Source organism: Suillus plorans (assembly GCF_016647745.1).
Source record: "Suillus plorans strain S12 chromosome Unknown HD556scaffold_77, whole genome shotgun sequence".
NCBI lineage: Eukaryota > Fungi > Basidiomycota > Agaricomycetes > Boletales > Suillaceae > Suillus > Suillus plorans.
The window spans coordinates 1-243,934 of record NW_024537461.1 but is presented as its reverse complement, the minus strand read 5'-3'; the positions used below and the strand labels follow the sequence as shown (position 1 = coordinate 243,934).

The 243,934-nt window shown below is 46.2% G+C and overlaps 75 protein-coding genes and 3 non-coding genes across 78 annotated transcripts; 42 read left to right on the top strand and 36 right to left on the bottom strand.

The window, feature by feature from the left end:
- Positions 1-2,349: 2,349 nt before the first annotated feature.
- HD556DRAFT_1312660 (uncharacterized protein) lies at positions 2,350-3,778 on the top strand (the record flags this gene model as incomplete). The annotated part of the gene is made up of 6 exons (XM_041300687.1): positions 2,350-2,486; positions 2,545-2,675; positions 2,732-2,890; positions 3,010-3,164; positions 3,225-3,626; positions 3,710-3,778. 6 exons carry the CDS (start codon positions 2,350-2,352, stop codon positions 3,776-3,778), a joined length of 1,053 nt encoding a protein of 350 aa, XP_041154960.1.
- Positions 3,779-4,658: 880 nt separating this feature from the next.
- On the top strand, positions 4,659-8,444 carry HD556DRAFT_1312659 (uncharacterized protein; the record flags this gene model as incomplete). The annotated part of the gene is made up of 14 exons (XM_041300686.1): positions 4,659-4,815; positions 4,858-5,003; positions 5,064-5,179; positions 5,604-5,766; positions 5,819-5,964; positions 6,018-6,412; positions 6,464-6,646; positions 6,716-6,827; positions 6,878-7,614; positions 7,654-7,899; positions 7,982-8,077; positions 8,137-8,163; positions 8,186-8,203; positions 8,380-8,444. 14 exons carry the CDS (start codon positions 4,659-4,661, stop codon positions 8,442-8,444), a joined length of 2,607 nt encoding a protein of 868 aa, XP_041154959.1.
- A 1,434-nt stretch (positions 8,445-9,878) lies between these two features.
- On the top strand, positions 9,879-10,460 carry HD556DRAFT_1448643 (uncharacterized protein; the record flags this gene model as incomplete). Its single annotated transcript, XM_041307462.1, has 2 exons — positions 9,879-10,097; positions 10,158-10,460. The coding sequence occupies 2 exons, from the start codon at positions 9,879-9,881 to the stop codon at positions 10,458-10,460; spliced, it is 522 nt and encodes a 173-aa protein (XP_041154958.1).
- Positions 10,461-13,465: 3,005 nt separating this feature from the next.
- On the bottom strand, positions 13,466-14,371 carry HD556DRAFT_948370 (uncharacterized protein). Its single transcript, XM_041312096.1, has 4 exons — positions 14,353-14,371; positions 13,881-14,300; positions 13,783-13,828; positions 13,466-13,721 (listed from the first exon to the last, which is right to left on the bottom strand). Exons 2-4 carry the CDS (start codon positions 14,075-14,077, stop codon positions 13,629-13,631), a joined length of 336 nt encoding a protein of 111 aa, XP_041154957.1. The 5' UTR covers positions 14,078-14,300; positions 14,353-14,371; the 3' UTR covers positions 13,466-13,628.
- Positions 14,372-17,863: 3,492 nt separating this feature from the next.
- HD556DRAFT_1312656 (uncharacterized protein) lies at positions 17,864-18,773 on the bottom strand (the record flags this gene model as incomplete). The annotated part of the gene is made up of 4 exons (XM_041300685.1): positions 17,864-17,963; positions 18,413-18,450; positions 18,515-18,560; positions 18,613-18,773. The coding sequence occupies 4 exons, from the start codon at positions 18,771-18,773 to the stop codon at positions 17,864-17,866; spliced, it is 345 nt and encodes a 114-aa protein (XP_041154956.1).
- A 1,337-nt stretch (positions 18,774-20,110) lies between these two features.
- HD556DRAFT_1448639 (uncharacterized protein) lies at positions 20,111-20,498 on the bottom strand (the record flags this gene model as incomplete). The annotated part of the gene is made up of 2 exons (XM_041307461.1): positions 20,111-20,288; positions 20,338-20,498. The coding sequence occupies 2 exons, from the start codon at positions 20,496-20,498 to the stop codon at positions 20,111-20,113; spliced, it is 339 nt and encodes a 112-aa protein (XP_041154955.1).
- An 858-nt stretch (positions 20,499-21,356) lies between these two features.
- On the bottom strand, positions 21,357-25,695 carry HD556DRAFT_1408473 (Nrap protein). Its single transcript, XM_041304095.1, has 12 exons — positions 25,559-25,695; positions 25,434-25,510; positions 25,063-25,383; positions 24,844-25,012; positions 24,322-24,795; positions 24,216-24,271; positions 24,064-24,165; positions 23,884-24,008; positions 22,311-23,835; positions 22,073-22,261; positions 21,884-22,021; positions 21,357-21,835 (listed from the first exon to the last, which is right to left on the bottom strand). The coding sequence occupies exons 1-12, from the start codon at positions 25,602-25,604 to the stop codon at positions 21,719-21,721; spliced, it is 3,339 nt and encodes a 1,112-aa protein (XP_041154954.1). The 5' UTR covers positions 25,605-25,695; the 3' UTR covers positions 21,357-21,718.
- A 54-nt stretch (positions 25,696-25,749) lies between these two features.
- HD556DRAFT_1408470 (uncharacterized protein) lies at positions 25,750-27,713 on the top strand. Its single transcript, XM_041304094.1, has 5 exons — positions 25,750-25,892; positions 25,946-26,083; positions 26,136-26,587; positions 26,646-26,740; positions 26,788-27,713. The coding sequence occupies exons 1-5, from the start codon at positions 25,776-25,778 to the stop codon at positions 27,648-27,650; spliced, it is 1,665 nt and encodes a 554-aa protein (XP_041154953.1). The 5' UTR covers positions 25,750-25,775; the 3' UTR covers positions 27,651-27,713.
- Positions 27,714-28,442, bottom strand: HD556DRAFT_1408464 (EF-hand protein; the record flags this gene model as incomplete). The annotated part of the gene is made up of 6 exons (XM_041304093.1): positions 27,714-27,800; positions 27,856-28,003; positions 28,056-28,121; positions 28,177-28,320; positions 28,374-28,386; positions 28,440-28,442. 6 exons carry the CDS (start codon positions 28,440-28,442, stop codon positions 27,749-27,751), a joined length of 426 nt encoding a protein of 141 aa, XP_041154952.1. The 3' UTR covers positions 27,714-27,748.
- A 72-nt stretch (positions 28,443-28,514) lies between these two features.
- HD556DRAFT_1408462 (uncharacterized protein) lies at positions 28,515-29,762 on the bottom strand. Its single transcript, XM_041304092.1, has 5 exons — positions 29,667-29,762; positions 29,377-29,619; positions 29,202-29,329; positions 29,044-29,149; positions 28,515-28,994 (listed from the first exon to the last, which is right to left on the bottom strand). The coding sequence occupies exons 1-5, from the start codon at positions 29,667-29,669 to the stop codon at positions 28,626-28,628; spliced, it is 849 nt and encodes a 282-aa protein (XP_041154951.1). The 5' UTR covers positions 29,670-29,762; the 3' UTR covers positions 28,515-28,625.
- Positions 29,763-29,965: 203 nt separating this feature from the next.
- Positions 29,966-32,038, top strand: HD556DRAFT_1501557 (uncharacterized protein; the record flags this gene model as incomplete). The annotated part of the gene is made up of 13 exons (XM_041308962.1): positions 29,966-30,032; positions 30,083-30,102; positions 30,158-30,172; positions 30,226-30,262; positions 30,320-30,348; positions 30,404-30,417; positions 30,470-30,561; positions 30,611-30,616; positions 30,667-30,726; positions 30,778-30,912; positions 30,968-31,199; positions 31,258-31,315; positions 31,370-32,038. 13 exons carry the CDS (start codon positions 29,966-29,968, stop codon positions 31,571-31,573), a joined length of 969 nt encoding a protein of 322 aa, XP_041154950.1. The 3' UTR covers positions 31,574-32,038.
- Positions 32,039-32,181: 143 nt separating this feature from the next.
- Positions 32,182-33,261, top strand: HD556DRAFT_1434389 (P-loop containing nucleoside triphosphate hydrolase protein; the record flags this gene model as incomplete). The annotated part of the gene is made up of 5 exons (XM_041305320.1): positions 32,182-32,287; positions 32,338-32,469; positions 32,519-32,788; positions 32,840-32,925; positions 32,986-33,261. The coding sequence occupies 5 exons, from the start codon at positions 32,182-32,184 to the stop codon at positions 33,259-33,261; spliced, it is 870 nt and encodes a 289-aa protein (XP_041154949.1).
- Positions 33,262-33,541: 280 nt separating this feature from the next.
- Positions 33,542-34,959, bottom strand: HD556DRAFT_1246630 (uncharacterized protein; the record flags this gene model as incomplete). Its single annotated transcript, XM_041298626.1, has 4 exons — positions 33,542-33,789; positions 33,859-34,092; positions 34,168-34,765; positions 34,825-34,959. 4 exons carry the CDS (start codon positions 34,957-34,959, stop codon positions 33,542-33,544), a joined length of 1,215 nt encoding a protein of 404 aa, XP_041154948.1.
- A 996-nt stretch (positions 34,960-35,955) lies between these two features.
- Positions 35,956-36,439, top strand: HD556DRAFT_1501514 (uncharacterized protein; the record flags this gene model as incomplete). Its single annotated transcript, XM_041308961.1, has 2 exons — positions 35,956-36,091; positions 36,150-36,439. The coding sequence occupies 2 exons, from the start codon at positions 35,956-35,958 to the stop codon at positions 36,437-36,439; spliced, it is 426 nt and encodes a 141-aa protein (XP_041154947.1).
- Positions 36,440-38,499: 2,060 nt separating this feature from the next.
- Positions 38,500-41,614, bottom strand: HD556DRAFT_1448631 (uncharacterized protein; the record flags this gene model as incomplete). Its single annotated transcript, XM_041307460.1, has 11 exons — positions 38,500-38,553; positions 38,606-38,690; positions 38,757-39,168; positions 39,216-39,568; positions 39,617-40,032; positions 40,097-40,209; positions 40,273-40,509; positions 40,565-40,671; positions 40,720-40,848; positions 40,908-41,317; positions 41,378-41,614. 11 exons carry the CDS (start codon positions 41,612-41,614, stop codon positions 38,500-38,502), a joined length of 2,553 nt encoding a protein of 850 aa, XP_041154946.1.
- Positions 41,615-41,903: 289 nt separating this feature from the next.
- On the bottom strand, positions 41,904-42,483 carry HD556DRAFT_1312649 (uncharacterized protein; the record flags this gene model as incomplete). Its single annotated transcript, XM_041300684.1, has 3 exons — positions 41,904-42,104; positions 42,157-42,405; positions 42,454-42,483. The coding sequence occupies 3 exons, from the start codon at positions 42,481-42,483 to the stop codon at positions 41,904-41,906; spliced, it is 480 nt and encodes a 159-aa protein (XP_041154945.1).
- Positions 42,484-45,154: 2,671 nt separating this feature from the next.
- Positions 45,155-45,851, bottom strand: HD556DRAFT_1246636 (uncharacterized protein; the record flags this gene model as incomplete). The annotated part of the gene is made up of 3 exons (XM_041298627.1): positions 45,155-45,335; positions 45,385-45,485; positions 45,594-45,851. Coding segments are annotated over 3 exons (540 nt in total), but the record flags the coding sequence as incomplete, so codon positions are not given.
- Positions 45,852-46,784: 933 nt separating this feature from the next.
- Positions 46,785-50,016, top strand: HD556DRAFT_1434387 (uncharacterized protein; the record flags this gene model as incomplete). The annotated part of the gene is made up of 12 exons (XM_041305319.1): positions 46,785-46,982; positions 47,032-47,403; positions 47,458-47,651; positions 47,701-47,866; positions 47,918-48,066; positions 48,114-48,508; positions 48,557-48,650; positions 48,677-48,708; positions 48,795-48,933; positions 48,986-49,449; positions 49,477-49,653; positions 49,703-50,016. The coding sequence occupies 12 exons, from the start codon at positions 46,785-46,787 to the stop codon at positions 50,014-50,016; spliced, it is 2,694 nt and encodes an 897-aa protein (XP_041154943.1).
- A 17,320-nt stretch (positions 50,017-67,336) lies between these two features.
- On the bottom strand, positions 67,337-67,561 carry HD556DRAFT_1210110 (uncharacterized protein; the record flags this gene model as incomplete). The annotated part of the gene is made up of 1 exon (XM_041296545.1): positions 67,337-67,561. A coding segment is annotated over one exon (225 nt), but the record flags the coding sequence as incomplete, so codon positions are not given.
- Positions 67,562-69,903: 2,342 nt separating this feature from the next.
- HD556DRAFT_1312645 (uncharacterized protein) lies at positions 69,904-71,090 on the bottom strand (the record flags this gene model as incomplete). The annotated part of the gene is made up of 5 exons (XM_041300683.1): positions 69,904-69,997; positions 70,065-70,429; positions 70,616-70,733; positions 70,787-70,905; positions 70,959-71,090. The coding sequence occupies 5 exons, from the start codon at positions 71,088-71,090 to the stop codon at positions 69,904-69,906; spliced, it is 828 nt and encodes a 275-aa protein (XP_041154941.1).
- A 3,908-nt stretch (positions 71,091-74,998) lies between these two features.
- On the bottom strand, positions 74,999-80,087 carry HD556DRAFT_1312644 (uncharacterized protein; the record flags this gene model as incomplete). Its single annotated transcript, XM_041300682.1, has 25 exons — positions 74,999-75,106; positions 75,152-75,304; positions 75,401-75,435; positions 75,482-75,603; positions 75,666-75,798; positions 75,835-75,907; positions 76,129-76,238; positions 76,452-76,594; positions 76,637-76,871; positions 76,936-77,031; positions 77,063-77,180; positions 77,246-77,277; positions 77,355-77,450; positions 77,810-77,909; positions 77,935-77,960; positions 78,035-78,036; positions 78,082-78,212; positions 78,269-78,364; positions 78,614-78,656; positions 78,785-78,951; positions 78,999-79,225; positions 79,260-79,404; positions 79,479-79,716; positions 79,771-79,841; positions 79,902-80,087. 25 exons carry the CDS (start codon positions 80,085-80,087, stop codon positions 74,999-75,001), a joined length of 2,886 nt encoding a protein of 961 aa, XP_041154940.1.
- Positions 80,088-81,806: 1,719 nt separating this feature from the next.
- Positions 81,807-82,619, top strand: HD556DRAFT_1434386 (uncharacterized protein; the record flags this gene model as incomplete). The annotated part of the gene is made up of 1 exon (XM_041305318.1): positions 81,807-82,619. One exon carries the CDS (start codon positions 81,807-81,809, stop codon positions 82,617-82,619), a length of 813 nt encoding a protein of 270 aa, XP_041154939.1.
- A 1,860-nt stretch (positions 82,620-84,479) lies between these two features.
- Positions 84,480-84,828, top strand: HD556DRAFT_1448617 (uncharacterized protein; the record flags this gene model as incomplete). The annotated part of the gene is made up of 2 exons (XM_041307459.1): positions 84,480-84,692; positions 84,763-84,828. The coding sequence occupies 2 exons, from the start codon at positions 84,480-84,482 to the stop codon at positions 84,826-84,828; spliced, it is 279 nt and encodes a 92-aa protein (XP_041154938.1).
- A 1,059-nt stretch (positions 84,829-85,887) lies between these two features.
- HD556DRAFT_1246599 (uncharacterized protein) lies at positions 85,888-87,928 on the bottom strand (the record flags this gene model as incomplete). The annotated part of the gene is made up of 4 exons (XM_041298623.1): positions 85,888-86,130; positions 86,365-86,628; positions 86,678-86,881; positions 87,134-87,928. The coding sequence occupies 4 exons, from the start codon at positions 87,926-87,928 to the stop codon at positions 85,888-85,890; spliced, it is 1,506 nt and encodes a 501-aa protein (XP_041154937.1).
- Positions 87,929-88,529: 601 nt separating this feature from the next.
- Positions 88,530-89,591, top strand: HD556DRAFT_1448615 (uncharacterized protein; the record flags this gene model as incomplete). Its single annotated transcript, XM_041307458.1, has 5 exons — positions 88,530-88,666; positions 88,707-88,803; positions 88,858-89,037; positions 89,095-89,292; positions 89,355-89,591. The coding sequence occupies 5 exons, from the start codon at positions 88,530-88,532 to the stop codon at positions 89,589-89,591; spliced, it is 849 nt and encodes a 282-aa protein (XP_041154936.1).
- A 1,859-nt stretch (positions 89,592-91,450) lies between these two features.
- Positions 91,451-91,964, top strand: HD556DRAFT_1312640 (uncharacterized protein; the record flags this gene model as incomplete). The annotated part of the gene is made up of 2 exons (XM_041300681.1): positions 91,451-91,786; positions 91,851-91,964. 2 exons carry the CDS (start codon positions 91,451-91,453, stop codon positions 91,962-91,964), a joined length of 450 nt encoding a protein of 149 aa, XP_041154935.1.
- A 273-nt stretch (positions 91,965-92,237) lies between these two features.
- Positions 92,238-93,042, top strand: HD556DRAFT_1312639 (uncharacterized protein; the record flags this gene model as incomplete). Its single annotated transcript, XM_041300680.1, has 2 exons — positions 92,238-92,274; positions 92,417-93,042. The coding sequence occupies 2 exons, from the start codon at positions 92,238-92,240 to the stop codon at positions 93,040-93,042; spliced, it is 663 nt and encodes a 220-aa protein (XP_041154934.1).
- Positions 93,043-96,184: 3,142 nt separating this feature from the next.
- HD556DRAFT_1448612 (uncharacterized protein) lies at positions 96,185-97,487 on the bottom strand (the record flags this gene model as incomplete). Its single annotated transcript, XM_041307457.1, has 5 exons — positions 96,185-96,633; positions 96,686-96,756; positions 96,919-97,019; positions 97,080-97,151; positions 97,206-97,487. The coding sequence occupies 5 exons, from the start codon at positions 97,485-97,487 to the stop codon at positions 96,185-96,187; spliced, it is 975 nt and encodes a 324-aa protein (XP_041154933.1).
- A 5,719-nt stretch (positions 97,488-103,206) lies between these two features.
- On the top strand, positions 103,207-104,117 carry HD556DRAFT_1448610 (uncharacterized protein; the record flags this gene model as incomplete). Its single annotated transcript, XM_041307456.1, has 4 exons — positions 103,207-103,254; positions 103,311-103,630; positions 103,691-103,860; positions 103,906-104,117. The coding sequence occupies 4 exons, from the start codon at positions 103,207-103,209 to the stop codon at positions 104,115-104,117; spliced, it is 750 nt and encodes a 249-aa protein (XP_041154932.1).
- A 2,231-nt stretch (positions 104,118-106,348) lies between these two features.
- On the top strand, positions 106,349-108,116 carry HD556DRAFT_1448609 (uncharacterized protein; the record flags this gene model as incomplete). Its single annotated transcript, XM_041307455.1, has 6 exons — positions 106,349-106,368; positions 106,417-106,567; positions 106,609-106,789; positions 106,837-107,056; positions 107,107-107,444; positions 107,497-108,116. The coding sequence occupies 6 exons, from the start codon at positions 106,349-106,351 to the stop codon at positions 108,114-108,116; spliced, it is 1,530 nt and encodes a 509-aa protein (XP_041154931.1).
- Positions 108,117-110,411: 2,295 nt separating this feature from the next.
- HD556DRAFT_1246560 (uncharacterized protein) lies at positions 110,412-111,764 on the top strand (the record flags this gene model as incomplete). The annotated part of the gene is made up of 5 exons (XM_041298620.1): positions 110,412-110,526; positions 110,584-110,845; positions 110,948-111,168; positions 111,216-111,296; positions 111,349-111,764. Coding segments are annotated over 5 exons (1,095 nt in total), but the record flags the coding sequence as incomplete, so codon positions are not given.
- Positions 111,765-127,394: 15,630 nt separating this feature from the next.
- Positions 127,395-127,658, top strand: HD556DRAFT_1213609 (uncharacterized protein; the record flags this gene model as incomplete). The annotated part of the gene is made up of 1 exon (XM_041296622.1): positions 127,395-127,658. A coding segment is annotated over one exon (264 nt), but the record flags the coding sequence as incomplete, so codon positions are not given.
- Positions 127,659-127,757: 99 nt separating this feature from the next.
- Positions 127,758-128,153, top strand: HD556DRAFT_1217537 (uncharacterized protein; the record flags this gene model as incomplete). The annotated part of the gene is made up of 1 exon (XM_041296721.1): positions 127,758-128,153. A coding segment is annotated over one exon (396 nt), but the record flags the coding sequence as incomplete, so codon positions are not given.
- A 657-nt stretch (positions 128,154-128,810) lies between these two features.
- On the top strand, positions 128,811-129,614 carry HD556DRAFT_1312634 (uncharacterized protein; the record flags this gene model as incomplete). The annotated part of the gene is made up of 2 exons (XM_041300679.1): positions 128,811-128,909; positions 129,189-129,614. 2 exons carry the CDS (start codon positions 128,811-128,813, stop codon positions 129,612-129,614), a joined length of 525 nt encoding a protein of 174 aa, XP_041154927.1.
- A 2,270-nt stretch (positions 129,615-131,884) lies between these two features.
- HD556DRAFT_1218932 (uncharacterized protein) lies at positions 131,885-132,199 on the top strand (the record flags this gene model as incomplete). Its single annotated transcript, XM_041296752.1, has 1 exon — positions 131,885-132,199. A coding segment is annotated over one exon (315 nt), but the record flags the coding sequence as incomplete, so codon positions are not given.
- Positions 132,200-140,291: 8,092 nt separating this feature from the next.
- On the top strand, positions 140,292-141,270 carry HD556DRAFT_1448600 (uncharacterized protein; the record flags this gene model as incomplete). The annotated part of the gene is made up of 2 exons (XM_041307454.1): positions 140,292-140,412; positions 140,459-141,270. The coding sequence occupies 2 exons, from the start codon at positions 140,292-140,294 to the stop codon at positions 141,268-141,270; spliced, it is 933 nt and encodes a 310-aa protein (XP_041154925.1).
- A 220-nt stretch (positions 141,271-141,490) lies between these two features.
- Positions 141,491-141,797, top strand: HD556DRAFT_1246585 (uncharacterized protein; the record flags this gene model as incomplete). Its single annotated transcript, XM_041298621.1, has 2 exons — positions 141,491-141,592; positions 141,642-141,797. Coding segments are annotated over 2 exons (258 nt in total), but the record flags the coding sequence as incomplete, so codon positions are not given.
- A 777-nt stretch (positions 141,798-142,574) lies between these two features.
- HD556DRAFT_1312631 (uncharacterized protein) lies at positions 142,575-143,362 on the top strand (the record flags this gene model as incomplete). Its single annotated transcript, XM_041300678.1, has 3 exons — positions 142,575-142,609; positions 142,667-142,708; positions 142,918-143,362. The coding sequence occupies 3 exons, from the start codon at positions 142,575-142,577 to the stop codon at positions 143,360-143,362; spliced, it is 522 nt and encodes a 173-aa protein (XP_041154923.1).
- Positions 143,363-143,949: 587 nt separating this feature from the next.
- On the bottom strand, positions 143,950-146,919 carry HD556DRAFT_1408424 (eukaryotic translation initiation factor 3 subunit 8 N-terminus-domain-containing protein). The gene is made up of 6 exons (XM_041304091.1): positions 146,496-146,919; positions 146,211-146,446; positions 145,941-146,165; positions 145,378-145,890; positions 144,540-145,327; positions 143,950-144,489 (listed from the first exon to the last, which is right to left on the bottom strand). The coding sequence occupies exons 1-6, from the start codon at positions 146,884-146,886 to the stop codon at positions 144,021-144,023; spliced, it is 2,622 nt and encodes an 873-aa protein (XP_041154922.1). The 5' UTR covers positions 146,887-146,919; the 3' UTR covers positions 143,950-144,020.
- A 101-nt stretch (positions 146,920-147,020) lies between these two features.
- HD556DRAFT_1408422 (rRNA-processing arch domain-containing protein) lies at positions 147,021-150,922 on the top strand. Its single transcript, XM_041304090.1, has 10 exons — positions 147,021-147,366; positions 147,417-147,671; positions 147,725-147,838; positions 147,887-148,331; positions 148,377-149,078; positions 149,124-149,365; positions 149,415-149,786; positions 149,845-150,210; positions 150,262-150,462; positions 150,517-150,922. The coding sequence occupies exons 1-10, from the start codon at positions 147,061-147,063 to the stop codon at positions 150,697-150,699; spliced, it is 3,186 nt and encodes a 1,061-aa protein (XP_041154921.1). The 5' UTR covers positions 147,021-147,060; the 3' UTR covers positions 150,700-150,922.
- Positions 150,923-151,649: 727 nt separating this feature from the next.
- On the bottom strand, positions 151,650-152,069 carry HD556DRAFT_1448595 (uncharacterized protein; the record flags this gene model as incomplete). The annotated part of the gene is made up of 1 exon (XM_041307453.1): positions 151,650-152,069. The coding sequence occupies one exon, from the start codon at positions 152,067-152,069 to the stop codon at positions 151,650-151,652; it is 420 nt and encodes a 139-aa protein (XP_041154920.1).
- A 739-nt stretch (positions 152,070-152,808) lies between these two features.
- Positions 152,809-158,097, top strand: HD556DRAFT_1501500 (uncharacterized protein; the record flags this gene model as incomplete). Its single annotated transcript, XM_041308960.1, has 14 exons — positions 152,809-153,088; positions 153,468-153,593; positions 153,645-154,166; positions 154,215-154,303; positions 154,352-154,585; positions 154,647-154,928; positions 154,979-155,355; positions 155,408-155,624; positions 155,675-155,978; positions 156,025-156,302; positions 156,364-156,384; positions 156,433-156,832; positions 156,880-157,250; positions 157,306-158,097. The coding sequence occupies exons 1-14, from the start codon at positions 152,821-152,823 to the stop codon at positions 158,095-158,097; spliced, it is 4,281 nt and encodes a 1,426-aa protein (XP_041154919.1). The 5' UTR covers positions 152,809-152,820.
- Positions 158,098-158,712: 615 nt separating this feature from the next.
- Positions 158,713-160,668, top strand: HD556DRAFT_1448593 (uncharacterized protein; the record flags this gene model as incomplete). The annotated part of the gene is made up of 8 exons (XM_041307452.1): positions 158,713-158,902; positions 158,953-159,221; positions 159,275-159,394; positions 159,445-159,528; positions 159,584-159,715; positions 159,770-159,883; positions 159,936-160,495; positions 160,545-160,668. 8 exons carry the CDS (start codon positions 158,713-158,715, stop codon positions 160,666-160,668), a joined length of 1,593 nt encoding a protein of 530 aa, XP_041154918.1.
- Positions 160,669-161,563: 895 nt separating this feature from the next.
- On the bottom strand, positions 161,564-163,721 carry HD556DRAFT_1408416 (catalase-like domain-containing protein). The gene is made up of 9 exons (XM_041304089.1): positions 163,553-163,721; positions 163,446-163,504; positions 163,067-163,396; positions 162,834-163,013; positions 162,671-162,784; positions 162,468-162,617; positions 162,052-162,400; positions 161,871-161,996; positions 161,564-161,818 (listed from the first exon to the last, which is right to left on the bottom strand). Exons 1-9 carry the CDS (start codon positions 163,674-163,676, stop codon positions 161,679-161,681), a joined length of 1,572 nt encoding a protein of 523 aa, XP_041154917.1. The 5' UTR covers positions 163,677-163,721; the 3' UTR covers positions 161,564-161,678.
- A 927-nt stretch (positions 163,722-164,648) lies between these two features.
- Positions 164,649-166,095, bottom strand: HD556DRAFT_1408412 (uncharacterized protein). The gene is made up of 4 exons (XM_041304088.1): positions 165,793-166,095; positions 165,618-165,744; positions 165,304-165,494; positions 164,649-165,252 (listed from the first exon to the last, which is right to left on the bottom strand). Exons 1-4 carry the CDS (start codon positions 165,984-165,986, stop codon positions 164,892-164,894), a joined length of 873 nt encoding a protein of 290 aa, XP_041154916.1. The 5' UTR covers positions 165,987-166,095; the 3' UTR covers positions 164,649-164,891.
- HD556DRAFT_1408405 (uncharacterized protein) lies at positions 166,096-168,313 on the bottom strand. The gene is made up of 5 exons (XM_041304087.1): positions 168,083-168,313; positions 167,845-168,016; positions 167,675-167,770; positions 167,481-167,613; positions 166,096-167,430 (listed from the first exon to the last, which is right to left on the bottom strand). The coding sequence occupies exons 2-5, from the start codon at positions 167,901-167,903 to the stop codon at positions 166,501-166,503; spliced, it is 1,218 nt and encodes a 405-aa protein (XP_041154915.1). The 5' UTR covers positions 167,904-168,016; positions 168,083-168,313; the 3' UTR covers positions 166,096-166,500.
- A 1,220-nt stretch (positions 168,314-169,533) lies between these two features.
- On the top strand, positions 169,534-174,996 carry HD556DRAFT_947302 (P-loop containing nucleoside triphosphate hydrolase protein). Its single transcript, XM_041312093.1, has 10 exons — positions 169,534-169,979; positions 170,034-170,177; positions 170,259-170,443; positions 170,496-170,974; positions 171,030-171,133; positions 171,184-172,731; positions 172,783-173,402; positions 173,451-174,138; positions 174,198-174,771; positions 174,816-174,996. Exons 1-10 carry the CDS (start codon positions 169,803-169,805, stop codon positions 174,836-174,838), a joined length of 4,542 nt encoding a protein of 1,513 aa, XP_041154914.1. The 5' UTR covers positions 169,534-169,802; the 3' UTR covers positions 174,839-174,996.
- HD556DRAFT_947303 (uncharacterized protein) lies at positions 174,997-176,585 on the top strand. Its single transcript, XM_041312094.1, has 6 exons — positions 174,997-175,151; positions 175,204-175,748; positions 175,796-176,107; positions 176,169-176,248; positions 176,310-176,443; positions 176,525-176,585. The coding sequence occupies exons 2-5, from the start codon at positions 175,206-175,208 to the stop codon at positions 176,422-176,424; spliced, it is 1,050 nt and encodes a 349-aa protein (XP_041154913.1). The 5' UTR covers positions 174,997-175,151; positions 175,204-175,205; the 3' UTR covers positions 176,425-176,443; positions 176,525-176,585.
- A 1-nt stretch (position 176,586) lies between these two features.
- On the top strand, positions 176,587-177,435 carry HD556DRAFT_947101 (ribosomal protein L38e). The gene is made up of 5 exons (XM_041312092.1): positions 176,587-176,711; positions 176,772-176,832; positions 176,924-177,067; positions 177,121-177,259; positions 177,325-177,435. The coding sequence occupies exons 1-4, from the start codon at positions 176,709-176,711 to the stop codon at positions 177,162-177,164; spliced, it is 252 nt and encodes an 83-aa protein (XP_041154912.1). The 5' UTR covers positions 176,587-176,708; the 3' UTR covers positions 177,165-177,259; positions 177,325-177,435.
- HD556DRAFT_1246600 (uncharacterized protein) lies at positions 177,333-179,206 on the bottom strand (the record flags this gene model as incomplete). Its single annotated transcript, XM_041298624.1, has 7 exons — positions 177,333-177,612; positions 177,659-177,734; positions 177,787-178,057; positions 178,099-178,275; positions 178,328-178,586; positions 178,646-178,749; positions 178,832-179,206. The coding sequence occupies 7 exons, from the start codon at positions 179,204-179,206 to the stop codon at positions 177,333-177,335; spliced, it is 1,542 nt and encodes a 513-aa protein (XP_041154911.1).
- A 17-nt stretch (positions 179,207-179,223) lies between these two features.
- Positions 179,224-180,333, top strand: HD556DRAFT_1408376 (snare protein YKT6). The gene is made up of 4 exons (XM_041304086.1): positions 179,224-179,549; positions 179,602-179,825; positions 179,889-179,999; positions 180,051-180,333. Exons 1-4 carry the CDS (start codon positions 179,312-179,314, stop codon positions 180,075-180,077), a joined length of 600 nt encoding a protein of 199 aa, XP_041154910.1. The 5' UTR covers positions 179,224-179,311; the 3' UTR covers positions 180,078-180,333.
- Positions 180,334-180,346: 13 nt separating this feature from the next.
- Positions 180,347-180,417, bottom strand: HD556DRAFT_t110. The gene has a single exon. It is a non-coding gene; the product is annotated as a tRNA-Gly (tRNA).
- Positions 180,418-180,446: 29 nt separating this feature from the next.
- HD556DRAFT_946386 (Thiolase, N-terminal domain-containing protein) lies at positions 180,447-182,263 on the top strand. Its single transcript, XM_041312091.1, has 6 exons — positions 180,447-180,659; positions 180,710-181,077; positions 181,137-181,591; positions 181,646-181,838; positions 181,894-182,005; positions 182,062-182,263. Exons 1-6 carry the CDS (start codon positions 180,657-180,659, stop codon positions 182,098-182,100), a joined length of 1,170 nt encoding a protein of 389 aa, XP_041154909.1. The 5' UTR covers positions 180,447-180,656; the 3' UTR covers positions 182,101-182,263.
- Positions 182,264-183,984: 1,721 nt separating this feature from the next.
- Positions 183,985-186,705, bottom strand: HD556DRAFT_1434373 (glycoside hydrolase family 16 protein; the record flags this gene model as incomplete). Its single annotated transcript, XM_041305317.1, has 11 exons — positions 183,985-184,018; positions 184,073-184,154; positions 184,210-184,302; positions 184,356-184,521; positions 184,712-184,854; positions 185,046-185,157; positions 185,208-185,342; positions 185,393-185,574; positions 185,814-185,980; positions 186,026-186,397; positions 186,548-186,705. The coding sequence occupies 11 exons, from the start codon at positions 186,703-186,705 to the stop codon at positions 183,985-183,987; spliced, it is 1,644 nt and encodes a 547-aa protein (XP_041154908.1).
- A 176-nt stretch (positions 186,706-186,881) lies between these two features.
- HD556DRAFT_1448585 (glycosyl transferase family group 2-domain-containing protein) lies at positions 186,882-191,029 on the top strand (the record flags this gene model as incomplete). Its single annotated transcript, XM_041307451.1, has 13 exons — positions 186,882-187,566; positions 187,613-187,722; positions 187,769-187,947; positions 187,992-188,176; positions 188,228-188,725; positions 188,776-188,952; positions 189,005-189,302; positions 189,352-189,450; positions 189,506-189,618; positions 189,670-189,684; positions 189,735-189,957; positions 190,010-190,153; positions 190,765-191,029. 13 exons carry the CDS (start codon positions 186,882-186,884, stop codon positions 191,027-191,029), a joined length of 2,991 nt encoding a protein of 996 aa, XP_041154907.1.
- Positions 191,030-193,987: 2,958 nt separating this feature from the next.
- On the top strand, positions 193,988-195,602 carry HD556DRAFT_946162 (uncharacterized protein). Its single transcript, XM_041312090.1, has 7 exons — positions 193,988-194,321; positions 194,375-194,424; positions 194,475-194,510; positions 194,571-194,584; positions 194,636-194,760; positions 194,811-195,053; positions 195,107-195,602. Exons 1-7 carry the CDS (start codon positions 194,126-194,128, stop codon positions 195,217-195,219), a joined length of 777 nt encoding a protein of 258 aa, XP_041154906.1. The 5' UTR covers positions 193,988-194,125; the 3' UTR covers positions 195,220-195,602.
- HD556DRAFT_1312616 (uncharacterized protein) lies at positions 195,413-195,851 on the bottom strand (the record flags this gene model as incomplete). The annotated part of the gene is made up of 3 exons (XM_041300677.1): positions 195,413-195,575; positions 195,624-195,703; positions 195,768-195,851. 3 exons carry the CDS (start codon positions 195,849-195,851, stop codon positions 195,413-195,415), a joined length of 327 nt encoding a protein of 108 aa, XP_041154905.1.
- Positions 195,852-196,485: 634 nt separating this feature from the next.
- On the bottom strand, positions 196,486-197,650 carry HD556DRAFT_1246653 (YIF1-domain-containing protein; the record flags this gene model as incomplete). The annotated part of the gene is made up of 5 exons (XM_041298628.1): positions 196,486-196,632; positions 196,687-196,783; positions 196,832-197,045; positions 197,093-197,291; positions 197,339-197,650. The coding sequence occupies 5 exons, from the start codon at positions 197,648-197,650 to the stop codon at positions 196,486-196,488; spliced, it is 969 nt and encodes a 322-aa protein (XP_041154904.1).
- Positions 197,651-198,158: 508 nt separating this feature from the next.
- Positions 198,159-199,692, top strand: HD556DRAFT_1408346 (uncharacterized protein). The gene is made up of 7 exons (XM_041304085.1): positions 198,159-198,294; positions 198,352-198,801; positions 198,854-198,903; positions 198,954-198,989; positions 199,060-199,073; positions 199,126-199,253; positions 199,304-199,692. Exons 2-7 carry the CDS (start codon positions 198,606-198,608, stop codon positions 199,579-199,581), a joined length of 702 nt encoding a protein of 233 aa, XP_041154903.1. The 5' UTR covers positions 198,159-198,294; positions 198,352-198,605; the 3' UTR covers positions 199,582-199,692.
- A 214-nt stretch (positions 199,693-199,906) lies between these two features.
- HD556DRAFT_945868 (heme peroxidase) lies at positions 199,907-204,492 on the bottom strand. The gene is made up of 23 exons (XM_041312089.1): positions 204,130-204,492; positions 204,012-204,071; positions 203,867-203,951; positions 203,276-203,811; positions 203,007-203,225; positions 202,794-202,958; positions 202,660-202,739; positions 202,444-202,612; positions 202,354-202,387; positions 202,260-202,303; positions 202,163-202,210; positions 201,973-202,111; positions 201,578-201,912; positions 201,359-201,523; positions 201,214-201,302; positions 201,045-201,165; positions 200,699-200,993; positions 200,630-200,643; positions 200,563-200,580; positions 200,452-200,507; positions 200,372-200,399; positions 200,236-200,323; positions 199,907-200,184 (listed from the first exon to the last, which is right to left on the bottom strand). Exons 1-23 carry the CDS (start codon positions 204,286-204,288, stop codon positions 200,072-200,074), a joined length of 3,060 nt encoding a protein of 1,019 aa, XP_041154902.1. The 5' UTR covers positions 204,289-204,492; the 3' UTR covers positions 199,907-200,071.
- A 571-nt stretch (positions 204,493-205,063) lies between these two features.
- HD556DRAFT_1434370 (Endonuclease/exonuclease/phosphatase) lies at positions 205,064-206,047 on the top strand (the record flags this gene model as incomplete). Its single annotated transcript, XM_041305316.1, has 4 exons — positions 205,064-205,144; positions 205,170-205,643; positions 205,664-205,854; positions 205,900-206,047. The coding sequence occupies 4 exons, from the start codon at positions 205,064-205,066 to the stop codon at positions 206,045-206,047; spliced, it is 894 nt and encodes a 297-aa protein (XP_041154901.1).
- Positions 206,048-206,306: 259 nt separating this feature from the next.
- Positions 206,307-208,225, bottom strand: HD556DRAFT_1408330 (Dihydropteroate synthase-like protein). Its single transcript, XM_041304084.1, has 3 exons — positions 207,926-208,225; positions 207,613-207,860; positions 206,307-207,562 (listed from the first exon to the last, which is right to left on the bottom strand). The coding sequence occupies exons 1-3, from the start codon at positions 208,181-208,183 to the stop codon at positions 206,431-206,433; spliced, it is 1,638 nt and encodes a 545-aa protein (XP_041154900.1). The 5' UTR covers positions 208,184-208,225; the 3' UTR covers positions 206,307-206,430.
- Positions 208,226-208,355: 130 nt separating this feature from the next.
- On the top strand, positions 208,356-211,323 carry HD556DRAFT_1408326 (P-loop containing nucleoside triphosphate hydrolase protein; the record flags this gene model as incomplete). The annotated part of the gene is made up of 11 exons (XM_041304083.1): positions 208,356-208,517; positions 208,576-208,689; positions 208,741-208,799; positions 208,880-209,001; positions 209,058-210,016; positions 210,067-210,216; positions 210,271-210,346; positions 210,393-210,515; positions 210,566-210,807; positions 210,865-210,983; positions 211,033-211,323. The coding sequence occupies 11 exons, from the start codon at positions 208,356-208,358 to the stop codon at positions 211,211-211,213; spliced, it is 2,307 nt and encodes a 768-aa protein (XP_041154899.1). The 3' UTR covers positions 211,214-211,323.
- HD556DRAFT_1408324 (ATPase V1 A1 complex subunit E) lies at positions 211,324-212,585 on the bottom strand. The gene is made up of 6 exons (XM_041304082.1): positions 212,452-212,585; positions 212,274-212,354; positions 212,132-212,214; positions 211,758-212,072; positions 211,618-211,705; positions 211,324-211,566 (listed from the first exon to the last, which is right to left on the bottom strand). Exons 1-6 carry the CDS (start codon positions 212,503-212,505, stop codon positions 211,504-211,506), a joined length of 684 nt encoding a protein of 227 aa, XP_041154898.1. The 5' UTR covers positions 212,506-212,585; the 3' UTR covers positions 211,324-211,503.
- A 58-nt stretch (positions 212,586-212,643) lies between these two features.
- Positions 212,644-215,120, top strand: HD556DRAFT_1408320 (RNA polymerase I-associated factor PAF67-domain-containing protein). The gene is made up of 7 exons (XM_041304081.1): positions 212,644-212,908; positions 212,958-213,234; positions 213,288-213,558; positions 213,610-213,922; positions 213,977-214,110; positions 214,169-214,664; positions 214,715-215,120. The coding sequence occupies exons 1-7, from the start codon at positions 212,696-212,698 to the stop codon at positions 214,940-214,942; spliced, it is 1,932 nt and encodes a 643-aa protein (XP_041154897.1). The 5' UTR covers positions 212,644-212,695; the 3' UTR covers positions 214,943-215,120.
- On the bottom strand, positions 215,065-215,135 carry HD556DRAFT_t109. Its single transcript has one exon. It is a non-coding gene; the product is annotated as a tRNA-Gly (tRNA).
- Positions 215,136-215,201: 66 nt separating this feature from the next.
- HD556DRAFT_1408308 (glycoside hydrolase family 95 protein) lies at positions 215,202-219,117 on the top strand. The gene is made up of 19 exons (XM_041304080.1): positions 215,202-215,700; positions 215,757-215,839; positions 215,903-216,008; positions 216,064-216,099; positions 216,180-216,315; positions 216,365-217,056; positions 217,108-217,113; positions 217,162-217,247; positions 217,307-217,390; positions 217,444-217,504; positions 217,561-217,577; positions 217,628-217,705; positions 217,757-217,865; positions 217,913-218,008; positions 218,059-218,124; positions 218,175-218,236; positions 218,288-218,521; positions 218,569-218,670; positions 218,734-219,117. The coding sequence occupies exons 1-19, from the start codon at positions 215,451-215,453 to the stop codon at positions 219,022-219,024; spliced, it is 2,595 nt and encodes an 864-aa protein (XP_041154896.1). The 5' UTR covers positions 215,202-215,450; the 3' UTR covers positions 219,025-219,117.
- Positions 219,116-219,185, top strand: HD556DRAFT_t111. Its single transcript has one exon. It is a non-coding gene; the product is annotated as a tRNA-Gly (tRNA).
- Positions 219,186-219,240: 55 nt separating this feature from the next.
- Positions 219,241-221,871, top strand: HD556DRAFT_1408298 (uncharacterized protein). The gene is made up of 10 exons (XM_041304079.1): positions 219,241-219,711; positions 219,769-219,796; positions 219,852-220,063; positions 220,123-220,177; positions 220,228-220,243; positions 220,297-220,370; positions 220,432-220,670; positions 220,722-220,906; positions 220,960-221,188; positions 221,242-221,871. Exons 1-10 carry the CDS (start codon positions 219,307-219,309, stop codon positions 221,638-221,640), a joined length of 1,842 nt encoding a protein of 613 aa, XP_041154895.1. The 5' UTR covers positions 219,241-219,306; the 3' UTR covers positions 221,641-221,871.
- A 265-nt stretch (positions 221,872-222,136) lies between these two features.
- Positions 222,137-224,399, top strand: HD556DRAFT_1434364 (kinase-like domain-containing protein; the record flags this gene model as incomplete). The annotated part of the gene is made up of 11 exons (XM_041305315.1): positions 222,137-222,164; positions 222,254-222,403; positions 222,463-222,685; positions 222,739-222,871; positions 222,928-223,273; positions 223,322-223,448; positions 223,498-223,559; positions 223,610-223,651; positions 223,733-224,069; positions 224,122-224,164; positions 224,220-224,399. The coding sequence occupies 11 exons, from the start codon at positions 222,137-222,139 to the stop codon at positions 224,397-224,399; spliced, it is 1,671 nt and encodes a 556-aa protein (XP_041154894.1).
- Positions 224,400-228,028: 3,629 nt separating this feature from the next.
- HD556DRAFT_1448571 (uncharacterized protein) lies at positions 228,029-228,991 on the bottom strand (the record flags this gene model as incomplete). Its single annotated transcript, XM_041307450.1, has 1 exon — positions 228,029-228,991. The coding sequence occupies one exon, from the start codon at positions 228,989-228,991 to the stop codon at positions 228,029-228,031; it is 963 nt and encodes a 320-aa protein (XP_041154893.1).
- Positions 228,992-230,816: 1,825 nt separating this feature from the next.
- HD556DRAFT_1448569 (uncharacterized protein) lies at positions 230,817-231,373 on the bottom strand (the record flags this gene model as incomplete). Its single annotated transcript, XM_041307449.1, has 2 exons — positions 230,817-231,065; positions 231,119-231,373. 2 exons carry the CDS (start codon positions 231,371-231,373, stop codon positions 230,817-230,819), a joined length of 504 nt encoding a protein of 167 aa, XP_041154892.1.
- A 511-nt stretch (positions 231,374-231,884) lies between these two features.
- HD556DRAFT_1246669 (uncharacterized protein) lies at positions 231,885-232,154 on the bottom strand (the record flags this gene model as incomplete). The annotated part of the gene is made up of 1 exon (XM_041298629.1): positions 231,885-232,154. A coding segment is annotated over one exon (270 nt), but the record flags the coding sequence as incomplete, so codon positions are not given.
- Positions 232,155-232,169: 15 nt separating this feature from the next.
- Positions 232,170-233,096, bottom strand: HD556DRAFT_1246589 (uncharacterized protein; the record flags this gene model as incomplete). The annotated part of the gene is made up of 1 exon (XM_041298622.1): positions 232,170-233,096. The coding sequence occupies one exon, from the start codon at positions 233,094-233,096 to the stop codon at positions 232,170-232,172; it is 927 nt and encodes a 308-aa protein (XP_041154890.1).
- Positions 233,097-234,210: 1,114 nt separating this feature from the next.
- On the bottom strand, positions 234,211-235,765 carry HD556DRAFT_1246604 (uncharacterized protein; the record flags this gene model as incomplete). Its single annotated transcript, XM_041298625.1, has 3 exons — positions 234,211-234,613; positions 234,672-235,162; positions 235,211-235,765. Coding segments are annotated over 3 exons (1,449 nt in total), but the record flags the coding sequence as incomplete, so codon positions are not given.
- Positions 235,766-236,840: 1,075 nt separating this feature from the next.
- Positions 236,841-238,119, top strand: HD556DRAFT_1312603 (uncharacterized protein; the record flags this gene model as incomplete). The annotated part of the gene is made up of 4 exons (XM_041300676.1): positions 236,841-237,318; positions 237,390-237,464; positions 237,520-237,690; positions 237,743-238,119. The coding sequence occupies 4 exons, from the start codon at positions 236,841-236,843 to the stop codon at positions 238,117-238,119; spliced, it is 1,101 nt and encodes a 366-aa protein (XP_041154888.1).
- An 881-nt stretch (positions 238,120-239,000) lies between these two features.
- Positions 239,001-240,588, bottom strand: HD556DRAFT_1448566 (uncharacterized protein; the record flags this gene model as incomplete). Its single annotated transcript, XM_041307448.1, has 7 exons — positions 239,001-239,215; positions 239,272-239,430; positions 239,480-239,581; positions 239,631-240,029; positions 240,079-240,174; positions 240,222-240,302; positions 240,360-240,588. The coding sequence occupies 7 exons, from the start codon at positions 240,586-240,588 to the stop codon at positions 239,001-239,003; spliced, it is 1,281 nt and encodes a 426-aa protein (XP_041154887.1).
- A 407-nt stretch (positions 240,589-240,995) lies between these two features.
- On the bottom strand, positions 240,996-241,519 carry HD556DRAFT_1312601 (uncharacterized protein; the record flags this gene model as incomplete). The annotated part of the gene is made up of 3 exons (XM_041300675.1): positions 240,996-241,124; positions 241,175-241,311; positions 241,387-241,519. The coding sequence occupies 3 exons, from the start codon at positions 241,517-241,519 to the stop codon at positions 240,996-240,998; spliced, it is 399 nt and encodes a 132-aa protein (XP_041154886.1).
- Between the last annotated feature and the right edge of the window lie 2,415 nt (positions 241,520-243,934).

Here is a 243,934-nt window from a genome sequence, read left to right as displayed (position 1 = left end):
AGTGCATGCCACTTGTTAGTGGCTCCTGCTTATTGGGACTGGGCTCAGCGCAGTGCATGCCACTTGTCAGTGGCTCCTGCTTCTTGGAATTGGGTAGCGCAGTGCATGCCACTTGTTAGTGGCTCCTGCTTATTGGGACTGGGGCTCAGCGCAGTGCATGCCACTTGTCAGTGGCTCCTGCTTCTTGGAATGGGGTATCGCAGTGCATGCCACTTGTCAGTGGCTCCTGCTCCGACTTTTAATAGCCTGCTCCAACTTTTTAATGGTGGTAAGCGCTCAATTCCTGATGACCTTAACTGATCTGTTTTGTTCTCTAGACTGCTGAACCTGCCGGTACTTTTGTGTGGCAAGTGCTCTCTAGTTAAGTGTTAATCTTGTCTTAAATTTCGGTCTAACGTTTCTACAGGACAAATTTGTATTGTATTATATATATATTTGCTACATACATTTTCACCTGGAGTGTTGAGGCTTTGGTGAGGAGGGCCCCCTCATTGAAGTCTCGCCTCCCCTTTTGTATTTGTTACTTTATTTGTTTGCTTACTTGTAGTAAAATTTATTGTCACTCGTACTTTGTATTTGAAAATGTATGTTGATGGATGCACTTTATTTGCTGCCGGCTGAAAAGGTCACGTGACCGTGTGTATATTAGCAAAGAGCCTTATTAAGAAAGCAAGCGCAAAAGCACAGTAGTGTATAATAATCAAACGCTGCACAGACCAAAGCAACTATTATCTACTACATGTCTTAGATAGATAATGTGTTATGTAGATCTCAATTCTGCCTTGATGCGGCTCACCATTGACATGCTGAAGGACGCTATCATTGATTATTGTCTGCCAGTCAAAATATACTATTGGCATAGGCAGATGGTGGCAGAACACTAGGACAAGTAGCCATGACGCCATATGATACAAACTTCCCTTCCCGGTCAGAAGGTTGATTCTTCTTTGAAATTGCCTTCTGACCACAGAGGGGAGTCATCATATGGCGTCATTGTCACCATCTGCCTGGGCTGCTAGCATATTTTGGACTGACGGACATTCTCAATACCCTACAGGCCGCTTAGAGGCTAGCCCGCCCTCAAAACTGTTCGTGTTAAGAGTTCTGCCTCAGAGGTAATACTTAGTTAGCTACACCTATACTGTAGGGTATTGAGAATGTTTTCTTCGGTTAACAAAGAAAACATTTTCAATACCCTACAGTATAGGTGTAGCTAACTAAGTATTACCTCTAAGGCAAAACTCTTAACACGAACAGTTTTGAGGGCGGGCTAGCCAGTATATGCCTCAGAGGTATCTCCAAACTGTTCGTGTTAAGAGTTCTGCCTCAGAGGTAATACTTCGTTAGCTACACCTATACTGTAGGGTATTGAAAATGTTTTCTTTGTTAACCGAAGAAAACATTCTCAATACCCTGCAGTATAGGTGTAGCCAACTTACCTCTGAGGCAGAACTCTTAACACGAACAGTTTTGAGGGCGGGCTAGCCTCTAAGTGGCCTGCAGGGTTTCTCAATACCCTGCAGTATAGGTGTAGCTAACTTACCTCTGAGGCATATACTGTAGGGTATTGAAGATGTTTTCTTTGTTAACCGAAGAAAACATTCTCAATACCCTACAGGCCACTTAGAGGCTAGCCCGCCCTCAAAACTGTTCGTGTTAAGAGTTCTGCCTCAGAGGTAAGTTGGCTACACCTATACTGCAGGGTATTGAGAATGTTTTCTTCGGTTAACAAAGAAAACATTTTCAATACCCTACAGTATAGGTGTAGCTAACGAAGTATTACCTCTGAGGCAGAACTCTTAACACGAACAGTTTTGAGGGCGGGCTAGCCAGTATATGCCTCAGAGGTAACCTCAGAGGTATCTCCCCTCCATGGTCAGAAGGGAAGAGTCAGCCTTCTGATGGTGCAGGGCAGTTTGTATCATATGGCGTCATTGCTACTTGTCCTGGTGTCCTCCGGATGCCAATTTACTATTATACACTACTGTTTTTGTGATTGCATTCTTAATAAGTGAGTCCTTGCTGTCTCTCAAGGCGTTGAACTCCAGCTGGAAGTGTCTCCTGTTATTTGAGACAGGGATCCCACAGTGTAGTCCCAGATTCAGAATATCATTCATTCTTCTGTGGTAGTCTGCCAATATTAGTCTTCACTCTTCCAGCATCTGAGCGAGTTATTACAGTACTAATTATGTCACAATCTGGGCAAGACTTCATTTAATCAGTCTTCCATCAGTAGATTCCATTCATATATCCAAATTTGATCGCGGGACAATTTTTTCGGAATCATTTCATATAAGTTAAATTGAGTCTTGATCCGAACGAGCTGGTTGAAAATTTTCCTTGCTCACCATGGACCAACAAATGAGTCAATCAATCAAGCTGAGAGCAGCTCTGACCACAAGGATCAAGGAAATTATGGGAAAATCATCAGCAACAGGGATCTTCAGAGGGGGGATATTGCAAACTCACCTTCTACACAAAGCAAGGTGAGAGGTTATATTTAGGGCCTTATTTGATCCGCTCTATTAAATGGTCTCACTTAAGATTAAGAATTGGACATGAGCTAGACAGTTGCTTAGCAACACGTGATGTCAACTTCCATGCTTCTGCGTCAATCTCAGAATATGAGATCAATCGAGCTGCACTGACAGTTGCCCATGCAATGGTAAATCCTTGTGAGTTGTTTCACTCTGCAAGATATCACCTGGTTTTAAATTCACATCATTTGCAGATTATGTGGATTGGGATGTTGACAGATTTGCCGAAATGGCCAAAGTCTCTACACCTAAATCTGATGGTCCCCTCGCTAATACCAATCAGCTACCAAAGTACTTTTCTGCAGCTATGATCGGTAAAATTTCAGCACCAGCTACTATTGTGGACAGGCAAGGTAAAATTTTAACAATTTACTTGCCAAATATTCTGTCTTCTTCTCGGGTTGTATGTTCATTCTTCCTTGGGAATTCCCCTCATCAATTGATAAATTAAATTAGGAATATGTGAACTCAGCCACTAAGGGTTTACGGACTTTACTTCTTGAAACAATTACGTCCTCCACCCAACAGTCTTGGCGATCTCAAGGCTTTGTTGTCCCAGAGGGGGGTGGAGAATTTGGAGCAGGCAGAGTCACAGTATCACCAGCATATTTTATGCAAAGACACGAGGTATAGGCCAAATTTAGTGGCTGTTTAGCTACTTTTGACTTTGTTTGATTTCATTTGCAGAGACTGGAAGACCCAATGGTTACCTCGGCTTCCTATAAGTCTGTGGAAGTCCAAGAGTGGCTAGCTGCTTTATCAGCTACTGAATCTTTCTGGAATGCCATTACCGCTGTATCGGCTCCAGATCTATTCGAAGCAGGCACCTTGGCAATCACTCGTATTATTGAGGAACTTCAAGGTTCTGATAGAACATCACCACCCATCTGTGATTGGCCCTCGATCTTCTCAGGATTGGAAATAATTGCAAATCGTACAACTTTATCACACAGAGATTCTGGTGGCGCACCTTCTCTTTTTGATCTTCTGATTAGTTTAGGCAGTGGCCATGAGGCTAAGTTGACATTAGCAGATGTTGGGGCCGAACTGGATTATTACCCTGGGACAATGGTCTTCATTTCCGGGAAGGTTTTACAACATTCTATTGGTCCATGGGGTCCGGGAGAAAGACTCGTTATTGCCCATTTTATGAGGGATAAAATCCACTCTAGATGTGGGGTATCCAGACCCCCCTTTCCAACACAGGCCTATTTTTTGCAGATGGTGGGGCAGCAGGATAGTTATTTGTTGTGACAAGTAGATGATAAGAAAGGAGTGGTTCTTGGAGGAGGAGGGGTGGAATGGGACAAATCAAGTGTTTGACAGTATACCTACTAGATTAGTTGATGTGATCTAGTGATTCCTATGAATGGTTTCAACTATCAAAAATAGAATGTTGATAATATCAATTTTTCCCCCCACACGTAACCCTATGTCTCCCAAGAAAAAAACTCGACTCAAGGCAGCTACATTTTCCTTCCAAGGAAGAGGTCGTTTGTCTAAAGGCAAGGACCTTGATGTTGCCTATGTGTCTCATAAACAAGTCATTGGAAAGAGAAGGAAGCCAACCTGGGTGGAATCATGCGCTGATAGCCTTTATGACACTGCCCCAACACCATCTCCATCCTCCAGCCCTCGTAAACGTATTAGAGAAGACACTCAAGGGTTGCAAAACAGTCATGAAGATTTTGATAGACAAACCCTTGGTGACTTTGTTTCCTATGTAGAGAACTCACAAAGAAAAACCAAGGCAAGCATAGTGATTCAGTGTCTTTTAATGATGTACTAAATAGAGATTATTACGACCAGACACAAAATGACTTCATCCAAGAATATCTGCCTTTCCGAGACTTGTACTTGGATATTCTCCTTGACTTGGAGAAACCCTCCGATGTATCCCAGTGCCAGTCTTGTCAGATTGGTGAAGGGAAATTCCACTGTTTGACTTGCAGTGGAGATCAGACATTCTGTCGTTCTTGCATTGTCAATGCTCACCAGTTTTTGCCCTTCCACAAGGTTCAAGAGTGGACTGGGAAATGCTTCAACGACACATCACTTGAAGAATTGGGTTTTATCTGGTATATGGGCCATGGGGGACAACCATGTCCATTTTCTGACGACATGCATGCATGGGAGAATATTCCCATGGACGCAGAGGCCAATTTTTCACCAATGGAGACAGTTCATGGTTCAACTATACCAACCAAGTTGACCATTGTACATTCCACTGGAGTGTTTTTGCACAACGTTGTCTGGTGCAGCTGTCCTGGGGTCGATTGTCAGCAGCATTTGCAATTGCTGAAAGCTAAATTATTTCCAGCCAGTACCACTCGACCACAGACTGCCTTTACTTTTGATGTCCTCAATCATTTTCTAATTGATGCACTGGAGTGCAAGACTTCAGCATCCAGCTTCTTTGAAAAAATCCGTCGAATGACCAATAACTGTTTCCCAGATACTGTTCCTGTAAGTCTTATAAGTCTTCTTGGTGAAAGTTAAACTAACAGTACCAATTTGTTTTTCTAGAATCGATATCGAGAACTTATGAGAGTGTCTCGACTGTGGAGAGACTTGATGAGTCGAAAATGGTTTGGCTTTGCCCATAATGATGAGCAGAAACCGGACAAGGGTGATCTGGCTTGGTTTTGCCCTGCTTGTCCACAGCCTGGGATTAACCTACCTCCTGACTGGCAAGCCAGATATGAAAGGCAAGTCATTTATCCATCTCATTCTAAGGAGAGGCGACTCAATTTCTCTACCACACTTGAGAATATCATACTCACTGGCTAGCCCTACACTGCATAGTGTACGAGAGCTCCGGCCGGACTGACTTATGTTCTAATCAAGCTGGCCAGCATGGCATAGACTGGATGTAAAACCAGGCCGGCCGGCACATTAAATTGGCTTGCTAGCTTGACACAGATAGCATGCATAACCATGCTGGCCGGTTAAACTGAGGTGCATAGATGTCACTCAAAGACATGCCAGCCAGAGAGTTGGTCCGGAGAGAGACTTCTACTTTTCTTTTTTGCACATTTTTAACCTTATGCTTACCTGTTTGTACAGTTGGCTTGTTTCACAAAGATATGTGGTAGACGGGAACTTCACTGCTCAACATATGGTAATGAGAAAACCACAGTTGGACATTAGTTTGTCAGACGGGCTTGGGTATATGGTGAAAGATCAAGAATACCAGACTCATCTGTCATCGGCTGTAGAAAGTAAAGAGGTGAGTTGGCTCATGACAACCACTTTTCGTTCATGCTTCACTATCTTTGTAGCGGTCTTCTTGCAGCAATCATCGTGCAGTAAATGCAGCCAATATCAGCAGGAGCAATCTTCGAGCTACAGGTGTAGGAGCAACTGCTTGTGCTCGACATGGATGCTTTGTTCCTCATAGTATAGTTGATTTTCAGAAGGGCGAAAGGTCTGTGTATGTCCTCCAAATCAACATGTTATGCAAGCTCAGGTAATTTTTAGACACATGAATATCGACTACTCAATATGCAATGCATTGAATTATCATTCAGCTGGTATAGACTCTTCCCTCATCATTTATGATGTGGGGTGTCAGTGGAGCATTAATTTTCTACAGAGAGTAGCCCAGAGCAAGGGCTTGTCTGTACCTGAAAATATGCACATCGTTCCAGCAGTTGGAAAATTCCATCTTAGCGCTCACAAATTAGCTTGCTTTGCAAGGTACAGCCTCAACTTTATTCAAGGGGCTGGACATGTTGATGGGGAGATTTTGGAGACTCTGTGGGCACCATTCAATAAGATCTCCCCAACTGCTCGGTCAATGAGTCAGGCTCACCGTCAAGAAGTTCTTGATGATCATATGCGAGACTCAAACTGGAAAAAAATAGTGGGAATAAGTAAGCCCTCCAAATTTTGCATTTGAACAAGCTTGACAATTGAGCTTCCAGTGAAGACTCTCTTGAAAAAGTACAAACGGGCTCTCAAAGGTGTTGATGACACAAAGTCTCCCTTTGACGAGCTCACTCTGTCTCTGGACCCTGAGAAGATTTCGATATGGAAGATCGATGAGAAAAAGGCCATGGAACAACGTGGAGAGTATCTTGACATCTATCAGTTGCAGATGAACAAAGGTAAGTGAACTCTGTCTAGTTGTGAGGCTGCTATTCTTGTATAGACATCTGATCAGTATTTGTATCTAGCTCCAACTATGGCAGAGATTAGACTCAAATTAACTGAGTCTGAGAATACCGACACTAGCAAACCTGGGACAGTCTCTTGGCTCATTACTGGCATCAATCTGGAGGATTTACAGTATGTAACCAATAAAAATAGAGAAACCGTTTGACATAGTACTATTTTAGGGATGGACTAAGGGCAGATATTCGACAACTTCCTACTGATGCAACCCCAGGACAGAAAGTTTCTATAGAAGAGAAGCGACAGAGATTGACAGCTAGGATAGCTAAATTTCATGAAACAGCTGATGCCATGACTGCTGGTATGGATCTTGGAACTGCAACAGTGCATTCCGACGATCCTAGATTCTGCTATGCAGGTCATGATGAAAATGGTTGGGGAGAGGTCTCAGATGAAGAGATCTCAGAGTATATTGACGAAGAAATCTTGGCTGAAGAGATGGGTATCTGGATGCCATCATCAGTGCCCTACCAGGATGCATTGGCTCTCGGACTGGGTCCCCTCCAAGCTGAAGAATTAGAACTTCGAAAGGGCCAAGCCAATGACTGCCTCGAAAAGCTTCGAATGGCCCTTGGTCATAAGGCCATCATCTATCGTCAGTATTTTCGAAGTGCTAATTCTACATGGGCTGGGACTAGGTCAAAGCAAGAAGCTCAACGCTGTCAGCTCAAAATTGACAAGTGTGTAAGAAGCTATCAGAGGGCAAGGTCAGCAATGGAAGGTCTAGGCATGGACAAAGCCACCTTGGGGAGTCTTTATCAGCCAATATCGCCTACAGAGCTCAGTATAGACAAAGAGGTGACAGAAGAAAATAGATTTGGACAAGGGTCAGACAGGCTGGCTTGGTTTTGGAGGGGAAATAATGCAAGCCAAGGTCAAGACGATGCCTGGATAGATGAATGTAAGAAAAAATCTTTATCTCTATGATATGTCACTAAAGCTCCAACCGATCTAGTCTACAGGGTGAACTGGTTGAAGGCTAAGGCTAGATGGAATAGATGGCAAGAGGAATTAAGGCTGGTAAGACATGAAATGGGTTGGACCATAAACTGGTTCAAGTACCACCAGAATGAATGGGAGAGAAGGGGTGGCCAAGCCACCAGACCTGGTCATCAAGCCTATGCTTATCAGCAGGTCTTGATGTGGGGAAGATTTGTTGAGGAGGCAGAGAAAAATTTCAATGGATGTCAATTTATACTTTGATCTGGTATACTGTCTTTGCTAGGAAAAATATGACAGGATAATTCTCAATGCTAATGAATGACAAGGTAGCTTAGCTAGCACTAGCTCCACTCTATGTAGTCCACAGCTGGCCGAGATAATTGTATTTAAGATATGGACTGGCCAGATGGTTCCTACAGCATGTATGTACATGGCTGGCCCTTATAAGAGTATATAACTAGCTTATATCTACCCTATGCAGTCCATGTAATTCTGATACCAATAACTGGTTAGCCTTGATTCTACAATAGACAGAATCAAGTCGGCCGGTATGAAATGTTGAAACCAATAACCAGCCAGTCTTGATCATACATGTCGTAGGAACTATCTGACCAGTATACAAATCTGAAACCAATGACTGATCAGCCTTGATTCTACTATTGTACAATTAAACCGAGCAATATTAAAACTAATAACTGGCCAGTCTTGATTCTACATGTTGTAGAATTAAACCGGCCGGGATGCAATGTTGGAATTGAAAACCAGCCAGTCTTGATTCTACTGTTGTAAAATCAAACCGGCCGGAATGCAATGTTGTGATTGAAAACCGGCCAGTCTTGATTCTACTATTGTACAATTAAACCGGCCGGGATGCAATGTTGTGATTGAAAACCGGCCAGTCTTGATTCTACATGTTGTAGAATTAAACCGGCCGGGATGCAATGTTGTGATTGAAAACCGGCCAGTCTTGATTCTACTATTGTACAATTAAACCGGCCAGGATGCAATATTAAAACTGATGACTGGCCAGTCTTGATTCTACATGTTGTACAAGCTATCTGGCCAGTATGAAATTCTGTAACTAATGACTAGTATAGAAATTACAAAACAATAATTAGCTAGTCTTGATTCTACTATTGTACAATTAAACCGAGCAATATTAAAACTAATAACTGGCCAGTCTTGATTCTACATGTTGTAGAATTAAACCGGCCAGGATGCAATGTTGGAACTGATAACTGGCCAGCCTTGATTCTACTGGTGTAAAATTAAACCGGCCAGGATGCAATGTTGGAACTGATAACTGGCCAGCCTTGATTCTACTGGTGTAAAATTAAACCGGCCAGGATGCAATGTTGGAACTGATAACTGGCCAGCCTTGTTTCTACTGGTGTAAAATCAAACCGGCCAGGATGCAATGTTGGAACTGATAACTGGCCAGCCTTGTTTCTACTGGTGTAAAATCAAACTGGCCAGGATGCAATATTAAAACTGATAACTGGCCAGTATGACATTCTGTAACTAATGACTAGTACTCGTATAGAAATCCCAAACCAATAATTAGCCAGGCTTGATTCTTCTATAGGATTAAACCGGCCAGCTTTAATTCTACGGTTGTAGAATTAAACTGGCCAGGATGCAATGTTGGAACTGATAACTGGCCAGTCTTGATTCTACATGTTGTACAGGCTATCTGGCCAGTATGCAACTTAATAACAAGTGACTGGCTGACTTGATTTTACAACATGTAGAACCAAGACTGGCCAGTTATCAGTTTCAACATTGTGTCCTGGCCAGTTTGATTCTTGATTCTACAACAGTGGAGTCAAGGCTGGTCAGTCATTGGTTACAGAATTGCATACTGGCAAGCTTGATTCTACCTGCAGTGAAATCAGGCCAGCCAACTAGCTAGCTGAATTCTATATCTTGCAGGCATAAAGCTAGCCACTACCACTGATGGTAATCATTTATATATATATTAACACTAAACACTAATTCTACATACTCCGGCCAGCTGTATTATACATTTTGTAGGCATAAGGCTAGTTATTGTGTTTACAGTAATTCTAATATGTATATATCTACACCAGTCAACACTGATTCCACATACTCCGGCCAGCTGGAGTTTGCATACTCCGGCCAGTGACTGGCTGGCCATGATTCTACAGACTTTTGGCACATCCGGAGCCAGGGTTCTACATGGAAAGTGACTGAAGGGTCTGAATGGACTCCGTCAACGCATGGGTAGTTGAAAGCCAAAAGACCGAGCTGAAGAAGCTCAAAACCATTCCGAACACCATCCAAAGTATCTTCAAAGATGTAGGTCGATCCGCAGTTGATCTTGCGCTCCCTATCAGTGAGCGGGGCAAAGAGTTGGTGCACCAGAAGATTTACATTGATAGCCTCTGCATTGGCTTCGCTTACCTCGACGATCCAGACACTGTAAGTCCCATTCAAAGTTTCAGATATAACTGTTTCCAAAGTCTGACTTGGACTTCGTAGAATGCAGCGTTTGGAAACCCTGCCCTCTTCCGCATAATCAGCCGCGTATTGCACGAGAAGAGGTTGTCCCGCTGGATTGACCCAAACAAGCGGGATCTCAACAATATCATTGCATTCTCTGGCACAATCTTAGTTTGGGCACTGCAGGAGCATGCTAACGGCTTGAACGGCAAATCAGAATTTGTCGTCGAGGACAATAGGGCAACATTCGATTCAATCGTCCAACGTTTGGACAGCCTGTCGCCGTCGCAGAGGGCAGCTGTAGATAAGCTCGTTGATGATATTTTTGCCGAGATGCAGTAAAGTATTATTCTGAATTTCTGATCCATGAATCGTAGTGTTGTTCGTCGGGTGTTCGAGTAGACTAGGCTTTAATGTTTGTTTGCTAATCGTTTATACATTGTTGCGATATCTGATTGATACTATCGCGTGAACAATCTTATCGATGGCGTAAGTATGTGACTGCATCTAGTGACGTTCCGGCCCGGCTTGGGCTCAAAGCCCCGGCTTAGGCTTGGCCTGGGGGGGCTTAGGCTTGCCATATTTCAAGCCTAGGCCGTGAGCCCAAGCCAGCCCAAAGCCGTGGCTTGAGCCGTACTAGGCCGCGGCTTGGTGGTATGCAAAGTTGTAGATTCGTAGTATAGTAGCACAAGAAAATACATGAAGTAACTACTCAGAAACCTCGTCATCATCTGAAATCAAAGCATCCCAAGCATCCTCCTCGTCTGCAATAACATCTCCGGTCCTCTCCTCACTGTCAGCTTCCAATTCAGAGTCGTCAAATTCCTCCGACTCCACAAGAGAGGATGGTCCAGGCTCTTTGGTTTGGGATGGAAGGGCGGCCTTCTCCGAGTGTTGGAGGAGAGCAGCAGTGGGTTTGATCCTGCGTATGGGACGAGAATGCACGATAGGTTCATCTTCACTATCTGTGTGGACTGTGCTGGTCATTGCAGGCTGCTAGGTAGATACAACACATATACACGTACCACATATAAAAAATCGAACGTGGTTCAAAAACAGATTAAGTTTGCGAAGGCAGCGAAGTTGAAGCGCCAGGCAAGACTGTAAAGGCGCATGGATTGCTGAATGTTTGCTTTTCAAGACCGGGGTAAATATCAGCGAGCTTTAATAACATGACAACGGCGACTCACTGTGATCTCATTCTGACATACCTCATGGTATGATTGACTGAGAAGCTGATACCGATCGCAAGATGGCAACATAAACATAAACAGAAACTTACATACCGAAATAGATAGTGCACTGCTAAGCCACGGCTTGGGCCGGCGGCTTAGGCTTCGCAAAATTGAAGCCTGGGCCAAAGCCCTGGTCAGGCCGTGTCCTGGGCCTGGGCTGGGCCTGGCTCAATCAGGCCCGGCTTGGCCTGGCCCGGGGCTTGAAGCCGAGCCGGAACATCACTAACTGCATCTGCAGCGGACTTGCCATTTTAGAGTATTCCCTGAGCCTCTCGTCAGTGTACGATAGAGGTTACTGGCCTAGTCCAAACGGGGAGTGCAGTTTGGATCAAACTGGCGCGCTTAGCTTTGTAGATGTGTGTCACTTTTAGTTTTTTCTTTGTTATTGTTCTCCCAAAAAGTGTTCCCAAGAATGAATACACGGACTCAGTCACTCGCCCAAGTTTGAATTTGAGAGACTGACAGGTCGAGATGAACACCCATTGTCTCGCGATGCTCAAGACAATCGATTGTCACAAACTGGTCAATGCAACACAAGCATGAAGAGAATTTTGTAGCAGACGAAATCTACTGATATACCCAACTTTCTGCAGACCAATATTCCTCCTCTCGTCGGGCTCATTCCACATCACATCCTGCTTTTAGCATTCAGGGTCATTCTTCTTTGACAATTTCGGACACTTTGAATCCCCATCCGCTACTAGCCAACCGTCATCCTGATGACCATCCAACGTGTCAAACGAGAACGATGAGTCGCTCAGTATCCAGAAATCACGTACCTTATACTCACAGGTCACCGAGTCACCTTTCTTATCCATATAACTGCCAGACCATCAATCACTTTTCTCGATGAAGATGTGAGTGTGGCTTACCCGCACTCTGTGTACCCGTTTTCGGACTTCTCATAGTTGCTGACTAGCTCGTAGGTCGTTGCACCATCTACTCCGTGCAACGTTTCTTCACACATTGCGCATCCTGCGTTGACGCCAGCGAGGAAGGTGAGTAGGGCAAAAATAGTGAGGCGGGAAGTGAACATCGTGGAGCTTGTTGCAGTGAGCAATGCAAAGCCATAGCGTGCAGGTGTTTTATAGGCAGATACTCGCGATTTTGCGAGATTTCGCTTCTCCTCGGGCTATTAGCTGTTGCTTCGCTTCTAGCCTTCTACTAAGACATCCGATTCTAAAGAAGAGTCAAAACCTGTTTTGAACAAGCCACCTTTCAAAGATGCACTGCTACTGTGTAGCTCACTGAGATGGTTTGGTAAACGCTCGCCGGGATGGTTTAGTAAACGCTCGTCTTAATTTACATCTCACCTACGGCAGTTGTACTATACTGTTAGGAGGAGACACATCGGCAAAACTTTCGCTTGTCCGAAAGAGGTTTGATGCTCATGCGAGCTTACGGCGTTGGTGATCTCAGAGCAACGCGATTGGTGGAACAGACTTATTCGTCGAAGTAGAAACTATGACATATATTACTTGAGCGGAAGCAAAATTATCTCGAGAAGAGACGTCATAAATTCAAGATGAGAGGCGAGCGACACGAGAAACGAAGCTAGTAGAAAACAACATATATCTTAGTCTCAGGTAAGAACACACCTAGTAGAAAACAATTTATCTACTGCTTGTTAACAAATAAGAATGACAAAATGATAACGAGGGTTCACATCTCGGTACTCAGTCTCGGGGAAGAACTGAGATGTTCGTGCGGTTCTATTCGTAGCATGCTTGATCGTGATGATATTAATGTTGATGGGAGTATGTGTCAGATATTTTCTTTGTGGAGGGTTGTAAGTAGTAATTCATCGCGAGCTGAGGTTGAACGTTGAGAGCCCGTCTCGACGATACGTCTCGGCCAGACGCACAAATCAAGACAAGAATGCCAATGGCATGACCCCCTGTATATCACAGAATGGCTAAACAACAGTGAGAAAAAGAATGGTGGTCGACATGAGGTTCTCAGGTCGGGCTTAGCGTTCAAGTTACAAAGAAAATAAGGCCATTCTCGGTCCCGCTGCTGCGGCCTTTGGTTATGGTTGCCTTGAGTCAAACGCAGAATATGTTCTGGACGAATTATGGCCAACGCAGTGGTTCTGTTGCTTGCATTCTGATGCACGTTGAATCAGGGGAGCTCCCTTGGAGATTCTGGATCTGTTTAGCATCAATAACCCTTCCCGATGACAGTCACTCTAAACTATTCAAATACTACAATATCATACTACAACCGAAAAAAGGGTATCATATATCAGGCAGACTCCAACATATAGCTGCCAGTATTACTCTCTCGTTAGTCCCCGCGCACTAAGCACTTCACATAACGATGACGCATGCTGACACAAGTTGCCCCCATCCATATAATAGCCGCCGTTCTGATGAAGGCCAGTGAGCCAAAGAAAATGATGAGCTGTGCAACCTCCAGAAATCACGTACCACATAGTATTCGCAGGTGGCCACATCACCCGCGTCATCCTCGTAGCTGCCAGCCCAGATCAGTCACTTTGCTCGATGAAGATGAGAATGTGACGTACGTGCAAATGTACCCCTTGGCGGACTGCAGGGTGCTGTTGACTAACCGGTAGTTTGTCGTACCGACTTCCAAGGTGCGATTGCATGTTGCACATCCTGCGTTGGCACCAGCGAGGAAGGTGAGCAGCGTAAGGATAGCGAAGCGGGAAGTGAACATTAAGGAACTTGTTGCAGTGAATTGGATGTAAAGCCATAACATACAAGTATTTTATAGGCTGAAATTACTGGGGCCGTCGCAATTTCGCCTTAACGCACACGTAACCTTGAGGCAGCAAGCCTAGGGTTCGGTACTTGAGCGAAGAGAATCAATACTCTTCACAGACCACGGGCAGAACTGTGAACGTCATTCTCACTAAATTATTGAGGTTGCAAGAGTGGCACTGAGGGCTAGATGCACCTACTATTATCTAACAAAACTTCTGCTGTGAAAGGATTGACTAAGGGATTGTCACACAGTGTACAGGCTAGTCTCACCATTGAATAACACGAAGACACTCGTTCCTTCCATGAAGCTTTGCAGCTAACGATATCGATTACATAAACTCATCTCATCGATGGACAGAAGCAGTGGAAAAGTTAACGTTGGCCGCGAGATGCATTTCCGAAGCTCAGAAGGCCTTCGGAATCGAGAACCATCGAATTAAATGTGAGTCAGCTACAGCTAAGCTCGGCATTCAGGTAGACGGGAGTCACGGGACGAAGCGTGCACGCGCGTCGCGTGAGCATCTGTCGGGAATGATGCCAACAACCGTCGGCACGTGCAGTGGACTCCACCGTGACACGGTGACAGCCATCCGTGATGATCAACGCGGCACATTGAGTCAATTCAGGACTCGAATCGTTGACACAGATAACAGCACCGGAGCATTAACAAACAAAAGTCAAGGATTTCGCAGCAAGTGGAAGACAAGATTGAAGTCCATTGAACAACAACCAAAACCCAATTGAAGAAGTCATCTAAATTCCCACAACTCAATTTGTCTCTTAGTTGACCGCGTGACTCTCCGTCTGCGAAATATCGCTTCGTGTCATTCAAACGCGTCTATGTCATTATTTTGCAGACCTTCCTCGAAGTTAGCTCAACGAGTGATTCTCTCAGTCTGCGAAATATCTAGCTTGACGCGTCTTTTGCAGACTTAGCCATAACAAACGAAGACAGCCGTGACGGTAACGTATCACTATCAAGTTGACATGGCAAGCAAGAACCGGGCTCCCTTTTCCTCTTATGAGCATTTGACGTACCCGCCAGGACCTGTACCACCGTCGACGACAGCACAGCACGTCGAACAGCTGCATTGGCCCATGACCATGACAGTGTTGGTTGTCGAGCATAAAAACAAATACGGCAAGCCCCCATTATAACCCGCGAGTGTTCCGCACTCATACATTCCTGCAAGCACATATAAGCATGCGGTCTCCGTCTGACATCAAAATATGCTGAAGGTATTCACCAGGCTGGGTGCATGGCCCTCCGTTGGGGTCTTGTGCTGTAACGATCCCCGCCAGTACTGCGGCAAACATAATCGTAGTGGTGTGTGAGATGAACTTCATTGTTGTACTTCAGGATAGGCTTGAACGATGCCTTTTTATTGAACTGAAATTTATCGCTTCCCATTTATACACAGGCGGTAAAGGGCGGTCAGCCCCAAAACATGCATCTGCTGTGCGTCCGACGGAGCAACACAATGTGCCGTGGCAATGCGATATTTCTAGACGTGGCTCCACGAGCAATGACTAATGTAAAGCTCGTGTCAAAATTTCATAGACGATAATCCGCTTTCCCCATCTTCATAGTTCAGTTTCCTCAGAGCCTTTTTGTGTCATCACTATTGTGCTGGCAGTGGTAAATGTCGAAGGTAGATATGCGGAGAAGCCAAAGCAATGGATGAAGATCATCATGGCGGTGACGTCTAGTGAGATTTTCATGTTGGTCATAGTTGCAGGACTGATGCATATATCGCAGCTGGACGTGGAGTCATACACTTATTTGAATACGTTCTTGAGCCTCGACGACATCTTTCAAACTCCCAACCGGCTATTCCCCCAGCGCCAGCCAGCACCATTAATTACGGAGACAGCTGTGCTGTATCATTATGATATTATAGATATGGCAAGCAAGAAACGAGCTCACCCTTTCCTTTATGTGCAGATGCAGAACCCGCCGGGACCTACACCTCCGTGAATGACGGTACAACAATCATCACAGTTGCAAGTCCAAACGACCAGGACGGTGCCGTCTGCTTGACAGGTATACAAATACGGAAGGTTACCATTATAATTTGCGAGTATTGCGCACCCATAAGTATGCGGTCTGAGATCAGAACACGGGTATTCTGAAGATATTCACCAGGCGGGCTGCATGGTAGACCGGTAGGGTCGGATGCTGCAATAATCCTCGCCAGCACTGCGGCAGACATAATAATAGTGGCGAGTGAGATGGACTTTATAGCGGCACTTGAGGATAGGTCTCTTCGTTATTGAACTGAAAGTTATTACTTTGATTTTTTACACAGTAGTAGGGGGCATTAAGCCCCAAAACATGCATCTGTTGTGTGCGTCGGACTAAATAACCTAACGCGCGCCGTGGCAATGCGATATCTCTTGACGTGGCTCCTTGATATCTTTCTAGTGTCAAGCTCGCGTGGAAATTTCATAGAGACGATCTGCTTTTCCGACGATCTCCAAATAAGTAAGTTCTGCTGCAGTTTCTCCTTGCCGTTCAAGTCACTGGCTAGCCGGCCATATTTGGCCCAGAGTATGCATACATGCTGCAAATCTTCACAGGAATACGGAAGTACTTTTTATGCAGGACGGTTTTACCGGTGGGGTTCTACCGAAATTTCTGCTGTCTGACAGCAACAACAATTCTGCCAAATAGATCAGAATCGTGCCTATAAGTATATGCAAGATATAAAAGCTGGTCGACATCCTACAGCGTTCCCCATCCTCGAAGATATATATCATTCGAGATCCCCCTCAGAAGATTCCATATTACCTCGTACAGAAAATGCGTTCCTCCCTCCTCGCCGTTGTTGTTGCTTTGACAGCATCTAAGTTTATCAGCGCATGTTCTATCCAGGGTCAACCTTGCAAAACGTATAACGATTGCTGCGGTGGCACGAATTGTGCCAATACTTCCGTGAGTATGAGCAGATCGCTGTGCAATCAGGATTCAACCACAGGACTCACCTGCGCGCCTTAGGGTACAGGTCTCACTTGCCAATAATGGTCGGTCGAAAATTGAGCTGGCAGTTTCTGCTTTCGCTTTGGTATCATGGTTGATGGTGCAATACCTAGTTCGGAGTCAATCAGTACAATTGTTTTTGGACAAACTTTTGTGCTACTCGAGCAGTGATGTGGATATTTGAATTTATTTGAAGATAAGTGACGGTGCCTAGTTTTGCTCGTGGTCCACCAAGCTCGAGTTCGAGTAGCATGGGGAGCTCGGGAGTGATTATCTTCATCGAGCGAGTGTTGGATGAGGTACAAGGGCGGGCGACGCATCAATGAACCTGTGAACAGATGAGATTGGTATTTAAAGTAATATATTGTTGAGCATCGCAATAATCATCAATGAACGTAAGATTGCCCACCACCTTCACATGCACATGCCGTGAATGTTATGCATTGTCGAGGAAACACCGATTCAAGTTGCAAGCACGCGGACCAGCACTGAAGAATTTTCTAGCGTAACAGATGCACGGAATGCATCAGAAAACTTCAACAAACGAATACTCTCCTTCTCATCATCATCCGCTTGAAATTGACGGTAGTATAGTAGCACGTTTATCGCAGTCGAATCGAGGTCCTTTCGTCATTGCAATACTTGCGACAGACACCAAAAGTCTGACAGCGAGGGTTAAAAGCATGTATTATGACTTAGTATGACGTGTGTAGCAATAGTGCGACAAGGACCACATGCGCTAGTGGCGAGTATACAGCGTTGGCCACGATGTGTGCGAGTGAGCCGCCAGCAACGGCCATACTAGTATGGACCAGGCACTGCTTGCAATTTTCGTTTGCTAAACGTGAAGTTAATACGTGAAACGAGCAAGCTGTCTTCGAAAAATACCTTACATTTACCTCTGCAAAAAAAAAAAATAGAATACAAGAAAGACGACTTTTTTTGCAGCCTGAATTTACGAAACGCTTCGATTACCATAGATGAGACGAGGTACAAAGTACTTAACTATAGCTTTGTGCATACTTATTGCTAAGAAATTTTTTCTTTGTTGTTGTTAACGTTCATTCTTCACAAATAATCTCGGGTCCAAGAAAGAATGGACTCGAGAAACTCGCCCGAATTTTCAAGGTTCGGATTCGAGGCACTAACAGAGAAAGTCTGAATGAAATAAGGGCTTAAAGAGATCGACTATTAGAAGCGGCTGATTTATGTAAGATAATTCCTGTAACGGATGGAGTCTAAGCTCTAATGATGTGCCCAGCTGTCTGCAGAAAAAAATGCGAATCCTGTCGGGCCGTTTCCACTTTACATCCTGCTTAGCATCCATGCGTATGCACCCTTGCTACATACGGACACAATTCATCCCCATCTTGGTATATGCCGGCGTCCTGATGTTCGCAAGCGTGTGTTAAACAAAAATGATGAGCTGCACAGCATCTAGCAAGCACATACCGAATACTCGCAGGTCACCTTAGTGCCCAACTTAGAATTAGTGTAACTGCCAGCTCATCAGTCACTTTGGTTGACGAAGATGTGAGGGTGCGACGTACGTGCAAAGTGTGTACCCGTTGGTCTCAGCGGTGCTGTTGGCTAGCGTGTAAACCGCCACACCATCGACTTCCAAAGTATTATCGCATGCTGAACATGACGCGTTGGCACCAGCGAGGAAGGCGAACAGCGCAATGATGGCGTTGAAACGGGAAGTGAACATTATGGAACTTGTTGCAGTGAGGGAGGTCAAGCCATAGTATGCAGGTATTTTATAGGCTGAAATTACAGGGGCCGTCACAATTTACGAGACTTCCGCTTCGCCTTAGCTTCAGACGCGCACGTAACCTCAAGGCAGAAGGCCTAAGGTTAAAGTTCGGTACTTGAGCGAAAAGAATCAGAACCCCCAAAAATAAAGAAGTGTGGAATCACTCTCACAAAATCGAGGTCGCAAGAGTAAGACCGAGGGCTACTAGATGCAGCTCCATGTCATAGGCCATGTAGCACAAAAAAAGGTTGAACAGTGCGGGAAGGGGATTGTCTACACCTCGTAGTCGGTTTTCCCGCCGTGTACTATGCAGAGTACTCTTGAATAAAAGAAAGAGTCGTTCCTTCCATGAACGTTGCATGAACTTGAGCGCTTGAGCCTTGTAGGGTATGTCAGTCAATTAAACTCGTTTCATCGATGACAGTATTAATGTAAGTTATCGAAACGTTAACGTTGCATATCAGTCAGGCGCAACATTAATACTTACGTAAAATGTGGGCGAAGGGTGAAAACATACCATAATACAAATAATATCAACATAATATCGAGTTTTCTGACATTCTCCCGACGTCCGGAAATTGATAACACTTACATGCTTTACTTGAGCTCATTATCACAACATTTGCCTCAAGAATATCAACACGTACTCACGACAAAAACCTCTCGCGAGAGAATGGACCCTTGGATTCTGGAAACAATCATCTGTTCGACAGCTATCCAACAACCGCCGTGTATTCGAACATGCATCCATGATTGTCCGTGCAACAATGATTAGCACATCTACATAACTTGAAACAACTAGTAAAGTTTGCAAGCTTTGGTGATAGTTTGCTAAGTTCTTACTAAGTGCTCACTGATACAAATAGAGTTGCAGCGTGAGCTTGTCATTTGAATGTGACTATCTTTTTTCTGCTGAAGTTCCTCGTAGGCTAGCTTTGCTATTGCCCTTTGCTTCGCATTCGGTGACCTGTCCCCATTCTTACTGTTAAGCATAATCATAATCTATGAGCATCTAGATTTGACCACTGCTGACCATTCCTATAGATCATCTCTTATATGAGAGTTTGGGCCTAAGGCCTAATCGATGACATCCTTAAACGCTTAACGTCCGAGCACATCACGCTCAGCTTCTGGCCAACTCCGGCGAGGGAACTGCCGTAACTATAATTGCACTTCAGGCAAAACACGTATGAAGAAAATTCTTGACGCAGACGAAATCTACTGATATCTAGCCAACTTTCTGCAGACCAATATCGCTCCTCTCGTCTGGCCAACTCCACATCACATCCTGCTTAGCATCCATAGTCATCCTTCCTTGAAATTTTCGGGCACTTCTCATCCCCACTCTTTAACTCGCCGCCATCCTGATGACCATCCAACGTGTCAAACGAGAACGATGAGCTGCTCAGCATCCAGAAATCACGTACCGTATACTCGCAAGTCACCACGTTGCCCATCTTATCCACGTAGCTACCGGTCATCAGTCACTTGTCTTGATAAAGATATGAGTGTAACTTACCTGCACTCTGTGAACCCGTTTTCGGTCTTCACATAGCTAGTGACTAGTTCGTAGATCGCTATACCGTCGACATCCAACGATTGTGGACACGTTGCGCATCCAGCGTTGGCACCAGCGAGGAAGGTGAGCAGCATAAGGATAGTGATGCGGGAAGTGAACATCATGGAGTTTGCAGTGAGTAATGCAAAGCCATAGCGTGCAGGTATTTTTATAGACAGATACTCGCAATTTTCACTTCTCCTCGGGTTATTTCGCTTCTACTGATAAATTCAACTCAAAAGAAGTCGAGTTGAATGACATAGTAAGTCATTGATTCAAAGCCTGTTCTGAACAAGCTACATTTCAAAGATGCACTGCCACCGCGTAGCTCAGGATGGTGTTGGAAAATGCTCGTCTTAGTTTACATTTTACTAGTACGTGTAGTAGTACTGTTCGGAGGAGTCACTCATCAGAAAAAGACTCGTGGTTTTCGCTTGTCAGAAAGAATTTGATGCTGACGGTGAGCTTACGGTGTTGGTGATCTCGGAGCAACGCGATTGGCGGAACGGGCTTATCCCGTATGTACTAATAGTAGTAGGAACTTACTTGAACAAAAACAAAAACATACTGTGGGAAGAGACGTTACTGACTGTTATGAGTTATATTTTGACTCATATCGTACCATCGGTTACGGTCTGCGATTGAGCTCCATTTCGTGAGGCTCAACTCAGACAGTGTAGCGGGGTGTCTTCGGTGAATCCTTCTAGGGCAACGAAGCTTGAATTCCCAATCAAATAATTGTTCATCATGTCAGCATCGGAAGTCCGACATCGTAAGGCCATTCACGATGTCCAAACAGATAAATTCCAGAAGAGACTTACGACTCGGGGCGCTTTTCGTTAGTATCGTAATGTGATCAACAACTCCGGAGTCCGGTTATTTGGTCAACCAGTCACATCTTCAGCACTCGCCGATATCCAACGGCTTCGTTGATACTTGGTATGTATTTTCGATCGTGCAGACAGTTTTTAATGAACAGCGGCAGGTGAAAATCAGCAACAATGACTGGCGAGGAAGTTTAAAGGCAATGAGATGCTAGCCTAGTTAACGGCTAGACGAGTACTTCTAAAGGGTTACACTACCCGATGCCTGGGCCGTACTATGCACCAATTACTAGCGTGCTGGATATAAACTCGCATAGAGGATAACCTGAAAAGCAAATGCATTGAGTGAGTATAAGCCATTTAAATGTAGCATCACACCGCGAGCGGAATATGCAAATGAGGCAGACACTCGATTCAACGCAAAGGACCACGCTCCCTCTGGTTTTCAAGTTTTGAGCCTGTGATATTGTAGCATTGTCGTTTCCGCTAAATTGGTTGTAGATGATGCGTGCATACGACTACATGGGTTCATGTACGATGATTTTTTGGACCAAACCTGTTCCTAATCGACCTATCTCGTCCAGAACAGCCTGCCGATTTAACATGACAAGATCCTTGTCCTTCGCTTTATCCTCCTATCAAATGTTGGTTTAGATGCAGATAGTTCGATGGGATCGACATACCTTGGCTAATGGCTTGCTCGAAAAACCTGCTAGTGCACGGAAGGGACGGGGTGCTCCCAAACTCGGAAGCCAAATTGCTCCAATGCGATCACCTCCAAAGGAATCAGCAAAGAATTTTAGTGTATCTGCGTACGTGCTCTGGATAGGAAGAGCTGTTAAGAGAACCTTCCATTCATATGTGAGACACACCTGCAGATCGGCGAGAAACAGGGGAAGAGGATCAAATCCTGGGCGAGGCGTCGACTCCGTTATGCCCAAATGAGCGTCTCTAGTCCAAACACTCGATTCCGCATTGATGTTTTGGTGGTACCTTGGTAAAACTGTAGGGTTTAATTGGATAACAATATCGTAGTCATCGGTGGAATGTAAGAAGAGGCTCTAAAGGACGACGTCAGCTATGTCATCAAATGTAAGTCTGTCAATCAACCTTGATATCCAATTCCGTCTCTGCGTTACGAAGTGCTTTGCTGGCCTCCCTAGCAAATGCGCGAAGACGGTGGACAGCAATTGCATCCGGGCCATTTGACGTCCACATTTCAGGTGCCGTTGCCGAGGGATCATCCTCATACAATGTAAGACAAAGTGGCTCCTTCCAATCCCAATCTGTTAAGAATTCTAAGACGAGGGAGAAACCACGTTCTTTACTATGAGGTACAGCAGCAGCGCTCTCTGTCGATGTCTGCTTTCCACCAACAAATGGTAGTGCACAAATGATTTCAATAGCCTCCTCTGAGACGTGGGTTTGCAAAAGCCAATGTGCAGCAAGCCAGCGCTTGACAAGGCGGACGGTGCCGGAGTATGCGCTGTACTTGTGGCAAAGATTGACGATGGCACGATGGTGTCGTGGGGCATGGATAAATCGCCGCGTGTAAAGTTCCTGGGCGACCTTGGCTTCGCGTTGTTCCTGCGCGTTATATTTTTGGTCGCTGGGACTGACAAACATCTTGCCGGGGTCAATGATTCGATCAAGCAAAGTTGCCTCTCGATCGTGCCAAATGAACGCAGAGAATGACCAGCCTTCAGCAGTGAATATTTCTAGCGCAGCGTATCCTTGGAATGGATTTGAGCTACCGCCGGTAGCAATTGACGCCTTGAGTCCGGGGTTTGAAGACATAAGTGATTGGGCGATAGTTTCAAAGAAAGCGAGCTTGATTTTCTGAATCGCTTTTAAGTCATCCGGCCACTTGGATGATTTCTCGAATTCGAGGATGATGGGGATGGTGGGGAGAAAACGTAGGGACTCCGGTAATTCTGCTGAAATCGAGGCAGGGATTGGTAGTGGAGCAAATGTTGAGGTATACCGCAGGTATTCAGATATGGGGCTGACGTTCAGCAGTGCCAGTGGTAGCTGCTCGTCCAGTGCTTTCAGGCTCCTGACGACACCATCGAATGCTATTAATGCAGCCTTACACCCACCTGTAGCCCGATGTAGACGACGAACATCATCCGGCAATTGGAGTATGTTGTCGAATGGTGTCTGCAACGTTCTCGCATATTTAGCAGAAAGGCCAAAATGGAGTTGCAGCAAATGTCGGACGATAGAAACCGGTATATGTGCACGCTCATCGGACGTCGTAACCTCCCAAACCACACTCTCCGTAATACGACCGTCCTTGAATCGACGAAGCTCAGCACGACTGCCCCATAGATACCGGAACTCCTTTGCAACATTTGAGTCTTGGTCTTCCGCAGAAGGTCCATGGTCAACAAGACGGAAAGCATGGGCAGGATCATAGATAAGCCCGATGTGAATTATGGACGTGCTGGGGCTTTCTGCGGAGGACATGGGGCGGTAAGGGGTAACAGGTTGAAGGATGGCTATCGCTTGGGTGCGATTGCCAAGACCTCGGCGCAGGAGGGATGAAATAGAGGCCAGAAGGGCTGCATCAGAAGACCCATGTTCTATGACAGTTGAAGTAGACTGGTTTCGAGAAGCTTGCGACAAATTCACTCTGAAAACGGTTAAGCGTGGAATCCACAAAAAGAAAGAAAACACTTGCCTGATCACCGCATCAAAGCGAGAGGAGATTTTAAACCGACTTTTCAGGAAACAGTCAGCAAACGTGTCAGACGATGCGCCAGGGTTGCTCAATTGCTCTAGTGTCTCCTTAGCATCGTGACTTAGCTTGATGATTGACAGTCAGCGGTAAGTGTTTACAGATGCTGGCAGCGAAGCTTACCAAGTCAAGTGAGGTAAGAGGAACATCAGACAAAAAGTTGATAGTAGATGTTGCATCTACGAATATGGCTGGGTGGTGGGTAATGTACTCCTCTGGAGGGCACTAGAAAAAAACATCATGCGCAAGTTCCACGTCCGTATACAGAGACGTACCCTGTGTCCATTAGTCGTCTTTGTGAACACCGGAGTCTCCCCGAACTTGTGCTTTGCTAAACTCCCTATCAGCTTATATAATAAAAAGGGAGAATGAAGGGCTTACCAAGAAAATCAAGCGCAGCTTTGAACAATTGATAAGAGCTTAATCCCTTTCCAAGCGGCTTCCTCAATTTTGCGATCCCGCTCTTCGTGCCAACAAGTTCATCGCCCAAACTCAAATAGCGCAGTAGCCCGGCCCAAAACGAGCCTTTTCTCTCAAAGCCTCTCACACATAATTCACCATCGCCATAACCTCGCTGGTTAGCCCACACTCTTAAAAGGGTATAAGCATCATGAAAGGCTGGCAGTGCATTTTTGAGTTCATGAGTGGACATGAGCGCTTCTTTTGCACATGTGGAAAGAAGGATGGTGTTGTTGTAGATTGGAGTAGGAAAATTTGGTGGAGACGAGGACGAAGGTACGCGGACATTCGAATGTGAGGGGAAGAGCCTTGACGGTGATAACGGACTCGATGACGAAAGGACAGGGATAACATGAACTTCAGTATGACTTTTGGAAAAATCATAAGATGCACTCCCTTGAAAGGATGTCAGTTATATTTCTGTCATTGAATGAAGTATTATACCATTCCGTGACCTAAGAACCAACGTGGTGAGGCGAGGGTCTCCAAGCGCAGATGAGTAAAAGGTGTCCACGTCAAAAGCGGTTGAAATAGATTGGGCTAAAATAGCGAGGTAATAGGACTTCTTGTGGAAGAAGCGCCCATCGAGATAATCTTTCTCTTGAAAAAGAGCCTGCCATATATCGTTCAGTGGTAAGGAAGACGACTGAGCAAACAGCGCACCTCGGGCATCTCCATAGACAGGTCAACGCTAAACCGACTGCCAATCTGCTTTTTCACCGCGATTCCGTTTCCCCAACTTCCAACAACACAGATTTCCCTTGGAGGCTCGAATGCAACCTTCCACTTGACATCTGGAGCCGGGAGAGGGAACACAGATGGAACTGCGACACCTTGCTTAGCAAGGACTTTCATAGCTGCCAAAGGACTCAGAGGTGCAATAGAAGGAATAGAGATGCAGTGGGCGCGCAGAGCAAAAAGAAAGTGATCGAGCTGCTGTCGACCAGACTCTTTAGGTCGGACATTAGGAAGGAGTGCATCAATCTGAAAAAAGGTAAGCTCGATGAGTCGTCACTAAAATAATCTAGCCAAACCTGAAGCTTGAATGAACCAGACTGATAGAGATCAGCTGCATCCTTGATATCTCTTAATTCATGACCAGTCAGAGGTTCTATGGACATCACATATCAGACTGTGTTTGCTATGAAGTGAAACATACCTTCTCTGCCATGGCGATTGGTATTTTCGGAGTCGACTTGGTTCATCGCACCGGCATGTATTAGCGTGATCGTCACAGTAGAGACCTTGCAAGGCCAGCTTGCAGCTGCTTGTCAGTACGATCGCAATGAAAAAAGCTAGTATCACGTGACTATTTGAGGGGTTGGCAATGCAAAACAAGCAAGCTTGCCGCGTGCTCTCGTTCTTTCACTTTCTCTATGGACGGACTACAAGGCCCTCAAATTGAAGCATTACAACAGCTACAAAGTATCCTTGGTCCACATGACACGGAATTTGTAGTCAGTGTACTTGAAAGCGTCTCATGGGATGTTCAAGTAAGTATTGACTTATAATCTGCCATGTTTTGCGGTTGAACGCGGGTCCGCAGAAAGCCACAGACCTACTATTCGACAATGAAACTCCCAAAGTTGTAGCACCAACACGGGCCACTCCAATGGAACAGTTGGAGCTAGATGACAATGAAGACTCGTCACCCACAATCCGACATTCTCACCGTGGTCAGGGTGTAAGAACATTCAATTTTCTAGCTGTTTATGGACAACTGACACCCCTTGCAGAGCTCGCGGTCAAATTGGAGTTTCTTATGGTCTCTACTCGCTGTTCCATTGCACCTTGTGTCCGGAGTTTTGCGCTTCGTGTTTAATGTTCTCCGCATACCAATACCGTCCCTACCGTTCATGACTACAAATTCCTATCATTCTCACCGCCCTACCTCTCCTGATTCACGCAGCATTACTCAGAGGTGGGTGCAACAACTCGAGGAAGAAACAGGTGCATGTTCTGCAAAACGTTCCATGGCGAACGCGGTCACGACAGGATTCGAGGCAGGCCCATCAACTGCAAGACGTCATACATATCCACCTGCGGCTTCGGATGATAATCAGAAAAATTTACCCGACTTTTTTGATGGCACCTATGAAGAGGTTCTTGACATTTGTCAGAGAGAAGGGCGCATAGCATGCGTTGTCCTCGTGAGCGCTGAACACGATGATGATGCAGATTTTAAGAGGTACGTAATGTTCACCTGTACACGATGTACGATGTGTCATATTGTTCTCTGGGCACAGGTCTACCCTTACCGACGCAGCTTTCGTCAAGATCTTGCTGGATAATGATTTCATTGTCTGGGGTGGGGACATCCGGGACAAAGCTGCATGGGATGGTATGTTCCATTTAATTTATCTTCTACAATGATAAAGCCTTGTCCAGCCTCGCAGAAATTGCAAGCAACTACGTATCCCTTTGTGGCTTTCCTCGCGCTTCAGCCCAGGCGCCATGGCGCTCCTTCTGGTGCTTCCCCGGTTGTCACCACCCTATCACGTCACCAGGGTCGCGCAGCCACAACTGCTTCGGTATTGATCGACCATCTCAATACGCAGCTACTTCCACGTGTAACACCGTTCCTTGTACGATTCAAGACAATGTTACAGGACCGTGACCGTGACCGGCGTATACGTGAGGAGCAGGATCGCGCATTCAGGGAAACGGCTCGTAGAGATCGTGAGGCCATCGAGATGAGAGTGCGACAAGAGAAGGAGGAGGAGGAACGTGTACGACAGCATGCAGAGGACGTAAAAAGAAAGCAGGAAGATTCGGCGAGGCAGAAGCACCAAGCCGGAATACGTATGGAGTGGAGGAAGTTCATGCGTAAACGTCTCCTGTTACCCGAGGCGCGCGGCTTGAGACTGGCCGTCAAATTGCCCGGCAATGGACGAGTTATCCGCAGTTTTCCTCCGTCGGCGACCCTTACCGCTCTCTATGCCTTTGTTGACTCGCAACTTATTCCATCCACTTCTCGTCCAGAAGATGACCCTTCGCAAGCACCGGATGGAGTTGTCAATGATATCCCACAGCTTGATTCTTATATTCAGAGCAGGACGGCAGGACACGCGTGGTGGGGCTTTACACTTGCTTCAGCCTACCCCCGGAGGGAATTTAGGTGGAAGGCGAATGTGTCTTTGACAGAGACAGGATTGAGAGATGGAGAGCAAATTGTCATGGAGTTAATCACCGGACGTGAGTCCTCTAATGGTCAGATCTCTGACGACGAGTACGAGTCAGAAAGCGACTAGTTCCCTTGTCATAATGCATTTGTTGTTGTTATTTATGGATGGACATATGGAATAGATACAATGAGGTCCAGGCATTGATAGAGAACAAGGTGCTGTGATCATTGACTGAGTATCGTGCGCACAAATGATTCGTAATTCACGTTTCCGTCGCTGAATTGAGTAGTCAGCTATGTATGCCGGCAAATACTAGAGTTGGGTTGCTTACGGGCCGATCTGAACGCCCTTGAGCAATTCATCAACCTCCTCGTCTGACATCTTCTCGCCAAGTTGCGTCAGCACATATCTCAGTTCTCCAGCCCCAATAAAACCATTCCCTTCTTTATCAAATACCTGGAATCCCCGGATGAACTCCTCTGCATAACGATCAACGGATTGTGATGCTACAACGAACGATGTAAAACATACCAGGTGTTCCTGCAGGCTTGAAACCATCTGGTCTATTGAGGATCGTCAAAAATGTCTTGTAGTCAACTGCCCCAAAGTAAATTATCATAGCACCAATATCAATCAAAAGTAGCCAACTGACCTTCTCGTGGTGCATTCGCGATAATCTCGGTCACTTCAGCCTGGGTTGGGTTCTGTCCAAGGGCACGGAGGAGATCGCCCAATGTCTCCCGTGGCACAGCGCCTGTACCCTTCTTGTCGAAGAGCGCGAAGGCTTCCTTATACTCTGTTAAGCGATCAGTCCGCGATATACTAGCTAGATAGCACGGAACATCGGACCTGCATTATCACTCTGTAAGAATCTGTTAAAGTTGGCGCGTATAGATGTTTAAACGCGAAACTCACCATGGCTGCTCTGTCGATGCCATCAAACGTATTGGGTTCATCAGTACATGATACTTACATAATCATCCAAGTTATCTTGTCTTCTGGTGTCTGTGAACAACGCGATTTCATCGACACGGAAGACATGAAGACACTTTTATTTTCATTTGAGTTATGCCGAAAGCCTACTTCTTGAACTTCTAACAATCATATGTACATGCTGCCCTCACCAACCTCCGCAAGGTTCTGCCTCTTTTTTGACAAACCAAATCCACTCCCTGCAGGTGTACTTCTGAGTGCCCAAGTACCGGATCGTTTCGCGCCAACTACCCCAAACAACTTTTCGTCCACTTCCACCATCATTTCAACCGACCATGCTTGATCTTCTGACGGTCGTGAAAGTCTACTAGTTAATAGTTTGGATGGCGTGGTGCGAGGTACCCCTGGTGAGGGAAGGAGTAAAATCACTGCATTACTTTGATAGGACGAAGATAGGGTGCGTATGTTCATCGCAGACATAAATGCTGCCGATATCGACTGGAGAATATTTGGAGGCGCAAAATTTTGGAAGGGATCCTGGAAATAGTTCGGTCAGAAGATCACTTGATATGAATAGCATGCATACCAAGGATATGTTCCGTAGAGACAAATAGCGAACGGGCGCTTCATGCACAGGCAAGGGCTCTGATGAAATGTAGCTTTGTATGCGATACGTATCGAGGATGGAAATGCTGAACCGTTGAAACGGTCAGGTTTGTTCACAACCACAGATAGAGCACTCACGCGGATGGTTGGAGGCGATCCAGGATATCATTCACATACTTGTTCATGGACCATAACGGCAACGTCGTAGTAGCCTCGGACACCAGTACAACCGTACGGGTTGATGAGGGTTTAAAAAGAAATCCCACCTGTAACACGTGATCCTTGTCCGCTCATTGAAGAGCCTAGCACTAACCGGAATATTGTTGACGAATATTGCGCCCTGCTGTTCCCCTAGGTCTGCGCCATCAGCCCAAAAATTTCCTGCACGGCCTGATGCGATGACAAGGGGACAGCCAGTGGTGAATTGGCCTTCGATTTTTATTTTCACAATCGGAACCTGATCAGCTCGTTGGGTGGTTAGTGGGTTGTATTCATCCTCGTCATCGGACTCGATGGCGTAACGTGGCGGAAGGGCATCGGCCAAAGGATCAATTTCCTACAATCCAAATCAATTATGGATGCATCTTTGCTGAAGAAACTCACCATGTTTCAAGGTTACGGACAAGATATCGAATGCGTAGGATGACGCGTTCTGCTAAGAAGCGTGGTAGACTGGTAGTAGTCGAACAAGGTTTACGGGGTCCGACTAGCTATTATTATTAATAAGACGCGCGTCGGCTGAGTCCTTTATGCCATCTCAGTGCTCAAGCGCTCACACCTCATTGTTTACCAAATATGATTGTTATCTCAAATGATCCTACTTGGTGGCCGTCCATCAATTCGTATCGTCTTATAAGCTATTTTATAGGTTCGTGGAAAACTGCCGGATGTTGACGCTGCCGATGTCTCGATCTAACCTTGACTACGGTTTTCCAGTTGCTTCCTTTGTTCTAGTGATGTATGATTGGGGTGAGCATGATAACACCGAAGAATGTGTGGTTGCTTACAAATATTTCCAGCACTTACATTTGGACAGGAGGTATGTTGACGCTCGTATAACTGGAACAGCCATTTCGCTAAGAATGGTTTTATAGGTTGAACTGGTCTGGGTGAGTACAGTCTCACGTCAGAGGAATACACATAAAAATATACTTAATTCCAGAGGCAACGCTGGTCCCTAATGACAGTTCTGTATATCAGTGTGTGTAGCTTGCCTGTCACGGTTGTTATGTTGTGCTGACTTGAAAGTACCCTAGATGCGCTATCTTGGAATAATATCTACTGTGTATGTTTGGAAGGCTCATCACTGTTCGTGTACTAATGTATGATCTCACAATCAGCTTGTACATGATATGTATGTCTTCTTACGTTTGATACCTTTACTTCTCCTGACCGGCGGCATACAGGCGGTGTTCCGACGATCTCGGTGACAGATACAGTCAGTCTTCTGCACCAATTTCTACTATTTCTCTCAAATTAACCGCAGCACCATGTAGAAGTGAGTGTGATTCTCTACTAACTTGGTTCACTAATGACTGTCACTATAGATGTGAGTCTGCTTAGCGTGTGCGCTACAAGGCTGGTCGCTAACTAAATTTGTCAGGCTTTATTATGTACATCGTATGGGATTGGATGGGTTTTGTGGTATTTGCAATGCTGTGGGGTGAGCTTGGCATTTGCAAGGCCTCAGTGATATTGACTAGACTAAAACAAGTCATCATCATCACTCGGTTACATGCCATGTATCAAGGATCCAGGAAAATCCATATTTTTCTTACTGTCACTTTCCTAGCTGTCAATATTTTCAACGGAGTGGTCGGTGTACTGTTGATGATGCATTCTTCAGGGGGTACGCTTAATTTTGGACGACCAAAAATGTGCATTTTTATAATGATGAATACCAGATCAACTTATTCTCTCTGGCACCTATCAGTGCTCGACTAGCATTCCAGAAAATGCTATATTTCTGGATTCCATTTCTTGGGTACTCGCCACTGTGTGGGAAGTCCTCGCACTGTGTCTCGCAGCCTGGATTGCTGTAAAACACTTCCGTGAAGTGCGACGACATTCTGTAGGGGGGATTTTCGGGGACTGTTTCATGATGTTGATGAAAACTCACGTGGTTTACTTTGCGAGGTGAGTTCATGATTGTGAATATAGTTCCCTTGATCCGCTGAGGGATCGAAACTACTAGTTTTGCTGCTGCTGCTTGCCTCAACCTCATTATGCTTTTGTCTCCCACAATCTCAGTGGTATGCCAACTTCCCCTGACCTGTGCATGTGACCACGATTTATCATTACTATAGGACCAGTTTTCCCGGGAAACTGAGTTTTATTATGGCTTCCTTCAGATTTTGATGGTCATCCAGTCGTTTGTGCTGGGACCACGCCTTATCCTTAGCATTCGAGAATATCATGCTAAGCTCGTAGCCGACTGCGACGCAGCAACCTGCATGACCTCAATTGCTTTCCAGGAGCGCGTGCATATATCGACTAGCAATGGTGTGTAGCACGGGAGAATCGGGGAGATGCTCGATAGATCTAATGGTTATCTAGTACTCTGCCAGGAGCAGCAGGAAAGCTCGTTTTTATTGACTCCCATTTGTATTGATTTAAGTTATGTGGTGTTGCGAAGTGATTCTTGTAAAGGAGACATAGGTCTGGGCAATGTTTTCGTTGTAGTATTTATCTAAGTGAGTAGCTATAGGTCTTAATATATAATGAAGCTTGAAGCTTGGAACATCATGTATATATTGGCATTAGAATGACATGGCACAAGCACTCATTAAACGCAAAATGAAATAAAAAGACTTGGTTTGCCATCTAAATTCAGTGAACATATAACATGCCAGGAATAAGCGAGTCCGAGTCGGGGGCTGGCGCCGCGTGGCGTCAACTCGTGTCAGTGACATGAAGCGGAATCCGGATTGTCAGCCAATTCATAGATCATGTTCACCTTGAAATTGGTACGGCTCCGTGGTACAGCTCTGCGTACCTTCACGTCGACTGCAAGCCGAAGCCATGAAAATCCTTTGGTAAGTTGAAGAGCTTTCATGTCTGCGTGTCTGATGATGCGTCCTAGTAGGGCCTCCCATTTCGACCGCCCTCTACACCTCAAATGCCCCGACGCGGCGGGCTGATCCAAAAACGACATATTGAGCATGCAAAGAAGGTAATCGTTGTAGCAAGCGGAAAGGGGGGCGTGGGCAAGAGCACAATAGCAGGTACGTCCCAGCAGTAATCGAACGGAACCTTTGAATGACCACGAATGAAGTAAATCTTGCTTTTTCCCTTGCAATGCTGCCTCATCGACCGCGAGTCGGCATACTTGACTTGGACATTTTTGGGCCTTCTATACCTACATTGATGGGACTTCAGCATTCGGACGACCCACGTTTAACTTCTGGTTCGTTTTCTGGCACACACCGTAAGCTTTCGGGTGACTCTGTTACTAGCTGGTGCTCTCGTCCCCATAATCAATCATGGAATTCCTACCATGTCTATGGGTTACCTGGTCCCTCGGCCACCACCCGACTCTACGGAATTTGAAGGGGCAATTGTCTGGCGCGGCCTTATGGTTCAAAAAGCCGTCCAGCAACTCCTCTTCGATGTTGACTGGCGAGACGCTTGTGGATCTGGTCCTGGGCTGGACGTACTAATAATAGATATGCCCCCAGGGACGGGAGATGTTCCTCTTACACTGGGACAGTTAGTTGTCGTTGACGGTTCGCTTCCACGAGCTCTTCAGATGTTGTTCGTCATCTAAAATGAAATAGGCGCAGTCATCGTTTCAACTCCACAGGACGTCGCACTAACAGATGTGAGAAGAGGAATTTCTATGTTCAAAAAGATCTCAGTTCCGGTAAGCATTGTATATACTGTCTTTCGGCTTCACCCTAATTGTGTTCGTTGCCATCTGCAGATAACAGGCCTCATCCTTAACCAAGCATCATTCCTGTGTCCTTCTTGCAATACCGCACATGAGTTATTTGGAACTTCAACTAATGCATCGCGCCTTGGGATTCCTCTCCTAGCGCAACTCCCTCTTGTTGGGGGCGTGAGCCGTGGTGGAGACCGCGGCATTCCATACGTCCTTGAAGGAAAAAATGGGAGTGACAAGGATGGCAAGGCGGGAGAGATATGGCGAGATGCGATGAACGAAGCGGCAAGCAAAATGTGGGGGTTAGTTCATAGTTGAGTGGGTGCTACCATGCAAGGACCTTTACTTTGCCTCGGAAGCACGAAAACCGCACGAGTGGAGGCAACATATCGACCTGTTTCTACTACCTAGCTTCAGGGTGTGGAAGATAGACTCCGCTTGCCACACCTTCACTATCTGTCGCATTACATGGAAAGGCCATGCTCTATTGCATCTGCCGTGAATAATGATATAACTGCAATACAAAAAATGAGTCCGAGTGTGCAATTGCACAATATAAAACTGTAAATATGGACAGCACTGCACTAGTAGATTCATATCAACACGCTGAAAATCCTCCAAAGTCTAAAAATGCCTCTTCCAGTGACATTTTTCGAACAACAAGCGCCTCGACGATGAGCCGAGGTTCTGACAGTGCCGTCTCGATCTCAGAAGTAGGAGATTTGGACGGAGTCAGCGTGATCTCAGGTGGGGAGGCCAACTCGTTTGCAACGGGTTGGGGCTGACAATATGTTTCCGCAAAAATAGAAGAGGGTGACCCAGAGCATACTTCGATAATTTGAGCGTCTATTTTTGAGACAATATTAACCGCTGGAGTGTAGACAGTGGAATTGAGGCTACCTTCGAGGTGTGCACTGTCATGCACTGAGGACTCGATTTCGGGAGGCACGAATGCCACGCACAGGCCTTCAGGCTCAAGTGTGACATGAAAGGATTCTAGGCCTGAAACCAGCTCGCCCATTTCCTCAGTGTTAATGGTTGGATGAGGATCACGCTTGGCCTCACGTCGCTTGTCTCTGGCTGCACGGCGCTTGGATTGCTTGCTACCAGTCATTGAGTGGGCTTGCATTTCAGTTGAGTGTACAGGGTCTGTATCTGAGTTGTGAACATTGGAGTGGTGCAAATGATGTGTATGATGCTCGGAATGTGAACTAGGCTGGGCACGGGTGTGCACAAGCAAATGCTTAGGTTTCTTGCCCTTGCCTTTGCGCCTATCCGAGTGGCCTGGCATGGTGCTCGCAACACGGCGGCGGAATGGGCGAGGTTTATACACGGTCGCAATCTCGAGGTCCAGGGTAAGTGCCGCACAGTCTGATAACGAGTCAACTTCCTCATTTTCCATGCAAAACACTTCCACGTGGCTGCTTGTTGTTGAAAAATCATCGTCCGCATCGGTAGTCTCCAGTTCGGTCTCCGTAGTCGCTGTCGTCTCTGAGTCCTCATTTATCATTTGCCTCCGTCTCCTTCGCCTGCTTTCATCCCCGCCCCAGCTTTCGACAACTCCGCTCACCTCCGCTGGCACCTCAATCTCCTTCACCACTATAACGCTAGCACCAATCTCGCCAGCCATCTCTTCTAGGGTACCCAATGTTTCCTCCATCTCCCGCCTCTCCAGCCCTATGAGTACGCCAGAGTCGGCAACACCAAGCTCATAGTACGCCTGTCCACCGCCTTCTAGAAGGCGCCATTTGAGTTGTGTGACGAGGCGGGTAAAGCGAGAGGGGGAAGGAGAAAGGAGATGAAGTTTGTACTCTACATTACCCTGTGAGTGGTAAATACAAATGGGTATTAGCGCATGTAATAAACGGTAATAAAACGCACCTCTTCGTTTTCTGGAACTAGCTGCGGTATTCCTCGTCGAAGGATTTCATTATGTGTGGGTGTTGGAGGTACGGAAGTGAGTGTGTCCCATGGGGAGGGCACCCGTGGACTCTCCGAGTCAGATTCACCGAACATCTGGGACTCGGTGCGCCAGGAAAATAAACCTAGCTAATGTGTTTGCAGAAACAAAGATGCAATAAGTTGTTCAGTGTATTCGAGTGATCATCACTTTCTACTCGTCCTAGTCTGACGACTCATCCTACCAACTTGACTCGGAGGCAGAAATTAAATAAATTGAATGAAATTATGTAATTAGAGTCGCAAATTCAACTTGAAACCACCGCTAAAATAATAACCCTCCTCAATAACAGTTTATTTCGCCAGTTTATTTTTTTGAGTGAAATAAACTGGAATAAACCACCTGTGACTCCCACATAAGCCCACTAATAAGAGGTGATAGACCCAGGCCTCCACACCACCTATGCTGAGGGGGTTATAGTCTTTCCAGGCTAGGGTACGGTTGACAAATCACTGCAACTTTTCAACAGCTGTTTATAAACAGACCAAGGTCCTCAGACCATTTATACACAGGTGTTTTAAACAATTTTCAACCAATAGTTATTAACTAGTTGTTATCAACAGCATGAATGATGATTAGTGATGTGCAAGGCCCGGCTTGAAGCCCTGGGCTGGTCCAAGCCGGGCCCAAATAGGCCAGGCCTGGGCTTGGATTTAGAAAAGCCTAAGCCGGCGGCCCAAGCTGCGGCTTTGGTACATAGAGTATATGACACCTTGTCATGTCAGTGGTCACACCCCATAAGTATGTGTTTGGCATGTTCTCATTACTGACTCTTACTATGACATGATTCCTCTCAACTTCAACTACATACGCATGAAATGGCGACCAAAAGAGATCTGTTAATCTCGGATGGAACACAAGATCATTGTCTGCCTGGCCCTCAAGACATTACAAGGTCGACATGTTATGGAATTTTGGTTGGTCTGTGGTATGTGACCTTCCTTTCAGTGAGTTTTTTCATCCAACAGTCTTTCTGTGTTTTCTGATTAGTTGCGACTCCTCACTGTTTCTTGTGCAAAACTTGAACAGATAGATGTCCTATCACTAGAAATATGGCCGTAAACACGTCCTCAGCCTCTATAGAACCTACCTTACAACCAGATGGATCCACAAGTGGCAATTTCACCCTAGAAAACATCCTCGGAATGAACCACGAAGCAGTTGAACACCCACAACTCAAGGAAAAAGGTACAAATTTCTTGGCTTGACCGTGGTGGATCCGATACTTACTTCTGTACTCAGCAAGAAAACAATGTTGAGATGAATGACTCTGATGAAGAACTCAGCCATATATCAATCGAAGCATCCAAGGCGCCCATCTCTACCCAGTTACTAGGCGCCCAACCTACAATTGGATCCAAAGTCGGCGAGTGGTTCATCGACCATTCGAAATACATCCCTCTTCAACTCACATACGCTGGCAAGCGTGCAGAGCACTTGAGTGCTACTGATTGTCCATCTCCTCTCTCTCATTCTCATTCTCCTCCTTGTCTTCTTCCCTTCACCTGCTCTTGTCCATTGTCTGTATTTGTCTGAGCCACATCAGCAGTTGCTGACGTGTGCTGGGCATTTATGCATGGTGTTCGTGGTATTGGGAACAGCATGGTGGAGCTCGGACATTGGTTTGGGCCGTGGCTTGCATGGGCCTAAGCCCTGGCTTTGGGCCAGCTTGGGCTCATGGCTCAGGCTTGAAATCTGGTGAGCCTAAGCCCCCCCAGGCTAAGCTTAAGCCGGGGCTTTGAGCCCAAGCCAGGCCGGAACATCACTAATTAATAATGATTTTGCAGTGAAAAAATGTGAAAAATTAGAACAACCAGTCAACCACCCTCTTTTTTGATGCCAGCACATTGTTCTGGGCCACCTGAATGTTCTGTGAGCCAATCATAGAGATCAAATCATGCAGTAAAGGAGAGCCGAGTTGAATATCTTCATCCACCTGCAGAACATCATCATCTGATACCCCATCATCTCTGTGAGCATCTATGTGTAGTGATGTCCAGCCCAGCTTAGGCCCAGCTTCGAGGGGCTTAGGCTCACAAATATTCTGAGCCTAGGCTGTGAGCCCAAGCCAGCCCAAAGCCGGGGCTTGGGCCCAACCAGGCTGCAGCTTGGGGAAGCCAATGGATAGATCAAGACTATTGTGGCATTAGTGGTAGGCTAGTAGCAACACACAACAGCATAATTACAATGTGTCTAAATGTCAGGCGACCCTGTCATATTGATGCAACAAAGCATTGAGGTTGTAGGGTTAGTAGTGATGCATTCATCCTAAAATGCTAGGGCTGCTAATGTATAGTGCATTATGATGCATTACAGATGCATCACGTAGCATCACTGTGATGCATTACAGATGCATCTTCATGCATCAATGCATCGTTAATGCATCATTGGTGTTATGCATTCCTGATGCATTATGACATCACCTTAGCCTTACTAATCAAGGCGCTGCAGGTAAACCACTCCTTGATGCATCCCCGATACCTCATTGTACTATATATACTACCCTATTAGCACCCCGCTCTGTGATGCATTCCTGCCACCATTGATGTGCTACCAAATGTGCCATTGTACTATATATATCACATCCCGCCACTTCCAATGGGTACTGCTGCACGCATCCTGCCGCTTCCAATGGGTACTGCCGCATGCATCCCACCGCTTCTAATGGCCCGCTCCTTGATGCACCCCCGGCACCATTGATGCGATGTGATATTATATATCACCACCAGTATCATTAGCATCCTGCTGCTACCAATGAATGTATCACCCATTTACTATAGGCCATGTGCTAGTACTTAGTACAATGTCCTACCTGTATTAGTGATCATTGAACATATGGCATCATAATACAGAAACTCATTTGTTTTTTAAAACTTGCGCCGTCTGTGACATACTATCTAAATTCACTAAGTCCCTACGTGTCATAGTTCAAACAAACGTTCAACAGAGATCACGTGATCTCTCCACTCAAAATTTGCGAAGTCATTTGGGCTATGTCAAGATGATCTCATAAATCACAGCATTCAATACAAATTATCAAAAGATGCTATCAAGATGCTATTGTACGACGAGTCATTACGCAGTGCCCAGCCAATCATGCCTTGGTCCGCTTTTTCCTGAAATACATCAGCGTGAGGCAAAGTATGCAAAAACTAAATCAAACATACTTGGGAGCACTGGAAGCCTCACTTTGCGCAGGCCGCTGTAGAACAACTATACTGAGTGGGGCTATACAAAGATGGCTCCACACTGATATATTTGTGTTGTGGTCTTTGCACTGCCTAGTCTGCTATACTTGCCTGACAAGTGCGTTCGACCCAGGGGTCTGCGGTCTGGGAATAGTCTTGGGGGTAAGTGAGTGATGTGGAGTCAATAGTCCGAGCGCGGGAAACAATGTCCAAAGGTATAATTACGATGTCCGATGCAAAAGCGTCGGGTCCGATGTTTTCGGGGCTTCGGGTTATCGGGGTTCGGGTTTCGGGGTGTCGGAAACTAATAGTAACACTATAGCGAGCATCGGAAGAGCGAGCGGTGTGCGCAATAATAACAATGACTGATACGGATAATGAAAGAGCGATGATATTTCGCAATATCAACTAAGAACTACGGATATCGGGTTTGACCACTAAGCGTCGGGGAACTGCTCCCCTCTACTTGGATAATCAATAATGCTCGAGGTCAGTCCAATATATATGTAAGTACGTAGAAATGCGGAACCCGTAGGCGAAAGTAGCGGCGGAGTATTTCGGATCCGAAGTACATGTAAATAAACATGAGGCGCTGCGGACTATGGGAAAACATGTAATAGCGCTGGCTACGACGTGAGTAATGTGCGAAATAATGAACTACACACCTAGTGGGGCTAGCAAGACGGGACGGGACACGGATAGGACAAGTGCGCGGGAAAACATTGGGTCCGATGCGGCCTAAACGTCGGGTTGGCGGGTTAGCGTCGGATAACATCGGGAAGTGATTAGCATGTGACGGGTATTTGACGTGTACTGTAAAATAGCTTGATACGAGCCCAGCGCCAGCTCGTGTCCTACACCGCTTCAACAAGCAAGGTGCTTCAGCCTCCAATAAATTCTCCTTCCCAGCGAAGAACGAGACACTGTTAGTCCCAATAGCATCTGCAAGGTCATTGCATCTAGATTTGATTGGCACGCGCTTTCTGCGTACTTCAGTGTCCAAAGCGATATTCATGGTAGCGGCAGCCTCATCAGCCAATGCCTTAGCAGCAGGTGGCTGCTTTTTTTGGTCATGTGCTGGGCAGAGGGCTGAGTGGCCGTTTCAGTGGAGGGTATAGCCTGACCAGGCGATGGCTTAGTGACAGACAGCTTCTTGGAAGAGGATTTAGCCTGGCCAGGCGGCTGCTTGTTCTTGGTGGCACAAACAATGGGAGACGGCTGTGTTGCTGTTTCAGCAGAGGGTTTGGCTGCAGCCCGCCCAATCATCGACTTAGTATTAGGACACTTCTGGCTGTCTCCCTTTTGGGTACCCTTCTGGGCAACCCTTCTGCCAGTCGTCATGCGAGCCTTGCCGATGGAAGGGAGAGAAGTATTGTCCGTACTCAGGATCGGGTTGGGAGAAGGTAGAACAGGTTGCGAGTCCTCATTGGGTTCAGGAGAAGGCAGAGCAGGGAGTGAGTTGAGTAAGTCCTGCAGGCTGCTTCATTCAGCAGAGATGGGCGACAAGATGTCTGGCATGCAATACCCTCCTCGGGGAGTGCCTCCTTCTGCTCCATCACCAAAATTCCAGGCTGGATTGTTGTTGTTCATGTTCCAGGCCTGGTTGTTCCAATTTGCAGCCTGGAATCCCTGATCGAACGAAAACTCGGGGGTGACGGCGCCTGGCATGAACAAATTAGAAGGAGGGATGCCGAAATTGATGTAGTTACTCGTCTGTATTGGGAATGCGATTCCTTGAGAGTGAAGCGACACATCAGACTCAGTGAGGCAGGAATTTCCGGCGAGTAAAGCATGGCCGGTGCCCTGCGCGTCATATGTTGGTCCTTGTGTGCCGTACATTCGATCCTGTCCACCATACATGGCATGGGTGCCATACATGGGCTGAGGCTGCGTGTCATACATTGCCATGCCATAGTATGAGGCATCATTTGGTGTGCCATACTGAAATATTGAGAGTCAGATGCAAGCATTGATGCCAAGATGAAGAAGCACTTATGGAAGGTACACTGGCAGTCGTCTCCATCGATGCGTGCATCACAGATGATCCCCCAAGACTTGATGCATCAGGTGCACCTGATGCATCGCCTAATGATGCACCAGGGATGGGAAGAGTGACTGCTGATGCATCAGACCGATGCATCAGCCGCTCGTCTAAAGGTATATAAAGACTGGGCAACTCACCAGACTCCATGGATTGATTCGCCTCACCCTCATCCACATTTAGCTGAGATTCTTCCTTGACGTCTGTGGACTGCACATTGGGCTCGTCTTCTTCGCCTTCCTCGTCTTTGTCCCCATCCTCTTCACACTCCTCCCCATCCTCTTCACGCTCCTCAGACTCCTCCTCAGTAAAGCCTCCAATCTCACTGCTTTCGACCTTGTTCCTTGAATACGTGTCGGGCTTCCGCTTGTTGCCAGCTGCACGCACTTTTAGTGAGTGTTGCCACTATTAATGCAAGATAAGAAAACTTACGAAATATTTGTTCTGCGTACTGCTGGAAGGCTGCCAAGAAGTCGCTATCAGCCGTCTGGTATAGCTCGGCAAAGGAATCACCTTGAGGTGTTTCTGAAGGATGACACCTTCTCTGCATGAGTGGCAGTACAAGCTGACAAATCCTCGCAACTTACGACAATGTTGTCATGTCCCAGTCATTTCTGGGATCAGGACCAGCAAACATAAATGAGACCATGAAGCGAGTCTTCTGCTTGACAAGCTTTGCAAAGTGTTGACAAATGACAGGTAAGTCATCTATACCTCTGTGAAATTTGAATGGTGTTAGTATTGAATACACTGATAGAACTGAATTCACACGTACTGCATGATTGCCTCCACATCTAACTCTTCATCATTGTCATCATTGTCGCCGTCACCATCATCGTCAAGAATGTTCTTCCCACGCTTGGCATGCTTCTTGTGAGTGAGTTGTTCCTCATACTTTTCACGAATCTCTGCCTTGATCTCTTTGGTCTCATCTTCAAGTAACTCCTTCGAGAATTTTCGACCAAGGGCCATGCGCTTGCTGGATGTTGCCACGTTTCCGGCTTCTTGCTCAGCCATCACCAAAGGCTTGATACGTTCGTCATAATACATCTCTGAATAAATTTCGGCCTCTGACTTCGCACGTCTTTTTGGCTGCAGAGTATCGTCAAAGGCCGTCAGTTTCTTCTTTAGGCTGCGGTTCTTCTTAGATTTATTTACACGCCAGTGAAACCAAGTGTGTAGTTGCTGTTGTGGATAGGTACTGATTGTGAGAACGCAGCATAGGCAACACGTCAAAAAGCTTACTGTCTCACGTGCCTGCTCTGTGAGCTTGACAACCTGTTCCTGCTCGCAGGTAAGCTCAACATCCATGGGGATGTCAGGATAGATGACCGCGCGTTCTGGGAACTGCGCGAACCAGGCTATACGGCATGGAGCCCAGAAATGTGAGTAATCCCTTTCCTTTGCGTGGACCATATATGTCGCCAACCGATCTTGAAGCCAAACATACTGTTCATTGGTGGTCCACTTTGCTGCCGGCATCTGTAAAGTAGTACCATGTCAGTCTGCAGAGTAGTATGATGAAATGTCAGCATGTTGTACTGTTAATAATTCAATTAGGTCTCGTATCATGTAGCATGCTGAATGTATGAAGAAAAAAAATAGAAGCCTTATGTACCTCAGAACAACACACTCGCAATTTCACGTGCTGGTCAAACTTTTTCATCTGTTGCCTTGAGCACATTCCTCGAGAATCAAACGCAGAGACTTCATTTATAGAGCTAGGTATCCAACAAAGTTTAATTTGGCGGCTCTGGTACTTCTAAATATGCTACGCTTCTTTGTTGATATCTGCCTCGCTGTCCATATCGGCGAGCTCAACATGTGTGACATTCTTCCAACAACGGTTGAATGCTTCCTCAAACGGCTCCTCAAAATGCAAGACCATTTGGTGGTCATCTGCAGACACAGACATTATGGTAAGTGGTACAGCAGAGTTTGTCCGCTTGTGTTCGATCCAAGCTTTAATGCGCTACAGTCGAGTAGTCAGAGCTTGTATCATAATAATTTATAAAAATACTTACGAGTTTGCGCTGTTCTTCCGCCTGAAATAAGGAATGTTGCTGCTCAGTGGTGAGGACCTGGGACTCCAGAATGATCGGCCACAAGACCTGACACTCTGGCCACAAAGCAAAAAAAATGTTGAACAACGATGGCCAGAATTCCAAGAGGTCATCATATTGGTGGGCTAACGAGTACATGGCTCTCTGGTCCTCTAACCACTTCAGTTGCTCGCTTGACCATTCTGGTGCCGGCGGCTTGAGTGTTGCTGACTGCGAAATTTATACTAAGCCTGGACCGCTGGTAATAGAATCGCATACCTCAGTGTGAAACATTTGGCAGCCGTTCATTGAAACTCTCTCCTGCAGGTGTGTTTCGCTGACTGTAAACATTAGCCCTAGTCATTATATAGAAGAAATCGCACACCTCAGCAGATTTAAGTGCGTGTTTGCATGTACTGATAGTCTGAGATGAGACTGATATATGCTATTTTTGGACTCCACAGCGGAGTGCCAGATTGCCCTCAAAACATATATTGGCAAAAGTATGTCAAACAGGACAGAATGCACTCACTGGTGTGATACATATGTAGGATAGAGATATATACATGATGTACTAGCTGGTCTTTATAATGGCAAGGAAATATGCACTTCGGATGTTGAGGGATAACTTTGTGAATTTGTTTAATATGAGTCTTGCTACTAGTGTAGTAGCAATGATTAATTGGTGTCAATGTTGTGTAGTAGATCAAGGTGTCGCAACAAAAATATGTTCACTAGACATTCCCTCAGGTCAATATAACAGTCACACATTTACCAAATGATGCCTACGGTACTCATACATACGCTGCGCTATATTTTATCTCACAATCAGTCGTCTGTAGGTTACGGAGACATGTTATGTTATAAATCTTGTGGAAATTTCTCCAAAATATGTTCGCTAGACATTTTCTTACTTTAATATAGCACTCATACACTTAACAAATGATGCCTACAGTACTCATACATATGCTGCACTATATTTTATTTCACAATCGGTCATCTGTAGGTTACAGAGACATGTTATATTATAATTCTCGTGTAAATTACCCTACCACACGAACTCCCAGCTCACTGTGATCTTCGATTTGTTACATAACCTCCCACACTTACTTTGTAACCACACTATGACTCGCCCTCGATTGCACTGGACTCTTGAAGAGAAAATGGAGGCAGCAAGATGATCCTAAAAAAAATATTACGATCGGTGAGTTGTATACACAGCAATGCAGATTCTAATACTAATTATAAAGTTTAGGAATCGCGCTATTATCAGTTTGAAGGACAAAGCAAGGTATCGACTCTGAGCACAACAGGACTCTCAGAAAACTCCTACTAAAGGACGTGTTAAATTATGCGCGGGCAGGCGGTGAGTCTATCCGACCCAGAGCATTTTGTTACCTCAAACTAACTGTTACGACTAGGATAGGTCGAGCTCTCCTTAGGCAGAATGCCTAATCAGATAGCGGGCTCGCTATGGGAAAGACGGGAGTCTTCTCTCGAATGAGAGGTTCAGGGGTTCCACTAAAGGTAGCGTCGGCTTTCCTTTAGGTGTGGCTTAGACTGAGTGATTGGGATGATCACACAGAGGAAGTTCTGATGAAAACCTAGTAGAATCAAGTAGGGAATATACATGATTCTGTCTGCTCTATATACTGTCGTCTGTGTGCACAGACCAATACTTCGTATGGTAAGTAAGTATGAGTGTGTCTATACAAGGGCATCTTATCTGATGCCATGCGGGCGATTATCTATACATGAGGCTTACCATGCCTCTTCTATCCGTCCTCAAGGCGAAGCATGCTCTTGAGTCTAACTGCGCATGCTGCGGCATGCGGCTTCTCTTCTGACCATGAAGCAGAGCTTCTCCATGATCCGGGTCGAGGACCATCTAGGACCATCTAGATGTAGCCTAGGCTGGTCTAGGTCATCTAACGGCATCCAGGCCGTTCTAGGTGTCTCTACGAGTCTCCGTTGAGTCGGTAAGTCCTTCCAAGATGGTGTATAGGCAGGATAGGGGCTAGGGTCATGATGACCTCCGTAGGAGGGGTTCTCGGTTACATGTTATTGTAACACTAACTACTTATTTTACAAGTGGGACTCTAGCAAATGTAGATGCTACACTCAACCGCCTCACGAATGGCTCCTTGACTGAGCTTTTCGACAAGTTAGTCCACGATCTCAAAGGGAGCACAGACATTGAGTCTTGCATCCAGGCTATCATGACTTTGCTGGTAAATGTGGAGGAACTCCGACAACAGGTTCAGGAATGCCATTGCGCAACTTTGCAACACCTTGGTGTTGGGAAGGAGCTGCGTCGGGTCGAGCTTACTGCTGGAAGGGTAGCCAATGTCACCAAAGCGCTGGAGGATGTTCTCATGCACGCCATGGATGATATACATTCCCTCTTTTACCATCATGCGCGAGGTGAGCTGCTTTATCAGAAGACTGCTGATTTTGCTGTGTTGTAGAGTCTATTATCTGTCTCATTGTAGATTACACATTCCTCCTTCAGACATGCTAGCGCTTCACTTTCCCCCTTGACTTAGACATATTCCTTCAAGCTCGCGTGCCAGATAACCTTACCTATGACAAAGTTGGCTTGGATCTTCGCAAATTCTTCATATCAAGTAAATTTGTATTGTGTGGCCGCATCTTCGTACCCTTCCATGCTAAGGAAGGGAATGTGTAAGACGAACCTTAGCGAGGGCAACAGTCACAGACTGACACTCTACCAGTTTGTGAATTGGCATAATCCTCTGAGGTTGAATTCGATGCAGGTGACTACATTTTTGTCCGCATTATGCAGCTCTGACGTGCTGCTTTATCAGAAGACCACTGATTTGACGTATTCCGCGCCTCACACATTATCTACATTTAGCACATTGACTTAGACATATTCCGCGCCTCACGCGTTATCTACATTTAGCATGGAGTAATTGCCGTGAGAAGTCAACAGATCCTCATTGTATTGTACGGATCCTCACAACAAATATTGTATTCGAAATATGTGAATCAAGAGTCGCCCATCTTCCCTCCAAGGAAGCCATACTGCTTCTCCTAGGTCTATGGCATCCATGATATGCAAAATCCCATCATCCAAGGACCACGCGCGACTGTACGAAGATGTTTTCACACCAATCACATGGGGAGAAGTGCGCGGCCTGTGAGTCAACATCAGATACTGGAATTAGAGTGAGGAAAAAATGGCACCATGTATCAAAAACGCCAACACGGCGACCTCGGGTTATGAGGTAGAATGGTCCATTTGCGTCAGCATGCGGGACATCAAAGGGAAAGCCATTGTATTGCTGCTGACACCTTTCCTCCCCGTTGACAGTTATTGTGGTTGTTGGGAGGATGGGTAAAGATGGTACCGGGAGGGACACAGGAGAATGTATGGCAGGTGGAAGAGTCTGCACAACAAGGGGAGACTTAGTCCGCGCAGTGGGAACTGGAGTCTGCGAAGTGGGAGCTGGAGTCTGCGAGTTGAGAACCAGAGTCTGTACAATGGGAGAGGCCGTGAGATGAATCTGGGTAGTGGGGTGAGGAGCAGGGCACTGAGGAGTCACCATAGTGGAAGGTGACTGTAGCTTGGTACTGTCAACCACAACTCGAATGAGATTGTGAGCATCGTCCGGGGAGAGCATCAACGAGGATAAAAGCTGTATTACAGCATCTGCCAATAATGAGTGAGAATCAATGATCAATGACAAAACAATGTACCAAGGATAATTTGACCTTCACGGTCCAGACGGTTGTGGTTCACCATGAAAATCAGTAAGGACAAAGAAGAGATGAATGAACTCACGAGTCTCCAACTTAGATGACATTTTATGCACGAGCCGTTGGATGCATTGATGATATGGGTTGAAACATTGACCATTAGCAAGAAGGAATATAATTATTAGGTAAAGTGCTGTTTGATGGTGTGGGGTTATTATTACATAAGCTACTTTCACAACTGTATGCATACATGGTAGACGAATTTCCTGCAGCATCGTTTACCAAATCTAACAGCCGTTCACGAATGGCAAAGGTACTGCCACTGTCATCCAAGAATCTAGGTAAGTGGAAGATCAATCTCAGCATCATTTACTAATGATTTTACAGCTGATGAGTTTGTTGCTGGGTGGTACCTTGTGCGTTTCGCGAGCATGCCAAGCATCTCTGCTAGTGCTGCTTTGCCCTCTGCGGGGGCAACATCATCCCAGGTGATTCATTGCACCGAAGAACTCTCACAAACTTTACATGCCTTGCGGCCGAGCAAGAAGCGGAAGAAGAATCCCAAGCTGAATTCCTACTTGTGCACTTCCAAGCCGTCAGGGATTCAGAAACGTCAGCATACTCAGTATCAAGTTCGCGGGGATGGATCTATTAGCTACACGCGATCATATCTCGAGCCTCCTAAGAACACCCAGCCAACAACCCAGCCTAAGTCGACAACATCATCCCTTATGCCCGATCAATTCAACAATGCTGATGGGTCATGGGATGTCAATACCATGCCGTTAGACGATGAACCTGTAAGAAGATGTCGCACAGCAGGAGTAAGTTTTATATCCAGATCATGTGTTCTCATCGCTCAAAGTGTGTAGGACCATCCATTACTTATGTGGTTAAAGGATCACCCTCTGTTTCTTGAAAAGATATTGCGTCTCGAAGGCAAGGGCAACCTCAGGAATGCACCGTGTTCTAGGTGTGGGGATCTTTCCCCCAAGTATCGATGCGAAGACTGTTTTGGCGTCAATCTCCACTGTTCATCTTGTATCAAGGCTGCACACCAACTCCATCCACTCCATAGATTGCAGGTCAGTTGTCCTTTTGGATAATATGAGATGATCTGACCGAGCTCTGCAGAAATGGAATGGAAAGTACTTCGAACGTGTCACCCTGAAAGCCCTTGGGCTCCGAATACAATTGGGCCATGCACCTGGTCAGGCGTGCCCCAATCCCCGTCGCGCCTTCAACAATGATTTTTTTGTCATGGATTCCCATGGTATCCATGAGGTATCACTCGACTTCTGCGATTGTACAGATGCAGTCGCACACGTACAGCAACTTCTTCGCATTTCTTGGTTTCCTTCCACGACGGCCGACCCTAAAACAGCAGCAACATTTCATCTCCTGGAGGAATTTCATATATTGTCTTTTGAGTCGAAGGTCTCAGCTTACGAATTCTACAATGCTCTTGCACGGAGAACCGACAACACCGGTCTGGCCCCTGCTAAGGTTAGTAAGCATGTTGATCAGTGCAGTCCCAACGAAGCTAATGTGATCACTCAGACTCGATATGAGTCTTTCATGCGAATGATACGTGAATGGCGACATTTAACTATGCTTAAGCGTTCTGGCAGAGGGCACGACCCTAAAGGCGTGGATGCTACAGGAGAAGGAGAATGTGCCGTGTTGTGTCCTGCTTGTCTGCATCCTGGTAAAAATTTACCGGACAATTGGGAGAATGCTCCTCGGGCGAAACAGTAAGTCAGAGGCTCTATCATATCGGTGGATACCTAACATTTTGTTTAGTTGGATGTATGCATTGTTTGTTGCCATTGACGCCAACTTCTATCTCAAGCGGAAAGTTGTCTCCAACAATATCACAGACCCCAGTTTAAGTCGCGGCTGGACTTATTTTGTAGAGGAGGCAGGGTACAAGGAATTCCTCGCAGAGAAATTTGACATCGTTCAAGAGGTAAGTCGCTGGTCTGCTGTACTGTACTGGTCACCTGCTAATTGTGTTTAGAAATCTACTTGTTCAAGTCATAATGCAGTCAACATGGCAGACACGAAGACCAACCGGGGCCTGGCTGCTACTGGTCTGGGCACCATCAACTGCGCATGTCACAATATGAAATGGCCAAACGCAGTCGGAGACCTGCAAAAGGGTGAAAAGTAAGTATTAACGAATTTCGGGATATGCATTGACTGATGGCCAATAGATATATAAATATGGACTACTTATTCTTTTCGACCCTTTGCCATTCGTCCCTGCAAACTCTCAACATCTCGTATGATATTGCCTGCCAATGGCATAAAAAGCTATGGCAGCATATGAGCGCGTTCCCTACTTCAATGCAGTTCGATCACACTTCCAAGGTCATCTCTTTCTTTGTGCCAAAGTTTCACCTACCTGTGCATGTTGAGAAATGCCAGACTACGTTTTCATTCAACTTCAAACGAGGTGTTGGTCGCACAGATGGCGAAGCACCAGAACATGGGTGGGCCAACATCAACCCCGTTGCATCCAGCACGAAGGAGATGAGACCCGGTGCAAGGTGGGATACCTTAGATGATTTCTTTGGTGACTGGAATTGGAAAAAAGTTGTCAGTCTTGGTTCGTACGTCCCTCGTGTTGGGGGGTTGGTCTCATTTGTTCGCTTAGGTACTACTATGCAGCGCAAGCTTAAAGAGGCTGTGCCTCAATGCGCGTATCATCAAGCAGCCCTTAACGACCTTGAAGAAGGCCTCCAAGAGGAGTACAGGAGGTTCTAGAGCAATGGAGATTGCAGGTGGAGGCATGGGAGAATGATCAAAGTCAGCTTAATCCCTTCGAGTGAAATGCAGATGGTATGTGACCGTATCACCATTATGAAGTACTGACACATTGCTTTTCATTTCAGTAATTACACTAGCATCTGTTCGGCTAGCGCTGGCCAAAGAAGAAGAACAAAGCATACAGAGCGGGGCCCGTATCTCACTTCACGAGGATTGCTCCCCTAGTATATTGATTAGTTCGGGGCTGGAACTTGAGGAGCAACAGTACATCTTTTCGTATATTTTTGCTTGCATGGTGACTCACACTCTCTCCCAGATGGCGCTTGAGAGCCGACAAGGATGGTCGTGGTTTACATGTCACAGACAATCAAGAAGGTAAATTAGTTGAGCGTAGTAATGCATTACAGCGTCGGCTCAATTCCTGGGTAAAGATGCAAGAGCTCTATATGCCCAACATGGCGGCCATGCAGATCTCGGACAATGCAACCGCCACAAAAGCTTCCTCCATCTCTTCAACTGCTGAAGGCTTCAAGTTGTGGCTGCCCTTGCAGATTGGGAGGTCTTTACCTTGCGATGAATCCCTGCAGAGGGTAGAATGGAGACTTCGATACGCTCAAGGCCATGATGCACTCCACTCTTTGCGCTCCTGCCTTCGTGCACAGACAGCCATTCTCAAATATAAAGACCGAAACCTTCGAGGACAAGGGGCAAATACTAGAGCTCGCAACACGCTCCAGGCGATTGACACGAGGATCGAAGCCGCTACTAGGAAATATGAAAGTGCGCATAAGGCACTGGTGGTTCTAGGCAGTCTGTTGAATGAGTCCGGCTGGCAATCTTCGCTGCATCCCTTAAACCACCAAGACATACACTTGATGTCTGACATTCTCTGGGGAGAATCAGAAGGCAGACGAAAGCTCTCGTGGATCTGGAACATGTGGGGTGCTGGTGGAAGCGAAAAAGACGACAATGGAGCTTTAGAAGGTGAGTATTGTCCATAAATGAGTTCTCTTCCTAACAATGCTACATACAGACATGAGGATTGAATGGTGCAAGGCAAGAGCTCGCGCAATGCGATGGGAGGAGGAAGTAGCACTCCTTCAAGAGGAAATGTGTCGCATAGGAGCATTTCTGAGGTGGGAAGCGGGGCGCTGGGACGAAAGGCACAATGAGGTTGTACCGACTGACGCAGAGCATGAGGACGGGTGCATAGCTTATGCACATCGTCAGGCACACTTGCGCACGCAACTGGCAACCTCATTTGAGGCACATTGGGCACAGACACTGTCTCATCTGAACGCGCAGGATGGGTCCGAAGAATGTATTGTGGATATAGCCAGTAGCTAGTAGTAGCTCTACCTATATATATCATTGACATATGGTACTAAGGGCGGGATGCATCAAACAAACAGTGGGAACGTCGGGGGACACATCAAACAAACAGCAGGAGCATGCATCAGCTACGAGGAGTCATGCATCAGAGAACACCGAGGGATGCATCAGAACAATGGTGGGAGCTTGCAGGATGCATCAAACAAACAGCGGGAGCATGCATCAGCTACGAGGAGTCATGCATCAGAAAATATCACGGGATGCATCAAAACAACAGCAGGAGTGTGCATCAGCGCTCAGCTGCGAGGAGTCATGCATCAGAGAATGGCAAGGGATGCATCAGAACAATGGCAGGAGCTTGCATCAGTGTTATGCATCAAATAATGCAACTAAGTACTAGAGGGATGAGTGATGCATAAGTGGGACAGGTGGTGCATCAGCTCACTAGGGAGACGAGTGATGCATTAGGGAGGAGTAATGCATCAGCTATGCAAGTATTGCTACTATGTGGGGGCACTACAGCTGTAGGATGAATGCATCACAGATGCCCTACAATTAGAGCAAGTAATGCATAAATATGATACGAACCTGTGTAAATGTCCGTCTCAACATCTGACACGTCCTCAGTATCATCACCCAAAAGTAAAATGTCCCAACTAGTGCTGCTGCAGTCCAGTTCCAAACTGTGGTTTGAACCTGACCAATGGTTACACCTGAGACACAATAGGAAAAGTTCGGTCAGCAGATGTGGTGCATATCGGGAGAGAAACTTAGCATATATTGAACCATTTAGCTATTGTGCGGATAATGAACAGTGTCAAAATGAAAGCATAAATATGAATAAGGATCAAATTGTATCAGTCAAATTTATAGTGGGTAGGCCAAAGATAGGGAGAATGTGGTCCTGTTATAGGTGGACTTAATATCCAAAATTTGATTACAAATAAGAAAACATGTCCAATCCTGCAATTATTTACAAATATTTCCGATGATATTTCTGAGGAAAGATATGGGATCAAATCACACTCCAGACCTAGGGTTTGCATCGGTAATATGCCTGAAGACAAATTTATAGAATTACCATCATTCACTAATGTAGCAGATTCATTGACAAATTGTAAATATTTTCAAAGATATGTATGAATGGCCCCCTGAGCAGCCCTCTCTGATCAATTTCCAGCCACTTTCATATTGATAGACCAGATTTGATTTTGTGTATACCACTATACTATGCAACTAGTGACTGTATACAAGTTTGCGTGGCAATTAGTACTACCTCTGCATTGCAGGCTTGATTCACTTACTGAAACATCTACTGCCGCGAGCAGACAAGGACATCCACTTTCCAAGGGTCTCTGAGTAACAGAGCCTGAGAGAGCCAAAGATAACAGCTCGGTGGCTTGTGCTACACCACTAGATGTCATAGGAGCAGGCATGGCAGCAAGTTTCAAGAGCACTACAATTGTGTCAGGCAGAGCATTGGATAGGTGGCCATTTTTGGGTACTTTGCATGCCCAAATAATCTTAGCAAGCGGGACCCTTTTGTTTGTCCAGCATCAGGAAAACATGGGTGCACTTTTATCCCTTAATTTCCTTAACAAATTTACTAAGGTGGCTAATGATAATAAGGACTATTAAGGAGTGATTTTGAACTTAATTATATTTATTCTAAGGCATGTGGTGGCTGCAAGTCAGCCTAAGGTGAATCAAGGTGAATTAAGGAAACATCAGTCAATTAAGTAGACCATGTGAACTTTTTCAAAAAAAAATCAAAGTTGTAACCCTTGTCAAGGGTAGTCTATCCATAGTCTCATGACATTTTTTGGTTAAGATCTTAGTGAGTTGTAAGCAAAATACTAGAAAGTGGTGTGTTCAAGAAAGTTCAGGCACACACTCATATTTTATTCTAAGTCCAATGGATATGGTATATATATCAATTGCTGCCTATATATGTACAAGGTAATGTAGTCTACTGGTAAAGCTGCTTGTCAGTTTGAGAATTGATCATGTGATCTCAGCTGGCCCAGCTGGATGGTTGAGAGTTCAAACCTTGTCTGTGGTAGAAAATAAAGTGCACTTTTTGACATCCCTTTGACTGCCTTATCAGCTGTCTTAAATGTGCCACTGGCCTTATTTTAAGGAAAATAACCTACTGAATCTCCTTATTTTCAGTAATGAAAATTTCAAGTTTAAGTTGCGCATAAGACAAATAAGTCGCTTTAAGGATGATTTAAGTCAATTTAAGTGGACCTAGGTTTTCCTGATGAGCTCCACAACTAAACAAAAGTGGTGAAGGAGAACAAAATCAAATCTGATCATCAATATGAAAGTAGCTGTCACCCATGGTGAACTCTCAAACCCAAAGCAACCCATCACAGGAAACAACCAATTTGCACTGATTTGAGCCCATATGAGTTACATGACCATCATTGGATTCAAGAAGGTGGAAGAAGTTGAGGAAGTGGCCTTCGGTTTTTGGCCAGAGGTAACTAACACCCCTGATGCATGGCCGTTCACCCCACCTATTCTATCTGAAAAGCTACAAGGTCACCAAAGAGGCTAAAAGTTAACATAGAAGTAAGCATGGATGAATTTTCCATTACACGGTCTAGGGTCCAGGAATAGCATTAGGGAGTTAGGGATTATTGCAAAAATCTGATATGAGTAGGGTAGAATGTATAGTGATACAATCAGCAATAGGATGAATGCAAACAGACTATAACACGAAGCTATAACATAAAGCTATCATTACAAGTATCCACTGGCATCTTTCTCAGTTGATGTCTATCTGATCAGAGTGAGCGTTGACTTGCATCGCCTCTCCGTTCTCCATATTTTACGACTGAGTTTGCTTTCACATAGTATGTTTAGAGGCTATTAGCAATCAGTAGTGATTGTGGTATAAATAACAAGTAACACATTACCTAATTATTATCTACATCAGAATCAGTAGCCCCTTGGTTCTTGGACATATAAGTGCAAGCATAGTGGGCCAATAATAGGGCTTTGATTCAAAATAATGAAAAGCAACCAAGAACTGAACTAGATAAAGACTATAGAGTCTTAGGTGAATATAGAAGATGATTATGCATACAGGAAAAATGCAAATATAATCTAAGAAAATGTCAAACTATACTGACATAATACAGCCATCCTGTAAGGCTTAGAAAAGATGTTTAATATCTTCATGTTCAAAGATATCATGCAGGTGAAATCTAAGGAGGGAGGGTTAAACCTCAGCTTAAACTTCAACCAGGACTGTGATATAACACGTTAATTAACACTGTGGATGAAAGAAATATTTGCCAGAATGGACAACAATATTGAATACCACTAAGCAAAAAATGAAAGTTTTGTACATAATGGCTGGTGATGCTATAGGGCTCTTCTTCAATACAGCCAGCTCTCTGCTGTCTGTGATTTTGATAACCACCTTACTGGTCATCCTATTATAATTCCACCTAAATACCTATCTTCATCAGATGTTTATTAGTGAAAATATGCCATACCACATATCACTGATTTCTCCAAACATTTTCAGCATAATTTCATTCCAATTTCAATAAGCCCACACAGTCTGTAGTTGTTTCAATCTGATGTTAATATCTAGAACTATGTTTGTTCCTTGTTAGATATAATATAAGATGTATGCATATCAATTAAGTCTACCAAAAATTCATTCTCCAGACAAGACCCACCTTCATATGAATTCCACTTGCTGGGTAACTAGCTCTGAATCTTAGAGGAGCAGCAGACATGAACATATTAGATCACTTTAATGAATTAGCTTTGAGCTCCCACATTTAATGATATTAGAGCTAGTCTGGAAAATTGTTATTGGCTAATATTTAGCAAACTTGTGTTGGCTAAATGGGGGCAGAGCTTGAAATTGCCACCTGCTTGTTAGTGACTAGGAGGTATTGATAGTATATTTCCTCCTTATGGATTAAATTCCACCACTATATCATCAATACCTAGCTGCACTCATCATAAATCCTCGACCAAAGGTTCAAGACCAACTACTAAATGCTATTAGAGTACTCAATGACAATGACAGCCATATCTATGTTATACCTAGGGCTGTCTAGTGTCCTTATAGGCTGGGAAGGTTCAGTAACAGATGTGTGTATCTATAAGGATACCTACTCCCTCAACTTTCGTTCTTCCTGTAGGAAATATTTCTGTATAATTACCTTGCCAAATATGATTATGCAAACACCAGGTAAGTTCTTGTTAGTTATATGATTATTCACATCTACAGTACACATTTCTATGTCTTTTGTGTGTCTAATTGTGTTATCATACTTATAGTATCATTTCTTGTACTTTGCTTACTATTTACATGACTTCCTAAACTCCCTAGGATGAGTTATTACTTACCTTTTGATTGTGGCTTGTCTGTTTATATTTGTTTACTATACATCACCCATATTCTAGAGTCCAGTACTCCCTACCTCTTTGGTAACTTACTCTGGACTCTAGGTACTGTACAACTTCACAACATCATTCAATGGATTGGCAACTTACTTTGGACTCTAGTCTGATCTTTTCTGATCTCTCAGTAGTTTCTAGAAGCAGCCCACTTTACTCATATCTTAACTCAATCTTCTGACTGTTCTAGAGCTTCCTGAACCAGTACAAATTGAACTCTTTAAGCATCAAGCTGCCGCTGCAATTGGATGCTGTCTCTTATCTCCAACTTATACTAACACTCAGTTACAATAAGATTACTAATAGATTGAATCATACCTTTTGCATTCTTATATTCTCAGTGATACACTATTTATTAAATGTCCAAGTCACCTAATAGGCCACTATTACTGGATTAACATAAATTTTCTTCCTAAGCTCAAGAAGGCCACAGAATCCTCTTTTCCCAACTTCTTTATTGCTTGATACCAAGCCATCAAACCCTAGTATGATCTCCTCCAAGATGAATGTATACCAGTAGCAATTATATTTGAGTGAATCATACTAGGACAAGAAGTTGTGAATAATATCTAATAGGATGGAAAGCTGTGCCAGGTTTATGGAGTGGTTGAGTGTGATTTTGCAGAGGATGATGTGGGTTTTCTCGTAAATTCTTTGAAGGTTAGATGACCAATAGTTGCTGGAGTTACAATCCTGTCAACTGCAGGGATATCACTAATGGAGACTAGCTTAAAAATGGTACAAGAAGTACATTAGGAGAGCTCAAAGTTGAACATTCATGTTTATGCTTATTGCTGCTTATGCTTACATCCTCCAATTACACACCAAAGCTAATTATGTAATATTGAGCAAATTTTGATCACTGTGCAGCCACAGTGTGAGGCTGCTAGTACCATGACATGAGTTCATTTACATGATCAGTATCTTCATGCATATCTGTTGTCTATGGTCCTCCGCACCCTCATCAATTCAGAATTGACACCAGAAGATGCTACTCTCCTTAATTGTGATATTGCTTGTGTCCTTATGATTTAACAAACACACTATCTATGGGACGATTTCCTGTCACCAAAGCCCTCAGTGTTCACCTTGCTTGGGAGTTTGCCAAGAATCCATCTGACCACTCTCGATTTATCAACATACTTCGGGTATCACCAAAAGTCTTCTATGAGTTGCTTAATATGATTGAGGACCATGTGGTCTTCCAAAATAATTCTAACAATGCACAAGCTCCAGTTCAATTACAGCTCGCTGTCACACTCTATTGAATGGGTCACTACAGAAATAGTACATCATTGAAGAATATTACTCACTATGCAGGGATCTCTGAGGGCAGTGTTGAGAAATTCACAGAGCAATGCTTTATGGCTATTGAATTTCTGCATGATGCATTTGTGCACTTGCCCACTTGGGAGGAAAAGAAAGTGGAGAAATGTTAGATTAACAATCACCTTGGATTTCAGGGGACTTGGAGGGAGGGCTAGGTGATGTATGATGGGATAATTGTTGTTCTATATGCAAAACCTGGATTAAATGGAGATGCCTACTTCACTCAAAAGGCAAATTATGAGCTTAATCTACAGGTAATTTTCCTCTCTTATAGAGAAAAAATATTCACCCCATCAATCTCAGATAATAAACCTGCCATCAAATCTCCGCATTGTAGACTATTTATATGGCCTCACTAGATCTGCTCATGATGCTTATGCATTTGAGCATACAGCTGCCATCAGACATGCTGACTGGATTTTTGCTGGTGATGAGTTTGCATGGGTAGGCTCAGCTTATTCTGTCAGTGCTCATACAATTCCAGTGCACAAGCGACCTGCATCACTTCTCCCAGAGAACATCCTATTTGATAGTGCTGTTGCTCATCTTAGGGTGCGATTAGAGCACTGCATGAGTGCTTTGAAGGGGCACTGGCAATGCTTGAGGGGACATCATATCAACATCGAGCAGCATGTCAATGAATAACTATTGCAATTATTCTTCATAATCTGGTGATAAATGTTGAAGGAGCAACCAAGAGAGAAGATTTTTTCTGCTGTGCACACTCAAGCAGAGGAAGAAGAAGACAGAGGACCCACTGATCTTCCTATGGATAATGATAAGTAAGGTAGTAAAGCAAAGCGGCAGCATTTGTTACGAACTCAGATAGAGTCTTCCATAACAGTAGCTCCAATAAAGAAGATCAAGAGTTACAGTATCAGGTAACGACGACCAGAGGTAGAACTCTGGTGAAGTAATTGAGTAAAGGCTAATCTCTTCCCAAAGAGCTAGATCAGAGGCACCCTCAGGTCCTAGTCAGGTATCAGGGAGAACTGAGTAGATTCAAGTTAAGGAAAAGTACAGCATCAGGAAAAAGGGATTTTGCCATTTTTGGCTTTATATTCAAAAGAGCCACAATGGGCTATATTTGAATATATGTATGCTATAGTTGCAACTTGAATGATATTATAGTCAGACTCTTTAGGAAAAAGGGTATTTGCTCATTTAATGTATCTAAATCTTGACAACAATTGACCTTATTAAAAGTAATGATAATATAATTTGAACTTTGGAAAAGTTCCCACAGTCAAGGTGCTTTCTTGAACTGTCCACTTTTGAGTATTTTGCTTATAACTCACTAGGATCTTAACCTATTGATGTCATAAGACTATGGATAGACTTTCCTTGACAAGGGCTATAACTTTGATTTTCATCGGAAAATGTTCCCACGGTCAAGTAAGCAAAATGCGAAAATTCACCAAGTCAAAATTCATTAAGTCTTGTGATGTGGCTTTGTTTGGCACAGCTTATATAAGCAAAAGTGTGGTCAACCACAAGTCTTTTCCTATCTTTTCCTTCCTTTCCCTTCTCATTCTCCTTTTAGTCAATAATTTTCGCATTTTTGAGTATTTGGTAAGTCTTTTCTTCTTCTTTTCCTTCCCTCTCTGACCCTCTCCTTCTAGCTCCTTCTTCCTTCCCTCCTCCTCCTCCTCCTCCTACTCAATCATTTTTGACCATTTGGTAAGTCTTTCTCTCTTCTTCCTCTTCCCTCTCTGACACCCCTTCTTCTAGCTCCTCATTTTCGCACTTTTGAGTATTTGGTGAGTCTCCTCCTCCTCTTCTTCTTCTTCCCTCTCTGACACCCCTTCTAGCTCCTCCTCCTCCTTCCCTCCCTCCTCCTCCTCCTCCCACCACTCAAGGATTTTCGCACTTTTGAGTATTTGGTAAGTCTCCTACTATAGGCTCATCCTCTCCAATTTTCGCATTTTTGGCTATTTAGTAAGTCCCTTTTTATTTTCCTATCTTTCCTCTCTGACTCCCTCTTATACTAGTAGCTTTCTGCCCTTCTCCTCCTCTCTTAATTTTCGCATTTTGCCTCTTTTGTAGTTAGTAGTTTACATCTGTTGTAGTAGTTACTTGAAATATTACTTGAATTTTCACTTTTTGGTGTTTTGACTAGAATATAAATGCAAATATAGTGCACTAGAGGGAAAAAATTAAGGTGCCTCCAAATTTTGGCAGTTGAATATATGTGCTACTGGCTACACAAGTTGACTATATGTGACTATATGTCCTCTCTATAGAGGGGGGGATTGCTTTAGATCCTATGAGGTCTATAGATGCTATATATTCATATATAGTGCTATATGAGCTAATATAGCAATAACCCTTTTTCCTGATGAGGTAGTAGCTAGGGTTTATATACGTAAAGAGAAGTGCACAGACCAGTCCATGAGGCATTGTAATAGTACAGAAAGAGGAAGTCAGAGATAAGGAAAATCCTCATGGTCGACATGAGGTGTGCTAGAAGTGAAACGGGGATCAAGAAGTATAGTACATGTGTGGTCCTGCAGGTGATGATGGGAAAATGATGGGGTTACTGTAATATCGCTTAGGAGCGGGCTTCTTTGAGGGGAGGTGCATGATGAGGTGTGCAGCAGATAGCCAAACCTTGTCTTTAGGTTTCCAGGGTACAAACTTCTTTCCAAATGTCCGATTGGCCATGCGCTGCATTGCGAGATTGTGACAAGATAGGGCTTCTTCTCAGATCTTCTGGAGGTGCTTGATTCGGTCTTCTGCTGCAGGAATGGAAAATTCAGGGAAGGCGTAGGGGATTCCTCAAGGTTCATATCCCATCATGAGGAAAAAAGGAGAGGTGTTGCGAGAATCGTGTTTTTGGTGATTATGGATGAATTCAGCCATGGGGTGATGCTTGACCCATTCAGAAGGTGTGGATTGACAGTAGATTTGGAGGTAGGTTTTGAGTTCTTGGTTTAGGCATTTGGTTTGCCTGTCAGTCTGGGGGTGGTAAGTGGTGGAGAGTACAACTTCATAGTCAAGGAGTCTGCTGAGTTCTTTCATGAGTTTTGAGGCAAACTGTGGTTCTCTATCAGAGATGATTTTGTCGTAGAGCCCGAATCTAAGGAAAACTTTCTTGAAAAAGAGTTGGGCGACTCCTTCGGCAGTGATGGTTTTCTTGCAGGGACAGAGAATTACCCCCTTCATAAGGCTATGGTCTGCCACAACCATAACAAAATCATATCCTCTGGATTCAGGGAGGTCAGTGATTAAGTCTACGGAAACCTGTGAGAAGGGGCAAAGTGCAGTAGAGGGAATAGGGTTCAGGGGGAGAGGAGGGGTGCATGTTGGATGTCATTTGCTGACAAAGGGTGCCACCCTCAACATATTTTCGGATAAAGGTACCTATGCCTGGCCACCAGTAATCTCGCTTGATGAGTTCTTCAGTTTTAAAGCGTCCAGGATGACCGGCAGTAGGGTGATCATGGTGAAGGGGGGACATAGGTGCAGTTTTTGTAGAACAATCTTTCATCATCAATCTTCCAGTCAGAAAGTGCAGATTTCATGGGGGGTGCATTCAGCCCATCAAGGGCTTGCTGGGTGGCGAGGATAATGGGGTCGGAAAGAGTTAAGGATGTGTCCTTCAAGGATTGGGCAAGATCGGTGTCAAGGATTCGAATGAATAGGGAGTTGGGGAGTAGTGTGACATCGGTGTTGTCAGAGGCTTCAGCGGAATGGTCAGGGCAGCAGGAGAGTGCATCGGGGGCAGCAAGCTTGCTTTCTGTGATATGGTGGAGTTCTAGGTCGAATTCATTCAGGGTGAGTTGCCAACATGCTTGGCGGCAGGTGAGGTTCTGAGCGGAGTGGAAGTAGAGGAGGTTCTTGTGATTGGTAAATACTATCACAGGGTGAGGGTTCCCCTCAAGGTAGTGCCTCCATGCTTTCAGGGCGCAGATAATGGCTAAGAGTTCCTGGTTGTACACCTGGTAGTTTCGTTCTGCAGGGTTAAAGGATTGGGAGAGGTATCTGCATGGATAGTATGCACCATTCTTGTTGGTTTGAAGGAGAACTGCTTCTGTGGCTACAAGAGAGGCATCAGTTGCAAGGGCAAATTGTCGAGGTCCAGTCAAACTTGGTGTCTTTCTTAGTTAGGTCAATTAGGGGTCAAGCGAGGTCAGAATAGTGGGGATGAAGTGTTGGTAAAAATTGCAGAATCCGAGGAACGATTGGACTTCTTTAACAGAAGTGGGGGTTTGCCAGTCTTTAATTCCAGAGAGCTTGGCGGGGTCCATGGCTACTTGGCCAGGGTGGATGATCATCCCAAGGTAGTCAACTTCTTGGACATCAAAGAGGCACTTTTCGGGTTTCAGAAAAAGGGTTTCTCTGCGGATAATTTTGAGCACTCTGTGGGTTCTTTCCCAGTGCTCTTCTAGGGATTTCAAAAAATAAGGATATCGTCCATATAAACAATCATCCATTCTTCATTGATTTCTTTCTGGAAGGTCTGGTTCATATATGCTTGAAACATGGCTGGCGAATTGCACAGCCCAAAGAACATGACTTTTGGTTCAAAGAGTCCGAACAAGGTGGTAAACACCGCTTTCCAGCGGTCATCAGGGTGGATTAGGATATTGTTATATCCAGAGTGGACATCCATCTTGGTGAAGTATCTTGCATTGCAGAGCTTTGCAATCAAGGGTGGAATCAAGAGGAGGGGGTAGGTGTTCTTTATTGTCCATTCATTAATGTAACAATAATCTTGGCAGGGTCTGAGAGAACCGTCTTTCTTTCCTACGAAAAAGAAGCCACTTGCTTGGGGCGACTTAGAGGGTTGAATAAAGTCCTTAGTGATATGTTCATCGAGGAAGGCTTTCACAGTGTCGGTTTCTTTTCAGAGATAGGGGGTAGGTTTTTGCGGATTTTGGAATAAAACCGGGTTTGGTCTCAATTCTATGGTCAACACCTGGTCAGGACAGGGGAAGTTTATTTAAGCCGTCATTGACAAAAATATCAGCAAAATCATGGAGGTAGGAGGGGACAAGCTCTTCAAAGGTTTTCTTCTTCTTTTCTTGAGCATCCTTCAGAGTGAATTCTTGGGCTTTGTTGCTAGTCTTCAGATGTTCATCTTCTTCGGCTTTTCTCAGGATCCATTGATTCCTAAGTGGTTACCTCTGAACTGTCTTGGGCATATTGGATTAGTACTTCATTGTCATTGAGAAGGTACATCGTGGGTTCATCGACCTTTTTGGCATAGAAGAGGTCTTTTTCGAATGGTTCTGTGGGGATATCATCTCATACGTCCCAGTTGGTGTCATACTGAGGGGGATAGTTCTGAGTTCTTCGAGAGCATCATGAAAAACTTCTTCTTCTCTTAGTTTGATTTGTTCTATGGTTCTTTTGCCATTTACAGGCAGGGGGTTGCGAGATGGGTAGTCTCCTTCTTTCTCGAGTTCTTCGGACACAGAGGGCTTCATGGAAGTCATGTGTACTCCTTGCTTCTTGTGGAAGATATTTTTGAGACAGATGGATCAAGGGGTGGCGGGTAATCGAAGGGTGTCATTGGTCCAGTCGATGCCAAGGTTTATGGCATTCAGCCAGGGTTTCCCGAGGAGGATCATGTCTTTGTCACTCATGTTGAGGACATTGAATTTCCCCATCATAACTCGATCATCGATCTTGATTGTGAGATGGCAGAAGTGCATGACAGTGTGCTTGGAGAGTTCTTCATCTGCGGTGCAGATCTTGATTGGTTTTGAGAGTTCATGGGGTTCGGATCTTGTGTTTTCTTACAAACATCCAATGGATGAATGTGGCTACTGCACCAGTGTCAATGACAGCAGTTGTTTCCAGTGATTTGTTTCGATGTTCAGAGGATAAGACAGTGACCGGCACCCTAAATTCTCTGATCTTTCCTACATTCTTGACGGTACGTACATTGAGATAGGGCAGTTATAATGCTGTGGCAGGCTCCCATTCTAAAAATCCATTCTCTAGGTTTCTAGGTCTTTGTCATCCAATTCTTTAACCTTGCTAGAGGTCCGTTCATCTTCAGGGTTTGTACACCTTACCGGTTGCTTTCCTTTATCATTCTTTTGGGCATCTCTGGTGGTGCGTGGGTGGAAGGCAGTGTCATTGGCACCATGGCCACTCTTGTGACACTTGAAGCACAATCCTTTCTTCATGTGCTCGGTTCTGGCTTCATCGGTCATGTGGTCTACGTCCATAGTGTTAGGATCATGGGAATGGTTAGGGGTGTAGTGCAGGGTCTGTTTCCGGCTATTCTGGGAGTTCTGGTGATGAGATTGGTGGGACATGAGGAGTTGGTAGGCAGATTCCATGTTAACCACCTTTCTGATGAGTCCATCAAAGGTGTCAGGGATGTCTCCTGAATCACAGAGCTTGCAGACCACTCCTGGTTTCAGGCCGCAGAGGAAGTAGTCTTTCTTGGCAGCATAGTTTGTGATTCCAGCTCTGCCGCAGAGCTGTTTGAACGTGTTGATGTACTCGTTGACATCTGTGCCTTGCTTAAGGCTATGCAGTTTGTACAATGCAGTACCTGCAGAGTCGATGAGGTCAAAGGAGGCAGAGAAGTCATCTAGGAATTTTTCCCAGGTTCCATAGCCGAATGGCTGCTTCGTTTCAAGGTCTATTTCCATGGCATGGTTGATGAAATCTTCCATCCAGGTTGTGGCAGCGCCTTCCTTGAAGAAGGAGAGGGCGAAGCAGATCTTTCAGTGTTGCGTATGTAGATCTGTTCATTAGTGGTATTCAGAGTTAAAAAAGATAAAGAAAAGACAACACTTGGAAAGTTGGACAACATTATTGAAACTCCGAATTATAACTCCGTTTTGCTTACACATCACTGTCATACTACGCTGATAAGATCACCGTGACTATGCCTTGCATATCGCTGTTAAGAACGTGCTCAAGGGTCGGATCCGAAGGGCTTGGCTTCAGCTCGTGCGCTGCGCCCCTTACCCGAGTACGTGCCCCTAACTTCCGAGGGTTGTCGAACGATGTCCGAAGGTTACCGGACGATGTCCGGAGGGCGTCGGGCGATGTCCGGAGTCCGATGTCCGATGCGCGGGAATTCCGGCGGACGTTCGGAAACAAGAGATAAGACTAATCCGGACGAAGTCCGAACTAGAAAGGAAACAGCGGAGGACTACCAGAGGTAGAGGCGGAGGTGACAAGTCTATAGGAGTCGATCCTAAGACGAGCGGAGGTCGACGAGAGAGAAACTCAAGTCGGACGGAGGAGGGAATGAGCAGAGTTTAAGATGATATTCGAACTAAGGATGTACATAGATTCTACAGGGTTTATATACTACTGAGGACTTATCGGAGAACAGAGATGCGCAGTCCGAAGCTATACAAAGCTGTGGACGGAGCGTATAGAAAAGTCAAACACTAGTCTATCGGAAAATAGTAAATGAACCCGGAGATTAGAACAGATGAAAATAAAGGCGGAAATGAAATGAGGTACGGAAAATGATATAGTCTAACTGGAGTAGGAATGTACAAAGGGATAAGGCACGGAAGTTAGACGCGGGTCGGATCCGGACATAGATAGATGTCGGCCGGATCCGGACTTCCGGAAATGATGTGTGTGATAGGTCCGGGTCCGGAACGCGGGATATGACAATCGCTTCTAAAACAACAACTACGAGCCCTCAAAATACACACGATGACCTTATATTAGCTCGCTACATCGAGCTTGTGCAACATGCACTTGATGAGCTCCTTGAAGAACCAGATTCCGAAGATGACAGTTACAGCATCTCCTCAAATGACAGCGGTGGATCCCTCAGCATGTCAGTTTGTTCAATGTCGTCGGATACATCTTTGAACTCCCTGATGTCGGATATCACAATCACAAGTGCCTACTCAATCACATCCTCCCAGCTCTCATCAGATGGGCCACAGATGGCCGGTCGAGCCTTTACGGAGTTTATAGATGCTGTTCATGCTTTGGCTGATGAAGTAGAGACCAGCTGTGTTCTTAATGCGAGACCCAAACTTAGCCGCGCCCCACAACTGCACCTGCTGCCAGAATGGGGTATGCATGCCCCTGATAAATTTTGCTGAAAGCTTCGTGTGTCCCCTGCTGTTTTCGACAAACTCATTGAACATATCCAGCCACACGCGATTTTCTACAACAATTCGAACAACCCACAGCTTCCTATTCCTATTCAACTCGCGATTTTTCTCAATGGCATAGGCCACTATGGAAATGCTGCCACGACGCAGGATTTGGCTGAATGAGCAGGAGTGTCCGTCGGAACCGTGTACAACTGTTTCAAATGAGTGATGATTGCAATTTTGAAGCACCATGACGATGTGATCCATTTTGATCCGCTTGACCGAGAAGATCAGAAGGAACAGAAGAGGGCACAACAGTGGGTTGAGGGGAGGACATGCCGGGAATGGTGCGGTGGCTTCCTCTGTGTTGATGGCACTCCTTTCAACTTATTTCAGAAGCCTGGGTGGCATGGGGAAGGGTTTTTCGATAAAAATTTGAATTACTCTCTTACTGCTCAGGTACGTTAATTTTTCTTCATTTCATCAGACGAGCTTACACCTTCTAAAGGTCGTTATTCTCCTGCACAATCTCTGTATTGTTGACTATGTGATTGGCGTACCTGGTAGCCTTCACGACTCAAACATTTTTGGACGAACGAGGGTCGCACGAAACCCAGATGATTTTTCGGTGCAAACCAGTGGCTGTGGGCTGACTCTGCGTACACTTCGCAAGTATGGTGTGTCACACCATTCAAATGACCCCCTGGGGGGCATTGACGAGGGACCAGAAAATGTTCAACTATCACCTTTCTAAAGTAAGTAGCCCCTCTTGTGGATGAATGGCTTTGGAATATCGTTCTCCTCAATCACTTACATATTTGTAGGTCCACATTCAGTCTGAACACTTTTTCAGTTCTATCAAGGGCCGATTTCAGAGCCTACGGGAGCTTCGGTTTCCAATCCAAGGCAAGAAAGAACTGGATTACTCCAACATGTGGATCCGCTGTTGTCTGATTTTGCACAACTTGATTATTGAGATCGAGGAGACTCTCGGCATTGCAAGTACCAGTAATGATTTTTATGAGGAGCTGACTGGGCAGAGGATGGATCTGAATGTGGACGAGGACGAGGACGAGGCGGGGCAGGGCGATGAGACTTATATTGGAACAGCGGTGTCATGCATGATATGGATATCATACATGGACATATTCATATATATATATAAAAGCCTACAGCAATCGAGCCTATTAGCTTTGTCCATGGGAGGCTTGCTTAGAGGCGATATATAGGAAGTTGAAGAAAAGAAGCAGAAAGACTTGAGTAATTTGTATTAGGATCTGGTTTAATTTTGTTTGCTGAATGTCTGAAGACTGTGTTTCTTACATAATCTTTTTCATTGGTCTATGATTGCAATTGTTTATTCATGTTTCATATTTATGAGTTATTTACATTCATCATGCTAGTTTTCTCTTCTAGGGAAAAACTTACATAATGAGTTTTCATGTGATTATTCAGAAAATTGGCAAGATCAAGCTTAGTCAAATCTGATAACTCATGAACTCTCTTTCTCTGCTCAATTTGTCGTCTAGCACCACTATTTGCATATTGGTGATCAGATCGATCGGACTGAGTCAGTTCTATTTTTATTTTAATAGTATACATGTAATATTTAATTACAAATAAGTGGAGCAGGATATTCCAGATATTCATTTGGCACCTAGGTATCTTTCCCACGCCAAATGTATAAAAGGAGGGCCTCTTCTCCACTGAATAAGAGGAGATTTTCCACTTTATCTGTCTCTCACAGAGGAGAATTCCCACTTCACCTGTCTGTCACAGGAAGTGCAAGGGACCAGTATTTCCCTCAGTTAGTCTACACTAAGATTAGGTAATCTTAGTCTTGTATTTACTCACTATTGTTAGACTCCAGCTAGTCTATCACTTGTATTTAGTTATCTAGTCCTTAGGTGGTCTAGATCTGTTGTATTCTTGTTGTGATTACATCAGCAAGGATTTGTCTGGGAAAAGCTTAGTCAGCATTCCCATCTTTTGTTTGCAAGACCTTTCAGCCACAGCCTGAGGTCCAGCTTAGTCATAGGTTCTCACATCCTTCCAGCTTGAAGTATCTTTGTGTTCAGCCTACTCATTTAGGATAGTTTCTTATATCACTGTCCATTACCTTCTTCAATATATTTCAGTGACTCTCATAGGATTTTACCTATACTAGTCATTGTCTATCTTATTTCAGCAGTCCATCGCTTCAACCAAACGACTGACTGTATAGTCTTGCCTCCAACGAACAGCACGTTATCAACTGAGAAGTAGAAAATCCGTTGACCGTGTACTTGAGGAGTTGGCAGCTTTTGTCTTATCAAAGTGTAGTTGTGGTGTCACTGCATTTTACACGAAAACATATAAGACCCTCAAGTAACAAGACAGCGGGACAAGAATTTTGGAATGCTTTAATGGCACATTTACTTCTCATGCTCCAGTAGATGTAGTGGCAAAATTTGTGTATTAAAACACTGGCAGTACTCAAACAACATCTAATTATCAACAAAAACGCAACAAAGATAATGTGTGAAGTAACAAACTGAGAGGACATGCAACAAGCAATGCACAAAGATGACAACACGATACTCAACCTTGGTCTGGCAAGCCCCGCTCCATTGTAATACACCGAATCCTTGCCTCCTCCTCTTCTCAACATGCACAGGTGAGCTCAAGCTCAAGCCTTGCATGCTCCAGTTGGTGACCCATGAGCTCATGTCTGTGTAAGTGGTCTTGCTCAGCAAGACACATAGCATGTTCTCGTTCATTGTGAGCATTGCGCACTTTGAGTTCCCTAGCCCACATGTCACTCTCAATGAGATTGGAGTGATGGGTGGGCGAAGACGCAGCAAGGAAGTGTATGAGCCTGTAGAGGCAGATCTATGAAAAAGACTGGGGGTCGATGATGAAGAGCTGGAGAAAACTGGTGCTTGTTGCATGTGGAGGAACCGATCTGACTGTTCCATCACAATATTGTCATCTACTTGTCCTGCAGCATTTGCATCGGTGGTGTCAATGGGATTGATATCTTCTTGACAGGTGTCGACATTTGTATCAACATCACCCGTATCAATAATCTCCCCATCTTCGATATCAGCATCCTCTGGTGGTTCATTTTCATCGGCAGGGAGTTGTGCATCCTCACGGTCAGGCACACGGAAGTGTTGTAGCGCAGCAGATTCATGGTTTTGCCCAGGGTCAGCAGTTGAGAATACAGTGTTGTAGGCAGGATTTGTCCTCCACCAACCATGAAGGTCTGGCCACCATGGGAACTTGTTCAGTTGCGAATCTGCAAGAGATAAATAAACAAAAGTACAATTGAGAGACATGCACGAGAAAAACCCACCGATGAGTGTCTTGGTCTGCGGGTTATTCTGTAGCTCATCATATGTCAATACGGTGCCTGTCTGCTTGAGGAACTTGTTGAATTCATTGTATTTTCATTTGAGCCTGAAGCATCTGATCAGTAATGAAACAGTATAAATTTGTAATTCACAACAGACACAAGAGGATTTCGGAGGTACTCACATTCCGAATCGAGTCTGGACAAGCTTAATCAAAGTGCCAGGCTTTGTCCGGAAGAGGCGCCGTACTTCAGGATCCTCGTCATTTGAAAATATAGCATTTGCAAGCTGCAAGTAGTATGTTTCCTTTGGAGTACCGCTCTGCTTCTTCTTCCTCCCCTGGTCTTTGGTGTCCTTCACAGAATCGGAGAAGAGTTTTATGCATTCATCATCATTAGATTTGCACCAGGCGATTAGCCGAGAGGTGCGAGCACTGTAAGCCCCCTCCCAATAGATAGCCAGCTTCTTTATGGTGTTGGGAGCAGGACTGATCTCAGGTTGTGGCCCATCATCTTCATTTGCTGGTACAACCGTACTTGCAGGAGCTTTCCCCTTTGCTCGTCTGGATTGTGTTTGACTGTGATTTCCTTCAGCTCGACCTCTAGCAGCATGTGCCATCTTCTAAATGGTTCCCTGAGAACAAAGAAAGTGACAAATAAAGGGTGATTGGGGATCAGATAATACCAGGAAGGTCGACAGCGACAACAGCATTGATGGCTGGTTGATGGGCAGGACGGCGGTCAGAGGCAGGGCGGAGTTTGAAATGTATACCATGCTGCTGGTGTTTGGCTCTCATTTCTCAGCACAGGTGCAAACTTTGAATACTGCTATTGATGTCTAGATAAAGATGGACAAGTCATATAAATCTAGAGGAGGTGTCCCTTTCTTCATTGAAGTCAGGGGGAGTGCTGATTTTCTTTTCTACTGGTTTAGGCATATCATTGTCGGAGTCTTCTTCATCAAATGGTTCTTCTTTAGGGTCTGGTGGGGGAGCTTTGTATCTCGCTCTATATCTGAGTTTGGTTTCTGGTGCGTTAGGAATTTCTCCATCTTCGTCTGCTACAGCTGGTGTAGGGTCGGGGTCAGGTAGAACTGTGAAGGGTCCAATAGATGATACAGTGGTTCTGGCTTGGACTGATGATGGCCCAGGTAGCTTCAAGAATATGGGAAGGGGTTCGGTGGTGTCTGAGGTCTGTTTAATCTGGCTGTCAAAGTCAGAGATCTGGGGTAGGGGTTCAATCCAGTGGCTTCACTGAATGTGTGCTGTTGCTTCTGTGAGGCAGGCATCTTGGTCAAGTATAAGCTCCGCTAGATAGCGGGGGTTCAAAGTATAACTTGAATCTTTTGTTACAAACTCAGATAGAGTCTTCCGTAACAGCTCCAATAAAAGAGATCAAGAGTTACGGTATCAGGTAACAACGACCAGAGGTAGAACTCTGGCGAAGTGATCGAGTAAAGGCTAGTCTCTTCCCAAAGAGCTAGATCAGAGGCACCCTCAGGTCCTAGTCAGGTATCAGGGAGAACTGAGTAGATTCAAGTTAAGGAAAAGTACAGGTAGTAGCTAGGGTGTATATACGTAAAGAGAAGTGCACAGACCAGTCCATGAGGCATTGTAATAGTACAGAAAGAGGAAGTCAGAGATAAGGAAAATCCTCATGGTCGACATGAGGTATGCTAGAAGTGAAACGGGGATCAAGAAGTATAGTACATGTGTGGTCCTGCAGGTGATGATGGGAAAATGATGGGGTTACTGTAACAGCATTTAGTTGAAGAACTACAGTATACTTGCTCATAACACATAACACCAGGACTCCTCCAAGGCTATGTGTTATCAGCACTTATGCATAATGGGATTGTGTGACATAATGTGACACATTGTGACATGTTGTGACCTCTGTCAAGTTGCAACTCATTTGATGACTTCTAGCATCACAAACTTAATGTTATGGACCGAAGTATGAATTTAATGTTGTCTGTGTTGCCCCATGAATCTCCTCTCTGCGTACACAAGCCCTAAATGCCCGCAACTGCTTTGATAGATAAAATGACTGGCCAAAAGACCAAAGCCTCTGTGATTTTTGAAGTGCATGACAATCTCAGCTTGCAACTGATTGGGATGGATATCAATGTATGCAAAGACAGTGAGCCAGTCATTTAAGATGAGATTTTTTCAAATGTTGGTTTTGTCGGGTTTAGCTGAGGTGGCAGGTGCATCTTTAGTCTTTGTGACCTGTTTTGAGCATTGTTTGTATGGTGCTGGCTTCTCCCACGACTTGTGGGTCTGGCTGTGTGGCATGTTTAAGGAGACAGAAGACAGGTTTGTGACACCTGCATACCCTTTAGGTAGTCTAAACTACTGATTAGTAGGTACCAACATTGACCAATGCTGACCCAAATGCAACCCAGCCCTCCAAGAAGGCTTCTAATAATGCATAAAGCTCTTTGAAGACTTATGCATTATGTGTTATGCATCATGCATGCATATTACCTGTGTTCCACAGTGGGACCCACCCAAAGTCCATGCATTACAAGAATAATGCATTATGAGACTATGCATTATGAGCAAGTGTACTATACTGGCATTTTGACAGATGTAACTAAATATCCATCAATCTGTATTAATCTGCATTAAAAGTATTTATAAAAGTTAGCAGGAAAACATGAAGTAGTGATAAGATGAAGGAGTGATCATGACCAGGGAGTGTAAGAATTAACGAGTGTAGGAAAATTAAAAGGGTATAGGGCCAGAACACAGACTGCTCAACTGTTCAGATACCAACAGTAAACTCTTGGAGAAGGAGATCACGGCTCTTAAGCATCATCTCTGTATCGGCACGAGCATTGATAGCATCCATGCTTTTCCTACCAGAAGTATCAGTTGAGAACAGGTTCAAACATTAGATAAACTTATGTTTGCAACTCAAGTAACACTTCCTCCATGCCTTGCTTCTTCGGAACCTTGGTAATGCGCTGCTTTGCCCTCTCAAGAATATCCTGAGACATCAATGAGGGTTTTGGAGGATGTCTCACTGGTATAACTTGAGACAGCAGTGAAGCATTCTCCTTCTCGCCATCATCATATCCTAGATCATCATGAAACATATCAAGAGCAAAGGGGTCTTGTGAGGACTCAAAGGATGGAGACAGCTCATGATAGGGAACTGCTGCTGTCAGAATATCATGCAGTAACTGCATCTGCATGTGCTGAGATGGCGTGAACGGGGGAACATCATCACCCTCATTATTGCTTGGAGGCTGAAAGTGAAGAGTTTTTTTTGCCATATGGCCCAACACCTGTAGTCACTGCAATTGGAGTGATGTTTGGATGAGATGAAAGAATTCAGTGTAGAACAGGAAAGAATGGGAATTTGGCAACAATTTCATCTATTCAAACAATCAAATCAAGCATACAAAAATATACAGGAAATCATACCCCAGATGCTCTATATCTTGATGGTGGTTGTTGAAAGGTCCACCCACAGTGACATAAGAGTTGAAGAACTCATTTTCAGAGGGGTTATCTTCCACATCAGTACCACGAATCCTCTCACCAGTGGTTCTGAGATGTTTGCCATGTTGCCGATATTTCCGTGTTAAGCTATGTGCAGTGTGAGTCCCTCATATGATGCAATCTAAAATGAAGTAACATACTGGTTATACTTCCATTTGACAGTTTTGCCTGTTGCTGTCAGATTGAGCTTGTAGCTCTCAGGTAAGACAACAGCTCTGATCCATTGAAATACTGTTATCTTGCTGTCCCCAGACATATTCTGCTTCAATGTTAAGAACATAGTATATGCAAGTATTTAAAACTAAATATCACCTCCTTCTTTTCCTGCTTGCCAAGCAACACCAGCCTGTTATTGTCCTTTTTAACCTCTGACAGTAGGCTCCATGTCATGTCTTTAGACCAATGAACATCCGGAATAGCAGGGGCAGCATCCTTCTTTGGCATGGTGCTGACACTGGAAGATATATCTTAGTGGCTGGCAAAGTACTACAGTGCGACTGTCAAATGCGACTGACTGTCAAACAGACATGTTTTGACTTGTTTGCTCGACAGTAAAAATCAGTAAGAATGGGGGTGTAAGCGTAAGCAACGATAAGCATAAATGTGAGCATTAGCCATGGGTCTCGCTGCATTTTTCTTTGTAATGTTTTTTTGACAGAAACAGCAGACAGAGCAACTTGTCTTAGGGAAAAACTGTGAAAATCAACCTAAAAATTGTTATCATCACTAGTTTCTATCTTATTATTGAGTTTGGTCAAATTCAACTAAGAATATGGCTAAATCATCCAAAACTGTTTGACTCACAAATAGGAATAAACTGACTCTTTATGTGACTTCAACCAAGACTCAGTTGACTCAAACTACTGTTAGGCAGTTTATATCTCATATCTACTAACTACAATCACATTTATTTAGGTCAGTTTTGATTTTGTGGCATAGTCAAAATGGCTCTGTCTTTCCATGAAGTTAGCATCATATTTTCAATGTGTCTCATCACTGTCATTATGGACACTAACTGAAGATGCAACACCTTTGACTCCTGCTTAATCTATATATTTGGTATTTCTGCCACCTTCAAAATAATGAAACAGTTGAATAGTTATTGCTAAGTTAGATATGTCACCTTAGGTAAGTATGCCATTTGACAAAACAAAGGTGTTCTCTATAAAAAGTTCAAGTACAAGGTTATATCCAACACTGAAGTAGACTTAGTCATTAAGCTTTTTGGAAAAGTCAACAAGAAGCAAAACTTATGAAAAACTAGGATTACTTCTAACATTTATAAAATTTAGTAGCCCTAAAATTCAACTAAGACTTTAAGATCCTTTTATCCTCAGCTAAATGTTACCTTCCATTTGATGATTTCACTTTCCTCATAGATATGTTACTATATCCTACATCTGTCATTGTTGCTGGCTATATGTAGCACAAGAAAACCCACCAATTGACATAAACATACTTGTAAGCAATTTTTTTAAAATGCTTAATATTAATAGTATAAACGTTATTTCCAAACATCGACATGAATAATATAAATAACATTATGAAAAAAGACCTAGTCAGGATACATGACTACCTTTTTACTCTTCTCCAAGTGTTAGATTCTTAGTGGAATATTAGCTTCATTAGGTAGCATGATCTTGTATCTTATATTAAACTTGACTAGGATTAGTGTCATAACAACTTCCTGGTTGTAGCTGAGGAAACTATGCATATATAGTACATAGAGTAGTACCATACTAAGTTAAAAAATTGTGTAAACTCTGGTGGTAATTTGGTCTTTAGCTATATGGATGATTATGCAAGAAATGTTGTTCTTGATATAGCATTCACATTACATGCCAAAAAGACATATAGATGATGTCTCTTTGAAAGATATGACATTCTTAGTGTCTGACTCTAAAGATTAGTAATGTTAGTATGTAATGCTATTTAGATTCTGCCATTAATATATCTCAGTGATAGAAAGTGGAATGTCTATAAATATCAATAACTGAGGTTAAGCTTTTACTGCAATATAACATTCACTAGCTTTGATTTTACAGTCTATGTTATGCATTGATTCCCATCACAATCTCATGCAGAACACAGATACCTCTTATATTCCCTTACATAGCTTACACATTCTTGCTGGACCATTATAGTACTTTGTTTCTTTATTGCTCAAGGTCTGTGTATCTCTACACATTCAAACACTCAAATTGCACCTCAATGAGAACCTCTGGTATTTACTTCTATTTACTTATTTATGAAATTTGCTATTCTGTTACTCACAGATCAGTCAATTCAATTGATGACTACGCATCTCGAGTTTGTTGTAAAGTTTATATTTCAAGATGAGCACTTATCTTTTGATTGTTACTCACTACCCATTATGTCATGGTGAGGCAATCAGCTATTGTAGGTTAACATCAACTAGCAATATATCACATATAATCCTTCCAGTTCTCACTCAGATTCTGGTTTCGCTTATGGTGATCAACTTAATGATTATGGTACTTATCAGATTCAATCAATATGGCTCCTATCTTAGCCACAGCTACTTCATACCCACCATCATGTAGCCCCACTACCTCTAGCAAGTTTAATGAGTTTGACTCAGGCCGTAAACCACTACTCATCATGGGCCCTGCACCAGCACTAGCAAAATGGTCATGGGCTAGCTACTATAATGTACCATCAATCATGGTCTCCATCACCGCAGGGTCTTGATTATGGGCTAGCCACAGCTAACCAGAGTCAATTGTACTGGCAGCCATTGCCCTTTGGGCAATACCTACCTCAGCCTGTTACTGCCTACCCCATATCCTAGCATTTATACTATCAGTTGGGTTTACAGCACTTTTTTGCTATCTTGCAGCCTCTCTTCAGCCCTACTCACATAAACTCACCCCTCCTTGGGCCAACTCATCAGACTAACCAGAATCATAAGTCTCAGCCTGAGGCTCCAGTTTCATCTGTCAAACCATTCATATTTAACAATATATCATATCATCTAAATTTCTCTAGTCCTTCCTTTGCATCCTATCAGATTTTTGATGATATATCCCAACATGTAACTCTCACTGCACCCCAACACCACCATTTGAATAAGCTGAAAAACAATACTTCAGCTCTGTCAGAAATAACATACATCAATGAACTTCTTCTTGGTCATCCAGACCACATTTGATATAAACTTGGAGAATATGTTAAGATAGGAGTGAAGTGGGCCACTTCTAGAGGCTACTGAGAGACCAGAAGAGATCAGACTAGAGTCCAGAGTAAGTTGCCAATCTATTGAATGGTGTAGTAGAGTTGTACAGTACCTAGAGTCCAGAGTAAGTTGCCAAAGAGGCAGGGAGCACTGGACTCTGGGATATGGGCAACATATGACAAACAAATGTAAACAGACAAGCCACAATCAAAAGGTAAGTAATAACTCGACCTAGGGATGTTCTAGGGAGGTTAGGAAGTCATGTAAATATTAAGTAAAGTGTCAGGAATAATACTATGAGTATGAAGGCACAATAAGACATATAGAAGACATAGAAATGCATACTGTAGAGGTAAATGATCATATAACTAACAGAATATTGGTACCAGTAAACAAGGATGGTTGGTATGTAAAATCAAATATGATTATAGAGTTTGAGTTGCCATAATGATAATTGATACCTTTACTATGCCTGTCCAAACAGACTCAGATGCCTCCATAACATTAGCACTATGCTCTAGATTAAAATTGATTTCAAAATAATTTGAGCCATAGCCCATCACTTAAAGTTCAGCTGGTTTGTTTCTTTGGTTTAAGCATGACTTCCTTGACTCTCTTGCTATGAGGTCTACAGCAGAGAGATGTAGTAATAATCCTGCTGGTGCTTAGACTTCTAGTGTCTTTGGAGGATCTGAAAATATTAGGGGATATATTGATGGCAACTATGTCAACCTTCGGCAGATGTTATCTAACTACACAATAGTCTTATGTTGAGTTTTTTTTTATCCTCAGTCAGCTATAGAATACATTTCATTTGAGCTTAGTTATTACTGGTTACAAGAAGAAGGTAATACTGCAGGTATGGATATCAACTTCACTGCTCACAATGATAAGATGTTTACTTCTTTGAATTCTTTCATGCCTAACAGGGCTTCCCTCCATAAAATTTATGATGCAGATTGTTCTTATGATTTCAGTTGTACTATGCTCAATTATTGCAAATGACAAACCAACCAGTACTTAAAGCAAACCTATTCACGAAAAGTCCTTATAAATATAGCAACTGTGCTGTGTCCCACACACAGAAAATCATTGGAACATGAATTACACCTTTTCAATGTTTTGACAGACAAAATAAGGGGAAAATTCTATCTTCTCAATCAATGTTTTTTGGATGTTTGGTGAAGAAAAATGGGAAAATGCCTGCAGTGTAAGGGCATTGATGTTGTGCAACTTCAGAATCTAAGACACATGCATGGGTGCACTGTCAGTGCGAGTGTGTCATTCATGAGTATGACAAAACACTCACAGAGATCAACAAAGGTCCCATCATGAGGAATTCTGCGAACACCAGAATCTTCTGTGTACCCATGGTCATGAGTTGAGGGAGGTCGTTGTTGATGGCATGGAGGCTAATGAAATCCGGGTCCAGGTCCTCATCATACTCATTATCCAGCTTTTCCTATTCCTCCTCCATGAGCTCTTTGTCGGGGTCCTTATAAATACTATTGTCATCAGAAACCAAATGCCACCGCAGGACGGTTATCAGATAGTCCACCTTTGTTAATTGAACTTCATCGTATTCATCATGATCTGCCACAGGCGGGTAATTTGGAGAATTGTGATATGGCAAGGTGACCTGTATCTGGCCCTCCATATAAAATATCTGTGAAATGATCATCAGTGTCGGCTCCTCCAAGGGACCACAGTAATGAACCCATCTGGCTAAATGCACCAACATCATCGAGATTGAGCTTGCCCCTGTGGAGAAAGTGACAGCTTGTCAGCAATGATCTGGTCCCTATAGGGAGCCTCAAACTCACCTTCCAGCCAGGCTGTCCATGCCACTTTGGGCAATCTGATGTTCTGGGTCTGGCAGGTGGACCAGAAAGATGACCATGATGATGTATGGGGGCAGACTGTCATTAATCCTCCTGCTGTCAAACCAAAGAGAGTCTACCATGTGTCGAATGACCCTATTGCTAAACTCACATTTAATTTTTCTGATCCAGATGGTCGTCAGCTTCCAGACCCAAGTCTTGGAGGAAGGCTCCTCATATACGCTCTTGGAGCCAGCAAGTCATTGAATCGTGTGATGGACCACAAGCTTCTTATCTTTTTTGGTGATTATGTGTCACGCCATGCCCAATTGCTTCCAGTGAGTGCTCTCAAAGTTGTCTCCCTGTTGACTGCTGAAGTGAGGGATCTGGAGGACACGACCGATGTTGACCAGCAATAATGTGAATACCAGCCTCATGGCCAGGCCGATGACTCTTGGTCATGTACCTTTGGGCTGGTGAACAGTGGAGTTACAGTCGTGATTAACCAAACATGTGACCCCCTCATCAGCAGCAGCATAGCATACCACCCAGCATTGGGATTCCAGAATTCATGAGCTTCATCAAGGGTGCAGGACACATAGGCTCGGAAGCTCCAGATGCAATTTCTTTCCAAATGGGGCAGTTTTACATGTCTTGTTCCATCCACCACCTTATTAAGATTGTGACTGACTCTGCCCATGCGAGTGTTGAACACTTAATACCTAGCATGCATGGCACCCATTAACACACAGGCCTGATGTCCAAATATAAGAGGAACAATCGACTGACCAAGTGTCTGCCAGATCTTCTTGACAATTAAGGCGATAGCAATGTGTTGATGCCACAGAAGGCTCAGTGGCTGCATGTCCGGGTTGCCTTCTACAAACTCCTTCTCAGCACTGTCGTTCCAAGCAGATTTCTGGCTTACAGATCTGAAATGGGCAAAGAGAGCCAGCCACCCATCAGGAAAGTACAATAATCTATTCAAGGCTACATCATATAGCAAGAGAAAATTGTTGACACCCAAGTTGTTGGAGCCCTCCCACAAGGTATCTTTAGTCTTGTCCTCCAAATCTATGGCCAGAGCGTCCAGCTCAGTGGGGATGGTACAATATAGTTGCACATACACCGGCCAAATCAGGTCAACATCCCCAGCCACACTCAATGACACATTCTTCACCTTGCTCACACAGACCCAACCTTGTGATTCTGATGAATGTAGATTCAATAACCTTTACAACAACAAACAATGTATGAAAGCAGATCTACTCACTAGCACTCCCTGATGGCTCCTTAGCATTGCTGATCTCTGACACTAATTTCTCCTTTGTGATGCCTTTGGCCTTGCCACAGCAGTCACCACAATATTCTTCAAGAATTCCTCCAGTTCAGCCACACACCCTGCACCTTCTCGACTTCCAATGGAAACCACTTGATGCTCTGGCTGGACATCTTTACAGTATTTGTGGCCCTCCGTAGCATCTGGGGAGTGACTTTCTCTTGGTCCTCGATCACTGCCTGGGTGCATCATATGATCCAGTAAGCAATACATTCTACGGTACGGTGAAGTCACCTACACTTACAGGCGCCTCAGGCCCAATGTCTTTTCTGTGCGCTTAAACACCTTCCAGTGCTGTTCCCAGTTATGATGAATGATGAGATTGAAAGCCTCACAAAATTCTTCTCACAAACCTTTCTTAACCAAGTTATCACTAAAGAGAGCGATCACAATGTCTTCTCTCACCACATCCGTGTCGGCAACGTTCGGATACCCCTCCTTTGGATTTGCTTGGATTAGTTAGAGGGGCGTAATGTCCAATTTGTGCCAGATGGCTTTAATCTTCATGCTAATGGTGCTTGAGATCCCTTCCCTTTTGAACCAGATGGTGAGGGCCTTCTGGTTGGCCCCGAACTAACAAGCACCATATGAGCTACGTACAGTGGTGGGATATACAATGAGCTGATTATTGGGCTGTTGCATCCCAAGATACTCTTTTATACAGAACAGAACCGAGTAGGCTGGCTCCAGAAATGAGATTGATACACTTATCGCCTGAACAATCCTTCTCGTGAGGGATCATCAACCAATCATTTTCAGGACATGAGGAGGATCATAACCCTAATCACACATAACTAGACCTACTAACTCAACATGCCTGTAAGACATGAGGAAGCACGAGGCACAGGGTTGCCCCACCAGTCCTCATTGAGAGCCCTTTGGGATGACACCACACAGCAGCCCTTGCCCTGCAAGATAACATCACAAACAAACCCATGCCTGCCGGTCCCTATTGGAATCTGTAAAAAATAATGTCATACATGTAACCCACCCTATGCCCCGCCAGTCTCAAGTAGGACCCTAGTCAGCACACCTCTGCATTCCCGTGTGATCACTGTTAAACACTGTTGTACATCACACCTTATACCCTGCCGGTCCCCATTAGGAGCTGCACACCACTGAGATACACCCTTCATAGTCATATATGCAGCATTCTGGTCCTCATTCAGAGCATTCTCTATGTAATCCTGACCATCCCAAATGAACATCTTCTATGGCACAATTGAATTCAATGTGAGTTGTGAGTTTCCACCTGGAGCCAGCTCACAGGTAGCCGTCCAACAATGTCACTGCTAGACCTATCATATGTGTGGTCCTGTGAGAGTCGTCTCATAAGGAATGCTCTATTGAATGGGTGCAGTCCCTATAGGGAGCCATCAGCAGTGAGAGATACTCATGTTTATACATGTATCTTGACATGCACCACTGGTGAGGGTCTAAGCAATGCAGCATACAAACCCTCACCTCACATCCAGTCCCCAATGGGAGCCATTGGACAAATATCATAGAAATTCTTCCCATTACACACAGAAGTCGCACACTCAAGGTAATAAGTCATCCAGAGGACCCGACTGTACAACATCAACCATGGATATAACATCCTTCAACAGACCTGCCTCACACTGAAATCCCTACCAACCTGTGATGGCATTATGCTATTCCATGTGTATCAACTAAACTAAGAAAACTAAGTAAACTACAACTACAATCATATTGTTTTGTATTATATAGTAAAAGTAAGCATCCTATTTAGCGGCGATGGTGGCGGCGCTTTGACACTCACCCGTCAATCTCCTCCACCTCCTTCCTCATGGTGGTGCAAGCCATCTCTATCATCTGGAGGATGTTAGTGAGGCCAGACACCCTACTGGCCAGGTATGTGTCCTCATCATTATCCTCACTCTCACTCACTTCTTCCTCGATGGCCGTGACCTTCCACTTGCTGCTCGTCTGAATCTCAATGTAGGTGTTGTTCTGCACACTCAATGGGCCTGGACCAACCATGGTGGTGCTGGTGTTGCAGTGGGCAGGTCGCTGGTCTTATTCTTCTTGGTGCCAGTAGTCGGGCCTGGCACTTGGGTGGCCTTTGAAGAAGCCCTGACAGCACAGGTAGTTGTGGCAACCGGCTTTGGCTTTTGTTTAGGCTTGGAAACCGGTGGTGGTGGTGGTGGTGGTGGAGGTGGTGTTGTCTTCTGCTTCCCTTTGTCTGTCTCTAGATTCAGTGCTGATCTTGCGAGAAATATGAGGTTAACACTTACTAAGGGAGCACTTGGTCTTTGCCTTGTAGCACCCGTAGCACAATATGCCCTTAGTGGAGCAGCGGCACGGGCGTGGCAGATCCCTGCATCTCACACAAGGCACTGGGTTGAGATCCATCTTGGTGCTCATGTGTGGAGTAGGTTTCTACAAGCAGAAGGTTGGAATGTTGGCTACTCAAAAGAGACTTGCAAAATACACTTACCTTCTGACCCACAGACAGGCTCAGACTCTTGAGCAGCTGGACCCAAACTCTCAATGGGTGGTTGCTCTCTTGCCTTATCATCCTGACTCTCATCAATCTCCCAAGTTTCCTCCTCCACCGACCGCTCTGTCTCCTGCTCCTGATTGCTGGCTTCTGTCTCACCTGAGATGGGCTCATGTTCGATTGCGGTTGTGGTTGTGACTGTCTGCTTCAAGGTCAGTTCAACCTGCTTTGCCACGGCATTCTTGAATGCGCTGATTTGGCATTGAAACACCGCACAAAGGAGGTTACCTTTCTGCCCATCTTACCTTGTTGTGACAAGGAAATTGATAACCACTGTCATGTCTCGTGTGAGCGTCAAGCGTGTGATCAGCTTATCCTAAGTACATATGTGTTTGTAGTTAGTATAATACAACAGACAGAAGCAAAAAATACTCACTTTAAGGTCGTTCCAACTTGTGCACCACTCCTCCTTCTCAGATATGTGCTCCTCATCGTTGGGTGCCGGCTGGATCATGTCAGTGAGATGGGCGCGCAGTTCATGCACCTCAGTCCTCAGAACAATTTTTTCCTCACTGTCGGCCGGCAGGACGAAGATATCCAAATTATTAATTTGGTCAGACATAGTAAGATGGAGTTGAGTTAACAAAAGTTACAGAGAAAAGATGAGAGGGAAGCCATGCTATACATAAGTGAGGTGCATAACAAAACATTGAGGCCCAGCGAGGTGCAGTCCCCAATAGGAGCCATCACACCAGTGGGCTGAAGCATTATCATTAAAAATCCTGTCTCAAAGGTTTGGTCCTCAATCAGAGCTGTCAACAACATGTGCTAGTTCCAATCATACTCAGATTTTTGAGAGGTCCGGTCCACCATGTGAGACATCTCATAACTATAGGTGAAATCATACTAAGACTTATCAGAGGTCCAGTCCCCAATGGGAGCCGTCTGTGAAGGAGCAGGTTTTATCACATTGGCACAACTCAACGGTCTGGCACCCAATGGGAGCCATCTGATAAGTACAAGGATGATTTTACAGCATATCACATCAGCAAATCATTGAGTTCCTTATTTGCTCCTTATTTGTCCTTATATGCCTTAATTCACATAATAAGGAATATTAAGGCTGTTTTTTCACACTTAAATTAAGGAGAATAAGGAGGTCCCTCGCCTTAAACCAAGGAAATTAAGGCAGTCAAAGTGATGTCAAAAAGTGCACTTTATTTTCTACCATAAAGCTAGTTTGAACTCTCAACCATCCAGCTGACCCAGCTGAGATCACATGATCAATTCTCAAACTGTCAAGCAGCTTTACCAGTAGACTATATTACCTTGTACATATGTAGGCAGCAATTAATATATATACCATATCCATTGGACTTAGAATAAAATACAAGTCTACCATTAGGATTTTAATAAGTGACAATGGTAGACCATGTGAACTTTTTCGAAGAAAATCAAAGTTGTAACCCTTGTCAAGGGTAGTCTATCCATAGTCTCGTGACATTTTTTGGTTCAGATCCTAGTGAGTTATAAGCAAAATACTAGAAAGTGGTGTGTTTAGGAAAGTTCAGGCACACAAATAATCTCCTTAATTCTCCTTAATTCCCCCTAGGCTGACTTGCAGCCACCATGTGCCTTAGAATAAATATAATTAAGTACAAAATCACTCCTTGATAGTCCTTATTCTCCTTAGCCACCTTAGTAAATTTGTCAAGGAAATTAAGGGACAAAAAGGAACTTGATGTTTTGCTGATGCATTAATCACCTACCCCAGAGGTCCAGTCCTCAGTCAGAGCTGTTGGACAAGTACTAGCTCAATAATACTGACACTGTTGTTAGCAGGTCCAGTTCACAATATGAGATGTCTTATAACTTCAGATGTAATCATACTAAGACTCATGAGATGTCCGGTCGCCAATGGAAGCTGTACCAATGGCTCAAGCATATATCCAGTTTAGGTCCAGTTTACAATCTGACATCTGGTAAGGGACAGGTGTAAGCATACTAAAAGGCATAAGAGAGCCGGTCCCCAATGGGAGCCATCTCATAAGTAAGATTACAACCAATAACCAACCAACAAACCAATACCTGACAGGATAAACAGTTTGGTTCTCAATGAGTGCCATGGACAAGGACATACTTATCCACACTACAGGTGAGATCCCCTGTAGGACGGTCCCCAATGGGAGCGGTGGACTGCTGCAAGTGCATCCCATTACATCTATCCCTAAGTCTTACATCGCCCTTGCTCCATGTCTGCTGAGACCACATCCACCAAGTCACCTGCTGTGCTGACAGAGGCCAACTACTCTACCTGGAAAGGTGAGATGAAGGCCTACCTATGTACGAAGGGACTCTGGCTGCTTGTCTCTGGCAAGGAGACTCCCCTCCAGCCTCTCAGGCTGAGGAACAAGCCAAGTGGGACCAGAAGCAGGACAAGGCTGTAGGTGAACTGTTTCTTCACTGCTCTGCAGACCAAAGGCTGCATTTTGAGGATGTTCAGGACGACCCTATTAAGATCTGGACCACCCTAGAGTCTACCCATGTCCAGCAGCTCCCTGCTACTTGTTTCAACGCTTGGAATGACTTCTTCACTATCAGGAAGCGCCCTGATGAGTCCTTGAGCACTCTCATTGCCAGGATTGAGGAGGGCATGGCCAAGATCCAGAGACTGCGCCCTCAGGACTCTAGTAAGCCCTACAGTCGTCTGTCTGACCTTGATGCTGAGCTGGTGTCTATGGCCATGATCCGTGCTCTGGGCGAAAACTATGCCCAATTTGCATCTAGCCTGATCCTTCTCAAGTCCTTGGACCAGAAGGAGCTCAAGGCCGCCTTCCTTGCTGAGGAAACCCAGCACCATCAACGTGCTGATGCTCTTGGAGTGTCCTCTAGCGATTCTGCCCTATTCTCTGCCCCTGGGGCGCCGCCTAGTAGCTGTAAGTGCGGTGCTAATGCTATCTGCGACTTCTGTGAGAAGGCAGGTCATTGCGTGCACAAGTGCTTTGCCATGCAGCGCGCCAGAGAGGTGCACAAGACTAGGCAGGCGCCCAACCAGTCAGGCAAGTCAGGCAAGAGGCCTAGGAACGCTAACAAGGCCTCTGAAGCTACCCAGTGTGGCATAGTGCGCCAGCACACTGTCAGGGCTCGTCCTTAACAGAATGGGGTTGCTGAGCGAGCCAACAGGCTTCTAGCTGAGCGCATCACCACTATGTTGGACGAGTCTGGCCTTACAAAGGCCTTCTGGGGTAAGTGTCTTGCAGCTTTGGTTCATGTATGGAACAGGTGCCCCACTGCTACAGTAGATGATGCCACGCCCTACGAACTGTGGCATGGGCGAAAACCTGATGTCTCCCACCTGAGAGTGTGGGGGTGCACTGCCTATGTGCATGTGCAGAAGGACAAGCGCTCTGCGCTCAAGTCCCATATGGAAAAGTGTGTATTCATTGGTTATCCAGATGGCTATAAGGGCTGGAAGTTCTATAACCCCACCTCCAAGCGCACTGTTATTTCAGAATGTGCCGACTTTGAAGAGAGGCATCTGCTGCTCTCTAAAAGGCCTGCTAGTGTGCTTCTGTCCTCCCCTTCTTTGCCCACTGTCGAGCCTAGGGTGATTCCAGACTCTGGTGATGATGATGATGCTGACTCTGATGAGACACTGATTCAAGGGGGGGCGAGGCATCCACCAGGTCCACCAGTTCCGCCTGCCATCGCTCCAGCGCCCCTGCATTGCCTCTTAAGCATGCAGTCGACCCAGCTGTCCCAGATGTCCAACCTGGCGATAGACCTGGTGTCTTAGGGCCTGATCCAGCGCCTCCTCAGCCTCTTGCACACGCACCAGTTGCGCCAGCCCCAGCGCCAGCTCCTCCTGCGCCTGCCTCTCCAGACGCCGCCCTCCTCGCAAGTGGTGGAAGCTCTCTAATGCGCAGTTAGATGATGAGGTAGATGATGATGTGGAACCATTTGCATTGTCCTTGCTATGGCTCCACCTTCGCTCTGTCGACATCTCTCATGCTTATCTCAATGGAGAGATGGACTGCGAAGTCTACATGGAGCAACCCGAAGGCTTTGCTGAGGGCGATCCTAAGAGGCTCGTGTGTCTTCTGGACAAGTCTATCTATGGCACCAAGCAAGGAGGCAATTGCTGGAACAAGAAGATGAGAGCTGTGCTCGAGTCTCTTGGATTCAGCCAGACGTATTCAGATGCAGCAATCTATGTCTATTCTCGAGGTGAAGACTGCATCATCCTGCCTGTCTTTGTGGACGACATGACCTTTGCATCCAAATCCCTGTCTGCCATTGACCAAATCATTTCTCAGCTCTCCCAACACTTCAAACTTTGCGACCTTGGTCCCACCACTCAGCTTCTTGGTATCAAGATAGACAGAGACCGTCCCAGTCGCACCATATCACTCTCCCAGCGTCAGTACTCACTGGACATCCTCGAACGCTTTGGCATGGCTGATTGCAAGCCTGTCACCACTCCCATGGAGCCCAATCTCCGTCTCTTTCGATCTCAATCGCCTCAAACTGCTGAGGAGGCGTCTGTCATGCGTGGTGTGCCCTATCTTGCTGCTGTTGGCGCTCTGATGTATCTAGCCACCATTATCCAGATAATACTGATATAGGACTGACATCTGAACCTGGTATGTCTCAACAATTCTTCTGTGTGTCCAAGTTTGCAACTTTCATTTGTATTTTAGATCATCTGCCGCTATCCAGAACAGCATCACCTATCTCATTTCAAAGTCGATGATATACAAGTCCGGTATCACCCCAATTTCGCACTCGCATTGACTTTGAAATGGCCAAACTTGCCCATGAAGCTGCACTAACTCATGAGCAGACAGACCGGTTCATCAGACTTATTCATCACAGTAGATGCGAGTTGTTGATGCTTCGGAATTGTAAGCACATGCGAGGCATGTGGGACGCAGCCTTGTTCAAATTGACTCCCATTTGTATCCAATCACTTTGAGTGTAGAATATATCCTTACTTTGAATACCATAGTTTATGATGGAAGAGGTCATTGTGCCCTTCCAAAGCATTGATCAGACCTTTCCATTTTTTCATCGCTCCCTATGGGACTGGGCTGTGGACTTACTTCAGGATCCTGAAGTTGGTCTGCATTTCGTTTTTGATGCCCAACAACTTTCGAAGTTCGATGGCGAGAAATTTGTTCGGTATATTCATGAGCCTTGGACTGCTAATGCCTTCTGGGAATATCAGGTATGTGGTGCTATCATTTGTGTCACAAGTTCAATGTGCATTACAGTATACTAATTGAGTATTATAACAGTCAAAGATACCATCAGATGCTAAACCACTTGTGTTTATCCTCTATGCAGACAAGGCCAAATTATGATCCTTCGGTCATGCAAAGGGTTATCCAGTAGTTGCATGGTGCACTAATCTTCCTGCTGCTGTTCGTAATGGTGAGGGCTTGGGTGGCAGGTGAGTTGTAGGTTGGTTACCCATTGTTAGCTTTTGCTTCACTCGATGATCATGTTATTACTAACTAATACTGGCACTTCGATAGGTAAAAGAAGACAAGAAACCTTCCGGAAAGCCAGCCTTTGTTAATTTCAAAAATGTGGTGTGGCATGCATCATTTTTGAAGCTACTCACTTGTCTCGCACCACTGTCAAAGCTCAGCTCTTCTGTTAAATGTTGGGATGATATTGTCTGCACTTTCTATTCAATCATACTCATACTCTCTGCAGACTATGAAGAACAGTGAGTGATCTAAATGTTACTAGGTAATATCGGAACCTGAAAGTTTGTTCACTATTACAGGGTCGTAATGGCATTGATCCATGGTCTAATGGGAAAGTTTCCTTGCCCTGTCTGCCTCGTTCCTTGTGAGGAGATCAAACACATATCAGTTTCGCACATCTGGAGATGCAAAGGCATTATGTGCTTGGGCCCAAGAGTCTACAACATTGGAAGTAAGAGAGCAGGTATTGAGCTCCGAGAGCCTCCATGATGTCGACGTAAGTCTCCCACCTCAATTTTGTTTCATTTTGTCTATCACTGTCACTGTCAGAGTGCATTTGACATCATGGAGCACACCAATGTCTACTGAGCTCTATCATTTGACAAACTTCATTTTAATGACGAGGGAATGTTTGATCACCTGCGGACGGAATTGCAAAAATGGATCACCAATTCCGGTCGACAAGCTGCAGTGGTAATTGACGCTTTGCAAGTATTTTTTTGTCTGTAATATGGTGCTGTTCACTTATGCGCCGCTACATTTGTGCAAACTTTCTGCCGCTGCGAGAACAAGTCCCAGAAACTTTCTGTCTTGTAAAAAGACTTAGATTAATGATAGGAACATATTGTCAAGAGTGATTTTGCATAGCATTAAATTTGAGCGACATAAATTTTCGGACATGACCCAAATTGGCGGTGACCGGTAAAATCAGTCGAAAAGACATGCTACAGTCTCCGGAACACGTCTATGAGACTTGTACTTCCTTGAGCTGAACTCCTTGACCTGCAACTGTGCTTTTTTCGTCTCCAGACCTGACCGATAAGCATCCATCCACCTGTGCATCCGATGCTCCCATAACCGGATTGTGCTGAGATGTACAGAAGCCATAGCTTTTGGCAAGTTGGTTTTGAGTGTTTCGAAGGTGTAGTCGCAGTTCTCGCGCAGATATCTCTTTACTGCCCCCCAAAAAAACTCGATAAAGTTGAGCTCACAGTGGTACTTTGGCAAGAAGATGCATAAGTGACCAGCGGCCTCGATAACTTCTTGCACGAGTGGTTTCTGCTCCTGAAAATCTGGTTGGAGTTCAAGAATTCGCTTGAAGCAGCATTCTGTTGCCCCATCAGCACACCTGGATTGGCACTTGCCTCGACATCTCCCCTGCAGAAGTCCACGTTCTTTGAGAACGGCCTTGATGCCCTTCGGTTCGTTTGGGTGATCATGGTGATCGGAGGGAAACATCATGGACTGAATAACTTTTTGCCCACCAGCATCAATGAACCAACTGTCTTTCATGTGTGCCTGTTTGCCACCTGGATTTACGTTCATGCGCGAGATCAACAATGCATCCTCTGCATATGCTGAGTGTCCCTGAGAATTGTCAATGAGGAACAATGCCTGGTAACCAGGTCCATGAGCACGTTCGAATGCTGGAATGATTTTGTCACGGAGCTTCCCCCATTTTCAGTTTCATGCATAATATCTGAATGATGACACCCACCTGCTCGACAAACATTTCCCCATTCCAGTATCCGTCATAATTCTTGCCATACTCGATGGTGTGTGCTGCTTCCTCAAGATGTCCAACGGTTGAGCAAATGATACTGCTCTGATGCAATCCTCGACCCACTCCTTTCTTTCTCAGCTTGTGCTCGCCGTTCGGTACCCAGTTCATTGATTGTCCATCATTTGCTTGAGTTGTCATCTCATCGTGTGCACAAAGGACCAGCCGTTTCTCAACGAAATTGGAAGGAGGGATATCAGACTCCTTCTCAACATCTCTGACAATGTATTGAACAAGACGATGTTCATGTTCCTTCATTGCAGGAAGGAAGACATTTTGGCGATAGTCAACGACATCTGGTCGATCGTGGCCATCAAAATATAGTCCTTTCTTGTATGACATGAACCGAAATCCTTCGAGATGGAGCCAGCGGCGGGCTGTGCTCAATGAAACTCCACGCCCAACCTTCATGTGAATGCGAGGAAAGAGCTCAAGCTCAATGTATCTCTTCAGACCCTGGGGCATTTCATTCTGCACAAGCCATTCGAGATATTTCGTTGCTTCAGTAGGGAGAAGTTCATTTTTGATAAATTTCGCCAGCTTCTGAGGGTCCATTGACCATTTGTTTGAGCGCATGAATGTGCAGAGCTCGGATGCAATTGCGGGGTCATCGAGAAGTGACGAAATCTTGGCATGCCGTCCCCATTGTGAGACTGGGAGTGTTCTCATTCGCATCCACTCTCGAGTCCAACCACGGACCTGGTGTCCTCCCCACTTTGCAGCAAACCCATTGGTCTCTGCAGCCATCTCTGAGGCTACCTTGAAACCATGCTCATTCTTCACCACAAGCATCAAGTGAACCTCGATAGTGCATGCACAACGTGCCTGTAAACCATGTGGACCCCCAACAAACACCGTCTTCTTCGACTTCAAATGCTTTGTGATATCTTTGTATGCTTGCTCCAGCTCAGCATGCTTTGCAGCTTGCTTTTGTTTTCGTTGCTCGCGGTAAGGAACATCAAGTTTCTGGCGCTTTCGAGGTAGCGCTGAGGAAATGTGACCAGTGGTGCCATCGCAATTGTCACTATGATCCATGTTGGTGTCGCTACTGTCATTGTCTTCATCACTCGAGAGATCGGAAAGGAAGTACAGTGAGTTTGGAACATATTGTGTGTTTTCGGGGGGCACTGGTGCTATTTTCTTTTGAATTGGCTTTTTTGCGGCACCTTGTTGAGTAAATGCACGCATCATGCTGATTTGTGGATCAGTACTGAATAGCCACGCTGGTAAGCATTCAGATCTGACAGAATTATTCATTCTGCTCACCTTGTCTTTGCATATTCACGAAAATCCTCTTGAGCACGAGCCTCGTGTAATCTGCGCTCCTTTGTGCGCTTCGAGTGTCCATCATATCCTAATCCTCGGCTTCTCTCAGCTTTCTTCCAGGTCTTGCTCGTCTTGGGTCCCACCACCTTCTGATAAGGTGTGGGTTCTGCAAGCAAGGTGAGCTCGTCTCTCAACTGTGCCAAACTGCTCTCGAGCTCTTTGCCCTCCAGCTCAACGACACTCTCTCCACTTTCTGAGTCAGAGTCCCAATCCATCTCAAATTCCGAGTCACTGTCAGGGTCAGGCAACGAGCAGTGAACACCACCAGTAAGCCCGCAATCAAAGTGATTGTCATCATCACCATCTGGCTCCTGCGCAGCCTCGCTGGATATAACTGGAGCAGTAGCAGTATACAGTTGAGTTTGTCGGGCGAGTCTTGCACGAGCCGCTGCCTCTTTATGGTACTTTCGGGCCATTGAATGAAGATTGAAATATAAAACTTTCGTCTGTACATAGTATACTAATGTCTCGCAACTCACAAAACGACGTTGATGCCCGGTATACTAACATCGAAGCTGCGCCTGCCATTTTGGGCAACGGGTTAGGGTTGGAACTTTTTGGCCATCGATTTGGCGGTTGCCCCAAAGTAGCGGCACATAAGTGAACAGCACCATAGGTGGATGATAATTTACATTGCCAGCTTCAAATCATTTCCACGTTGGCGAAACTTGAATCACTTTGACCAGGTGGTATCAATATCCTTTGCTGATGGAATGAAATATGAAGATATATCAAAGGTATGTGTATTCAATTTATCAAGCTTTAGATTGATTATTCATGTCATTTAATAGCTGATTGTTTTTGCTGCTCATAATGTATTTAAGTGTGATCCGGATCCTCAAGTTTATCTCCTGCTTCATTGTATTCGGAGTTACATGGAATTCAACACATATGCATCACTAGAGGTCCACACCAAGGGTACAATCAGGGACGGCCGAAATATGTTGTTAGAGCTTACTGAACTGATGGATGTAAGTTTTGTTGTGTATATCATCAATTGATGCTACTAATTCAGATTTACGAGTCAGATATATATCAAAGATACGGCAGACCTCTCGGAGAAGTCATGGAATTTTCCCAAGATGCATCTTTCCGCTCATCTCTTCAACGACATGGAGGCAAAGGGCGTCACCCGGAACTACAATACGAAGCCGAATGAGAAAATGCACAGTCCGCTGAAGGACGCTTATCAAGATCATACAAACTTCAAGAATTTTGCAGAACAGGTAATGCACTAGTGGCTTCTTAGATACAATGTGAACCGAGGGCTGAGGGACGTATTTTAAAGATTCTCCAATACAACCATGATAGCTTAGTTGCGGAATACATTTGTAGCAAGATGGAGTGCCTCGATGTGCAGAATCTTGGTTCATCAGTCATGCCTGATCCATTGGAGGCTGATTCAGATGGGCTCGAATCAACCGAACCAACTGATATACAGCATTTTAGTATTGGTTCGCAGCAGGCAACCAAATCATTTGCGGATATTAAAGCAGCTAACACAGGTGACACAGCCTTTGATTGATTCCAGATCAAACTAAATGAATTTTTGAATCAAGCATTCACCGCTAACAACATACCATTTCCAAATGGAAGACATATCCAACTTGCTGTGAATGACATGGTGCGTTGAGCATCTGCAGCCCTCAAATGACATTACTAATCCGCAGTTGTGTATTGGCAGAGGATAGTACCAGAGCAAACGAGTTCTTGGTTGTTGATACGACTGACACAGATATATTCTTTTGAATGAAGAAACTTTGTACAGAGGCAGGTTATTAATAGGTTAAATAATAGACTTTGTCTGATTAAAAACAGATACTCGTACTATAAGGATTCGGCCACTGACAGAGGTTCGTCATCACAGTTGGTGCTTCTCATTGGCCTATGACCAGCCTGAACGCGACTTGCAAGATCACCTACCAGTTGAGAGTGTGCATTGGGATCACAATAGGATGCCATACATCTTTGTCTTCATCGCATAGCAGCACTGATTTCGCATTTTTCAGTCCTTACACTGTGTTCCAAGGGAACGGTAACAACACGTTTTGGCACCACTCTAGCAACAGCGGTGGGAGCAGCCAATACAACCCACAATTTGTGCACCTCCAATATTGCCCAGATCATGCACTACAGGACCACACGCCCATCATTCACACTGTAAGGCTTCCAGGGGAATGGTAACAATGTGTTCTGACACCACTCTAGCAACAGCAGCAGCAGCAGCAAATTTAAATGCAGCCCGCAATTCATGCACCCTCCAATGTTGCATGGATCACACACAATACCACATGCCCATTATTAGCACTGTGTCTGAATCAATGTTCCAAGGGAATGGCAACAACATGTTCTAGCACCACTCTAGCAGCTGTAACAGTGGTGGCAGCAGTGAATGCAGCCTACAATCTATGCACCCTCCTGTCAAATCATGCACTGTACCACATGCCCATCTACAATATGTACCGACTTCCTCTTTCCTCCTCACATTCTCCAAGACCTGGCAACTTGCCTCTAGCAGGCCTTCCTCTCGCCGCAGAACATATTTGTAGATGAATTCAATGAAATCATGTTAGACGCGCTGCCAGGAGATTATGGTGAGCATAAGATAGGACTACAAATGAACATATTTATGAACATGCATGACAGAGTCTCACTTCAGTTGAGACAGTCTGAAAGAAGCAGACAAAGCACCTGCAGTCTGCAGATGCACCTGAGCAAATGCCCAACTACCTCGCCATGTTGACTCATCCAAACACGCCACCCCATGGTCTGGATTTCAAAGTCAATACTCTTGATCATCATGTTCGTCACACTAACCTCTGCATCTAGACTTAATATTGACCTTTTTACTCATTTTTCATGATTTAGGGTCTTCACATTGCTGGATATTAATATGGTCCAGACGCCACACTGGTAAACTTCCTCGTGTCTGATTCATATTACTTTCTGATATATTATTACATGTTACCAAGTCCATTATGCACGTAATTTGCCACATGGATTATCTTTCCTTTGTGCCAATTCTGAATCAGACGCTGCTCGGTTGTCAGCACACAGCAAATTTCAACTATAAATTCTCCATCACCAATCGCACTTCATTGTGGCCACCAGTCTTCCAATTTACTGCACGAATCCCTCCTATCATGCCCCAGCAGGCTCCCTGTCAAGTTAACATGTCTGATAGCTCTGACTCATCCGAATGTGAATGGGACTCTGGTCCAGGGTCTGCAGGGGTCTCGTCAATTAGCAATCAGCCATCAGTCTTGAATGGTTGAATGTTGCAACACAAGGACATGGAGGTATCTTTAATTCCTGCAACTATTATGCTATCTCTCCTAATTGTTTTCCTTGAAGATCATTCAGCGCTTACAACTCAAAAACCAAATGCTCAAGAACAATAATCATACTTTAGGCAAGAAGAATAAGACATTATCGGCCAATCAATGGCAATTATCTTCGAGTACCCAAATTCCAGATGAGCTGAAGGCTTTTGACGCTGAACTTGCAACTTTTTCACACAAGTATGGTATCATTGCAGAGATGTTCCCACCCACACACCGCATCCTCAAACTTCCTGTGCCAAATCCTCCATCTGCCATCCTATCTGGGAGTCACTATGCAACCAAGAGCGCAGAAGAACTCTGCCTCATAACAGAGCTGTACTCACTTCTCCCAGATCATCTCCATCACTTTGTACCGACTACTCATTTCCAATCATTGGTACGTGGTCTTAAGTTCAATGTTGTGTGATCTAATTGATTATTGGTATAATATAACACCACAGCTGGGACACCATCTTCAAGGCGGTCGCTCAAGTGAGATTGGCAAGTTGCGAGTGATGGCAGGGCATATTTTTGATCTTGATTCTTCCTACTTCGATACCGGTTTTACAAAGTGAGATACAATTCCCGAAATCCAGAAGCTGCTTGGTCAATCATCTTCGAAGTTTCCTCCTGTCCTTTTTATGAAGCAAGTTATGGACCCAACAATGTCAACAGTGTTTGGTAACTGGGAACCGCTTGCAAAGGTATTTGTTATGGTTGCCCGAATAAACTGTACTTGTACTAATGTGTATAACAGGCAATTAGAATTGTAATGTTTGGCAAAAATTCGCTGGACATTGTTGGGTGGCCATGTGCCAAGTGTAATGCTCGAAAGTGGGGCATGAATCATGCACCCCTGGCCTCCTTGCCTGGGGTTGGGTTGCGGTAAGTTGTCCCCTCTTTGCTATCATCAGTTTTCGGTGTCTAATGATTGTTTAGTTGATATTTATTCTGTCTCTGGACACTTCATTCACTAAAGATGGAGTTGGTGCAAGGTCTTGACTACCATATGCAGCCATGTTCACAGCCTACAAGCAACTATGGGTTACACTTTGGGAAGAGCCCTGTATTATTTCGATCTGTCAGAAAATCAATACACATGTCTGGCAGTCATCAACCTCAAATGTTGCAGCTTCTGAAGCCGAAGCCGAAGATTTCACTTCTGATCTAATGCACTTGGCCATCGCTAATGCTGGCCACAAAGATTCAGATTCTCTGACTATCAATGAAGATCCCACACCTCCCATAACCCCTACTTCACCAACAATTGACACTCTGGCTGTCATTGCGCCACCTGTCCTTCCCACTGTACCAGCTATCACCCCTGCCATGTTGCCTCAGGCCACTGAAACTATCATCAACCCAGTTCCCAGATCCGCTGTTCAACTTCCAGTCTCACTCACAGGCAATACTGTCAATGTGCCCATGGTCACTGTTACCACAGCCACTGATGAATTCCCGCCCATTGTGCCTGCCACTGTAACTGACATACCTGGCAATGGGGAGACCCTGTCACAAGCTGTAGCCTCTGGGTCATTGTCTCCTCAACGGGGTGGAGGCAAAAAGGCTGGGGTACTTGCACTGGTTTCATTGTTGGATAATACAGCAGAGCAGCAACATGGTCGGCCAATAAGAATACGCAAAAAGAAGTAGTAGTAATAGATTTGTTTAGATCAGAATATCATTTGTCAATATTTGGATGGTTACATCATTACAATGAAATTTATTCAGTCTCAAGGATGTCTGAATTGGCTTGAAACTTATGCATGTTTATTCTAACATTATTGAAACAGGCCTTGAGATCTGGATCTCAAAGTACAATGAAATCAGTTTCGACGGTTGCTATTATTGCCCAACTTGGCTGAAATTTTGGTTGAAAGGCTCAATTGTGACCCAGTTGTAACATAATTGTAACATAATTGGAATGTGAGACTCTTTTATTGCAATGTGTTGAGACCTAGGGTTGTCATTGGGTCATTGAAACACATTGCAAGGTCATGAAACCTAAATAGGAAATTTCCGACATAAATCCTCCCAAGAACTCACCACATTACCTCCCATGAAGTAGAAAAATTGGAGACCGTGACTTAAGGACTGGCAAGAAGTCTTTACTGTGTATAATTGTGTTGTCATTATACACAACTTTTATATAAGACCCTTAAGTAACAAGACACCAGGAAGCGAAGTGAGTACATATAAGATAGACGCAAAACACTTTCTGTAAATGTCACATGACATAGTGTGATGAATCGTGACAATAGTACTCTAAGGTCATAGGGAGACTGTGTGGACAATTTAGAGTAAAACTAAGATGGAGGCATTGCAGAGCATCATTGAATTGACAATGCCTCTGTTTTATAATTCTTGTAAATGTTGTATAGAAGTTGACTATGAATGATCTGTGTGTGCCAAGTGTTCAAAGTCCGAAAAGTGTGCCGTGCAGCGTGAACCAAGCCCAGTCTACGGCTTGTATATGCCCGAAGAGATCTTTTCCTTGATAATGCGGACAACCCCGCCGACAATTGCTGGCGGGATCAGGATGTTGCGCTGATTCCAGGGTGTATGTGACACATAACACAAATGCCGCACCTAGCGCTGATCATGATGCCGCTGAACCGCTTACCCGTTCTCCATGTCTTTTTAGATGTCATTGCTCCATCAACCATTGAACAGATTATCCCGTGTTCAGAAGCCACCGTCGTGCTAGATGCGAAGCTTCTGACCCTCAAGTGTTTCCTGATAATGCACAAGTGTCTGTCAGGACTCTCAGACAAAGATTACACCACATTGGTTAATCAGGCAGTGCGATTCTTTGTGCTAGACAACAATCTATGGTGCCATGAACACCACGGTAAACACCAGCTCGTCTTGATGCTACCGAAGCACTATAATATTCTCAAACAAGTGCATGACGACTTAGGTCACAAGGGAGTATATGTGATCTGTGTTTGGCTAATCTTACAATTTTGGTGGCCATTTATGATGGACGACATCAAATGGTATGCGTGCACATGTCACAAATGCCAGATAAGGCAGACGTGCAAGCTTCATATCCCGTCGATGGTACCAACACCCAGCAGCTTGTTCTGCAGAGTGCATATTGACACAATGAAGATGCCCCAGGCAGGAAGTTTTGAGTATCTCATTCAAGTGTGTTGTGGCTAACATCTTATCCAGAATGGTGCCAATGCTGTGCAAAGAGAATACCAGGTCACTAGCGGCTTTCATATATGAGGAGATCCTCTGTTGATGGGGCTCAGTGACCGAGCTAATTACTGACACGCACCTGCCTACAGACTTGCCACTGACATGTTAGCCGAAAAATATGACGTCCATCTGATACATATCTTGCCATATAATTCACAAGCGAATGGCATAGTTGAGCAGCGGCATCGCGACGTCCGTGAAGCTATCATGAAGACATGCGATGGTGACGACCTGTGATGGCATCAGGTCGTTCATTCCATGTTCTGGGCTGAGCGTGTCACCATTCATAAGTCAACGGGTTTATCGCCCTACTTTATGGTGCACAGCATAGAGCCGATATTTCCCTTTGATCTTGCCAAAGCTACATTTCTAGTGCCGATGCCTCCGCATGGTGTATTTACCACCGCTGACCTTATAGCATGGCATGCACACCAATTACAGAAACACATGAAAGATCTTGAAGAGATCTGTGATAAAGTAGTAAAAGCACGCTTCGCATCAGTGTGCAAGATCGAAAAGTGTTTCCGCAATATGGTCCGTGACTATGACCATGCACCCAGCACCTTAGTGTTGGTGCGCAACTCCAAGGTTGAGTATGGGTTCAGCAAGAAGACAAAGCCGTGGTACTTGGGACCTATGATCATAGTGCACCGGCTCATATATCATGGCCAAGTTGTATGGTGCTATATCGCTCTTACACTACGCAGTGTTCCATGTAATCCCATATCATCCATGCAATGGTGAGCGCATTATGGTAACAAGCATCACCAGAAAAGACGACGAAGCACTAGATCGCTAGCCAATGAGGATATTGAAGAACCAGACGAAAACAAACCAGAACATGCGCAAGATGATTAGCACATGCATCTCTTCCCGCATACCACCCGACACTCTACCCGTACATCACTGCTCCCACACCAATAAAATCAAAAACAACAAAAACATCAAATAACAAGAATACCGCAAAAATATACTGCTATAGTGCATACTTTCCGTTCTACCCCTGGTTTCGGCCAGCGATCTTTTCTCTCCTTTTCTCATATAACTGCACATAAGCGCATTGACTGTCCATATTCAACAGACTCTATCATTACCACATCGCAGCCGCAAATAATAAAACAAAGTATATATATATATAACACATATCATCACAGTAGACGCGCATGCATAACTGACCCTCTAGACTTTTCCCCTTCTAATGTGCGCTGCCACGCTGCGCACATTTTTCTATATACTTATGGATTTTATCACTAATCAGCTGCATCATCAGCAACAAAAGCAGGAATAGACATGATAGCCACATGAAGAAGACAAGTCGGGTGCACAACCCACAAATATTTTGTACTCATTTTCTTATTGTTTCTTGCTGCCACACTCAATTACTTACTATCATTTTTAATTATGTCTCTGGCCCAATGAACTTAGCAGAATTGGACATGGGATATGGAATGGAATTGGATCGGGACGGAACACGACAAGACTATCATATGAAGTGCACCAGGCACTGGAGACACCGGAGACACTATAGTACAGGGCGCTTTTTGCGCCGACAAGCGATTCTAATCTAAGAGTATTCTAAAAATCCCATCTACTCATCCAGGATCTCTCCAAGCTCTTTCTTCCAAGTTCCCCAGTCGCACACAAAAGTGTAGAGTTGGTTGCTCATATGGAGCAACTCGGACTCCTGCGTGCAGGAGTGTTGGCAAATGTCAGCTAACGCAACACGGTACCTATTGTTGTGAGCATGGAGCTCAGCATTCTCAGCGCAAAGCCACACAGTCTCTGTGTGCGCCTCCTCTAACTCAGGGTTAGCATCCAGGTGAGAAAGCTTTGCTGCAGGAGCAGCATCAGAGGTGAGCAGATGCTTCGGCCACTGCATGAAGATCTCCTTGGCAGGAGCAGCCATGGGTTCATTGACCGGAATCTCACCCACAACCTCTACCTCCGACTCACCGGTGTCGGGTGCAGTCGTTTGCGTGGAGGAAGGCACCTTGTGCTTGGGCGCAGAAGGTGTGCGTCCCTTTTTCTTCTCTGCAACTATTGAACAAGTATTAGAACAAGGCGGAAATGAAAGGAACATATCACAGACTTACTGAATGAGCATGCCTTTCATGCCTTGATGCAGCCTTCGCATCACCCACCTGATTGGACAATGATGCACTTGGCGTCCGATGTAGCACAGCACTCATACTTTTCAGCAGGACAAGTAACTGAGGTGGTGGTCATACGTCCACCCAAATGCTAAAGAAACGAGTCAGCACAACCAGAAAGGTTAAGAAAAGGAAAAGTAAACTCACCGGTCACCCCATATCCGCCACTGACTTCTCTATCGCCTTCTCCATTGCCTCCTTAGTTGGGGCGGTCTCCTTCACTTTCCCATTCTCAGTGCACGCAGTCACCGCAGATGCTTCCACTTTCTCCTTCTAGGACTTCACCACCCTCATCAGCGTCCTCGTGGCAATTTTGCCCTCAGCCAACATGACAGTGTCCACATTGTTAAGGGACACATGCAGCGAAGCTGCATGTGCCAGCTCAAAAACAGCAGTCATATTGGCCTGAAAACAAAGTGTTAACGAAAGTAAGCAAGAAAAACTAGATGTGCCACTCACCATTGTGATGTTCCAGTTGCGGAGCCAGGATTCTTGCTCCTCCAAGAGTTCTGGCTTGGAGGGAGGCACCGTCTCAACACAGACGTGCATAGTATTGAGCATGGTTGCCCATGTGCATTCGATCCGGTCAGACTTGGATTCCTCAGGCTCCTTCGGAGCCACATCATGGAAAGTGGTGTTATCGACGGATGTGTTGCCACCCTTTAGCGGGCACTCCTCAGGTTTGGGAGAGGGAGAGGGCGACACAGTGAGCATGAATGGGTTAAAGATAACTGATGACATGGTAGCAGGTGATGAAGAGATAATCACGATAAAGTGCGATGAGAAGTTAGGAAGAAGAAGAGAAGTGTGACACACGACATGTTTTAATACATCAAAATTCACCACAGTTCCCACAGTTGACGCTCCACATACCTGCGGTCCACTATTGTGCTCCACATACAGCTTGAAACACGCACAGTCACATGACTTATCTCATGGAAATTTTGCTAAGTCCCTCCGCTCTATAGAGGCTGACTGGGGACAGTCAGAATTTAAAGTTTGTATGTAATGTAGGACTTGGAGTCCTTGTAGTCTTGTAGAGGCTATTTTTGCAGTGCGTGCTATCACTAAACAGGGTGCACATCTTTTCCATCGTCGGCCGATGGCCACAGCTCGTGCATGCGCATCTACTTTTCTTCAGCTCCATTGTGCATCATTCCTCTGTCCTATCCATATCCTCTACTTGTCCATTGGTGCATACCTTATCTCATTTATGTTAGACTGACATATCTCCGAAGCTATATTGCTTATGTTCACGGTACTTGCGTTATGGACCCTTGTTACATATTACCGCTACCTACTTGGCTCCGAAGAGCGCTTAATGCACTATCATATATACTTAGTACTTATGACTTTTCATGTATCTTCTGTTCTCCCATCGAAATTATCATCTGTTTGCATGCAACACTCTGACTGAAAATCTAAACCTTCAGCCTACTACTGCGCACGCTTCGCTAACAGCAGTGCTGACCTTCGCACTTTGTCTATCGCACCTATCATTAAAACTCTCCTCCCATTTCACTGTCACATTGCATCGCCTCCACGTTCTGCTAAAGCCTTCTCATAAATTCTTCGGCTCTTCCTCGTGCTCCCTCTATTCTCAGTTACCCTTACTAGTTTCAAAGTTTCCCCTCACATTTTACTTAGAGGAATTGTTCTCAGTAGCAATCCCCTTCAGCCGAATCTATACTTACGTCCAGAGGTCTATTTGAGTTTTACCCCACTTCACCCTTTCTTCCCCTTTTACCCCTTCTCATGAATGTCATAGTTACATATCATATGAACCAGATCCCAGCACATCTCCCAGTCTCAATCTTCCATCAACTTGAATAGAGACTTTATTCATAGTACAAAATCCAATTAACATGAGAATCTTGAGTCCTGGAGCCTGAGAGAAGTTTTCATACATATTAGAGCTGGCTTCAAATAGCTTAAGCCATTTTAAGTCAATGTTCATACATTCTCAGTTCATAGCTAGTTTGCACAGCTGACTAATACTTTGAATCAATTTAAAGAGCTCACTAGTGACTTGGCTCATCTGTTTGGCTGAACTGCCAGCTATCCAGCAAATACCAAGTCTAAGTCAGCCATAGCTGGGCCACAGCACAACTAATACCACTGTTCAATCTGAATAATGTCAATAAGTATTTGAGCACACCTCAAAACTCAGCTGGGATGAGAGATTGTGGTGCAGGAAATGATATAGCTAGCATGTCAAAATAAGGTTGGTGGTGGGAGGGGCCGGTTGTACTTTTTTGAGCCTCAGAAGTTCATTTAACACATTCTCACACACCCTAGATTTATTCACAATTTTCAATAGGCCTTAGGACATGATAACTTTTCAACAGTGTTATTAACAGTTATTAACAGCTATTATAAACAGCTATTGAAAAAGATTGACTTTTCAACCATGCCCTAGTGGGAACAGAAGGAAAGTGCTGCCAAGGGTGAGCAAAGACCTACACTGCCAATCGTCAATTTCACACATTGAATATTTGACAAAAAATAATTTGGATATATACTATTGATATAAAACCTATATATATACAGGTCTGGTACATACTGATAAATTTTTAATTTCTGTATAGCTTCTGAGACAATGGTGAGGTAAGAGAATATAATTATATTACAATCACTGGTCCTGTATAGAGTGGATGCTGCCCAGACATAGAATCTATATATTAAGCTATCTCACAGCTTCCATGGTCTTCATACCACTGCCTACACCTTCACCAGCAGTAATATTCACTAAGACAGACATACTTAATATATGAATTATGTGGCAAGTTTTAGAATAATAACATTAGTACTGCATAGTAGCTGTTGTGCTGTGAGCAGAGGGCCCTACAGCTGCAATCTACTAAATTTCTCTAAGTTCGTGGTAGCTTGCTAAAAATTATTTCTTATTGTGTATTTCAATGGTCTAATGGCTCAATATTTTGTGCACTATCATAAAAGTGTTAAATAAGTTAGTTGTGAGGCTGAGAGTTTGAATCCTGTTAATTTTTATGCTTTTCATATATATACCTGTTTGCCAAGGTCTGTGCCACAGTTTCAGATATAGCTCATATACTGAGAAAATGTATAGCATGCATATACAATGAAAATTATGGTATTGGCATTGTATATGTATAGTCAGTGTTGTTACTAACCCAGTTATAACTGGTTAAGAGGTTAGTTAAATGAATCTACAATTTTGGGAGGGTTAGTAGGGATAATGTACTAGGAGTGATTTGGGTTAATTGGGGGTCACCAAACTTTTAAATCATTATTATTGATCTCTCTAATTGTCTTAGTGCCAGTCTTTTGTGACTGCATTGCCTCTCTGAGTTTCTCTGATGGGTAGAGAGAAGTCCTGGCTATATGTGGCACAAGTAAAGCATTCACACAATAGAGTCAATGTTTGAATAGACTTATTTCAGACGAGAGAGCTGTCCGAACTTAATATTATTCGGGGGAGAAAGATCAACTACTCTAATAGTAGATAAAATGAGTCTTATATACTGTAGAGTAAGGAATAATTAGGAATATGAGAGAAACTATGGAAAGATGTTGCCTTGTAACGATGAAGGCTTTTTAGGAACACTGCATACGCCCTCCAGGTCCTTGTCATATCCCGTATTCCGGACCTACATCCGACAATATTCCCACGCCTCATCTGGACCTTCGGACACCCTATCCATGTCTCCAGTCCTCTATCCATCTGGATCCCTGCACCCCTGCACATCCACATCCACATCCACATCCACATCCCTTTACCTCCATACCTCAGCTAGCCTGCATCAGTCATCCTTTGTCCCATCACCCTAATGTCATATCCCATATATCCACGTGTCTCATCCGGACGTCCGGTCCGGTCTGATCTGATCCGATATACGATAAGCTTCCTAATTCATTCCTGTGCATATAACGTTAACACAGCCTATTCCTCTATTCGTTATTCCTTGTCCTCGGTATCTCGATTATACTTACTACCGGTATGCTTACTGATCCATTAACCTATGCTTCATTTCCGACTCCCACTTGATAACTTTGCTTATGCTTCATACATAGCCTCGGACGCTTGCTTACTGATCTTTCCGTTATTTCCTTAGTATATAAACTCTTGTATATGTCCTGTAGTTCCCCAGTCTGAATATCATATTAGTCCTCGCACTAGATCTCACTCTAAGTCCTCACATCAGTTCTAGTCTATCGACTTAGTCAATATCCATCTCGGGCCTAGGGAGAAATTCCCTAGGCCAGAGCTCTGCTTATCTGATCCCCGCTCATCCGCTCATCCGATCCTCCGAAGTTTCCGGACATTCGTCCGAAACTTTCCCGCAGTCCTCCGGACCTATTCTGCTTTGGACTTTGACCTTGCAGCCTTTCCTCTGTTTGCTTCTACTTAGGACTTGTCCTAAGTAGCCATTACACGTATCCGTATCAGGACGAAACCTCATCGTAATTTCCGGAAGTTCCTCCGGAACTTTCCCGCACTCATCCGGAAGTTACTTGCACTCGTCCGGAAAGTCCTTCCGAACTTTCCCGTGCATCGGACGTCCTTGGACTTTCTTCGGACATCATTCTGAAATTAAGGGCACATACTCGGGTAAGGGGTGCAGCGCACGAGCTGAAGCCAAGCCCCTTGGAATCAGTCCTACCCTTTGTGCACGGTCTTAACAGTCCTCTAAGGAGGACCTTCTGGTAAAATTCAGTAAGGAACTATTAAGCCTGAGGAGTGTGCACGGATTCGATGTTCATGGTACCCATAGCTGCTAGGAGAACGAGGAGGGTCACATCAACAGCAGTCAATAATCCAAGGAGGATGACACTACCAAAGAGCTCTTTGGCCGTGAAGCCGTGATGGTGAGCTTCAGCCTCTAAGTCCATCTGCTCAGACTCAGCAATGAGTGAGTCAATGTCAGCACCTAGGTCACCTGCAGGTTCTGCAGGGGGAGACATAGAGGCAGGAGATGGTAGAGATGGAGGAGGCGTGATAGACATGGAAGGGGACTGAGGAACCTTGAGAGGTTGCACCCTTGGTTGGTTAGGGCGACGGGCAGGACGGTTGTCTAGCGTCCGGTGTAGAGAAGATGGCACATGACGGTCAGTGAAGTGAGCAGCTTCTTGTTAGCGGTGTTGCTTGAGTTCGCAATCATGCCCATAAGAACGGGGGCAATAATCCTGGTCGCGGTAGCACTCAGAGCGGATGCGCTGCTCAAATGCATGGGCCTCTTTCCAGGTCGCAAGCTCTTTGGCTTGGGCCTCGGCCACGAAGAAGCAAGTGAATGCATTGAGGGTGTCAGAGTTGGGGTGGTCTGGTGGAGAGAACTGACCCCAATCTCTATGCCCCTCGCATTGACAAACAAAGCATCCTCTGGGATCATCAGATGCCATAGGAGGAGCAAGGAGTGGAGTTGCACCTGGAGGAACTGCAGTGAATATGGGAGGGAAATCTTCAACTATCTGAACTGCAGGGAATCTGAGTGCTGTAGGCTGGGCTGCCTAAACTGTGGGGAGTCTGGACGAGGTAGGCTGTTCAACTGCCTGAACTGCAGGGAATCTGGATGGAGGAGGCAGTACTTGCTGGGGGTTTAAGTACTCCTCACAAAGGCTAGATCCGAGTTGGGTACCTCTTTGCGTTTCTGATTTGACAAGGACGTGCTCTTGACGCGGGCGGCAATGATGGCATCGTGTGTGGCCATGGCCATGTCTTTCATCCGTTGAGTGAATACATAAACTCCAGGGTACTCACACTTCGTGTTCCAGATCATCGAAGGAGGCATCATTCCATAGACAAGCTTGAATGGTGGGGAATGTCGTGTCGCAGAACTTGCCGAGTTAATGGCGAACTCTATCGAAGGTAGCTTGATTGCCCAGTCACACTGATTAGTGGACATGCATTGCCTAAGCATCTGCGTGATAGTGCGATTGGTGTGTTCAGTAATACTGTCGGTCTGGGGATGAAAGGACGTAGACATGTGGAGTTTGGTCCTAGTGAGTTTGTGGAGGTGTTTCCAGAATATACTGGTAAACAGGGAGTCCTGATCACTTACGATCTGTGTCGGCATTCCGTGCAGTTTGTATACCAGGTTAAACATGACTTCCGTGATGTCACGGGCATGGTACATTTGCCTTGTTGGTGTGAGGTGTACCATAGCTGTTATGTGGTCAATAGCAACCAAAATTGTATTGAACACACCATTTAACATGCACAATTCGGAGAGTGGGCCAACAAAATCAATTCCAATCCACCTGAGTGACACCTGTTCCCACACTTGTTAGTAACATATATAGTATAACATGTTTGTTACGAATGAGGGGGGTAAACCTACACTGCAGTACTTCAGCGATAGCTGCAGTACTCAGCAGTGACTTCAGGAATATCAAGAGGCAGGTAAATTAGGATATAATATAAACAGGCTATTGATTTGTCATCTCCCCGGTGGCAGGTACAACACTGCTGCTACGCCTTCTGATGGTTCCCACGCCTCTCTCTTTCACCCTCCACATCATCCTCGATGACGTGCTCGCTATCCCGCTCATTCCTGGTCCAATTCTGGCCGTTCTTTTTGTTTTCAGGCCCCTGGTGGACGTCTGATAGCTCTTTCGACATCCTTCACATTCTGTGGCTCTCTTTTCCTTCTCATTGCCCTGGATAATCTCTTGCCAGGAGCTACAAGGTATGTTGCCATCCCTACACCTTCTGATGCCTCTAACGCCTCTCTCCTTCACCCTCCACATCGTTCTCAACGACGTGCTCGCTATCCTGCTTGTTTACAGTCCAAATCTCTGCCTTCCTTCAATGCTCATATTCTCAATGGACGTCTGATGTCATCGTTGAGATCATCTGTGGTTCTCACGTGGGTCCTTTTGGTCTACGCCATCATTACTCCAACCTCGTGTTGATCGGTCTTTGCTGCTGCTTGCTTTTACTCTTCATGCGACATGTCCTTGCCCAGGTTCCACACTACCACCATCATGGTCCCCCCGAGAAAACGGATGTCAACATCTTCGAGGGTCACCATGACTCTTCTCAGTAGTTCTATGGATCTTTGTACTACCAGATCGTCACTCTCTCAGATACGAGATTTGCGGCTTCGTAGGGAGCAAGAACAGCACCAGATTCGAGGTATGACACTTATTCTCACGTTGGTCTCTTGCTCACTATCATCAGACAATTCTCGACGTATGCAGGAGCTGCCCGCTGAAGCCCAGTTGGAGGCTGGGCATGATTCCTTGGAGACCATGGACTTTGGAGACGAGATTGACAATGGCAGAGATGAGTTCACTGAGGACAAGCCTGTGGGTGGCCCCCTTCTATCTGAATTTTTCAAGACATGCTCTCAAGAACAATACATATTTTTTCCCCCTCTACATGGTATCTAATGTTTATCTCTAGGGAGCCTCGTGTATGCAGGCGCATTGATGTGCGGACACGAACACAACATCGCCAGCATGCCAATGCTGCTTGGAAGGAGCAGATGCCCATCCTTGTCAATGGCTACTTGGTGTGGAGACATAGAGCACCAACCGTTGATGACAATACCATTGTGTCTAATATATTCCATGTTGACGCTGTTGGAATTTCCGGTGAGGTTTCATTCCCCCAATACATGTCCCCTACTTATGCTCAATCACACATTAAAAGGTTTTGCATGTGCTATCACCATTCAATAGCATCCTAATGAACCAGCGAACGCAGCTCTCCTCTGCATGGGACTTTTGGGGTGCTCCCCACTACAACCGACTATCGCTATTCACATCGAGTGCCTTGAACTATATCACCAAATACAACGTCGTCAGTCCTCATTTAGTATCCAAGCAATTACAAAGGTTTTGTGCACACTTCATAATGTAAGAGTTGTAGGGTGTTATGTTATGATGTCGTACTCACTTACTATACAGATTACATATTTTTGACAGCTTCGCGATCAATTTTCTGATGCGTTTGATATCTATCTGCAAATCTTGCAGGAAATTCAGGGTCGCGTTGACCAGATCTTGGGCAAAGATCCCAATACCTGGCAGATCAATGGTGCTTGTCCTTCCTGCACATTTGTCATATCCCGCATTCCGGACCAACATCCGACGACGTTCCCACGCCTCATCCGGACCTCCGGACCTCCTGTCCATGTCTCCAGACCCAATCCTCTATCTGTCCGGATCCCTGTACTCCTGCATCTGATATCCGGATGCCAGATCTGATATCCACATCTCCGGATCTCCGGATTTGACCTATCTGTCATGTCCGAACCCAAACCTTAAATCAGCGCCCATCCCCTTATGGTAATCACCTGTCTCTGGACTTCCGAACATCCAGATCCGACCCACATCTATCTTCCTTGCCTTTTCCCTTTGTATGTTCCTTCTCAAGTTAGTGTCATATCCCGTGTTCCGGACCCGGACCTATCACGCATTCATCTCCGGACATCCGGATCCGACCCGCATCTATCTTCAGTGCCTTATCCCTTTGTATGTTCCTTCTTGAGTTAGACTTCCTCATTTTCCGTACCTCGTTTCATTTCCGGCTTTATTTTCCTATGTCTTCATCTCTGTCTTCATTTACTATTTTCCGATAGACTAGTGTTTGACTTTTCTACATCCTCCGTCCACAGCCTCGCATAGCTTCGGACTGCGCTGACTGACTCTCCATTAAGTCCTCTGTAGTATATAAACTCTGTAGAATCTTTGTACTTCCTCAGTCTGAATATTACACATATTAGTCCTCGCACTAGTCTTCACACTAAGTCCTCGTAACAGTTCTATTCCTCCGACTTAGTAATCATCCATCTCAGGCCTAGGGAGGAATTCCCTAGGCCGGAGCTCCGCTCCTCCGCTCCTCCGCTCCTCCGCTCCTCCGATCCTCCAAGTTTCCGGAACTTTCCCGTGGTCCTCCGGACCTATTCTACTTCAGACTTTGTCCTTGCAGCCTTTCCTCTGTTTGCTTCTACTCAGGACAAGTCCTGAGTAGCCATTACACATATCCCCGTCAGGACGAAACTCCATCGTAATGTCCGGAAGTTCCTCCAGAACTTTCCCGCACTCATCCGGAAGTTACTTGCACTCGTCCGGAAAGTCCTTCCGAAGTTTCCCACGCTTCTCCGGAAGTCCTTCAGACTTCACTGGACTTTCTCCGGACTTCATTCTGAAGTTAAGGGCACATACTCGGGTAAGGGGCGCAGCGCACGAGCTGAAGCCAAGCCCCTTGGAATCAGTCCTACCCTTTGTGCATGGTTTTAACAACATTCAAGGTAACACTCCATTCTCAAATATGTAGATATGATTACATGGGAATTTTACAGCAACCAAATGAGTCAATCCTGTCACCAGCTCGGCTTCACGCAATGGACGGCAATTTCTCCGCAAAACGATTGGACGGCTCAGGATCAGCTGATCCACGACTATTTCAGAGCCAATATTTTATTTCTGAGGCTGAGGTAGACCAATTCAAGGATGACGTTCAACGTTGAACTACCTCCACGGTAGACTCAACAATATCGAGTGCTTGCACAGAGAACTGACTGCAGCCAAAGCTGTGGACGACGATAAAATTACTGTGTTTGACCAGACTGGGATTTTTCTTTAAGCGTCACGGGCTCATCGAGTGTGTAGCTGAGATGAAGCGTAGTGGTGAACTGTACGTGTTTTAACTCTCATTTGTACTATGCTAATTGTTCACAAACAGTGTGAAATATGGTCTTGCCACAGTCAATAGACTGCTTGATGTCTGCGGCGCAGATCAGGCTATCGGACACGACATCGCATGCTCATCTCGCAAAACAATTGCGACAAGCTCTATCAGAGCCAAGGCAGCTGAACTAAATCTACAGGTTGTTGTAAATGCCTTCCACAGCTTTTCTCATGACCCTGCTGTCAGCTTCAAAATCACCCTTTATATCTCAATGGCCTAGGACTTGAAGACCTCGAGACTTGTGAACACATCTTCGCTAGTTCAAACAGTGCTGCAGTCTTGATCAGACATGCGTCATACTTCCATTGGATGCAGTTCCTTGACCTCCACTTCGATCAGTGGGACATGGACAGGTACTTTGACCTCAGTATGTCTTTTTGAGCGCCTAACAGCAATGGTTTCTGACAATTCCAGGCACATTTCTGTGCAATAACTATGTTCAAGCTCTTCAGATCATCAAGACCAACACACCCGTCCTCGAGGAATTCAAGCAGCTCCATAATCTTACGGATGCGGACTTCATAAGCTGGCGCAATGAGGAGCGTGATTACCTCAGCGAGGTTGCTACAGAACCTACTTCAGATACAATCACAGTGGCTTACGTTGAACAGCTTGAGAAGCTTCAATATGCAGAGTTTGTCTTTGCACCCTGTTTATTTACTTAGTTCTCATCGCATATTTTAGAGCAATTTATGGCCATCTCACTTCTGTACCTTTTCTGACGTACACTCCTGCAAATTTCACTCGCACCTCTGGGCTCAATGCCACTGCTCGCAACAATTCCAGAGCATTTGAATCTGAACATGCATCTGCGCTACACAAATATGAGCTGCAATTGAATGTTGTTGAAGACTTCGAGCATCGTCACAGCATTATGGAGTGGTGGCTACTGCATGACCCAAAATACGTGCAAGCAATTAGATATTCTCAGGAACGTCAATTTATTCATCCAGTTGAGGAATTGGAGGGCTTAGTTGTTCAGCGTCTTTTTGAGTTATCAAAGGCTAATCTTGCCGGCACTGGTAGGTGCTTACTGGACATTGAAATAAGTGATGTACTCATGGACTACTGCAGGCTACAAGATGCGAAAGTATATCTCAAAGGCCATCACACAACGTTCAGCTGCCATCCGAACGGCTTTGGAGAAGTACAATAGACTTGCACCCTTACAAAATCCACCATGTCCTGTACTCGACTATTCCGAAATTGTCAGATATGCATCTCTTGGTGAATTCTCGATTCTGAAGCACTCACACCACAATATCCTTACAAAACCATGGACTGTATCTGCTAATCGCAAGATGGCTGCGAAGTATTTCAAATTGGTACAATCACACGAAGAGATTGTATGGCTCAATGTCGAGATCAAACGCTTACAGAGTTGGGTCGAGCACGAGGACAGGACCATGTTGGAAGCTATTGATTCACTCCTCGCTGATGACCCAGATTCTTCACTCATAGCTGAGCTGAAGACATTGTATGCCAAGCGCCACCATATCAACAACAACCATTGCAAGCGACTCCAACAAATTTACGCACTCGACAGATACACAGGTGAATGTCTTCCTACAGACCACACAGTCATTGCACCCAATGGAGACAGAGATGACGAGGGTAGCGTGAATGGTCCTGAAGATGATGCTATGAACGAGGAGGCCATGAGACTTGAAGATTTAATGCCGCATTCTTTGTAACTTTCGTACTGTTAATTCTATGTCACATTGCTTTGATTATAGATTCCTGTGTCCTACCATCCATATTGGCATTGCAAACTCTGTTATCGAAAACTAAGACTTTAGAAGCAAGTTGAGCTCTGCGCTGACCCTTTCTAGCACATTTAATTGAGCCCCATTTGCAAATCTTAATTGAGCTTGAGCTGGGAGACTGATACTACTCATTATAACTAATTTACATGATAATCCAGATGGTTAGGGACAGGATCCAGCTCAACAGGGAACAAGCAAGGTGACATAGACAACATTGAGTAAAACAACAGCGAAGTGAGCACAGTCAAGAAGTAAGATGAGTCTGTTTGTTTGGTAATCAGTGTCGCACTTACCAAACAAACAGACTCATCTTACTTCTTGACTGTGCTCACTTCGCTGTTGTTTTACTCAATGTTGTCTATGTCACCTCGCTTGTTCCCTGTTGAGCTGGATCTTGTCCCTAACCATCTGGATTATCTTGATCTTCAAGGAGAAATTGTAAGTTTATCATGTAAATGATTCGAGCTACTGTTGAATCTGTTTTTCAAGAAAGATCACTTCAATATAAAACTATCAGTAGCATTCGAGTTCTTAAAGAAACCAGGACACTTTTGCACATTCTCTCACATCGTTACCGCTGTTTGGTCTTCTTGTCCTCTTGAGACCGAGGCTGAGGTGGCCACAGTGACCATTATCCATGATGTCTTGCTTAGTCGGCTTGCGCCACTTGTCCGTCAGCGCTGGTTCTGCTGGGATAAGGTCAAAATACCCGAAAGAATGCTTCAAAGTATGTATGATTCACTTGCAGCTTGGATAAGTTTGTTTTAACAGTTGTGCGGCAGGAATAGCAGCATTAGACCAAAATTCTATCACTTCCTCTGAACATGTCCAACCAGATGGTTTCGTATTTCCAAATCCCTCAAACTCACTCAATGTTCTCCACTCTCATCAGACTCCTGACGACAGTATCACGTCTTTCACATCCAAGTCATTTGACTTCACATCTTCGTGGTCTAACACCATCCATTCTAGTGACTCAACTCTCCCTACATTTGGCAGCCCAAATTTCACTTCTACGCCATTCCCTCGACCACCTGCACTTCCTGTGTTCAAGGGCCATGATCTCGCTGAAGCAAGCGGCACCCTATGCGTGTCACACAGCCTAATGACACTGGTTATCGTGTCCGTATACTACCAGGCAGCACGAGTTCCCTCACGATACCATCACGCTCTTTCGTCTTAGCAACCCAGCCGCCAAGTGCTGCTGTGAAACATGCTACTGTAAAACGTGCTACTCATATGACAGAAGATCACATTCTTTCAGGTGGTCCGAGTCCCCTTATGCCACCATCACGACCTTTCGTGCCCACATCCCCTGCTGTAAAGAAACTAACGGCTCAACCAACTTCTTCTGATGCGAAGGAATCACGCAAATGCCACAATGTGGGTGTTCTGACCCTGAGAAATGCCCTGACACTAACGGATTCTGACAGGAAAAAAAAAACAGCTGGTCGGTGATGGGACGGGAAATGCAGTGCAAATGAAAACCATGTTGCACGGCCGTGAGGACAGAGTATCAGTAACTAACCACATTTACCTCATAACATCTGATACAGGTCCTGTTCGGTCGACTCGCAATGTGGGTTATGACTGTATCTGTGGTGAGATTGACAATGCACTTGTTGGCCTTTCCCTTCACCACAGTACTATGAGCGAGATCTGGCGCTGCATCCAGCAGGTTGAGGGATACCGAACAAACAGTTGGAAGGCCATACTTGTGAAGCTTGATATCCCAGAAGAATGCCATCACAACGTGCTTCAAATTATGGCTAGTGCAAGTTATGACCGTAAACTTGGTGAGTTCCACCCATTCGGACTCTGTTTCAACCTCACTAACCTTCAATTTAGTCTAGACTTAGTTGTTTTGCTTCGCTCCATTCTCGTGTATGTTCTAGCGACATTGATTATTTGGACCACTCATATTGCTTCATTCACAATACTTCGCTTCACTTCATGTATTTGTCCCTGGGCTTGAAATGTATAAAATGTTGCTGCCATTCATTCCTTGAGTTAATTCCGATTCAATGGCTCCTCATCCGACTCCTAAATTCGTCGAGTGTGCGCGCAACTGACGGTGACCCAAAAGGCTCAACAGCGTGCCCATGACATTGACACTGCCAAGGAGTCATATGAAGCAGAGGCTGCTGACATAGCACAAAAACATGGCCGGTGAGTCTCCATCATAAATATCCTATTGCTGATAAATATTAATTGTCCTGTAGATCAATCAAGTGGACCAGAAACCAACTGTTTCTTCGCAGTCGCATGCTGCAGAAGACCAGAGGTGTTAACTCCTGGAACGCATTTGTCAAAGCCGAACTCAAGGCTGAAAATGAAGGTTAGTGTACCAATTTAATTTACGAAGTAACACTGGTGCTCATGAATCTTTCCTTAGGCATAGGCAGAGGTGATCGCACAAAACTTACAGCCTTCATTGCAGAAAATAAGGCCACATTACTCCGAGATTATCGCAAGCTAACCTTCACTGAAAAGCAAGCTTACAATGCTTGTGTTCTCGAGGATCGCCAAGCAAAGAACTGTACTGCACGTGTGAACCCAAAGGCCATCAAACATGATGTGAATGCAGCATTCACATTCATGGATTGTGAGGTATGTCGTGCTATTTTGATTATCCTTTCACTTCTCTCGCCACCACTGTGGCATCTCTCGTATATTTGTTTGCCCTCTGTGGCATCTCTTGTTTACTCGTTTGTCTCCGCCATCTCCGCCATCTCTTATTTATCCATTTACCATCCGAGACACACTACTAATGTAACTGAAATTTATTCTCAGTGGATGGCTCTTCATGCACGCACTGGTCTGGAGGGGTTTTATGTGGCAGTACGCGGCAGAATTGAAGATCTCGCAGAACCGAAGATATTTTTTACAGAGAAATCTCAAAAGTTTGTTCGGGATGTCCTAGGCATTGAGCCACAGCATCTCGGACTGAAGCTGGAAGCATTCGTGATTAACAAGCTTGGTATGTTGTCTTTGCCTTCATCTTGTAGCCTACTGATTGTCCCAAAGATGAACATGTAACACTTAACCGTCAATGGCCGCTCAATAAACTCATTAGTGAATGCCATGAGCTTATCCAAGATAACCTAGGTATGTGCTTCGTGGTGTCACCTCGTGCCATCACTAACATAATTCATTGAAGAATTTATCTTAATGGAGAAGAATATGTCAGGCAAAGTCAAAATGAATTACACGAACTACAAGCGCGCTATAGTAGAACGTCACGGTGTTGAGCTAACTAAATGGCCTTTACCAGTGGGGGTGAAAAATCCCTCTAAGGTTGGTGGAAGAGCCCATGTTCAGGCTTTGTTGAATGCTCTCAAGTCTGAATCGTGCAAGTGGGTCTCTTTCTCAGATGAAGAGCTTGTCAAGAGGATGAAGGATAACCGGGCTCAGCATGCACATGGGGAACAAGTCTATGTACAAAGGAAAGCCAGGGCTCGTGTTTCACAACCTAAGAGCAAAGGCACTGTCAACACCGATGATGAGTCAAGCTCAAGCTCAAGTTTGAGCTCAGACTCTAACTCTAACTTAGACTCGGACTCGGACTCGGACTAGGCGCCTTCTAGACACATCAATAGGATAGTAATGGTAACAGTACTAGGCGCCTTCTAGACACATGAATGAATAATAGAAGCTCATTTGATTAAAAAAAGTTTCACGTCACATTAAGAAGGCCATGATGGCGGTAGTGTGGAACCTGGGCAAGGACACATCACATGAAGAGTAAAAGCAAGCAGCAGCAAAGACCGATCAACGAAGTTAAAGTAATGATGGCACAGATGAAAGGACCTGCGTGAGACCATAGAGGATCTCAAAAATGACATCAGATATCCATTGAGAGAATGAGCATTGAAGGAAGGCGGAGATTTGGACTGTAAACAAGCAGGATAGCGAGCATGTCGTTGAGAACGATGTGGAGGGTGAAGGAGAGAGGCGTTAGAGGCATCAGAAGGTGTAGGGACGGCAACATACCTTGTAGCTCCTGGCAAGAGATTATCCAGGGCAATGAGAAGGAAAAGAGAGTCACAGAATGTGAAGGATGTCGAAAGAGCTATCAGACGTCCACTAGGGGCCTGAAAACAAAAAGAACAGCCAGAATTGGACCAGGAATGAGCGGGATAGCGAGCACGTCATCGAGGATGATGTGGAGGATGAAAGAGAGAGGCGTGGGAACCATCAGAAGGCGTAGCGGCAGCATTGTACCTGCCACCGGGGAGATGTCCGGGGAGATGACAAATCAATAGCCTGTTTATATTATATCCTAATTTACCCGCCTCTTGATATTCCTGAAGTCACTGCTGAGTACTGCAGCATAGGTTTACCCCCCTCGTTAGTAACAAACATGTTATACTATATACGTTACTAACAAGTGTGGGAACAGGTGTCACTCAGGTGTTCCAATCATTTCCCATGGCCACATCGGGACCTCAAGAGGTTTGAGGAGGCCATATGGGTGGTCGTTAGTGGCTTTTGATGTTTGGCATGTTTGGCAAGACTCATAGAAGACTTTCACATCACTTGCTATCTCTTTCCACCAGACGTTCTCTTGTAGATAGATGAGGGTCTTCGCGGAGCCTAGGTGGGCTAATATTGAGTGTGTGTGTGATATGAGTACCTTGCAAATGTGCTGGTCTCCAATACAGATGTCTGGGATGCATAGGATTCACTGGTTATCATGCTTAAGGAATATCCAGTCATTACTTATCTCAAAATTCTTAAAACTCTGAGGTTGATCTAGCATTTTGGAGAAGAAGCTGTCTTCCTTGTATCACCCTGCTATCCTTTTGTGTATGTCGGTGGAGGGATCACCAAGAGCAATGATGGACATCAGAGTAGGCAGGGATTCTGAGAGAATGTCTCTTGCGGCTGTTTCAGCTGGGTCTGAATTGTTGGCTTCTGACCTTCTTTGATCAGAAGTCTGGGCCATGACATCATTTACATCATTGGTCTGGGTGCCGACATGCTACATCAGGTTCTTGGAAGTATCCGAAATTACCTGGTTCTTTGGGTCTGTCTGGGCAGTGACGTCTGAAGTCATGTGACTTTGTGGGTGTTTGTTTGCCTTAGAATCTTTCTGCTTTGTCCTTTGTTTTCCCTTTACTAACCTGCCCTCCAGTGATTCAGCTGGGGCTCTACCCAGCTTTAGAGTCACTTTATTGATCCTACTTGCAGGTGCATACTCAATCCAGTTAGTTGGCTGATTAATCCCTTGCTCAGGTACATCATTGGCCTCAATGGCTGCACCTGGCATTACCACCACATCCAGCAGTTCCCTGTCAGTCACTTCAAGTTGGCTGTCATCAGCACCACTTCTGGCCACATGTTGTTGTGCGATGCGAGCGGATCGTCTTGCCTCTGTCGCACCTAGGAACAGGGGAGTTCCAGTGTAGACCAGCGCCATCACAAAATGTAGGAGTAGTGACTTAGGTATATCGTCCTCTTTGACGCTAACATACTCACTGGCTGAACGCACAGTGCCTTTAGGTTTATTGCTATACATTCATGATAGGGCATTGGCTAATATGTTGTCCTCACCAGGCAGGTACGTGATCTCGAAGTTGAACTTGCTGAGCGCTTCTAACCAGCGCGCTTGTCTAGGGGAGAGCTTCAACTGGGTGGATATCCATTCGAGGCCTTTGTGGTTGGTGAATATCCGAAACTTCAAGCCAATTAGTAGGTGTCTAAATTGTTTCAGTGATTCGACAATCACTAACAATTCCTGTTCATGCACTGGATAATTCTGCTGCGCAGAGTTAAACTGTCTGGACCAAAAGACCATGACACCAGCAGTCTTTGGATTCAACCCTTGCGACAAGACACCACTCGCACCAGTCAGCGATGCATCAGTGGTCAAATTGATGGGTAGAGTGTTGGCAATCGCATTGGGAAGGTCGATGGCTTGTCGATGAACGTTACAGTGAGTTTCCACACAGGCTTTCACAAGATTGAATGCCCATTGATCGGTGGGGTTCCAGGACCATTTGGTGGTTTGTGCTGCCACTTTTGAGAGATGCTGCATATCCACGCGCACTCCCTCACACCCAGAGGCCAAGTAACCAACCAATCCGATAAATTGCATAAGGAGCTCCTTCGAGGTAGGTGTCTTCCAACTCACAACTTTATCGACCTTATGAGGGTCAAGACAGATACCAGCATCATCAATAACGTGACCCAGAATGCAGAGTTCCTTCTGGAATAGTTGCATCTTGGTTCACTCAGGTAAAATTGGTGCTCTCATAAAGTGTCTATAACGATTCTAACATGTTTAACATGGTCCTCCGCGGTGTCTGAGTAGATCACAATGTCGTCAAGGTACACGACCATAAACATGCCTATGTATGGGCCAAATATATGGTTCATTAAAGACTGGTACATTGCCCCAGCATTGCAGTCCCCAATTTGCATAACATGGCTGATCATAGTCCCGTCAGGGGTCGCAAACAATGTTTTGTGCACATCTTCAGGCATGATGTGTATCTGCTCGTAGGCATCCTTGCCATTGAGCAGCAAACAGAATGGCTTCGACGACACATTGTGTAAGATGGTGTCAATGTCTGGCAACGGGGAGGTGAGTTTACGAGTGTTCTTGTTTCATTGACGGGTGTCTAGTACAGTACGTAGTTTAAGTGACCCATCTTTCATGGTCTTCTTCATCATGATCATAGGGACAGCATTAGTCCCGCTGACAAACTCCCATCATTTGGTCCAGATGTAGTGGTTGCACTTTGCTCTCCACAGAGGGCACATCACTTCAGGACACCTAGACTGATGCCACGAGTACACCTTGTTTTCATCAATCAAAGGTATGACATGGTTTATGTTTCGCAGAGGTGGGAGAGGGGTCTCATGAGCCTCTTTGCAGATGTCCTTGGCATAATCAAGCAGCTCCTTCTGATAAGTCTTGATTAGATTGGTGTCTGGGCTGGCGCCCTTAACTTCTAAAACTTGGGTTTGCATGCCTCTAATTGGTAATGGTATGACACTTCTAATCTTGATTTCTGGTGGGTTGAATCCTAATAGAACCTGGTGCTGGAACAGAAACAGCATTCCGAGGATCACATCGTAAGCTTCCAGGTTCGTGATGTCAAAGGTATGAGGACTGCTGATATCTTGGTACTTCAGGTTAACAGTCGTACTTGCTTTCACAGTGCTCCGGGACCCAGATACCACTAATTGCAGCGGAATTGGCTTGTCCAGTAGAGTGTAAGTGAGTTTCAGTTGGTCGACGACAGTACTTGATATGAAATCTGTTAGGGAGCCGGAGTCTAATAGCGCGCTGCATGGCTGGTCATTCACCATTACAATAACAACAATGGAATGTGGAAGTATTTGGGTGGTTGACTTAGGCTTTGATGTGTTGCACTGAAGGGTACGAGTGTCTGTGTTAAGACCGTGCACAAAGGGTAGGACTGGATCTGAGGGGCTTGGCTTCAGCTCGTGCGCTGCGCCCCTTACCCGAGTATGTGCCCTTAATTTCAGAATGACGTCTGGAGAAAGTCCAAGGACATCCGAAGCGTGGGAAAGTTCGGAAGGACTTTCTGGACGAGTGCGAGAAACTTCCGGATGAGTGCAGGAAAGTTCCAGAGGAACTTCCGGAAATTACAACGAGGTTTTGTCCTGATACAGATACATGTAATGGCTACTTAGGACAAGTCCTGAGTAGAAGCAAACAGAGGAAAGGCTGCAAGGACAAAGTCCAAAGCAGAATAGGTCCGGAGGACTGCGGGAAAGTTCTGGAGGAACTTCCGGAAACTCGGAGGATTGGATGAGTGGAGGATCAGAGGAGCAGAGGAGCAGAGCTCTGGCCTAGGGAATTCCTCCCTAGGCCTGAGATGGATAATGACTAAGTCGGAGGACTAATATGATATTCAGACTGAGGGACTACAGGACATATACAAGAGTTTATATACTAAGGAAATAATGGAAAGATCAGTAAGCAAGAGTCTGAGGCTATGTATGAAGCATAAGCAAAGTTATCAAGCGCGAGTTGAAAATGAAGCATAGGTTTAACGGATCAGTAAGCATACCGGTAGTAAATATAACCAAGATACCAAGGACAAGAAATACCGAATAGAGGAATAGGCTGTGTTAACGTTATATGCACAGGAAATGAATTAAGAAGCTTATCATATATCGGATCGGAAGCGGATCAGATCAGATCAGATCAGATCAGAGGTCCGGACGGGAAGCATGGATATATGGGATATAACATTAGGGTGATGGGACAAAGAATGAATGATGCAGGCTAGCTGCAGCGGTATGGAGGTCTGATGTACAGAAGTAAAGGGATCTGGATGGGTGGATATGCAGAGGTGCAGGGATCCGGACAGATAGAGGACTGGAGACATGGATAGGGCGTCCAATGTTCATGCACAGACTCCGTTTGGGTACCCTTTAGTTTTGATTTGTTATCAGTTCCCTGTGATTCTGAGGGGGCTGCTTCGCTCGGCACGTCTGTGGAAAGTCATCATCTTCTGTGTTGGCATGGAGAACTGACTCCTGGGACTGGGTAAGCTGACTACTTGTTAACGTGACACCTCCCCACATTAGTCGTAGTGAAGACTTGGTGAGCACTAGATTGTCGTAGTTGTGCAGTTTATTATTAATTAACCAGGAGACAACATCAAACGTAGGATCAGTCATTTGGTCAAGGTAGATGATATAATCATCATAGTTGTGTTTGTCCAATAAAAGGTACGTGTTTGGTCCTCTGTGTAGTGATATACTGAATCAGTCCTTACCAGTAGGTTCATACAAAGGATCATATATCTCATCAGTCAGGAGAGGTACACCTAATCTTAGCAGCATTAGGGTGCGAGAGACGATCATAAGTGTCTCTCTGGCATCTAGTTCAGATCCTTTGTCTATACTGACTGCCATCCCATACAGAGCACTCACTACACCTTCTTCTATTGTGGCATTTCAACTATTGGCACTGGTGATCCCAACCGCATGAGCACCGAGGGTATCGACTGTTGAGTTCGGCCTAAATGGGAGCTGGTGTTGTCTAGGACACTCCTTTGCTAGATGCCTGGTTTGCTCACACTCAAAGCATTGGTTAAGTTCACGCAACCTTTTCAACTGATCCGGGTTCCTCTTAGGGTTCTTAGTCCTTGGTTGGGCAGTTTCTGACAAGATCTAGTCTGCCTGTTCCTCGCTGCCAAAGATTCTGACACAGTGTTTGCAGATAATGAGTTGGTCCTTTGTTGATTCAAAGGTCGGTACTGTCATAAATGTTGTCTATGAGTGGAGTTATTGCCATATGCGTAGCTGGCCACTAGGGTGGGGTTCAAGGCCAGGATAATGTTGGGGTCCTTTGCATTCTCAAGGTACGCTCGTTTTATACGTAGTGCCTTTCGCTCAATGGTATCAAGGTCAATGGTATTATGCTCGTAGCCCTTGTCTACCAGCGATGCTCTAATACATTGCTGACAATTCATCCAGAATTGTTGTACCATTTCACGATCATTGACATCGCTGACTGTATCAGCGATATTTTGGAGTTGTTACAGATAATCTCGAATGGACAGCTTAACGTCTTTTTTTGCATTTGAGGAACCTTTAACGCTGCTGGGTGTGGAAATCCAGAGGGAATGAATAATTGAATAGTTGTTCGAAAAATTTGGTGAGTGAGTACTCTTTTCATAAGTCCAGGATATCTCGCTCATAGAATCGATATGCTTGCCCACTTAGGTATTTACAAAGCATTCATATGCTTTGCCCTGGGGATAGGCAGGTTCTGTCCTTCCAGTCCCTCACTTCATGCACCCACTTCTTGAATGGGGTGGTGTTCACCTCTCTGTTGCAAGTAAACAGTGGGTCGTTCTTAATGAATCCTTGCTGATATTTCAGTAAATTCAGCTTCGAACGATATTCTTTGTGAGCATGTCTTTTGGAGCGCTTGGTATCGTCTGAATCACTATCGTGATCAGAGTCTGGCTCTAACACGAGGAAGTCAATTCCGAACCCAGTGAGGGTCTCATCCAGGTTCTTAGTGATGTTTCTCGTGTCCTTGTTAAGATGGGAGTGAAGTGGGCCGCTTCTAGAGGCTACTGAGAGGCCAGAAGAGATCAGACTAGAGTCCAGAGTAAGTTGCCAAAGAGGCAGGGAGCACTGGACTCTGGGATATGGGCGACATATGGTAAACAAATGTAAACAGACAAGCCACAATCAAAGAGTAAGTAATAACTCGACCTAGGGACATCCTAGGGAGGTTAGGAAGTCATGTAAATAGTAAGTAAAGTATCAGGAATAATGCTATGAGTATGAAGGCACAATAAGACACATAAAAGACATAGAAATGCATACTGTAGAGGTGAATGATCATTTAACTAACAGTCCTTGCCTTTCTTTCGTGACTTTGGTGATTTCTGACACTTGGTTTTAGGTTTTTGTTTGACGTCAGTTTCAGTGGATGAGCGCTCATCATTGCTGGCTGACATTGACTCAGAATCACTTGGGTCTGGATCACTGTGGTCTAGCCCAGTCATAGCACATTTCACAGAGCTTCCAGCAGGGAGGATCAAGGATGCTCTTTGATACTAATTATCCTCAGTTACCTCTCGATATCGCAAACCTTTTGGTGGGTCTCTGTTTTCTTAAGCTGTGGCCAGTATCTCACGCTTGGGCTCTAAGTCTTTAGATTCACAGGGTATTGGAGCACGGCAGGCATTGTGAGTCTGTTTCCATGTCTCATTTTCTCAGGTTTGACTCTGAATCACTAGGTTTCGGAGTTCCTGGACTTGTTCCTTCATATTCTCAATGAGATTCCCTTGTTCAGTGAATTCGATGTGGGCTAGGTCGCGATACTTTCGTAATGCAAGGTTTTGCACTTGGATAGACCCGCGACGATTGTTGTCATTCCAGAGTCATTTGGAAGATTTGTCGGAGTCCCTTGGATCGGGCTTACTCAAGCGAGGGATGTGTTCGTCGATTTCGGTCCAATGCTTAAAAAGGTCATCTGATTCGAGTACATCTTTATTCGATTTTAACTCTTTCTCTTTTAGTTGATATGGGATTCTAGGTGTTGAGGTGGCTGTTTGCACCATCGGTTTCAAGACAGGAAATTCAGGCACTTCGCCTATATTGTTGTCGTTAGGTGAGTTGAACCAGCTGATATTTTCTTTTGATTGACACATGTCATTTCAAATATTGGTATCTAGGTTCATGTTCCTATTGGTGCGTATTCTAATGTGGGATGTCTGCAATCCGCTAACACTGCCTAGAATAGGGCTTATGCTTATCATGGCAGATCCTTTGCCATCATCCTTTTCAGGGATCAATGTGTTTCCTCCACCATCTATAGGCGAGATTCTGGTGTTCGATGGGGCTCCTAGAGCCCCCAGCCACGAATCAGAGGATAGCTGATTACTAGTTGGGGCTTCTGCCCTCAAACTAAGTGATTGCTTGACTCTAGCGACGACTGTGTCACGAGTCCATGCGCTCTCAATGCCTAGGTCGAGAGCACCCACTCACTACAGCTAGGGAGCTCAGCGGGAAAGTAGCTGGTACATTTTTGTTTTTGTTGTCATTGTTGTTTGATATTTTGATTTTTGTTTTCAAATTTTGAATATAGGTTGAGATTTGTAAAGCAGGGTTGTTGACGTACGAGGGTGATCAGTCCTCGTTGATGGCGGCCATAGGGGAATTTTATTTAGGTTTAGGGAAGTTCAAAATATGTGGTGCGAGTAAAGTGTTCATACAATAGAGTTGATGTTTGAATATACTTATTTCAGACGAGAGAACTGTCCGAACTAAATGTTATTTGAGGGAGAAAGATCAATTACTCTAACAGTAGATAAAATGAGTCTTATATACTGTAGAGTAAGGAATAATTAGGAATATGAGAGAAACTATGGAAAGATGTTGCCTTGTAACGATGAAGGCTTTTTAGGAACACTACACTATGAGATCATTTTCATCAAGGAACTACAAAGATCAATAAAGTGCACTAGCAGGCACACTGTAAATATTGTGTCAATTTGAAGACAAAGGATCTTGCAAATGCTGATCAGCAAGCTGTTGTACATAGGATACTGCAGGCTATCAGAACTCTCACAGTTTTGATGCAGGAAGGTGAGTTTTTTTTCAATTAATGTGTTATATAAATGATTAATAGTATACTAATGGACTCAAATAGCATGTGCTGGTGTCCCTCATATTGCCAGAAAGGTCAAAATAATGGCAAACTATTTGTTGGATTGTCAATATGTCCCTGGCAATATCAAGGCCAATGCGGAAATATTTAAACATAGAAAAAAGTAGCAGGCTGACGATGATGACGGATCTTCCACAAAACCACAACTTGTATCTGCTGGTAACAATATGACAGTGATGGAGGAGAGAGCTATTGTTCCAATAACTTGGAAGCAACAGAGGTTCAATGTACTTGCTACAAAAGTAATTCTATTTGGTCTAAGCAAATAGGAAGCATTTTCTCAACAACTATTCCATACATGTATCTCTGCTGGCTGGTCTCTTAATTTCATTACTAATCCCAAAGTTCAAAAGCTCTTTTATGATTATATCTCTGGAGCTATAATTCCAATAAGACAGGCTTTGTCAGGCAAAATTCTTCATGCAGAAGTCACCAGAGTTGAGGGAGAAATCAAAAACACCTTCTGTAAGGATGCTTATTCAGTCCTTTCTGGTAACAGCTGGAGGGATCTAGCAAAAATACATCAGATTGCTTCATTCATACTATTAAATGTTAGCCCATTCACACTAGGGCTGCTGAATGAAGAGCAAATGTCAATATTTCACAAGATCCTTGCACTTATCCTGCCTGTTGTTGCCCACTGAACCTTACATTTCTGTTCACTATTTTAACTTCTTGAAATTTCAAAGGCACTAAAAGTGAAAGTGACAGCAATAAAACATGAGGACAAGTTACTGGTAGCTGCAGGGCAGGGTCACCAAGCAGAGAATGAGGCTCGTAACATTCTTGACCACATTTCGAATGATATATTTTGGAAAAAGCTTCTTCAGATCAAGACTCATATCAAACCACTTGACATTGCTGTTAATGTCTCATAAAACTTGAACATATGCTGTGATCAGGTCTGGCTCCTTCTTGGCAAACTCTACTGCACCTATGTAAATCTCCATGTCACAGACCATAGCCTTTCACTGACAGAAGACAAAGATAAGTCACATTCTGTGATATTTATTATTGATAGCATTGAAAAGAGATGGTAACATGCAGACCAAGACCTCTTCATTATAGCACTATTCTTGAACTCATTGATCAATTCCAATCTTATCAATAGTCATGTCCTCCCACCTGGTGTCCTTATGGGAATTGCCTGACAACTATATTTTTGTGTTTTCAAGTACAACAACACAAAAATACCAGCAGGTCTGATTGGCCAAATCTATGAATATTATCAGCATACTAGGATCTTTGCACCAGCTACATGGCCAATACAGGAACTTAAAAACTCACTGAAAGATGAGATGAGTTTTAAACACTCAAAAATTTCTACATGACTCAGTCTGTTGTGTTAGAATGGTTTCTGTGACTCTCTCTGTATCTGAGGCTTACTTGACTCTAAAAATCCACTCATACAGCTTGTACAACTTGTCTTAAGCTTTGTCCCAAACTCTACATCAGCCAAGTGCTTGTTTTCTTCATTGGGAAATACAAAATGAAAACAATGAACTCAGTTGGGTATGCAGAAGAACCACAACATGACATTCCTCAAGATGGAGCTTCATCATCAGTATATTATTGATGGCACAGCCCAATGCCACCTCAATTGTTGACTTGGCAACCTTGAAATAGTTGTTGACCGCAATCTCACAGGTAGCTACATGGAAGATCAAGAACTTGTTATGAACACTGACACCAATAAGTCTAAATCAGACAATGACATGGAGAATCTACCCGAGAACAATCATCCTCCATCATCTTCATTTTCAGCTCTTGTGCTGCAGCTGCATTAGGAAAAAATCAAGTCTCTTATTTCATTCTCAAAGTTACTTTTTTGACTTATTGTGTAAAATAAGGAGAAATAAGTAGGTCCTCATCCTTAGGATAAGGCAGTTAAGGCAGTTCAGGTGAACAAAAAGCAGCCAAAAGTCACTATTAGTGAGTGTAAAACAAAGTAATAAGTAGCTTAAGACACAAATCTAAGGGAATTAAGTGGTGTGGAATGAGGCAGTAGAGTGTGAATGATAGAGATTGAGGGGGCACAAATCCTGCAAGCAATAGGTCAGTGATGCAGCCATACGGAAAAAAAAGAAACATACAGATTTGAATGTGAGAGTGTGGATTGATGGAAGGCAGAGCACTGGCACCTGACTTGGAAAACTGCTGCTGCAATGTACATGCTTTATAATAGGTATTGCCCATGAAGAAGAATTATCACACTCATGTCCTGCAAATGGTAGATGACAATCTGAATCATCATGGCTTGAGTTCAGAGGAAGATCTACACTCACTTCCTATGAATAGTAGGCAACAACTTGGATCAGCATGGCTCTTACTCGAACAAGGATTGACACACTCACAACCTGTAAATAGTGGGCAACAATTTGGATCAGCATGACTCAAGCTCAAAGGAAGATAAACACTCACAGGCTGTCATAACAGTGCAAAGAAGATGGAGATCATCCTGTAATATTTTTGTTTAAATAGAAAGAACAGAATTGAAATAAAAAATCATTGATCTGTGTGACCAACTAGGTGCAAGGTCAGCACTTCCCTGTAAAGTACGATAGATGGTTAGAGTTTAAAAACGAAAAAGAAAATATACCTACACTGGGTACACATAGCAAGGACAAGTGCAGGCAGGAAGTTGTTAAATGTTGCTCAATGTTGAAAGTTGAATGTCGAGCATTAAACTTGAAGTGTTTTGAACTAAAGTCATATAAGTGTGTAAATAAACAAACATAAGCAAATGTTTGACTTATTGCCGCTATCAACTTAATGCCCAGGATGAAGCTAATGCAAGCATCTGGGAGAGTAGCAATGATGAATTACCTGTTAGGAAAGCACTTAGGTACGAAAGGACACCAACTCCAACACCAGTGTTTGAGGAGAAGCCAATAATAACTAGTATCTAGTGTGTCTGCCTAGTTCTCAGTAATATTTGTCTATTGACCGCTTTGTTAGCTGAGGTCAAAAAGTGACCTTCCATAACCCCCAATATCATTTTCTCCTTGAAGTTCTCAAAGTGTCTAAACTACCAATCGATTATCCAGACTTTGAAGCATCTGAGGTATCCCCCCCCCTCACTGGCTCTTTGCCAACAAACTAAGTGCAAGTCTCACGACCTTAGCCAAACATTCCTCCAATCAAATTCCTTGGTGCCAAATATGTAAAGGTTAATTTGACATATGTACAGTAGTGGAGTTCTACTTTGAGTAATAATATGTTTTGATGCCAACCTGAGTAGAGCGTACGGGTGAGGGTAGGGGTAGGTTAGGCTGAGACCCACACCCACACCCTGAGGGTATCCCCACTTACCACCTGTACGGGTTACTCATACCCATGCATATCCCTATCTACAGGACTATGTTCTTGTGGGATTTGGTGCTCGTGGTACCCTCAGATGCACTGACATCTAAATATTTAACACTTATGTCAATCTACTAGTACCCAACTATTCAACAACTCACAAGCCACCATGCAGCTTGACTTGTTCTCCAAAATGATAAAATGTGTTACAAAATTGACCGACAAAGCTAAGGCAGCCCTTGAAGACAGGCTCAATGGTCCCTTCTCCAAGAAAAGGAAGAACAATATGAGTGGGGCAAGTACAGCACCTGATAAGGCAAAAAAAGTGAAACCTGCCCAACCAAGTAGAATGACCAATAATAACCAAAACATAACACCTCCAAGTCCAAACATAATGCCTGTAAGTCCACCGATAGCAGCTCATCAAGCAGTAGTTCACACTGAGAAGGAGGAGGAGGAGGCAATGTATGGAAATGTGATTGACATTAGTGATGAGATTAAGGAGCTTGAGGAGCCAAGGTCATTGAGTCCAGGACAAGTAGAGAGTGCCAAAGATGAGCTAAGTATGAAAACAATTCAATATGAAAAACATTTTGTTAATAAACATATAGAATAGTTAATGAAAAAGTGGCTCTCACCAGTGTATGCATTCTTTAATCCAATGCCTCACATTGTTAAAATCCATGGATGGCATGCACATGAATTCAAGTGTAGTGTACAAGAATGTAAGGCTACCATCTGTCAGTTCCTGGATAAAAAAAATGCACAGTCCACTGGTAACATGTGGAAACACATTAAATCATATTGGGGTGAGGATGTACTGAATGCTGCTGATGATGCAAAGGATGCAAACAGTCCGGAGCAAAATTGTCCTAGGCATCCTGTGAGATAGTTCAATAACAGCATCATTTGATTGAAAAGGCAAAGGGAAAGTAATGTATACCACCAACACACCCATGCCGAGACAAAGTAAGTCTTCCAGACCATCATACTGACGCACAACTTGATACCACAGAACTGAACTTGTCTGTTGGGTATCTAAGAGTCTGCGACCATTTGAGATCCTGAAGGATAGAGGTTTTCTGTCATTAATGAAGACAGGCAGACCAAAATATTACTTACCTTCCCTAACAATATCCTGTGATGTTTGGCTTGTGTTTGCATGAACTTGACAGTGAATTGCTAAAATGTTACAGGTTAGTCAAATCTCATAATTTAAATTGATGTTTACTTAGTCATACCAGGAGTACAAGGGAAAATAACCAATGCCTGGACCTCACAGAACCACCAAGCCTTTGTGGCCATATGTGTCCAACTTGAACACATGAATACCCCTTAGTCTGCCATTAGATATCATTGAGGTTGCAAAGGTAAGGAAATACTTACTCAACCAGCTGTCATATCCCGCATTCTAGACCTACATCCGACAATGTTCCCACGCCTCATCCGGACCTCCAGACCTCCTGTCCATATCTCCAGTCCTCTATCTGTCCGGATCCCTGCACCTCTGCACATCCACCTCCGCATATCCACACCCGGATCCCTGTATCTCTGTACATCGGACCTCCATACCTCCACAGCTAGCCTGCATCATTCATCCTTTGTCTCATCGCCCTAAGCACGTTCTGTCCGATTCCCGGATCTGATGTCCGGACACCTGATCTGCTATCCACCTCTCAGGATCTTTGGATCCAACATATACTTCATATCCAAACCCAAACCTTAAATCAGCACCCATCCCCTTATGGTAATCACCTGTCTCCGGTCTTCGGTTATCTCTGTTTTTGTTTTGCTTATTGATCCTTGTACAAGTTTCATCTCCGAGTTCATTTCCTATGATCTGTTTCACTTACTAATACATTTCCACATGCTCATACATAGCCTTACCCCTCTGTTTACTGATCTGCACAGACTTACCTCCAGTATAAACTCCTGTAGATACTCCTGTATTTCCTTAGTCTGAATATCATATTAGTCCTCGCACTAGCCTTCACACTAAGTCCTCATAACTAGTTTCTTCCTTGTTAACATCCACCTTAGACCTAGGGAGGAATTCCCTAGGCCAGAGCTCTGCTCCTTTGCTCCTCCACTCCTCCAATCCTCTGATCCTCTGCTCATCCGCTCCTCTGATCCTCCACTCATCAGATCCTGAACTCCTCTGAAGTTTCTGGGAGTTCCTCCAGAACTTTCCCATGGTCCTCCGGACCTATTCTGCTTTGGACTTTGTCCTTGCAGCCTTTCCTCTGTTTGCTTCTACTTAGGACTTGTCCTAAGTAGCCATTACATGTATCTATATCAGGACGAAACCTCATTGTAATTTCTGGAAGTTCCTTCAGAACTTTCCTGCACTCATCCAGAAGTTTCTCGCACTCATCCGGAAAGTCCTTCTGAACTTTCCCGTGCTTCGGATGTCCTTGGACTTTCTCTGAACGTCATTCTGAAATTAAGGGCACATACTCGGGTAAGGGGCGCAGCGCACGAGCTGAAGCCAAGCCCCTCAGAATCAGTCCTACCCTTTGTGCACAGTCTTAACACCAGCACAGACAATGACACCATGTGACTAGTCCCATAGTGGTCAAGGACTTGCAGCGGTTTTTGCAAAGATGCTAGAGAAGTTTGGAATATCAGATAAGGCAAGAAATTGAACAAATGAAACCCTTACAAGCTGACATTGCAATGAATAGCTGTTGAGCATAACATGTGACAATGTGTCCAATAATAATGTGATGATTGATGACCTGGAGTCTCTGGTGCCAACATTTGGAGGTTGTCATATCCCATGTTCCGGACCCGGACCAATCACGCAATCATCTCCGGACTTAATCGCTTCTTGGACCCGAACCAGGTGGCACCCCGACAAGGACCCCGGAACCCAACCACCAACATCACGCCCGACAGCACCAAGGACGCCGAACGGCGGCCCCAACGCTGCAACCAACGCAGGATCCTCATCAATCCAAAACCAAGAACCAAGGTATACCCAACCAAAAACAGCAAACATGGCCCCAACCAGCACAACGAACCCTCCAACCGCCTCCCAACCAACACGCATGAACAACCGTAAAACAACCGCAAGCAAACCATTACTAACTATCAGTAAATTTAACGAAGAACATGCCCTAGGGACGGGTATAAGAACCGACGTCAACTCAACAAATTCGGCAAGGAAAATCCTATCAACTCATGGCTTAGTACTACCAACAGCGGGCAACATGCTTCAGCCAATAGCAACGGCCCTGTTTGAGTTCAGCATCTCAGCCAACCTAGGAGCAACCCACATCGACATCCTTTGAGCAATGGCCTTTGTACTGCTGGAAGTCGACCGCGAAATTGACGTCTCAAGTATCGTAAAGAAAGTTCAAGCCTTGATGGGAGGACCAGTGGCCATGCTGGACGAGAAGATAGAAGAGCTAGAGAAAGTCGTAGAGAAGCACAAAACAACGCTAGAATATACAGCGTCAGAGGTAAGCAAACAGTTAAACTCTGTAGTACTCAAGGTATCCCATGCAGCCAAGAACACTGTGACACCGCAACACGTCCTGACCATGAATGAAGGTACAGCCGGAAAGAAAGACCAGAGATCATATGTGACAGCAACCAAGGAAAGAATCCCGGCACCCCTGATCAAGGCCTTAGCTCGCAATGAAGCCCAAGGATGCCAAATACTCTTAGAAAGGCGCTCACCAAACTTCACCAACACACTCATCAATCTCACGGAAATCTAGCTGGTCGCAAAAGCAAACCTAGCAGTGGAAGCCATGGAAAAAGAAGAAACTGACATACCACAGAACATCAAGTTCATCTCAGCCAGACGCCTCCCCCATGGAGGCGTATTATATGAACTAGACTCAGCAGAATCAGCTTCCTGGCTCAACAACCCACCAAACCGCAGCAAATTCCTCGAAGGTTTCGGAATTGAAGTCGTACTCAGAGACAGAGCGTACCATGTCATAGTGGAGAACGTGCCGATAAACTTCGTGCCAGAACAACCAGCAGCATTAACTGACATCGAACAGAAAGCAGGAATGAAACCCAAGACAATATCAAAGGCAAGATACATCAAGCCGATCAACAGACACAACCCGGACCAGCGAACGGCCCACGCCATCCTCACCTTCAACACCAAGGAGAGTGCCAACCAAGCAATCAGATTTGGCCTCTCGGTCGCAGGTAAGAAAGTATACGCCAGGAAACTGATTACGGAACCCTCCAGATGCCTTAAATGCCACTCCTTCGACGGTTCACACATGGCCAAGGACTGCCCACAGGAGGAAGACACCTGCGGGACATGCGGTGGATCACACAGGACCTCCACCTGCACAATAAAGGACCAAAGTAACTTCTACTGCGTGAACTGCAACGTCCAGGGCCACGCCACCTGGAGTAGAGACTGCCCAACATTCAACGCGAAGTGGAACACTCACAAGAACCGAAATGCAGAATCTACATACCGCTACTACCTAACTGATGACCCCCTTACCTGGGAGAAGGTATCGAATTCAGACGCCGAATGGAACGATCAAGAAGAAGCGCAAACAAGACCACCCCAACCCCAGCCCCCCCAACCGCAACCAACCCAAAGGTACCCGCCGCCAAGAGACAGGTCCGATGAGTGGCGCACAGCTACAAGACAACAGAGACCGCAAAGGACCCCCGCCTACAACCAGAACCCCAACCAAGTCCCGCTAGGAGGACAATTGAGAATAACAGACATATGGGCCTCACAACCGCGGCACCAACCGGCTCCAACCCAGCAACGCCCTCCGAATCCAAGCAATGACCCAACACCCAGCGACACCAGCACCCAGTCAGCGACATCTCGGCGAACGCCCCCACCAATGGGAGAGTATAACCCAGGCAGATGGAGTGACGACCAAGACTTTGAATAAATGCCTGTACAACCCAACGACCAACCGCCGGCAAGGGACAACCTCAGGATATGGTAACAAAATATTAGAAAATCACTCCCCGCCTGGGAACATATGTTAAAAAACCTGGACCCTAACGTGTATGATATCGCCTGCATACAAGAACCCTATTTAAACCCGGTAAAGCTCGCTAACGCCTCCAACCTTAGACAATACTGGGATGTATTATACCCATCAGACCACCATTCCAGCCCCAACAGAATGCAAGTCATCATGTTAGTCAACAAGAAGCTCTTGAAGAATAACTGGCACATCATAACGATCAAATCACCAAATGTAATGGCAGTTGAGCTAGTGGGCGACTTTGGAAAGGTGCGCATGTACAATATTTATAACACCTGTGACAACGACAACACCCTGCACTTCCTCGAAAGACACATGGCCACTGAGCACAACACCAGACAGGCCCGAGTGCAATGCATCGCTCAAGGCGAACAGGAGGAAAAACCGGAGTACATAATGTGGATGGGCGACTTCAACCGCCACCATCCTATGTGGGAACCACGACATAATACCCACTTATTCACCGTGGTGAACCTCACCGCCGCAGCTGTACTAATAAACTTATTATCTCTGTATAACCTTGTACAGGTACTGCCACCGGGAACAGCCACCTTAGAAGCATCAAACACAAGAAATCTCACACATCCAGACAACACCTTTTGTTCAATGCAAATGGAACAGATGGTCACTCAATGCAATGTCAAACTGCAACTCCGCCCGGTCATAACAGACCACTTCCCGATCATAACCGTCCTAGATCTAGAACCCGAACGCGCCATATCAACGCCTAAGCACAACTACTGGGAGACCGACTGGAAGAAATTTAGAGAACACCTATCGGACAAGCTAAGTGCCATCCCCCCTCCAGCAGAACTCACGACCCGCACACTGTTTGAACAGGCTCTGGCAGCACTAACAAGTAGGATAACGGAGACAGTGGAAGCCAAGATCCCAAAAACCAACCCCTCCCCATATGCCAAATGTTGGTGGTCAAAGGAACTAGACGCAGAATGAAGAACGGTCCACAGGCTGGCAAGAGAGTCGAGGAAACTCCAAGCAAGATGAAATGACCCTATCCATGAGGAGTACAGATCAGCACACAATAGGTTCTCAGAGAGTATCAAACGAGCAAAGGCAGACCACTGGAACGAATGGATGGAGAAACTGACACCGGCAGGAATTTGGACCTTCCACAAATACACCGCAAGCAATCCAGCCGACCAAGTCCACACAAGAATAAAGACATTACAGGACCCAAGAGCTGATGGCCAAATCGGAGCAACTCAAGACAACGCTCATAAGATCAAGCTACTCTATAATGTCTTTTTCAGACCACCAGTGGAAAATGACTATGTTGACCCAGAATACACCTATGACCCACCGATATGCGACTTCGAGCCCATCATGGACCAGCAAGTGTATCGTGCAATAGCCAAACTAGCGCCTCACAAAGCCCCGGGCCTGAACAGCATACACAATATAGTCTTCACCCGGTGCACAGATCTGTTAGTCCCATACATGTCGCCCATCTTCCGCGCTACATTCAAGCTCGGAATCTATCCCAACGAGTGGAAATGCTCATCGACCATCGTCTTAAGGAAGCCAGGGAGACCGGATTACAGTGTTCCGAAAGCTTACAGACCGATCACGCTACTAGACACCATGGCTAAGATTTTATCCTCTTGCGTAGCAGATGACCTGACGTACATTGCAGAACAACACGGCCTACTCCCAGCAACACACTTCGGTGGAAGACCAGGCAGATCAATGGTAGATTCACTCCACCTACTAATGAAATTCATCACAGATGCCTGGGCATCGAAGGAGGACCACGTCTCACTACTATTCCTCGACGTGAAAGCCGCTTTCCCAAGCATAGTCACCAACAAGCTCCTGCACATTATGCGGAAGAAAGGCATACCGGAGCAGTACGTCGAGTGGTACAGAAGGAGACTAGCAGATAGAACCACCTACCTCTTCTTCGACGACCACCAGTCCAAACTCTTCAACGTGTCAGATGGCCTTGACCAAGGCTGCCCACTGTCACTGATAGCCTTCATATTCTACAATTCAGATGTACTAGAAGTTGCTGACCCTAACCCACGCAAAGGAGAGTTAAGCTTAGGCTTCCTCAATGATGTTGCGCTGGCAGCCAGAGCCACATCATACGCAGAATCAAATGCCAAACTCAAGACTATGATGGAGAAATGAGGGGGTGCACTGGAGTGGAGCGAGCAACATCACACTGAGTTCGAGCTTGAGAAAACTGCGCTAATATGCTTATCAAGGAAACACATACCAAGTGAGGAGAACCCCCGCAAAACAGTACCAGAACCACGACCCGCCATCACTATCCGCAACCACACCATTCAACCATCCAAGTCCCACAAGTTCCTGGGAATGGTAGTAGACGAAAATCTCAACTTCAAAGAACACGCTGTAGAGACTAACATCTCTGTGGCCTCGTAGAGGTCTAATTTCCGATGTGTGTCGAGTGCTAATCATTATCCGAATCATTCCCTATCATATCCGACTCAATACACACCAAACCCGAAAACATCGGACATCGGACATCGGACATCGCATCGGACTATTGGACTTCGCTTGTACTCGTCCTACCTATGTCCTGCCTCATTGCGCTAGCCCCCACTAGGTGCATAGTTACTTGTTTTCCCATCGCTAACATTGTAGACCACATTATTACATGTCCGCAGCACCTCATGTCTTATTACATAGGACATCGGATCCGAAAATATTGCGCTACTACTTTCGCCTATATGGTTCTGGACTTCTACGTATCTACATAAATATTGGACTCCCCATAGCATTATTCATTATCCAAGTAGAGGGGAGCAGTTCCCCGACGCTTAGTGGTCAAATCCGATATTTCGTAGTTCTTAGTTGATATTGCGAATATCATCGCTCTTTCATTATCCGTATCAATCATCGTTGTCATCACGCATACCGCTCGCTTTTCCGACGCTCGCATAACGCGTCACTATTAGTTTCCGCATACCCGACCTGAATCCAACTACCCGACCCAACAAACCCGACGCTTTTGCATCGGACATCGTAAATATACCTTCGGACATTGTTTCCCGCGCTCGGACTATTGATCTCACATTACTCACTTACCCCCAAGACTATTCCCAGACTGCAGACCCCTGGGTCGAACGCACTTGTCAGGCAAGTATAACAGACTAGGCAGTGCAAAGACCACAACACAAATATATCAGTTTGGAGCAATCTTCATTTGTTCCTCTCTGTATTGTAGTTTCTACAATGCAGCCTACGCCCTTGCAAAAGGGACCAAGTACGCGCTGGCCTGTACGAGAATAATTCGCCCAACGAAAGGGATGCACGGAAGGCTGATGAAGCGACTGTTCGAGGGGGTAATAGTCCCAAAGATGCTGTACACAGCAGACGTGTGGTGCTCAGGCCTCGTGGCCAAGGGGAGAGGAAAACAAAGGGGAGGCAAAGGAGCGCGAGGATTCACATTGCAAATGTCAAGGGTCCAGCGAATGGCCACTCTCCTAATAACTGGTGGACTAAGATCATCTTCTAATGATATGCTGGATGCACACACTAACGTCCTTCCATTCCAACAGCTACTCCGGAAAGTCTGTCTCAGAGCAACACTCAGAATGGCCATGCTCCCGCAAATCCACCCGCTAGCTAAAGGCATTCGTGCAGCATACTCCTATGGCGCAAAGAGAGAGTTTAAGGGGAGAAAACAACACCCGTCTCCGCTCCACAAGCTGATGTATGAATTCCAGATAAACCCTGACAAGATGGAGAAAATATGGCCAGTCAGACACTATCCAAAGTGGGCCCCAGACGTAGAGTCCCGCATCGCGGACGAGACAGAGGGAGCAATAGAAGAGGACATGGGAGCCAACGAAGACATCCGGGCGTACTCGGACGGATCCCTAATTGACGGCGGAGTAGGAGCAGCAGCAGTGATCATGAGAGGCAAGGAGGAGGTACGAAGCTTGAGATTCTACCTGGGCAGGGACACAGAACACACAGTGTACGAGGGCGAGCTTGTAGGAATGATCTTAGCGGTCCAACTGCTCAAAGAGGAGGGAGGAGGAAGAGGGGGGACCATGTCGTTGGGAGTAGACAACCAGGCCACCATCCGCGCCACGGCAGCCTTCCATTCCCAACCGGGACATCATCTAATGGACATGTTCCATGACAACCTACGCGAACTCATCCCGGACAATGACGAAAGGAAACTCATCGTCAAGTGGACACCAGGCCACAAGGGTATCCAGGGCAACGAAGCAGCGGACGTGCAGGCGAAGGAAGCAGCCAGAGGAAACACGTCAGAAAGTCACACACTCCCAGAATCGTTGGTGATGAACCGGGGGGAGATCATGGAACTGCCACTAAGCAAGTCAGCAGTCAAGCAAGTACTCTACCGCAAAATCAAGAATGAGGCCGTGAAGATCACACAGAACTCGCCGAGATTCGCTACACTCCACACCATAGACTACTCCGCTCCCTCCAACAAGTTTGCCAAGAGCGTCGCGATGCTGCCAAGGAAGCACAGCTCCATCCTGTTTCAACTCCATACGGGTCACATCGCGCTCAACAAGCACCTGCACCGCATTTCAAAAACCCCGTCAGCCAAATGCGAAAAATGCAACGCGCACGAGGAAACCGTTCACCACTTCCTACTCACTTGCCCATCATTCATCAGACAGCGCAACGCTCTGAGACTCGAAGTCGGCCAGCGCAATTGCAATGTCAAGTACCTTGTTAAGACCGTGCACAAAGGGTAGGACTGATTCCGAGGGGCTTGGCTTCAGCTCGTGCGCTGCGCCCCTTACCCGAGTATGTGCCCTTAATTTCAGAATGATGTCCGAAGAAAGTCCAAGGATGTCCGAAGGACGTCCGATGTGCGGGAAAGTTCAGAAGGACTTTCCGGACGAGTGCAAGTAACTTCTGGATGAGTGTGGGAAAGTTCCGGAGGAACTTCCGGAAATTACGATGAGGTTTCGTCCTGATACGGATACGTGTAATGGCTACTTAGGACACGTCCTAAGTAGAAGCAAACAGAGGAAAGGCTGCAAGGACAAAGTCCGAAGCAGAATAGGTCCGGAGGACTGCGGGAAAGTTTCGGACGAGCGTCCGGAAACTTCGGAGGATCGGATGAGCGGATAAGCAGAGCTCTGGCCTAGGGAATTTCTCCCTAGGCCCGAGATGGATTTTGACTAAGTTGATAGACTAGAACTGATGTGAGGACTTAGAGTGAGATCTAGTGCAAGGACTAATATGATATTCAGACTGAGGAACTACAGGACATATACAAGAGTTTATATACTAAGGAAATAACGGAAAGATCAGTAAGCAAGCGTCCGAGGCTATGTATGAAGCATAAGCAAAGTTATCAAGCGCGAGTCGGAAATGAAGCATAGGTTAACGGATCAGTAAGCGTACCGGTAGTAAGTATAACCGAGATACCGAGGACAAGGAATACCGAATAGAGGAATAGGCTGTGTTAACGTTATAGGCACAGGAAATGAATTAGGAAGCTTATCATATATCGAATTGGACCGGATCGGACCGGACCAGATGTCCGGACAAGAAGCGTGGATATACGGGATATGATATTAGGGCAATAGGACAAAGGATGAATGATGCAGGCTAGCTGCGGAGGTATGGAGGTCCGATGTACGGAGGTAAAGGGATCTGGACATGGATGCGCGGATGTGGATGTGCAGAGGTGCAGGGATCCGGATGGGTAGAGGACTGGAGACATGGATAGGGCGTCCGAAGGTCCGGATGAGGCGTGGGAACATTATCGGATGTAGGTCCGGAATACAGGATATGACATACCTACTCAACGAGTACAAAGGAATGAGGGCGACACTGAAATACATAGCACGCACGAAACGCTTCGAATGCACCTTTGGAGACATGACTCCCCCGGAGGAAAAGGAAGAGCAGACAAAAAAGTAGTTGAGGAGAGAAGAAGAACCCCACTAAAGTCACCACATATCACCCATCCCCATTGCCTCCAGAAGGCTCCAACGTTCTCGCTCACGCCGGAACCATTGTCAAAGATACGAAACCAAGACTCAATTAGACTTCATATGATAGCAGTACATACATGTAGGTAATGTCCAACATAGGGCTCCACCCCAACGGACACTAAACAAGGATTTAAATAAATAAATAAAATCTCCGGACTTCCGGATCTGGTCAGCTCCTATCTTCCATGCCTTTTCCCTTTGGTATTTCCCTTATCAGTTAGTATGCTTTATTTTCTGTCCCTTATTCATTTCCGTCTTCATTTTACTAAGTTCCAATAGACTAGTGATAGTCGTCCCACATGCTCTGTCCATAGCCTCACATAGCCTCACACTGCACTGACTGTTTCTCCATTATGTCCTCAGTAGTATATAAACCCTGTACAGTCTCTGTAGTTCCTTAGTTCAAATATTATCTCATGTTCATTGTTTGTCAGCGCAATCAACATGAGCCCTTCTGTATCACCTCGTAGAGGCTATTTTGCAGTGTCCCTCAGCATCCTATTGCTTTACTATATAAAGTGCAGCTTTCCCACGAGCCACGCTTAGCGGCCGCTACTTTCCTGCAACGGCCGCAGTGTTCCCGCGCGTGCACAGCTGCGCTTAGCCGCACTTTTCTTGCGCTTCATCGGCCAATGTTCCGCATCCATCCATAGTCCAAAACCAACCCAATGGTACGTTATTCCATGATTATATTTACATATCAGACCATTTCCGCATCGCACCACCTTTATTTCGTCATAGACCCTTATTTACATATAGCTTTACATACCCTACTCGGTAGCGCGTTGGCTCGGTTCCGCATGACAGCGCTTAGTGCAATACTTAAACACTAGCAGTACATATCATTCAAGAGCTTGTTTTCTGGACGTTCCAGTAGCTATTGGCAATCCATATCCGTTTACCGCTTGCACCATGTCTGTTATCGTCCACTTTACATCTATTTCTATTGTCTATCATCTCTATCATCATCCGAACCACTCGTGCATCGGCTGCTTCACAGCCGCGTTCTTCCCACGCATTCAGCTTTCGGCCGCCACTCCGTTCCCGCGCGCGCTGTAGAAACTACAATACAGAGAGGAACAAATGAAGATTGCTCCAAACTGATATATTTGTGTTGTGGTCTTTGCACTGCCTAGTCTGTTATACTTGCCTGACAAGTGCGTTCGACCCAGGGGTCTGCAGTCTGGGAATAGTCTTGGGGGTAAGTGAGTAATGTGAGATCAATAGTCCGAGCGCGGGAAACAATGTCCGAAGGTATATTTACGATGTCCGATGCAAAAGCGTCGGGTTTGTTGGGTCGGGTAGTTGGATTCAGGTCGGGTATGCGGAAACTAATAGTGACGCGTTATGCGAGCGTCGGAAAAGCGAGCGGTATGCGTGATGACAACGATGATTGATACGGATAATGAAAGAGCGATGATATTCGCAATATCAACTAAGAACTACGAAATATCGGATTTGACCACTAAGCGTCGGGGAACTGCTCCCCTCTACTTGGATAATGAATAATGCTATGGGGAGTCCAATATTTATGTAGATACGTAGAAGTCCAGAACCATATAGGCGAAAGTAGTAGCGCAATATTTTCGGATCCGATGTCCTATGTAATAAGACATGAGGTGCTGCGGACATGTAATAATGTGGTCTACAATGTTAGCGATGGGAAAACAAGTAACTATGCACCTAGTGGGGGCTAGCGCAATGAGGCAGGACATAGGTAGGACGAGTACAAGCGAAGTCCAATAGTCCGATGCGATGTCCGATGTCCGATGTCCGATGTTTTCGGGTTTGGTGTGTATTGAGTCGGATATGATAGGGAATGATTCGGATAATGATTAGCACTCGACACACATCGGAAATTAGACCTCTACGAGGCCACAGAGATGTCAGTCTCTACAGCGCACCCGCCGCTAAGCGGCATCTTCTGTGCTCATTTCTAGACCTTTGCTGCACTAGCTTCCCCTTTAGGGTTGAACGCACTTGTTCTGCAAGTATAGCAGACTAGGTGTTGGATGACCTACAACATAAAGATATCGGTTTGGAGCCTATAGCACCACACTGAGTTGTAAACCTACACCAGGCCTGTACGTACCATTATCTAGTTATTCTGACTCTGCACTGAATCTCACACATCGGCAGTCAAACCTCCCCATCTTGAACACCACAATAGAGACTCCACAAGGATCAGCTCCCTCCCCGACCAAATCAACACTGTCCTCGGCCTCTGGTACTCTACCCCTCGAAGTCAAAACATTTCCTTCTTCCCTGAGTTCCCCAGCTCAGACAAGTTCAAGCGATGAATTATGGGCACAAGTCGAAGATCTGTCTGAATATATGGATGGCATCAGTTTGAGTTGAGACAAGTAGAGGAGGGCACATAGAATACAATACTACGTTTTGAATACTGTTTGTACCTCTGAAGGATCTATGGTGTAACTGTCAATGCATTACGAAAATTCTATGCTTGCAAGCTGTGTTCTATCGTAAATGTCATCTATGCATTATGAAAAGATAATTTGATGTTGCATCTCTCATCTCACATACTAGCTGATGATAAAGATCAAAATAACGCTAAGTGATACTCATTTGATTCATATCATGCTGTATCCAAATACTTGCTTTGAGTTTCTGTCCTGAAGCATGGCTGAATTTCGTTTCAATAACACATTTTAAATACTCGCAACTTTCATGTGACGAGAAACTTGTTCTGTTCATCTCTCTTCAACAAACACAACCACCATACATCATGCATCCCAAGTATGAAACTGCAGAGGAGTGTCATGAGGCTTGACTAAAATCAAAGGAGAGCTATGCACAGTAAATTGCTCTCAATTCTTCTTGCCTCACCAGCCTAATACAAATACACTTCTAGTCACAGAGTTCAAGAACAAGTCAAGTCTCACACACGATGGCAACGCCGTAGAGGGGCAGCTGTGGTGAGTTCTCACTCGACATTCATGTGCATGTCACCAGTAATGCCTGCACTTAGGATACTCAAAGTGTTACAAGTAACATCGGTCACGTGGCCCCCCTATCATTTTCCCTTCATCCTCGTCCTCACCATCTACCAGCTCATACTCCTCTACCGGATATCTGTTGATCGGATCCTTGGGACCGTTCCCATCCCTCGTCTCCATCCCATCATCCGCCTTATCTCTGATAACGCACCAACGTGCGCATGTGCCTTGGCACCTTGACTCGTCTAGACTCATGCCACCAATGTGGCTTTCCCTTCTCATCTCCCTTGACTCGCACCTGCTGTGCATTGTAACCCTACTGTTGGCCCAGTCCAATGTTCGTTGGTCTCATTCTGCATTCGACCTCTCATCACTAATTAGGCTGTGTTGCCAATGTACCTATACCCTTTCCATTTCCCCTTTACCCTTACCTACAGTATGGTAACCCAGCCCTCAACCCTCTCCACTTAGTATAAGTAGTTGGTCATATTGTATTAGATTCCCTAACTTGAATCTACTCAATTACTCGAAACTACTTCCTTCAAGAGCCTCTCAGCTCTTGTCTTTAGTACAACTTTCTTAGGTGCTCGTTGCATCTAAGTCTACCTCAATCGACTGTCCTCCCTTTGACTTCAGTGACTTCACAGACAGCCGTCTTAGAAGTCACGTGACACACGCGTCTGTGATATCTGCCGACTCGACGTCGCCAGTCTCACTCGCTATACGGGACCCTTCCGGTTACATCACAAACATTAGCGGACGACGCCCCTCTTAGGGCTCCGCATAACAGATCTATTTGAGTGCATAACACAAAGCCTTCTTCAGTGTCTCAATAACTTATGGTTAAGTTTAGGCTACCGCAGCGGTACTCTCCAACATAAATTCTTGGAAGCATATGGGATGTCAATCGTGACCAAGGTAGACTGAGAGGGTTGGGGTTCAGTCAAGCCGGGATGCGAGGCAGGTCTCACAGAGGCAAAGCATGTGCTTCAACAAGCACACGACTTGCACACTGAGGCCCGTGATATTGAGGGGCCTCTCACAGATCAATTGCGGGAGGGAATCACATCTATTGTAGATGTGGTAGATTTGCATGTTTGTGTATGGGAGGAGTTGTTGTCGATGATGGAATTAGGAGTTGATGCGTACTTTGATGCCCTTCACTATGGTTCACTGATCTGGAAAAGAACCGCATAATGCATGTTCAGTAGACAATAGCATTATTTTCACACCCAAAGAACATCAATAAAGAAAATTTATAGCATGAGCGACCAATAATCAGTCAAAGACATAGATACAAGGAGGATACAGTATGGTAGATTGATGGATCAACGTTGTTTAAATTAAAAGTAGCTACCTTCAAAGTTTTGTGGGTCTTGGCATTATTCAAGTTGAAGGTACCTATCATGTAAGTTTTTGTCAGTGACTCGGTGCTGTTCAAATGAAAAGTAGCTACCTTCTAAGTTTTTGTGAGTGACTTGGTGGCGTGGAAGTGGAAAGTACATACCTTCCAAGTTTTTGAGTGATTTGGTGTCCTTCAAGTTGAAAGTACATACCTTACAAGTTTTTGTGAGTGATTCGGTGTTGTTCAAGTTGAAAGTGTGTACCTTCCATTGTGAGTGACTCGGTGAAGGTAACAACAAGGGAACCGGCCTTGGAATGCGCAGCAGAAAGCCTAAGTTGGATGGACTTAGATATAGGATGGCGCACAGGAAGCAGAAGTTAGTGCATACCTTCCATTGTGAGTGACTCGGTGTCGCTCGAGTTGAAGGTAACAACAAGGGAATCGGCCTTGGAATGCACAGCAGAAAAGCCTAAGTTAGTTTGGATGGACTTGGACATAGAATGGTACGAAGCACATTGATTCAGAAGTTAGTTTCCACGGTTCAGCATGTACCGCCGGCACGGAACCAAACTCACAGTTCATTTCATTATGTAAAGTGTTTGGCTGAAATACTGAAGTACTTGCAAGTAAGTGAAGCACATGTGAACCTCATGTCAACGACTATATCTTGCTTATAGTTCATGGTTAGTTGGTTTGGACATCCCTCATCTACCCATAGCATGGAGTTAGTGGAGTTTGGTGATTGGTTTCACTGCCAGGATTGTGCGGATGTCTTTCGACTAACGAGCGCTAGACACACGCCACTTGACTATAACTTGGTCCATGTGAGATTCTACACTACACTGACATTTGAGGTGCTATTGCTAACTGTGGCCCTAGTTCTGCATCAGTTATGATCATCTCTGCTCAAATACACCCATTATTCTTTCAATGAGGTTTTGCTGGCCACGGTCTGACATGTGAGTCAATGTAGTCTAGAAATTCTTCTCATCCGCTGATGTAAAGGATTTAGCGTACAGCAGTCCCTCATTGTTGCATTGGTATGTACCTCATTTCATTAAAACTTAAATGATTATATCTTTTGGTATGGTTACTTCTTAGTGCATGTCCTTGATACTATTCACCCTGCATGACTGGTGTATCACCAACAGTACATCACACACAGTTACATGCTTCTCAACCAACTTGAGTGCCAGCCGTCTGGACGTCACCTTCTCAGGGGGAGTTGACATGCACGTGATTCAGATACCTTCAATGCCTCAGGACAACGGTTAATATTTTTATTTTATTTTCATCATAAAATTAATGTGATCCAGAGTGTTGGCGTAATTTTTTTCATCACTCAGCCATGGGTTTTCCAGTGCAGCCAGTGCAATATCTCAATACTATGGACAACTTGAACTTTGTATTCCCTGATCCACCTGGTCATCTGTCCGACTTAGATGGCAGTAACCAGAGTTGTCCACCAAGTAAGTAGATTGATTTGCATATGATTTTAATACTCACTCATATTAGACTTGTACAAGACTCCAGGACGTGGACACCAAGTGCCATCATACCCTCAGTTCTACCCAACAGATCACTCAGCCAACATGATCCCACCAGCTATGCACGGTTTACAGCTTGACCCAAATCTCGCCTACTCGCAAAATCTATTTAATAACATTGATCCCTATATGTTCGCTTCCTTGTCAGACCCGGCCTTTTACCCCCCACTGCCCTCCCTATGTCACCTCCTAGAACAACGTGACACTGAAGATACTTCTGCGTTCCAAAACTCGGTAGTCCAACATGACACCCCCCAGGGCATGCCCAGTCTCCCCAGTGTGCGCAACAAGTCCACAAGTGATGATTCACCGTCCAACAGTGAGGACAGAACCCACCATTCATCCACTCACCAAAATCTTCCAGCCACACATGACACCCCCCCAGATGTGCCTCCTGTCTCAAGTAATGAATTGACATCCAACACCGACAATCGTCATGAGACGACCCAGGACACTGGCACCATTGTGCAAGGATGCGCCAGCAAAATGGTTCCTGAAGCCAATAATTTGTCATGGGCTGTGAGGAACCCTAGCAGACCAGTGCTGGTTCCTCGAGCACCTCTCAACGCGATGCAGAAGGGACGTGCTAATGCGCAGAGAGCATTGCATAAGATTTTGGCTCAGCAACGCAAGGAGGCGGAAGATGCCCTGCACATGGCCATTCAAAAAGCTCTCTCTGAGCATGAGGAAAAGACTAACCATCTCACTATTGAACATGGTATCACTGTGGAGAAGGTGAAGAAGCTTATGGGAGGCGAAAGGCACTACAAAGGCAATTGAAATGCGCAACTCGCTAATGCTCTGGTACACGCAAAAGCAAAAGCTCAGGAAGTAAATGCAGGTGAGTCATTTAGATTTTCAGGTGTCGTTATGTATTCTGATTGAAGCAACAGATTGACTGTGTGGTGCCAAGTACTCACTTAATGAAATCCGAGAGATGGTCAAGGACGATTAAGATATGCAAAACTTGAACCATGTGGATCAGTGAGAATTCATTCACAAGCTCAATGAGCATCGTGCACTCCAGCATATGAGTATTCGTGCAACTAACACTGCAGCAGCACGTGATGTTCAGTCTACTTTGGACACCATTTTCAAGATGGTAGGTCTTATATCGCGTGACAATGGACATCTAACTAACGAATGTATAGCTTGATAGTCTTGCTGTCCGAACAGGAATCTACACATGTCTCTTCGCCTCACGTGGACATGTGTACGACACTGCACAGGCAACATGGTCTGGAACTGACAATGTCATGGACTTCTGGGAGGATGTTGTCCAAATGGAGGCCGACAAAATCACATGAAAATTAGAACAATGGGCATGCATGATTGGTGTTACAATAACATGCCACCTTCACCCTATGCTCCCTCTTCCCGACTTACCGACACGGCGGAGCACCGCCAGAGCCTAACTGGATGCCACTGGATACCTAGAGCAGCCTAGAGTTGCTATGATGTCACCCCTGGCCTAGAAGGGCCTCCCGATCTCATCATGATCCACCTCATGAAGAACTAGACCGACGCATGCCGCCTCATGCGTTGATGGACTCAGAGGCCGGAGCGCCTCATGTACTTATCTTGACATAGAAGAGGCGCCTCAATGCATCTTATCAGACAAGCATGGCTTGCCTCATGGATCTTATCTCTGACTAGAATAGATCCACAGATACAGACTCCTCCCGAACTATGTAGCTTAGACCTATATAACAGTAGACACATATCATTGTATTCCCTACTTTGATATACTTGGTTTTCCCTTGAACATCCTTTCAGAGTGACCTCCAGTCCCTCTGTCTTGACCACACTTCTAAGGCAAGCCGACGCTACCTTAGCCGTACATCCGTTAGCCCTATAGCTTGACGAGCCACCGCGCTTACCAAGCTCATCGGAGGATACCTTGGCCTTCGACCAAGCTTAGAACCCATCCTTCTGTCGCCAGACGATTGGCTATTCAGCCAGAGAAGGCTTGACCTATCCAAGTCATAACAATTGGTCGAAGTGAGTCTTGTCTCACATCTATATATATTTACTGACTTTTACATGCCAGGCATCAACGAACGCAAGACCATGCAAAACATGCAATGTGTTTGCACTCGACTCCTCAACTCAGGTCTAAGTAAGTAATTTTTAAAAAATATCACACTGATGCCATTACTGACTGGTGTATTTTAAGGGACTATAGTGAAGCGACGGTGAAGGTACAACAATTCAGAGAGTGAGTCTGAACAATGTTGGGTCTTGCAGAACCTAGCTGCTATTCGACCCTAAAGGGTTTCTGGACCAGGCTCAAGGCTCAGAGGAGAGGAAATATCATGAAAACTTGCTGAGTACTCTGACTCCTACTCATAACTGGTGAAAAGATAACTTGCTTATGTAAGCTACAAAAGTGCCAACATAAGGTAAGGTAAAAACAGTCTCTACAAGCCCAGCCAGAAATGAATCCCTACAACGGGACATCCATATCAACTACACCAACTTTGATACTGCCATCAAGGAGAAGCTTGGCATCGATCCAAGGGGTTGGCCTGAGGACATGGCATTTCAATCCCCCACCAGTATTAATGATCTCAATGCCCTCCTGAAGCTCCGGAATTCATTGAAGGACGGCTCCTGCCGTTGGTTCCGCATGTCACCATGTCAACGAGAGGAGTACAACATGCAGCTCACTGCATGCCACAAGAAAGGAGAAGTTGTTGGCAAGCCTCAGAAGAAGTGTTCTGATGCCGGAGTACCCCATAAACGCAAGGGAAAGGAGAACAGACGCCAGAGCAAGCGTGTACGAGGTTCTGGGTTGTCCATGCAGGCCCCGAAGAGTGCAGAGTTTGTGGACTCATCTGACAAGGAGTACACCAGTGAGGATGAAGCTTAGTTGTCTCTTTTGTATGGCTTTGGTACCACCATGTCCCTTAGTATACATTATATTGATTACAATTCACATTGACTACCTATATACGAAAATCCAGCTGAAATCCATACATACCTTAGCGAGATAGATGAGCTCGCTGTCATGCACAGCAAGCACGAAGGTTTGGACACTGACATGGCTCACTTACCATTATCCGGGGGCTGCTGGTATCCAAATATAGTCACACTGTCTAATATTAGTCCCAAGGTACATGGGTACAACAGCCGAGGTGGGGACGGATATAGCTGAGGCCCCCATAGGTACCTACACCACCTAAGAGGCTTCAGCAGTGCTTATAAGACCCTCCTTTATCAACTAGTTATTCATTTGGGTGCATACAGCTGTAAATCACTCTAATTAGACCCACCATCAGGCTCAGCTGTCAAGTCTAATTAGAGGTACGTGGGAACCACAGGTGGGTGATCGGAGCACTTATCTTAAATATAACTCAAGCTGATCAACTAAGGAAAATGCATGCAAAATTGAAATTGTTGTTCTCATTTTCTGCCAGAATTAAAGGTGATCCCAAGTTTGTCTGTGATCACACTGGGTTCAACATCGCGCTGCTTTCGCAAGTGTCATTTCAGCATACATTCAAAAAGAGAGCATTGACATGTAAAGATCATCGTACTCTTGTCATCTGATTACCAAGACCCTGAGCAAACCGCGAGCCACGTCCACGGGGACCACCGCGCAGGCTTCCTCGTGTCCTGTCTCCCCTTCCTCTACGTTCTTGAGTTTGTTCACCACGCTTCTCACCCTTGTCGCCGGTCCTGTCACCCCATCCTCCGCTACCGCCAAGTTTGATATCAAGCACCTTTTCGTTCTGCTCGAGAAGTGCGCTGACTTTGTCCGCGATAACCTGAGCAAGCTGCTGCGGACGTGAGTGCTCAATGCGGTGGAATACTACCACACCAGTTGACTGATCAAGAGACGCTGATAGCTCTTCATTCCAAATCATCTTGGAAATCATCGATGTAACGGAGCGAAGCGGGAGAGAAAATGTGCGCGACAGGAGGGACAGCGATAGCGTGCTGTAGTAAGGGGCATATGTGAAAAGGTATGTGCGCAGTCCTTGCTCTTGGATACGCCTGTACATTGTGGTCAGAGGTAGAATTGTCGGTGAGATGACAAAACGCACTTCGCAAGCATTTCTTTGACTGAGACAACTTCAGGCATAAGACTCCAGATCTTGATACTCTGAATGAGGTCGCGGCATTTCTCCCACTCGCCGTCTTGTAACGCCTTGCTTGCCTGCATGATATGATCGCGTGTACTTTCAGGAGGACCCGTGAACACTTGGCGATCGGCAAAGTCGAGTAACCGGCGGAATGGCTTTGAGATCGCCTTGCGCTTCTGCTCCTCTGACTCGATGCTAGCAAGAAGGGGGACCTCGACGAGCATACTGGATACGAGGAAAGCTGCCTCGAGAAGCTCAGTGTTTATATGCATATGGAATGGTAATTGACGTGACCGTTCCGCCTTCTCTTGCTCTGGCGTAAGTTGTTGTTGAAAGCGCTGTTGGTGGACACCTTGAGCGAGTAACTCCTTCACGCGCTGGGTTGTGAAGATGTCTTGCAGCGTCGCTTGAGCCTCTTTTATCAACCCGCATCTGAAAGCACAAAGCCCGAGCTGTACAACGGTTCGATTATACAAGATTTGTGTTGCGACATCCGCAGAATGAATTGACTCTTGCAGATGCGACATAAGTAACATGTCTCGTGCCGTGTAGAAGTCATTGTGCAACGCGTGATGGTAGATGTGGCTGAGCATGGCGCGAGTGCGCAGAAGGGAGTTGTCGGCTTTGTAAAGATGAACGCAAAGGGAGTGAATCAAGGAAGAAGTAGTGGCAGAAGATGCCAAAGTGACGCTAGGAGTTATCTCCGACGAAGCCAACGAAGATTCAAGAGCAGATACGACAGCATCAGGCTATGAACATTGTCAAAAAAAAGTACTAGGGTAGACTGACTTCAACTAACCTTGGAATAGATATGCTCCAACCGTCGCATGATTACACGTGCAAGGGGTTCCGGCTGGCTCGTCTGTTCATAGAAAGCTTGCGAACGGCTGATAGTACGATAGAGTACTTTCTCGTCCTTAAGACGGTCGACGTACTCCGTTCCATGGGGATCGATGTTTTGTAGACTCTTCGTGAATTCGTCATCCAGACGGTCTACAAAGCTGATGATGCTGCCACGAATGCGCACAACCCCATCACTCTCGGTTGCAGGATGGCGCTCAACGAGTTCATCATAATCCTCAGTGTCCTCCTGCACGGCGTAGGATGAGTCCGCAACTACTATTGAGATCAACTCATCGACTTCATGTTGCGCCGAGAGCCACAGATCAGTTGGCATATACGATGTGATTGATGAATTGTAGTCAAACCGGGATGAAACGAGCGCCAGGAGGATACGGATGCGTTGATAGGATGTGACCGCTACTTCTAGGAGTTTCTCCAGAATCCGTATTTGTTCCCCTCGGTCGGTGTTCTATAACGTTTTTAATTGGAAGGGAGAAGAGCGAAGGAGAACATGCATACCTTCTTGCCACGAGCCTCATGAACGAGCTTTAAAGTTTTGAAAATGTTGTCCGCGGAGAAAGACATAGCTTTGCCACCTTTACCAACTGTGGTGAACCGATCATCTAATACCGGTTCCCCGTCACTCTCAGAGTCTGCGCTCTTCTTCGGCTTTTTGGGTTTGGGGGCAACAACATCAGCAGGTTGAGCGTGAGCGGTAAATTCACGTTCGAATGCTTCTGGATCCTGCGAGAGGTGAGGATCGTAATAGAATGGTAAAAAAAACCTTACATTCTGATACTGTTGGACCTCCTTTTCAAACTCTTTAGCCGTTTTGCGGACCTTCTGTTTCATCGAGTTGAGTGCTCGAGCATTGGTGGCGTTCATCTTCTTCTTTGCCTCCTTCTCCTTCATCAGAGCAGCATTGAGGGAGTCCTCTAGACTTAGAAGAGTCTTAACAAAAAAAGGAGGTAGCGGTTCTGCAGCGTTACTCTGTCGCTGCACAAGACGCAAGAGCTTGTCGAATTCTAAGAGGAAGACATTCAGTGAATCTGATAAAAACTCGACAAGACTTGCCATTTGATATGGCAACCCAGTCGTTGATTTTGAGTCCATTGTCCATGACCTTGCCAGTAGCTTCAATTTCCTCCAAGCGCTTGTCCTTGGTGCTTTTTACAACACGTTTGACATCCTCGTCTTCACTATCTTCATCCGAATCGCCACGCATGAATCTTGATTTCTTTTTCTGTGTTGGCTCTTCATCTGACATCTCACTTTCGTCCTCATCGGATGACTCTGAATCTGAGCTACTGGAATCGCTTCCTGCTGTGCGTAGGAATCTTGACATGGCCGGTTTGGCGGCAGCCTTTGGGGCGGCGGCATCTTCGTCTCCACTGGTGAGGAGCTCCTCGTCGGATTCTTCTGTATCAGAGTCTGAATCGCCAGCTTGTCTGAAGAATCGAGACATGATTGCACAACGCAAAATCTATATGACACCGATATCTTACCCATAAAAAATCGCTTTCGGCCATTGCCGGACGTTGGCATTGAAGCTCCGCGCTTGTACCCAAATGGAATGTAATGACAAGTATTTTAATAAGTAATTGAGCAAGCCTAGCGCTTACTCACTGCAACATTCCATATGTCCACGCCTGACCTATTCTCATTCCTCGATGGGCTGCCTTCTGGGGATGAGGATAAAGTCGAAAATGTCCCCGAGCCGCGTCAACTCGACAAAAAAATAAAGCGTCGTGCAAGCACGGATCATCCGAGTGATCTCGCGGATGGCGACACTTCTGGCAGTTTTGCTTTCAAGAAACCCCGTGTATCATCACCTGTACCAGTTGTCGTAGATGAGTTCGAGACAGAGGCCAAACGTGAAATGGCCGCGAGTGGAGGGCTTACGGGGTCGGTCGAAGCTGGTTCGCGGCTGGAGCTTAGACATCAGGTATTGAACCAATCACTCGGATAATTTGCATTGATCTTTAACTTTGCCAGGTCCGCCACCAAGTTGCCATACCACCAGGTTATCACTATGTGCCGATCGCGCAACATGTCCCTCCCAAAAAACCGGCAAGGGAATACAAATTCACTCTTGATCCATTTCAGCAAGTCTCGGTATTCGCCATCCAGCGTAACGAGAGTGTTTTGGTTTCGGCGCATACGAGCGCTGGAAAGACGGTCGTCGCAGAATACGCCATCGCGCAATGCCTGCAAAACAAACAACGTGTTATTTACACTAGTCCGATCAAGGTGAGCAACAGTCTTGGTGTGTAATCATGAAGGAATAACTGGAAGTCTAACAGGCTTTGAGTAATCAAAAGTACCGTGAGATGCTCGCAGAATTCGGGGATGTTGGTCTGATGACCGGAGATGTTACTATAAATCCCTCCGCGACGTGCCTTGTAATGACTACAGAGGTATGCGTGGTTCATAGTCATCCTCTCACCGGCTCAGAGACTCTGCAGATCTTACGGTCAATGCTCTATCGGGGATCCGAGATAATGCGTGAAGTTGCGTGGGTAATCTTTGACGAAATTCACTACATGCGAGACAAAGAGCGTGGGGTAGTTTGGGAGGAAACCATCATCCTGCTGCCTGATACGGTTCGCTACGTTTTTCTTTCCGCCACTATACCGAATGCCATGCAGTTCGCTGAGTGGATTTGTAAATCCCACGACCAACCGTGTCATGTTGTCTATACCGACTTCCGTCCAACACCGTTGCAACACTATCTATTTCCTGCAGGAGGTGAAGGTATCTACCTGGTCGTCAATGAGAAAGGAGAATTCCGTGAAGACAATTTCAGCAAAGCTATGGGTACACTTCAAGACAAAACCGGGGAGGACCCCGCCGACCCACACAGCGGAAAAGGTCGTAAAGGCAAGACGAAAAAAGGAGGTGAAAAGAAAGGTAGCTAATTTGTCTACATCTCGCCATCCGCCTAATCATTCCCAGGGCAATCCGATATCTCCAAAATCATTAAAATGATTATGCTGAAGAACTACAATCCTGTCATTGTTTTCGCGTTCAGCAAGCGAGAGTGCGAGGCTCTTGCGCTCACTCTGTCTAAATTCGAATTCAATTCCACAGACGAACAGGAGCTTGTTTCGAATATTTTTCAAAACGCCATCGAAAATCTCTCCACAGAAGATCGGAATCTTTCCCAAATTTCCAATATTCTTCCGTTACTGAAGCGAGGCGTTGGGATCCACCATGGGGGCTTACTACCAATTCTCAAGGAAGTCATCGAGATCCTCTTCCAAGAGGGCCTTATAAAGGTCCTATTCGCTACGGAGACATTTTCCATTGGACTGAATATGCCCGCAAAAACAGTAGTCTTTACTGCCGCCCGCAAATTTGATGGAAGAGAATTCCGAAACCTCTCTTCAGGAGAGTACATTCAGATGTCTGGCCGTGCAGGCAGACGTGGTCTTGACGATCGAGGCGTCGTCATTATGATGTGCGACGAAAAGCTAGAGCCATCAGCCGCCAAAGGCATGATCAAGGGAGAGGCTGACCGGCTAGATTCTGCCTTCCACCTCGGTTATAACATGATCTTGAACCTTCTGAAGGTCGAAGGCATTAGTCCTGAGTACATGCTCGAGCGATGCTTTTTCCAGTTCCAGAGCAGTGCTGGGATTCCTGTTCTGGAAGATGGTGAGTGTTTTGATGTGTGATGTGAAACCACTAATTCCCGCTTAGAGCTGCAGAAGGAGGAAAAACGGCGAGACGCTATCACCGTCCCCGATGAAAACATCGTCGCTACCTATTACGATTACCGTCAACAACTGGATCGCATGGCAGCGGATTTCCGCGAAGTCATTACCCATCCGAACTATTCGCTTCCGTTTCTGCAGCCCGGCCGCCTGATCAAGGTGAAGTATCAAGACTTGGACTTCGGGTGGGGCGTGGTCGTAAACTACCAGAAGCGTTTGCCACCAAAGGTCAGTATCCTCGTCGGACAAATTTAATGGGATACTCATTCTTCTCTAGACATGGCAAAAACATCAGCTGGCCGATATTCCTGCCCACGAACAATACGTCCTCGACGTGCTAATGAACTGCAACGATGGTGCTACGCTATTGAAGGACAAAACGGTATCTACGCCCACACCAGGGGGGATACTCCCTTGTTTCCCTGGCAATAAAGGCTTGCCGCTCGTAGTGCCTATTTTCCTTTCTGCCGTGGACGCGATCAGCCACATCCGTGTCTTCCTACCGAAAGATCTTCGACAAGATCAAGCGCGTGATACTGTCTGGAAGAGCGTTCTCGAAGTGCAACGAAGATTCCCGGATGGCATTGCCCTTCTCGATCCTGTGGAAAACATGGACATCAAAGATGAGAAGTTTACAGCCCTAGTCAATGTAAGTCTTTGTCAATTCAATTACCAACGCATCACATGGAATTAAATACTGTGGACAGAAAATCGATGTCATGGAACAAAAAATGTTCTCAAATCCATTGCACAATGATCCCCGTCTCCCAGAAGTATACACGCTGTACGCCCAAAAGCAGGAGGCACAAACAAAGATACGGGATTTGAAAAGGCGTATTATGGCGACACACGATGTCCTGCAACTCGAGGAGTTGAAATACCGGAAACGTGTACTCCGTCGACTTGAGTGCACGAACTCATCCGACATCGCAGAACTAAAGGGTCGTGTAGCTTGCGAAATCAGCACTGGGGACGAGCTTCTGCTTACTGAACTTATCTTCAATGGCGTCTTCAACTCCCTACTCCCTGAGCAATGTGCCAGTCTACTTAGCTGCTTTGTTTTCACAGAAAAGGTATCCAGGAAGGTTTCGTTCTGAGTGAATTAGCTAACATCCTGATTTCAGAGTGAACACGTGACCAAGCTCACAGAAGAGTTAGCAGCGCCATTGCGCGTTATGCAAGAAATTGCGCGCCGAATAGCGAAAGTGTCACAGGAATCGAAATTACCGTTGGTCGAGGAAGAATATGTTGCGTCTTTCAAAGTCGAATTAATGGATGCCGTTTTCCAATGGTGTAGAGGAGCTTCGTTTTCCGACATTTGCAAAGTTTGTCAACGCTACCCTTCATCGTGAACTTACTAATTTATTGACTGGACGCAGCTGACCGATCAATTTGAGGGAAACCTGATACGTGTCTTTAGGCGCCTTGGTGAATTACTTCGTCAGATGGCTCAGGCCGCCAAAGTCATTGGCAACTTGGAACTTCAAGAAAAATTTCAGAAGGCATCTGAAATGCTAGAACGCCCTAATTCTGTCATTTTTTGTTCTTCCCTGTACCTGTAGAATCTATGACGCTCCAACCCTCACTTTCCTCAGGACGGGTAATTTCTTGCATGTCTGTCATGTTGATAAGCCAGAACATTTGGGCCATTGTTTGCGGGAACCAGAAGCAGATGCGATGATGGTCATGCAAAATGTTTGCGGGGACGAATTACACTGAAAGCTAAAATAAAAGCATGTGCAACCAATCTGGTAGTCAAACGATCGTGGGCAGGGTACTGTCATGACAATATTGAGCTGCAACTGACAACAATATCAATGGCACGAGCTAAGCACCAATCCGCCACTTCCTAAGAACCCGCTACCACTGTCTCTTACCTCCGCACGTTCATGGTTTCGCGCCATCCGTGTATGCTGCATGCTGTACCAAGTCACACCCAATTGCACTCTCTACACCACCAACTGTCAAATTCACACGTTGTGTAATTGACGAAAAACGATTTAGATGTGTATGATAAAGCTAGAACCCTGTACATAAATGGCATATTTCTTATAAATAACACCGTTATTTGACAATTGTTGAACATCAAATCTCCATAAGAGGTCTAGTTCAAAACATTGACCAGAGCCTGACACGCACCCGGAATCAGCATGGGAAACAGCTCTGTTTGCATGCTGGGAGCGAAGTATCGGCACAGCAACAGCGCCAACGAACGGGTAGCATATGAAACAAGGTATAGGATCTATATACCGAAAGTATAGCGGAGGTACGGGGTAAATATAGTATCTATGATGGCACTCTTGCTTTGGTACAACAAATATAGCACGTTATCAAGACTCAGTAATACTCAGTGATACTCAGTTGCCCGCTTTGCGGTTGAATCACACACAGGATAGGATAGAACATAAAGCCATAATGTATTGTATATTGGTATGGTAAAACATAGATGTGCAATGATACAATATGCCCCCCATCCATCTTGGCGAGTGTCCTAATATTCTATGGAGGAAAATTATGTAGTAGAAATCAAACGATAAGGGTAAAAAAGCGCAATGTGTCTGGAGAACTCTCCCCATATGAGGTCCCGGGTATCACTGTGCGTCAAAGGAGTAGTGAGCTCTTCGTCAGCATCTTCGACGGGCAAATTGATGCCGCACTCCACCCACTCCTCGATGAACTGGCCCTCGAGAGGAATACGCGGATCCCAGAAAGCCCACTTGCCATTGGGGAAGTCAGGATTGGCAGCGACAAATGCGTACCAGAATGCGTCCCGGCCCCAAGTCCATTCAGGCGTCACTGCATCCGTGAACGTCAGGAGCCATGACTGTATAGTGCCGGAGAGTCTGGCCCAGTGGTCAGGATCCATGTGATCGAATGTCGACGGCAAGGGGAGGAAGGTAATTGATGCATCATCAGATTCACCACCAGACATGGGGCAATGTTCATATTGACCGCACTTCACACGCCCCAAGGTCAGCAGTCACAATACGGAAAATGTGAAACACTTACATTATTGAAACGGTAAGACTCTCTGGAGTGCTGAGACTCTACCTCAATCACGGGTACTGTGAATAATTGGTACTCCTCATTCAGAGAGACACTAATTTTAATTGGCTAAATAGTGATTGAAATAAGTAGCACTTGTCAAGGAACATTAGGGGACATACAATGTTCGGGTGAGCGAGGTGTCGAGGAACCGCACCGGAAAAACCACACTGAGACTGAGAGAGGTTGTAATAATATATCCTCAGATTCAGCTTGCAGAGTATCTGGATAGAGGATGGAAGTTGAAAAATTGGAAAAGCTGAGTGCTCCGTTGTCTGGAGTCTCTTGCATCGTGTTTGACATCAAAGGTCGAACTTGGGGAAAAATGGAATGATACAAGTCACGTGTTTTCAGCAAACCCCTTATTGAATCGCTGGCAGGACTCACTGCTTTCAAATTTTTGCACCTTGTCTGCGCACTGTGTTCTGCCTGTGGGAGCAGAGGATATGTCAAATATGAAGTGTAAGTGGTGCTGGTGTTGACTCTGGTGTTGGAAAGTCTAAAGCTTGTGCCCAGACTCAAGTCTCAATATGTTCCCCCATCTCAGCGCTTATGAGTGGGATCCCTAACATATTCCCTTCATTCTGCTCCTCCGTTACCCATCTTACCATTCGCTCTGTCACTAACTCGTACCCGGCATGGCATTTCCTCCGTTTACGGACTATCAAGAAGCATTTTCCTCTCCATTACCACTCTCACCAACTCGTACCCAGCATGGCATTTCCTCCGTTTACTGGACTATCGAGAAGCATTTTCCTCTCCATTACCGCTCTCACCAACTCGTACCCGGCATGGCATTTCCTCCGTTTACGGACTATCAAGAAGCATTTTCCTCTCCATCACTATCCTACCGCCGCCGCCCAGCTCTTCTTCATCTACCCCATGGCGAACACTCAATACTCAAGGGTGGGTTCTTTATCATATTCCCTTCTACATATCATCATCTGCTAATAATTCCTATCTACCTCTCCTACCTTTGCTGCCCAACATCTCCGTACTCAGGAGCGGATTCTTTATCATATTCCCTTCTACATATCATCTGCTACTTACTAGTATCGATCTATCATACCTTTGCACCCACATCTCCGTACTCAGCCTTCGTTACTCATATCTCCGTCCTCAGGAGCAGTATCACTCATCACTCATTTCCTTTGCTATTCCACCTCATCTTTTCCACCCCTGAGATTTATATATTCAGGAGCGGGTTATCACCACGCTTTTCGTTCTATGTATCATCGGCTGCTTCACAGGACAATGTGAATTGATATTTTTTGTGTCCTATCAGATTCACGGGTTGGATCACGTGATTTTCGCACTTCAAGGCGTCAAGTCTTTCATCGGCACGCTGCAATCACTCGAAAGCACATCAGTATAATGAATCCATCATTGTGGAAGCTCGTTGATGGAAAAAGTATGTTTCGTGCTTGATATTGATGTAATGTGCTGCTGACATATGATATAGTTTTCGAGTTTCGTCGTCTGCCTCAAGTCGTGTGCAATGTCTGTCCAACACGTGGTGATGGATCATTGCGTACAATGCATCTCAAACACGTACAGAAACATTCTACAATGGCGGTGCACAAACGTCGTGTCAACAATCTCCCACCTTCAAAAGTTTACTCTCCAGAGCAGTACCCCCTTCATAACCTTATGTGTGCCGGCAGTCAGAATGACAACGACAACGTGGAACTTGCCACCTCAAGTACCATGGACATCGATATCGACAATTCCAGTATTCCCGCACCGGATCATGATGTACCGGTTGATTCGGACTCAGAACTAGTACCCATCTCTGAACTCTGGAATGCAATATCAAGCAGCCGTTTCTACAACTCGGAACTGAATGAAACAGGGGATCTATTCGACGAACTGCGGTGTGCTCTCACTTCTGGGGAATCTCTGTTTCCCATGCCGCTCGCTCCCATGACCGAGGAGATTGGTTTTGATGATGAGACAGAATCGAATTTTGGCATTGAACTCGAAGGTAATGCACTAATTCATCACTTTGAACGAGACTTATTTCAATTATCAGATGACGGTCCGTTAAACACTAAGGGTCGTGTAAACCTCAACAATCCAGTATCGCCTGACCATCCAACGTACCCATGGCCATCAAAAGCTGTATGTTGACAGCTCTTGTGTATTCCTTACACTGACATCTCATTTAAGCATTTCATCACTGCACTACTGTTCAGTTCTCCGAGGCTTCCATTTTCAGAGGCGCAGAAAAAGGCAATTTTATCTTGGGCAAAGGAACTCGGTGCCCTTGATGTTCCCTCACTGTACGCCTTGAACCGCTTCCAGGAGACTGTACAAACACTTGTCGGAAATCCGACAGAAAAGGTCACTGCTCGTTCGGGGAACATATTCTATCTCAATGATGTTGGGCGAGCAATTGCAAAGGTATGTGGAATCTTATGTGCTTGTGCGCATCTTTCATACTGACTTGAACCTTTCTATCAAGGATTATGCCAACCCTCTGACTCGTTTCGCAATGCAGGATTACCCAGAAGATGGAGGACGAGGAATGTCCCAGGTTTTCAATGGGGAGAAGATGTTATTCGAGCTCCCTTCGCCCCCAGCAGCGAAAGTCGATGGGGAGATATACTTTGTAAAAGAGCTCTTGCAAGATAGCTCGAAAGACTATTTTATCCCCGAACGTTTTTTTTTCGCATTGTATACATCAACAAGTAATACAGCGGAGAAGGTGTTACATGCACTAGGACGTGCTGCACAACGAACGGAGGTGATCTCGTCATTTGCTTATTTTAACTAATCTTGTTGATAAACATATAGGAAGGGTTCATTGTCAGCGACGAGCAAGAAATCATCCCGACGACTAGCTTTCGGAGGTCATTCAGGGAGATATCACTCGACGTCGATGAACTTGCATGCGGACTGACAGCATCATCAAATAAGTATGCTAAACTCGAACCGAATCCGTTACACGCCAAGTCTCAAGGTCGCATGGTGTACGCTGTCCCTCTCATTATTTTTATGGATGATGTGTCCGGGAATATCTCCAAACAGTGGAACAAGCACCATGCTATATATATGTCAAATGCGAATTTGCCTCGCGAAATGCTGGAGAAAGAGTTTTGCGTTCGATTCGTCACTTCTTCTCCTCACGCAGCTCCCATGGAAATGATGAGCGCTATGCAAGACTCAATTGGGTATGTGATACACTAATACTTGATGTAGTACTGATATGACCTGCAATCATAGGAAGGCTGCCGAATCTGGGACCTTTGCTTGGGACTGCAAAGACAACGAAGAAGTCATGCTCGTCCCGTATGGTCTCTTTCTTGGTGGCGACAACCCCATGCACGCTGAAGAGTGCAGTCATGCAGGGTTACATTGTAACTACTTTTGCAGGACATGTGAAGTTGGTGGAACGAAGGAGTATAAGGAGTCGGATGAGGGCTACAACAGCATTTTTGTGGTATGTACGATGTTCTTGTGCTCTTCACAATATCGACTCTTCGTTTATAGCCGGGACAGCTTCGCACTCCCGCAGGAACAGCAGCTGAAATTCGCGCTCAATTCGTCACTGCACTCCAGTCAGGCGCTTCCGAAAAAATCAAGAAGTCTGTCGCTTCAACAGGTGTCAAAGACACTACAACCGCCTACATTCTTGACGCAGTTGTTGAGATGGGAAAGAAACTGCGCAAACGGGTGGCTGGCATCCAGCCGAAACACGACAGCGAAGTCAGGACAATTTTGAACAAGGAGCTTGAAGATCTCTTACAAGGGAGCACACTCGATGACGCAATCAATCCTTTGCTCGGTGTGAAGGGTAAGTATTGAATGCGTGTTGCTGGCTGCATACTGATCTCCATCAGGATTCAATGTTCACCAAGACACGCCAACGGAGATACTTCATACGGTGCTATTGGGGGTTGTAAAGTATTTTTGGGGTCAGACCGTTTATCTTCTTGAGAAGGCGAAGCTTATGGATCTTTTTCAAACACGACTTGATTCAATCGCGAAGGATGGACTCGACTCTCCACGTCTCAATGCTGATTACATTTGTCACTACAAGGGCAGTCTCATCGGCAAACATTTCAAGAGTTTGGCTCAGGTAATGCCATTTCTCATTCAAGATCTGTTGCCGAGAACGGTACTCGATGGATGGACCATTATCGGTGAGCTCATTGTGCACATTTGGCACACCAAAATAGATGATACAGGAGATATACTTGGTATGACGACGGGCTGACGATGCTGTTCCAACACTGATTAACTCATAGGCTAAGCTTTCTCGAACCATTGAAGATTTCCTCAATGTCACGGCTCAATGCGCACCTAGTATCCTTATTTCAAAACCAAAGTTTCATTTCTTGGTTCATCTTCCTGCTTACATCCGCCGCTTTGGACCTGCAATTCTCTTTTCCACTGAACGATACGAGTCTTTCAATCATATCTTCCGGCTTGCATGTATCCACAGCAATCGACAAGGACCAAGTCAGGATACGTGCAGAATCTTTGCGAGACAAGATATCGTCAAGCACATTGCTACGGGTGGCTACTGGTTTGATACTGCGAGGAAAAAGTGGGTTCGGGCGGGTGACAAGGTGTTAAGCTACGTCGATGAGCATCCAGAGCAGGCGCGGCTTTTGGGAATTCATATGGAAACATCTCCTGTAACAGGTAGCGTGATGCTTCAATGCTGATTCAATGCTGACCTTGCTTAAAAGGAACCGGTCAACTCAAGAAGGTCGCTGCCGTAGATGGACAGTTTGTCCCAGACAAGCCTGTTCCATGGACAGCAACGCGCTGTGCAAAGGCACTCAATATCCCGCAACCTGCCACCATTCAATACCGCCATGGAATCTCTTTGGTTGTCGGCAATGGCGAGAAGGCATCCTTAGGTGGACATGTCATTTTTCATGACACCTCGACATCTTCCTCAGAAATCGGATGTGTTCGCGAGATTCTGATATCAAACTCTTGCCGGCGTGTGCAGCATGTTGCTATTCAGAGATTTACTTTTGGACCTGCCTTACATCCCTTGCTTCACCTCCCCGCTCTTGAGCTCACAGACCACGACGTTGTCATTAGCCCCGAAGTAAGTTTCAACATATCTCCAATTCAGAGTCCTTACAATGCACGATGTATTTTAGGACATTATTTGTATCGTAAATCTTCAGCACGACTGCGTTAAAGCACAGTGCACAGATATTAGTCAACGCCGTGTTCATCAAGAACGAACCGAGACCGCGCGTACAAGGCCTGTCGTTCAGCACCAACCCTCACCATTTTACCTTCTCAATGCTTATTCAATTCACAATCACGCTCAGATTCGATCTGTTATCCCTCAGTCTCTCTGTGAGACACCACTGAGGGTCCCCAATGCGGCTGATGTCCGTCTTGCAGCAGCTCGTCAAATTCGGGAGAAGAAAGCAGCGAAAAAAGCCGGTGAAACACCAGGTGCCACATCTGTAAGTGCACCGCCCGACGATGTGGCTAGAGTCCCTGCAGTGTTCGACCGCCCAGCAGCAAAGGCGGCCAGCAAAGCAAAGCCAACACGGAAAGCAAAAGAGAAGGTACCTCGTCCACGCGCAAATGCACGACACCCCACGATCATTCAGTCAGCTGCGTCTTCAAGTCACCAGCTCTCAACACCCCTCATGACACCAGTTGCCAGCGGATCTTCCTATGTGCCATCACCACCGGCACCTACGCCATCAATGCATCCACCCACAATAGTGCCATCCCAGTGGCAGCAATCTCTCATTCCTTCATCCAGAGTCCCCCCTTCCCATCACCCGTTGCACCCGCTCCCAATGATGTTGACATGGCAATACCACCATCCCCCACCGACGCACACTGGTCAACTTTTTGCACCAGTGATGACACCGCACGTATGGAACCCTCAAGCCGATCCATTGCATCACGACCAGTTCAGAAGATAGTTATTAGACTACTTACATGAAATGCATCTTCTTGGCCAAATTCGCGTGTTTGTCTTTGAAGTTCTTTCTCCAACAGTCGGGTGCTTACCTTCCGGATTCTCCGCCAAATTAGCATGTTTGTCTTTAAAATTCTTCGTCCAGTGGGTCCTTGCCTTTTGGATTCTTCACCGCCGAATTCGCGTGTTTGTCTTTGAAATTTTTCCTCCGGTGAGTCCTTGCCCTTTGGATTCTTCGCCAAATTCGCGTGTTTGTCCTTAAAATTCTTCCTCCAGCGGTCAGGTGGCTTGCCCGACAAATTCCCATGTTTGTTTTCGAAGTTCTTCCTCCAATGTTCAAGGGCAAGCTATGGTGGCATCGTTGGATGGTCCAATTTTTTCTATATACCATTTCAGATACCTTACATACACAAATACTATGATGCCGCATGATTTTTACTTCTGCCCAGAACGCATCAAGAGTCCCCAAATTTTTGTCAAGACTCGAACGACAACCAAACAAGTTCAAATTCCTATTGCCAACAACGTGTTCAGTCACCCAGCTCGGAAGTATTATCTCGGCACAAACTTTCGCACTTGAAGCAGCCACTCACGGTGAGCAACTTTTGGTGCTGTGACAATGTTTCAACGCGGATATCGTCTGCATCTGCCCTCTGGTGATGGCCAAAGTTTAGGGTTACCTTCGCAAGGAGCCCAGTCATCGAGGCCGCGGTCAAACACGGGAACTTCATTCACTAGGTCTGTCAGGGATAGAAGTATCACACCGGACCCAAGCGGCAGCAGGCATTTATCTGTTGGAGAACCCGGAAGTAAGTCCTGAGAGACGAGTTATGGTTAAATTTAACAGTGCACTTTGTAGACATTTCGCGGCCCCAAAGTTCTCGCTCTACTCATGGCAATGAGGGCATAGAGATACCTAGTCTGGGAATTCAACCTCCCTCCAGCCCGACATCGTCACTTGACGAGCCAATCAGCATAGGTGTTCGTCGACGCAGGGACAATGAACCTTCCGACCATGGGGATCCCACCAAACTCACACCTCAACGTACAAAACGTTTGAAAATGCATGCGAAGAAGGGTTGTGACGAACATGAGGTTCCACACGAAGAAGTTATGACTTTCATTGATGTATTAAGTTCTCATTGGATGGCTTGTTCGTCGTGTTGGCTTACTTGATGCAGTCTGGCAGCATTTTCTATATGCTCGTTGACCTGAAGATCACCCTCGTCAAACTTTGTCAGGGAAACAAGGCCACGAGAATGCAGGAATTAAAAGATGCGTTGGAATTGAAGGACTTCGAGGTAACGATACGGTACTTTGCGTTTTGTTGTATGCTGAATTTGAATCATAGAATGGACTTTACAACCGCTTGTTTGCTTGCATGTTGTCACCGAATCTCACAGCGTATGTCACTGACACTCAGTGTCATATAATGGTTAGGCTCTAGTATTCGCTATCCTAAACGACACCACTAACATAACGTATTTCAGGACTTCATCGTCAAGAATAGGGATGTCTTCAAAATCCCCCCCGGACTTCTCGACGATGTTGAGCTTAGAGCTCAGTTAGGCAAGGTGGTCACGAAGCTGCTCACAAATATTTGTTGTGCCATCAAGACGGCTGTAAGTCTCGCTCTACTTTTTGACACAACTTCAATCATTATAATGATTGTGTAGCTCACCACATCGATTGTCAAGCGCACGAGTGTTGCCGATGTGACCAGGTCGCTTGCACGTAGTGGGTCTGGCATGGAGGTTGATTCTACTCACTGGAACAGGATTTCACTACTGGTAAGTCGTACTATCTTTAATGTAATATCAACATTAATTGATGCAAGGACAGCGGCGTCTCCTGCGGATTTTTCTCATCGGTGTCAGCGATTACAAAACCGCTTCCATCAAGGACTTATTTTCCCCTTACCTTGTTCCATCGCTCAAGCAGGATTTACGGGACAAAGTCACACGCGAGCTCAATATTGACGTTGAACAGCTTGAAAGGGAGCTATTTGACGCTGATTTCGATAATGCGCCTAGGACTGATGTCAATCCAAGTCAAGTCCCCACAGGCACTCAAGTCAATGGCAGTCATGCGTCCAGTGCTGGGAGGGACCAGAATGATCCTGACATGACCTACGGACCGCTCACGGATCAAAGTGGAGTGCAGCAGGATGATTTGGACACCAATGGAGAGGACAACGAGTCAAACGTGAGCGGCAGTGCAAACGGTGTAGTTCTACTCGACGACCCACTTGACTCCGGATTTGGACTGGTCGAAGGCATGCCAATGCGGTACAACAGTACAATTAAGTTCTGGAACTTCGTCGACCACTCACTCTTAATGATGCGCAAGATAGCTATTGAATCCTCCCCAATCGTCACCAAGCAGGAAAAGGAATTGCAAAAGTATGTATTCATATGGTCAGCGACATTATACGGACTGATCTTTGATTAGGTTGTTCATCGAAATTTTCCAAGCTGATCTCGCTGAGTTTCCTGGTAGCAAGAAGGTCTCAAAGCTCATTTCGAAGACCAACCCACGCTGGCAGACCACCATTCAGTCCGGACTCATTTGGTAATTTCAATATACTTTCATTTGTTTTCGCCACTCCCTCCAGCCTCATTCTTTATCTTAATACTCGAGCTTGCCTGTAATCATTTGATACATGAATAATACATTCGTTGCACTTTCCACGATCCTGTTTATTGTGCTCTCTGTGATTCCCATGGTGTATCAGTGTGAAAAAAAATTCAAGCAGTACCCAGGCAGCATATCAATAAGACATGTTCCAGTGTCATACATATGCCGGAAATGTATAGCTTACACACTGGCCAACTAGCATATTGCCAATGCCTAGGTCTCAGTATACAATCTATGCTTGTAAAACAGGATAGTTCCGGTGCTCGGTCTCAGTACATACCGTGCACCCAAAACCAGCCAATGGATTTATAGCCCACAAGCATTGCTGTTTGTGCTCTAGCATTATTTTTTTTATGTCAGCCTACGAGTCCATCAAATATGTATTATATAATTATATATAACATACACGACGAAATTTCCCGTGAGGAGATCGGAGCGATAAAAGTTATATAACCCTATTTTTAGGCATAGATTCTATGCTTTTTTCGATTGGCGGTGTAGCTCCAGCATGACTCATTAGACTAGTAGCTAGTTCGATTCTACATACTACTTTCTAGGTCTAGGTTACTCTAGCTACAACTGTTTTCGCCAGTTTTTGCTTTCCCTGTGTAAATCCTATTCATCTTTTTTTTCCTCTTAGAATTATTTTCACTAAGAACGCCACACCTATAGTAGTTTGAGGGCTAGTCCGTGTCCCGGGCCAATTCAGCATTACAGAACGGTTTTGAAGACTTCAATGAATCGTCCTCTACTCGTTCTCTATAGCGAGAAGATACAGCATCCTCCGTATCCTTAGCCATTGTAAATATATCACTTATGCCGGGTAACCAAATTCTATACCGCTGATAATGACACCGATATTCTTATTCCACTTTCCGGTACTAATACAATAAACGTAATAGCATGTTTGCATAGTTGCTTGGATGATGACCTCGACATTTACAGCTTCTACGCAGCAGCACCGACACCATGCCTGAAGCGAACTGCCTCAGACGCAGGTTTGACAACCAAAGGCTTGGCAGTGGGGGAACCGATAGCCTTGGCAATGCAGTCGGACAGAGATTGGTCGACAGATGCAAAGTAAGAAACTAGATTAACTTTAGTTGAGCAACAATATCTGGAGATCATATTTGAACGTACGAGTCCGGGCTCTAACTTCAGCGCTTTTGGCACCACCAAGGTGGCCAGCAATGTTGGAAACCAGGCGCGCCCTGGCTGCGTCATCCATTACATTTTGGTAGAGTGCGCGCGGTTGCTCGAAGTCAACTAGAAAATTCGTCATCGTCATCAAACTCCAACAAGCAGTGTTTTGGCCGCCTACGCTCGGTGATCTCGCTCAAGTCCCAGAATGCTCCACCGACCCAGCTTTCATGCTGTCTGGCTCTCTCAGAGTCTCTGGGTGTGCCATTTTTAGATCCCTTGTTGCTCAAGTATGTCAAGGGCGTAATGGAACTCTGATAGTTTGGCCGGGCTCCCTGGCTGTTGAATGCCATAGGGCCATCGCGTTGGAAGTTGGCAACAGAGATAATAGGCGCATTGACAGGGAGCTGGTGGTAATTCGCGCCAAGCCGGTGACGGTGTGTGTCAGGGTAAGCGAACAGTCGTGATTGAAGGACAGGGTCAGCAGTGGCCTCGAAGTAGGGAATCAAATGGCTTGGCGCAAAAGCAGCCTATTAAGAGTTATTTGAATATATCGATCAGCCCACATCGTGGCGGAATGAATTAAATTCCCATTACCTGTTCAATTTCAGCGAAGTAATTTTGCGGGTTCTCGTTGAGCACGAATTTTCCTACGGGGCGCAAGGGGTAGTCCTTGTGGGGCCAAATTTTTGTCAAGTCCAGGACATTGTAACGGAAGTTTTCGGCCTGCTCTGGAGTCATAGTTTGCTGAATTGGAGGTTAAATATTGAAGTTGAAGGCATAAATGATAAATCACTGACAACATAGACGGTCCAGGACGGGAATTTTCCAGCATCTATGGTTTCGAACAACGACTGAATACCATAATCGGGGTTGTCTGCGGACAAATTGCGAGCCGTAGCAGTATCAAGGACCTATGGAATACATTGGCAACAAAAGGTTGTGTCAAAAGGGCATACAAACCTTGAATCCGCCATCAGCAATACAGTGAATCTGGGTGTAGACCCATGAGCCGTCATCTTTCACGAGCTTGAAGGTATGGCCGGAATAAGCGTGCATGTTGTGGTAGCCGTCGGGTATCCCGCGGTCGGAAAACAGTATCATGACTTGATGTGCCGATTCCGGGTTTTGGGACAGGTAATCCTACGAGGAAAAATGGTTGGATTTGGACGCTTTGAAAGTGAAATGGATCTTACCCAGAACATGTCTGGATCTTTCAGGTGTGTCTGGGGGTCACGCTTTTGGGTGTGAATGAAGGGCGGGAACTTGGCGGGATCTCTGATGAAGAACACAGGTGTGTTGTTGAACACCCAGTCTAGGTTACCCTCTTCTGTTTTCAATTTCAAAGAGAAACCACGGGGATCGCGAGCCGTGTCGGCGGAACCACTTTCCCCACCGACAGTAGAGAAACGGGCAGTGATTTTAACTTGCTTGCCAACGTCAGTGAATAGTTTGCAAGAGGTGATGTCACTGAGATCGTGGGTCGTTTCGAAATAGCCATGAGCACCAGCGCCTTTGGCATGCACCTAGTATATGATGGATATAGAATCTTATTCATCTGGATGTTGCACTTACCACACGCTCAGGGATCCGTTCCCGATCGAAATGAGCAAGAAGATCGATGTGATGGAAGTCTGATGTGTGGATTAGCATGAAAATGTATATCAACTAAATCAACCAACCCTGAAGGAGGAGGGGTCCCACAGGACCAACACGTTCAGCAGCAAGGGGATGCGCTACGGGTGCACCATTAGAGGTGGTGTATACTGCGCCATCTGTAGCAGCGAAGACTTGCGGGGATGGCATGATTGAGAGATGATGAGTGCTGAAGAGAAAGATGGGGATATGATTCGAGATGGAGAGTGGATTATAAGTACCCCTGGGAAGTGTCTTACGAATACGTGGATGATCACGCGCTCCGCTGCGCCCCGAGAATGGTTCGAGCGCTCCGTTGTGCACCCATTAGGACTCAGCTGTGTTGTGCACACAAGAATAGTCCATCAGATATGATAATGATGACACTTGGTCGACAAATGGTGACACCTGGTGGACAAATGGCTTACTGCCCCTGTCACACATATCTTGCCCAATTGCGCTGCGAGGCAGTGGTTGGTTGGACAACCATGGAAATGCAATTCCATTATTAGGAGAGCCTCGTGGAAAGATGTAGTTAGATCGTGAGTATTTGAGTACTTGAGTACTTGATACACTCCCACGAGCGTTTTGACTGGAGTCTTGACCAGAGCTCGCACGGTCGCACCTGGGAGCCGCTTGTGAATAACCAATCAAGCTTGAGATTAAAAAAACAAATACCGTGATTCCCTCATCCTTACAGGTTGACGCCACGAGGCCCAGGAAACGTGTCCTATGCTTTAAAAGTCTACCTGATACTGGATGACACGGCGGCCTGACGCTTGACGTCTAAGAGCTTCTGGATCACTATCGAAATATGACATGACTCAGGACTCCATTTTCCAGATAGCATTGATGACACGTGGCACTGAATCGATTGCGAACGCATCCCAGAGCCTCTGATCAGTTCCCAGAGAGTTACGCAACTCGTTAGCCAGCCATGAATAACTAACAATGACCCATAGATCACTGTTAGGCGAGGCATCAGAACTTGAACAAGCTGGATACCATGTGATTGCCGAAGTTGATATACTGGAACTCTCCAGTTCGGCCATCGGCATGAGGAAACTCCCAAATATTTATGCACTGAATCTAGGTTATTGCATAATTCAAGCGAGATGAGTTCACCTTCTCATGTTGGATATTGGAGGCACCTAGTCGGTGTGTAAAGTGTCATTGTGGAACACACCCATGAGAACTCTCAGACCGTGCTGATGGTATATTTCATACGAAACTACATCATGACAACTCGGAAGTGCGCTAAGATGTTGACGAATTTTGTGAGAAAGGCTTTGTACCATCGGAACGATCTCAGTGGCAGGTGTCAACTGTAGAGGTCTGGCGAAGATCGTTGTCAGTATAATGGAGGTGTGATGCCGAGCATTACCTTCATTTACTACGTTCTTTGATGATCTTCACACCAGGTAATATGCGTCTACACGACATGGATGGCTTGGCGACCTCTGGTTGAGTATTGAGTGTCGGTAGCGATGCTGAAGGTGTGCTATTATTGTCCGCAGAAAGCCCTGGATGAGTAATAGGTTCTACGCGGGCGGTAAGACGCCGAACGGTTGGGCCTGCGGGATTTCTCGAAGAGAGAGAACCCTTCAAACCAAGACACTGCCTTGAGGCCGAACTTAATAACGCAGCCGATGGCGGTGGTTTTGGTGGCAACGAATTAAACGAATCGGTGGTGCTTGATTCCATCTGGCGTAACTTTGCCTCCATCGTCGCAATCTTGTTATCCGTACTAATAATTTGGAGGTAAGTCAAAAGGTACCCTTCTGAACATAAAATTCACCCTTCTGACCGAGTATGGATTCCACTTTTTATCATACTCAGAGTAGTCGGTCGCGCATCAATTCTTCTCGCCCTACCCACTTGTCGACTTCCACTGGGCTGTTCGAGCGGAGCTTGATAAGCAAAAGTGACAGCCAGCTTACGACCCCGCAATAGCCTCCCATTGATGTTTTCCAATGCCGTCTGGGCATCCTGGTGAGGGTCATTTATTAGTCAAGCTGACAATGACCAGAAAGGACAATGGCCGCCACATGCACCACCATATATCAACGCAATCGCGACTAAGCGGCGGCGCTTTACAGAATTATGACTTACACTTTCGTGCAAATATTGTATGAAGGCATATCCACGTGGTTTTCCTTTGTTTGGCCCCGTCTTGTGAAAGAGGAAGTCAAGTTTCGATACTTTGCCGAACTTGGTGAAGATCTGTAGAAGCGCATATCTGTCCACAATTAGAGGATATGAGCCGAACCACAACTAGCTAACTCACTCATCGACAGTAGGATGCAGATTTCCAATATACAAACGATCCCTTAATTGTGAAGATGAATTAGATGCCTGAGGTATGGCAATAGCTTGTTCTTGAGCTTCTGGCTCTGGAAACCAGAGATGAGCGCTCAAAGATGAATCATCCTTGTCTGCTTGTGGAGGTTGTGCAGGGATATCCTGAGAATTTGTGACCATTGAGTATTGACAAGCAGTGAATATTGACCAGGTCACCGGGGGTACATGGTATGTGAATTTGTATTAGAGTTTGGCAGTCAAGGATGTCGATGAAGCTTGAAAGTCACGGTAGTACCGGCGAGTCCTGACGGAGTTTCAAATGGTCCATAGTGTTGCCGCCGCTGAGTAATTAGACTAGAATACATTTTTATTGACCACGCTCTGTAGTAAAACCAAATAAATGCGACAACAAAGTCGCTCGCTGCGCTTGCGTTGTGTACTGCGCAAAAACCATACGAACAACGCAGGTGGATAGATAATTGCTATTTTAAAATATTTACAAAATGGTGGGTTTGTCGTGTAAGAAAAGAAAGATTCGCAGACTTCGTGAGGAATGAAATGCAAGTAAGGATTGATACCGCTATGGCTACATGTAGTTGTGACGTGCAAGAATAAGAATTGGTCCTGATTGAAGCAAACTCAAGTTGTCTGGCTGGATGCCAAAACCAACGTCTATGTACATTATGATGTCTTGCTACTGGGCATCCACATGGCTCTGCTTAATGTGGCGCAGAAGAGCATCTTTACGGGACAGGAATTTCTGGCAATGAGGGCATTTGACTGTCATCGAAGGCAGGCCTGGGCTAAACTTGCAACTCCCCAAGTGCCTCTCCATGTCGTTTCGACGCGTAAAAGACTTTTTGCAGCCATGAATTTTCATCAAACAGTCAAATCGCTCTTCCTTGGCTCCCTCGTGCCTTGTCACTCTTGAGGAACGATAACTGACTTTCCTAGCCTTGGATGCTGCCCGTTTATGGATGCGATTGGGTTGGTAATCGTCATCGTCATCGTCATCGTCGGTCCGTCGGCGCTTGGCTCCTCGACAAACGTCAGCCGGTTTAATACCAACATGACTTGGGTTGAAAGGCGACGGGAGCTGACTCGGATGCTGTACGTTAGTACGGAGCGGACAGGGGGATGAGCTTGGAGAAATGCAGATTTGCACTTGTGATGTAACGTTCTCCGTCAAGCCCTCTGTAAATCTTAGGAAACGAGATCGCTCCGCGGGATTAGAGTCTGGCAAGATAGACGACGAGTCATGCACCAGCTCAGCATCGTCAACTGGAAGCACAAGCTTCGGCTGAGACACATTCTTTAAGGATGGTACTGAAGAAGGCATATCCAAGACCGCCCGGCAGGCAAGGTCTTCTTGCAATTGTTCAGGATAAGCCGAGTCTTCCATAAATCCTTCTTCCTCAAAAAACGGAGTGCAATGCGCTGCGACATCGAGAGGCCCAAAGTCTTCCAACGGACCACAGAAGAGGTCAGGGAGAAGGGCGCCGCCTTGTGGAGTCAAGGGGGACCTGCTCGACGCGACACTGAACGGTGATTCATCAGGGCTCAACTGTGGTAAACCTAAGAAGTCTCCAGTTGCAGATGATCCTGGATACCGATATCGGGCAGCCTTAAGACACACGTGTCAGCATGGACTTATGAGATCTTCGATTCACGCACGTTAGATGCTTGCAATTGGTGGATAGCCAGATTCTCGATATATGCTGCATCGTCCGTATCCTCGAGGTGAAGATCAAGGTCATCAGAAGACCAGAGCACCGTTGGTGCTGTGGATGACTCGAACTCAAAGGTTCTGTCCTCAGTCAGTTAATCGACCATTCACTTGACCACAAAATTAAGATTCCAATGCTCACCTTAAACCATCCATAAAATCGAGCTTCGATGGGAGCTCGGTTTCTCGTTTAAAGGATTCTGAATCCTCAGGATATACAAGGTATTCATTGTAGTTGCTAGACGACGGAAGACGCATGTGAGATGAGGTAGATGGTTAGGGAAAAGTGTCGGATAAGATGAGGAAGTGCACCTTCCGCAAGGCGACCTTCTTATCGGCCTTGAAAGTCCTGTTGACACTTGAGGGTCCATCCCTCACAAAAACGTGTTGTACACGCGTCAACAAGGCTGTAGCCTTGATGCGGAAGTGCATCTTAATTGTTCCGAGCGTCTTTAGTGGGCTAAGAAGCCAATCGTAGTAGGCGCTGGACCGTCGTATTTGTTAGATCTACGAGGTTGTTGTATTATTTTGAAGAAAATAAAGGACCAACCGACATCACTTTTTTCGAGGTATCATAGCTAGTGCCAGCCTACGACGTACTTCAAGAGCGTCAAAGGTCGTGCATGTACATCCTGTACGTAGGCATGTAGATGGCAAGTCCCGGCCGGTCGATCCTGTCTTGTCACCTCAGTTCTAGAAACCGCGGAGCACGGACCTTTACGAAGACAGTTTGAGGGACAAAAGTGGCCCGGAATTTGATGTCAGAACAAATATGGTAGTATGTCCACCATTATGTAATACTATTGGTCGATAGACCAGAATTTGAAATATTCACTTAGCCGCTTTTATTTGTTATTGGAACGACACCAGAGGGCGCTCATGCTAACTACAAGCTTTTGTAAGTTGTTGACTTTACTCGTGGAGCTTGTGCATGGCAGTACAATTGTCGTGACCAGACCTTGACCAGGAATTGTGGCGTGCGCACTGCGCGTGCTGATCTGCGACCGGCTCAGGCATATACACAACATGGTAAGAGAATGGATGGTGTCCAAGTGTTTTTTGCTGATATTATAACTTGCTTACTATTTTTAGTGGCGGGGTATCTGCTAGTATGATATTTATCACAGCAAATTTCCCGGGGGCCCTAGTAGGCAGGCCCTAATAAAAGGGCAATCCGTTTCTAGGCTCTGTATCAGACGGACGTCATATGTCCGAGGCACAAACGAGTCTCAGTGGGCGACGAATTAAGTCATGCTCATGCGCAAAGCTGTTTTGATTCGCTGGCCAAACAGTGTCATCTTCAAGGCAATAAGTACTCCTTGAAAACTCTATGGTGGGCATGACGCTGAGATGCTAATACTTCGTCACACTATCATCTGCCATAGCCGCCCACTTTCTCTCATCGCCTTAGTCCTTGTTTATTTTCAGGCATTCATTTTGAGAGTATCACTAGGTCGTGTATATCGATTGTGTCTGCCACCTGCGATGATTGATACCCGAACAATAATTCTCAGGTGATAATTCCGCAAGCCTTTGATCGACGATACTGATGAGCAACCATAGGCTGAAGTTTGAACATATCTTGTTTGCGATCGATCAATCGAGGTTATGGTGAATCTTTGACCTTACAGGTTCGTATGCACTCCATATGTATGTACTTATTCAATATGCCAATACATCACCAATCCATTTTCATAGAATGGGGATGACGATCAACCCAAATCATTGATCCAGTATATGAGAACATTCAACACTAGTACTACCTCTCAGGTAATATGTAATCATGACACGCCAGGTGAGTCGCGAAGATGGGGTGAGCTCTTGCACAACATCAGTTATAAGGGAACGACCGGGTATCTCATGTGCGAGATCGAGGAGCTGGAGATACATATACTGGTTTTACGACGAGTGCTAGGCTCTAGCAGTGCACCAATGTTCCAAAGAAACCTTGAAATGATGAATATGAACATTGACTACCTAATTAGGAACATTGGTTCAAGTGATCCATCATTCCGCTGCAAAGTTCAGTTACTGTCACGGTCCATGATCTGTATATCCATAACCTGTTCGCGACCGTGAGCATACCCAGCTGTGTGAAGTATTCCAACGTTTCCTTTGACAATTTGCTTTGCTTCTTGTTCACGACCATCACTCCAAGTTGACTGCACGTTTAGACACCACCTTATACCTGGATATCCCCGAAGTTATTCAGTCATTCCAGACAACTTACAAGCCAAACTCAGTTTCGGTGGCCCCCCATATCCCTGCTGATGCCAGCTCCTCGTCCCTCTCTGAGTGCAGAAGCCGCGCGCGCCGCTGCGCTACAGGCTGAGTTTAATGAAAAGAAATGGGTGTGGGTACCAGACGAGAAAGACGGTTATCTCGCTGGCTGGGTACATCAAGAAGATGACGAGACTGCAGAGATTGTTATGTCTTCTGGTAGCGAGGTATCTTCACCCTAATCTCCGTGATGTGCCAATTGCTGACACGAAACGCATCAGATTCGTCGGGTCCCTTTGTATGCACTCTCCAAGATGAACCCTCCCAAGTTCGATCGTGTCGAAGACATCGCAGATCTCACGTTTTTAAACGAAGCGAGCGTCGTGCATAATCTGCGTCTAAGGTATGGATCCGGAGCTATCTATGTGAGTCCTATCCTGTCAGCGATTTCTTGCGCACATTCATGAGCATCCTATCTTGCACGCCTACTAAAACGCACCGAGTAGACATACTCTGGCTTATTCTTGGTTGCTATAAACCCTTACCAGAACCTTCCGCTGTATACAGACGCAATTATATCTCAGTATCGCAGTAAACGACGCGATGAAAACCCTCCTCATATCTTCGCAGTTGCGGAGCGCGCATGGGTTAACATGGGGGAGGAGCGCGAAAATCAGAGCATTCTTATAACGTCGGCCATCCCTACCTTTCGGTGAATCATGCAACTAATTCGCCGTCAACAGGGGAGAATCTGGTGCAGGAAAAACTGAAAGCACGAAGAAAGTTATACAATACCTGTCTGCTATAGCAACTGATGCTCACCCGCGCCATCCTTCACATTCACATTCTGCTTCCATGGCATCTTCATTCCCCGCATCCCCACCTTTGGGTCTGCCCAGAAGAAGCTCTTTCCATACCAAAGCTACTCATGTTGTGTCTAACAGCACTGGAGGTGCCAAGGGTCGTCTAGGCTTGCTCGAGCGACAGATTCTCCAAGCGAATCCCATCCTTGAGGCATTCGGTAACGCGCAGACTCAGCGGAACAACAACTCCAGTAGATTCGGGAAGTTTATCAGGATTAGTTTTTCTCCGGACGGGAGTATATCCGGGGCGAATATTGACTGGTACCTGCTAGAGAAGAGTCGAGTCGTGGTTCGCAGTGCCGCGGAGCGCAACTTTCACGTATTTTACCAGTTACTATCAAGTGGAGGATCATTGAAAGGCAAATCTTTGAAATATCCTCTCCCCACTTGTTTCTGATAATCGTGCTGCTACAGACACTCTTCTGCTGGATCGCCCCTTAGATGAATATGAATTTCTCAACAGAAGCAGGCGAGAGGTTGACGGCATCAACGATCGTGAAGATTGGGACGCTCTGATAGTACGTTTTGTGAATGCGAAGTCTTCGATACTCGACTAATACACTACCAGAATGCTCTCGATATTGTTGGCTTTACGGTCGCCGAACAGTTCGACCTTTTCCGCATCGTCGCGGCAATTCTTCATATTGGCAACATCGACATCCGTTCTACGAAGTCGGATGATGCATTCATGCCAGATCCCTCACAAGCTGAGCGTGTCTGCCATTTGCTCGGCATTCCTATCGCAGAGTTCACAAGAGCTATCTTACGGCCCAGGGTTCTTGCTGGACGTGAGTGGGTCACGCAGGCGAGGACAGGGCAACAGTCTCTTGACGAACTCGCGTCCTTGAGCAAGTCATTGTACGAGAAGTCCTTCGGTGCACTGGTTGAGCGCATCAACCGTGCGCTAGATCGTCCGTCCTCCAAGTCGACGTTCATCGGTGTTCTCGACATCGCAGGCTTCGAGATCTTCGAAATTAACACGTACGAACAATTGCTCATCAACTATACCAACGAGAAACTGCAACAATTTTTTAATCACCATATGTTCGTCCTCGAGCAGGAAGAGTATTCCAGGGAAGGCATAGAATGGGATTACGTAAACTTCAAGCTGGACTTGCAACCGACCATCGACCTCATTGAGAGCAGCGGGAACGCCATTGGCATCCTCAGTTGCTTAGACGAGGAATGTATTATGCCCAAAGCCACTGATCTCACGTTCACAGAGAAAGTCCATTCGATCTGGAGTGGAGATCTGCGCGCAACAGACCATCCTCACCCAGGCCGGACGAAATACACACTACCGAAGTTTGAACAAGGCTTCATCATCACGCATTACGCAGGCAAAGTCGAGTACCGCACCGACGGGTGGTTAGAGAAGAATAAGGATCCCCTCAATGATAATCTCACACGTGTACTGGCATCATCATCGGAACCTTATGTGGCATCGCTTTTCCAAGATTTTGCTGGCGTCTTCGCCGACATGCCCCCATCTTCCAGTGCTGGGTTCTCCGCAGGCAAAAGGCGCACCATCAAGAGAGGAGCATTTAGAACAGTTGCGCAACGGCACAAAGAGCAATTAGCGCTTCTGATGGCGCAGTTGCAGGCGACACAACCACATTTCGTACGTTGTATCGTGCCCAACGTCAACAAGAAACCCGGAAGGGTAGATGTGCCCCTCGTCCTCGATCAATTGCGTTGCAATGGTGTTTTGGAGGGTATTCGCATAGCGCGTCTTGGTTATCCCAATCGGCTTCTTTTCGTCGAGTTCCGCCAGCGCTACGAGATCATGACTCCAGGCATTATTCCTCGTGGATACATGGATGGTCGCAAATCGTGCATCCGTATTGTAGAAGCTTTGGATCTCGATACTGAGTTGTTCCGTGTGGGAACATCCAAGATATTCTTCAAGGCCGGAGTCCTCGCCGATCTCGAGGAGCGGCGAGATGCCCTTCTATTTGACGTCTTTTCGAGGCTACAGGCTGTTGCTAGGAAGTTCTCCGCACGCAGACAGATGAAGAAGGTTCTCAATCGTGCGGTGGCGATACGAACGATCCAGCGTAATGCTCGCGTGTACGGGGAGTTGCGAGATTGGCCATGGTGGCAGCTATACACTAAAGTCAGGTGGTTCTTGTCTATTTCGAGGTAAATTTTTGATCATTTTAAACAGGTCCGTCCGTTACTCGCCGCGACACGAAGTGACGAAGAGCTCAGAAGGAAAGACGTTGAGCTGCAACTTGTAAAGGAGAGAGCGGAGCGCGACCAACGGGAACGGGAAAACCTGGAGAACGTGAAGATGACTCTTCAGGCGGAAAAACGAAAGATCATCGAAGAGTTGGAAGCCGAGCGTGCGCTTACCCTCGACAAAGATGGCATGTTAGACAGAAGCAAAAAGAGGGAAGCAGAACTTGAAGAAGAGATCGTTGCCTTACACGCCGACCTCGACGTCCTCGATTCGCAACTGGACCGTGCCCTGCAACTTCAGAAGGAGGGCGATGAGAAACATGAAACTTTACGCGTCGCGTTCGACCAGGCTGCAGAGCATCTTGTCCGCATGGAGGGTCAACAAAATGAATGGCGAGCTAAAGAGGCGGAACTTTCGGACATTGTATTAACCCAGGAGAGCAGCATGGTTCAGCTGCAGCAGGAACACCAAGCTCTCCAGAAAGCCAATGAGGACCTCGGAGCCCTTGTTTCGCAGCACGACGAAGATTTGGCGCGTGTCAAGGAGCGTTCTGAAGCTTTAGTGAGCGACTTGCAGGCCAAGCTCGGTGTGGAAATCCAATCTAAGTGAGCCCCAAAAACTTACCGTGATCTTTGGTCTGATGTTTCACGCAGAGAGTCGCTCAGCAGCAAGGTCGACCAACTGGAAAGAAGCTTGAGTTACCTCAAACAGCAGCTAACAGAGATGACTCGTACATCTGCTGAGTATTCTGCTATGATCCAGAACAAAGAGGACCAAAATTCACAGCTGCTTTCGACCATCACCGCATCCGCCGACGAGCATTCTCGACTGCAAAAAGAGATTGTCGAACTCCACGCTGCATCTGACAGACAGCGAGCGGAGATCCATGCTTCCAGGGCCAATGTAGATCGTGCAGTATCCGCCAAGATAAAACTGCAGAGCGAGCTGGATGAACTCCGCACAATCATGGAGACCAAGACCTCCGAAGACGCCCGCCGGCTCGAAGTCGAGAAAAGTAAAGAGGAAGAGCTTACCGAACTTCGCTCTCAGTCTTCCCAGTTACACGCAGAACTCAGCATTTTACGGGAAAACGCTCTCGACAAGGAAAGCAAGCTCGCTACCGAGCTAGACGAGATGCGTCGTCAGCACAAGCAGCTAGATTCAGCTCACAGCTCTCTTTTGGACCGCGAGCGAGGCTTGAAGGAACGGACGTCAAAGCTCGAGGCAATAGTTGTGGATCTCGAAAAAGCCAAAAGAGTGGTTGAATCAGAATTGCAGGCATTGCGATCCCGTCAGATTGACTCGGATGGTCGGTTAGCAGAGACATTGAGGGCGAAAGAGGTAATTGGGCAACTATTTGCATTTGTTGGACTGGGTGGATCTTACTCATACTTTATTAGATCCTGGAACGACAACTCCACGCTGCTCAGACGAAATATAATGAGATCGAGGATACGATTTTGCAGATGGAAAGAGATGCTCACGCTGGCGAACGTCAGTTGGAAACCTTGAAGAAACAACTGGAATCCGAATCAGCCAAGTGCAAGAACCTTCAACACGTCATGTTAACTCAGAAAAAGGAGTACCAAGAACGTATTGCGAAGTACGACCATGATCTTAACAAGGCAATCACTGATCTCAAGAATCGGGAGTGGGAGCTCAAACAAATGGAGAGCAAACAGGATAAGACGATTGTCGAACACGTTTACGTTCTGGAGAAGGCCAAGAAAGTAACCGATCAGCAACTGAGAGAGGCGCAAGAGCAGCTGCAGAAGGATGCCGTCTACATTCGATCTTTGGAGAAAGCCAAGGCAAGCCTCACCCGGGAGGTAGAAGATTTCGCCAGGGGAGGTGGGGTGGATCAGGCAGAGCGTAGGGCCTCGGAAAGGGCTATCAAGTTCCTTGAGGAGAAGGCTAACAAAGCACTCGCCAGCGCAGAAGCAAAGGCTAAAACAGAACGTGCTGAATCTTCTGGTAAATTTTGGACTCCAACACCCTAAACAATACTGACCCTCAAGATAGTCCGACGCGCCCTCGCTGACTTGGAAAAGACTCATAATGATTTGGTGACAGAGAAGAGGACACTCGAAGAGCGTTTCCAAGACACTCAGCGGAGGCTCCATGAATTGGAGGTTCAGATCGAGGCCGAAGATAGAGAATCTTCTGAGTTGGGCATTCACAGGCACCGTCTAGTACAACAACTGCAAGATGAACGTCAGCAGCATCAGAAAGACCTCGCAGAGCGTGATTTCGCCAGCGACCAGACCCGAAAAAAATATCAAGGTTGGTGACAGCTTTCATAAGAGATCCTTTCTAATGACAAGCTGCAGCTGAACTAGCCCAGTTGAGCGAAGGTGCGTAACTAGGAAACTCTGGGTGTACCTCACCGAATAACATTTATTCTAGAAATGCAAGCGCAGCGAGATGCGATGACGAGGCTACGAGAAGATAATCGCAAAATACATTCAGACTACGACGAGCTGCAGCTAAGATTTGATGACGAGGTCTACAATGGAGGCGCCTGGAACAGGGAGAAAGAGCGGATGGAGACGAAGATCGCCGATCTAACCAAAGCTTTTGAGTCATCGACTACTGCTCAATCCGACCAACAAGCGCAGATCGTGTCACTTCACTCGCAAGTTCGGGAGCTTCGAAGCGTTCTCAATGACGCTGAAGCGGACAGGGCAATGCTACAAAAGGCACGCCGCTCTTTGCAGGCGGAACTTGAAGGCATCAAGCTTGACCATGTCGATGCAACGAAAATGACTTCGGATCGAGAACTACAAAAGCTACAGCTGGAGAAACAAGATCTTGAGCGATCTCTGGAGGAACAAAAAGATCGTGTAGTTATGGCCTTTGACCGCTTGAAGAGAGCCGAGGCACATGCCAATGAAAGCCAGCTGGAACTTGACCGGACCCGCGTTGAGAATACTGAACTGGACAGAATAAATGTAAGTACCTGAAAAATGATCTTCAGTGTGCTCACTCTGTCCTACAGGCACAGCTAGAGAAGCAGGTCAAAGACCTAAACGTCCGCGTGGTTGACCTTGAAACGAAGTCATATGCAAATTCTCCTCACCCATCCTCCACTGTCAGGCAGCTGCAGGGCCGTATCGATGAACTCACTACTCAACTCAAGCAAGTATCACGCGAGAAAGTCGACTCCAACCGCTTGCATAGTTCTGATAAGGCAATTCGCGACATACAACTACAGTTAGCTGAAAGCGAAAGGCACCATATCAAATTGGAGGAGGAGCGAAAAATATCCGAGGGTCAAATAATTTCACTCCGACAGACACTGGACAAAGTTGTCAGTCTTACCTCTTCATTGATCATCTAGTTACTTGGCTAATTCCAGTTCACATCAATAGCAATCAAGGGAGAGTGAACTTGAGCGCGTGAAACGTCGCCTAGAGCGAGAGGCCATGGACTCCAAGCAGGCGATGCTGAAGTGAGTTTAACTCAAAGATTTTGACAAGTTGAGATTAGGACGTTTACGTGTTACTTTCTAGCCTGCAACGTGAAGTTGAACGACTGCGCGCACGCCTTAATCGGCCGATGTCAGTCGTTAGTGACGGAGGCTCCACCCCTGCAAGCTCGGGGTCTCCTCGCAAGGCGGCTCCATAGCATTAGCTAGTATTCAAATGTTCGTCATTAATTTATGATATAGTCACATCTGAGTTACTGTATATTCCATCTCAACACCATGCACATATGTATCTTATAGTAATCAACTCGACGGGTGTATGACTGCTCAGCAAAACATCAAGTTATTAATTGTTTTCGTCCCAGAGGGAACTCTCGGAAACTTGCGAATAACTATCAAAATAAGGTTCAGCCACCGCGTTCCACCAAGATAGTTGGAAATCATTAGATATGGTAAGCAAGACTTCAAGACTCAGTACTCCGTCATGGTGCGCTCACGTCCGCTGGCCATTTGGCTCTCTTAGTCTCATTGCTTATGTGAATATTAGCCCAAGGAAATTCGGGATATCAAGCAGTTCATCGAGATTGCGCGGCGGAAGGATGCTTCCCGTGCGTTTATACTGTTGTTGTACTTCGACAACACGCTGACTTCACGCGCACTAATCTTGTACGAAATTTTATCCATGTGTTATGTATTCAGAGGCCCGTATCAAAAAAATCGCCGCAAAATCAGCAGCTGGGAAGGTCCAGACTAAATTCAAAGTGCGGTGTTCACGATACTTGTACACTCTTTCTGTGGACGACCCAGAGAAGGCTGAAAAGCTCAAGCAGAGCTTGCCTCCAGGTGCGTGATCAGATCAGTCTTAGTGCGTTTCATTGCCTGATATATGGACGCAGGTTTGAGTGTGGTAGAACTCGGGGCAACACCGAAGAAGAAGTGAACCCCTTCTCCATCTCACACTGTAGTATGATTCATGCGTCGCAATGGAGGGGCACCGATCGACTTGTGCATCACCACCCTATGATGAATATGCATGCAAGTCACATGTAGTCTTATTATGAACAAAGACAGATAGCTTTCGCCTTGCTTGACTTATACAGCCTTTGATTCATACAATCATCCATTCTATAATACCAAGCATGACGCACGACCCCAAAAGCGTGCATGTACCGATCAATACGAAGGTTCGAAGTACCTGCTGCACTCTCCTTTCATATGAACGACTTCCACGTGTCCTCAGTGCCTCGATGTCGATCATGGTCGAAGGAGTATGAGACCATTTAGTGAAGACGATTTCCAGCAAAATTATTAGCAGTTGAGATCCATCCAATGCGGGCAGGGGCAGCGAGTTGAAAAGATATAATGATAGATTTGTGAGCTTCAGGTACCTGCCCAGAGTCAGCCATATGGTAGTTGTTAGTCTAAGTAACGTACTGGAAGAAATCTGCAAATACGAGGGGTAGTCCTAGGGGTATAATGCCAAAACGCGGTGCGAGATGCGTTGTTTGAACTGATAACAGTGAACATCAACCACCACGCATGCTTGAATTCGTGTGTCATACCTTGCTCCCAAACTTCGTACCTGGGGCCACTCCAGAGCACGATGCGCTCATCTTCGGTGCCTGCCCCTTCGTTATTCACTGTAATCCGTAAGATATCTCGGTCTTCCCTCGGTTTGATGCACGACTGCGATTCCAGACACGACGTCGAGGAGTCGCATCTGTTTTGCATTTTTGACAGTATGGGTACCGGATCGGTACAATACTCTTCAATCGTACTTTCAAATGACACAAAACAGGATGATGATGTACTACTGTCAGTATCCACACAACACTGATGATCATCTAAGGAGGCGCTAAGTCAGGCAGGATGACGCAGGTACCATGCTCACCATTAAGCCGCGAAACATCCACACACCACCCCTGCTTATAGACGGCTGGATTAGGTTCCAATAGATAAGTGGACCACGCATCGCGAGATGAGTGCAACGGAAGATCGTCAAGTGTCGTCAGGAAAGATCCAACAGGAAGATGCATGCTCAGAGGGGAATCCTACAGAAATTTAGTAAAGGTAGTAAGGTGATAGTCTTAGGACCATACTGACGGCTTCGACATGGGCCACAATTAGCCCTCTGGTAAAAACATCTTCATAACCTACCAACAGTATTCGTTGTCCAATACCAGACCAGCCCGCAGCCAGTAGAATCAGCCAGAGCGTCAGGTTATGAAAACACCCCGAAGTTACAACCCGTAAGCGATCGAGTGAGGACAACTCCTCGACCCTTGCAGAAGGCAACGTCACGAATGCGGCGGGGAACATGAAAGTCATAGATGCTCCTGCCGCCAGCATAGGGATCCGATGACTAGGAAAAACACGAAGTTGTGGCTAATGGACTATGTCATATTGTGAGGGGAGACATACATTGCTGCAGTGATAGCATGCCCACTTTCATGCATGATTTGACTGATGCAAAGGGAGAGTAGAATCAGCGGTAGGTGTTTTAATGGAACGGTCAAGCCAGGGATCTACGTGCAATGAAGTGAGTGCTCGAGGTATTTAAACTAGTTACTGGAAGTGATCCACGTATATGCATTGCATTTAACTCACAATTGGATTGACAGCATGCGTGACTCTAGAATATGTCGTTGCGCGAGTCGTGACTTCGACAGCTCTCTTCAACAACGACGCTGAAGTATCTGGCGCAGTCACTCGCAGGAAAGTGGAAGAAAGGAGTGACACCATAGTCCATACGAGCAGAGCAACAGCAGTGAACATTCCAAAGATAACCAGTACGCTGCCAGTATTATAGAACATGAGCAAAAACTTTCTTGTCCGCAGGTAGTTTCTACTGGCCAAACGTAAAGAAATGGTGTCATGATGAACATTGAATGCTCGTGTCTGTACGCGAAGGTGAAAGAGACTCCTTGGGATGGAGGCAGCGAGCGATTTGATCCTCTTTAACTGAATTCTGTGGAGGTGCATGGTGGTTCGCTCGAAGTGGCATGGTATGATTTCGTATACGTACATAATCGGACTCTGAGCCGGGGCATAGCACAGCGCGGTGTGTCTCTCTTCTCACCAACGACCATGAAGATCTTCTCCCTCTCAGTTGTTCTCGCACCTTCCTCAGGCCCTTGTTCAGTTCTCAGCTCTACCTCAGATGTCTCTAGTTTCTCGTTCTACCAGAGAAGTTCTGTCAGCGAGTTTTTGACATTCTTCACCAAGACAGTCGTAGAGAGAACTCCTCAGGGCCAGCGTCAGAGTGTACAAGAGAACAATTACACTGCCCATGTGTACAACAGGAGTGGTGCAGAGCAACTTGCAGGTGGGTCGAAGCTCTGGATGTAATGGAGCCATCGAACTCACTCCTTCCTCAGCTATTATTATTACTGATCATGAATACCCCGTTCGACCCGCCTTTTCTCTTCTAACAAAGCTACTTGATGACTTCACTGCCAAAGTCCCTCAATCTGCCTTCGGAAACCCAGGATCAATATCATTCCCAGAGATCCAGACCTACATTCAGAAGTACCAGGATCCTCGGCAAGCTGATACAATCATGCGGGTACAGCAGGAGCTAGATGAGACGAAGATTGTCCTGGTAAGCCCTCCCCTCATTATGATAATCACTCGATTGTTTTATCGGTGTGACGGTGTATTGTAGCACAAGACCATCGAGTCTGTTCTCCAACGCGGGGAGAGGTTGGATAACCTTGTAGAGCGATCGAATGCTCTATCCGCACAGAGCAAGATGTTCTACAAGACAGCTAAGAAGGTCAGTGGCTGTCTTTTATGTTTGGGTGACTCGGTCTGACAGCCTCACTAGCAAAATTCATGTTGTGTGATCATGTAGACGACTATTCTTCTCTCATTCATGCTTTTTCTTTGTTGCGGTTGTTGTTACGTCGGACCAGGTAATTGGTAACACATCCGTTAGTTCTGTATTTCACATGTCGTGATCGTGTCAGTGTGGCCAGTCTGTTGCGTGTCATTGAGCAAGTCAATGAACTGATACCACAGCCTGGATATGTTGTGAATAAGTCTAGGTTGGGACAATACAGCATGCAAATTCAAGCCAAAAATGACATCGCTGAAAACATAGTATCCACGCCAGTCACGATATGCATTAAGAGGGAATCGAACCCCCGGCGGGTCGATGGCAACGACCCAGGTTACCACTACCCCATTAATGCTTGGGAGAGATCGGTGTATTTAGCTTTATTTACTATTCACTACGTGGCACTGGTAAATATCTGTCCTCAGGCCACACGAATAATCGGATCACTCAAGTCGTACGATCGGTTATCGTTTTCCTCGATCCCGAGTAATTTGCCATTGGCATATAAAGCCAGCGTGGCCATGGTGCTTGCTTCACATTTTTCATCCATATCTACATTTTCATCCTCCACCACCAGATCATCCTTCCTGTAAAATGGTATGTTCCCATCTCATATACATCAGCGTTAATCACTCAAAACTTTACAGCCTGCTCACGAAGCTGTAATTGTTGCTGCGTCCCGTACACCTGTCGGATCCTTGTATGGATCACTCAAGACTTTGACTGCTCCCCAACTTGGCGCTGTGGCTCTCAAGCATGCTTTCGAGCAGTCAAAAGTTGATCCCTCAGTAGTCGAGGAGATCTACTTCGGCAATGTCGTCCAGGCTGGTGTTGGTCAATCACCCGCACGTCAAGTAGCACTCGCTGGTGGCATGAAGTCCGCATCTGACGCCACGACCATCAACAAAGTCTGTGCTAGCGGTATGAAGTGTATCATGCTTGCTGCCCAGAGCATAGAATCCGGTTACAAGACCGTGGTTGCTGCTGGTGGTATGGAGAGTATGAGCAACGCTCCGTGAGTACTACAGTCCCGATTACCACTTTGCACAAGATTTACGGCAACATGTTATTTAGTTACCTGCTTCCCCGCACAAACCCTTTGTTCGGCAAATTCGAGACCAGGGACTCCGTTGAAAACGATGGTCTCTGGGACGTCTCCAACAACTTCGCCATGGGCAACTGTGCCGAGGCTGTCGCAGAGAAGTACGAAATCAGCCGAGAGTCACTCGATGAGCATGCAATCGAATCATACAAACGTTCTGATCGCGCATGGAAAGCGGGCGCTTTCAGCGCTGAGATAGCTCCCGTCACGATCAAGGGCAAGAAAGGTGATATCGTGGTCAAGGAAGATGAGGAGTACAAGAAAGTCATCTTCGAGAAGGTTCCCTCTCTCAAGTCAGCATTCAAAGCAGGCGGTCGCATCACTGCTGCCAACTCTTCAAACCTCAATGATGGCGCCTCTGCTCTGATATTGATGTCAGCAGAGAAGGCACAGGAGCTCGGCGTAAAACCACTCGCCAAAGTGATTTGTAAGTTTGACTTCTTGTGTGGCTGTACATCGTCTGATATATCTTTATCTGCAGCATATGCAGATGCGGGTGTTGAACCCATCGACTTCCCCATGGCTCCTGCTGTCGCTCTCCCAGAAGCACTTAAGAGAGCAAACCTGACTGTCGATGACATCGCACGTTTCGAGGTCAACGAAGCCTTCTCGGTTGTCGTCCGTGTTGCTGAAAAGCTCCTACAACTTGATCCTGCAAAGGTCAACATCGACGGGTGAGTTATTCTACTTTGCGTTCAGGGGTTTATGTTTGCTAACGAGATCCAACAGTGGCGCTGTTTCACTTGGTCACGCTATCGGAAACTCGGGCTCTCGTATCGTGGTGTCCCTCGTCCACGCTCTAAAATCTGGCGAGTACGGCGCAGCAGGCATCTGTAATGGGGTAAGTGATTTATAACTATATATGATGTCGCATTGCTCAAACGATGCCTTGTCTAGGGCGGAGCTGCTTCTGCCATTGTCATTCAAAAACTATAATTGTTGTACCGCTTTTATACATTGTTGGTTTCTACGAACAGCCCATCTACACTATTGTATCTGTATTTTCCCAATAGAACACGACAAGCTTTGCATAATACTGGATTGCTGTGAGAACCTCGAACAAAAATACATTTATCTACAGAGAAGTCACGTCGAGGAAGTTCGCTGCATTGTTCGAGACTCTGGACCCTTCTTGCGCTTGTTTCTTGGCACCTCGATCAAACTGTCGTTTCAGATTACGACGCTGGTCATCATTGGTTCTCATTATGACATGATACGGGTATCTCCCCTGTCATTTTTGGAGCCCAGCACACAGAAGCTATCATGTTGTACCTGGTGGGATGATGCATTGACAAAAATTCAGCGAAGAGTAAGTATACAGACAGCGCTTACGGAGCTCGCAACTTCTGGCCTTCCGCCTTCCTAGTCTGCTTCCGACCCGTGCTGCGGCGTTGAGCCTCGCTCGTCGGCACCGCGCAAAGTACCCGAGAGTCGGTTTCGTGGTGTAGGTCGTAAAGCTTTGGATGATCGCGGCCCTGCACTGGTAGTAGCAGCTCCACGGCCCGCTGCCGTACGCCTGCATCACGTTATTCGACATGTGCAACGACTTGACGTCATCCATACCAGGCCTCATGGCAAGCGCTATTCGCTTCAGTGTTTCGATGAAGACGACAGCTAGCCGTATCATACTATCTCGCAGGGTCGATAGCCTATACTCGATCGGTCATATCATTGCAAAAATAGCTCGACGTCAACGTTCATGGCGGCGGGGTGACGTTTTCGGTTGACACCAAAAACCTGCTACATGGACCCGTATGACACCCTGTTAATACATTTGGCGGTTCGACCCGTCCGAGTCTATACCTCAAAAAGACGCAATCAATTGATGCCATCAACGGACGAATACGAGTCCTTGATACCGCACCGGCGCGGGGTGAATGAGCGTGGCATAAGCGCAAATAATAACTGCATCAGCGCCGTAAATTCGAATCATCTGTATGGGCGGAGAAGAACAGAACCACGTAGACTAGCCCAGAACCAGCCTATTATCAACCCGGAATGCAACAAAAAGGTAAGTTATACATAGATATCAGAAATGGTGACGTACATTCGATCCGATTCGTATCCGTGCACGCGAAATTCTACGTTGCATCGGTCGCGCACGAACCTATTCGGCGTATAGGCGACATGAGCAACATGCTAGTCGCCTCGCCTTAGTACACTACTATGTAGTGGCGCAATTGAACCTGATCATTCGGGCACGATACACCGTGATTGACGTACTAGTGCTATGGAATCGACACGTCCTTTATATACCCATCGATAAACCGAAGCACGACCCAGGCGTGCACCAGGTGCACACTCAGGTTAGGTTCATAATGGGGGCTAGGAGTGAAAATGAAAGATGACCCTGCCAAAACGAGGCAGAGCGCAGAAAACGCACACCCACCAAGGATGCAGTGAGACTTTGAAATTTGCATCGAACAGTTTCTTACTACGGGTTACGGTGCATATACATTGGAAATTCGTCGAGGCAAAAACTTTAATTCTCCGAGTAAGGCTATGCGAAGCACAAGCAGCTGATCAGGGGTTTCTGCACTGCATATTCCTCCAAAGTTGCAATAAGAAGTATGCATAATATTATCATCGCCACGTCGATGCTAGTGCCAATTGTAACAATGAAAGCTTCAATACAAGCTTGGAGGCCCAAAAACAACGACAACAACGACAACAACAAGAAAAAAACAAATGAGCGTAACGAGCGTACGAAGACTACGAGGAGACGTAGTCCGCGTCCATCTCCATGGCACGTACCGTTGTAATTAAAAATATCAGTCCATCTGGATCAATCTTGGTACCATCTACGCCAACAAGTCACCATCACCTGCAGAGTTTCCACATCTTCACATAATCACTATTCCAAACCACATCAGATCCAAGCCAAAAAAAAAAGGAAAAAAAAACTCACATCCTAAACGCACGCTGATCCGGATTCGGAGGCCACGTAGCGGTCCACTGTTCGTACTTACTTGCGAAATCGCGCATCGCAGCTACATCGCGTCAAAATGAGCCCTGCCCAAAGCAAAAACAAAACAAAAAACATACTAGCAGATCCATCATACCACGGCTTCCCACCTACACTATCTGGGAACCACCCACTCGTCCCGCCAACCGCCAGATCGATCACAAGATAGAATTCTGTCCATGATCGGTCTTAGCATCAAATTCCAAGCTTTTCAAAAAAAACTGACCCTGATCAAAAGGGGCAGCAGCACTCCCCCCATATGCCGTACTCCACGGATCTGCGACGACCACTTCCTTTCCACTCGACGCGTTCATAGCTACACCTGGGAATCCACCTGTATTGAAGAAATAGGAATCGGAGGATTTGGAGGATATTTTTAGGTTGATCATTGCCTATTGTGGGTTCGATTAGTTCGGGTGACAAGACGGGTGGACGGGTAAGTAGAACGGGACGGGTACGGGAAGGGGATGACCGAGGGACAGCAAAATGCCATCAAAAAACGGACAAGACCGCGGGATATAGCAAACCGAGAACAGGAACGAAAAAGAAGAGAATTGTAGGGAACGGAGACGATAAACCCACCTGCAGCCGATCATCCGTATAAAACCTCATCCACTCGCTGGTCCACTCAAACGCATAAACGTGGAATCCGTCGGCAAAATTCCCGCGTTTGGTGCTTACCCAGCCGTAGATGCTCTTCAGGAGGTTGGCGGTGGTGCTTGTGCCTGCCAGTGTGTGTTAGGGGGTGAAAACAACGTGGCTGAACAAAAACGATGAAATATACGTAAAGGCCAATTGAAGTCGAAAAAGACAAGTTGGTGAACCGAGAAACGCCAATCGAAAGCCAAAAATACAAAAGCACGAATGAACCGAAAAGAACTCCGCCCCAAGCGCAAAACCAGGAATAAACGCTCACCGGTAGAGATAGGCGTAGAGCCACCCGCAAACGGCCCATAATTCAGGGACGAGCGGACATAGTTCGAACCTTGAGCGGGATATGAAGGAAGGTTGCCGCGGGCTTCCATGATCTGTGGGTGGTATTAACAGGGGTGCCGGCAGAGGAAAAGGTGAGACTTACATCGATCTCGCCGCTGAGGGGCCACGCGCCATAAAATCCCTCTCCCTGACCTGCGCTTGAGCTTGTACTGTTACCCTGAGGAAGCATCCAAATAGCGGGCCACAACCAGTCTCCCTGAGGCAGTTTTGCGCGGACCTGGCATCTGAAATTAGCAGGCTAAAAGATTAGAGACACAGCAAACGTACCTCGACACGGCCATACTTGATAGTCTGTTTTCCACGGGTATTAAGACGACCGCTCATGACAGGGTTGATGATAGTGCCGCTCTGGTTATTTGAAACAGCTGTGCATGGGTTGCTAGAGGTGGAGGTGGAATTACTGCTGGTAGTAGAATTGCTTGAACCGGTGGTCGTGGAATTACCCGAGCCTGTTGTTGTGGAGTTACCGTAGCCAGACGTTGTAGAGTTGCCTGATCCAGTAGTAGTGGAGTTGCCCGAGGTGGTAGTTGAATTGTAATTGCCTGAATGGAAGTGAGTGAGGGGGCGTGGGAGTTGTAGTTTGTTACACACCCGTGTCGTTGTTTTGCCGACGAAGAACCCACGCGCCTTGATCTATGACTACACGGAATCAATGAGCCTCGGAAATGAGTAGGAGGCTAAAACATACCTCCGCCTTGAGCTGTACAGTCTTGAAGTGGATAGGTCGCTCCACTCATGACTGAATCCCAGCCACCGTCGATGGAGTCACTCGTGAGTGTGGGCATGATGTAGAGTTGTCCATTTGAGATGTAGACGTTGGAGGGATTGTCGGTTGTCATTTCAAATTCACCGTTGCTAATGAAAAGTTAGACAGGGATTGTGGTGTTTAGTGGGACGTACCCGAAACCACCGAGCTCGATGTCATAACTCCAGTTATTGGGGTCGATAGAACTGTCAAAGTCGTCTTGCATGACGAGACAGAGTTGACTGTCTGAGAGGAGGTCTACGGATTGCCAACCTCTGAAGCAGAGTGCTGCTGCTACAAGGACGCCCAAGAGGGCAGCCACAAAGGTGAGCCACCAGCTTCCTGATTCGCAACGACGTTTCTTTGTGAGCCATGGTTTCTCGTCTTTGGTGAGTTTTGATTTGAGGCGGGTTGATTGGATTGGTTTCTTCTGTGTGAGGGGGAGTGCGATGACAGAAGGATTAGCGGATACGGGTGGAGGGGACCATATGGTTGATGGACGTGAAGCGGGGGATAGGAAAGGTGATCTGAAAATTGTTGTCGCGCTGCTTGCTCTTGGGAGTTGTAAATCTGGTGAGCGATGTAAGTTTGCCAAAGAGTAAGAGCGGTTGAATGATTTGTAGGGGGATTCTGCTGATGGAAGACGTGGTGTCTCGAAAAAGCTGCCGTCGAGAGACCTTCTTGCGGGGTCAGCGAAGGGGAAGGTGAAGGCGGAAGGGGGAGGGTCTTGACGTCGTTTGCTTATTCTTGGTCTTGGTGAGTCTGGAGAGTCTTCCTGTGATGAATGGTCATCTGAACTTGAAGGAGTGAGAAAGAAAGGACGGGGTGAAGCCATGAGGGCAAGGTTGGGTAACCCTTCTCTGTTTCTCTTTGAAGGACCTTTCTTATCTTGTAACACGTAATTGCCGTATGACGCGTGTGTAACGTACACCGAACCAGATTCAGAGATCCAAGATCTGATCTCACCATTTATATTCCACCGCTCTCTCCCCAAACTCACTCACCCAACTCATGGACTACGACAGATACGACGCTACTCTCCATTACATCTTCAAACAAACTCAAGGTGACGCTTGGTTTAGACCACATGAAGATTCAGTCCCTCCAGGCGTTTGTCTTCGTACCCATGACGGTCAATTCAGAGTATTCCCATACGAAACTGCCGCACTCGCTCCATTCGAGGCTGCTGTAGCTGCTCTCAATCCTCTCGTTGCAGTAAAAGTCAGAAGTGCTGCAGTACACGCTGCTTTAGCAGAACAAGCTATCGACGATTGCATCTATGTCGACTCAAATACTCGCATTCAAGTACTCGAGTCAATGTACCTCCTTCCACAAGCAGAAAAGGATCAAAACGCTGCTTTCATTCGCGATGAACGCGTGCTCGTCGTTTGGAGCGACTCTCTCGATACAATCATCCCAATCGCACGTGACTTTGAAGATCGTCTCATTCGTCTACTCTGGCGCACGAGACCACCTCTACCTTCAACACACGAACCCTCCATATACTCTGAAAAACCAGCAGATCCCCGTCTAACCCCTTCCTCCACCGTAAACTCAGATTCACAAAGACGAACATGGTTCGGTCGTGTCCTTCCTTCACAACAAGACCCAGAAAAGATCGAACAAAAACAACCAACCCGTCCAATCATGCTATATGCTCCGCTATACAATGGTCTATGCGCTGCACTCGCTTTCAGTAAGTCACAATACCCTCTTGGTTGTCTTTCCCTCACCTTCTCTAGTTTTCATCGGCAACGGCGTTCGCACTCTCCTTACAGAATTTCGCCTAGACGGCAACTACACTCATTTTGCTCTTGGCGCCCTAGTGCCACTCCTCTTTTGTGTATCCTTGGTAACTATTCCCTTTATATCATATACCCCCCGCTTACTCTTTCCAGTTCTTCACTCTTCAAATATTCCAAACACTCACATTTGCAGTCGGTCCCATCGCTCATTACCACCAAAACAGTCGTTACTACTCGGCAGTCCCTCCACTGCCAAATCCTGCCATAGACAATGCACTCCCTCACATCACAATACAGATGCCCGTCTACAAAGAAAGCCTCGCTACAGTCCTGTAAGTCTCTTCTTTGTTGGCTGATCCTCGCTAATCCATCCCAGCACACCCTCCCTCACATCCATCAAAACAGCAATGCAGACATACGCACGTCAAGGCGGCACATCCAGCCTCTTCATCAACGACGATGGCCTTCGTCTCCTCCCCCCTGATCAGGCAAAGGAACGTATCGAGTACTACGCAAACCACGGGATCGGCTGGATCGCAAGACCACGACACGGACACGAAGGTCACTTTCATTCTCCCTCTAGCCCGTCAACGCTAACATAAACACACACAGGCTTTACGCGCGCAGGCCGCTTCAAAAAAGCCTCCAACATGAACTACGCACTCGACGTCTCCCTCCGCCTTGAACGCATCCTCGAGGAACTTCAATCATCTCACAACTCCCTTGAACAATACCCTTACAATCGCCAAAACCAAATCCCCAGCTCAAGCAGAGATAGCAACATATTCACGCCTCCCAACCCACCCTTTCACCGTGCCAGCGTTAGCACCACATACAGTGCTCAAACTGTCCAAACAGAGGGCGGGAGCATCGTTAGCGTGCCTGGACAGTCTCCTGGGACGTACGGGGTCCAGTATATCGGCAAGGACGGGGACGATCAGGCGTTCATCACTCCTTTTCTCAGTAGCAACAGCAATGGCAGCATGCCTGGGACGCCTAGACCCGGTATGACGGGGAGTCCGCGGACTATCAGTCCTGAACCACCCACACTCGCAGGAACGCATATCGAAGACATCGAAGAGCGGGCTCTTCAACTAGCCATGGAAGAAGGTACATCTTCCATTAGTCTCGTTTTGACCAATTACGTTAACTCGAAACAGTATTCCAAATCACAGGACACAGACCATGGGCAGCAAACTCCCGTGCCTGTCGAATTGGAAGCATCATCTTATTAGTAGACGCAGATACGATCGTCCCGGTGGATTGTTTTAGGGATGCAGCGAGAGAGTTTGCGGAGGACGAAGGCGCTGAGGTTGGGGTTCTCCAGCATGAGAGCGGTACGTCTCCTTCCCCTGTCCCCTCCGCTCGCTAACCTAAACCCAAATCCAGACGTCCTTCAAGTAGCCCACCACTACTTTGAAAACGCCATCGCCTTTTTCACCCGCCGAATCAACAAATGCATAAGTATGATGTGCGCAAACGGGGAAGTGGCGCCTTTTGTAGGGCATAATGCGTTTTTGAGGTGGACGGCGTTGCAGGATGCGGCATTAAGTGGGGGGGATGCGTCTTCTACTCATGATTCTGGTGCGGACAAAAACAGAGCCCAAGTCAAGATCTGGAGCGAGGATAACGTCAGTGAAGATTTCGATATGGCGTTGAGGCTTATAAGACAGGGGTATATCGTTAGGTTCGTCCTGTTCCCTCTCGAGGTGGTTGTCACTCACGTTGACTCTTAGATGGGCGACCTACTCCCAAGGCGGTTTCAAAGAAGGTGTATCGCTCACTGTCGATGATGAGTTGAATAGGTGGCAGAAGTATGCGTATGGGTGTAATGAGTGCGCTTTTTTCTTTCCGTGCGCGTTTGATATTTCCGATTCACGGCTCGCACAGGCTCCTCTTCAACCCCTTCGTCAAATGGTTCTACAAGGGCCCCATCAACCACCAGATCCACAAATTCATGTGGAGTCCTGCACCGCTCCATTACAAGATCTCGATGATGGCTTGTACGTCCCCCTCCTCCTTCTCAATTCTCATACTGACTCCATCACAAATAGACATGTTCTCATACTGTACGTTCCCTCTGACGTATAAAACAAAACAAAACACTAACTTGAAACAGACGGAATAGCGGCCTCAGCGACCATCTCCGTAATCAACTACGTTATGCTTGGTTTCCAATTCCCCACAGACGATTTCTACATGCACAGTTTCGAAATATGGCTCGCCACTTTTGTTGTATTTTTCGGAGCTGGTAATGTAGGGTATGTGCTTTTGCGGTACAGACTCGGAGAGAGTGGTATCGTAGGCGGCGCGATCGAGTGTTTTGGGTGGATTCCGTTCTTGTGAGTCTCGTCCCTATTCGTATCCTATTTCGTGAACTGACGGCAAATACAGCTTTTTCTTCTTCGGTGGACTAAGCATCCCGGTCTCACAAGCCATTCTCGCTCATTTGTTCTCGTACAATATCACGTGGAGCGCAACAAAGAAGGAGGTCGAGAGGTCGAATTTCTTCAAGGAGGTTCCAAAGATTTTCAGGAGGTGCGTTTCTTTCTTTCTTTTTTACTTTGATTTGCGTTTTATTTCCCCATATTTTTGCGTTGCTTCTGTTTTGGATTGGAGTCCGGACGCGTTTCCGCATCACTTGATTGGACGCGTCCGTATCACTTGACCAACGCGTTGCGTTGGCGCCCACTTTTTGTTCCGCCGAACGTACGGCATCAGTGAATTCAGGCGTTATCTCCGTGATTGGCAATGATTATCTAGGAAATATTGGCCTCGGCACATGTGCCTGGGCGTCGCATATATGGTGCTGGGACGGACATGGCTGGCACACTGCTACTGTAGTGCTGGACACGGGCATGTGTGTTTTTTCTGATGATCGGAGGACATGCGTTTGCGGTCTTGCACCCGCTGCAATGTGGTGCGCCCATATGCACGACTCACGCTTCGTGAAGCGGTCATTTCGATCGTCTTCGACTCATCACCGCACCCTATTCACTCAAGGCCTTGCCCCCTTGTTGCCTCGTTTCACGTGGTGCGATATTCGCACTTTCTCTTCTCTTCTTTTTTCCACGCCTTTCCCTTTCTTGCTTCCTTGATATCACAATCCAGTGCTGACGGACATCATTGGCCTCCTCTCCTCTATATAGATTTTGGTTCCCCCTCCTTGTATGTATCCTGCTGATTGCGGGTGTCGTCATCGTCAGTACGCCGTTGGTGCCATATCAGTGGCAACTGACCGCAAATGCGTGGGCCGTTATCTTCCCGTTGACGGTTGTATGCGCTTGTCATATCTTATTCCCGGTACGTCTCGTTAACCTTGTCTTCCATTCTGCGATTGGAATGAGCGATCGTCCATTTCTGGATTGGATTATGCTTCTTCCAACGTTCTTCCCCTCGCCATCCTTGTCCTAGCATGCTTCCCGAACGTTCCTCTTCGGCGCTTCGGCGCATCCCGCTACCTTCTTTTTTTTCTACTCGCTCAAGCATCGATGCTAACACCGATATGCATACCTAGATCGTCCTCAACCCATGGCTCATGATCTTCTCGTACTGAGCTGAGGACCATGCACAATCACGTTCTCGCACTCGGGCAGGGTTCCCCGGATGCATGACCTCCTTGCTAATTAATCGCATATCATGCTACTTAGAAACGAAGAACAATCAACATACTCGTCAATCACCGTCGAATCACCATTCTTTTTCATTCGATGCGTCCCGGTCCGTCTTTATTCCCACGCCTGGGCGCAATCCGGATGTCTGCCTATGCCTGTATGTATGCAACTTATTGTGAATCGGACAGGACATTCGGTTACGGTTATTGTTACATTCCGCAATTGCGAAGATGCATGTTGTCTTGTAAGTTTGGACTTGTTTACCTTACATACCCGTGTTTGAACTTTTGGACAATGTCTTGTGTCATGTCTTTGCTGTCGTCGTCATCATTCCATTGCTCTTGTTGTCATCCCGATTTATTGCTGTGCACGAGTGACGTGAACGCAGGGCTTTCTTTGCAGAACTTTCCAGTAGTTGTCAACTTGTTAATAACGCTTCCTTGGGTATTGATATTATAGATAGGCTATGACATTACCGGGCCCTCTTGCAATCGATCATCGACAAGATTCTTGGGTCCAGAACACGCATTGCACAAATAGTCTTGGAATCTCTTATCAGTTTGATGATGTACAGCGGTCACCGGCTGATAGTCTACGAAATCGATGATCACTGATGGGATATTGATCTATCAATATGTAAAAGTGGATATCTTGTTCTTGGCTACAGGGGTGCATCAGTTCATCACGGAATGTACCCATAGATATCAAATGCTCACGTCGCGCCCAAGTTGACACTCATTTGGCCATGACTCACCGTCGACTACTAATGACCGTGTGGCCAGGGAATTTTCATTATCCTACAAGCGGCGTTGGTCGGAAAGGCACGATAGCGGTCGCAGTGCGGAAGCGTTGCGACCTCTAGACTCTGATGGCCCGTCGGGAAGTGGTGCCCATGTATACCAGTCCCATGACTGGACTTGGCATAACGTTGCGATCCTGTAGATAAGATCATCGAGCACCCGAGAAAGGAAGAAACAGGGCCATCCGTGGAACGGGCGTGGACTTCAACTTGGGTGGAGTAAGTTCTATCGCGGACTCTTCAACTTTTTTTTATCTCGCTGGCTTTGCAAATACGATGCAGAAGATTTGATGTCATGGGTGCCTATATCATATGAACACTGCCCAAAGCCACTGCACAGCACGATAAGCTCTGACACAGTAAGATGTTTTTAGATGTGAGATCATAGGAGTGCCTCACAGAAGCGGACAATATAGAATACTTGTTAGGGGTCTGCCGCCCGAGGAACCCGTACCGAACTGCCTGCACAACTGAAGCTTTGTAGAGGTGCGTACATGATGGTCTGCTATCCGGTCTATATCCGAGAAGTGCGTGATATCATGCTCAGGAGTTGTTCACCCGACGGTGCCGATGACACTGCAGGGACACTGAAGAATTTTAAATAAAAGGATTTAGACACATCCATGACAAAATAGTGTGCGTCTGTAGTGCGTACGTACCACGTAGTCCTCTGCTATATAACGGCGATTGCGATAGTATGAGAGTTGAATTCCCCCTACTAGCGCTAATCGATAAAACCCCATCACCATCGTGTGCTATCGTTGCAAAGCACTGGAATCACCTTCTAGGGTGATTTCGAAGCGAAGATATGATAAAGTGGCGGCCCGAGCGTGTTTGCCGGTGATAACTGTGCATGATGGAGGTCTGCACAACAAACAAGGAAAGAAGATACTTGGAAAGTACAAGCCTATCTCGTGCTCCAAGATTCTCCGGAAAACTGATACAGAAGGTGCAGTTATCTTTTACGAACGCCCATCTAGTCTTCCTAGCGATGACCCGACATGAGTAGATGAGTGGGCGACTCGGACTGCCACATCAGTCCAAGAAGTCAAGAGACTCACAGTACCCGATCTGTGCCCCGGCGACCTTTTGTCCCAGCATCACCTGGAAGTTCTATCCGTACTCGGCGACATTACGAATGTCCTCAATGGCATCATGATGTTGCCAGTGTGCGCAGACTCTATGATCATACTAATAGGCTAGCGCCCACAACATCACGTGGCAAGATTCACACCACCATACCACTGCAGACGGCGCTAGCAGATGTTTGTTTTTGTTTTTGGTTCACGAGCAAATACTTGCTGGTGGTCAAAAACGAAGGATATAGCGTCTCAACCTTTGCAGATATTACTATCCATTCCATGGGCTCGGACGGTCGATTTTCATTTATTCACAGGCGTGCTAGGTTGTTGGATCCAGACGAGTGCCCTATTGTACAGACACTTCAGTGGTCAGCGCTCAGCAAGGATAAAGCTATGTTCAAGTCTCATCTAAACGTAATGGCTCTGGGCCATGGCTGTGTTAAATTTTTGTGTAAGGGTCTAGACTTCACATGCCCCAACGTTATTGAGTCACTTGCCGTGAGATGCGGGCCTGCTAAGCTCACAAGTTTACATCATCGGAACTCAGTGATCATAGCTTTTTCTGCCAATCTCAGGCTCGGAGCAAACACAATGCTACTATGTGTGGGTCACCAAGTCAGGCACTGTCGCACTGCTCAAGCGCTCAAGACTTTGTCGGCTCCTCGATGGTGAGCCTTTTGAACGCATGTTGAAGCTGTCTACGACACTCATTGGCATGACTGTTTCAGCGAGGCCTAGGTTCAATCTGTTATACTCAATCGTGTTCCGACACAGCGCGCTATGAAGTACCGATCCCGCCGCGCTTGAATTTTGCGACCACATAATAAACCAAGCCAGGTCCGATCTGTGGTACGCCGCATGTATGATGTATTGAAGTTTCAACCCTGGTGCCTTGCCAAGGATGTTATACAGTTCACTGCCTTTGCTAAAAACTCGTCTCACTTAAAAAATCAATGCCTAATTTTTTGATATATAAAGCAGAACGAACACGCTAGATGTAATTTCCACCATCACCATGTTGCGTCTGTTGTGCATCGCCCTGTCTCTTTTCTTATCCCTTCAGCTCGCTGTTGCAGACCCTGCCTCAGCAGTCTTACGAGTTCCACGTCACTCCAAGTCATCGTCACTAGTACTGACCAAGTCCGTACTATCAGCTCTCTTGGTTCGCCAAGGAAATTTCACTGCTCGACAAGGATGCCCTAGCGGATATCGTAAAGAATTCACGATTCAAGTACTGAGAAACACAATGCTGACCCCGCCCTAGAGCAATGTACCAACTACCCTACAGCATGTGCCCCTATTGGTAGCTTCTGTGTAAGGTTGCATGATGAGCCTTTCTACTGTGATTAACGTTATGAGCCTAGTGCAACGATCTGTATAACTGTCCAGACGACACCACCGTACGTACCTTTGCGTCCCATCGTCAAAACCGAGTACTGACCGACGAATGTTACAACCAGTGCTTCGAATCCGAGTGAGAAAATACTTCAATCAATTTTCTTTTCTTTTCTAAAATCTGCTGTAGATGTTGTCCCAATACCGCGCAAACATGTCATGGAAATTCCTGCTGCAACCCTGGTAGCGAATGCTGCAACGACGACAGTTGTTGTGAATCCGGCTACTCCTGCTGCAATGACTCTACCGGGGGATGTGTGTTATACTTTCTATCGATTGCATGAGCAACGCTAACATCTATTTAGGCTGCCCTACTGGAACTACGTGCATAGCAGGTTCTGATCAATGTTCCACTGGAGGCCCGACTGGTGGAGGTGGAACTAGTGTACTCCCTAGCGTTGCGGTTACTACTTCGTCCAAGTCAACCGTGCAACCAAAAACCACTTCTAGCAGCAGTCATACAAGTACAATCAACGAGCCCACAACAACTAAGTCTTCGAGTACTTCTTCGACAGCTTCATCCACAGGGTCTACTTCCACTGGTTTGCGTAAGCAGCCTATTGCTTCTTATCTGTGACCCAACTTACACCATACAATTTAGCACAAATTGGTGCTGCTCCTCGTGGTATTGCACTCGCACCTGGGAAACAACTTGTGGCGTTGGCTGCAGTTGTTGGTTTGCCGATCCTCCATCATGTCGTCCAGGCATTGTGAACGCGCAATAACACTTTTCTTCTTATAATCAGCATTTGTCTAGGTTGTGATTTATGATATGTCAGATAACGTCTACTTTGTTGCATAATAGGACTTGTAATACGACGTTTTGCCTGCAGATTGATCTAGTTGGTTCGCGATTGCGGGAGATCAGGTCGATCAAGCGCCTCCCTCCGTAATCACGAGAAATGACTCATTGAGCAGCGAAGCATATAGTGAGATGCAGGATAATTACAATGTCATCAAAGAGTCTTGTCAAACGGCCCTCGAGGTATAATATAATTAGCTGGCTCAAGCGCGCGGCTTTCTCGCGAAGAGTCCAGTCGGAAGCAGGATCGTTATTGAAGTACAAGTAGCTATGCACACGTCAGTGATGGGAGACTAATCACAGCAGATAGACTTACTGTGCCATGTCAAAACAAGCTTTGTACCAAACATCTGGAGTAGCCTGCGACGATGATTTGTCCATCAACGGTAATCCAACCTAAACAAAAAACATGTTAAACTCCGAGAGGCCTGCCCAGCATCGCCTATCCGTACTAGTCGACATTACCGAATGTCCTCAAGATGTTGTTCGACTTGGCTACAGACTCTAGCGCCCAGCCTGTCACGGTGACATTAACGTTAAACATCACCTGGCAAAATTCATGCGAGTGGACACCATAGACTCCGAAAAGAAGGATCTCCTCGCATGCCACTGACAGCAGACGTTTTGGCTCATGAGCAATAGCAAGTATTGCTGGTGATCAAAACCGAAGGATAGTGTCTCAACTTTGCAGACATCACTATCAACTTCATTGGACTCGGACGGTCGACCTCCATTTATCCACAGGCGCGTTAGGTTGTTTGATCTGGACGAGTGCCCTGTTGTAGAACGCTATAAAACCTTGGTGGTCAGCGCTAGAGCTGAGCGCTCAGCAAGAGTAAAGCTATGTCCAAGTCTCATCTAGTAAACGTAATGGCTCCCATGGCTGTGTTAAATCTTTTTATAAGGGTTTACATGCCCCTGCGTGAGATGCAGTAAACAATTTTTTATTAGCTGACTAGTATAATATATAACACTACTTGAGGCAGTAAGCTTCCCTCGTCAGCTCTTTAAGACAAGATACGAACCTAAGTCACACAACAGATGCATGTTTTGGGGCTTAATGCCCCCTACTACTGTGTAAAAAATCAAAGTAATAACTTTCAGTTCAATAACGAAGAGACCTATCAACACTCGCATTTATATTACCATAGCGCGACGACTCGAAAGCACGCCAAGACTCACACTCTCACCAAGATACCCATGTAGACGACTTGTAAAACAGCCTCCAGGAACAAGAATGTGATGCGGCGTTTTCTAGATGCGGGATTGACAGTGCCCACATTAGCGGGTGAGTCGGGAAGGACCACTGAGCGAAGGGAGCGGAGCTACATGGGTGTGAGTGAGTATTGAGTAATGTTTAATATAAAGACAAGGCATACAACAAATAACGCGTTTGCTGCGAACGCGTAGAGGAATACGAGTGTGTATATCGTTGTGCCTAGATTGAGGAGACCCGCGAAGAGCGTGAGGATGACGCTAGCTCGAGTTAGCAACGAAGTAAAAGGGTGCAAGGAGCGGACACACCCGACAAACTTATACCCGCCATAAGCGATCAAATCTACCACCTGACCCGTGCCTTGAACATTAAGGAGGTAGCAGCCGCACTGGACAAAGAGAAAGTCGAGTAGGACGACGAGGAGAGCGCGCGTTGCGCTTGTGCCGAGGATCTGGGGGTGGAATCGTTCTTGAAGGCCTGTTTGAAGCGCTGCTATAAGAATGTAGGTGACGAGTGCCATGACTGCGAAACGAATAAGAACGGATGAATTGAGAAGAAAAAAGACGCACGGGGTATGTACAAATCAGGACTATTAATATCGTCGCGAGGAGGCTGCCATTCTGTGTGACCAGCTTCTGTGCGACGGACTTTTCGTGTCCAGGGTTTATGTCGCCAAGGAAATACGACGAGCTGAAGTTTATGCATGACGTAAGAGTTTGAGACGTTGAAGTGGTGTTTGAGCATGGTGACTGGTATCATGCCGGCGAACTGTTCATGGTGAGCGAGTATAGCAAACATAAATGAAGGCCACGTACATTCTTTTGGACATAGTCTTGGCCCGCAGCAACAGCTGTTTGGCCTAAGTGCATTCCAAACTGAGCGGTACTGTCGTTCATACCCCATGCCGCAAAGTCGGGAATGTGTTGGTGTTGAGGATTCGGGATTGGTTGAAATGGAGGAGGATTGTATTGAGTTCGTGCGGCATATTGTTGGGTTGGTGGCGGCGAACTAGCAAAGCGTTGGTAGCCTTGAGGTGATGCTGGCGTTGAAGGCGGTTCTGGTATAAAAGCTGGATGAGTCGGAACCGGGTGTTGAAGAGGTGGAGGTGAACGTGAATAGTAGGACATCGCGGGAGTAGGTGAGTGAGGCGACTGCTGCGAGTACTTGTCACTTGAACGCGTGATACAAACAAAAGTATGGAAAGCCTAACAGCCGCGCTCTGTTACCGCCTGTGACATGGCCCATAAATGGCAGTCACAACTGGTGGACTCCGTACACCTCTAATGTTGCTGTTATCATTTTTCTCAAGAGACTTGTCAGTACGCAGATGTTGTTGCGAGCACCAGTGAGCTACAGGTCATTAACAGAGTGTGGCTGTTAGGCTACCAATCACACCTCAGGCAGCACTTCTCGGTGCCTATAGAGCCTCCAGGGCCCCTCCCATGTGGGCCTTAGGATTTTGCCGCATCGTACCACATCCCTACACAACAAGTGTCTTATATGCGTATATAATATGTCTATGTCATCCACAAAGGTCTTAAATATGATTTATTATTAAGAAATACCATAGTACATGTGTTTGTATAAGAATTATCGTGGTATCATAGTGAATATAGTACTTTATGGGTGCGGTGTGGGTTATCGGTCGACCGGTCAGGCACTGCTCAAGCGCTCAAGGCTATAGCATGCAATGTATTTCAGCTCTTCTTTGGTGAGCATTTTGAACGACTGTTGAAGCTGTACTACCACACTCTTTAACATGACTGCTTGAGTGAGGCCTAGGTTCAATGCGTTATACTTTATCGTGTTCTAACACAACACGCTATAGAATACAGCTCCAGCCCTCTCCAGCCGCACCTAAGTTTTGCGACCACATAATAAAATTAGTCAGGTCCGATCTGTGGTACGGCGTCCGCGTGTTGTATCAATGTTTTCAACCCTGGTGCCTTGCCATGAATGTCATACAGGCTCACTGCCTTCGCTAAAGACTCATCTGACGTGAAAGCTAACACCTGATTTTCTGATATAAAGAGCACGAACGACAGACGAACACATCAAGCCGCTGTAACTCCCACCACCACCATGCTGCATCTGCTGTGTATCGCTCTGTCTCTTTTCTTATCCCTTCAGCTCGCTGTTGCAGACCCTGCCTCAACAGTCTTACGAGTTCCACGTCACTCCAAGTCATCGTCACTAGTACTGACCAAGTCTGTACTATCAGCTCTCTTGGTTCCCCGAGGGAGGTTCACTGCTCGACAAGGATGCCCCAGCGGATATCGTAAGGAATTCACGTGCCAAGTACGAATAAACACGTTGCTGACCCGCCCTAGAGCAATGTACTAACTACCCGGACGCATGTGCCCCTACTGGCAGCTTCTGTGTAAGGTTGCATGATGAGCCTTTCCACTGTGATTAACGATTTGAGTCTAGTGCAGCGATACGTATAACTGTCCAGACGGCACCACTGTACGTACCTTCCCGTCTGTTTAGATCCCATCGTCAAAACTGAGTACTGACCAACGAACGTTACAACCAGTGCTTCGATTCCGAGTGAGAATATTCTAATAACTTTTCTTTTCTTTTCTTTTCTAAAGTCTCGCAGATGTTGTCCCAGTACCGCGCAAACATGTAATGGAAATGCCTGCTGCAACCCTGGTAGTGAATGCTGCAACGACGACAGCAGCTGCTGTGAATCCGGCTACTCCTGCTGCAATGACTCTACCGGGGGATGTGTGTTATATTCTCTATCGATCGCACGAACAACGCTAACATCTATTTAGGCTGCCCTACTGGAACTACGTGCATAGCAGGTTCTGATCAATGTTCCGCTGGAGGCTCAAGTTCTGTGGGTGGAAGCAGTGTACCCACTAGCATTACGGTTGCTACTCCGTCCAAGTCCACTGTGCTGCCAGGAACCACTTCTAGCAGCAGTCCTGTAATTACATTCGACGGGCCCACAACAACTTCCAGCACTTCTTCCTCCACTTCTTCGACAGCTTCATCCGCGGGGTCTACTTCCACTGGTTCGTGTAAGCAGCCTCTTGCTTCTGATCCGTGACCTAACTTATACCATAAATTTAGCACAAATTGGTGCTGCTCCTCGTGGTATTGCACTCGCACCTGGAAAACAACTTGTGGTCTTGGCCGCAGTTGTTGGTTTGCCGATCCTCCATAATGTCGTCCAGGCATTGTGAACACTTTTCTTCTTATAATCAGCATTTGTTGAGGTTGTGATTCATGTTATGTTCACTTTTTTACATACTAGGACTTGTAATACGACATTTTGCCTGCAAATTGATCTAGTTGGGTCGCGATTGCGGGAGATCAGATCGATCAAGTAGTGACTGAATGACTAGGAGGCCAGTCGTAGCTAAGGGCCGCCTCAGAAATCACGATAAATCACTCATTTGCATCAGATACGTTTGGATGATACATTACAAACCGATTTCTTTAAAACATTGCGAGTGGTGGTGATACATTTAGTGTGGGTGTTTGACTCTTGTAATACAGTGACGAAAATTGGGTGTCTGTAGTTTCCGTATTAAACATCATACTATGATTGCTTTGAGTAGCGACTTTATCATATGGTAGCGTTCACTCACCCCAACAACCATCGAGGTAGGCATGGAGATGGAGATGTCGGTGAACCACGGTGTTTGCTCTGCTTCAATGGATTGAAAAGAGCCTACAGCAGTGCAATCATGTAACTTACCTGCGTCAACGCGCGTTGCGTTACCGATGATACGAGGACGACGAATAGAATCCGCATGGAAGATATTGCAGATGATTCCAGGAGCAATCTGGAAAAATTTCAATTCTCGCGTCGAACTCTAAGCATCTTCATTTACCTTTGAGAAGACATCCCAGGACAAAAGGCTGAATTGCCATAAGTATGTGAGCTAGATACAGTGATAATCGGTAGACGCACCCAGTTTGCTTCGGAATGACAGCAACTTGGCCATCAAGAGTGATATGCAGGACAGACTTTGAGGACGTTCAGACTCATGGAGAACCATGTTGATGCTTTGGGATGACTCACTTTGCCACTCGACATCATCTTCATCTAGAGTTAGTGCATTTTCCAAGTGAAAAAGTTGGAGACGAACGTCAATGTCCAGATCTGAACATTTGGTTATCATACACTATCCCTGTCGCAGAAAATGCAGAGAGCTTACCGAGTGCTTTGCAGATATACCGCAGGACGGCTGGGCTCTGTTCTGACCATTCTCGACAACTGGAACAAAATTTGGAGTAGTCTTCATTTTGAGCGTACATGTAGTATTTCACCACAGAAGCGATGACTGCGGAGAACAAGGCCGCAGAAGGGATGATTTCCTCGAACAAACACAATGCTATCTCCTCTATCGAAGCCTGTGGTGTGACTTTGAGAACCTCCGAAAGGAACGCTTCGCCTTTATGCGATGACACCTGGTTTGAAAACAGAAGATCGCATATACCATTGATTGAAATCTGATTCACCAATTGAGCAGCGAAGCATATAGCAAAATGTAGGATAATTACAATACCATCAGAGAGTCTTTTCAAATGGCCCTCAAGGTATAACATAATTAGCTGGGTAGAGCGCGTGGCTTTCTCGCGAAGGGTCCAGTCGGAAGCAGGATCGTTATTGAAGTACAAGTAGCTATGCACACGTCAGTGATGGGAGGGTAATCACAGCAAATAGACTTACTGTGCAATGTTAAAAAAAGCTTTGTACCAAAATTCTGGAGTTTCTGGAGTCGCCTGCGACGATGATTTGTCCATCAATGGTAATCCAACCTGAACAAAAAAAAGATTAAACTCCAAGAAGCCTGTTGATGTATCAGAGAGCGGACCATGATATCGCCCACCCAATAAACGGGAAGGAGGTTCAGGATTTCAAGTATGTCGACGTGCTTATCAACTTCGCGTCTCTTGAGTATCAGCTCACTTGTAAGGTGTGCGAAGTGTGAAGTAGACACGGTGTGTTCAGCAACTTTATCAGAGATAGACTTTCTGATCTGAAAAAATGTGACGATGAGACCCAATAGATAACGAGCTTAAAAGGGTCTTACTGCTTCGTTCCGTACCCTCGGAGGCGTGTGTAACTTTGAAAGTCGACACTCATAGACTCTAACAATGCTCGTATCAGTGGCTGCAAACGCAGTTTGTTGAACAGTCAAAGGCCTGTCCCAATCGTAAAGATGCCGGATTTCGGCACCACGTGGCACCTTTGTCATGCTCGAAACAAGGAACTCTGGAGTCAGGAAAGGAAAGTGAGCGTAGACTGAGCCCACGGGGTAGTGATCAGGGAGCATGCGAAAGAGAAGCTTGGTGAGCATGCCACCATATGATCCATCCACCTTGTTGACCATGCAATGCTCGTAACCCCATGTTGTCAAGTTGAACGCTACCATGAGAAGCTCAGCATCGACGAAAAAGGATTTGGCTCAAGAATCAGTTGACTCACGAGTGAAGTCTACTGTAAGAAACCTGTCTCCACGAGTCAAGCATACGGCATCGGCGAGGATAGCACGTGAGATAGTGTATCCAGGGCAAAGGCCAGCGCCAGAAATTGGAGGTTTTGTTTCCTCAGCCTGCAGGCCTACCTGGTGTGAATCAGCAAATGCAAATCGTCCAAGGCTGTTATCGAGGCTTACATGTAATTCCAGGTTTTCAATATCGCCGTACAAGCGTTCGGCTGCGATCTATTGATGGTCAACATGGGGGTAATCATACAACAGGATTGATCCCTACATAAATCTCTGGATCTGGATTCCATTCACTGAAGCTCTTGTATGCTGAAAGCAAATTATAATTCGATAAACTGACGGAGTGAAAACAACCTCACGTTTCAGGCCAATGAAGCGACGAAATTCGTTCAGCTAGGTTTCAATACTTAGTGTCACTATGAGTTTTTGCAACCCATATTGGGACTTACTGAACAAGCACCCCAGGCTCGTGCCTGCTCCATGCCCAAAATCTCCACAATTCGCATGGTGGCCGGAACGCCCCTTGCACGAAAAGCACAAGCCCTGTCGGCCGTTGCATCCTGTAAAACACGGGCGATATTGGCATCGCTGAATCGACCATCCTTTTCACGGACGAGACTGTGACTCGTTAGCTGGAAATACATGATAAAGCGAACACTTCATACCCGCCAAATGTCCAACTACGAATGTTAGGTACTTGAGCACCATCCCTGTGGACAGCGGCCTTGAACTCTTCGACAGTGATCTAAGGAAACAAATACAACTTTTACACACAGCATATAAGGAGGGATACACGTACAGTCGAAGGGTCTCCGTCAGGGAGAATGTTTTTGAAAGTGAGTTCAATCCATGCTTCATCTTGACGCGATATCGCCGCATGCCAACGATAGAGCATGTTGAATTCCAGAGAAACGGCGTTCCCAGCTCCTCGTTGGGAAACGTCATGCGTCTGCTCACGAAACCCCTGAATGAAAGTCAAAATAGATAGTGAGTCTTACGAAGAATTCCGGACCTGAAGTGGATTCAATCGCCAAGTCAGTCCATCTCTGACAAGACCAAGAATGCCCCCAACGTAGTCCGTTAAGATGATCTGCATGAAAAAGGCTGCGTTGACCAGTCGAGCACGGTGAAAGATCTCATTACACTGAGCAGTACGTTGCACTTCTCGAAGATCCGCTGGGCATGCAAATGTCCCTCGCTCGTTGAGGCTAAGGATCTTGCTTGCGATGTACTGTTCGGTGAGTTAGCATCTCTCTTTTACGCAGTAGAACAAAGACAGACATTGTGGTGACGACTGAATAAGACTGCAAGGGCACCCACAGAGGGGGGCATGAACAAGAGACGCTTGTCAGCAAATACATCCTCCCAAATGTGACCGGTTCCGTCCTTCTTGCGTATACTATCGACCTGCTCTTCGTTGTGTCCATATAGGATACTCAGGTCGAGGTAGCTGCTGGCATTGTTGATCGTCCAATCGTGAGAGTTCGTATCGAATATACTGTGAATAACGAGATCTGCAAATGCGAAGAACAGACTGGAGAGACCCCCAGGATGAGGGACGAAGTCATTCCGACCACGACGCAGAAGGGTATCAAATACCTCTCCTGGATCTGGTAATGGATGACGCGACGAAACATGCGTAGAAGGCACAGATCGTGCATATGGTTGGCCTGCTTGACCAAGGTTCGGCACGGACATCGAATAATTGGAGCCATCAGCACTGCGGAAGATATATGGCATTCCACTGGAGCTGGACAGAGGCGTCGTTACAGGAGTCTTCAAGAAGCTGTAAGGTGGGTGAGGAAGGTCCTTATAAACTAAACGCGCTTGATCAGAACTGTATATATAACCTGTCGATACAGATACACATACGGATATTAATCACGGAAATCTGAAGTTCTTTAGCGAAGACTGAGTCGTCTGGAAGGCGCGACATCAACATCAGAAGTTTTTCTAGCTAAGTTCCACAAAAAATAGCGTGAGTTTGCATCCAATAAAAGACGACGCATACACCTACCAAAAACTCCCGGTCATCGATCCCTGACTTGAGGTTCTTCAGTGCATCAATATATGCTGGCTGATAGCAAATAGCTCGCATTCAGCTCAAGTTTCACAACGGGCGACGGCCTACTCACTAGGTCAGCCAGGGTAAAGGCGGGTCCTCGTGTAATCATTTGTTCAAAGTCTTCTACTGATTTGGTTCCTCCAAGGAACGCGAGAATGTCAACCTGGTCGGATATGCATGGAATAATATTGATCTTTGGTATAAGTGACGCTGCTGCTCGTTTCATCATGATGGTATGGATGTCGAAACTGAAAATTGGTTTAGTTGACTCAGAGGAAGGACGTGGTTAAGGAATATATCGATAAAGGCCCAGTACGACTGGCTATATATGCATCGGGTCTGAAAGGCATTCAGTGACAGATGTAAAAGGCCGCCAAAAGGAATTCCAGTGTCAAGCAATACAATAAACATTACCCTTACAGCTGGGAGATTCAAACGTTTATAGAGCGCGAGGGGCCAATATGCGTTTGAAGGCCAAATCCGAAATTTGGGCTGCTGGCGGCCATGCTTGTATATCTAGTAAGTACTGACTCGGAGACACGCGATGGACGCAAGTGACGGCCGCGTCAATTGACCAGACGCTGCAGGACCACCAGTTCGGATCCTTCAAACTGTGTGGGTCGGGAATATATAAATATCAATGGCCGCGCTTGCATGTAGTTCTAGTTAAGGATTTGGTCGTTACAGCGTCAACGCGTCGGTGGCATGGTTGAGTACTGAGTCCACGTACATTGCGTAATATCATCATGTGATTACAAAGAACTTGAAGTCGACAACACAGGCTCCATGAAATTGTTGACGGATCAGTGCATTGAATCACGGCTAGAACCTCGGGCAGTTGACATAGACCAAAAGCATGTCATCGGCAGCTGGTACCAGCTGACGCTCTCCTCATTTCACAATTGCTGTATGTACTATGTAGTGCTAGTGGATCTCGTGTCTGCTAAGGCCTAAACCTCCACGGCACTTAAACCCCTGCCAGAAGCTCTTTCCAACACTCTGCCATGGTCACCAACAGACTCTGGCGTACTCTTTCTGCCTTCAACCGATCTACCCGAAGCTGGGAACCCATACCTTTGCGAAACGTACAGAGCCCTTGAAGTGACGCAGAGGTTTTCTCCCACATTACGAAGCATCGACACCTTCTGGACGCACGGGCTTTCTCTCATATCATGGAACATCGACGCCTTCTCCCCGCGGCCCGTCTCACGCGCCAAACTCATCCTTAGCCATATCCTCGAGGAATCGAAATCTCCTGATATCCTCTTTCTCCAAGAAGTCACGCCTGAGGTCCGTGCCTCTCTCCTAGACGATGCGAGAGTGCGCGCTGTCTTCCTGGTGACTGACGCCGAGGACGAAATGTCGTTTGAGGACGTGCCCTTTGCGACCATGACGTTGCTGTCCAGCACGCGCTTTACCTCCGGGCTGGATTCGCAGAAGGAAGGCGATGGGATCGAGGGAGGGGAAAAATTCATGCTCGGACGCGTCTCTCGCGTGATACTCCCGAGCAAGTGCAGGAGGGATGCGCTTTATGTGGACATCATCCCCCCAATATCGCCGGGTACAGTCTTCCGTCTCATCAGCGTGCACCTCGACTCGCCCAGGATACGCTGCACTACCGCGCCCATCAGATGGAGATACTGGCCAACGTCCTACGCGAGCCCGGATGCAGTGGCGGGATCATTGCAGGCGACTTCAACGCCATCAGCCCCGAGGATGATGGGCTCGTTGACAAGAACGAACTGGTAGATGCGTGGGTCGCATTGCACGGGAGGGCAGACCTTGATGGCGCTACGTGAGGTGTCGGCGTAGAACGGCGGGATGGAATAGGGCCGGGCAGGTTGGACAAGGTTGCAATGATGGGCTTAAAGGCTAAGGAAATGGAAGTCCTCCGCCCTGGTACTATTGAGGTGCCCAGGCCGGGCGAGAAACCTGTCGAGATCCTTTGGAGTGACCATTGCGGGCTGAGATGCACCTTTACCATCTGAATACTATGAAGCAGGTTTAGGCTAGCACCCTCGACGAGGAGTAATCACCAAGTTTGTCATAGACGTAGAGCGAAGACGCCGGAGCAACTGCGTTTTTCTTTTTAAACGTCGAATGCTATATATCCCATTCTATAATTCATCCCTTTTGATTGTGTGCGTTTAAAGTCCTAGTAAGTCGTTAAGACCGCATCCATTCGAATTCCTTCGTCCTTTGCCCCGTTACTCTTTCTGTCGGGACATCACCGATACCGAGAATAAGAGACCAAAGAGTCTTAGGGTGCGGGTCAGTTAGTATTATGTAACTGGGTCATGAACGCATGGGATAATCTACGCGACAAGTCAAGTCTACCGCAAGTGGTACATTGTTAAGTAGTAAGTGTTAATTAGGGATAACTCCAGATAGCTGAAGCTACGGTCACGACGTCTCTCATATCTTGTACATCATGGACTCTCACAACGCTTGCGCCCTGTTGAATAGCACAAGCCACGGTTGCTGCCGTTGCCCACTCTCGTTCTTTCGGCTCAGTCTTTCTCCCTTTGTATGTCCCATCCGCATCCGGGCGTTCTAAAATTGCACCAAGAAATGACTTCCGGGACGATCCAACGAGTCGCGGGTATCCTGCGAGTGGGTTCACGGGAGTGTTCGCTGTCATCGAAGAAGCTTCGCGAAGTAGTGCGCAGTTTGCTTCAACAGTTTTGCTGAAACCGATACCAGGGTCGACGATAACGAACCACCTCCGCACACCGCCTTTGCCTTTAATAATTGCTTCCACTTTCTCTCCCAGCTCAACCCGCACACCTTCTAGAACTCCGCCCTTGTACTGGCTGTAGTCTTTGTTTGAGCCTGCATCACCGCGTGAATGCATTAAGATGACAGGAACAGCGAGTTTTCGTGCTACCTCTCGCATTTTTAAGAGGTGCTTTTCTGAGGATTGCGCAAGGGGGTACTCAGGGCCCGTGAAGGAATACACATCGTTGATGCAGTTTGCCCCAGCCAGGACAGCGGCTTCCGCGACCTCCCAACGGAATGTATCGATTGAGATAAGAGCGGAGCTGACGTCCTGATCTTCATGTGATCGTATGGCCTGAATGACGGGCACTACACGTTGACACTCCTCTTGGGGTGAGACAAATGCTGCTCCCGGACGAGTTGAATAACCCCCTATATCAATGATATCGGCACCTGCTCGTACGGATGCCGCAGAGTAAATCAGAGCAGCTGATAATGTATTATTAACAGAACCATCCGAGAATGAATCTGGAGTGGCATTCAAGGTGGCCATCAGCCTCACTTTCGTCGGTCGTTGGATGTCACTTGAACAATGGGTAGTCCAGTACCTTCCCATAGAGGGCACCTGATGGGTGTCCGGGAGCTGTCGTGTTTCGGTGATCGGATAATCGGCGAAAGGGGTGACTTTAAGCATTGGGAAGTCGACGTTTGACTGCCTAATAACGTCACCCAGAAGTGTGCGTATTGATTTCTTATGAACTGGATGCACGAATTCTGGGATCATGCTAATTTTGCAAATTTAGTTGTCGACAATAACTAAAGCTGTTACACACACTCAGCTAGAGGACGCAAAACAAACTCTCGTTCTGCCATGCGTGGATGCGGTACGACAAGTTCATTGGCCAGACCATCGAGGGTATCTCTCAGGCTTTCAGCACGAGTATCAACGATCTCGTTATCGTACAGTATTATATCCAAGTCAACCGCACGAGGTCCATTCTGGATAGAAGGCACCCTCCCCACTGTCGTTTCAATTCTTTTAAGTAATTTCAATAATATCCACGGCTCCATGTTTGTCTCGACCTATAGAAGGGCCCTCAATTAAGTAACAGACCTGTGGCCATCAGTTCTTGAATGGACGAACTCACTAAGCACGCACAATTCGCAAATCTTGGCTGGTCTGTGACATACATGGGCGCAGTTTCATACATGAAGCTCGTGTCAACGACCGATACGGTGTTAGCAGCCACATCGGTCAGCAGCTGATCAGGTTGCTCAATCAAGCGCAAAGCAGTTTCAATGTTGGCGAATCGATCGCCAAGATTCGAGCCTAGTGCGATTGCCACGCTGTGCTTCGCTGATGAGTGATAAACATTCCGAATTGCGGATGTTAAGGTACCAGTCATAAATAAAAGATTCTGGAGGAAGTGGTGTATGAGAACTCGGACTCTCAGCGGTACTACCTGTGGCGGGAATTGATCATTATTTATGATTATGTAACCCTGACGAAAGAACTTTGAGAACCACGACGTCGAGGTTGTGCTTCAAGTTGTACTATTTTTCTCCGGGCCTGCAAACATGACAATGCCAAAGGATAACCCATACCTTGCCCATCGACATCCCACTGAGCGAGCTATCTCAAGCGCAAGCACTCTCAATGGTGCCAGCCCCTCCTCAAGAGAGCCTCTCTATGGTTTTGTTCCTCGGATGGTTAATGCAGATCAGGTCGGACAGGCATTGGTATGTCCTTTCAATAGTTAGCGTCGATGCCGGCTAGCTGACTCGGTAATTTGCTTAGGAACATGATTTAAACCCGTTCACAAAGCAGCCCCATACTGCACAATACAAAAAGATTCTGGAAGCTCGCAAAAAGCTTCCTGTGTTTGCACAGATGACTGAGTTCTATAAAATAGTAAGCTCCTCTTCTTATCCCACCCCCATTCACCCCGACTTACGTTTGCAGTTCAACAAACACCAAATCATTGTTATGGTCGGTGAGACCGGCTCAGGCAAGACCACGCAGTAAGTTGGTACCCCCAAGACAAATATTCTCCCTTGTCATTTTTGAACAGTCGCTTATAGACTCTTTTTGTCACTGATAGAATACCCCAGTTCGTCGCCTACTCTGATCTTCCGCATACCAAGAACAAAATGGTAGCATGTACTCAGCCCCGCAGGGTCGCTGCCATGTCTGTAGCTAAGCGTGTAGCGGATGAGATGGACGGTCCGTCTCTTTTACTTCGTGTATTGACCGCACTCTGAGCTCTTTCCGTCCTCTAGTCCCACTTGGTCGACAGGTCGGTTATTCAATACGTTTCGAAGATATGACCGAGCCTGGCACCACCTTTCTCAAATACATGACCGATGGAATGCTCCTCCGTGAAGCCATGAACGACCCTGATCTCAACCGTTACTCCACTATTATCCTCGACGAAGCCCACGAACGTACCCTCGCTACCGATATCCTTATGGGTATCCTTAAATCCCTCGCCCAACGCCGTTCAGACCTCAAACTCATCATTATGTCTGCCACTCTAGATGCACTCAAGTTCCAGAAGTACTTCGCTGTCTCTGGCGGTACCCCCGCCCCGCTCTTCAAGGTCCCAGGTCGTACTCACCCTGTCGAGGTGTTCTACACCCAGGAACCGGAGCCGGACTATGTCGAGGCTGCCATCCGCACGGTGCTCATGATCCATCGCGCCGAGGAGCCAGGTGATATCCTATTGTTCCTGACGGGTGAGGAAGAGATAGAGGATGCCTGTCGGAAGATCAAGCTCGAGGCGGACGACCTTATCAACTCCGACCCCGAGTCTGTAGGCCCTCTCATATGCATCCCGCTGTATTCATCGCTACCGCCGCAACAACAACAACGCATCTTCGACCCGCCACCGAAAGCAGGCAGTCCGGACGGTCCCCCAGGACGCAAGGTTGTAATCAGCACAAATATAGCGGAGACATCGCTGACGATCGATGGGATCGTATATGTCGTTGACCCAGGATTTTCCAAGCAAAAGGTGTATAACCCGCGTATTCGTGTGGAGAGCTTACTCGTGAGTCCAATTTCCAAGGCGTCAGCACAGCAGCGTGCAGGCCGGGCCGGCAGAACGAGGCCAGGCAAATGCTTTAGGTTATACACGGAGAAGGACTTTATGTCGGAGCTTGAGGAACAGACTCACCCAGAAATTTTGAGGAGTAATTTGGCGAATACGGTGCTGGAGCTTGTCAAGGCGGGGATTAAGGTGAGTTGTGACGTGGGAGGATGTTTTCAGATGGGCTGATACGTGTGTAGGATCTTGTCAAGTTTGATTATGTGGATGCACCAGCACCGGAGACGCTAATGAGAGCATTGGAACTGTTGAATTACCTCGCTGCGCTGGACGATGATGGGAACCTCACGGCATTGGGGAGTATCATGGCTGAATTCCCTCTGGATCCACAGGTAGGCGATTTTTCTGGTGGTGGGGTTCTTCGCAGTTCTGACGCACGTTCCTAGCTCTCGAAGATGTTGATCGCTAGCCCAGAATTTAAGTGTAGCAACGAGATCTTGACGATCACCGCAATGTTGTCAGGTGCGCACTTAGCCTTGATGTTTACTCTCATCTGACGCTCTTGCAGTACCAAATGTGTGGATGCGGCCGAATAACCAGCGAAAAGAGGCAGATATTGCAAAGGCGCAGCTGACCGTTCCTGACGGTGACCATTTAACGCTTCTCAACGTGTACAACAACTACATCCAAAGCAAGTTATCCTCTTTTATTACACACATATTCACTCACATCTGCCCCCAGATCAATACGACAAAAACTGGACATGGAACAACTACCTCTCCGCTCGGGCGCTTATGCAAGCAGACAACGTACGCGAGCAGTTGAAACGAACGATGGAGCGGTTTGAGGTGGAGCTCATCAGCGTGCAAGATCAGAAGAAGATGTTTATGGCGATTAGGCAGTCATTGTGTTGTGGGTTTTTCATGCAAGTCGCGCATAAAGAGGGAGATAAAGGGAACTATATGACCGTGAAAGATAACCAGGTGCGTTATGATTGTTTTGGGTAGTTTGCGATGCTGATGGTTTTTATTTTGTGGTAGGCCGTAGCACTACATCCATCTTGTGGGCTGGACACGCAGCCAGAGTGGGTGATTTTCAATGAGTTCGTGCTCACAACGAGACCTTATATACGGACTGTTACGGATGTGCGACCAGAATGGTACGTTCTTAAGCATCTTCTCTGTGGATTTGCATTGACGTTCCGACAGGCTCCTCGAGTACGCGTCTTCGTATTATGATCTAGACAATTGGCCAGACAGCGAGGCGAAGCGTGCGTTGCTGAGAAATAAGAAAAAGCAGGCGGGAAAGTTCGAGGCGCGGTTTGACCAGGTGGAGACGTCAAAGGAGGGAGGGGGTTCGGCGAAGAAGAGGAAGAGGAAGCAAGGGTAGGATAGGCACCACAGGGTTCGCTTTCGTGTGTTATGCGTGCTCTTGTTATTTTCTTCGATCTAGAATATATATGCCCTACCTCTGAAGCTTAAAGCTTATAAACATGAAAGGGCAGCTGTAAGTTATACTCCAACTGTGTTTGGACAAGTATTGCAATGGACTGTACGTATTCTGCCGGACAGTGACTCCGTAGATTCTTGATAGTTACTTGACATTCAAGAATGGATGTATTTCTATCGTGTCTAGGACAAAACTGTTGGCTGGTGCACGAATTTGGAGTGTGATGACGCTCATGTGTAGAACTTCCTGTTCTCATTCGGCCCAAACAAGTCTCTTCTAATCTCGGGGAGCATCTACAAAAAGTATGTTAGACGAGAATGAAACCAGCATTTAGTGTGACCTACCTTGTCCTCTAGAAGTCTCAGTCGCTCGTCCAACGTGTTGTCGATGGTAATTCGTCGCGAGCTACTCACAAGTTTGACACCACCCGCGCTAAAATGGGTTTGTTGAAAGAATGGCGTCCCAGGAAATTCGATCGACTTACCAATCTTTGCTCAGAGTCGTCTCTAACTCAAAAGACACCTCGCGCCCGCTGATCTGAGCATATGAATCTACGGCTGCTTCTCCTGCCTTTTGCGCGATATCGGCATCCTGTTCGCGAACATGCAACACGACGTTTGTCTCCATAAGCTGGAGAAAGCCTTGCACGACGGCGCCTTCGATGAGCTGAGAGTAACGCCCCTCGTCTTCGGCGAATGTCAGAATCGATGTCCGAGCGATAGAGAATAGTTCCTGTAGTTGCTCCTCACGACGCTGTAAAAGCTTCAATCGCGATTTGTTGGTCAAGTTAGACTGTGCGCTGAATGACACTAGGCGATCAGTATGTCATCCAAATATCGGGCGAGTGGGTTAACATACATCTTCTGTGCGACCTCAGCACCCTTGAGCTTCTTCTCAAATTGTGCATCAATAGCCTGTTGTTCTTGCTTCACGAGTTTTGCCTTTCAAGATAGACACACATTGCGTATGAAGGACTATGAAGTGGAGCAATGCTGCTTACCTTCTCGATAGCAAACTCCTCGTCCGCTTTCACTTTGATCTCGCGTGCTTTCTCCAGAGCCTCCTGCTTGATGAAAGCAACCTATGTACACGAGCTATGATGTTAGATACCGCTTATATTTCGACCGAGGAGGGGTAGGGCATCGGCATCATATATGCGAGACTATGCGCAGACGTACCATCTTATTCATCTCACTCAGGACCTCCTCATCATTCATCGGTCGTGGAGGCATCTTGGAAGTATGAACTTATAGGATGGTCCGCGCGGACTGGAAAGTGACAGAGCTGCGTACTAGTACTCTGAAGTCTGGTCGCAAGCCAAGTGGCCTAATGAGGAAAGCCGACTTTGTTGCGGCAAAATCCGCAAACCCAAAAGTTTCTATCTTGCTCACCGTCAAAGGCGTCCTTGAAGCAGAAAAAATCATGGCTCATCAACGCGTTGCACTGTGGGCTGCCGAGCCAGATCTTGATGATATCAACGATACAGATGTCGACATCCCTATTCCGATGCCCTCGTCAACTAATGAAATGTACGATGACCCAAATCTTCAGCTCGACGAAGGCTCCTTGCAAGCAATGCAACAGCACATCGCGCAACAAGCTGCATTTGCACAAATTCCGGACGTCGTAAAGCGCGTGAGTATTTTATCAACTAGTACATGATCTTATGTTCAGTAACTCGTAGTTTATCGTCCATTTTCACCAAGCTGTCTTGGACAACAACCTCCAGGAGGTAACTCTCGCTTACGAGTCAGGCTGGACTCGCCTCACCGAGAAATACTACGCGAAAACGGAGTGGCCAGAAGCAGAAACCATTGCACCATTGGTCAACGACGATCAAATCTTCCTCATCTTGTATCGTGAACTGTATTACCGACACGTGTACTCAAGACTTCAACCCAACGTAGACGACCGGTTCCACTCATATGAGAATAGCTGCGAGCTCTTCAACTACCTCCTTAGTATGTGCCTAAATTGCATTTCGATCGATTACTCTTTTGATGAGATTTGGTAGACTCCGACGGTCCCGTGCTTTTATCACTCCCTGCAAACTGGTTGTGGGACATTATTGACGAGTTCATCTACCAGTTCCAATCGTTCGCTCTTTTTCGCTCGCGTCCTGCATCAAAAACCGATGATGAACTAACCATGCTTGGCTCAGAAGGCGGTGCCCAGGCTTGGAGTTCGTATTCCGTGCTTAATGTCTTGTATTCCCTTATCCAAAAGAGCCGCGCGAATGAATGGCTCAAAGCACGTGCAGAGGGGAAAAGTGATGAGGAAATAGAGTAGGCCAATTCACTTTAAAGTCTGCTTGAATTGACTAATTCTTCTGTTAGAGAAATAGTTGGTGAATACGGAACAAAGCCTTTGTATCGCATGCTTGGATATTTCTCCATAATTGGCCTTCTGCGCGTGCATGTTCTCCTTGGTGATTTCACGCTTGCCTTGAAGGTCATGGAAAACGTCGGACTCGGTCAAAAGGCTCCCTTCACCGCGCCTACGGCTGTACATGTCTCTACTGCCTATCATGCTGGTGTATGTTACTTTATGCTGCGAAGAATTCCTGATGCAGCTCGCGTTTTCACTGGCGTTCTTACCTGGGTGATGCGTGCGCGGCAATATCACACTCGCAGTTACCAATATGATCAGGTGCGTGCTCTCATGTGTTTATGTTTTTCGCTGTTTATGCTTACTCTTTGTTAGATCAACAAAACGGCAGATCGGATGTATGCTCTGCTGGCACTTTGCCACGTGCTTGCGCCGACCAGGCTTGACGACAACGTAATGAATATTGTGCGCGAGCGATATGGCGACCAAATTGGGCGTATGGGTCGAGGGTATGTGTCTGACACCACCGTCCAAGTACGGTCACTCAATTTTTTTTAAATCATTTAGCGAGGAAGGTCTGTCAACATTTGAAGAGCTATTCTTGTATGCCTGTCCCAAATTCATCTGTGCCAACTCCCCACCATATGATGACCCTACCGCCCTCGCTTCGATGCTTATCCCACCAACGCCAACCTCTCCATCCTCGCAGAACCCTAGCGTAGTCCTTGGTGATCCGACCCAGCGGCACCTCCGGGCCGCGTCGTCTCACTTCATGTCGCTTACACCGGTCTCGAGCCTTAAGAGTCTGCTGAAGCTCTACACGAGCCTTGATGCAAAGAAGCTTACTGGCTTCCTGGATACATCGGGTGCCGGCGTAGACGAAGAGGAGGTACTGAGTTGGATGATGGTCATGAAAAACGCTGGACGGTGTGTCGGACGCGTTAATACTGGTAGTACTGCCGCGAATGGCGAGAAGGACAGTGATGAAGGATCAAGACCTTCTGAGAGTTTACTTAGTGGCGAGTGGATGTCCATAAGCGACTTGAACTTTGTGATAGACCAGGTTCGTTATCTTCATTCCATTTAATTTGAAGAGCTCACACAATCGTCTAGAACATGGTCCACATCGCTGAGTCAACGGTTGGCCGGCGATATGCAGGGTGGTTCATCCGTAATTCGGAACATGCAGCGCGTGTGCTTGACAGTGTCAAGGCATCACCATTACCACCACGTATAGCCCCTACTCAGGTTCAGAAAAAGAGTGCTGATGGGCCAAAAGGAGAAGGCGCACCGAGGACAACTGGACAGAAGGTTGCATGGGGTGGGGTCAAAGTTGCATAGTAGACTAGGTTATGTACTTGCTATGAATCTATGGATTATTTGCAATATTGAATAATTGCAAGAACGGCTGGTGCACTTCAATTGCGGTCATACAAAACGAAGCACAAAAAGATGAGACGCTTTGCATTAAGAGGGAATCGAACCCCCGGCGGGTCGATGGCAACGACCCAGGTTACCACTACCCCATTAATGCGATATCTATATTGCTCGCGATTCTTGTTGTGCTGGATCCAGCTAAAAATAGCACACTTCTCCCATCATTGTAACCTTCAACTTGTGACTTTTCACATGATAGATCTCCAAACATCGTACGTAGTAGTAGGGCCACATAAATAGATGGTTTTACTAGTCGCGCCTTCCAAAAGAGTCGTCCGCTAAGCGCTTCCAGTGTGCACTGTGCTTGCCCTTAGTCTCATCTTTGCCCTCTAGCTTTCATAGCATTAGGAAAAGAATTGCAAAGGAAGAACCTCAGCTGTCCATTCACTTCGCAAGTTTAGCAACTTGAAAGATGGAGGTCTTTCAGGTCCTTGGAAAATCCCTCTCGGCCCATCTCCTCCAAGTTTCTACGACTCTCCATGGAATCCTTCCATACTCAATTCAAGGACCCTTGCTGAGCGCTTTGGGCATTGTGACGTATGTTTCCTTGATACCTTCGGCGCCTCCTAGCTTTCCGAGTTCTGGTAATGGTCTCTGGTATACCGCGCCTGGGACGATATGGGTTCAAGAATTTTTACCCATCGGCAATGGGTACTTGGGTGGTGAGTGATTGTTGCTGATAGTCACTGATCACCAAGTGACATTCGAATATGCATAGCGATGTTACCTGGCGGTACTAACCAAGAGGCCACACAACTCAACATCGAGTCCCTGTGGTCGGGAGGCCCCTTCCAGGATCCCGTGCGTGTCGCACTTTGAAGCCTTCCGATGTACAAGATCCCGACGTACTAACCCTTCACATAGTCGTACAATGGGGGCAATCACTTGCCTTACAAGCAGTCGAAAATAGCCGCGAAAATGCAAAACATTCGCGAAGCTATTTTTTCTAGTCCTACAGGGACAATTGACAGTGTGTATCCAAGTTTTTGGTGTAGTCACGCAGCTTTCCTCATTCTGCCATGAAGATATCGACGAGATCATGACACCCGGTGACACATATGGTAGGTGGACACAGCAAATTGTCGCACGTCCGCTATCTATACTCACTGTGTTCAATGGATGACCCGCGCATTTTCCAAAGGTTCATACACCAGTGCGGGATACTTGATAGCAACATTGGATTCAACTAGCTCAGTTTCGAAGTATGCAAGGTGGTTGGACCTAGATGAAGCAGTGTCTCGTACTACCTGGTCTGATGGAAGCACAACTTTTCTTCGGTTTGTCCTTCCTTGCCCGTGTCAAGAAGCTGCCTGACCACATGCTTAGAGAATCCTTCTGCTCCCACCCTCTTCAAGCATGTGTGCAATACCTGAACAGCGCGACTTCTCACGTCCTTCCAGCTGTGACCTATGCCTACACTATTGCCGGGGTCGATGGCCTCCCGGCTCCGAATGTTACCTGCTTGGATGACAGAACACTGAGTATTAGGAACTACGTCTCCATCCCTGGTATGCTTTATGAGATTCTTGCGCAGGCGCAGGCACCCAGCGGGTTGGTCTCGTGTTCTGCGGTATCTGGGGCATCCCCACCTAATGCTACTTTGACCGTCCTTGGTGCATCTGAGACGTGGATCAGCTGGGTCGGAGGAACGAACTATGATATGGCTGCTGGAAACGCAGCTGCCGACTATTCCTTTCAAGGACCAGATCCACACAACAATCTCGTCACGTTGCTTTCGTCTGCTAATCGTACATCTTACGCTGAGATGCTGAATGGGCATATCAAAGACTATACTTCCCTCGTTTCTTCCTTCTCGCTTTCCTTGGGACAAACTCCGGATCTCAATACCCCCACTGATCAAATTCTTGCTAGATACCGTACTTCTGTTGGAGACACTTACTTGGAATGGCTTCTATTCAACTATGGAAGATACCTCCTAGCCAGCAGCGCTAGAGGCGTCCTTCCTGCAAATTTACAGGGTTTATGGGCTGATGGGTATTCAAACCCTTGGGGCGCTGGTGACTGATTTGATACATAGGTTAACCGCAAATCTGACCAACCAATAACAGATTATCGTAAGCACCTTACTTCCGTAGAAGAAAGTATCCTTATTTCACTACTAGATTCCAATATCAACATCCAAATGAACTATTGGGCCGCCGAGATATCTAATCTAGATGTGACTCAGTCACTCTTTGACTATATTGAGGTAATCGGCTTTCTGATATGCCTCACACTTGACTGAAGCTGACCCCTTGTTTTCTGCAGAACACGTGGGGACCCCGCGGAGCGTACACTGCTCAGGTTCTGTACAACATTAGCGAAGGATTTGTGACACACGGTGAAATGAACGTGCGTTTGCAGAGGACTTGTTGTAGAATTGAATGCATGAACTTTTCCAACAGATCTTTGGCCATACTGGTATGAAGCTTGGCGGGAACTCTGCTCAATGGGCCAATTATCCAGGTACAATGACCCTTCTTATTTTCTTATTGAATAAATGCCCATGTTTATGTCCTCAGAATCCAATGCGTGGATGGTACGTATTCTCTGTTGGGTCTGGAGCGGGCTTAATTGATTTCATCATAGATGATACATGCATGGGATCATTTTGATCACACCAATGATGTACAATGGTGGAAGACACAAGGATGGCCGCTCGTCAAGGTGCTCCATTATGGGACTTTTGGAAGCTACAATTAGCTGAATTTTGTACAGGCTGTTGCCAGCTTTCATCTACAGAAGCTCATCGAGGACTTGCACTTCAACGATTTGACTCTTGTTACCGCACCTTGCAATTCACCAGAGCAAGTCCCTATTACTCTTGGTCAGCTAGACTATGAAAACTTTTGATCATTGCTTACCATCGGCCAGGTTGCGCACATGCTCAGCAGCTGATATGGCAGCTGTTCAATATAATCGAGAACGGTTTCGAGGCAGCTGGTGATACCGACACTGCATTTCTAGATGGTGCGAGACTGTCCACCGTTCGTCTTGCCCCTTGCTCATGGTATGCACAGCGGTTATTTCCAAACGGCAGCAGATGGATAAAGGGCTGCGTATCGGACGGTGGGGTCAACTGCAAGGTTGCTGTCTTGCCTCCTGTATATGCGCGATATATTGACACTATATTCAGAGTGGAAAGTCGACATGGATATGCCGGACGACACTCACAGGCATCTTAGTCATCTGATTGGCGTAAGCCCTCGTTTCACTCATCTAATATCTCCAGCTTACAACCTTCACTAGTTATACCCCGGTTATGCGATAGCATCTTATTCCCCTGAGTTACAAGGTGGTCTAATTGTCAACGGGACTTTCACGCGCTATACCAAAGAACAAATTTTGAACGCTGCGGAAACCAGTCTGTTCCATAGAGGTATCGGAAGAGGCCCTGATGCGGATGCAGGATGGGAGAAAGTTTGGAGGGCTGCGGCGTGGGCGCAGCTTGCCAACGAGACTGAATTTTACAAAGAACTTACTGTAAGAACTGGCGGTTATATCATGCCGCCAATGCTAATCCAGTGCAGCACACCATCGAGAGAAATTTTGCGCCCAACCTCTTTTCCATGTACTCGTCTGATGGAATTTTCCAGATCGATGCGAATTTGGGGTATCCTGCTGCTGTTTTGGTAAGATGTTGAAGTCATTTTGTCTAGGAAATCTGCAGCTGAACCTTAAATTCGAACCGATAGAATGCACTGCTACAAGCCCCTGATATCGCGAATATCAACGTTCCACTCCAGGTTACACTTCTACCTGCTCTCCCTCTCACATGGTCGACTGGAGAAATGAAGGGCGCGCGCATACGTGGGGGGATCACCCTCGACTTTGCGTGGAATGATGGCAGGTTGACGACAGCAACCTTCATCGTGGATCAGAATGTTGCAGGCAGGGAGAGAGATGTGATAGTGAATTATGGTGGACGGGTTGTAGCACAGTTCAGGAGCAATGGGGGATACAGCCAAACCGTCTCTTCATTTTAAGAACGTCAATCTAAACAAAGTGGTGGATTCCTGTAATTACTAACCATGTACTACTATGATTACAATGACATACGTCGTCAGGCGCTTCATCGCATTAATGGGGTAGTGGTAACCTGGGTCGTTGCCATCGACCCGCCGGGGGTTCGATTCCCTCTAATGCATCCGGAATTGGTGGAGTTCAATTCTATTTTTACATCAACGTTTTTTTTGTTAAATCATTATTCATCGGTACATTATCCAAGCTCATGCACATGCTCGATATTTGCAGTTAGCACTTGTTCTATGGCTCCGCGCATCGTGCCAAGCAAGAACTATCTGACACAGCTGATTCTACACACCGTCACTCCCCAGCATCAGCCGGAACCCTGCAGCCTGAGGTTATATCACTTGGCAGTCCCGAATCCATTTATCAGTATTCATGTGGGTTCACTTATCGTCTCTACTGCATTCGCCTCTTTAGCACGACCACATAATCATGCTGCATGTGCATCTGGTGTCAACTTGCATCGTATTCCCCAGCGTACGAAGATAGCGCGAAGAAGGATTGTCTGCAGTGGCGGCATCGTAACTAGTCCCAAGCCTTTGGAACCCAGTCGACCGTGTGGTGCGGGTCAGTTTTTCCGCGGTACGCATACAATTGCTCCATTTGCTCAAAATGGGGAAACGGTCGAGTATAACCCCCAAAATGTAATTTGTCTTCCAAATCTACATCTTCATCGGCTGACTCTCTGCTGTGTATGATAGGTCAGTCATACCAAGAACATTAAAATCGGTGTGTCTAGCGAACTCGCCGTCTCCTTTTCCGCATTAACTCTGGTTGTCGTCAGAGTTCCCACTGAATGGCACCAACTACGGCATTAGTCCAAGTTGGAGTAACGAGAGAACTAATACAAGAGACAAGTTAATTCGCAAAGTTAGACATGTCATCCAATACAAATATGGACCGGGATACGATGTGCAGCCCTATGGAAGCTCAGTGTATATGGCGATGCCAGTCCTGCCAAGAATAGGACGTGGAGACCTGGATCTTGTTGTGCTTGTGAGTTGTAACTTATTAGCAATCAACTAGCCACTCATATTCTTGTTGATTGCTGGCAGGATACCAATTGGCCACAAGGTTTTTCTCCGGAGATAGACATGAAGCATCTACCTCGTACGTTCGATTCGTACAACTGAGGTATCAAGAATCCTAACACATAAAAGCCATCTATAATACTAGGTAACATTACTACACATCACGAGCCAATGCCAGCGGAGCTGATCAAATGACAGAAAACTTGCTCGGATCATGCGACATGCAGGTTTCACTGGTGTTGAAGCAGTTCCTTGGGCCCAGGTTCCCATTGGTTCGTCACCACGAATTGGGAAGGTTGTTTCGGGCTCCTCACTCTCCATCTCGATTTCCAGTAAAGTTCACTGATCCTGCATCTGGGCTTCACATCGACGTAAATGTAAACGAGAGGCTGGGATTGATGAACACTGGCCTTATCAAGACATACTGCGATATTGTGCCCAACCTTCGTTGTTTGATATCTGCCATCAAACAATGGGCTCGTCCAAGGGACCTTAATCAACCCTCTGTCTCCGAAGCAATCCGAACTTTCAATTCTTATGCATTGGTGCTTATGACGATTGGATGGCTCCAGGTGCGGTCTGTATTACGTCGACGGGATCATTGGAACCTTAATGTCTAAGAGACTCGGGACTTGGCGCCGAAACTACAAGCTGGCCTTCAGCCAATGGAATCCAACGAGCACCTTTTTTGGATGCGGCCATCAAACTCGTCCAAGCGGATACCTTGTGACACACGATATTGCAAGCCCACGACGTGGGTAGCACCACACATTGATGCCCTGGACAACCTCGTAGAGCAATGGTTCAGGTGAGGGACGGCTGGGGGGGCATCCATCTCGTAACTGAGACTTTATGGCTCAGGTTCTGGGCTCAATTTCAATTCTCGCGCCATGTGATAGACATCAAGCGGGGAGGCATTTTCCCCCGCGTTCCGCATTTCGAAGAAGCTACGCAACCTGACTATGACTCCCGAGGCCCTCGATCCGAACCCCACAATAGTTGGTCAACGTTTCTCGGTCCGGATGTGGATTCGAGGACAATGTTAGAAAGTTATCCCATTTCTGTCGTAGATCCGTTCATTCGATCAAAAGTACGTATGTGTGGAAAGAGATGCCTTTCCTCCCCTGACCTATGTCGCTTCAGAACGTCACCAGGGGCATCAACGCTCAAGCATTACACATGTTCCAGGCCGAGTGCGCGGGTGCCGTCGAGCTACGGAAGCTCGGCACTGACATGACGGACATAATTGATGGATTTGACATGCTCAAGCAGGATTACAATGAACATCGGACAGCCAGGCTACAGCAGACTCGAAGGGACCCTCACGGCCAGTCCGCAACAGTTCTGAAAGCGGAAGAGGTTGACGCTATTCCTGACTGGAGCCTTGTTTCACGACAACTACCTGAATCAATTGATGTTCTACGATACAGGGACTTGAAACGTGATGACCCATCTGTTGATGGACGGATCTCATCAGACACCTCGAATTGTGTCATATACCAAATGAGCAAATCAGGGACAGCGAAGAAGGCTTTGGGCTAAAGCCGTCTTACTTTCATAAGATTCGTCGCGTGTAGAGTATCCATGTTTGTTGTCCGAGGATCATACCTATTTGCCTTTAAAAGTCCTTCTTACTGTTACGACACTGCTCACGGTATATATACCCACATTACCTCATGGCGTGGGGCAATGTCATGATGATCAACGTCGGGCACCCGCAGGCAGTGATGCCCAAACCAGTGCTGACTCGTCATGAGAAGAACAGTATTAATATTGTGAATGCTGTGACGGAGGGTATCTAACGGCGACCACATCATTGCGTACAGTGAAAACAAATAGAAAGAAATCGAGGCCTTTAATATTGATATATTGATCAGAACTAGGCTGTTCCGAGCTTCTGCTTATGTATAACATCTTATCTTGAGCCACATAACTCATAGCCTACTAGAGTCGCCAGACCGACATCACCGCTCGTACTGCGCCTTCTCACAAACCAAATAGCTCCCAGTTTATTCAACCTTGTTTCCTTACATCCAACATGTCCTGGAAATTAGGCACCTCCAAAAGTAAGTTCATGCGCGCCGGACCCCTTTGCTGATCTCCCATCCACCGGTCACTGCTTTCCATGGGAGTTCATGTCCTGACTACCACACAGAGTCCAACTTGAAGGATGCCAAAGAGAATGGCGTCGTCTCACGATCCGTCACCCCGATACCGTCGCGGCCCACAACTCCCAAGCCTCCTGGTGCTATCGACCAGCAAGCTCACCTTCGATCTGGTATGCTTACGATTCGTATCTTCTCTGGTAAGGCAGACCTCTGGAAAGTACTTTTCTGAATGCACTCTGATGTCATACATATACAGGGCGCGGTCTCTCCTTAGCACCTGGCGTGCATGTCCCAGAGGTCATCCAAAAAGCGCTTGACAACCCACCTGCACGAAGATCAGCAAGCAACCGCGAAAGCATGCAGAGGAGGCGATTGTGGTGGCTTCCATATGTTGTCCTTGAGTTCGACAACAATCAAGTTCTGGTAGACGCCATGGGCGGAGATCTAACTAACCCTGTGTGGTCGTACCGGGCAGACTTGTGTGTGGTTTATGCGCGATGACTCTGGCATCTCTGATCGTCTATGTCACTAGTGATGTGTCCCGCACATCGACAATATCAGTCTCGTCATATCTTCGAACCGCCGCTGCTGTACACAGCCAAGAAGATATGGGTAACGACCTGCTCATGGCTCGTGTAGATCTTACTCCTGTACTTGATGGACATGTAAGTTCAGTTGTTTGTGACCATAATGTCCCCTGAACATCGCACTTTGCATTCAGCATGCTTCAGATCAATGGTACATTGCCACCGCTGGCACTGGCTCGTTTCACCTCAAAATCGACTACAAACCAATAAGGAACGAGTCTTTGACTATTGATGCATTCGATTTGTTGAAAGTGATTGGCAAAGGGAGCTTCGGTAAAGTGATGCAAGTGCGCAAAAAGGATACGCAGCGGATATATGCTCTCAAGACGATTCGAAAAGCCCATATCGCATCACGCCCCGGCGAAATCACACACATATTGGCTGAGCGGACGGTACTGGCACTGGTCAACAATCCGTTTATCGTGCCACTCAAATTCTCTTTCCAAAATCCTGACAAGTTATACCTCGTAATGTCATTCGGTGAGTATTTTATCTTTACTAAGTTGGTGGCAACTTATGTCTGCGCAGTCAATGGCGGCGAACTATTCTATCATCTGCAGAGGGAAGGTAAATTTGATCAGGATCGCAGCCGATTTTACGCCGCAGAACTTCTATGTGCACTCGAGCATTTACACGGATTTAACGTAGTTTACCGGTGCGTTCCTAATGCGGGTAGCTGTGCCATTTTACTAACGGTCCCATAGCGACCTGAAGCCTGAAAATATATTACTCGATTACACAGGTCATATCGCTCTTTGTGATTTTGGTAGGTACATCACAATCTGGGGGCTGATGTGCTGATTGTCGTCTGGTCAGGTCTTTGTAAGCTCAACATGTCAGAGACAGAGAAAACAAACAGTGAGAATGATTTTGATCTTCATGGAACAATTTAACCGGTCGACATAGCATTCTGTGGCACACCGGAGTACATTGCTCCAGAGCTACTCGAGAGCCAGGGGTACACGAAGACAGTTGACTGGTGGACGCTCGGAGTCCTGCTCTACGAAATGATGGTGCGCCCTTCGAAACATTTGCCTCTGACCATGACTCGATCAAATGTACAGACGGGATTACCCCCTTTCTATGACGAGAATGTCAACGTGATGTACCAACGCATCCTCAGTGACCCACTTGTATTTCCTTCGGATATGCCATCAGAGGCCAGGAGTGTCATGATCGGTCTCCTTCAGCGTGATCCTGCCCGACGTCTGGGAGCAAATGGCGGTGAAGAGATCAAGCGACATCCTTTCTTTGCCAAATATGTTGACTGGAACAGGCACGTATCCCTTTTTTTTGACTATCTGTGCGTCACTCATGAATCACGCTAGGCTGCTACACAAAAAGATTCAACCACCGTTCAAACCAAGTGTTGTGAGTAACTATGATCGTGTTCTTCTCTGTTATACTAAGCAAAACGTACTTTTAGGAATCCGTACTCGATGTGGCTAATTTCGACCCGGACTTCACTAACGAAGACCCTCAAGACTCTGTTGTTGAGGACTCTGCTCTTTCGTCTACCGTGCAAGAGCAGTTTAAGGGATTCACGTATAATCCCGCCAATGAGCACCTCAGCGAGAGCGTCAACTATGGACACGCAATGGGTTAAGCCCCTGCAATGATTATTTATTATTTGCAGTGCGCTGGCGTGCTCTCGAAAGATTTCCGGACATTTTTTCGTCCCGGTCCGCTTTTGTGTGTATTTATACATTTGCATGCACTCGTTTTTGTTTTCGCTTATGTGTGGTTTGTTGTACTTTTTCTTTCAAATCAGTAGGAGTTAACGGCAACATGTGCCGATTTTCCTTTCTGTAATACAGGCTTTTCTGTCTCTCGTGCTCACCTCGCTATGGAAAGCTTACGATAGTAAATACTTATGTGACCGACTGTGTTTTTCATCGCTATCTAACGCTGTAGCATGGGTCTTACAGATGTCGCCAGTCTCCGGATCCAGGCTACTACCCTTCGTCTGCTTCGACAAAGGAGTGAGTTCAGACTCCTTTGACGAGAGATAGATAGCCGCGGCGGTCTGTGCTGAAGTTGGCTCGTGATTCGGATATGTTCAACTGTAAACTGTGACTTCTCTTTATCGTAGCGGTGCGTACGCACCAAGTCTCCGAATTCCCCCGTACATGGTTTGGGGCTGTCCCAAGAAAGGAGAACTAAGGTCGTGATGAACTGCGTAATCTAGATGACAAGCAGTCGCAGTTGGCAGTATTGATGTATTGAGCGCACAAATCTGTTTCTTGACGGCTAATTATGCCGGTTATTTCTGAGGCCTATCTCCCTCCTGGCGGAAATGAGGGGTCGGATGCATCTTGGTCTTCGCTGAGATCATGGTGATGGTGATTGTTGAAAGAGATTATAGTGACTTGAGTGAAGCGGACGAAGTACTAAGAGCTCAGGATCACGTGCGCGTTTTATGGGACGCGTCGCCGGAGTTGAATATTTAATATTTGAATTGCAGGTCCACAACCGCGTGCACATCAATCCACATCGCCGGTTGAACAATGGTCCACAAATATTGGTCGACCAGATATAAGGCAAGCCAGCAGTAGTCGTTTTTTTTGTCTTCTTAGAGCCCATTCAGTCACATAGTCCGTGTTATACAGACAGCCGAGGTTGAAAATATACTGTTCCACACAGGCTAGCGGATATCGGCCGATTGAATGTGTCTGCCCGAGTCTAACGTTCGGCTGGCTGGCTCACTGACAGATGATTTTAACAGCTGGGCCTATAAATCGTGATGCTCAATATTAACATGTCGGCCGGCGTCCAGGAAACAAAGGCGGCGCAGTGTGATACTGTCATCTGGGCCCATGTAGCAAATAGTTGCTGTGTGCACCGGTCAGCCGATGCCAAAGGTTGGCATGAAGCCATCATGTGGGCCGATGTAGAAGATATTTCCGGTGCATATCAATAGGCCCATATGGAACACATTGCTTGTGCGTATCGGTCCGGCAATACTGGGTATGAGGCCATCAGGTGGGCCGATCACAATGAATAGCCGATGCAATCGGGTGGGCTGATGGAACTGATAGCATTGGTTTGGCCGATAAAGACAAATTTCCGATGCTCTCAGGTGGGCAGATAACAATGAATGGCCCGACATAATTGGGTGGGCCGATGGAACTGATAGCATTGGTTGGGCCGATTGAAGCGATTCCCGATGCTCTCAGGTGGGCGGATAACAATGAACGGCCGACAGAATCAGGTCGGCCGACAGAATCGCAACCGTTGGTTGGGCCTATGGAAACGAATTCCCGATGTAACCAGGTGGGCCGATATGAATGAAAGGCCGATGCTCTCAGGTGGGCCGATAGAATTGAGACCGTCGATTGGGCCGAGGGAAACAAATTCCAGATGAAATCAGGTGGGCCGATAAGAATGAAAGGCCGATGCAATCAGGTGGGCCGATAGACATAAAGTGCCCCTACGCCATCAGGTTGGCCGAACGGAATGGACGCCTGATGAAGTCTTGTGGGCCGATCAGGAGCACCATCTCATTCTATCAGGTGAGCTGGCGTGGAGCAGGTCTCCCATGCGCATCGGTGGGCACACATCAGCACGGTTGGTCGGTCGGTCTCCAGGAAAGATGATCTAGCGGATTCAACAACATGAATTCAAATTAATTTTCAACCTTGTAAAGGAACCATCTACAAAGTTCAATGTAACTGTAATATACTATTATATGTGATCGCATGTCCGACTAGGCTGGAACCGAGACATGACGATCAACATCCATATATTTCGCATACTGTGGCCGGGGTGTCCCCACAAAGTTGTGAAGGCTATCGCGCATGAACCATGCCCACACGATGCGATCACCGGTACATGTGACTCCATGCCTGACAAGGTGTCCAGAGCAAGCAACAATGGCACCAGACTTATATCGCAACTGTATACCGAGGTTGGACAGGGTCATCAGCCCATCACAATAGTGGCTGACACTGGTCATGATGTTGAACCCTTTGGGAGCAGATCTTGGATCTCGGTGAAGAGGGCATTGCCTGTTACAAATGACGGCTGTGCAGTTGAAGACCGAGGCCCAAAGTTGCAGACGAGTGTATATGTCATTGTGACTGTTGTCCATGGCCCACCGAGCAAGTTTTATATGCGTGGTAACCGAGGCCCAATACAACTCTGGATGCATCACCCAAAGAGCTGCCGAAGCCAGGAGTGCTGAGCGCTGCATGGATGTTATGACTGTAGGACCACCTTTGCCCTTCAATGCAGCCGACACCTCGGGGGAGAACACACCGTTGGGAGGAAAACCATGCGGCTGGAACAGCTGAGTGAGTAAATAGATCATAGTGGAACAACCAGACCTCACCTCTCGGCCTTGCTGGAACCAGCAAGGAGCTATGTTGATGCATCCTGGGGTTAATGGGCGTCGGTCACTCTTATGGAAATACCCAGGGAAAGTTCGCCATTGGGTCTCTTCTCCCCTGGTGATGCTTCTCTTCAGAAGATGACCCATGCCGATGGTGGCGTCTTCCATGTCGGCCTGATCGGTCAGTCTAAATGTCAACCGACAAGGAACAATGCATGGGGCTTACTTGAATCCACGGGCTGATGGCATCTGGAAGGTACCATAAGATGATACAACCGCCAGAATCAACGAGCACTGAGGGCTTGTCGAGCAATTGTTCAGAACGATAAGGAAATCTTTGGAGTAGAGCCTCTTCATGTTTTGTGATCTGCCCGGTGGAGTGTTTGTTAAGTGCCTCATTATACTGAATCATGTCTATATCAAGCTGAACTGCCACGCAGTTGGCAAAACACTGACAATATCAAGGAATAACTCACTTGGGTTTAAATAAGCATCGGCAAGAACTCGGGCCAACTGCTGACATGCAAGCATGGTCGGCACATCCAATGTCAGTGGAGGCAAGACCGACTGTTGCCGGCGACCGACATGATCAGCAAAGAGCTGGTGCACAAAGTCACCAGCAATGCATGTTGTATGCAATGCCCAGTCAATAGGAATTGGAATCATCTGCGGAGGCAGAACAACAGGCATAATAACTTGTCAGCTTATATGGGACATGACCGAGATTCATTGAGTAATACTATATACATTTAGAGAATCAACGTAAATTCGGCAATACTACCTATGTCTAGTGCTGTGGGCAGAACTAAATGAAGGGAGTTCTGCCGGCAGAACTGGCAGAACCTGGCAGAACCATGTTCTGCCAGCGTGGGAGATGGCAGAATTCCATAGCGCTAGAGTACTAACTACATGGATGTAAGACCGCTTGACAGCAACATAGAATCAATATTCCAAGTCCCAACTTCATTCGCATCATGATCTGCGACCATAATCTCATCCTCTATTGTGGTAGGCACCAATCCCTCGTCGACGCGCCGCAGTTCCGCAAAGTCGAATGCTCTCCCTTCCAACACTTCCTTCCCATCCACATCCCAGTTTGAGGCAAACTCCATCGTTTTCTCCGTGTTACGAATATCTTCAAGACGAGAAAACTCAGCATCAATGTCATTGAGTGAGATCGATTCAGGACCTTCGAGATTATCACCGGAGACTGCTGAAAGTGGAGGGACAAATGCGAAGTTGGTTTCAAGCTGCTTGGCAATGTCTGTATCAATGCCTGGAAGTTCGCTTGTGTGCATATGAGCGTGACAACGTTGTGTTGGCTTGCCATCAGCAACATTTTTAAGGTGGATATGATAATGAAGGTTGGCGCGAACTTTGCCAAGTGTTTTGAATGTGCCGACAGAAAGATTGCAGCACTTTGGAGACTGTGTGCCACCAAGGTCTGAAAAAAGCCGTTCAACCTCGGCTGCATGTGGGACGATGGACAGAATGATAATCGCGAAACCCTTTAGTGGGTGTGTGTCAGAGTTGACTGGGAGATTCTCCCACCAAGCTAGTCCGTCCGCCTGGCCACCAGCAAATGGTGCGTGGCAGAGATTATAAGCTTTAAGGTCTGCAACTAGCGTGTCGGCCTTTGCTTTACTCCACTTCCACTGCAGGGCAATTTCCAATGCCACTTTGACCATGAATTCGAATGGACGGCCACTTGCTGCCTGAGTAACAGCAAGTTTATGACACATCGGGTGGAGGAATAGGGCGAGAGTGTGATATTTTGTATTGATTGAGTAGAATCGACGGTTGAAGACTGACTTCGCATGAGTGAAGAATTCCGTGTTGTCACCATCCTCAAGTTGTAGTGTTGACATCCTGTGTGCGCACCGAATGAGTTCAAGCATGCACTCTGCAAGGTTGCAGTCTCAATTCTTGATGTTTCCAATGGCGTCAACGATGAACTTTGCTGTCCTCACCATTTGGTCAAGATGGTTCCAATAGTCCGGAGTGCGTATAACAGTCTCGATGACATCTGCAGCGACAGGAGTTTGACCGTTAATTCTCCTTTGGGCTTCAGGGCGCAGACAAATATGAGATAATGCATGTCTATATGTAACAAATGAGTCAAATAATTCAGTACTAGGATAATCATTTCACGTACTGATGCTCAAGAACACTGAGGCACTGAAGGATAAGAGCATAGAAACGAGTTTCGCAGTTTTGCTTCAGTTTGTGAGTAATACCAAGTTTCTTTGCTTTGTCGTTAAGTTGCCCACCCCAAAAGTGCGAAGAATTGAAGAAGTTAACGATGCGAGTTGTCTTTGAAAGGATTTTCTTCATTGGGCCATGCGAGAAAATTTCACCGAGAAGTGTATTCATGCTATGCAAGAAGCATGCAAATGTCTATGTGATGATCAACAACCGGCTCACAATGAAATATACACACTTACGAGCACCCAATAAAATTTATGTTGAAATTTTCGACGGAATGACTGCATAACAGTTGGATTATTGGTGGTCACAGCTATGAATCTTTTTCCATCTTCAATCTCCATGGCCTTCATTGCTTTCTCCGATGTGGCCACAAGGTTATCAGCTGTTCCTCGCACACCTGTCATATCCTCAAGAGCCAAGATAACAGGGTGTTGCTTTACCTCAGCAGCAAGAGACCCATAGAGACTCCGCCTCAATTTATCCTCCCACCTGTCAAGAAGTAGAGTGAGCAGTCTTCGGGCCTTAAGTCTATCAACTTCTTCCAGTTTGACTCTTGCAGCTTCGCTATCGAGTAGGTTGTGAGATAATACATAGCGTGATGGGGCTGTATATGAGGGCCTGATTTCGTTGAGAAACTGGTGAAAATAAAAATCTCTGCCAGCGTAGAATGGTACATTTGCATGAATGAAAAATCTATAATTGGATTAAGTTATTGAGTTAGTGCCAATCACAATATAACACTAGTGCTACTAGTACTCACCGAAGAAGCCTGATATCAGCACGGGCTTTCTGATCTTTGTTCAATGGATGATCTACAAAGCCATCTAGGGTTGTCTTCTTCCGCTTGCAAACAGGGGCAGCTGCGCCAGACTCAACAACCAATGGGCTTGAAGAAGAACCCTTGCTTCCCTCGTCATCACCCAAAATAGCCGTAGCCATTAAAGCCACCTTTCCGCCTGTGGGTTTCTTCATCAGGTGTTGCAGTGCCTCGCAACGAGTCTCTTGTGGACAATTACTGCATTTTACGGCATTTGTGAGGTGTTCGAAAAGGTTATTATTACGTCCGTCAATGCGGACATCACAATGGTTGCAATTCCACCAGTATCTGTTGGACTTGGCAGAAGTAGCATCACCCTTTTTGAAGTTGCTTTCGATGAGGGTGTTCAGAGGCCGGCCTCCAGACTTGGTGGCCATTGTAAACAGTTTTAAAGTGCCTCAATCTATACTATCATACACTGAACCAAGGTCCAACCCACTAAACTATATAGTACATTCTCCCACGGTTCAGCATGTGCGGGAGTTCTGCCACATTCTGCCCGGGAGGTTCTGCCATCTGCCTGGCAGTGCCAGTTCTGCCCTGCCACGTGGCAGAATGGCAGAGTTCTGCCCACAACACTACCTATGTCTATTTAGTAATGATGTCCACAATGCCGGTGATCACAGTAAAATTAACATCGGTGAAAGAGCAGCACAAGCCATGTGAAGTCAATCCTTGCCCGACAATTGCCCACTAGAATTCAAAAGCGCTTCCTCCAGGTCGGCAATCGGTCCCTCAAGTTGGGACATGGTGGATGCAGCTGCAGTGGCGGCCTGGGTCTTCTGGTCCAGCAAAGCACCCATTGCTTCACCGAGATGTTTGAGGTGGGCTCTCACTGCCACGATTTGATTGAAGAGGGCATCGCCATCCACCTGCCCGGTCACCACAGGACCAGGCACAAGCATGGCTCCCGTCGGCTAACGATTACCATAAGTGCAAGTCCAGCATGAGAAAGAGAGCAATAACCGACCAGTTGTTCGAAGTGGTCTTGGGTCATCTCCATGACCTCATGGATGTTCAAGACTGGCAGGTCCAACCCCAACCGGTCGAAGCGATCCTTCCACCAATCATACCAGTAGTTAGGCACAACTTGGTTAATAGCCCTTAGTTCAGGGCTATTCGGAGAGCAGTGTGCGAAGAATTCATCGTGCAATTGTTCGGCGGTGATTGTCCCGGTTTGGAATCTGGCAAGTCTTCCAATGATGGCGTGGAGGAGATCGGGCATTGTTGGATGAATGTTAAGGACTAAAGAAATGTTTATGTATGGGAAAACAAAACACTGATAAAGGCATTAGTTACAACATAATGTCGGCTGACCGACCAACCGACCAACCGACCAACCGACCAACCGACCAACCGACCAACCGACCAACCGACCAACCGACCAACTGACCAACTGACCAACCAACCGGCAGACTGATTGATGAGACACTCACATCAGCCTCCCATTGAAGGTGCCGGACGAAGCTGGCTTTGTAATCTGGTGTCTGAGGTATATGGTTCTGGTCGCAAACTAGCTAGATGGCAGCGAATCGGGCAGTGGCAAACTCTAAGACGTTTGCAGCATCCCATGCAGTAAAGTCACTGAGTTCAAATGTATGGAGTGTGGAGGAGTTGGACATGCTGGTGGTAGTTTGGATCAAAAAGTTTCATCTGGATCGGTATTGTGATACTGACTAATCCACTTCGGCACTTGCCGATGTCCAAATGCAGTTGCGGCCGCATATGGACCCCTGTCACTCTACAACCGCAGCCACACCTTTTGTTCGTTCAAAGCTGTCCTGTGCATGTTGTGAGAGTCGGAGATACATTTGAGCCTGGCAGGCAGCATAGCACCAGTGCCCGACCGTGCACTGTACATCAGCCTCCTGCATTCGGCCTACCCACTGTTGAGATTTATGAAGAAAAAATTCAACCATCCATGTCATTTCCCGACCGACCAGCAGCAGCTCCTCCGCCCAACGATCATGCAGTGCCAGTGTCCTAAGCCAATGGACACGGTAAACTGTTGTGTAAGTATATTAGCACCCCACAGGAACAGGTAAGTCGGTGAAGTGCAAACATTCATTCATCCAGTCATTGCTTGCAGAATCCCCCTCAACATCAATGCTCCAAAACCATGCTAACGTGCTATTTCTTTGACCGCGCGTGTTTGGGTCTGCAACAACTGTGGTTGCCTTGAGGTCGGCTTTCTCCAACAGCCGATATTTGGACAATAAGTCATCGGCACCGAGATGGATTAGCTGCTTGCGGCATTTTGAGTATATCTGCGTGTTTAGGTGTAGGACCTTGTCCACTGAGTGCACCCGAGCCCATGCCCTGGTTGACCGTGCTTGGGATTTTGCCGACTGAACCGTGGTGCGAAACAGAACGGCCTTGTCGGCCAAGTTGACCCGGACGGCATGTAATGCATCATTTGCTTGGCCTTCTCTCAATGATATTTCTTGCAGCACCAGGTCGGCAACACCCCACAGGGTGCATCTTTCAATGCCGATGTTTGACAGCAATGGAATCACCACGGTCTCGGGATTGAACTTCACCGGAATATCATATCGGTCTTCATCATCTGACCTCTCGGGATCCTCGGATGATGACCCGACGGAATCCGCTTCTACTGTATCCAACACCACTGTCATGCCATCCAAATGGTCACAGCCATTTAATTCATCGCTGAGAAATGTCACCGCAACCCTGACAAATTCATCCAGTTGGCCTTGCAATCTGTCACAACGCCGGGCCACAGCCAGCTTCTGGGTGTCAGTCGGCCGTTTGCCTAGCTTTCTTACGTCGATCAGGAGGGCTACTTGAGCCTCTTCCAGCGTAATTCCGGAGGCTAGCCAAGTAGCAGCACCCCGATGAATCTCACCGGCCGGCCATTGAGCCTGACGGTTCAGCAGGTGTAACTCTTGCTGTTTTCTTGTTGGCGCTTTGCCAAAGTATATCAGCATATTAAATACTGATGTTCCAATCAACATACATTTTGTCAATTGAACCTCATATATGTCCATGGAACTTGGATTATGAAGTCGGTCATCCTGAGCGGCAGTGGCCTCCGCTTCCCATGTGTGAAGGGTATACCGTTGTAGGACACGAGCTGGCGCTGGGCTCGTATCGAGCTATTTTACAGTACACGTCAAATACCCGTCACATGCTAATCACTTCCCGATGTTATCCGACGCTAACCCACCAACCCGACGTTTAGGCCGCATCGGACCCGATGTTTTCCCGCACACTTGTCCTATCCGTGTCCCGTCCTGTCTTGCTAGCCCCACTAGGTGTGTAGTTCATTATTTCGCACATTGCTCACGTCGTAGCCAGCGCTATTACATGTTTTCCCATAGTCCGCAGCACCTCATGTTTATTTACATGTACTTCGGATCCGAAATACTCCGCCGCTACTTTCGCCTACGGGTTCCGCATTTCTACGTACTTACATATATATTGGACTGACCTCAAGCATTATTCATTATCCAAGTAGAGGGGAGCAGTTCCCCGACGCTTAGTGGTCAAACCCGATATTTCGTAGTTCTTAGTTGATATTGCGAATATCATCGCTCTTTCATTATCCGTATCAGTCATTGTTATTATTGCGCACACCGCTCGCTCTTCCGATGCTCGCTATAGCGTTACTATTAGTTTCCGAAAGACCCGAACCCGAACCCGATAACCCGAAACCCCAAAAACATCGGACCCGACGCTTTTGCATCGGACATCGTAAATATACCTTCGGACATTGTTTCCCGCGCTCGGACTATTGACCCCACATCACTCACTTACCCCCAAGACTATTCCCAGACCGCAGATCCCTGGGTCGAACGCACTTGTCAGGCAAGTATAGCAGACTAGGCAGTGCAAAGACCACAACACAGATATATCAGTTTGGAACAATCTTCGGATAGCCAAACTCAGTATTGTTGTTTCTACACCGTATCACCCTTGGCGGTCTCGCTTAACCGGTCAAATGCATACTGGCTGTCTCAGACACCCTGCACAGCCTCCTTGAATTTTCTGCCAAGGAATTTGCCTAGATGCATTTGGATTTGTCAACTCGGTATAATAATATTACTCACTGATGCGTATCATCTTCATAAAATTACAGTCATTCATTTGAAAGTCTAAACACTCCTTTCGGTGGGGGGTGGACATCCCTCTTGCCGATGGTGATATGATGTTCAAGGGTGCCCACAGGGTCTCCATTATTTCTCCGTTGATCCTGGTGGCACCGGTTATGAAGTTGGACGCATACCTCACATAGCATTTATCTTGATGGCCGTGGACATGCCACAGCCCAATTCCAGGAATAATGTCCATGCCCCATGGAAGGTCAAGATAAGGCGACTCTTCAATCCGCTTGCTGAGATGCTTATTGTATTGACAATTAATGTCATAGAATGTGAATGCCCAATTGATCCCGTCGGTATTGTACCCCAGAGCTTGACACAGGGCATAATCCATGTTCATCTGCCTTTGGCCAGCCGACTTGTCAGTTGAACCTGGCCGATATAGCAATTTGAAAGGCTAACCTTTCCCCCTTCTGAAAGTCTACCATTGAATGAGGAACAAAACATCCGTGCCTCGCACAAGCACATCCGCCTATCCCTGTTGCTTCCAGCTTGTGGCGCAAGGCATTTGCCTGGTTGACTGCTTGGTGGTTGTTACAGTCTGACCTTTGCATAATGTCCTGCGCCTGGCATAGATGCATTTTGTATTGGGCATCACAGACCATGAAGCCCAAGCCATCGGTCAATGCCACCTCATCACTTGGATTGGTGGGATACAAATGCTCTGCCTTGAAATTGCCATCCATGACTAACAATCTGGAATACAGCCATGCAGGGTCGGACTCATTTCTGTCTGACAAATTGAGATTTACACCGGGCTGAGGACATGCAGGACAGAAGAGTGCAAGCTCCCCTGCCTTCGGCTGTCGCTTCTCATGGCCAAACCCATGCCACTTGAGCTGCTTCACTTGTCTCCACTGCCTGCCGACCCTCATTAACTCTCTGTACCGGTCCTTTCGGCCATTGTGAGCAATGCAATGTTCAAAATCCACATCACTCACTGGAACCAAATGAGGAAACACGCTTGAGGTGATTCGCCTTAATTTACTGTAGAAGTTCATTGCCGATGTCCCACATTCCAGGTTGTCCAGCAGGAAGTCGTCCAACACCGCAAATGTGAATGCTGTCTTCGGCGAAGTGAAAGACGCAGGGAAGAGGCTGGTCTTAAATAGTTGCATGTCATGGCTCAGTGCACCGGCGCACTGACAGAATCTGATCATCATGGAGTGGAGCCCGGAAGTATCTACCACCGTGGTCGTCCGAGGATCGTTAACCAAGGGTATCCATGGGCCTTCAGTCAATTGGTCTCCCTCATCATCTGTATCGCACCACTCGTCGGTTAGTCTGGGACAAGGCTCGCCCGCGTGGCCAAGGTGGACTTCCAACCCTATCTTTGTCAAGGAAGTGCCCTCGAAGAATCCCCCGGTCCATTGACTGATCCGATGAAAAGGCATGAGGCTGTGAACTGTCCTACAGCAATGAGTACAGAAGAGAGGTTCACCCATGCAACCGTGACATCTGTAGACTCCGTCCTTTGGACAGACCGAGCACATCCTGTTTGGAGGTGGACCCTCTCACCAAAGTAGCAAGTCCAAGTAGTCCTCGGTCTTGCGCTGCCACTCGCGCAAATAGTCATTTTGACTCTGATATTTGGTGTCAGTACATGGGACAAGGCAAGTGGACGGTCAACTTGCCATGGACTTGCGAACACAAAAAGGCTCGAAGTTGCATTCGCCCAGGTCATAGTGTTCATAGTCGCCCTCCACATGATGTCCTTTGGTGGATGGCTGCTTGGTAGGCGATTTTCTGGAGGATGAATGAACCGATGTTGTTTTGTTGTAACGTCGAGCTCTGACAAATCGTCCTGTATCTCCTCTAGATGTTCCTTTGTTCTCCCATTGAACCAAAGAGGATGTCTTTGGAGGACTCCAGGCCTTTGGCTTTGACTTGACCATGGACCGAAGTAGTGCTGCGAGTGTCAGGATGTCTTGTTTGGAGTGAGATGCTTAGACTTTGGGACGTTTTAGTGCTTACATGCAACTGCCAAATGCAATGCCTAGTATGTAATAGTCACTTTGATCTCTCGGAAATCATTGGCATGCATATTCACGGCGCAATTCCAATGGCCGATAGTGATTTGTCTATATCATATGTCAAGAGCACTTCAGATCCTCCAATTTCATGCCACCCACCCACCTATGCATCTACACCACTCAATAAGTCTTGTAGCGATAGGGCTCACACTATTCAGCACAATCTAGCCCTTACATTCACTTATGACATGGGTGTGTCACTTATGTGAAGCATTACTCACATGAGCTTCCTTTCATTTTTCGTTCCATCAACCACATCAACGCTCTCCTACACTTACATTTCCAGGTCCTTTACTCCAAGCTACCTACTGTGACATGACTTGGATGAAGATAAATGCTGGGGATCAGCCTCGGTTGAACAACCGAGAGAACACCGCTCTGCAGTCCCATGTTGAGGACTGGGGGAAAGCGAGTGGGACAGAGAGACGACAAATCTTCAAAGCGGCCGCCAGAGAAGCCAGACTCTTGGCTCCAAAGATGGACCAAGAGCTCTTGAAGCAATGAAAAGAGGTAAGTGTTTCAGCTTTAATGTAGGGTCATGCTGCTTTACAGTCATCATAAACAGAAATACAGGCAGTGGTTCCACAACCACAAGAAACACAAGCCCAATGCCAAAGTGCCGATAAAGCTGCAAAAGAAATGGACAGCACACCGAGTAATTGAAGAGCAGTGCAAGGCCGACATTCTTCAGCAAATACATGAAGAAATCGAGGAGGAGACTGGGCAGAAGCCTGAGCAGAAAGAAATCTTCAGGAGGTATCAACCCACTATGACGGCAATCATGAAAGGGCTGGGCAACAATGAGTTGGAGGAAGCCCGGGCGAAGGCCAACGAGTGGACAAATCAAGCACCTGACCCTGCAGTCCAGGCCAAGACGGCTAGGAAGAAGGGTGAAAAGATGATCAAGCACTTCGCAAAGGAGATGTTTACTCAGGCCGGTATGAGACTCTTTGTATTGGGTTCCTGGAAGGATGAGAAGGGCGGCCTACTTACATCCGGGCAAGTTAATACAGTTGGTCAGTCGGTCGGTCGGTCATTTTGCTTACATGGTTTGGCAGATTTGACTTCAATGAACACCTCGGGATAGGCTCCAGCTTCATGAAATGCAAGGACTGGCAGGTCATCTTACTGGCATGGGAAGATTTCATAGGTGATGCATTCAGTGAGTCTCAAGACCATCTCAGAGGTGCTTCATTTAATTTGTCACGTACATTAAGACCAGGATCAAGACCAGGATGGCACGCTGCTCGGAGGCACTCGCCGGGTTCCCAAGCCTTACCATGAGTTCGACCTGGACCGCATGGGTTTGCCGATGTTGCCCGATATTGAGGGCGTGTCTCTTGACGCCAAGAAGGGAATGATTCGGTCATTTCTCACCATTCATTACCGTAAGCCTGTTGATAGAAAACCTGCAGCATCATCTGATGCCCACCGCCACAGGAATATGCTGTGGAAAGCCGAAGGTCCCAGTGCCTTGGAGCGACATAATGAAGGGACAGTCCAGATTTATCTCCAGCATATACTTGCCTGAGGACGCAAAGATCATGGACCCTTCGAAATTGCAACGGAATGAAGCCAACGCCTTGTTGGAATGTTGGTTAGACCAACAAGACAACCAGGTAGGGCTCACATTAAAGTTCAAGGCCTGGATCGACGACAAGGGCAAGATGAGGGCTCCTGTCAGCAAAGAGTCTGATGACTCTAACGGTGATGCTGATGATGAGGGCATGTGGCCCATGCCAACCAAAAAGTCATCGGCCGCCGCTGCACCATCACCGGTCGGAGTTCACAAAGCGCAGCCTATGTTCATCAAATGAGCTCATGTCAGTTCCGCCGATGAAGAATCTGACAAGACTGATGCAGATGTGCCTCTGCCGAAGGTACACAAACATGCACCCTACCGTGTAAGGAAAGGTGCAAATGCAACACAAGGTGACCCGGTGGGACACCCGTCGGAGTCAGATGACCGACCGGCACCCAAGAGCATTGGCAAGAGAGTCAGAACTCAGCCTGCCATCATTTCACCCTGAACAGACTCGGCATATGAAGACCGACCGATTATAGATTCGGTCAGACGGGTCTCTCATGACAGAGGGGCCTATGCAGCAGGCAAAACCCGCATGCCCGTTGCACAGGTGACCGAGGGATCAGAAGATGAAAGTTGTAGCCATATTGGCAGGAAGGCCAGGTATGAGCCAGCCCGCTCACATCATACCACCCAGCAAGTTCATGACTTCGGCCCACATTCAACTCGTCAAGGTCTTGAACATATTCGGACATCCCCCGCGGTGCTGGACCAGATGCTGAAAAAGACCAGGGCTGCCCGAGATGTATTACCGGCGGTAAATAACCGATCGCCGAAGAAGACAACAGCTCCAAGAGAGCGGTCACCGGCAATAAATGACCGGTCAGCCAAGAAAACCAAGGTCACCAAATCGGCGGCTTGCTCAATTCCTGATGCACCGGCAAAGAGTACCAGGAGCAAGGTCAACAATGCGCTTGGCACCCGAATTCAGCAAAAGCCTAAGAGATATGCTGACTACGTGTAGTTGTCAGCAGCATCTTGTGTCATGAGGTTGTTCCATTCTGCTCGGTAAATTTAAGTATATACATTGTATGTGTAGAACATTGTCGGTCCAGGTGCTCGGTTTTGGGTGCACTTGGTATATACATTGTCATTCCTGCTCGGTCTTCTACACTACTGGATTGGGGAATGTCCCCGGCCCATTTTCCTCATAGCTAGTAGTAATATATGCAGCGGATCATCAATTTGCCGGTGCATGTTCATCAGATGTTCGATTTTGGCAATGTCATCGCTGGCCGCGAGGAATTCATCACGAGCATACCGATAATCTGAAATTAAATCCTGGTTGGCATCCAAGATATCCATAGATTGTGCTCCGGGGTCATCTGCTGTAGGGAGGTGGTCGTTGTAATGACATTCATGACCAGAAGAAATATGAACCTACCGATAACAGTGTCAATGCTGTCAAGCCTCACATTTGCTCGGCGCAGCAATTCCTCGCCGGCTTCAACCATCTGATTCGGCGAGTCATCCCTCGGTCCTGGAGATGTGGCCGGCAAGGATGCGTCAAAACACAGATCATATAATACCGGTGTGTCGCCCGCTAAACATCATTGTCAGTACAAGTGATTTCATCCAAAATTCGGACGAACCTAAGTTGACCGGATGACTCGGTGAGTCATCCCTTGGTCCTGGAGATGTGGCCTGCAAGGATGTGTCAAAGCACAGATCATATAATACCGGTGTGTCACCCGCTAAACGTCATTGTCAGTACGAGTGATTTCATCCACAATTTGGACGAACCTAAGTTGACCATGTTGATGGTTGGTGCAGCGATGGACCCACTGTCAAGGTGACCATCTCCGCCAGATGTTGAATCTTCCCAGCACATGTCGAAATCGCCTGAATGATGGTTAGTAATGGTCGGTGGTAATGACCGACACTTGCCCCTGTATCTGTCCACCGACGCAGACAGACTATTATTCCAACACATATCATATTGATCGGCCGCCAGGGGCATGGTGACATCCAAGGTGTGAGTCTTCGTAGCTGCCAGCTCTTGGATTGGCGCCAAATTAATCTTCCGTGGACTTCCTTGGCTATCCCAACAAAGGTCATATGAACCTGCTGCCGGCGGTGTGGCTGCGTCCGCAACAACGATCGGCGCCAGATTGACCTCGGTGTCCCAACACACGTCAAACACTGATTATTCGGTCAGATGCCTGCAACGTGCTCAAAGCACTGGAAGTACCTTGGCCTTCATATTGTGGTTCAGCCGATGATGTTGCAGTTGTTGTGTTCACCGTCCGCACTAGATCAGCCTCGGTATTCCAGCACATGTCAAATACTTATATTTTTAACCATTAGAAATGGTCGATAGAACAGGAAACACACCTTTGCCGCCAAAATGTTTCTTGGGAAGTCCTTCAGGATGTGGCTGGCTGGATGGCATACTTGAGACGTTGGATTTCATGACTTGAGGCAGGCCAGATGTAGTTGTAATGTTAGGTCAAATGTGAATGTTGTGGTTACCCACAGGGATCTGCACGTTTTGAGTGGCTGGAATCGGACACAACGTCGGTGGCACCCACTGGTCCCAAGTGACGAAAAAGTTCCAGTCGGCTTTGATACGCTCGTCCTGTATCCTGCAAGCTTTGTCAGTGGCATTCTCGTGGGAATACATTGACAACTTTGGAGGGCTTGAACTGTAAGGTGAATAAACAATGCAGAAGTCCGACGCCCGGTACCACACTTCGGCCATTTCCGTGTCTCAGCGGATCCCGGCGGTATTACAATGTGACGGTTTGCGTGGCATCAACTTCTGTCAAGTTCCTTCAACATCCACACAGAGTCGTTCGTAGGTCGATACTCATCACATCCTTTTCTTCTTTTGTTGCATCTGCACCTGTGCCATCGTCGCCCTTATATTTCAATTCTCTACCATGCCATCACAACAAGAATCTGACCATGCTTTGGCGCTCGCCGATATATCGGTGCGCGATTTGGTCAGCCTAATCGGACGTGGGGAAGCAGATGGCCGGACAGTCGTTGATCAGGCTCATGAGATTGCGAGGCAGGTGGTGCGTGTTTTGCTTTACTATAGTTATTATGTACCTGCTCACCATGAACAGTCTCGAGCCCTCCAACAGCACAGCAGGTTGTCCTCGGTCATCTCGCCATTTCTTCTTTCTGCAGCCGCCGAGGTCCGTGCGACCATGAATCAAGGTCTCGTTCCTCAATGGAATCGTGCTCGAGTTGATGATCCGCGTATGGAGTCCCATCCCTTCTTCCCAAAGACTGTTGGATATGGTGAGTCGGCCCTGTTTGGATTCACACTGGCAACTTACTATTCTTATAGTACAACCAGCACCAGCACCAGCACCAGCACCAGAACCAGCACCAGCACCAGAACCAGCACCAGCACTCTCCCCAGTCCTACCCCCAGCTCCCAAACGGATGTCAGTTCCGCCGATCGATGCACTCCCTCGTGCCGGTCGTGCTCACAATCTGACCGTGACTGGCACCATGACCGACAAGGGCAAACGGTCTGACCACTGACCTGCACCAAACTGGTTCGGTGCATGGATGACTGATACTCTCCTATGAGCCCTATGCCCTATGAAATCATTTTCTCTATGATCTGAAGTCAGACTGAGGCTAAGGGAATATTTTTCGTTTTTACGAGTTTGCATGCGAGCGGACTGAATATTTTAGTACATTTAATTCGGCAATGAGTTTTGCTTAGTCAGCCATGGTGATGACCCAGACAAAACTCCCACGCATGTCAGGTGACTGTGAAAAATATTTCCCACATATGTTGTCCTGGAAAAACATTCGTAAAACCCTAAATACTAGGCTCGCATCATTTTTCACCCTTCAAACAAAGCAAAGAAAAGACAGACACACAAAGGATTCACATCATGTGACATTTCTTACTCTCTTTCTGGACTTGTCATCAGGAGTTGGATAGGTCACATGACTAGCAACAAGCCAGGATGACTTAGCAAAATACCCAATGACTCATTATGACTCACTCTGAATATATGACTCACTATGACTCACCCTGAATATATGACTCATTATGACTCTTGAATATACTAGTAGCACAGCCACATTTATTGTGTATATAATGACCCCAGTTTTGAAAGAAAAAGAAAACCAAGTGGGAGTTTTCAGCTCATCTAACATTAAGTTGTGAGTAAGGTGTGATAAGTGTCAGCATCAGTGTCAAGAACTGTTCAAGACTGAGAGGAACATTCTCAAGAGACAGTAATACTGCAAGCTCATCATACTAAACGACTAGCTGCGAGCTCACTGTGTGCAACAACCAGCAAGCAAGGTACAGCCACAGTTTTATTCAAATTTCTATTTTCTTTTTCTTTTCTTTTCTCTTTTCTCTTTTGTTTTACTTTCACCAGCCTTTGGTGTTCTTTTTCCAAAAAGCATATTCCAAAATATTTGTGTTGTCTCTATGTCCACCTAAGACTCAGAGTAGCTTAGTGGGGAGACTTAAGGGATTGATAGTGAAGCTTGACCTCACTCATCTGAGTAGTGATACTGAGCCAAGGTTTTCTGTGCCTGCTAGGCTTTAGCTGTTGAAGAGGGGACTTGGTAGTAAATCCAAGGACGTCCGTTCCTGAGTCTGTTTGAATACTCAAAGTGAGTTCCTTGACAGCAGGTTCAATATTGAGCTAAGAGTTCTACAATAAAGCATTTGACTAGTCTTGACCTTTGATTCTACCTGTTTTGTGCTGAGGGGGTTGATCATTGTAATTCCGCATCATTCTTTTTGGAGTACAGTTTGGTAAGAGGCACTGTTGTTGAAAGGAAGCTTGAGGAAGAACTTTCTATTTCTTTGGTTACTGCCATACTGTCGGGCTGACCATTATTTGTTTGTTTGTTTCTGTCAAGTCCATAGATTGGATTGACCATCGTATTTACTGATCTTGCAGAAGTATCTTTAGCTGAATGTACTTTGGGTAGTATACAACTAGCCACCCACGAACGACCACGTTATCAGTCATTGGTATTTGTCTGAATCACTGACCGTGGAGATATTTGTTTTTATAGGTGTTTATCTATAGATCATCTATCTAAGAAGACACCGCGGCACTCATAGATCCCGTGACGACAGCCCAAATGCCGAGCCAGGCAGAAAGAAACAAAAGGTGTTGAAGCGTTTGTCGAAGGCCATCATCTCCGACACCGAGGACGAGGACAGGCAGCCAACAGGGACCATTGTAGTGAAACAGGTATGTCTTCCTCTCATCATTTCCAACTGACTGCTTACATCACCTTAGCGGCCCAAGATCATCGAATCTTCAGGTGCAGTGGCGCCAAAATCAAAGGTAAGCATGGTGATAATCTCGGTGCCGATATCATTGCTGACTCCTTTGCAGGGAATGACTAAAAATGTCAAGCAGGTGAGATTTACAGTGTCCTCTCTGTCCTCCCACCTCACCAATCTTCAGCTGGAAGCCGAAGCCAACCTTGGCCGAGTCCAGCCAAAGGGCAAAGGCAAGGAGAAGGCTGTGAATATCGCCAAGCCTGTGAGAGGTCGTGGGCTACTGAAGGCCGATGCTGAGGAAGTGAGTTGGGAAAGTCCATGCCAGTTGCAGAGTACTAACTATTTTTAGTACGCTCTACCTTGCAAGAGATGCATAGGGGAGCCTTGTTTTGTTGTGGTCGGCAGGAAGGGCCAAGCCATCAAGTCCTGCGCCAAGTGCCACTTCATGAAGGTGCGGTGCAACCGACCGGTGTCGGTCGATACCCGGCGTCCCTCAACAACGCAGGCACCAACATCACACCCTCGGTCAAAGGCCGCACCAGCGTCCAAGTTGAAGGCTAAATCCCAGACCACTAGAGCGACCTCTCGTGCACGTCCGCCAACTCCTATCGTGGAATCTGAGGATACTGCGGATACTGGTAAGTGATTTTGTGCTTTGCGATAACATGCTTTAACCCTGGTCTTTAGAAGCGTCTGCTACCAGTCAAGATGATGTCGAGATGGACCATGATACTGACGCCGAGCGGGACACCGGCTTCACCGCCAATATGTCGGATGAGCCTGCTGATCAAATAATGGTTGACCAGCCCGGAGCCATAGC

What these genes read in the sequence shown, in the direction of transcription:
- HD556DRAFT_948370 (XM_041312096.1), bottom strand. Translation starts at nt 14,077, where the DNA reads ATGTTATGGCTTTACATCCAATTCACTGCAACAAGTTCCTTAATGTTC. An exon ending in GCCAAGGGGTACATTTGCAC is followed by an intron (nt 13,829 to 13,880) that starts GTACGTCACATT and finishes CTGGGCTGGCAG; the next exon opens with CTACGAGGATGACGCGGGTG. An exon ending in CCACCTGCGAATACTATGTG is followed by an intron (nt 13,722 to 13,782) that starts GTACGTGATTTC and finishes GGCCTTCATCAG; the next exon opens with AACGGCGGCTATTATATGGA.
- HD556DRAFT_1408473 (XM_041304095.1), bottom strand. Translation starts at nt 25,604, where the DNA reads ATGAACCAAGTCGACTCCGAAAATACCAATCGCCATGGCAGAGAAG. An exon ending in CGCTTTGATGCGGTGATCAG is followed by an intron (nt 23,836 to 23,883) that starts GCAAGTGTTTTC and finishes AACCGTTTTCAG; the next exon opens with AGTGAATTTGTCGCAAGCTT. An exon ending in TGTTTCTCGCCGATCTGCAG is followed by an intron (nt 22,022 to 22,072) that starts GTGTGTCTCACA and finishes CTTCCTATCCAG; the next exon opens with AGCACGTACGCAGATACACT.
- HD556DRAFT_1408470 (XM_041304094.1), top strand. Translation starts at nt 25,776, where the DNA reads ATGGACGGACTACAAGGCCCTCAAATTGAAGCATTACAACAGCTACAA. An exon ending in GCGTCTCATGGGATGTTCAA is followed by an intron (nt 25,893 to 25,945) that starts GTAAGTATTGAC and finishes GCGGGTCCGCAG; the next exon opens with AAAGCCACAGACCTACTATT. An exon ending in ATTCTCACCGTGGTCAGGGT is followed by an intron (nt 26,084 to 26,135) that starts GTAAGAACATTC and finishes CACCCCTTGCAG; the next exon opens with AGCTCGCGGTCAAATTGGAG.
- HD556DRAFT_1408462 (XM_041304092.1), bottom strand. An exon ending in TATTCGTCAACAATATTCCG is followed by an intron (nt 29,330 to 29,376) that starts GTTAGTGCTAGG and finishes CACGTGTTACAG; the next exon opens with GTGGGATTTCTTTTTAAACC. An exon ending in CTCTACGGAACATATCCTTG is followed by an intron (nt 28,995 to 29,043) that starts GTATGCATGCTA and finishes AACTATTTCCAG; the next exon opens with GATCCCTTCCAAAATTTTGC.
- HD556DRAFT_1408424 (XM_041304091.1), bottom strand. Translation starts at nt 146,886, where the DNA reads ATGTCTCGATTCTTCAGACAAGCTGGCGATTCAGACTCTGATACAGAA. An exon ending in AGGTCCAACAGTATCAGAAT is followed by an intron (nt 146,166 to 146,210) that starts GTAAGGTTTTTT and finishes CACCTCTCGCAG; the next exon opens with GATCCAGAAGCATTCGAACG. An exon ending in GTCAAAGAAATGCTTGCGAA is followed by an intron (nt 144,490 to 144,539) that starts GTGCGTTTTGTC and finishes CACAATGTACAG; the next exon opens with GCGTATCCAAGAGCAAGGAC.
- HD556DRAFT_1408422 (XM_041304090.1), top strand. Translation starts at nt 147,061, where the DNA reads ATGTCCACGCCTGACCTATTCTCATTCCTCGATGGGCTGCCTTCTGGG. An exon ending in GCCTTGTAATGACTACAGAG is followed by an intron (nt 147,839 to 147,886) that starts GTATGCGTGGTT and finishes GAGACTCTGCAG; the next exon opens with ATCTTACGGTCAATGCTCTA. An exon ending in GATTCCTGTTCTGGAAGATG is followed by an intron (nt 149,079 to 149,123) that starts GTGAGTGTTTTG and finishes ATTCCCGCTTAG; the next exon opens with AGCTGCAGAAGGAGGAAAAA.
- HD556DRAFT_1408416 (XM_041304089.1), bottom strand. Translation starts at nt 163,676, where the DNA reads ATGCCATCCCCGCAAGTCTTCGCTGCTACAGATGGCGCAGTATACACC. An exon ending in AAGATCCAGACATGTTCTGG is followed by an intron (nt 163,014 to 163,066) that starts GTAAGATCCATT and finishes TTTTCCTCGTAG; the next exon opens with GATTACCTGTCCCAAAACCC. An exon ending in TGAAGTTAGAGCCCGGACTC is followed by an intron (nt 161,819 to 161,870) that starts GTACGTTCAAAT and finishes AAGTTAATCTAG; the next exon opens with TTTCTTACTTTGCATCTGTC.
- HD556DRAFT_1408412 (XM_041304088.1), bottom strand. Translation starts at nt 165,986, where the DNA reads ATGGTCACAAATTCTCAGGATATCCCTGCACAACCTCCACAAGCAGAC. An exon ending in TACAATATTTGCACGAAAGT is followed by an intron (nt 165,495 to 165,617) that starts GTAAGTCATAAT and finishes GACCCTCACCAG; the next exon opens with GATGCCCAGACGGCATTGGA. An exon ending in ATCCATACTCGGTCAGAAGG is followed by an intron (nt 165,253 to 165,303) that starts GTGAATTTTATG and finishes CCAAATTATTAG; the next exon opens with TACGGATAACAAGATTGCGA.
- HD556DRAFT_1408405 (XM_041304087.1), bottom strand. Translation starts at nt 167,903, where the DNA reads ATGGACCCTCAAGTGTCAACAGGACTTTCAAGGCCGATAAGAAGGTCG. An exon ending in GATTTTATGGATGGTTTAAG is followed by an intron (nt 167,614 to 167,674) that starts GTGAGCATTGGA and finishes GACTGAGGACAG; the next exon opens with AACCTTTGAGTTCGAGTCAT. An exon ending in ACCAATTGCAAGCATCTAAC is followed by an intron (nt 167,431 to 167,480) that starts GTGCGTGAATCG and finishes GTGTGTCTTAAG; the next exon opens with GCTGCCCGATATCGGTATCC.
- HD556DRAFT_947302 (XM_041312093.1), top strand. Translation starts at nt 169,803, where the DNA reads ATGCCAGCTCCTCGTCCCTCTCTGAGTGCAGAAGCCGCGCGCGCCGCT. An exon ending in GGTGGCAGCTATACACTAAA is followed by an intron (nt 172,732 to 172,782) that starts GTCAGGTGGTTC and finishes CATTTTAAACAG; the next exon opens with GTCCGTCCGTTACTCGCCGC. An exon ending in AGAACGTGCTGAATCTTCTG is followed by an intron (nt 174,772 to 174,815) that starts GTAAATTTTGGA and finishes CTGACCCTCAAG; the next exon opens with ATAGTCCGACGCGCCCTCGC.
- HD556DRAFT_947303 (XM_041312094.1), top strand. Translation starts at nt 175,206, where the DNA reads ATGCAAGCGCAGCGAGATGCGATGACGAGGCTACGAGAAGATAATCGC. An exon ending in CTGAACTGGACAGAATAAAT is followed by an intron (nt 175,749 to 175,795) that starts GTAAGTACCTGA and finishes TCTGTCCTACAG; the next exon opens with GCACAGCTAGAGAAGCAGGT. An exon ending in TCCAAGCAGGCGATGCTGAA is followed by an intron (nt 176,249 to 176,309) that starts GTGAGTTTAACT and finishes GTTACTTTCTAG; the next exon opens with CCTGCAACGTGAAGTTGAAC.
- HD556DRAFT_947101 (XM_041312092.1), top strand. An exon ending in GCGGCGGAAGGATGCTTCCC is followed by an intron (nt 176,833 to 176,923) that starts GTGCGTTTATAC and finishes TTATGTATTCAG; the next exon opens with AGGCCCGTATCAAAAAAATC. An exon ending in CAAGCAGAGCTTGCCTCCAG is followed by an intron (nt 177,068 to 177,120) that starts GTGCGTGATCAG and finishes ATATGGACGCAG; the next exon opens with GTTTGAGTGTGGTAGAACTC.
- HD556DRAFT_1408376 (XM_041304086.1), top strand. Translation starts at nt 179,312, where the DNA reads ATGAAGATCTTCTCCCTCTCAGTTGTTCTCGCACCTTCCTCAGGCCCT. An exon ending in TGGTGCAGAGCAACTTGCAG is followed by an intron (nt 179,550 to 179,601) that starts GTGGGTCGAAGC and finishes CTCCTTCCTCAG; the next exon opens with CTATTATTATTACTGATCAT. An exon ending in ATGAGACGAAGATTGTCCTG is followed by an intron (nt 179,826 to 179,888) that starts GTAAGCCCTCCC and finishes GGTGTATTGTAG; the next exon opens with CACAAGACCATCGAGTCTGT.
- HD556DRAFT_946386 (XM_041312091.1), top strand. An exon ending in ACCACTCGCCAAAGTGATTT is followed by an intron (nt 181,592 to 181,645) that starts GTAAGTTTGACT and finishes CTTTATCTGCAG; the next exon opens with CATATGCAGATGCGGGTGTT. An exon ending in CAGCAGGCATCTGTAATGGG is followed by an intron (nt 182,006 to 182,061) that starts GTAAGTGATTTA and finishes TGCCTTGTCTAG; the next exon opens with GGCGGAGCTGCTTCTGCCAT.
- HD556DRAFT_946162 (XM_041312090.1), top strand. Translation starts at nt 194,126, where the DNA reads ATGTTGCGTCTGTTGTGCATCGCCCTGTCTCTTTTCTTATCCCTTCAG. An exon ending in AGGATGCCCTAGCGGATATC is followed by an intron (nt 194,322 to 194,374) that starts GTAAAGAATTCA and finishes ACCCCGCCCTAG; the next exon opens with AGCAATGTACCAACTACCCT. An exon ending in CCCCTATTGGTAGCTTCTGT is followed by an intron (nt 194,425 to 194,474) that starts GTAAGGTTGCAT and finishes TTATGAGCCTAG; the next exon opens with TGCAACGATCTGTATAACTG.
- HD556DRAFT_1408346 (XM_041304085.1), top strand. Translation starts at nt 198,606, where the DNA reads ATGCTGCATCTGCTGTGTATCGCTCTGTCTCTTTTCTTATCCCTTCAG. An exon ending in CCCCTACTGGCAGCTTCTGT is followed by an intron (nt 198,904 to 198,953) that starts GTAAGGTTGCAT and finishes ATTTGAGTCTAG; the next exon opens with TGCAGCGATACGTATAACTG. An exon ending in CAATGACTCTACCGGGGGAT is followed by an intron (nt 199,254 to 199,303) that starts GTGTGTTATATT and finishes ACATCTATTTAG; the next exon opens with GCTGCCCTACTGGAACTACG.
- HD556DRAFT_945868 (XM_041312089.1), bottom strand. Translation starts at nt 204,288, where the DNA reads ATGATGAAACGAGCAGCAGCGTCACTTATACCAAAGATCAATATTATT. An exon ending in TATTCAGTCGTCACCACAAT is followed by an intron (nt 203,226 to 203,275) that starts GTCTGTCTTTGT and finishes CTCACCGAACAG; the next exon opens with TACATCGCAAGCAAGATCCT. An exon ending in GTCATTCCGAAGCAAACTGG is followed by an intron (nt 200,400 to 200,451) that starts GTGCGTCTACCG and finishes ATGGCAATTCAG; the next exon opens with CCTTTTGTCCTGGGATGTCT.
- HD556DRAFT_1408330 (XM_041304084.1), bottom strand. Translation starts at nt 208,183, where the DNA reads ATGACTGGTACCTTAACATCCGCAATTCGGAATGTTTATCACTCATCA. An exon ending in TTGCGAATTGTGCGTGCTTA is followed by an intron (nt 207,861 to 207,925) that starts GTGAGTTCGTCC and finishes GCCCTTCTATAG; the next exon opens with GTCGAGACAAACATGGAGCC. An exon ending in GTTTTGCGTCCTCTAGCTGA is followed by an intron (nt 207,563 to 207,612) that starts GTGTGTGTAACA and finishes TTGCAAAATTAG; the next exon opens with CATGATCCCAGAATTCGTGC.
- HD556DRAFT_1408324 (XM_041304082.1), bottom strand. Translation starts at nt 212,505, where the DNA reads ATGCCTCCACGACCGATGAATGATGAGGAGGTCCTGAGTGAGATGAAT. An exon ending in ACGACTCTGAGCAAAGATTG is followed by an intron (nt 211,706 to 211,757) that starts GTAAGTCGATCG and finishes AACCCATTTTAG; the next exon opens with CGCGGGTGGTGTCAAACTTG. An exon ending in TGAGACTTCTAGAGGACAAG is followed by an intron (nt 211,567 to 211,617) that starts GTAGGTCACACT and finishes TACTTTTTGTAG; the next exon opens with ATGCTCCCCGAGATTAGAAG.
- HD556DRAFT_1408320 (XM_041304081.1), top strand. Translation starts at nt 212,696, where the DNA reads ATGGCTCATCAACGCGTTGCACTGTGGGCTGCCGAGCCAGATCTTGAT. An exon ending in GCAGTTACCAATATGATCAG is followed by an intron (nt 213,923 to 213,976) that starts GTGCGTGCTCTC and finishes ACTCTTTGTTAG; the next exon opens with ATCAACAAAACGGCAGATCG. An exon ending in TGAACTTTGTGATAGACCAG is followed by an intron (nt 214,665 to 214,714) that starts GTTCGTTATCTT and finishes ACAATCGTCTAG; the next exon opens with AACATGGTCCACATCGCTGA.
- HD556DRAFT_1408308 (XM_041304080.1), top strand. Translation starts at nt 215,451, where the DNA reads ATGGAGGTCTTTCAGGTCCTTGGAAAATCCCTCTCGGCCCATCTCCTC. An exon ending in GAGGCCCCTTCCAGGATCCC is followed by an intron (nt 215,840 to 215,902) that starts GTGCGTGTCGCA and finishes CCCTTCACATAG; the next exon opens with TCGTACAATGGGGGCAATCA. An exon ending in AATTTTACAAAGAACTTACT is followed by an intron (nt 218,522 to 218,568) that starts GTAAGAACTGGC and finishes AATCCAGTGCAG; the next exon opens with CACACCATCGAGAGAAATTT.
- HD556DRAFT_1408298 (XM_041304079.1), top strand. Translation starts at nt 219,307, where the DNA reads ATGGCTCCGCGCATCGTGCCAAGCAAGAACTATCTGACACAGCTGATT. An exon ending in TCGAGTATAACCCCCAAAAT is followed by an intron (nt 219,712 to 219,768) that starts GTAATTTGTCTT and finishes TGTGTATGATAG; the next exon opens with GTCAGTCATACCAAGAACAT. An exon ending in TACCAAGAACATTAAAATCG is followed by an intron (nt 219,797 to 219,851) that starts GTGTGTCTAGCG and finishes GGTTGTCGTCAG; the next exon opens with AGTTCCCACTGAATGGCACC.